General features: G+C 42.7%; 2 protein-coding genes across 2 annotated transcripts; both read left to right on the top strand.

Moving 5' to 3' along the window:
* Positions 1-112,400: 112,400 nt before the first annotated feature.
* Positions 112,401-245,002, top strand: LOC145343101 (aminopeptidase Q-like). Its single transcript, XM_080188983.1, has 21 exons — positions 112,401-112,969; positions 152,125-152,267; positions 157,709-157,845; positions 166,975-167,101; positions 168,826-168,980; positions 179,140-179,253; positions 181,703-181,846; positions 187,766-187,831; positions 188,871-188,936; positions 193,540-193,700; positions 204,857-204,933; positions 205,959-206,095; positions 207,096-207,151; positions 210,277-210,424; positions 216,957-217,045; positions 221,660-221,665; positions 222,728-222,838; positions 231,712-231,879; positions 234,085-234,225; positions 239,691-239,769; positions 240,504-245,002. Exons 1-21 carry the CDS (start codon positions 112,401-112,403, stop codon positions 240,654-240,656), a joined length of 2,847 nt encoding a protein of 948 aa, XP_080045109.1. The 3' UTR covers positions 240,657-245,002.
* Positions 245,003-248,763: 3,761 nt separating this feature from the next.
* On the top strand, positions 248,764-267,337 carry LOC145343456 (ARL14 effector protein-like). Its single transcript, XM_080189697.1, has 4 exons — positions 248,764-248,808; positions 259,180-259,330; positions 260,292-260,428; positions 267,109-267,337. The coding sequence occupies exons 2-4, from the start codon at positions 259,196-259,198 to the stop codon at positions 267,335-267,337; spliced, it is 501 nt and encodes a 166-aa protein (XP_080045823.1). The 5' UTR covers positions 248,764-248,808; positions 259,180-259,195.
* Positions 267,338-278,226: the final 10,889 nt, after the last annotated feature.

Below are 278,226 nucleotides of genomic sequence, written 5' to 3'. Positions count from 1 at the left end.
TGGCACCAGGTGTGAAGCAGATTTACTAACAGCGTGAAGATGTCCAAGGATTGCCCTTGTGGTGGCACTAGTGCCGCTGTACAACGGAAGCGTAACCTCCCTACTTTTGTATTCAATTCGCCTCAAAACAAATTATAACATTCTATTACTTTCCGAATTACTTGCTCTACCTGCATACTAGCTTTTGCATGCACCAAGACACCCAGATCCATCTGTACCTCAGTTCTGCCATATTCCAGCATTTAGAAAATATGTTTTCTTATCCATCCTGTCAAAATGGACATTTTCACATTTTTCACATTTATAATCTATGTGCCAGATCTTTGCTCACTCAACTATTCTATACCTTTCGTAGCTGCCTCGTGCCCTCTTCACAGCTTAATTTCCTACCTATCTTTGTGACTTCAGCAAATACTGCTGCTACTGTGTATCAGTGAAGGAAGAAATGAATGTTTGTGAATAAGGTGCCAATCAAATGGGCTGTTTTGTCCGGGATGTTATCAAGATTCTTGAGTGTTGTTGGAGCTACACTCATCCAGGTAAGATGAAAGTATTCCAGTTTTATCCTGACTTGTACTTTGAGAAGTCAGGAGTGACTTATCCATTGCTGGATTCCTAGCTTCTAATGTGCTCTTATAGCCATGCAGTATTTATATGTCAGGTCCAGTTAAAATTCTGGTCAAAGATAATTCCCCAGGAAGTTGATCATGGGGAATTCAGTGACGGTAATGCCATTAAATGTCAAGGCAAGGTGGCTAGATTCTCTCTTGTTGAAGATGGTCGTTGCCTGGCACTTACATGGTGTGAATGTTACTTGCCACTTTTCAACCCAAGCCAGGATATTGTCCCGATCTTGCTGTGTTTTGATGTGGACCGTTTCAGTATCCAAAGAGTTGCAAAAGGTGGTGAGCATTGCGCAGTCATCAGTGAACATCTTGCTTCTGAATTTATGATGAAAGGGGAGTAATTGTAGCAGCTGAAGGTGGTTAGGCCTAGGACACTAGTTTGAAGATCTCCTGCACTGATGGCCTGGAACTGAGAAAATTGACCTCCATCAACCTCAACCATCTCTCTTGTGCTCGGTATGACTCTAACCAGTAGAGAGTTTTCTCTCTGATTCCCATTGACTCCAGTTTTGCTAGGGCTCCTTGATGCCAAGCTTGGTCAAATGCTGCGCATGCAGTCACTTTCATCTCACCTCTGAAGTTCATCTTTGTCCATGTTAGAACCAAGACTGTAATGAGTTCAGAAACATCAACTGAACATCATTGAACTAGTTATTGCTACGCAGGTGCCAATTGATAACACTATTAATGACCCCTTCCACCACTTTACTGATGATTAAGAGTGGACTGCTGGGTGATAATTGGGTTGAATTTATTCTTTTTGTGTACAGGATATACCTGTGACATTTTCCACATTGCTGGGTAGATGCCCGTGTTGTAGCTGTAATGGGATGCTGGCCTTCATAGCGAGGGGGATTGAATATAAAAGTAGGGAGGTCTTGCTGCAGCTGTATAGGGCATTGGTGAGGCTGCAGCTGGAGTACTGTGTGCAGTTTTGGGCGCCGCACCTGCGCAAAGATATTTTGGCCTTGGAGGGAGTGCAGAGGAGGTTTACTAGGCTGATACCAGAGTTGAGGGGGTTGAGCTATGAGGAGAGGCTGAATAAACTAGGCTTGTACTCGTTAGAGTTTAGAAGAATGAGGGGAGATCTCATTGAGACGTATAAGATGATGAATGGGATGGATAGGATAGAGGTGGAAAGACTTCCCGCTCAAAAAAGACAGTAGGACTAGGGGGCACAGCCTCAAGATAAAAGGGGGGCGGTTTAGAACGGAGTTGAGGAGGAACTTCTTCACTCAAAGGGTGGTGAATCTCTGGAATTCTCTGCCCGTTGAAGTGGTGGAGGCTGCCTCGCTAAATATTTTTAAGACGCGGGTTGATGGGTTTTTGATAGGAGAGGGGATTAAGGGTTATAGGGAGAGGGCGGGAAAGTGGAACTGAGCAGCGACAGATCAGCCATGATCTTATTGAATGGCGGGGCAGGCTCGAAGGGCTGGATGGCCTACTCCTGCTCCTATTTCTTATGTTCTTATGAATAGCTTGACTAGGGGCACTGCAAGTTCTGGAGTGCAAATGTTCAGTCGTCTTTCCAAAATAGTAATGGGCCCATAGTCTTTGCAGAATTCAGTATCTTGAGCCACTTTTTGGTAATGTGTGGAGTGAATTGAATTGGCCAAAGACTGCTGTCTGCGATGCTGGGAATCTCTGGAGGAGGCCAATATTGATCATCCGCTCAGCATTTTTTGGCTGAAGATTGTAACAAACTCTTCAGACTTAACTTGTGCACTGATGTGCTGGGCACCCCCATCATTGAGGATAGGGATAGTTGCGGATCCTCTTCCTCCATTGAACTGTTTAATTGGCCACCGCCATTCACAGCTGGATGTGGCAGGACTGCAGAGCTCAGATCAGATCCATTGTTTATGGAATTAAATAGAGAAAAATCAGCCTGAATAAATGCCAGACAGAAACAAAGTGAACTGCACAATAATGAAATGGCTACATTGTAGCAATGAACTCTCCACTCCACCTCAGTATGAATTGGGAGGTTAAGGATGTATTTAAGATGTTTAAATGTAAATGCAGATTGACAGTCACCTGTTTTCTAAAAGGAACGAGTGAAGAAGAAAGGCTCAACTGTATGTTTTTTGTGGCAGATGAGAAATATAAGTTTGTTTAGTAGCTGGAAGATAATTGAGGATGATGTTAAAAGCCCAAAGTTATTGAAAAAATCAACACTCATCTCCAGTCAAAGTCAGACCATCAGCTCCACTGATATAAATCTCAAAGTCTGAGGCAAGAACCAGATGTGCCTGTTAACAATATCTTAATGAGATTGAAAAATGAAGAAAACAACTGTAAATTCAAAGAACAGATAAAAGGCTGATAAATCAGCTCATTTGGGCCTCTTTACATCCTGATGTGGAAAAAAGCTTTGATTAGAAAGGACAAGCTCACAACACTGCAGGCTGTTGACACTGCTAGGGCACATGAAGCCAGGAGTGGACAGATGAAGATGCTGACTGTCCAAACTATAACTTTTAGTTAAATCTGGGGAAAGGCAGCAGTGTAAATGCAGTGAACCAGCAGAAAAAAATGCACAACAGATCGAGAAAGATGTGCAAAAGCTATGGATGACTGTGCGAGTTCACTCTTACATGGGTCCCTCATACAAATCAAACTGCTGAACTTGTGGAAAGCCAAATCACTGAGAAAAGATGTACAGAACAAAAAAAGATGGTGGTAAAAGAATTACCAATGGCAAAGCAACAGGGCCAATGAAAAAGTAAAGAATCCAAAACATCCATATCTTGGAAGAAGATGTGTATGAGGATATAATAGACAGAAATTATAAAACAGCATGAAATTTCTGGATGTGACAGTTCCCAGAGAAAACAATTCACATAACCGTTCAGATCAGGAAGAAAGTGAGAAATAAATTCACAGCCATATATCTAAAGCTGAAGCCTGATACTGGAGCACAGAGTAACATCATCCTGCTCATACAATACCAGAAAATCTCTCATGAAAAGTCAAAAGAAAATGGTTACCCAAAGGAAGCTAGTCTGAATTTGAGCAGCATCATGCTTATGGGGAAACTGAAACTTGACAGCTAGGAAGACTCCAAATCAAAGGGGGAGGCAATGAAGATCTCGTCCAAATGTATCAAGATTGCTGTAATCAGACAGTTGAATGCTCTGAAGATTTCAAATATCGCATCGTTATTGACCCAGAAAAACTTACCAATAGAGTTAAAAAGACAGTTTGAAAGAGAGATCCAAGAAATTGAAAAAAAGGAAGTGTTTACCAGAGTCACACAACCTTCAGATTGGGTGAATTCCATCATTGTGAGAGGGAAGTCACATGGATGTCTACAAATTTGTCTGGATCTCAAAGGTCTTAATCAAGCAATAAAAAGTATTCACTATCTGATTCGAGCTCTGGCAGTGGCAACATTTCTCAGCAAATGTGATATCAGAAATAGATGCTGGAATATTGAGCTTGAAAAGCAATCTGTGTTATTGATAACATGCAACACACTCTTTTAACAGTATAAATTTCTACATCTACCTTTTTGCCTGACTGACCCAGGACGCAGAAAGGTGAGACATACAAGAGATGCGAAGGAGAAGTCAGCCCAGTGAGAGTATCTAGATCCGTGGTGTAGATGGAAGAGATCATGGGAGGAATTTTCCCATCATGCTCACCCCAAAACCAGAAAATCCAGCCCGAGGTCAACGGATCTTCGCATCGTCCAATTTCTGGCCTACCAATATTACACCCCATGACTCTCACTTACATGAATCCATAGAGAAGACCAGGAAAACTGGAATAAAGCTAAATGCAGACATATACTCAAGTTGGAAAAGTAGTAAAGGCCATCAACAACAGCAGCAACATCACCAACAAGTGAGACAATATCAATAGCATTACCAACTAGTGGTGTGACTTCAGCAACATCATCAGCAAGTGATACATCAGCAATCTTATCAAATGCCTTTGAATTCTGGAGAACTGTACCTGTGCTACCCTGTCTCTTATCCAGGCTCCAGCACACTCATGCCTGCTATCTCACCGCATATTGATCCCACCTCTGCTCTGTCCTCTAAGGTATCTGAACTGGTGGTTGAACATATGGAATTAAGAGTCATTGCTGTGTCTTCATCATTCTTCTTGGAGTTCCTCCACTGACTGGCCAGGTTGTACCTCTTTGATAACTGAAAGGAAGAAGACAAAAGGGTAAGATGAGCAGGCAGAAGGTGGAAAGTAACAGTTGCATGCTGACACATTCTGCAGCTTATAAATCAGAATGGAACGTGGGATGTGTGAGAATGAGAATTATATATGAGAATATGGTCAGCTTTGATGGTTTCAGCCTTATTTCTGGGCATGTGGGAGGTGTTTCTAAGCCCTGAATGTTGGGAAGAGAGGTGAAAGGGCTGGTGTTACGTCTTATTGTTTGCCTAGGAAGGTGCTGTAGAAAGGGTAGGGAGTGTTGGAGATGCTTGATAAATGAACCAGGTTTTCATAGCAGGAATGGTTGCTCCAGTTAGCTAAAAATAGAAGGAAATGGAAGATGTATTCAGTAGTGGCATCATGCTGAAAATGGTGGAAATGACAGAGTATGAACTATTAAATGTAGTGGCTGGCAGGGTCAAAGGTAAGGACAAGGGGAGCCCTGTCACACTTATGAGCGAGAGGGGAAGAGGTAAGATCAGAAATTATTTGGTAAATGTGGACAAGAATCATCTACTGCAAAGTAAATTGGTGTCAGAATAATGGGAGATATTCAAAAAGAAGGTAGAGGATTCAGAGGTCTTGTGGCTCAGTGGATAGTGTCCCTCTGTCTGAGCCAAAGCTCTGGGTTCAAGTCCCACCCCAGGTAAAGGAAGGTGAATTTGTAACTTGTCCAAACAGGTTGAGTAAATCCTTCCAGACATGCCAACAGCAGTTGGGAAAGGCAGGAGAGATTCCTAGTCAGCCGTGTGATGAAGAGAAATTGGGGTATCTACCATCATTATCCATAACTCCTATGCATGTAAGTATAAGTGTATGTTGCCACTGAAACTTAGACTCCTTGTCAGAGGCAGGCTGGGCAGCTGGCATGGTTCAGATTGGTGTCAACAGGATGGGTTTAAATCCCCATTCTGGCTGGGGTGGATTTGTATCCCGCCTCCTTGCCCTAACTGTGTTGGATGTCATGGCAGTGTGGGTTGGACCTGCCTTCGGGCAAAGAATCAAGAACAAAAGGATTCAGAAAAAAGTTCTCAGAAAGAAAAATTGTGAAACTCATGTTTAGACCCGCTTTGAATAACAAAGCAGAAAGAAAGCTTTATCAGATACTGAGAGAATGCCTAAAACAGTATAGAAAATGCAGAGGGAAATTGAAAAGAAAATTAGGAAAGCAAAAAAAATGATAATCTCAAAGATGTTTTACAGTTAGATCAAGAGGATAACTAGGGAAAGGGAAGAATCAATTTGATACCAAGAGATAACTTGTTTGTGGAAGTAGACAATATCAGCAAAGTCCTTAATAGGGGTGTTTTGTTTGTGTAAAAGAGAGGGATGATGTGAACACTGTAGTTAAAGAAGAGGAATGTGAAATGTTGGATGTGATAAACATAGAGTATTTAGCTCCTTTGAATGTAGATAAATAACCAGGCTGCTAAGAGGAGCAAGGGGGGAAATAACAAGACTCTGATCCTTATTTTCCAATGCTCTCAGATGTGGTGCTGGAAGACTGCTGCATCAAAAAGTGGGAAGAAATAGGCCAATCAGCCTGAACTCTAGTGAGAATATTACTGGAAAAAAATTTGGGGATCAGAATAAATCATTTAGAAAAGAAGGACTAATTAAGGATTTGTTAAAAGTTGTGTTTTTTTTATTCATTCATGGGACATAGCATTGCTGGCTGGCCAGCACTTATTACCCATCCTAGATGACCTTGAGAAGGTGGTGGTGAGCTGCCTTCTTGAATCGCTGCAGTCCATGTTCTGTGGGTTGACCCACAATTCCGTTAGGGAGGGAATTCCAGGAATGCAAAGGAACGGCAAAATATTTCCAAGTCAGAATGATGAGTGGCTTGGAGGCGATCTTACAGATGGGTAGTGTTCCCATATTTCTGCTGCCCTTGTCCTTCTAGATGGAAGTGGTCATGGGTTTGGAAGGTGTTGTCTAAGGATCTTTGGTGAATTGCTGCAGTGCATCTTGTAGATAGTACACACTGCTGCCACTGAGCGTTGGTGGTGGAGGGATTGAATGCTTGTAGATGTGATGCAAATCAAACAAGCTGCTTTGTCCTGGATGGTGTCAAGCTTCTTGAGTGTTGTTGGAGCTGCACCCATCCATGCATCTGGCTAACTTAATTGCATTTTTGTAGGAAGTAACAAGGAGGATCAATGAAGGCAGTACATTTCATCTAATTTGCAAGGATTTTAGCAAGTTTTTTGACAACTTTTTGAACTTGCAGTGGAAGGGGGAGGATCAGCTGTCATGGTCCATGAAGATATCAATGACATGGGTAGAACTAGGATGGGCAGCTAGAGGCTAAGTTAAAAAGCAGAAAGTCAAAGATAATCTCTGGATTGCTACCTAGGCCACAAGCAAATTGTGTAAGGTAAATAAAATGAGATTTAAATGCATGCCACAAGGATCGGTGCGGGAGAAGTGTGTTTCAGTTCATGGGGCTTTAGCTCTGGTACTGGGGAGAGTGGGTACTTTTTGGATGGTCTTCATCTGAGCCATGCTGGATCCAGTGTTCTGGCAAGTCATAACTATGGAAGTAGAGAGGGTTTTAAACAGGAGGCAAGGAATCAAGTTTGGGAAATTAAATGAAGATAAGGCAAAAAAAAAGGTAGGAATAAGAAGAATTAATAGCATAACAGAAATAAACATGTTCTAATCTGATAGTCATTAGTAAAGACATGGCTGCAGGATGACAAACACTGGGACCTGAATATTGAAGGGTACATGACGTTTAGGAAAAGACAAGAAGTTAGGATAGTGTGGAGGGGTAGCTCTGTTAATTAAGGATTACACTGGTAAGTTGAAGAGAGCTGACCTTAGTTCTGGAGATCAAAATACAGAATCAGTTTGGTAGAGTTAAAAAGTGCAAAAGTAAGAAGACATTTGTTAGCCCCCCCCGACAACAGTGACCACACCGTAGGATGTGGTATACAAGAAGAAATAATGGGGGCTTGTGTGGAAGTTATAGTTACAATCATGGATGATTTTATTCTACATATAGATTGGACAAATCAGATTGGCAAAGGTGGTTTGGATGATGAGTTCTTGATTGTTTTTGGGACAGTTTCTAAGAACAGAATGTTTTAGCACCAATCACAGAGCACGCAATACTAGATCTGATAATGTGCAATGAGACAGAATTAATTATTGATCTCATTGAGCAGGTGCCCCGAAGAAGCAATGATCATAATATGTTTGAATTTCATATCTAGTTTGAGGAAAAGAGGAATGAATCTAAAACTAGTAATTTGGGCAGCACAGTGGTACACTCGTTAGTACTGCTGCCTTACAGCACTAGGGACCTTCAATTCTGGTCTCGGGTCACTGCCTGTGTAGAGTTTGCATATTTTCCCTGTGTCTGCGTGGGTTTCCTCCAGGTGCTCTGGTTTCCTCCACAGTCCCAAAGGCGTGCTAGTTAGGTGCTTTGGCCATGCTAAATTCTCCCTCATTGTAACCGAACAGGCGTCAAAGTTTGGTAACTAGGGGATTTTCACAACAACTTCATTGCAGTGTTAATGTAAGCCTACTTGTGACACTAATAAATAAACTTTAAAACTTTCCTTTACTAGATTTTTACATACCGTAAATGTGGGAGAAAAGGCTGTTTGGCTGATAGTCAAGCAATATTCAATTGGGTAATTAATTGTTTGGCTTTTCATTTGGCATTGGAAAACAGTGTCACAAGGATGGATGTGTTGGCCGACAAATGTTTGGACGATGGGGCAAGTCACATGATGAAATCCCCAATAATACATTTAATCACATGTGGCAACCCTACTTGCCGAACATGCTATATCTTGTTAAAATAAAACCCCCCACAGTCTAAAGATGCGTGGATTAGGTTGATTGGCCACACTAAATTGACCCTAGTGTCAGGGGATTAGCAGGGTAAATATATGGGTTATGGGAATAGGGCCTGGGTGGGATTGTGGTTGGTGTAGACTCGATGGGCTGAATGGCCTCCCTCTGCACTGTAGGGAGTCTATGAATAGTGTTTTAAACTTAAATAGGGCAATTATAAAGCCATGAAGACAGAGCTGGCTAAAGTGAACTGGGAAACTAGGTTAAGGGATAGGTCAGTAGAGATGCAGCAGCAGATATTTAAAGAAGTATTTCAGAATACTCAGAAATGATATATTCCAGTGAGAAGTACAGGCTCTAAGGGAGAGGAATACTATCATTGGTTAACGAAAGAAGTTAAAGAAAGCATCAACTTGAAAGAAAGACATATAATTTCACAGAAGTGAGTGGCAGGTGGAAGATTGGACAGAATATGTAGAACAGCATAGATTGACTGAAAGATTAATTTGGAGGGGGATATTAGAGTATGAGAGAAAACTGGGTAGAAATATAAAGACAGATTAGCAAGACTTTCTCCAGGTATTTGGAAATGAAAAAAGTGAACATTTATCCTTTAGAGAGTCAGAATGGGGAAATATTAATGGAAAATAAGAAAATGTCAGATGAATTGAACAGATATTTTGACCAGAAATTTTCCAGCAGTCCTTGTAGGCAGGATCTTCTAGTCCTGCCAACAGCAAGCCCCCCACTAAGGGTTTCCTAGTGATGGGGAATGGATTCATTGGGAAATCCCATTGAAAGTGGCGGGACCAGAAGATCCTGCTGCTGGCCAATGGCGGACTGCCTCCCGCAACTGCAGAACATGGGGGCATGGAAAATCTCCTCCTTTGTGTCTATCTTCACTATAGAGGATGCAAATAACATTCCAGAACAGTGAATCAACAGGTGAAAGGGAGAAACTTAAAAAATATATAATCACCAGGGAAAGAGTACAAAGAAAATGATTAGAACTAAAAGTGACAAGTTCCCAAGTCCTGATGAACTTCATCCTAGGGTCTTAGAACATTAAAAGAAGTGGCTGCTGAGATAGTAAAATATTCCAAAATGCCCTAGATTCTGGAACTGTCCTACTGAATTGGAAAATAGTAAATGTGACTCCTGTATGCAAGAAAAGAGGGAGACAGAGCAGGAAATTACAAGCCAGTTACCTTAACATCTGTCATTGTGAAATTGCTAGAATCTATTATTAAGGAGGTTATAATGGGGCACTTAAAAAATCTCAATGCAATTAGACAGAGTCAACGTGGTTCTGTGAAAGGTAAATACCAATTTACTGGAGTTTTTTGAGGAAGTAGCAAGATATGTGGATAAAAAGGAACTTGTGTATGTGCTATTCTTAGATTTCCAGTAGGTGCTTGACAAGGTGTCATGTCAAAGGTTACTACACAATAAGAGCTCATGGTGCCCAAGCTGTACTGCCTGCTTCTGTCAAATGAATTAAACCAAAGAAAATTCTAACCAGGGCTCCAGCCCTGAATCACTTTCTCTGTGGCAATATGGCGTGGGCTGATGCCCAGAGAGGTCCAGGAAGCCAGTGATCGGGGAGTGGGGGTTTGGTGGGGCAGCAATGTGGAGTTGCGGGGCTGGCCAGCGATTGAGAGGCCGGCAGTGCGGGCTACTGCGTGTGCGGCGATCTTCGCAGTGGCCTGCTCAGCATGCTGATTTCAGCCTCTCCAGCAGGAATAGGCTCTATCCCCTGATTTTCAGAGGGAATCTTGCGAGGGCACTCTTGTGTGTGAGATTCATTTTGAAAATCTCACTAAAAAAAATCAGCAGGAGTTACTCCAATTTCCACGCAAATTTGGCACTTGGAGTTTTTTTGGAAGAATCCTGGCCTATATTTCTAAACAATTTAACTAATCTCTCTACGGTTTCATGGGCTCCATTACAAGCTTTGAATTGATTCATTCATTGTTCAAGTTGTTGTACTATCAACTCTAACCTTGCAAGACACAAGACAGATGCAGGCTACTTTTTCAGTGTAATTAACCTGAAGCTAATTTGAATTGCATTTATTACAGGGTTCCTTATCAGCTTCTCAGTCAGATGTTCCCATTCATTTGTAGTTAAAACTTTAATTGCTAAACTAAAAGTTATATTTTAAAACATATAAACCACAAATTAGATTTTTACAGCAGTACATATAAATATTTGCCTGAAACATAAAACAGTAATAAAAGATTATTGAGCAATAATAACATTTTTGATCTTAACCATATCTTCTTATGTTTCCACTCCCAAAGCACAGTCCTAAACACTTGTGATGAATCTATGAGCTGTTTGAATCTGCTCAAAATATTTGCAGACAACTGATTTTTTTCTGGTCAATAGATTCCCAGACTGAAGAGGTTACTGTGTGCACTGATGATTTAGACTTAAATGTAGGCAATGGGATTTTTAAAAATGCAGACAATGCCAAAATGGTCTTAATCTGGATAAATGTGATGAAATTTGAGAAGTGCAAACAAGGAAAGGAAATCACATAACCAATGACGGATAGAAAGAAGTGTAGAGGGGAATAGAAACTATGGAGTACACGTCTACTGCCCTCTGAGGTAGCTGGATAGGTGGAAAAGATAATTAAGAAGACAGATGGGACACTTTCCTTTATGGGGTGAGAATTGTATAAAAGAGCAGGGAGGTTAGCTATAACTGTGTAAAACAGTACATAGATCCCAGCTCCAGTGCTACGTACGATTCTGGTCACTGCATTACAGAAAGATGTGAATACACAAGATGATACTGAAGAGATTCACAAGGATGCTTTCTTGCAAACTTTCAACTTTGATGAAAGATTGGATTATCTAGAGTTGTTTCTTTGGCATAGAGAAGGTTGAATGGAGATTTAAATGAGATGTGCAATATTATGAGGGGCCTAGATAAGAGAGGTTGGAAAGACCTATTTCTCTTTGCAGTGAGGTCTAACAGATTATTGAAACATAGGAACATAGAAGACAGGAGCAGGAGGAGGCCATTTGACCCTTCGAGCCTGCTCCACCATTCATTAAAATCATGGCCGATCATCCAACTCCCTAGTCTAATCCTGCTTTTTCTCCATAACCTTTGATTCCATTTGCCCCAAGTGCTATGTCCAGCTGCTTCTTTAATAAATTCGATGTTTTGGCATCAACTACTTCCCATGGTAATGAATTCCACAGGCTCACCACTCTTTGAGTGTAGAAATGTGTCCTCACCTCCGTCTTAATGGTCTACCCTGAATCCTCAGACTGTGACCCCTGGTTCCGGACTCCCCCACCATTTGGAATATCCTCTCTGCATCTACCCTGTCTAGTCCTGTTAGAATTTTATAGGTCTCTATGAGATTCCCCCTTATTCATCTGAACTCCAGCGAAAACAATCCTAACCTAGTCAATATTTCCCCATGCATCACATTATAGATATAAAGTAATTGGCAAAAAGGGTTAGAGTGGAATGGAGGAGTTGAGGAGAAATGTTTCATCCAGAGCCTGGTGAGGTTCTAAAGTTGCCATAGTCCCAGATGACCATAGGCTGTTCTTTCCTTTGAGGGGGAGAGCTGACTGGTGGTGATTGAACCTGAGGATCACCACATCTCAGGCATGGGGCAAGGTTAAGAAGGCAGGCCTTCATGAATAACCTCAGCCAGCACTACTGGCATCGCTCCACATCACAAACCAGTCATCTGGCCAACTGAGCTAAACCAACCCCACTTAAGTACTTCTACGCATACTATCAGCGCTATAGCCTACAGGACTATGGACTAAGAGCTGGAAAGTGAATTAGGCTGGATCAGAATTTTTCAGTTTTCAGAGGCACAATGAACTGAGTGACCTCCCCTCTTATGGTTCTTCTATGTTTCTAAGCGCAGGAAATAGGACAGATATGGTTGACCAATCTTGCCGATCAGAGTGAATGGAAATCCTCTGTTAAGAGAAAAGGAAGACATATTAGAAGCACTAGTATGCTTCCAGGGGCATCAAGGTGGCACAGTGGTTAGCACTGCTGCCTCCCAGCGCCATGGGTCCCAGGTTCAATACCGCCCTCTGGTCACTGACTGTGTAGAATTTGCAGATTCTCCCTGTATCTGTATGGGTTTCCTCCAGGTGCCCCAGTTACCCGCTACAGTCCAAAGATGTGTGGGTTAGGTTGATTGACCACACAAAATTGCCCCTTGGTGTCAGGGGAATTAGCAGGATAAATACTGGGGTTATGGAGATAGGGCCTTGGTGGGATTGTTGTCAGTGCAGGCTTGATGGGCTGAATGGCCTCCTTTTGTACTGTAGGGATTCTTGATTCTGTATGGAAGGTGGCATCATCAGAACTGATACCATGAAGACGGAGAAACTGGAAGAATGCAGTACTTTTTTCAATATTGGTAGATACATGTCATTTACTGACATTTAAAAGGAAAGTATAAATTCCAAGCTTATAATGGAGATTGTGAATTAAAATGAGCAGCAAGTTAAACATTGCAAAGTTGGACACTTGTTGCCTCAGGCTAGCTAGTGAAAAACAATAGAAAGCCAAAAGCACTGGGATCACATCCTGACAGTTTTCCTCTGACAAATGAATATAGGCAAATATATGAATGTAAAATGTAAGTTCTTTGTATTTTTAAATAATTAACTCTTAATGCACTTGACTAATTCATTATCGCTTTTTATGAAATTGCCCTCTTTTCAGTTCTATACACATCAAATATGCCTCATAAATCATGATACAAAATCTTAAAATCAGATTTGATAGCAAAATCCTAAATTGTTTTTCAAATATAAACCAATATAGATTAATAGTTGGTGTATAAACTGCATTAGAGACTTGTTGAATCTCTACAGCATGAGGAAGGCGAATGGGATGCTGGCCTTCATAGCGAGGGGGATTGAATATAAAAGTAGGGAGGTCTTGCTGCAGCTGTATAGGGCATTGGTGAGGCCGCAGCTGGAGTACTGTGTGCAGTTTTGGGCGCCGCACCTGCGCAAAGATATTTTGGCCTTGGAGGGAGTGCAGAGGAGGTTTACTAGGCTGATACCGGAGTTGAGGGGGTTGAGCTATGAGGAGAGGCTGAATAAACTGGGCTTGTACTCGTTAGAGTTTAGAAGAATGAGGGGAGATCTCATTGAGACGTATAAGATGATGAATGGGATGGATAGGATAGAGGTGGAGAGACTCTTCCCGCTCAAAAAAGACAGTAGGACTAGGGGGCACAGCCTCAAGATAAAAGGGGGGCGGTTTAGAACGGAGTTGAGGAGGAACTTCTTCACTCAAAGGGTGGTGAATCTCTGGAATTCTCTGCCCGTTGAAGTGGTGGAGGCTGCCTCGCTAAATATTTTTAAGACGCGGGTTGATGGGTTTTTGATAAGAGAGGGGATTAAGGGTTATGGGGAGAGGGCGGGAAAGTGGAACTGAGCAGCGACAGATCAGCCATGATCTTATTGAATGGCGGGGCAGGCTCGAAGGGCTAGATGGCCTACTCCTGCTCCTATTTCTTATGTTCTTATGTTCTTAAACAATACTTTTCATTGTATGAATGTGACAATAATAAATCAAACCAAATCAAAAATGATCTTTACAAAAACCATATTACTGCGCCTGTAAAATGCTTTACAAAACTTGTAGAGGGGTCTACATGTCATCGCAAAGAATTCCACCTGCTCACCCCCCCACCACAGCACCACACAGCACAGAAGGAGGCCGTTTGACCTATCGTGCCAATGCCAGCTCTGAGAGAAAGCTATTCACTTATTCGCACTCTGCTTCTCTTTCCCCATAGCTCTGCACTGTTTCCCTTCAAATATTTATCCATTTTGTATTTTAAAAGTTACTGTTGATCCTGCTTTCAATCAAGCTCTCAGACAACACATTCCAGATCATAATTATAATTCACGATGGAGAAATGACTGGAAGGATACGCTGGTGGAACTAAATGAACTAAGGTGGGAGGAAGGTCATGCGGTGTAAGTAGAATTATAACTCAGAGCAATGGAATCCAATTTGTCCTTTCCAGATATAACTTCTCAATATCACTTGAGCAATTATTTTCCAAAAGATGGTTTCTATATTTAACTTGCCTTTTGAATGTCACATTCAAGGGCCAAATTTTTAAAAGGTCTGTAACAATGGGCAGGCCAAGGTACATGCTTCTGTAATCTTCTGACTCTACAAATAAAAGATTTCTTTGCAGGTGCAAAAATCTTTGTTCAATTCTTGCTGTCAATGCAAAAACACTAAAAGCAAGATATTAACAGTAAAATATCACAATAAAATATCTTAAACTTTACTTTTACAACAGGAACATAACAATCAGATGGACCAGAGTCATATTTTATGGTCCTGCATTTTACATTTCTAAATATCAGCTAGCCCAAATACAGACTAACAAAAGAAAATAGGCAAATGAAAATGATCTAAACTAGGTACTAGAGATAAATGTAAGGGATATGGTGGAATGATTGGAATGTCATTAGGCTAGTAATTTAAATGCTCGGGCTAATGCTTTGGAAGCATGGGTTCAAATCTCACCAATGGCAGTTGCAAAAAACCCATCTGGCTCACTAATGTCCTTTAGGGAAGTGAATCAGCTGTCCTTACCCAATCTAGCCTATATGTGATTCCAGTCCCACAGTAATGTGATTGACTCTTGACTGCCTGCTGTGATGGTATAGTGAATTGGTCGTTTGATATTTTGCGTTCTTGACCAAGATCAGGTACAATGCCTGCTCTTGTCAGCTGTGATCTAACATGCCTTGCTTTTGGAGAACTTGAATTTAATTAAATTTGTATTGGCTTTTGGAGCAAGCAAGCAAGCAAGCAAGGTGATAGATTAAGTATTTACCCTATCCACTCTCACTCTGCACAATGGTTTTGTAACTCTGAGAAAGGAATAAAATTTTATTTAAAAAGGATTACCCTAATTTATGGGTTCCTCAAAGCTCACAAAGGCAACAGTTGCATTGGTGCACAATAAGAACATAAAAACATAAGAACATAAGAACTAGGAGCAGGAGTAGGCCATCTGGCCCCTCGAGCCTGCTCCGCCATTCAATAAGATCATGGTTGATCTTTTTGTGGACTTAGCTTCACTTACCCGCCCGTTCACCATAACCCTTAATTCCTTTACTGTTCAAAAATTTATCTATCCTTGTCTTAAAAACATTCAATGAGGTAGCCTTAACTGTTTCACTGGGCAGGGAATTCCACAGATTCACGACCCTTTGGGTGAGGTTCCTCCTCAACTCAGTCCTAAATCTGCTCCCTCTTATTTTGAGACCATGCCCCTAGTTCTAGTTTCACCTGCCAGTGGAAACAACCTCCCTGCTTCTATCTTATCCATTCCTTTCATAATCTTACATGTTTCTATAAGGCATTCCAATGAGTATAGTCCCAGTCTACTCAGTATCTCCTCATAAGCCAACACTTTCAACTCCGGAATCAACCTAGTGAATCTCCCCTGCACCTCTTCCAGTGCCAGTATATCCTTTCTCAACCGAAGAGACCAAACCACCTCCCCTGATTGCCAGACACTGTTTGCCAGGCCTCAGTCTCCACTCACCACATTTATCCCTCTTTAAGGGTGCCAGCCATTGATATGCCCGCTCCCTGGTGTTGCAACCTTTATAATGGCTGCTGAAGCTGCAGAGCCACTGGCCTCTTAATTTGCCGTTGCCGGAAATATGCCACCCTGGGTCCCACTGCCAGCCTAAACAAGGCCGGTTCCAACTTTCAGCCCGAGTGGTGGCACCTCACCCTCTTCCACAAAATTCAGCCCACAATCTTCCATCCATGAAATGGCAAAACTGGTGAACGTAATGTTTTTGAACACCTATAAAGGATCCTGAGATTATAGGACCCCTCACAACATGAATGGGACACAATTTCATTATGAAATTGCATATCTTTTAATAAGATCATGGGAGTTCATATGTCTGCATTGTTATTAGACTTCACTTTGCATCATTTGCAAAAGAGTCTGATGCCTGAAACAAGTATTTCAGCAAACAGTGTAAGCCTTTGAAATGACAGAGGGCTGACCAGTTTCAGCAAGTTAAAATTGACCTCACTATAATGGTAAATGAAATTAAAATAAGCTGAGGTTCAATGAATACCAAATTTAGAGTCCATCTCTCCTCCACGAAGTGCAAATAAATTAATGCAATAGGCAGAACTTAATGCCCCCCCAGCCCCACGCCAGTAGATTCCGGAGCTGGAGGTGGGGGTCAGCGGGGGAGGATAAATGTGATCTTGCAGGAAGGCACAAGGTCTTGTCACCCTCCCACCTTTGTCCAAGTCCAAGGCAGAAAGATTTGCCAACAGCCTTCCCACCTTTGCCAGTTGAGGCCCTTAAGCTGATATTTAACCAGTGCTGGGTGGGGTGCCAAGCAGGGCACTCAGCATACCTTGTCAGGTTTGCCTATGACCTATCAGAGTGGGTTCCCATCCATGGGCAGTCTGTTCCCAATGAAGGGACCCAGCATCAGAAAGGGATTTTCACCTTGCTCAGTGTATAAGTGGGTTGGTGATTGAATGCTGCCCAGGTAAGTCAAGCTTTCCAGAGAAAAGCAACTCAGGGCTCCCACTGCTCCTCCATAGGGTGGATGAAACCTTCATCACCCACATGAAATTCTGGCCAAAGTTTGCCTCCAAGTTACTGACAACATTTTGTGATTATCTGTTTTGATGATTTTTTTTTATTTTTTCATAAGATTGGCTGTCATTTGCCCATCTCTAATTAGCCTTCAGAAGGTGTTGGTGAGCTACCTTCTTGAACCGCTGCAATACATGTGGTGTAGGCACATCCTCAGTGCTACTAGAGAAACAGTTCCTGGATTTTGACCCAACAATAGTGAAGGAACAGCAATATATTTCCAAGTCAAGATGCATATGACTTGGAGAGGAACTTGCAGGTGGTGGTGTTTCATTGCACCTTGTAACATTTAATTAAGAATCACAGATCACTCTGAGATATGAGGAATTACAGGAACTAATTAAGAAATGACAGAGTGATAATTCAAATACAGCTTATAACCGAAATAAGTAGACATACTTCCCATAGAAGGTGAGGGCAATTTACTAATCCAGATCGAAGATACAGACTGTAGAGGCAAGGTGGTTTGATTTCTGTCACTCATGGTACTGAAGGCTTCTTATTAGGCCCTTGACCCTGTCTGATGTGATTTTCCCTTTCTGGGCGCTCATTTATATTTCTGACTGTTCATGCCAGTTTCCCATCCCACTGCAGTGAATGGAGATTTGGCTTACTGCCAAATTCTCTGACTTTGCTGCAGCGGGATCACGGTGTAAATAGGTGGTAAGATCACACCTCTTATCTCTGAAGGTTAATGGATATCTCATGCCAATCACACATACAATTACATCTTCTCAATCAAATGTCCAATAACCAAAGTACAGTGTCACTATTAACCACCTCCCATTCCTGCCCCTTTTTTGGACCTCTTGCTATCTTCCAGACAGTTTGTTTTAGATACGTGGACATGAATTCCTAGCTTATCAGCTGCAGGAATGTGCACCCAATTTGTACGTAGTTATGTTTTTGGCAAAGAAAAGCACCCAAGCTGTTCTGTGTCTTTTCAACTCTGACAGCCTCCTATAGAACCTTTTTATTATAAGGGAGAAAGAGAGAGAGATTTATTTTCTATAATATTCAATTCATTTCCTAAAATTATATAAGGTCATTGGACAGTCATTTCTTATGCTCTTATTCTTCTGTGTGTTGATAATCGTTGGTTTGGAAGGTGTTGTCAAAAGAATCTTGTCAAATTAGTTCAGTGCATCTTAAAGATGGTAAATGATGTTGGCACTGTGTGGCAGTGATGGATGGGATATTGTTTAAGATGGATGATAGGGTGCCAATTGAGTGGACTGCTTTGACCTGAATGATATTGAGTTTCTTAAATGCTGTTGAAGCTGCAGACACCTGAGCAAATGGGGGAGTTCCATCACACACCTGACTTTTGCCTTGTGAAGTCAAGAGGTGAGTTACTCTTGCAGGGTTTCCAGCCTCTGAGTTGCTCGTGTAACCACATAAATCATTTTATTGATCCAATTAAATTTCTGGTCAATGATAATCCTCAGAACGTTCATGGTGGGGAATTCAGCGATGGTAACGCCACCAAATATCTAGGGGAGATGGTTGGATTCTCTCTTGTTCGAGATGGTCATTGCTCCACCCTTGTATAGTGCAATGTTACTTCCCACTTAACCAGGCCAAGGTTTTGCTGCATACAGGCATGGGTTACTTCGATAACTGAAGAGTGACAAATGGTGCTGAATATTGTGCATTCCCCAGCAAACTTCTGATCTTACGATGAAGACAAGGGATGAAGCAGCTGAAGATGATTGGGTCTAAGACACTGTCCTAAATAACTCTTACAGCAAAGTCCTGAAGCTGAGATGACTGACCTCCAAAAGCAATAACAACCGTCTTCCTTTGTGCTAGGTATGACTGCAACCAATGGAAAATATTCCACCTCATTCTTATTGACTTCAATTTTACTCCTTGATGGGGTCCTAGGGCCCCTTGGGCTCCTTAGTGCCATATTTGGTAAATGCTATTTACCTCATCTTAAATGATGGATTTATTGTACATAATACTCTGGTATTATAGTTCATGAGTATCAATTGTAGTGTATTTGGTTAAAGAATTAGGCATTCATGAAGACAGTAGATACTGAGTTATTGATAATTTTAACTTGATGCAACCTGGGAAGGCATTGTTGCACATCATTCTTTCATCTAAATCGGTCAAGGACACTGTGTATGCCAAAAACAATATACAACATAGTAAGATCCATCCTTTTATCATACATGGATACTGATGGCCTCTAATATTCTGTGGCATCTTTTTGTAAATATGCTGCCAATCTCTCTAAATCCACTGTTGCCATCAGCAAATAAGTCACTAATTTCAAAAACACTTCCACCTTGAAGCACACATTCGTCACATTGCTGTTTCAGGATCTCCTAATCATTACTGCACAAAACTGCTAGCTTTTATGATCCTGTTAGTCACTGTATGAAAGATCACCACAATACTCTGAAAACCCCCTCTCACAATCCCTCCAATATTCCCTCTCTCTGTGTCTCTCATCATTGTGATGTGGAGGTGCCAGCGTTGGACTGGTGTGGGTACAGTAAGAAGTCTCACAACACCAGGTTAAAGTCCAACAGGTTTATTTGACAGCACAAACTTTTGGAGTGCTGTTCCATCATCAGGTGAGCGACTCACTCACTGATGAAGGAACAGCACTCTGAAAGCTTGTGCTACCAAATAAACATGTTGGATTTTAACCTGGTGTTGTGGGACTTCTTACTGTCTCTCATAACTTCCCTTGCTAGATCTCACTTGCCGTCCATTTTCTCTTTCTGCCTCATTTGTCCCATCATTCCACTCTCTTTCACCATTTCTATTTCTTCCTTTGTCTCCTATTCCTTTCCTTCACTCAGTCCTCAATAGCAGCTCTGACCTTTGCCTTATAAACCTGATTGTTCTACTCCAAGTTGCATCATCAAGATGTTCTACTGAAGAAGAGAGGATTTTGATTTGATTTGATTTATTATTGTCACTTGTACTAGCCTACAATGAAAAGTATTGTTTCTTGCACACTATACAAAACATTTGTAGAGAAGGAAAGAGTGGAGAATGAAGTGCTAAAGACATAGCTAGGGTATAGAGAAAGATCAACTTAATGCGAGGTAGGTACATTCAGAAGTCTGATGGTAGCAGGGAAGAAGCTGTTTTTGAGTTGGTAGGTACATGATCTCAGGCCTTTGTATTTTTTTTGTGATAGAAGAAGGTGGAAGAGAGTATATCTGGGGTGCGTGAGCCTTGATTATGCTGGCTGCTTTTCCAAGGCAGCGGGAAATGTAGAGTGTCAGTGGATGGGAGCTTGGTTTGAGTGATGGATTGGGCTTCATTCATGACTGTTTGTAGTTTCTTGCGGTCTTGGACAGGAGGGATTGGACTTGGAGGGAGGTATTAGTGGAGATGTTTGTTGTTTGAATATACCAGCCTGTTGCCAAGAACAGCACATTCAGGGTAAGCCACTCATCCCCAGATGGTGGCATTATCAGACTGAAATTAAACAAATTAAAAAGTGATTCCAAAATAAATAATTTACTTACAGATGTAATCCAGAATAATTGTTCGTTATACTTCTATTTGATGTAATGTATATGCTTTAGTAATATACATTCATATAAATGAAAGACAAGATAAGATTTTAAAAAAGAACTTGAAGCAGAAGAAAATAGCACCTACTGCTATTTACTGCAATATACTGGAGTGTCTTGGATGTGTAGGGACTAAAAGTGTACTGTATTGCTTTTCTTTAATTCAGAAGAAATACTTTTTATTTCCACACAATTTTAATTGCACATTTCACTTAATGGGTTCTTTTTTCTAAAGATATTTCGGGCATGAACCATGGCTTTGTAAAGAAAGCAATAATGATTTATAAGCTCAGGAGAAATGTCAACATTAGAATTAAACATCTTCAGTTCATGCATGACTTCAGAGTCATTTTAACAAAAGTAAAATGGAAAATATATTCTGATTCTCTAAAATGCATAAATTTTTGGAAATCAGAGGCATATTTTAGAGTAACCACTCATGAAAGTTTACATTCTAGAAGTTGGCTTAGGCTAATGAGGCCTTCTAAATAACTTGATGAATCCAAGTTTTGGTGTCTTGTTTAACTTTCTCTTGAGATCAGGTCCAGATGTGCCAACCCCACCATTTTATAAATCAAGAGAAAAACTGATGTTCCAGGAGTTTGATCTAGCAACAGTGAAGTAATGACAATATAGTTTTAGGATGATGTGTAGCTTGGAGGGAAGCCTTGAAGAGAGGGTGATTCAATGTGTCTGCTGTCCTTGTCCTTCTAGGTGGTAGAGGTGCTTTCACAGGAGCCTTGCTGAGTTGCTGCAGTACATCTTGTAGATGGCACTACTGCTGCCACTATGTGTTAGTGTTGGAGGGAGTGAATGTGGGTGGGGTGACAATGAAACAGACTGCTTTGTCCTGAATGGCGTTGAGCTTCTTGAGTGCTGGAGCTGAAGTTATTGAGGCAAGTGAAAAGTATACAATGCCAATCCTGATCTGTGCCAAGGGATGGCAGACTGAATTTGGGGAGCCAGGAGGTGAGTCATTTGCTGCAGAATTCCAAGCCTCTGACCTGCTGTTGTAGCCACAGTATTTATATGGCTAGTCCAGTTCAATTGCCGGTCAGTGGGAACCCCTAGAATGTTGATTTTGGGGAATTCAGCAATGGTAATGTGTCGAATGTCAGAGAGGTGGTTAAATTTTGTTGCAGATGGTCAACGACTGGCACTTTTGTGGTACAAATGTCACTTACCACTTGTCAGCCCAAACCTGAATGTTGTCCAGGTCCTGTTGCATATCAACATGGTCTGCTTCAGTATTTAAGGAGTTCCAAATGGTGCTGAACATTGTGCAATCATCAGCAAACATCCATTTTTCTTTACTTTATGATGGAAGGAATGGCACCAATGAAGCAATTGAAGCTGGTTGGGCCTAGGACACTACCTTGTGGAACTCCTGCAACAATGTCCTGGGACTGAGACCATTGTAATGTTATATGTTGTCTCATAAACACATTTGGAAGATTATATGATTGAACAATGACTGTTTTAAAATAACACATGACTATACATTTCTAATATATATACAGGACACAACCCTGACTAAGTGCTATCTTTATGCTGACTTCTACCAGATTCACTTTATTACTCCCATACATCACAATGCTGGCAATATTGTTCCCCCATTCCCACATTAACACTGACAGTCCCAAGATCTAATATTACACCTCTCACTAAGTCTTTACACAAATATATTTACAACAATATTTACATGCCCTCCCCTCTCCCCACAAGTCTCTGAGTTTACAGATTCTGATGGTCTGGAGGCTTTACAACTCTTCCAGATCAAGTTTGGGGGAGTGATTATCTCAACTGCTTTGTCTGACTGTTGGTTTGTAGTTGACAGAGTGGCACAGTGGCACAATAGCTGGCACTACTGCCTCACAGCGCCAGGGATCCGGGTTCGATTCCAGACTTCGGTCACTGTCTGTGTGGAGTTTGCATGTTCTCTCCGTGTCTGCGTGGGTTTCCTCCTCTGTATCTTCTTTTTTCAGTATGCTGGTGGTCATCTAAAGATTTGACTGAAGTAGACTTTCAGCCATCTTCAAAAGAGCTGGAAAAGCTGCTTCTGTAAAGAGTGAGGACAATTCGAACTGAAATCCCAGTCAAGATCATCAGCATGGAGAGAGAGAAGGAAAAAGAAAGAGCCAAAGTGAGAGAATTTCAAAGGGAATTGGAAATACAAAACTTAGTAATGGAAGAAAAGCAGAAAGAGAGAGGACATCAAATTAAAATGTGACAAATGGCAGCAGATATAGAGCTGAATGAGGAATAATGTTGTTCCAGAGAGGAAACCTAAGGAGAAATGTTCAAATTCTCCCAACATTTGATGAAATGAAGGCCAAGACTTCCTTTTGTGCTTTTGAAAAAATTGCTGGACAGATGAGATGGCTACAGACCCTACTCATATAGACTAAATCTGTAGGGAGGCCTTGTGAAGTATATGAGTCTGTGACCGAGGAACATCTGGACATGGTGGACGGGGTTTTCCAGCAGTGCTCGCTCAAAGCCAACGGACCTTTCCATGATCTGCCCCTCACCCGCTATGATTCCCATGGTGGGCGGAGCGGGAAAGTTTGCTCTGATGAAGCAGTGAAGAAATCTATGGCGTGCTTATGAACTAGGACCAGAGGCTTCCAGACAACAGTTTATAACTGTTAGAAAACAGTCTGGACAGATGTACCTTGATTTCAAAAGGGTCAAACTAAGGCAGTTTGATAAATGGATGCGATCACTGAAAATAGCCCAAAGCTAATTAGCACTTGGGGAAATAATTCTGCTAGAGAAATTTAAAGACTTAGGATCTACCATGATTAGAATACATGCCGAGGAACAAAAGGTTAGAATGGCCAGACAAACTGCAGAGCCTGCAGCCAATTTGGTTCATAGACCAAAGTTTTTTTCAGACCCCACCTTTAAATCCAAGAGAAGGTGTAAGAGAGGACATAGCGGCAAGAGAGGGAGTGTGAGCTGCACGGTGGCACAGTGGGAGCATTGCTATTAGCGCCAGGGCCTGGGTTCTATTCTGGCCTTGGGTGACTTGAGTTTGCATGTTCTTCCAGGGTCTACGTGGATTTCCCACAGGTACTCCAGTTTCCCCCCCACAGTCCAGTGCAGCTTAGGTGGATTGTCCATGATAAATTGCTCCTTATTGTCCCAAGGTTTTTAGGTTAGTGAGTTTAGCGGGATTACAGGGATAGGTTGGGGGAAAGGGCTTGGTTAGATACTCTGTCAGAGAGTTGGTACAGACTTGATGTGCTGAATGGCCTCCTTCTGGCACTGTAAGGAATCTATGATTACTACTCACATCTTCCAGCTACTCTCTAAACTTACTTTTGTTAAAGGTATTTCTTTCATTTCTCCCTGAATTCTGTGAATGAACACCTTCTCCTTCAACACCCCTTCTGGGCAATAAATATCTTTATCCCACACCATTAGAGATTGACTTGCACCAGTATCTTGTAATATTTTAATATCATTTCTCATTCCATCTTGCCCACATGGAGATATTTTACCATTACACACAAAGGTTGGGATTCTCCCAAAAAAATCTAAATGCCAAATTTACGTAAAAACTGGAGTAAATCCCACTGGTTTTTTTAGTGTGATTTTCAAACTGAACCTCTCACACTCTGTGCATTGCAGAGAGCCTTAGTGTGAATCACAATAAAATTCTGTTGGCGGGGCCTATTCCCGCTGGAGAGGATGGCAGCACAGCGCTGAGTGTATGCGCCAATCTGTCAGCACTGAGATTGGCATATGAAGTTAGCCCCACACTGCTGGCCTCCCAATCGCTGGCCAGCTGGATCATTGGCCAGCCCTGTGGTCCCACACTGCTGGCAGTGAGAACACCATTCCCCCACCACCCCCCACCCCCACCCTCATCGCCAGCCTTCCGGATGTCTCTGGGCCAGTCCCGATCAAGCGCCCAACGGTAGCCCCAATCTCCTGATTTCCCCTCTGCCTCTCCCAATCTCCCGATTTCAGCCTGCAGTCCATCCCCCACTGCAGCCCCAACCCTCCCCCCATAGGCAGTGCCAATGCACCACTATGTATTGTCACATTGCCCCTAGGGCAGTGCCAGGGGGCCAAGCTGGCAATGCCCAGGTAATAACCCAACCTTACCATGGAGCTCCTGGAGGAACTCCATGGCCTCCCTTCATTGCAGCGGGGTTGGGCTGCCAGCTTCCCATTAATGAGGAGCTGTTGTAAACCCCGCAGACTTCAGTCCCAGGCCCACTAATGCAATTTAAATAGGGATTTACTTATTTAAAGCAGTTCCATGCCGATTTCTGGTGTAGCTGACAATGTTGGAAATCCGGCAGTAGGAGATGCGCAGAAGCTGTGGCATCCGCACATCTCCCACCCGAGATCTTGGGTTTATGTAACGCCCACGACTTGTCTGTACTTGCAAAATCTCACTAACTGTCCAATCTGGAGACAATGCACATCTCTTTAACCGGAGCTTAACCCTCTCTCCATTCACATTGTCCGTACCTTTAAGACTTGGTTACCTGTAAAGACTCGCACTCCAACTATTATCTTGTAAATTGAGTTTGTGTCTTTATATGCCCTGTTTGTGAACTGAACTTCTACTTACCTGATGAAGGAGCAGCGCTCCAAAAGCTAGTGGCTTTTGCTTACCAGAACCTGTTGGACTTTAACCTGGTGTTGTGAGACTACTTATTATTATGTTTACCCCAGTCCAACGCCAGCATCTCCACATCATTACAATTGATAATGCCAATGGGATGACCACTTAAACCGCAGCATACTTCTCTGGTGTGGCCCAGTTTATTACAATGAAAACATCTGACTCTTTTCATACTTCTTACCCCTCCAACAGACTCAGGTTTATTTTGAGGGGAAGCCTCCTTGGAACTTCACCCTACTGCCCATCCTACTGCCCCATCAGGTAACCCCATGCATTCACTCTCCAACTAACCTACGCACCTTCTAGTGTGGAAGGAAACTGGAGCACCTGGAGGAAACCCACATAGATATGGGGAGAATGTGCAAACTCATTTCATCAAATTTGGGCCAGTTGGAGAAGGAAGAAGGGAGGCTTCCCCTCTTTAAGGCGATGGTGAGACCTGGGCAAGACTTACATCTGAGTCGTCTTTTTGGAATAAGCAATGAGGCTGGATGGGGAGTTCTTCAGGGCATTCTTGGACATCCTGGGGATCGATGACATGCAGGTACTGGGGGAGGGTATTGCGACTAGCTGGATGCCCCTTTTGTGGAGCAAGGTAGTTATTGCCCTGTTGCCTAAAAGAGGATCTCCTCCCTCTTATGGACTGGCAACAGGTCTTCTTCCGCAGCATGGGGTAATCATTGCCAGAGCAATGGCTTTGTGCCTTGGTCCATAAGTCATAGAGAGTCATAAAGTCATACAGTACAGAAGAGGCCCTTCAGCCCATTGAGTCTGTACTGCCAAAATTACACTAGTTCTATACCAATTCCACTTTCCAGCACTTGGCCCACAGTCTTGAATCTTACAACATTTCAAGTGCTCATCCATGTACTTATTAAAGGTTGTGAGGTTTCCCGCCTCTACTACCCTCTCAGGCAATGCATTCCAGACTCCCACCACGTTCTGGGAGAATAAACCTTTCCTCAAATCCCCTCTAATTCTCCTGTGCTTCACTTTAAAATTATTCCCCCTTGTTATTGACATTTCATCTGAGGGAACAACTGTTCCTTTCAATTCCCCTCATAATCGTATGCACTTCAATCAGGTCCTCCCTCAGAGCTTCTCTGCATTAAAGAAAACAACCCAAGTCTATCCAGCCTCTCTTCATTGTTCAAACACTCCATTCCAGGCAACATCCTGGTGAATCCCTTCTGCACGTCCTTCCTACAGTGAGGTGACCAGAACTGCACACAGTACTCCAGCAATGACTTAACCAAAGTTTTTTACATCTCCAACATAACCTCCCTACTCTTGTAATCTATGTCACGACTGATAAAGGCACGTATCTCATATGCCTTCTTAACTACCCTATTAACCTGTTCTACTGCTTTCAGGGATCTGTGGACAAGCACTCCAAGATTCCTCTGTTCCTCTGAGTTTCCTGGTGTTTTGCTATTCATTGAATACTCCCTTGTCTTGTTACTCCAACCAAAATGCTTTCATAGAAACAAAGCAAATAGAGATAGAAGACCATTCAGTTCTTTGAGCCTGCTCCACCATTTATTATGATCATGGATAATTATCCAACTTGATAACACTTTGCTGCTTCCCTCCTATATTCTTTGATCTCTTTGGCCCCAAGAGTTTTATCTAACTCCCTCTTGAAGGCGTACAATGTTCTTTTTTTATTCGTTTATGGGACATGGGTGTCTCTGGCTGGCCAGAATTTATTGCCCATCACTAGTTGCCCTTGAGAAGGTGGCAGTGAGCTGCCTTCTTGAATCACTGCAGTCCACATGCTGTGGGTTGACCCAAAATGCTGTTGGGACGGTATTCCAGAATTTCGGCTCAGTGACTGCGAAGGAATGGCGATATATTTCCAAGTCAAGATGGTGAGTGCCTTGGAGAAAAACTTGGAGGTGGTCATGCTCCAGTGTATCTGCTGCCCTTATTCTCTTCTAGATGGAAATGGTTTTGGGTTTGGAAGGTGCCGTCTAAGGATCTATGGTGAATTGCTGCAGTGCAACTTGTAGCTAGTTCACACTGCTGCCACTGAGCGTCGGTAGTGGAGGTAGTGGATGTTTGTAGATGTGGTGCCAATCAAGGGGGCTGCTTTATCCTGGATGATATCAAGCTGCTTGAAGGTTGTTGGAGCTGCACCCATCCAGGCAAGTGGAGAATATTCCATTACAGTCCTGACATGTGCCTTGAAGATGGTGGACAGGCTTTGGGGAGTCAGCAATGAGTTACTTGCTGCAGTATTCCTAGGCACTAATCTACTCTGATAGCCATTGTGCTTATGTGGCAAATCCAATTGAGTTTCTGGTCAATGGTAACCCCTAGGATGTTGACAGTGGGGGATTCAGCACTGATCTCTGTAGTACTCTACTAGTCACTCCCTGCTATTCAGAAAAAGACCCATTTCTTCCTATTCTTTGTTTTCTGTCTGCCAACCAGTTTTCTATCCATCTCAATGCACTACCCCAATTCCATGTGCTTTAATTTTACACATTAATTTCTCATGTGGGACTTTGTTAAAAGCCTGCTGTAAGCAGTATAAGCTTGCACCTCATTAACATTAAACATGTAGTAAGTATGCTCATCCGCCTGCTCTGAGCTTTCCACATGGTGGGTAGGTAGCTGCTTGAGGCTTCCTTGAATTTAAATTGCCTTGCTTTTGCCTCACTGTTTGCACTTCTGCATTTCTTCATTAAATGCCCCTTCTTATTGCATCGTGATAAACAGCATCCGTAAACTTACAATGGTCGGCATAGTCTGGCTTCCACATCTAAAACACTCCACTGATTTCACCTTTCTGTTTGCAACTTCCTCTGTACTTTGTGCAGCACCCCCACCTGGGTATTACCATTTATCTGCTGAATATCTCAAGTAATATGGGGCTCACAGCATCAGGGACCTGGGTTCGATTCTGGCCTCAGGTGTCTGTCTGTGTGGAGTTTGCACATTCTCCCCATATCTGCATGAATGTTTGCTGAGTGCTCCAGTTTCCTCTCACAATCCAAAGATGTGCAGGTTAGGTGGATTGGCCACTCAGCTGCCACTCAGTTTATCTGTGTGTGTGCCTTGTGATGGACTGGCATCCCATTCTGAGTGTTTCTTGTCTAGCGCGCTGTACTGGAGTGAGTGGATAAATGAAAGTGAAGAGATAGCTCTAGTATTACTGGCAGCCCTAACCACATGCTAAGCAATTACTTGGGCCTTCTTAAAACTCAGTGTGGCTTCCCCCAACAACCAATGCTAAATGCTGTCCTCTTTAATGCCGCAAACCAGCCTATTTCTGAGCATATCCTCTAAAACTGCTCTAAAATCAGCATAAGGTGAGCATAATTCTGCTACAAAGTTAATTACCAATTGACCTGCTTTTCAAAAATAGTTATGAAATTTTAATCTTTGAACAATCACCAAGGGCTTTACATTATGGTGATTCCAGACCAGAGCAACTAAATCTACAAATGAAATCTCTCCTGATTTCTGTGGCACAGTAAGAAGTCTGACAACACCAGGTCAGATTTCTTACTGTGTTTACCCCAGTCCAATGCCAGCACCTCCACATCATGACTTCAGTGGCACAGCCAGATTCCTCACCAACTTATCAGTCTTTGTTCCTCCCACCTCCAGGAGAATTGAGCGCCGCTTCACCTAATTTTCTATTCCATTTGTTGAAAAGAAATACTGCAGCCTCTCCTCATATTTAGTTCAGTCCTCAATTCTCTTATCAAACTCTATGAGTGTGCCGAACATAGCCATGGTGACGCTAGCTTGAAATTCATTGAATAAATTCACAAAGTAAACTAATTAGTCACTGCATGCAATTTTGTGTTATAATGATAAACATCAAAAACTGTTGTTTTCTCTTCACCTGATGTTTTCTCCTTGTCGTCCAAAATGTGTAGTAACTAAAGACCACAATAAGTGTAGTCAAATCCCTGTTTAAAAGAAGGATCTTCTCTGTAAAACAAAATAACAAAGTTGAACAATAACAGTGATTTAGCAGGACATTAATAACAGTAATTCTCAACCTTTTGGCTAAGATTAAGTGTAGTATTGACATGCTGTGCTTGGTTGAAGTCATTAGGTTACATTTTAGCTTCATTTGAAGCAATTTTTAAAAGCAGCATCTTGGCCTTTTGGCTAAGACGCAAATGAGATCAAGTCTTGGAGGAGGAGCTATTCCTACTCCAATCAGCTTGGATCATGTAGATCAAGCCCAAGACAGGAGGTGAGAGCCCTGACTTGTCAGCTTGGTTTGGGAATGTCTCAACTTGTTGAGACTCTGAATTGGACTTGATTTGATTTGATTGAATTGGAATAAAAACAAAAAAAGAGTAATAACTATGAAAACAGGAGCAATTGTAAAACAGATCTTTGTTGCAGACTGAAAAGCCCTCCAAAACCCACACATACTCAGAACTCTCAACAGATGCTAGTAAAACAATTACATAGGAGAAAAGGCTTACAAGAACACTCTGTACTGAAAATGACACTCTGTGGCAGCAACCCTCTTAATTACTTCATAATAGAGTTCAATTAAGTTCGTCAAATATTATTTGTCTTCAACAAATTTGTGCTGGCTTTCATTTATTAACAAGCTTTTCCAATTCTAATTAGTTTTGAATTAATGCAAAGCAGTGCAGATGGCATCTGCCAGCTCAGTGATCCTGCTGTCTTTATACATGCTACTAGATATGTTTCTAAGTAGCAATGCCATCATTATTTTCCCTTTATCAGATGACAGAGTGTGCAAGAATGCAGAGAATGGTATGTCATACATTTGTGACTCTCAAGGCCTCAGGTCAATCTGATGACCTTCATGAATCAGTCATCTAATTCATTCATGTGCAGATGGTATGGGACCACAATACATTTAAGTTAATCTAAGTTAATGCTCAATCTGCTGGAAGAATATATTTTTCTTCAGTTTAACAATACAACTCATTTCCCATCATTTTTTCCTTCTCCAAAAAGCTGTTGAGATTAGATGATGGCCTTGTGGTATTACTACTAGACTATTAATCCAAAAACTCAGTTAATGTTCCGTGGACCCAAGTCATGGCAGATGGTAGAGTTTAAATTCAATTAAAAAAAACCTGGATTTAAGAATCTACTAATGACCATGAAACTATTGTCGATTGTCAGAAAAACCCATCTGGTTTTAGGGATTTTCTTCTTTTAGGGAAGAAAATCTGCCATCCTTACCTGGTCTGGCCTACATATGACTTCAGAGCCACAGCAATATAGTTGACTCTCAACTGTCCTCCGGCAACTAGGGATGGGCAATAAATGTGGACCAGTCAACGATGCTCACGTCCCATGAATGATTTTTTTTTAAATTGCAAAAAAGCAGATTGATTTATTTTTGATGGACGAAGTATTAAATGATATGGAACCAAAGAAGACAGGTGGAGTTAAGATATATATCATCCATGATCTAACTGAATAACAGGATGACTGTAACCATTCAAGAAAGCAGCTCACCATGACCCTCTTAAGGACAATTAGTGATGAGCAATAAATACCATTCTTGCCATGGCACCTGTAGCCCCTGAATGAATAAAAATGTTTAAAAATCTTAGAGACTGAATGGCCTATTCCTGTTCTCAGCTTTTTATTCTCAGTACAGCAACTACATTCACTGGCTCAGTCTAGACATTCAAACTTGTTAATTCACTTTCAGGATATAGGCATTGCTGTCAAGACAGACACTTATTGTCTATTCCTAGTTACTCTGGAGAAAGTCGTAATGACGCTTCCTTGTGAACTACGGGCAGCATACACCACATTGAATCCCTCAGTGACTTGTCCTCAACTGGAGTATTGCGTCCAGTTCCAAGTGCTGCACTTTTGGAAGGATATGAAAGCATTGGAGAGAGTGTAGAAAGGATTCACGAGAATGGTTCCAGGGATGAGGAACTTCAGTTGTGAAGATAAATTTTTCTATTTATGGAACGCGGGCGTTGCTGGCTGGCAGCATCTGTTGCCGATCCATAGTTGCCTTTGGAGGGCAGTTGAGAGTCATCCACATTGCTGTAGCTCTGGAGTCACATGTAGGTCAGACCCGGTAAGGACAGCAGATTTTCTACCCTAAAGGAAATTAGTGAACCAGATGTGTTTTTCTGACAATAGTTTCATGGTCATCAGTAGATTCTTAATTCCAGAATCTTTAAATTGTATTCAAAATACACTATCTGCTGTGGTGGAATTCGAAACTGGAAATCCAGAATATTAGCTGAATTTCTGAATTAATGGTCTCGCAATAATACCACTAGGCCATCGTCTCCCCTTGATTTGGAGAAAAGAAGTCAAAGAGAAGATTTAATAGAGATTTTCAAGAGCCTAAGGAGTAGATAGGGAGAAATTGTTCCTACTTACGAAAAGATCAAGAACAAAAGGGCACAAATTTAAAGTAATTGATGAAAGAAGCAAAAGCAATATGAGAAAAAACTTCGTCATGCAATGAGTTGTTAAGATCTGGGAGGCACTGCCTGACTGTGTGGTGGGGACAGGTTCAAGTGAAGCATTCAAAATGAAATTATATTGTTAACTGAAAAGAAAGAATTTGCAGGGTTATAGAGAGAAGGTGGGCCATTCAGAGAGCTGGTGAAGACATGATGGGCTGAATGTCCTCCTTGTGTGCACTGTAATAATTCTGTGAATGCCTTGTGCTAAACTAGCCTGAAGAATGGACACTGCTCAACTGCATTTTAGGGACTGCTGTCCTCAGTCATTTCATTGAAAGTTTTAAAAAACCCACAAGAATTTCAAAAAGCCAAAATTCCAGATGTTTTGGATATCCTGACAAGTTTTACTTTTCCTTGAATTAAAACATGATTTATTTTACTTTATCTTTTAATGCTGAACGTTTTTAAAGTATAAAGGAAAATTTAACTGGTGTATCAAAAAATTAGAAATCACAGTAACTCTTTTCAGATTCAAAATTAGTTTTTTCTTATTACATGTTAATTCCATATTGGAATCATTTCAGGAATGTTAACCAAAGAACATTAATGTGCAATACTAATATCTACATATTGGACTAAAGACTTTTTGGAACTGGAATAGTATGCGTGAACACTTGAATCAGTCAGTTCGTAACAATGTTTATGTTTCTAAGTATCTTATTCAGTGCTTGAGAATGACAACGTGACATTTTGTACTGTACAATTCACCTTAGTGATGAATAGAACAAATAGTGATTGTGAAGCTATGACTTAAAATCTGTGGACCACAGAAAGCAAACAAAAGACTGGCCACAAAAAATGCACCATATTCAAATTTAGTTTACAAGTTTTTAATGATCACAAGTTGGCCAATGTCATTTTAAATGTTTTGCTGTAGAGGTCAACTTCCACATGTTTAAAGCAGCTTTTAATCCTGATATTTGAGAACTATAAATAAACTGCTGCAGTCTTCTACTTTTTTGAGATCATTGTGTTAATCAGAAACAACCCTGATCTAGATCCTCGAGTTGGTATTTATATTTCCTTTGGATGTAAAACTCCTCAACAGTGATGAGTTACATTTCCTTTCATTTAAAATAATGGCTGGGATTCTCCAGTCTTCTTCACCCCACCACCACTGCAGCAAGAATGGCAATCAGGGCAGGGGGGAGTGCCAGCCAGGCACTGGCAGCCTGGGACCCTAGTAGTGCCAGCTGGGCACCCTAGCACTGCACTTTGGGCACTGGGTGAGGCAGGGCTTAAGGAAGGGAGCAAGTCCATGATGCAGCATGGCCTAAGGATAGGGAGGGAGGGAGCTGCACTCTCTGCAAATTGGCAATCGGCTGGGCCAAGGATGGAGGGTTTGATCAGCCAGGGAGGCCTGCAATCCAGGATGTTGTGCAGAACTGAGAGAGATCTGCACATGCACAATTGATTTGAATTGTAATTCTCCCATGTATTGGGATGCAGTGAAAACTACTGTTTCTTGGGCGCTATACTGACAAAGCATACCATTCTTTGAGTACATAGGGGAGAAGGAAAGGAGAGAGTGCAGAATATAGTGTTATAGTCATTGCTAGGGTATAGGGAAAGATAAATGTAATATAAGGTAACTCCATTCAAAATTCTGATGGCAGCAGGAAAGAAACTGTTCTTGAGTTGGTTGGTACGTGATCTCAGACTTTCATATCAATTTCCTGATCATAGAATCCCTACAGTGCAGAAGGCCATTCAGCCCATCGAGCCTGCACCCAAAACAATTCCACCCAGGCCCTATCCCCAGAACCCCACAAATCTACTGTAATAAAACCTTTGACACTAAGGGGCAATTTAGCCATGGCCAATCCACCTAATGATGGAAGAAGATGGAAGAGCGTATATCCAGAGTGCGCGAGATCCTTGATTATGCTGGCTGCTTTTTGCCCACTACCATGAGAAGCCGGCTTTCCAGCAAGATTAGGCTCTGCCCCTTCACCCTAACAAATTCTGCAAAAAATGATGCACAGTGGCGTAAGATTGCATTTTCAACCACACCCAAAAAATTCATCCGAAACTCTCCTGTTTTCATGCACATAGAATTAGTCTGGTAATAACACCCCCATTGTGTTTGCTTTGTTCAATTTTAAAAATACAGTAAAGTTCGTTTTGATTTAAAAATGTGAAATTTGAGGTGCAGTTCATTCAATTAATCATAGGGTGTTTATGACATGGACCCTACAACATTTGACTGTTCCCCTTTCCTGCTCAAAATGTTATGCACCTTCTCAGTGATGTCCTATAGCCTGGCACCATGTTATTAAAATTCACAAACACAAGACAATAAGCAAATATGATTTTGCTGAATAAATTTCTGTACAGTCCAAACTTAGAAACAGGAGCACATTAAACTGCTAACTCTCCCCACAGTGGCAGATACAACAAGGGCACCCATTGATGCACCAATTGTGGCACGGGTTGGCTGGAAGTAAATAAAGTGACCTCCGAATGACTTTGGCAGGGATTGTGTCAGACGGCACCAGAATACAATGTAGATTAAGATTGTATCCTGAGGAATTTGAGGGCAGTAATTTTCTGGATAAATATTTTTTCAAGTTCTTTTTTAAATCCTAAGAGTAATTTTAACATTATTACAATGTTCATGTAATTTTATTGCAAAACTAGATTTAGGAATTACTTTCAAATTTATTTTTCAGTGACACACATAGGCTTACATTAACGTTGCAATGAAGTTACTATGAAAATCCCCGAGACAACACACTCCGGGGTCTGTTTGGGTACACTGAGGGAGAATTTAGCATGGCCAATGCACCTAACCAGCATGTCTTTTCGGACTTGTGGGAGGAAACCAGAGCATCTGGAGGAAACTCACACAGACATGGGGAAAAGGTGCAGACTCTGCACTGGTAGTGACCCAAGCCAAGAATCGAACCTGGGTCCCTGGCACTGTAAGACAGCAGTGCTAACCACTGTGCCAAATTATATGTCTATGCATATATGTACACAAATATTCAGAGTGCTATGTCACTCACTACTTTAAAAATGAATTAAAGATGACTAAAGTAATAATAAAGAGAGAGAAGTTGAACTGTGAGAGTGAAATAGCATATAATATAGAAATGGACAGTAGGAGCTTCTTTAAACATACACAATAAAGCAGAAAAAGAGAACGAGACTGTGGAAATGATAATGGGGAACCAAGAAATGGCAGAGGAGTTAAACTATATTTTGCATCAGCCTTTACTGTGGAAGACACTAATATATTAAAATACTAAATATTCAATGGGCAAAAGGGAAGGAAATAAAAAAAAAGAACTATCACTACAGAAAAAGTACTCGGGACACTAATGGGGCTGAAGGCTAATAAGTTCCCTGGGCCTTAATGGGTTGCATCCAAGGATATTAAAGGAAGTAGCTACTAAGATAGTGGATTTATTGGTAGTAATCTTACAAGAATCTTTAAATTTTGGGTAAGTCCCAGAAGATTAGAAAACTGCCAATGTAACAGACTTATTAAAAAAAGGAGGGAGATAAAAACAGATAACCTCAAGCTAGTTAGTTTAACATCTGTCATTGGGAAAATGGTAGGGTCCATTATAGAGGTTGCAGAGCATTTAGAAATATATAATCAAGCAGAGTCAATGTGGCTTCATGAAGGGGAAATCATGCCTCACAAATTCATTGATTTCCAAAAGGTGTTCTATAAGGTACTACAGAAAAGGCTGCTTCATAATATAAGTGGCAATGATGTTGGGGGTAGTATATTAGCATGGATAGAGGATTGGCTAACTGATAGAGTCATAGAGGTTTACAGCATGGAAGGAGGTCCCTCAGCTCATTGTGTCCGATAACAGGAGAAGACAAAGAGTTGGGATAAGAGGGGCATTTTCACTGTGGCAACTTGCAACTAGTGGGGTGCCATAGGATTCAGTGCTGGGGCCACAATTATTTATAACATATGTTCATGACTTGGATGAAGAAATGTACTATTGCTGAGTTTGTGGATGACAAAAAGAAAGGTGGGAAGGCAATTGGTGAGGATGACACATACGGCAAAAAAAAAGTCAAAGCTCCTGAATTGGGGCTAAGTGGTCCAAGAGTAGCTCCCTTCATGATTCATGCTCCACGCCCTTCAAGCCCCACTCAGGCCCCATCCCTCTTGACACTGCCCCTGGCACCCTGTGAGGGGGAGAGAGCGAGAGTGTTAAGAGGGAGGGTGAAGTGGGAGAGTGCAAGAGTGTATGTGTGAGGAGGAGAGAGTGGGTGTGTGTGGGGAGAGAGGGAATGTTTGAGGAGAGAGAGAGATTGTGAGGGGGAAGAGTATGTGCAGGATGAGTGTGAGTGTGTCTCACTCCCAGAGCCCGATTTTACCATTTTGACTCTAAGCGCTGGGCGGACTTGAATCTGGGAGTGTTTCAGATCAGACTTTTAGACCCATTCTCAGGCACCCCCATACGCACTCTGCCTGAAACAAACTCAGTGATTCTGAATCATGCTGCAGAAGCCTGTGGGAGGGGCTTAACACACTCGAAATGCTGCAGCTCCGAATGAAGCCTTCAAATGCACATGTGCAATAAAAAAAATTGAAAGACACTCCCCTGCCACATTGCTCCCGGGCCAGATAATACCTACCAGGGCCCCAACAGACATCGTCCCAGACCCACAACGTAACTGACCCCCTTATCCCTCCCACCTGTCTGCTCCCCTTCCTGTCCCACTGATCACATATAGTGTGGCAGCAGATCCCCTTGCCCCTGCCCCTGCCCCCCCCAACTTCCCACCAGAGTGGCATCTGACATGCCTCCCTACCCCCCACCAGAAAGCTATCTGACCTGCCTTCTTTCTCCCCCCCACTGGAGAGTCATCTGGCCCAACTCCCTCTCTCCCCCCAGCCACCAGGGAGCCATCTGAACCTCCCCCCACCCCACACACTCCCCCACCCCCTCCCCACCACCCTCCTTCCCTATGCCCAACCCCACCCTCCACCCACACCCAACCCCCGCTCCCTCTCCCGATCTGAGTCAGAGATTCTCCAGAAGTTCTGAACTTACCTCCTCAGAAGCTGGAGCACCCGGAATAGATCTTTGCGGACCATGTCTGTTTTGCACCAAATCTGGATTGGAGAACATGGTGGTAAAAGGGGGAAATGCCGCTAAGTTTGAGCGTGCAGCCCATTAAGTCAATTTAAATGCATTTAAATTGACATTGTGCCCGTTCTGGGCGTAGTCCAGACAGTGGCCATTTTCAGCCATTGGTAAAGGGGGAACGGACGTGGAGGCAGGCACAGATCATGCTACTCACCTCACACCCAACTTTACCAAGTTTTCGTGCCCGAAAATGAGAGCAACCTGATAATAAAATTGGGCCCTGGTCTCAGGGTTCTCATTCACAGACATACCAACATGAACTCTCACAGTGGGCAAGGGTGAGTGAGTGATCACACAGAGACCAGGAGTGAGGCGAACAAGTACACTCTCATCCTAACATCCTGATATCTTTATTTATTACTCTTTTTGAATCATTCCATTGCTTTGTCATTTTTTTTTCTGCACAGCAAGATGTTTCTTTTCATACCCCAGTGTTATTTTAAATTCCTGTTTAATATCATGCCAAACATTATCTTTCCAAAATTTGATCATCAGTCTCAAATGAGGAAAAAAATTAAATGTGTCCCCCTGCTCTGGAAAAGGCTGCAACTTTAGGCATTTCTCTGGGAAATGTGTCATCCAAACATTTCATGTTCTATTCAAACAAGCAATCAGGAGTGAGGTGAGAAAGTATCTCACCACCATAAATTTGAAGCTGAAACTCAATACTGGAGTACAGAAGAAAATCATCCCTCTCAGACTGTACCCAAAGATCTTTCCCAAAAATTGGAAAGAAAATGATTGCCCATGGAAAGATACTGTACAATACCATGCTAATAATAAATGGGGGAACTGAGATACGCCAGCTTGGGACACACAAAGGAAAAAACGTTAACTAGATGTTCTATGTCACAGAAACAGATGTTCCTACCATCCTGGTGTTGAGTTGTTACTAATAGATGCAGCTCATCTCAGTAAAGGTTGAAGGTGGTACTTCTTTTGGAAAATGCCCTTCAATTTGAAGCAAGAAGGATCTGGTCCAAATTTATCCAGAGTGCTTTGATCAGTTTGTTGGATGTTTTGGAGATTTTGAACATCACTATTGATCCAGAGAAGAAACAAATGATTCATTCCCCACATTAAGCACCAACAGAACTGAAAGGAAAGCTTGAAAAACAGTTCCTAGAGACGAAAGTATAGAAAGTGTTTGCCAGAGTCACAGCACCTACAGATTGGGTAAATTCCATCATTGTGAGAGATAACAGGCAAAGCCAAATGAATGATTTCTATGCAGTCAGCTATTGGAAGTCTTAAGATCAATATTGAAAGACATAAAGGAAATAGAGCTACTTCAGAAAGTTTAAGAAGCTAAAGAAGAAGCTTTCTTGAAACCTACAGCACTCCAAGATGAGGAGTTAGAACTGGAGAATAAATTAGTGGACGTTGAAAACCTGAAGGCTGAACACAATGTGGCAAGCTGGCTGGGAGAATAAGGAAAAAAATCTGCAAACTACAGTCAGCAGAGGAGGCACCCAGAAGGGAGACTCTGAACCTCATATCAAAACTTCAACAGCACATGCTTCAAACAGAAGAATTTGAAAAAGAAAAGGATGATGGGCTGAGTTCAGACAACAAATTAGTGAACAACAGATGCAGCTTCACACCATATCACAGTTGGAGAATAATTTACTGAGAGCAATAAAAATACAGTAAGAAATGCTGGAGCATTTCAAAAAGGAAACATGAATTGCAAAAAGTCAAGTAGTGTGGGTGCAGCAGGAAGCTGTAAAACTAGTGGAAGCAGACACATGGTTGGAAGAGAAACATGTGCTCCAGAATTATAAAGCAAAGCTTGAGGAGACGTACTGACTGCAGAGTGCTGCCTTAGCTCAGAAGAGGCATTGCATTTTACCACCTAAGCAAAATGGTGAATAATGCTTTTGAGTAAAGCAAACAAGCTATAAAAGACTCTTAAGCTGCTGTGTTTATTTATAAAGTAGGCTGGTTATTTTCTTTTTTTAGGTTAATAATTGGAACAGTTATTTTGACATATAGAGCCATAATTTATGAAATGGCTGTTACATTGTTATATTATTCCAAGAGGATTCATGAATTATACTGCAGTACACTAGTGAGTGATATATACATCCATCACTCAGTAGTGTACTCCAGTCAGGGTACCTGTTAACAATGCATCAGTCCACAACACTTGGTGTGATCTGAAAGTACATTCAATGAATCTCCAGCATTTGAGCTTAAAAGTACGATTTCTTTCCTGCTTCTGGGAAACACGAGAAATAACAAGGTAGAAGCAAGAATTCAGCAATAACTGAATTATTTAATGATTGAATTCTGCACTTTTCACAGCATAGTTGTTGCATTTGGCTATACTGTATTTCAAAATAATTAATTCTATGCAAAGTATTTTGAGATGTGACAAAGAAATGGGTTCAAGCACAATATTATGCACAACTGTCTCAGGAATCTTCTGAATCAATTTAATGGTAAAGAGGCCCCAGCAAATGTGATATTCAGTACTGAGGTATTAAGCTTTTACTGTCTCAATAATAAGTCAGTCATGAACAATTTTCTTCTTCCATTCTCTGCCTGAAGGCAGGGCTTTAGTGATTTTTCACTCAACCATGTCTTTATAGGATGTGATTTTTATTGTGGTAGAGTGAGAAGGTAGGCCTGGAGTCTACCTCAGTCAGAACTGGAAAATCAAACCTTGTATTCTTGGTGTTAATTTGATCCACATGTCAACTGTCTAGCCAACTGAGTTAACCAGCAGCCATAATGAGCAATACTGCAACAAAATGCCATTAAAAAAACCTTAACACCCCTCCCTTACAATTAATAACACCTGCAACATTGAGCGTAAGTTTCTGTTGATGTAGTTCTTTTAACGGCCCAACGAGTAAAACGAACTCAAGTTAACTTAGGGACAAATTAAGATGGGCAGCCCCCTAAAAAGGAAAGGGGGGCAGCCCAAACAGAAACCAAAGTCCAAAGGAAACTTAAAACATTAAATCAAAATGCGGTTGTAAGGGTCTATAACACACACCAGCCCCTGCAGTGCCCAGTGGGCGTGGAAGGCGTCGACTGTACCCGTGGACACTGCATGCTCCCTCTCCAGGGACACCTGGCTGCGAATGTAGCCGTGGTAGAGGGGCAGGCAGTTGGAATGGACGGCCCCGTCGATCGCCCGCTGCCTGGACCTATTGATGGCACGTCTCACCAGGCCCAGGAGCAGGTTCACGAGGAGATCGGCGTCCCGATGCACCCCTCTCCGCACCAGGTGCCCGTAGATCAGGAGCGTGGGACTGAAGTGCAAACAAAACATCAATAAAACGTGCTTGAGAAAACCAAAAAGGGTTCTATAATCTATAACACAAAACATAGACATGGTCCACGGACTCCTCGAGGCCACAGAAAGGGCAGTCTCAGGAGCCTGTGAACCGGAAAAACCTACGGTTGTACGGCACCGCTACGTGCAGCAACCTCCACCCCAGGTCCCCGAGGTAATTGGGGGAGATCCCTCCGTAGAGGGACCTCCAACGGGGACCTCTGCTGCCCGGCGGCAACAAAGTTTCTGTTGATGTATCTCTATACCACATCGATGGGTCACCTTCCATTTTAAACATTTATTACTTCTTTATAACTTCTATTTTAAGTTTATTACTCTTCTGACTTCACAACAGTGATACCAACAATCAAATAATCATACTATTTGTTCACAGGATATGGGCATCAATGGTGAGACCAACATTTATTGCTCATTTCTAATTATCCTTGAGAAGGTGGATCTGAACCACTGCCTTGAATACCACTTCCGAGACCATTCTGAGGAAAGTAAAACATATTGCTTTGAAGTCATACATAGATCAGATTTTGTAGGAATAGCAGATTTCCTTTCCAAAAGGATATTAGTGAACCATATCAATTTATGTGGTTTGACACTTATCCTTACTGACACTAACTTTTTATTCTATATTTAATTAATAGAATATAAACCTGCCAGTTGCCATGATGGGATTTGAAATTATGCCTGTGCAGTAACATATCTACTTATATTACTATGTCCTTGAATATAAGGACATAAGATAATTCAAAAGGTGAGTCAGATTAAACAGCTATGCTTGTTTTTCATGTACTCATTCTGTGGACTTCTTTGTTTTCTAAGATGACAACTGCTATAGAAACATTATTTGTTGTATTGATCTTCACACTGACTATCAATGATTGGCTGTAAATTAATTCAGATCAACTATGATCATATTGAATGGCTGAGCAGACACAAGGGGCCAAATGGTCTACTTCAGCCCTTACTTTTACATTTGAATATCCACCCTTGTGATGCATTGCCTTCCAAAGCCAATGGAAAACAAGAAGACTCATTACCAAACTGCATGTTACTTGACCCTCAACCAAAGAAGTTCTCTCCATCTTCACCATTTCAATACTTATATATTTAGTAAAGAGAAATGACAAAAAAGTTATATTTTTTAATGTCCCAATGACTTTTCTTCAAGTTGCACAGTGCAATATCCTGGAACAATGTCGTACAATTTCAGGAGACTCTGGGCCAATCCTGAAGGCTTGGCAATCCTGTGTGTACCCTTTAAAATGAAATCTGGTAAACTATAAAGGAGAGGATTGAGCAAATATTTCACACAAACAGATAACTGTTCTACTTTTCACAAAAACAGGACCTCAATTGAAAGAACGTATTGGAATATGTTCTGCTGTTCAGATGATTGTGCAGAAGGAAAAATATGACCTAGTCATGTGCATTTTGTGAAGTGAGTGGGCAATGAATAAGTTGAATCAGATTAGATAAGTACTTGTTTCCTTTGGTATGTCAAAAATCAAAAGAATTAACAAAAGCACTGAATCAATGCCTTCTTTATGCTGATTGTTCTCTGCCCACCACCCAGTGTATCTTGTACAGGATTACTAATGTAGTGAATTTTGTAATCATTGGAGTTGCTAGTATTTTGACAGTGTAATACCTAATTCTGCGTTCAATTACAGGATTTACTGGTATTTGGTTATAACTTCAGTGTCTATAACAAAGCAAGCTTGTTAATCTAGAATTTTGGAAATTGAAAATCCTCTTGCCCCAAAATCCTGAACATCCATCAGCCTGATTCTTGCAAAGTTCTACAAAGTTGCTTGTTCTCCAGCTCATTAACTTCCAAATGGTCAGCTTCCAGCTCTTTGCTCTTGTTTTCAAATCACTCCACAGTTTCACCTCAGTTAAACTCCAATAGTGTTTGTCAGGTGACCCTGCACTCCTTTGGTTTTCTGTCCATTGCCACTCCCTTCACGATCCTTTCTGTTGCTACCTGTGACCTACCTCTTTGCTACAGTGGCCCAAAATTCATTCTGCAGCCATCATCTCAACACACATCCTTCTGTTCTTTGACCTGTCAGACTGCTACCCATTTTGTGCCTTTCATGGTCAGAACAGTCAGCAGCCAATGCCCTGATGGGTGCATTTCCCATGCAAAACCTGCCCATGGCCTTGCTCCACATTAACCCACTCCTCATGGCCTGAAGTCCAACCTGGAGTCCTAACTGCATCCGTCGTAAACACTGTCACTCACGAACCATGAGCTGAAATTTGCATTGGGGTCTATCATCCAAAACAAGCCTAAAGTTTTGGTGGGATTCCCCCCATTATCCAGGACCCTGTCCACAAATCTAGACCTTTCCCAGGACTAGCAATCTGCAACTGAGAAATGTTGTCCAAATCCTACAGCAGAGCTCTTCAATATCAGACCAAACTTCAGAGGGGGGAGAGAAACAGAAAGGATTGGAACGAGAACAAAAAAAATCAAAAGATCAGAAAATGAAAGGAAACTGAATCAGAAGGGAAGCAGAGAATCAGCAGCCTGTGGATGACAGTTAAGAGACACTGTAACTCTGATTTCTCATGAGTAATTCCACAGGGGAATCACTTGTCATATATATGAATATATAAAATGATTAACACGCACACTGCATGGAATTTCCTTGAAGTCTGTTAATAATTTTCATGTGGAACAGCAATCTTCTTAGGCAGTGCTTCTGGGTCAAAAGTGACTTGCTTCCTCTCTGGTTTGGTGGTTTCTGAGATGGTTGATAAATTCAGTGCAGTCATATTGTTGTAGATGATTGTAATACCGCACAGTGAGCCGTTCATTGTACCACACCCAGTCTCAACCCTAATCTTACAATGAGAACGGTGATGTTAGCTTAGTGTTACTATGCTAATATGAATAACAGCACCTCATCTTTCACTTAGGCACTTCAATCTTCTGCCCTTCTAACCCTTGGGCTGGATTTTACACGGCAACCAAACTGTTCCCACCTTCCCAAATGGAAAGTCAGTTCCAAACTGATCCAACTTCAAAAATGGCTGTTCCACAGTGATAGCATGCTAACAAGTTGAGGGTCAGTATTCCATCCCGCAGTGGGACAAAATCTTGCCCTTAAGAGCTGTTGGCCAATTGATTGGTTAGCAGGTCAAGCAGTCTCTACTGAGTCAGAACTCAGTAGTGGGCACTGCTGGGCCTGCAAGTAGGCTGTAGGATGAGGAGGCTACCATTTGGAGAGGCAACTCTGAGGTTTGGACCGGGAGGGATGGGAAGCTTAAGGAGGAAAGCAAGGTTTTTGGAAGCAAGGCAGGGAGCACAAAGGTGAAGGGGGCGCTGGGGGGAGGGGGGCGTGGTGTGGTGGTGGGGAGAGGGGGGGGGGTCGGTGTCTCATCTTCATGAAGTGCCCCTGATGTGTACAGGGCACCCCCTTGATGGATTTTGAAGGATGTGAAACCCTTTCCTCCCACCTTTTCAGCAAAATCATTTAAAAACAACCTTCTCATTCTCGCCCACCTGCCATGGTCCACTGATGAATGGATACATCACACTGCAGTAGCACCCTCAAGCTGACATCCAACTTAGAGATATTACTTGTGTGGTCAGTACATTGATGAACTGGAACTAACAAGCATTTCAATGATCGCTAAAATTATTGTTAGAAAACCTACTAGACATAAGAATGGGGGTATGGTGTGGGAGCGGGGAACAGAATATTGCTCCTCACAGAAGGGAAGGACAGTGCCTGACTTCCAAAGGCCAGCCCACATATCCCAGACACCCCTACCGAGGTTGCCTGATCCCTCACTGGCCAAAAGTGTGAGATTTACCTGATCCTGGTTCTCCAGGATCCATTGCTCTCTTTTCTGTGGGCCTGTTGGCAGTCCCAGCAATGTCCACTAATAGGGACTACAGCTACTGCTGCTGGCCAATCAGATTGGCTGATAATTTTTGAAGGTGGGATTTCCTCCTCCTGAGGGCTGGAAGTTGACTGTCAGCTTGTTCAGACTGCCAGCTGTGTGTGATTGCTTTGGGGCAACCTTTTATTTGGTCAGTCAGTTGGTTCAAGATTAACTTCTGTAATAAAATTGGGGGCAAGCAAAATCTGTCCCCCCATAAAATCCAGCCTTTTATGTCAAGTAAGTTTATGAAAGTAATTTAAAGTATTGTTTGTTAGTTCCAGTCTGATCAATATAAACTCAATGATATTTTCTCTTCTACCCCTTTCAATCTAATGTGTAGTCAGAGTAATGTGCAGACATTACAATTTAGGTTCGAGTGTGCATTGACTTGACAAAGCTTTGCTTGGTGAAAATGAAAAACATTGCATATCCCAAGTAGAATTACTTCAGCCAAGACAAACTTGTTTTATTACTTCCTCTGATAATGTTCGCATTCATCTATGAGTTATGACACATCTTTTCTTCACTGAAATAAGAAAATCTTGATGGGCTTTCTGATTTCTCAAGCTGCAAAAAGAAACAAATTTTGGATGCTATGTTTGATTGGATTTGCTCCATTAAGAGTTGCTTGTGGTTATTTACTATCAGCTGTAACATGTGAACAGCCTTATGCTAAAATAAAATTTAAAAATTGGAAAACTGCAGAAGTTGGGAATAGTAAATAAAAATGGAAACCTTTTGAAATGCACAGCAGGTAGAAAATAATGAGGCCTCATTATGAGCAGAAAACTGAGCAATCCTTGCTTTATGTCTATCTCCCAGGACATTAATTATGTTAAAAATATTTTTGATATGAGTTAGATAGTTTCTGTGATACAAGATGCCATGGTGTTGAGTTCAGCAAATAGAACTGGAGAATTTTGTAATGATATGTCAGTCAGTCACTTTATAAGCGGCAGATTGCATGACTGTGAGTGTTATGAGCTAGAAATTACTCAGCACCTCATTTGGACACGGTGTTGCCTCCTAATTTGAGAGATTTCAGTGTGCCCATGCATGCTGTGATGCTGGCTGTCTCCATGTACAACAGGGGGCCTAATAACATAAGAGGCTAGCGCATGTTCCAGCAATTAAAAGTAGTCTGTTCTTCTTAAAGGAAAATTGCACAAAGTTACAGCTACTGAATGCTATTGCTATAATTCTATAGAAAGCAAATGGATTACTAAGGTAAAGAGAAGACTCCCAGAGTTATCAATGTATCACTGGCAGCCATAGTGAAGATGTGGAGATACCAGCGTTGGACTGGGGTAAACGTAGTACAAAGTCTCACAACACCAGGTTAAAGACTTTAACCTGGTGTTGTGAGATTTCTTACTGGCCTTAGTGAAGGACAGGAGGGAAAAGGCAGGGAGCCAAATGGCTTTCAAGTCAAGTCTTCCAGTGTGAGTGAGAGCAGATGGTAAGGGTGGTCAATGCCAGAGTCTAACCCTGAAGGCCTCTGAGTGAGCTGGAAGAAATTTAATTACCTCACAGCAAGGTCAAGATCAGTAATCTCCTAATGCTTATAGAATCATGCCTTTTGCCGTTTTCCTCCTGCCATCTATCCTACCATATCACTTCCCTTTTATTTCTTTCCTGCTCTCTCACCTTTCCCTGACTCTCTGCTTGCTTTAAACCTGTTCCAGCTTTTCTACTTTAAAAAAAACTGTTCAACTGAAAGATCATCAACTTAATACATTAACTCTGTTTCTCACTCCATAGATGCTACCTGACTGACTAAGGTTTTGCAAATTTTTCTTTTCTTATTTCTGATTTCCAGAATTTGCAGTATTTTATCTTTGTACTCTTATATCTAGTCCTACTCTGATTTTCTTCCTCATTGCTTTTACCTGTACGTTGATAAAGTTTTTTATTAGTCACAAGTAAGGCTTACATTAACTCTGCAATGAAGTTACTATGAAATGCCCCTAGTTGCCACACTTTGGTGCCTGTTCGGGTCAATGCACCTAACCAGCATGTCTTTCAGACTGTGGGAGGAAACCGGAGCATCCGGAGAAAACCCACACAGGCACAGGGAGAAGGTGCAAACTCTACACAGACAGTGACCGAAGTCAGGAATCAAACCAGGTCCCTGGCGCTGTAAGGCAGCAGTGCTAACCGCTGTCAGTGCTGTTTCACGCTCTCACTCTGAAATGGATGGTTTCAACAAATTTGTTTCCAATTTCCAACCTTCCTTCTCATTCTCAATGTCCATTTCTGACTCTTCCCTTCCTCAATTTCTGTCTCCATTGACTATTAACTAATATTCACCACAAGATAATTGACTCCCACATTTACCTTGACTATAAAATCCACTCCTCAATCACCAACAACACTCTGCCTCTTTCCCTTGCACCTTTCCATTCAAATGTAGAAGATATGGCACCTGCCCTTCTAATCCTTCTCATAATGCAATGCCCCAAACATTCCTGCCAGTTGAAACAGTGGGCTGGATTTTCCTCCCCTCTGTGGAGTGCTTCACAGTGTTGGGAAATAGCAGGCCGCTGCCTGGCAGCAGGATTTTATGGACTCGCCATTGTCAATGGGGATTCTCATTGAACACAACTCTCACAGTCAGGGAATGTGTGGTGGGGGTGCACTGTCAACAGGACTGTGATAACCTGTTGGTTTAAAAATCTCTCATTTACTTGTACCTGCTTTAATTTAGTATACAGTATTCACTGCTTACGCAGCAGTCTCCTCTTCACTGGAGAGACCAAATTCAGCTTTGCAGAATACCACAAGCGTGACCCACATCTCGTGAATCCAATGTAGCTAGATGATATCCGGGGCCTGTGAGAACTCTTTCGATGCAGACCCCAGCAGCTCTGACCAATGAAAAATTCAGTGCGATTGTTGAGGACAGTTAAGTGTGCTAGGCCTTTTGGCTAAGATCAGGTGTAGTATTGACATGTTGTGCTTGGTTGAAGTCATGAGGTTACATTTTAGCTTAATTTGAAGCAATTTTCAAAAGTGGCATCTTGGCCTTTTGCCTAAGATGCAAATGAGATCAAGTCTTAGAGGAGGAGCTATTCCTACTCCAATCAGCTTGGATCATGTAGATCAAGCCCAAGACAGGAGGTGAGAGCCCTGACTTGTCAGCTTGGTTTGGGAATGTCTCAACTTGTTGAGACTCTGAATTGGACTTGATTTGATTTGATTGAATTGGAATAAAAACAAATAAAAAGTGTGCTAGTTGGAAGTTAACTCTGTTTATCTCTCCACAGATACTGCATGACCTATTTTGTTTTCAGCATTTTCTGCTTTGATTTCAGATTTCTAGCAACTGCAGTATTTTGCTTTGCATTCCCCACATTTTCTGCTTTTCTTATTCTGTTAATCACCCAGTGTGTGGTTGTACTTTGTAGCTATCTAGCAAATTACTTTGTTCAACTGCATGTACACTGATGTGGTTAAGGAATCTTTCAGTTAATTCACAGAGATTTATTTGGACCTTTTGTCTTTGGCATTTGGAAGTGAATTTCTTTGATACACTAATTGTTTTCCTCCCTTGATATTTTTAAATGCAGCAGCTGGTATATTTTTCCATTGTAACTTACAAATTTTTAGAAACTTGCCAAGTACATTGGACCTTCCAAAATTTAGCAGAGTTTGTCCATGTCCACCTTTTGTACCAGAATTCTGGCCAAACATCTGGATTTAGCAGTACTTTAACATGGAATTCACAGCACAGAAACAGACCGGTCTGCACAATTGGCCACTGTCAGTGTTCATGCTCAGCGTGAGGCTCCTCTCACACAACTTCAGTGAACTATATTTACATAGCCTTCTATTAATTTCTCTCTTCCCTTTAAAGGCAATTATGCTATTCATTTCAACATCGATGGCACGGTGGCACAATAGTTATCACTGCTGCCTGAGACCCAGGTTTGATTCCTGGCTTGGGTCATTATCTGTGTGGAGTTGGCATGTCCTCCTTGTCTCTGATTTCCTCCCACAGTCCAAAAGATGTGCTGGTTCGTTGCATTGGCCATGCTAAATTCTCCCTCAGTGTACCCAAACGGGCACCAGCATGTAACAACTAGAGGGTTTTCACTGTAACTTCATTGCAGTATTAATGTAAGCCTACTTGTGACATTACTAAGTAAGCTTTAATTAGTACTGGTGATAGCATGTTCCACATCCTTGCCCTGCTCTTGATTCTCCCCAATTCTCCTGACTTCCTTATTGGACTGATTTATGACTAACTTATCTTTATGGCCCCTACTTCATAACATTCTGATACATAGATGATGTGATGTTAACTGGACCTTGCAGCACTATATATATTCCTACTCTTGCTTGATCTGCTTATGTAGCTACTGTATTTAATGGCCAGTCCAGCTAAGTTTCTGGTTAAGGGTAATCCCTGGGATTTTGATAGTGGGGGATTGAGCAGTTCTGTGATTGGGAGGATTAAAGTAGATCAGCAGCAAGAGAACAGCAAGACCAACAGGAGGATGAAGAGCGATGATAGCAGTAATAGGCTGAGAGCATGGCGAGACAAATAGAGAGAATTAAAGAGTGGCAGCAGCAACATTAATAGCAAGAACAGACTGAGGCCACTGGGAGAATGAAACAGCTTGTGCATAGATCAGAGCCAACTAGCTATGTCTGGAAAAAAACATTGAAGTGTGTTGTCACAGATAAATGGTTGGTTAGTGGGTATTTTTCTCTGTTCTTGTTTCTGAACTAGGGCATTCATTCAAACTAGGAAATCAAAAACTTCCAATGTGCTAAGTATAACAATAAGTGAGCTAATTAGAATATTAACACAGAGTAGATCTAGGGGATTAATTAACATTGATAACTCTATCATACTAACTAAATTGTAAATGAGGAAACAGCAGGGTTTATTTTAAATCATGGATGGGAATCTGAAACCTGCTGTTTGCAATTCTTACACATCTGTGAACTTCAGGGCATGTCAAGTGTTTGGAGGGGGACCATGTATGTCTCCAACATTTTCAGCCTGAGCTCGGATTTTCCAAGCTTTAGTGGCATCTGAGGTCACTGTGGAGCATCAGGGAGCATTAATATTTCCTGGATCATAAATTCTAGGAGGTGGCCACCCCACCAACCAAGAAAGTAGATGGTGGCCATTAGGAAGAGTATGAAGAGGTAGCAGGTAAAGAAAGCACAAGCATTCAGCATCGGAAACTGGAGTGATAACACTTGAAGGTGTATATTCACTCCATGGCATTAATGGGCAAGGTACTGCAACAGGTCGGTTTATCTCAGTAGGCTGGACAACTGATTAGTGATGCAAAGTGATACCAGCAACATGAGTTCAATTCCCGTACTAGCTGAGATTATTTGTGAAAGCCTACCTTCTCAACCTTGCCACTCACCCGATTACCATCAGTCAGCTCTCCCCTCAAAGGGGAGGGCAGCCTATGGCACCTTTACCTTACAACAGGATGGAACAGAAAAATGTAGAAATCCTATCATAGGAGATTCCATAGTCAGAGGAACAAACAAGCAGTTCAGGAACTGTCATCATGGGTCCCAAATGGTGTATTGTCTCCCTGGTGTCAAGATTATCACTGGGGCGGTGGGGAGAATTGATCAGAAATTGTGCATCAACAACATTGAGTGGGCAGCTTCCTATGGTCAGATCTTCAGAAATTAAATGGAGGTTAAAAGGTTAAAAAGTAGGATCTTAAAGGTAATAATTTCAGTCTTGCTCCCAGTGCTACGTGTGCATGTCAGCAGAAGTAGGAAGATAGGGAGGACCAGAGCTTGGCTTGAGGTATGGTGCAAGAAGGATGTCTTAAGATCCTTGGAGCACTGGAAGCAGTTCTGGGAGGAGGTAAATACTCAAAAAGATGGGATACACCTCAACAGGACTGGAATAAATATCCCTGCATTAGTGTGGCAGGAGAGGGTTTAAATTAAATTGGCAGGGATATGGGCACCAGCTTATGGAAGTAGAAAAGAGGAATAAAGGAGACAAAGGGAAAGTGTTGGGGTCTACTGGAGAGGAATTGGCATCTTTTTAAGTAGGGACAGACTAAGAAGGATGCAAGGAATACAGTTACAGTGCAATTCATGGATCAGTGTTCAGAAATGATTGGAAAGGAGAAAAAAGAGGAATGACAGGACTGAATAGGGGAGATATTTTAATGTTGAAAGGAAGGATGTTCTTTGGGGTGGGGGCAGGGCCAGAATCCACTTGTAGCTAATAAATGGATGACACAGAACTGGGCATATTTCAAAGAAACATTAAAAAATAAAAGCAGGAGTAAGCCACTTGGCTCTTCAAGCCTGCTCCACCTTAGAGAACATTGAGGTGTTCAACAGAACATTCTTAACTATCACATTTTCAGTCTACCAAGTATTGAGATATTGCTAGATCTGTTGTGAAGGATTTAGGTGAAGTAAATAGATCAAACTTCTGCAAGGGAAATTTTGGGTCAGATAGTAATAAAGAAGATCAAGGAACAACTTAAAAGAGAACATCTAGCTGGGAAGAAAGCAAATTTTAACAGATGGGAAAAGATTTAGTCAGGAAAAAATGGAACTGAAATCTGTCAGGAAAGCTGTAACAGAACAATGGGTGGATCAGGTACAGGCTGATCATGGCTGATCATCCAATTCAATGGTTTGATCTCACCTTCCCCCATAATCCTTGGTTCACTTTCACCCCAAGAGTTATATGTAACTCCTTCTTGAAAACATTCAATATTTTGGTCTCAACTGATTTCAGTTGTAGTGAATTCTACAGACTTACCACTCTATATGAAGAAATTTCTCCTCATCTCAGTCTTAAAAGGTTTATCCCTTATCGTTAGGCTATGACTCCTGATTCTGGATTTCCCCCATCATCAGAAACATTGTTCCTGCATTTACCCTGTCCAGTCTTGTTAGAAGTTCAAAGGGAGCCTATGAGAATCCCCCATCATTCTTCTGAACTCCAGCAAATATAGTTCTAACTGACTCAATCTCTCCTCAGATATCAATCCTCAGATAGCTATCTGAAGAATAAGTCTGGTAAACCTTTGTTACACTCTCCTTAGAGCAAAAACATCCTTCCTCAGATAAGGAGGCCAAAACTATACACAATATTCCAGGTGTGGCCTCACCAAAGCGCAGTATAATTGGAGCAAGTCATCCTTGCTCCTTTAATCAAACCCTTTGCTACACAGGCCAACATTCCATTTGCTTTCTTTACAGCCTGCTGCATCTGTGTGCTTCGCTTCAACAACTGCTGTAAGAGGACACCCAGGTCTCAGTGCTCATCCCCCTCTCTCAATTGATAGCAATTCAGATAATAATCTGCCTTCCTGTTTTGCTACCAAAATGGATAATCTCATATTTATCCAAATTGGCTTTCAAATAGTGAAAGAGAGAGTTAGAGGTACAAATCAGAATGGAATTCACTGTAATGTGCAAGAATTATGGTGTGGTGATGCTGGGGGGACAAATATTGATTGGAACTGTTGAAATGAAGGGTGAGAAGGGGGAAAATTTCTAGAACAACCTTAACTATCACCTTCTCAGTCCACAAAGTAATGAGATATTGCTGGATTTGTTGTGAGGGATTTAAGTGAGCTAAATGGATCAAACGTATGCGAGGGGACTTTTGGGTCAGAGTGATCATTATGTTTGGATTAATAGTAAAGAAGATCAAGGAACAACTTAAAATAGAAGATCTAACTCAGAAGAGAGCTAATTGCAAAGGATTTAGCCAGGAAAAAATGGAACCAAAGACTGACATGAAAGCTGTAACAGAACAATGGGTGTATCAGGTACAGGCTGGGCGCATTCCAGAAAGGGTGAAAGGCAAGGGAAATAAATCCAGGGTAATGAGATTTGGAGTGACTCCCAAAAGGAAGAAGAGGGTGACATCTGCTTAGGGGAACAGGATATGGCTAGAAAACTTAATTAATACTTTGTTTACTACGTGTTTATTAAGGAAAAAGAAGCTGATAAAATATGTATAGAATTTGAGAAGGTACAGTAAGGATGGAGGTGGAAGTTTATAGGTAAATGGCATGGGAAAGGCTATCTATGTGTGGAGTAGATAAGTTACCTGATCTAGGTGGGTTGTATTCCAGGATGCCGAAGGAAATGCAGATGGAAATAGTAGAAGCGTTTGCCATAATTTTACAATCTGTCCTAGATGTGGAGGAGGTGCCAGAAGAATGCACTTTTGCAGAAAGGATAGGGAGAGGCAATAGACACAGTTCTAAACAGTTTGTAAGGTCAATGAGAACTGTGCTGCATGCACAAAGAACTTTGAATGTAGTAGGACAGGTTGAGAGTTGCTAGCAAAGCCTACGGGGTCTTGGGCTTCATTAAATGGAAGTATAGGGTACAAAAGCAGGGAAACTATGCAGACCAATTATCAAGCTTTAATTAGGCCACAATTAGTGTACTGCATCCAGTTCTGATCACCGCACTTTAGGGAAAACATAACATTCATTGAAAGGGTGTAAAGGACATTTATCAGAATGTTTCCAGGTATATATTACCATTTCTTTATTGTTGCCGGGCTAAAATCCTGGAATTCCCTTCCTAACAGCACTGTGGTTGTTCCTACCACACATGGGCTGCAGCGGTTCAAGAAGGCAGTTCACAGCCACCTTCTCAAGGATTATCTGGGATGGACAATCAAATCAAAATCAGAAAATGCTGGAAAATCTCAGCAGATCTGAAGGCATCTGTGGGGAAAGAATAGAGGCAATGTTTTGAGCCTAGGTGACCCTCCATCAGAGCTGAGGGGGGAGGGCAAGAAGATGGGTGGAACGGGAAGTGAGAAAATGGGAGTGAGAAAGAAGAATGATAAAATGGATGAATAGGATGAACCAAAATGAAATAAAATAAATTGACAGAAATGGGGTGAAAGTGGAGGGGAGAGTTCATGCTCTGAAGTTGTTGAACTCTATGTTTAGTCTGGAGGCTGTAAAGTGCCCAATCGGAAGATGAAGTGCTGTTCCACCAGTTTGTGTTGGGGTTTGCTAGAACATAGCAAAAGGCCAAGGTAGACATATGGCTAGGAGAGCAGGGTGGAGTGTTGAGTGGCAAGTGACAGGAAGTCTGGGTCCTGCTTGCAGGTGAACTGATGTTTGGACATTGGGAGCAGCAAATGCTATAGGCCAGATTGAAGGAGGTGCAAATGAAGAGCTGCTTCAGCTGAAAGGGGTGTTTAGGACTTGGGACAGTGAGCAGGGAGGAGGTAAAGGGGCAGGTGTTGCACCTTTTACAATTGCATGGGAAGGTGCCAAGGGCAGAGGGTGAGATGTTTGGTGTGATGGTGGAGTGGACCAGGGAGTCCTGGAAAGAGCAGTTCCTGCAGAATGCTGACCGGGGAGAGTTGGGGGGAGGAAGAGGAGGAGGAGGGTGAGAAGAAGATGTGTAGAGTAGTGGTGTCATGTTGGAGTTGATGGAAATAGTGGAGGATGATCCTTTGAATGTAGAGGCTGGTTGGGTGACAAGTGAGGAAAAGGGAAACCATATTCTGGTTCCGGGAAGGAGGGGAGGGGATCAGAGCAGTGGTCCGGGGGATGGGTTTGACACAGTTGAGAACCCTGTCAATCACAGTGGGTGGAAAACCATGATTGAGGAAGAAGGAAGACATGTTGGCAGCACTACTTTGGAAAATGGCATCATCAGAACAGATACGATGGAGGTGAAGAGGCTGAGAGAATGGGATGGAGTCCTTACAGGATGTGGGGCGTGAAGAGTTGTGGTCAAGGTAGTTGTGCGAGTTGGAGGGCTTGTAATGTATACTAGTGGACCGCATTATCCGCAGAAATAGAGACAAAGAGGTCAAAGAAGAGAAGTGTCAGAGATGGACCACGTGAAGGTGATTGAGGGGTAGAAATGGGAAGCAAAATTGATACATTTTTCCAGGTCCAGAGGAGAGCATGAAATGGCACCAAAATAGTCATTGGTGTACCGATGAAGGGGTTGTGGGAAGGCAATGCTCCACATAACCCAAAGAGACAGGCATAACTGGGACCCATATGGGTGCCCATAGCCACATCTTTTATTTGGGGGAAGTGAGATGAGTTAAAGGAGAGATTGTTAAGTGAGGGGACCAGTTCAGCCAGATGGAGGAGAGTGGTGGTGGATGGGAATTGTTCAGACCTTTATTCGAGGCAGAAACAAACAGCTTGAGGCCGTCCTGTGAGGAATGGAGGTGTAGAGAAAATGGACATCTATGGTGAGAAGGAGATTTGAGCTGGGGAACTGGTAGCCGTTGATATGGCGTAGGTCATCAGAGGAATTGTGGATGCAGGTGGGGAGAGACTGGACAACAGGAGAGAAAATGGAGTCAAGAAAGGAGGAAATGAGTTCATTGGGGCAGGAACAAACTGACATGATGGGCTTACCGGGGCAGTCCTGTTTATGGATTTTGGGAAGAAGGTAGAAGTGGGCTGAGCAGGATTAGGAAACTGAGATTGGAGGCTGTGGAGGGAAGATCTCTAGAGGAGACGTAGTCATTGACAGTCCTGGAAACAATGGCTTGATGTTTGGTGGTCAGGTCATGGTCCAGGGGAAAGTAAGAGGAAGTGTCTGAGAGTTAGTTCTCAGCCTCTGTGAGATAGAGGTCTGTACACCAGACAACAACAATCAAATGCTGGTCTAGCCAGCGATACCCACATCCCATGAGCAAATGTAAAAAGGGATTAGGACATTGGCTATCAGGCATGTGCCAATGAGATTGACTATGTCAGGCTGTAGCTTGATAGTCTGTGGGATAGTTTCCCAATTTTGGCACAGGTATTGAGTTGTTGGTGCGGAGGACTTTGCAACCTTGTAGAGTCAGCTGGACAGGATGTGGCTTTGTGGTTTCCAGCGCCCAAGTTACTGCTGGGTGGCCCCTCCAATTTTCTTTGTATTCAAATTTCCTGTGCAATGGAGTGACTTGTGAGGTCACCAGGGAGCATAGTTAAGAGCCAGCCACATTGCTGTGAGTTCGGAGTTCCATGTAGGCCAGATGGTGTAAGGATGGCTGATTGCCTGACCTTAGTGAATCAGATCAATTTTTATGACAATTGGTTCTTTCACGATCAATGCTGAGGCCTGCTTTTTATTTCCCAATTGATTAAATAATTGACTTTAAATCCCCCAACTGTCATGGTGGAATTTGAACTCATGTTTCTGAAGCATTAGCCCAAGTGTCTGGATGACGAGTTCAGTCTGCTACGGCCTTTGGCCATGATAAACATATAAGATGCTTCATCAGAGCAAATAAAGCAAAAAAAAAGAAAATGTCATTCATGATACAAACATTGCCAAAGAATGTGCTAACAGATTTGGTCTGGTCACCTCACTACAGGGAGGATGTGGAAGCTATTGAGAAGGTGCAGAGGAGATTTATAAGGATGTTGCCTGGATTGGGAGGCATGCCTTATGAAATTAGGTTGAGGGAGCTGGGACTCTTTTCCCTGGAGAGACGAAGGTTGAGAGGCGACCTGATAGAGGTTTATAAAATGTTGAGGGGAATAGATAGGGTGGATTCTCAGAGGCTATTTCCCAGGGCTGAAATGGTCGCTACGAGAGGACACAGATTTAAGGTGCAGGGAAGCAAGTACAGAGGAGATGTTAGGGGTAAGTTTTTCACTCAGAGGGTGGTGAGTGAGTGGAATCGGCTGCCGTCGGTGGTGGTAGAGGCGAACTCGCTGGGGTCTTTTAAAAGACTTCTGGATGAGTATATGGGATCTAATGGGATTGGGAGTTACAGATAGTTCTATGGCTTGGTAGGTATAGATGTGATCGGAGCAACTTGTGGGCCGAAGGGCCTGTTTGTGCTGTGGTGTTCTATGTTCTATTTACACCAGAAAACAGGAGTAATACCAAAAAGTTTTCTAAAGATGAAGTTATGTATTCAACCGGGGAGGTCAAATTACATCATAGACCAGAAAATGATGTTTGCCAACATTTGAACTACAATATTAACTTTGATTCATTTATTCCCTCCACACTAGCTCCCATTCTCTTTTCTACCTGTTTAGAAAAATAAACAGTACAAGGTGAAATATTGCTACAAGTGCTATCAGCTATTACAGCTGTACTGCTGAACTCAAGCCACACAGTATGAGATAAACCTTATGTTTGGCTGCATTTGAAAACAAGCTGTATTGGAAAAGCATAAGAGAGGACATGTTGATCATCCCCCAATAAAGTATCATGCACAGTCCTGGTGGGCCAATTATAAGGAGGATATTATTGCAAAAGCGACAGCTTTGTGCACAGTTAACATTTTTCAGAAGAGGCTTGAGAGCACTTTCCGTCCTCCCTTCTCTGTTTATCACTGAAATCGCCCATTCTAATTTACCTCTTTCTCAGTCCTTCCTATTTATTCCTCAATCCTTTAATCCCATTGGTTATAAGCTATTGGTTATAAACCATTCGTCTTATTGTTCAATGCAGTCTCAGATGCCCTCTTATCTTTCCTGCACCATTATTGGCTGGCACTTCCAGAAACATTGTGGCATAAATATTAAAATCTAAATCTGAATGAGCTAGTCTAACTATGGATGAACAGGAATATCCACTGCTTGCTGAAGTCCAGGTCTGAGATGTTCAAGTCAGGTGACACTTACCTATACAAGAAAACCCAATACCATCTAAGGAGATCCATCAAAGATGCCAAAAGACAGTACCGGATCAAGCTAGAGTCCCAGGCTAGTCACACCAGCTCTCGCCGACTATGGCAAGGTCTGTAAAACATAACAAGATGAAGGCATGTAAAATTGCCAGCTCCAACGCACCCCTCCCTAATGAGCTCAATGTATTCTATGCCCGTTTTGAGCAAGAGGCCAGTGACAGCATGCCCTCCACCCTGGAAGCCCTGGATGAACCTATATCTGGGGTCACCATTGCAGATGTCAGAGCATCCTTCTCAAAGATCAATCCATAGAAAGTGACTGGCCTGGATGGGATACCGGGACCAGCACTCAGATCCTATGTGGATCAGCAAGGGGGGACATTCACAGACATCTTCAACCTCTCCTTACAACAATCTGAGGTCCCTGTCTGTTTCAAGAAGGCAACCATCATCCCGATACCTAAGAAAAACCAAGCAGTGTGCCTTAATGACTATCAGCTAGTAGCTCTGACATCCATCATTATGAAGTGCTTCAAAAGGTTAGTAATGGCACAAATCAGTTCCAGCCTCCCAGACTACATGGATCCATTACAGTTTGCCTATTGCTGCGATGGACGGAGGGGAGCCGGTGGATGTGGTGTTTCTCGATTTTCAGAAGGCGTTTGATAAGGTGCCGCACAAAAGGTTGTTACAGAAGGTTAGGGGGCATGGAGTTGGGGTACGGTGTTAGCGTGGATAGAGGATTGGCTGTCAAATAGGAGGCAGAGAGTAGGTGTCAATGGGTGCTATTCGGATTGGCAGTTGGTGACTAGTGGAGTGCCCCAGGGATCGGTGCTGGGGCCTCAGCTATTTACCATTTATATAGATGATCTGGAGGAGGGAGCTGAGTGTAGGGTGTCGAAATTTGCTGTTGACACAAAGATAAGTGGAAAAGCAAGTTGTGCGGAGGGTGTAGAAAGTCTGCAGAGGGATCTAGATAGGCTAAGCGAGTGGGCGAGGACCTGGCAGATGGAATACAATGTTAGCAAGTGTGAGGTTATCCACTTTGGCAGGAATAATAGTAGGAGGGACTACTATTTAAAGGGCGAAAAGCTGCAGCATGCTACGGTGCAGAGGGACCTGGGGGCCCTTGTGCATGAGTCGCAAAAACCCAGTCTGCAGGTGCAGCAGGTGGTCAGGAAGGCGAATGGAATGCTGGCCTTTATAGCGAGGGGGATAGAATATAAAAGCAGGGAGGTCTTGCTGCAACTGTACAGGGCACTGGTGAGGCCGCAGCTGGAGTACTGTGTGCAGTTTTGGTCGCCGCACTTGCGCAAGGATATTTTGGCCTTGGAGGGAGTGCAGAGGAGGTTCACTAGGCTGATACCGGAGTTGAGGGGGTTGAACTATGAAGAGAGGCTGAATAGACTGGGCTTGTACTCGTTGGGGTTTAGAAGGATGAGGGGGGATCTTATTGAGACGTATAAGATGATGAATGGGATGGACAGGGTAGAGGTGGAGAGGTTCTTCCCGCTGAGAAAGGACAGCAGGACTAGAGGGCACATCCTCAAGATAAGGGGGGGTCAGTTTAGAACGGAATTGAGGAGAAACTTCTTCACTCAAAGGGTGGTGAATCTCTGGAATTCTCTGCCCGTTGAAGTGGTGGAGGCTACCTCGCTAAATATATTTAAGTCACGGGTAGATAGGTTTTTGGTAGGCAAGGGGATTAAGGGTTATGGGGAGAAAGCGGGAAAGTGGAACTGATCCACTTCAGATCAGCCATGATCTTATTGAATGGCGGGGCAGGCTCGAGGGGCTAGATGGCCTACTCCTGCTCCTATTTCTTATGTTCTTATGTTCTTATGCAACAGGTCTGCAGCAGATGCCATTTTTGTGGCCCTGCACTCAACCCTGGAACACCTAGATAATATGGACACCTGTGCCAAACTCTTATTTATTGACTATAGCTCAGCTTTCAACACTATTATTCACACAAAGCTCATCTCCAAATTCTGTGGCTTGGACCTCTGCACCTCCCTCTGGATCCTGAACTTCCTAACTCACAGATCAGAATCAGTAAGGATAGGCAACAACACCTTTTCCACGATCATCCTCAATACTGGTGGCCCACAAGGCTGTATTATCAGCCCCCTACTATACTTCTTATAAACCTATCACTCTGTGGCCAAATTCCCCTCCAATTAGATTTTCAAGTTTGCTGACGACACTACCATAGTGGGTCGGATCTCAAACAATGACGAGACAGAATACAGGAATAAGATAAAGAATCTGGTGAACTGGTGCAGCAACAATAATCTCTCCCTCAATGTCAACAAAATGAAGGAGATTGTCATGGACTTCAGGAAGCGTAAAGAGGAACACGCCCTTGTCAACATCAATGGCAATGAAGTAGAAAGGGTTGAGAGCTTCAAGTACTTAAGTGTCCAGATCACCAACAACCTATCCTGGTACCCCCATGCTGACACTATAGTTAAGAAAGCCCACCAACGCCTCTACTTTCTCAGAACACAAAGGAAATTTGGCATGTTAGCTACAATTCTAAAAAATTTTTACAGATGAACTATGGAAAGCATTCTTTTTGGTTGTATCATAGCTTGATATGGTCTGCCCAAGATTGCAAGAAACCACAAAAGGTTGTGAATGTAGCCCAATCCATCAACCAAACCAGCCTCCCACCCATTGACTCTGTCCACACTTCCTGCTGCCTCAACAAAGCAGAAGGCATAATTATGGACCCTGCACACCCCAGACATTCTCTCTTCCACCTTCTTCTGTCGAGGAAAAAGGTACAAAAGTCTGAGATCATATACCAACCGACTCAAGAACAGCTTCTTCCCTGCTGCTGTCAGACTTTTGAATGGGCCTACCTCTCATAAAGTTGATTTTTCTCTACACCCTAGTTATGACTGTAACGCTACATTTTGCACTGTCTCGTCTCCTTCTCTATGAAAGTTATGTTTGTCTGTATGGTGCCCAAGAAACAATATCTTTCACTGTAAACTAATACAAGTGACAATAATAAATCAAGGTACCTTTGACAAGGTTGTTGCACAAGGTTAACTCTCATGGAACCCAGGTTGAGGTATCTAAATGAATACAAAATTGGCTTCTTGACAGAAGCCAAAGAATGGTTGTAGAGGGTTATTTTCAAACTGGAGACTTGTGACCAGTGGTGTGCCTCAGGGATCAGTGCTGAGTCCACTGTTACTTGTCATTTATATTCATGATTTGGGTGAAAATATAGGGGGCATGGTTAGTAAGTTTGCAGATGACACTAAGATTGGTGACATAGTGGGCAGTAAAAAAAGTTATCTCCAATTGCAATCTTGATCAATTGGGCCAGTGGGCTGATGAATGGCAGATGGAGTTTAATTTAGACAAATGCGAGGTGATGCATTTTGGTAGATTGAACCAGAGCAGGATTTACTCAGTTAATGGTACGGTGTTGGGGAGAGTTACAGAAGAGATCTAGGGGAACATGTTCATAGCTCTTGAAAGTGGAGTCACAGGTGGACAGAGTGGTGAAGAAGGCATTTGGCATGTTTGGTTTCATCGGTCAGAACAGTAAATACAAGAGTTGGGACGTCTTGTTGAAGTTGTACAAGACATTGGTAAGGCAACACTTGGAATACTGTGTGCAATTCTGGTCACCCTATTATAGGAAGGATATTACTAAACTAGAAAGAGTGCATAAAAGATTTACTAGGATGCTACCAGGACTTGATGGATTGAGTTATAAAGAGAGGCTGAATAGACTGGGACTTTTTCCTCTGGAGCGTAGGAGGCTGAGGGGTGATCTTATAGAGGTCTATAAAATAATGAGGAGCACAGATCAGTGAGATAGTCAATACCTTTTCCCAAAGGTAGAGGAGTCTAAAACTAGAGGGCATGGGTTTAAGGTGAGAGGGGAGAGATACAAAAGGGTCCAGAGGGGCAATTTTTTCACACAGAGAGTGGTGAGTGGCTGGAACAAGCTGTCAGAGGTAGTAGTAGAGGTGGGTACAATTTTGTCTTTTAAAAAGCATTTAGATAGTTACATGAGTACGATGGGTATAGAGGGATATGGGCCAAATGCAGGCAATTGTGATTAGCTTAGGGAGTTTAAAAAAGAAAGGGCGGCATGGACAAGTTGGGCCGAAGGGCCTGTTTCCATGCTGTAAACCTCAATGACTCTAAATCTAACTAACGGGATATGCCGTTCTTTGCGTTCTGTTCATTGTAAAGTTTTCTACATGCTTCTAATGTTCTCCATATTGTTCATTAGCTGCATATATATAACCATCATAATTAGAAGCAGAATGGAGATGGCATGTTGCCTGCATTTCACTCAGCAGGGGGCCCAATACTTACACTACCTAATGTTAGCCTGGAGCCAGTGCAAGTGCAAGGGAGAGAAATAATGGGCCTTGGTGCTCCAGTGCTTCTCCTATCTCCGGACTCCTTAGTTCCAACCCCTCTGCCACACTCCCTCCCCCACCCCCACCCCCACCCCCACCCCCACCCCCAACCATCTTCCTGAATCATGCATGTTATTTTTCTCATTTTAAGACTCAGTAATCAATTCATCAATCACCATTTGGTCCTAGTGAAGTGAGAACACCCACTGTGTGTTCCAAATATTGTCCAATGTGCAGCATAGGTCATTAATATCAAGAGCAGCAATGGTGACATATTGCAGTGTTAGTTTGTGTGCATCTTGTGAGTAATCCCACTGTGAATATTAAACAAGAAAGATCAAACTTTATTTTAACAGCATTGTGCAATATTGTCCATTTGACAGGAAAATATCCTATTAGTTATTTATAACACTGTGTGGGTGATAATATTGATTCTGGTGACTGTCTCGTTAACATGTTCTGTGCATTGCACCACATATTAAATTCATGTTTGAGGGGGAAAAAAATCAATACTTGAAATCCAGATTACAAGTACACCTTTCAGCTTTTGTTTTCTATGTTTTGACTACCTGTTCCATATAGAATAGAAAGTGCATCTCCACACTGCAGCTCACTTTGTTTCATTGTTGCAGAAGGGGAGGAAGAGAGGGAATGGTCCCATTCACTTATCACGCCTAAGCTCTCTCCTTGGCTACACTAACACAACACTTACTTAGCTCGGTGTGACTGGAAGCAAAATTCCAGTTGCTTGGGAACTGCAGATGAGGACAACTGCTGGGATGCATCTGGTATAAGGCTGAGTAATAACACATCTGTGCCAGCACAGCTGGGTCAAAATCCTGGAATTCCCTCCCTAACTGCATTGTGAGCCAACCCACAGCATGTGCACCGCAACAATTGAAGAAGGCAGCTTGACACCACCTTCTCAAGGACAACTAGGGAGGGGCAACAACTTGTTCATTTCATTCTCATGCATAAAATTAGGTGCATTACTGGATGAAAATATATTTATATTTTTCTGTTACTCATCACCTGAAGGCTTCAGTCTCACCCAAAGCCCTGCCCTGATTTAGTGTTTTTTTTACTAGAGCTGTAGCTCTGCTTGCTGAAGACAGATTCTGTATTCTGAGTAGTAATGTTTATGATGGGTTAACAGCCTTGAGTGATTTCCACAGATGTTTCTCTTCAATTTCTTCATATCTTTTTGATTACCTTTCATATTATTTGAAGAAAATCTGGAATGCAACTTACAAAAATTTGGGTAATGTTTGTATTAAATTTACGTTAAAAAGAAACATGCTCTTTGTGTGTGAGTGGAATCCATTTCAGACATGACAGGCTTATACATATCAGTTATAGTTTTTGTTTGTGTTCAAATTATAAATAATCTATAAACTTCAAGTAATGAGGGATGGAGGACCTAATTTTATCATAACTTACCCAGCAGCAACAGGCTTGAGTTGGATATTAGTTTTATACTCCTGCTGAATTTAGTTTCCAATGAAATGATTTAACTCTGTAACAGACCCTCCCGACATCCAGGGCCAGCTCTGAACATTTATAAGGTATTGTTTCTGGTTGCTACTAACTTTTCAGTAGCCTCATGTTTTTCTAGCAGACTTTAAAAAAAACAAATTTGGAACTCAAATTCGGAACCCAAAGGTCAGAGGCAGCAGCAGTGTCAATGAAACTGACCTGACAGTTTTGATATATTTTTTAATGCCCCTCTTTCAGGTCTGAATATATGGTTGCTCAGTGGACAGTGATGAGAACTACACCTATGACAATGAACCTGGACCTCCATTGGCACCAGGCCCCATATTTCCTAACTTGCACACCGCCATCTCCCAGGCTCTTTCTCCAGGCATAGGTTCAAAAGGGAGTGACAATGGTTGCCATCGAGGTCAATGCTATGACTCAAACCCTGAGGATCTGAATGCAATGGAGCAATAAATTCAATGGCCTCACAGGAAGATTCTCCTTTCACCACCTTTTCAGAAAGAAACTTTCAAAGACTCACAATCCTCAGAGAAAATAATTTCACCTCATCCCTGTTTTAAATGGGTGACCCCTTATTTTTAAACAGTGACCCCCAGTTCTAGATTCTCCCACAAGAGGAAACATCCATCCTGTCAAGACCCCTCAGGATCGTTTACATTTGAACCAAGCCACTCCTTACACTTCTAAACCCCAGTGGGTACAAACCTAGCCTGTCCAATCTTTCTTCATGAGACAACCATCCATTCCATGTATTAGTTTGGTAAACCCTATCTGAATTGCTTCCAAAGCATCTACATCCTTCCTTAAATAAGTTGACCAATAACTTAGAACTCCATGCGGTCTCACAAGTGCCACTATATGACTAAAGTATAACCTCTCTACTTTTGTAATCAATTTGACTCACAATAAATGATAACATTCTATTAGCTTTCCTTGCTGTACTTTACACTAGCCTTTTGTGATTCATGCACTAAGACACAGATCCCTCTGCACCACAGAACTCTGCAACCTCTCACCATTTAGATAACTTTATTTTAATTCTTCCTGCCAAAATGGACAATTTCACATTGTACTCCATTTGCCAAATTTTTGCCCACTCACTTGTATTGCTTTCTCTGCTAGCCTTTCTGTTGGGGAAGTGTAAATAAAATTAATTCAAGAATGGCTGCTTGCAGTTGAGCTTGTGTTTGTCTTGCTTAGTACAATATAACATACATGGTGGGGTTTGTGAGAGGGGACTTATTACATAGGTTTTAGGAAGAGTGCCCAAATTCATAGCAATTTTTCAACTGCACTTCACATGTTATAACTGGCATTAAGCACATTAGAGTAGCAGAGGTACAGCCAAAGAGGAATGAAGCATAATCTTCTTTGTACTAGTAATAGTTTTGCTAGTCTGTGTGACCCAGGTGGGTCAAGTATTCTTTGAACAGATTTAGCAGAGAGGTGGATCTGAGAAATATCAATCCTTTCTTGGAGCATGAGATGGAGTGCAAAATTACAGGAGGGAAAGAATGGCAAAGGCATGAACTTAGAAGGCAATGGCTACAATGGGCCTCTGGCCTAAAGGGACTGTTCTCAAGCTGGGGTGATAGATGGGGCTGGAGGTAGGCATGGATGTTGCAGGCAATAGTTTTGACTGATATCCTACTGGTGAGATAATGTCAGCAATTGAAATTCTCTTTGCTTTCATCTCCTTTCCCCCATCATACTAGATGCTTACAAAATACTGACACTCAATAGAATTTAACAATTTAAGTTCATAGCCTAGAAAACTCCAAAGCTGATATTTTCATCACTGTGAAATTGGTCCTCAAATATCCTCAAACTGTACAAAATTCACCCTCAAACAGCTGCAGAGTAAAACACGTTTTTGCTGCCAGTTCTTTGAGTGGGGCTGAAGTTGTGCCAAGACTGGCATCCTCCTGAATTTTACAAATTACACAACCCCAGAAACTGAGATGAAGTCAAACTCTAAAGTAACCAGCAGGGTGTAATTACATAGTGGATTGGAATCACAGACCACAGCCCTCAATCAGTAAGGACAGGCAACAACACCTCCTCCACGATTATCCTCAACATTGGTGCCCCACAAGGCTTTGTCCTTACTATACTCCATACAGAATATGTGGCCAAATTCCCCTCCAACTTGATTTTCAAGTTTGCTGATGACACCACCATTGTGGGTCAGATCTCAGACAATGACAAGACGGAGTACAGGGATGAGATAGAGTACCTGGTGGACTGATGCGGCAACAATCATCTCTCCCTCAATGTCAACAAAATGAAGGAGATTGTCATTGACTTCAGGAAGCGTAAAGGAGAACATGCCCCTGTCTACATCAATGGAGATGAAGTAGAAAGGGTCGAGAGCTTCAAGCTTTAAGGTGTCCAGATCACCAATAACCTCTCCTGGTCCCCTCATGCCGATGCCATAGTTAAGAAAGCCCACCAATGCCTCTACTTTCTCAGAAGACTAAGGAAATATGGCATATCAGCTATGGCAATTTCACAGTAACTTCATTGCAGTATTAATGTAAGCCTTACTTGTGACTAATAAACAAAATTTAAATTTTTACAGATGCACCATTGAAAGCATTCTTTCTGGTTATACCAGAGCTTGGTATGGCTCCTGCTCTGCCCAAGACCCCCAAGAAACTGCAAAAGGTTGTGAATGTAGCCCAATCCATCAAGCAAACCAACCTCCCATCTACTGACTTTGTCTACACTTCCTGCTGCCTCGGAAAAGCAGCCAGTATAATTAAGGACCCCATGCACCCCGGACATACTCTTTTCCACCTTATTCCATCAGGAAAAAGATATAAAAGTGTGAGGTCACGTATCAACAGACTCAAGAACAGCTTCTTCCCTGCTGCTGTCAGATTTTTGAATGGATCTACCTTGCATTAAGTTGATCTTTCTCTACACCCTAGCTATGACTGTAGCACTACATTCTGCACTCTCTCCTTTCCTTATCTATGAATGGCATGCTTTGTCTGCATAGCATGCAAGAAACAATACTTTTCACTGTATACTTTTCACATGACAATAATAAATCAAATCAAATCATGTGTGGGATTCTCTAGAAATCAGCTGATACAAATCCTAGGCAGGTTGTTGTGCATTGAATATCCAGTTTGAGGGGAAGGCATTTACTACAAGTGACGACTGTGAAAGATTGTTCCCAGATTCCATGATAAAATAAATCTCGCTCCTGTGTTTCTATGGGCCTGTTAATGAGCAGACGAGATAGCACTGTCACGCAAGCAGTACTGATGGACTGCTACACTGTCCAAGGTGCTTTATTTTGGATGTGATGGCAACCAAAATCCCGTTTGCACTCTCAGCTGGATGTAAAAGATTCCATTGAGCTGTTTGGAGGAAGATCAGTGAAGTTTCTCCTGGTGTCTTGGCAATTTTCTCCCTCAGGCAACACTTAGAAAAAAGCAAACTATCTGATTATTATTCTAGTGCTGTGTGCAAATTAGCTGCCATGTTTCCTACATTGCTCGAGCGACTACACTTCAACAATATCTTATTAGCAGCTACATGCTTTGCAATGATCTGGGTTTGTGAAAGCCTTTGTATAAATGTAAATCTTTCTTCCTTCCATGAGCTTTTGGGTATCTTAGGGTTAGTAATGAGTAGATCTAGAAAGATTGGTTCTTCACGAAGTTTGTGACTCATTTGGTTTCTGCCAGGAGTTATAGATTTGGAGGAGCCTTGTTTCAAATCCCTCAATGGTTTCACCCTGCCCCTCTCCAATATCACAGTCTTCCGAGACACCTGGGCCAATTTTGGCCCTTTGAACACTTCCAATATTAATTGCTCCTTATTAGTAGCTATTCCTTCAGCTGCCCAGGCCCTAATCTATAAATTTTTTTTCCCAAAACCTCTTCACCTCCCTACCATTTTTTCCTTCTTTAAAGCAGTCCTTAAACCTACCTCTTTGACAAGCTTTTGGCCATCTGCTCTACTTTCTCTTCATGTGGTTCTTTGTCAAATATTGCTTTGCAATCCTGCGCTGTGCCTTGTAATGTTAAATTACACTAATAATGCTACTGAAATACAAGTTGGTGTTCTTGTTGTTGATGAATATTTGTTGGAAGTGAATTTCTTGCTGAAAAAGCAGTATCTCACTTTTGTGAAGCTGTTTCTTGGTCCTTCCCGATACAAAAGACTATTAGTTGGCAGTGGAGTTAAGTGGATTGGCGTAATTCCTCCCCACCATGTTTCTGGTGTCTCCAGGAATGCCCTTGTGCTTCTTCAGGGATCAGTGCTTGGACCCAGGGATCAGTGCTAGGAAATGGCAAATGGAATTTAATGTTGGCAAGTGCGAGGTGGTCCACTTTGGTAGGAAGAATAGGAAGAATGGTAGGAAGGACTATTACTTACGTGGCGAAAAACTGCAGCAGGCGACGGTGCAGAGGGACCTCGGGGTCCTTGTGCATGAGTCGCAAAAACCCAGCTTGCAGGTGCAGCAGGTGGTCAGGAAGGCGAATGGGATGCTGGCCTTCATAGCGAGGGGGATTGAATATAAAAGTAGGGAGGTCTTGCTGCAGCTGTATAGGGCATTGGTGAGGCCGCAGCTGGAGTACTGTGTGCAGTTTTGGGCGCCGCACCTGCGCAAGGATATTTTGGCCCTGGAGGGAATGCAGAGGAGGTTTACTAGGCTGATACCGGAGTTGAGGGGATTGAGCTATGAGGAGAGGCTGAATAAACTAGGCTTGTATTAGTTAGAGTTTAGAAGAATGAGGGGAGATCGCATTGAGACGTATAAGATAATGAATGGGATGGATAGGATAGAGGTGGAGAGACTCTTCCCGCTCAAAAAAGACAGTAGGACTAGGGGGCACAGCCTCAAGATAAAGGGGAGGCGGTTTAGAACGGAGTTGAGGAGGAACTTCTTCACTCAAAGGGTGGTGAATCTCTGGAATTCTCTGCCCGTTGAAGTGGTGGAGGCTGCCTCGCTAAATATTTTTAAGAAGCGGGTTGATGGGTTCTTGATAAGAGAGGGGATTAAGGGTTATGGGGAGAGGGCGGGAAAGTGGAACTGAGCCACGACAGATCAGCCATGATCTTATTGAATGGCGGGGCAGGCTCGAAGGGCTAGATGGCCTACTCCTGCTCCTATTTCTTATGTTCTTATGTTCTTATGACCCCAGCTGTTCATGATACAAATAAATAATCTGGATGAGGGAACCAAATGTAACATTTCCAAGTTTGCTGATGACACAAAACTGGCTTGAATTGAGAGTCGTGAGGAGGATGCAAGGAGGCTTCAACATGATTTAGACAAGTTGTGTGAATGGGCAAACACATGGCAGATGCAGTAGTACAACGTGTCTAAATACGAAATTATACACTTCAGTGTGAAAAACAGAAGAGTCTTTTTAAAATGGTAATATGGGGAAGTGTGGATGTACAAAAACACCTGGGTATCCTGGTACACCAGTCTGTGAAAGTGGAGAGGCAGGTACAGAAAGCAATTAGGAAGACAAATGATATGTTGGCTTTCATTGCAAGAAGATTTGAGTTCAGAAGTAGGGATGCCTTACTACAGTTATATAGGGGCTTGGTGACACTTACTTGAAGTATTGCATGCAGTTTTGGTCTCCCTACCTAAGAAAGGAGTGCAGCAGAAGTTAACTAGGCTGATACCAGTGTTGCTGGGACTGCCCAGTGAGGAGAGATTTGTTTGACTGGGCCTGTGTCCACTGGAATTTAGAACAATAAGAGGAGATCTGATTAAAATGTATAAAATTCTAACAGGGTTGGACAGACTAGGTGCAGGAAGGATGATTACCCGGGTTGGGGAACCTAGAACTGGTGAACAGATTCTCAGCATATGGGGTGGACCATTTAGGGCTGCAATGAAGAAAGATTTCTTCTCTCAAAGGACAGCGAACCTATGGAATTCTTTACTATAGAAGGTTGTGATGACCGAGTCATTCAAATGTATTCAAAAAAGAAATAGATATTTTAATAGATAGTAATGGCATCCTGGGGTATGGGGAGAAAGCAGGAATACGGCATTGAGATAGAAGATCAGTCTTGATTGTATTAATGCTCTCTCTCGTCTTACCTTGCTGCTTCCGCCTTTGTTTTCAGGAGTAGGCTTGAGTAGTAATGCTTCTTCTGCTCCTAACTTCTATGTTTATCTCTGACAAGGAAAATACTGAACTGATTAGATCTTATTATTTTCCCTTTTATGCGCATTAGTGTATTACAGTCCTTACAGAGATAGATAATTGTTGAAAAGTTATTTGAATTCCCTGTGACCAAACTATAGGAAATGTATGACAAGATTTCAAGTTTTAAGACTTTTGCTGTAACAAATAAATTAAAAGCAGCAACAACTAAACATTACATAGTAGGCAACTAATACTCTAAACTACAGAAAAGGTAGTCCTCATGAATGCTTTAGGGAGATCTTTTGGCACAGTGGGTAGCATCCTTGTCACTAAACTGATACATCCCATGACGATCTAACTGAAAGATTTACTTTGGCTCTGTGTTCAAGTCCCACTTTAGAGCTTGATGGCCAAGGAAGGTGTGTTCATAATGCAGCCAAACAGGCTGAGTATCAACCTGTAAATCTTTCCAATACACAACAAGGTAGTAAGAGTGGGAGAGATTCCTGGTCAGCCATGTGTTGGGAAAAAAATTGGAGCCTCTACCATAACTATCCATTGCTCCAGGACTACAACATGCATGTAAAAGGAAATATTGATGTAGCAACTTGGGCTTACTAGGGGCTGGATGGTTGCTGTGATTCAGATTGGTTTCTCTCTTTCTCTCTCTCTCCAGTGCTTTCACTCTTGCTCTCACTCATCTCATCTTGCTACTTCTGCCTTTGGTTTCTGGTGTTAACATTTTGCACTTTACTCCTAGTAAGCCTCAGCTAGACTCTTCTGTCCTTAGATAACCAAGCTACTCAGGCTTGTTTTTGGGCAGCATCAGAGCAGATCACACAACCCTCTTCTTTCCTCCATTTTACCTTGAATTGAAGAGACTGTCCCAAAGCATAATTGTCTTACAAAACCTCATATTCATATCAAGTGGAAACAATGTTTAAAGAAACACCATAAAATAAGATCCACAAAGGTGCAGAATATTGTTTGACGTATGTTGTATTTCTCAATCATAAATCTGCACAAGGCTATAAGAAAGGCAATACCCTGAAGTAAATAAATATATAGAACAATAAAATTATAATTTATGATGCTTACAATTTCATAAAGAGAAGTAATTCAGCACAATTAATTTCCTCTTTCTAATGTTTTATCACACTAGTTTAATCGATTAGCTCAAGGATGCACAATTAATTATTTAGTTACAAATCATGATATGTATTATCATAGGTTTCAATTAACTCAGCACCTCCAATATGAGCAAATTCAAATTTGTTGAATGTTTTGATAAGCAGTGTGTTTATTACTGTCTGAGGAACGGGGAACTCTAAATTGGGTTTGGTGACGGGAGTGGAAAATCTTGTGAGCAGCCCAAGTCACGTTTCATGTTGTTGGGAAATCTTGCCATGATTGTGCCCATCCCCCCATCAGTTGCAGACTATGTTTCCCTCCATGCAATGTCAGGAATGGAAAACTACAGCCAATATTTGCAATAACGAAGAAAATATAATGTGCTCGCCATCTGTATATGTACAAGTTAAGTTAGTCTGAATCATATTACTTTACTCATGTTCCCATTTCATTGCTTCATCTTGGAATCCTGACCAACATCTGTGTTCTCATTCTCTTTGAAGTAACTTTTTGCAGAGTTCCCAGTTACCCTTAATGCCATTAAAGTATTCTCTTTTACTTTGCTTGTTCCTCAAAGCAATGTCCAAACTTGTGCAAAGAGAGCAGCTTTCTTCATTTATTATGTTAGCAAGAAGAGAAACATTAAATTGCAGAATGGAGCCTTCTGCCATTGGCAAATGTTGTTGCTTAAGTATCATGGGACCAGTGTACACTTCCTAACACATCTGGACTAAGATCTTCTATGTTCATATGTCTTCCTCAATATATTCTTCAAATGTTTGATATAACACCAAATGGTTGAAATGATCAATAAATCAAGCAAAAGAGACTGCATGTTTGTGTATACACACACTGATCCAACGTCAGTTTGAGAGAAAATATCTTTTAACTGTGTTTTTGCTTCAGCCAAGTGTGTGAATTATGCAGCTGCATGCCTGCATGTGTAGCCTACTAATTTCCAAAAGTTATTACTACAGGGGTGCACAATGAATTTAAATTCTTAAATATCACTCTGTAGAAAAACAAATTGCATCAGGAGGGAGGGAAATGTCTCTGTTCTCAAGCTTGCCAAATGCACAAATTGGATACTAACATGGAGCATTTGTGGATTCTGTGCTATTAAAAAGTTTCTTATCTTCCAAAGTTTTCTCATGAGAGGTTAAGTAAGTGGGCAAAACATTGGCAAATGGACTATTTTTACCATTTATATAGATGATCTGGAGGAGGGAACCGAGTGTAGGGTGTCGAAATTTGCTGATGACACCAAGATTGGGGGAACGGCAAATTGTGCGGAGGGTGTGGAGAGTCTGCAGAAGGATCTAGATAGGCTGGGCGAATGGGCCAGGAAATGGCAAATGGAATTTAATGTTGGCAAGTGTGAGGTGGTCCACTTTGGTAGGAATAATGGTAGGAAGGACTATTACTTACGTGGAGAAAAACTGCAGCAGGCGACGGTGCAGAGGGACCTTGGGGTCCTTGTGCATGAGTCGCAAAAACCCAGCTTGCAGGTGCAGCAGGTGGTCAGGAAGGCGAATGGGATGCTGGCCTTCATAGCGAGGGGGATTGAATATAAAAGTAGGGAGGTCTTGCTGCAGCTGTATAGGGCATTGGTGAGGCCGCAGCTGGAGTACTGTGTGCAGTTTTGGGCGCCGCACCTGCGCAAAGATATTTTGGCCTTGTAGGGAGTGCAGAGGAGGTTTACTAGGCTGATACCGGAGTTGAGGGGGTTGAGCTATGAGGAGAGGCTGAATAAACTAGGCTTGTACTCGTTAGAGTTTAGAAGAATGAGGGGAGACCTCATTGAGACATATAAGATGATGAATGGGATGGATAGGATAGAGGTGGAGAGAGACTCTTCCTGCTCAGAAAGGACAGTAGGACTAGGGGGCACAGCCTCAAGATAAAGGGGGGGCGGCTTAGAACGGAGTTGAGGAAGAACTTCTTCACTCAAAGGGTGGTGAATCTCTGGAATTCTCTGCCCGTTGAAGTGGTGGAGGCTGCCTCGCTAAATATTTTTAAGACGCAGGTTGATGGGTTTTTGATAAGAGAGGGGATTAAGGGTTATGGGGAGAGGGCGGGAATGTGGAACTGAGCCACGACAGATCAGCCATGATCTTATTGAATGGCGGGGCAGGCTCGAAGGGCTAGATGGCCTACTCCTGCTCCTATTTCTTATGTTCTTATGTTCTTATAATGTGGGAAAATATGAAACTGTTAATTTTGGAAGAACAGAGCATTATTTAAATAGAGAAAAACTGCAGAAAGCTGCAACGCAAAGGGACTTGGGGGTGCTTGTGCACAAAATATATAGAAAGCTAACAACAGGTGTAGCAGGTAATCAGGAAGGCTAATGGAATGTTGGCCTTTGGTGAGACTACATCTAGAGTACTGGAGTGGTTTTAGTCCCTTATTTAAGGAAAGATATAATTTCATTGGTGGCAGTTCAAAGATGGTTCTCTAGAATAATCCCCTATATGGCAGGACTGTCTTATGAGGAAAAGTTAAGCAGGTTGGGACTCTACTTACTGGAATTTAAAAGAACGAAGAGTGGTCTCATTGAAACATATAAAATTCTTAAGGGGCTTGACAGGGTAAATAATGAGAGGATGTTTCCTTGGATGGGAGAATCTAGTTCAGAGAATGTAATCTCAGAATAAAGGGTGCAAATTTAGGACTGAGATGAGGAGGAGTTTCTTTTCTCAGAGAATTGAGAGTCTTTGGAACTCTTTGCACCAGAGAGCTGTGGGGCAGAGTCTTTGTGTATATTTAAGGTTGAGATAGATAGATTTTTGATCAGTAACGGAATCAAGGGTTACAGGGAAAGGGAAGGAAAGTGTCAAGAGGAAAGTTGGATCAGCCATGACCCTATTGCATTGCCGAGTTGGCTGGAGGGGCCGAATGGCCTACTCCTGTTCTTGTTTCTTATGGTCTTATAAAATTAATCTGTTACTGTCGATTGACCTAACGAATATATCTGGGGAAGATGTGATTTCCCTGTTTAGGCCATGTTAAAGACAAATTCAGAACAGTTTGTGAAAAGCTTCTGCATAGTCTTAGATTTCCTACATTCACTCTGTGTATGCTGAGCTGTTAAAGCTGGCATTAGATCAGTGAACTGATCTGGCAGAATTCCAGCAGAGAACAGACGAGTTACATGATGACTGACAGAGGAGTATTGATTTGTGACCAGCAACAGGCTGCAGCATGTATTCCCACATTTAATTGGCAAGGAAACAGGAGAAGCTTCACTAGAGGTAGCAGAGCACACAAAAGTAGGACAATATGTAGTTTGCAGTAGTTGTCATCACAACAAAGTATACTATCATAACGTCATGGATATTTGTGACAAGGTGTAAGTTTTATGGTTTTGAGATACAAAACCCTGTTAATTAAAATCTCTAAATTCTTTATTTCTGATAATGGGGATCCTCAGTTATTCCTGACCTAAAAAGATACAAATAAATATTTATGAATCAAGCGGAATTTATTAAGCACAATCTTACGTATATTTAACAAAAAACAGTGAAGGCAACATGGAAGTGTCTTATCCCTCAAGGTCCAAGGATTTCTCCTGTGCTGATAGCATTTATGTCAGCACGGGTGATACCTTTCTTCTTTTGTTTCTGAAATGATGCTGCTGTGCCAGGAGAATCATACCACAGAAGCCATGGTAAAAACTGCTGAATTACCATCTTTAATCCCTACTTCTCATTATTCTGGAATTCCTTATTTGGAAATGGTCTCAAATTTACCTTTTCCAAAGGCTTACATGTCATCCGGTGTCACCCCACCTCTGTAACTAGAGCCATGTAGACTGAAGACAAACGTCCATCTCTTATTTCCTAGTCCCCCATAAGTACATTACATTGTGAACAAATAGCACATCATTATAGATACAGAGCAGTTACATCCTCTTCGATATATTTTAACCCAAGTCCCACAGATACCAAAGTCACTAGAAACAAAGGTTAATAATACCATCTATCAAAAGGTCAAAGAAGAAAGGTTTTCTTCTAATACAGATGTTCTGCCTGACAGATATACTTAATCAATTAAACCAAATCATGGTTTTGTTTAAATATAAGTTATCATCTTAAGTTCAAGCAACCTTTTGGCCATTTCTTCAAAGCTGACAAAAAGAATTTTAATTTCCCATGGTTCAATGAAGATAACATACAACTGACTTTACAGTATCTTTAAAATTATAAAATCCAATATCTCTAGTTCCCAACATCAATTGCCACCCTGTTCCCAACCTTAACTGTGAAGTGTTCCATTACAGAAGTTCAAAGGGAACTGTTTAAAAAATTATTAAAATAATATCAACAGTTGTTATTTCAGAACAACATAGCGCCCAAAAATCTGTGTTATGAAAATCTTAGATAGAGAGGTCCCAACAGATACCACGTTACTGCAGTTGTAGGATGACAAAAAGTTACTCATTCTGAGTGTTTAAATTGTCACAAAAAGCATTGCAAGCTGTGAGCTGTCACTGAAACATTGTGCAGAGGAGGTGATGATTGGAATTAGGGAGCAATTTGAGGAAACAGCATACAAGCAGTGGTTTTGCAAAAGCAGACAGAATCTCAATGTAATTGGTACAGTCATGTTAGCCATCCTGTGATTATGCCACTGGTATAAATAAACAATGATCACATTGTGACTTTATTTTCATCCTTTTTTTCCGATTGAATTGTGAGATGTGTACAGCAGATGTAATGTTTGTGGACTAAAACAATTTACTGCAACAAATTGTTGACCTGAATTCACCAAAAGGTTCCAGCAAATTAGTCTCAGTATTCTTTTCTGCTCTAAGAATTAAGGGTTTTTTTGGTCTCACCATTATCTCCTTTTTTGGGAGAACTTGACAAAATATTTTTTAAAGCCTAACACTCACTGAGTTCTCAAAGTCTGCCTGTTGGCTGGATGGCTGGTTGTGATGCAGAGGAAGCACTGTGAACAGCACAGGTTCAATTCCTGTGTTGGCTGAGGTTAATTAGGAAGACCTTACCCCTTGCCTCAGGTTAAAGCATCATCAGCCAGCTCTCTCGCAAAGGGGAGAGCACCCTCTGGTGACATTTCATTTTTACACTTGGAACCCCATTAATTATGCATGGACGAGTATCTCTCTGAATTACCTGGCAGGTTGGAAGCTGATTCGCCTGCCCTGTCATTACATGGCAGCAGTGGTGGATTAACCATTAGGCTGAGTAGGCTTAAGCCTAGGGGCCCGGAAGGAGAGGGGCCTGAGGGCAAAAAAAAATTGGTTTAACCCTTTTGTGGCACTGAAGATTATCAAAATCTATTTGCGCTCAACAATGAGTGATGAGAAACTTAGTCATCTGGCACTCATGCACGTTGAATCAGACGCGCTTCGATCTGTTGATTTACATGTCGTTATCAACACTCTTGTAAACCAAAAAACATGGAAGCTTTTTAAAATACAAATCTAAAGGAAATGAAAAATAAATGAATAAAAGGGCTGTAATTGATTCATATAATTGTATGATATTATAAATGTAGTACATTATACATAGTACAACACACAAGAAATCTAATGTCACTTGATGTCATTTTATTCTATTCAACGAAGGGTGGGGCAGGGGGAGCAAGGTCAGGGAGCCTTACTAAAGCTCAGCCTAGGGGTCCAGGTGGTAGTTTATCCATCACTGCATGGCAGGGCAGGGATGCCATATTTAAATGCCACTCAAATGCACTCATCTCGCATCTCCAGAAGACCTACAGAGCTGTCAATGAACCAAAAGAAGAAGGCTTCTGCCCCAGCATTCCTCAGGCCTTGATAAGAGGAATGATGATGCATAGAGATGTGCCCTGTGTCAGGGATGGCTCCAAAAAGCCATACTCATCACTTTGGTCTGGGAGGCCATCACAGAGCAGGCCAAGGCAGCTGGCAACGTCCAAAACATCATAGTGCAGGAAAACAATGAATGATCTTATCCGCTCTGGAGACAAGGTTATCCTTTAACTCCCACCACTATCAAACTCTCAACATGATATTATTTACTCAAATAGCTACTCTAGGAATGTCATACAACCATTAGCAGGGTATGCATTGCAGCACTCTTTACCTCGTGGAAACTTTCTCATCGCCATCATCCCATCTATCATGCTGCTCACAGTCTATCCTCTGGCCTTTCCGGGGAGGGAACGCCACATACGAGGGACGTGGATTTTTCCTAAACTCTGCTCCATCCTGCCTCAAGACAGGAAACACAGAGGTTGAGGGAGGCCCGATAGAGGTCTACAAAATTTATTAGAGGCTTAGACAGGGTGGATAGTCACGAACCAGCTGTCCAGCCAACAGGCAGATAAGACCCCAGACCAGAGGAAGTACAACTAACATTGAACCCTCAAGGAATTTGAGGAAGATTTCTGGGGAGGATAGGGATTGCTCCTTGTGGAGCGGGGGAGGGGGGCAGTTGGTGGTGGTGATCGGATTGTCTCAGCAACACAGTACAGAGGTTTTTTCCAGGGTGGAAGTGTTAATTACAAGAGGCCACAGGTTCAAGGTGAGAGAGGGAAAGCTTAAGAATGATGTGCAGAAGTTTTTTACACAGAGAATAGTGGGTGCCACAGGAGATGGTGGAAGCAGGCACATTAGCAACATTCAAGAGGCATCTGGACAGACGAAGGAGTAGACGAATATGGACCAAATAAGGGCAGAGGTTTTATTTAGTTTAGTTAGGGCATCATGATCAGCAGGCGTTTGGAGAGCTGAAGGGCCTATTCCTGTGCTGTACTTTCCTTTGTTCTTTGCTCTTTGCATACCTTCCATTTATCTTCATCCAGGACAAGCTTGTCCACAGCAAGCAGGAAAGATCCGAGACCAAAGGAGGTACAATTAACAGTGAACCCTCACAGGATTTGAGGAAGATGGTGCTGAGATTTCTGGGGAGGACAGGAATTGTTTCTGTGTGTTTGTGTGTGGCGGGGGGGATGTGGGGTGGGAGGCAGTGATCGGATTGTCTCAGCAACACAGTACAGATCACAGCTCCATCATTTCATCACATCTTGACAATCACAGTGAGTGACACGTAATGGTGTACTCCGCATGCTCATCAACTAAAACTCTATTCTTTTCCTTACAGGTGCCAGCAGATTGAGTCCCACAAGACTGGGCAGCATAAGTCCCAGCCTCTAGGCCACACTGAATGAGGAAGCTGAGGAAGAAGGTGAACAGCGCTCACCCACCCAACCCTCCACCAGTGCAGAGACACACACACACCTAGATGGGGCACAGTACGAAATTAGACTTGGGTTCACCTACTGCAGGACACCTCACTAACATGTCCTGCAGTAGTCTGAGCCAGGGACAGTCTGTGGGCAGGATCTTCCGGTCACACAGATTCCAAAGCATTGTGTCAGTATTCACCAAAGAGGACTTGGCGGACGATGAGTCTGGGAAAGGGTGTGTTGATAGTTTGAGTCATGTTGAGATCAAAAAAGAGGAGGTATTGAGGTTCTTGAGAAACATTAAGGTAAGCAAGTCCCCAGCGCCTGATGGGATATACTCCAGAATACTGAGAGATGCAAGGGAGGAAATTGCTGTGGCCTTGAGAGAAACCTTTGTATCCTCACTGGCTACAGGGGAGGTACATAAAGTAAGAAGTCTCACACCAGGTTAAAGTCCAACAGGTTTATCTATAGCAAAGACTACTAGCTTTCGGAACTGGCTGCTCCTTTGTCACTGGGTGGGACTTCTGATCACAAACAGGGCATATAAAGACACAAACTCAATTTACATGAATAATGATTGGAATGTGAGTCTTTACAGCTAATCAAGTCTTAAAGGTACAGACAATGTGAGTGGAGAGAGCATTAAGCACAGGTTAAAAAGATGTGAGTTTCAAACACCCACTACTCTCTGTGTAGAAAATCTGCCTGGTACATCTCATACATCTTTTTAACCTGTGCTTAATGCTCTCTCCACTCACATTGTCTCCACTCACATGTCTCTGGTTAGACTGGAGACCAGCCAGCTGAGTCAATTCGAGAATGACTACCAAGTCTATACACTAACAGGCGGCGCGGAACATTAGGCAGAGATTCAAAAGTTATTCAGTAGACGAGTGCATTGTTTACCAGAGATCATGGCCTCTGGATGAAATGGACACATTCTTGCTGCAGGTGGTTGGATATCCCATGAGATGAAAGAGAATGGCATTGAGAGCTGAGCGAGATGTGGCGATATGCCTCCAATTAACATTACTCTTCCGGAAACCTGTCAGCAATTGAAGTATCACAGGCAAATCTCCCACGCCTTGCTTCCTCCATTGTGTCGTTATTGTGTTTTCAGTCTGCAGGCCACAAATGCCTCCAGTTACCATCAACGTTCCATCTGCAGCCCAGTGTAGAGACAGCCAAGCCAGGGACAGTGATTGGAGGCAACTCTGCATGCCAAGCTGTTTTTTCCTCTCTGTGGAGCACACAGCCCTTGCCTCTCTACACAGCTGGAGCACGTGGTGATCCAAATGATTGCTCCTGCTGCATGTCCCCTAGACTGTCTCAAATCTCTGACTTCTGATTATGAGGTCCATTAGCCCCTGGACTGTCTGTACTCTGTAACTTTTCCATGTCACCATAGGAGTATCTGTACTCTCTGACTCCTGACAGGAAGCCTCAGACCAAGGACTTGGACATTGACAGAGCTCCCCATTGTCCTGATGACTGAAGAGCACAGTGTTCCCTCCCAAACAACACCCCCTTTAGAATCTCCATGTGACCCATCCCTCTTGTGCCTTCATAACAACACCCCCCTTCCTATTCCAGAATCTGTGTGCATCCCCTTCCATTCAAACATATGTTATCCCTTTGACTTCCTTGTTTGTTAGCACTTCACACACTCTTGTTAGGCTTCAGCTTCCCATTTCTCAGATTTCCCTCTGCCTTCCATTGTTTCTCATCCTCCAGCACTACTTTGTCCCTCCTACCCTTCCCCTCGTTCCCTACCCCCACTCGAAACATTTGTTTCTAAAGATGGAGTTCTGCCTGAGTATCACTGCACAGTGATGTCCTTCCACACAGTCATGGCAGCCAGCAAGAGCAGACCCCTGCAATCCCCAACAAAGGGTACAATACTACTCAGTGTCTGAAATTGGAGGCCTGAATGAGTACCACAGCGATGTCTACATAGGTAAAGAGCAGGAGGAGACTAACCCTATACCCCAGCAGTGTGGCATTCTTCGCAACAAGAGCAGTGCAATGGCAGATAGGTTATGCATATTGCACTCACCTTGAGTGAACTGAGTCCTAACGAGTACACTCCACTCATTGTCAATTGGATTTCATACCAACGTAATTTCCCACTGGCATAAGATTGGAAGGCGTTAAAAGATTCTGGCGAGCAGCTTTAACAGACAGTGGGATGATCGACCTGCCAGTGGCAGAATCACAAACTCATTTTACTCTGGCAGGTGTCCAACTTTTTGCCTGTTGCTGGAATCTCCTCTCCTACTCACCGCCAAACGTGTGACAGGTAGGATGGGGAAATTCCACCCCATGTTTCTGACTGGTAATGCAGGGAAAGTTGCCAGTGAAAAGTTCAGACTTCGTGCAAAAACAGAAATGACATGTTCGTGAATGTAGCTGCTGAAAGTCTTTTCTGCAATGCACCTTGAAAAATTCATGTAGTGATGGATGAAATGCTACATCAAATTTTCAACAGATTGCACTTTGGCACTTGTTTTGGCCTGGGCAGTTCACACAAAGAATGAGTTCCAGATGGTTGGAGATTATAATCCCTCTCATTTAGTCTATGGGTGAAATCCCAATTGCCGTCTGTTCCGTGCAATTGGCCTCCTGCACCCGATAGTTCTGCAATTTCATTCTACATTTACATACAGGGTAACAGGCTTTCATCAAGCAGAGGTCTCAGAGGGAATTCAGAGAGAAGTGAAACATTGCATCAGACCATCTGGGACACATTGCATTGAGGAGATTTATTATACTTTGAAAGAGTGGATCATAGTGCAGCAAAGGCGGTAAGTGTGCTCTAGACTTTGGACAGGAGCTGAAAAGGGACATTCACTGCAGAGCATTGGGTCTCTACCAGGACTGATTGGCCTGGGAGGAACTGGGCCAGGATTCAGTCAGCTCTGGGAGCTCCCATTGGGACAAAAGCCAAAGTCCTCAGAGAGCCGCCAGCTAAGCCCAGAGCATTAGCTGAAGAAAGCTGGAGTGGGATCTGGGCCCAGAGCGTGGGCTAGAGGAGAAGGAGGAAGCAAAAGCCCCATAGAGACAGAGAGAAGAGATAGAGACAGGAGCTGGGGCAGAAATTTGAGATGCATAAGTCACTGTGTTAAGGAGCCGAGGCCATAATAGAGCAGACTAAAACCTCTGGCAGTGGTTAAAACCCGGGAAATGGCAGTGAAGCAGGCCAACAGCTGCTGGTGGCCTAGGCAGACCACCTGGACAGCAATGATGAGTTCAAGTGGCCACGAGGAGCAGAAGACTTGACAAAATAGTCAACTTCATGTTGTCATAGGAAGTTAGCAATAGGAGGTCTGCCAATTGAACTCTGCTATCTGGTTGATTAGAAATCAGGAGTTAAGTTCTCAACAGTTTCTGTGTGGATCTGAAGCATTGGCTTTGAATATTCATTGTAAATAGCTTGTTCCTTTAAGCTAAGCTTTCCTTTAAATGCTTAGACAGGTTTGATGCCAGTGGAATAAAAGATTCCTGGTTTATAGCATTCATGAAGTGTGTGTGCTTGAATCCCAGGTTATAATAGGGAATGATACGGTCCTGATAAGATAATAATTGTGATCGTAAGAATGAATTTATTCAGTTACAACATAAAGGTCAATCAGCTTTGTTACATAAGGGACTTGTACTGTAAACATCCTTGAAAACTGGATTTCTAAGGCTTAAGTGAAGCTAGTTGCTAGGAATTTTGTAGGTTGATAGGGTGATACAAATGTTGGAGTGTATCCCCCACAGCTCAAAAAGTAATCTTAAAAATCATTTTAGTTCTTTTGAACCCATTTTTGTGAGGGTGAAGACCAATTCATTTCAGAGGGAAGTGTTTCTGAAACCGTCCAAAGATACACCATATCCAGGTGGAAAACAATAAACTAAACAATTGTCTCTCTGACCTAAAAGATGCTTCTCAGGTCCAGTATTTTTCAGTGAGATTTGATTTGCTGAAACTAAGTTAGGTTTAACTCAAAGCAGATCCTGCAAAGTTTTACTGGAACCACAAAGGAAAACCTTCAGGCACTGTCATGATACAGTACATGTTGATGATTTCTGGTATTGCAGAATTTGAAAAAAATGTTTTTATTAAGGTTAGAACATAATTTAAAATTGGGAATCAGGCTTTTGGGGGCTTTTAAATATATTAGTTTAGACATTAAGCCAAATAGGTTTGGAAAAACTTCAATTCAACAATCCTATTTAGACAGTGCTTCTTCTATCCTGTTAATAAATATTACTTAATTACAGAAAGATGATATAATGTCTGTTGGAGTAATTATGAAGCTTGAATGCTCAGGTGAATTAGTTTGGCACTCAAACAAGACATGATTCCTGTCTTCATTTGTATAGTTAGGAGCCAAATAGAGAATGTTTTATGGGCAAATAAAATATTAGAAAATTAAATCTGGATAAACATGTGCTGAAGTTTCCATCCTTTTTTAGCAATGATTCAGATGCTAATCTTCCTGAATTACAGCTGTTTGTTCATAATACTTCTAATGAGTGAAAATGGAAAATGTCCTGTGGCTTGGAAAGCTAAGAAAATAAAAAGGTTTATTCATTTTTATACTTTTATTAGAAGTATTTTATCTGTTGTTATCTCTAGTGGAGGCAGTGGATATGAGATTTCATAAGTCAGCTATTTTAAGTGAGATTCTAACATAAGAACATAAGAACATAAGAAATAGGAGCAGGAGTAGGCCATCTAGCCCTTCGAGCCTGCCCCGCCATTCAATAAGATCATGGCTGATCTGTCGTGGCTCAGTTCCACATTCCCGCCCTCTCCCCATAACCCTTAATCCCCTCTCTTATCAAAAACCCATCAACCCGCGTCTTAAAAATATTTAGCGAGGCAGCCTCCACCACTTCAACGGGCAGAGAATTCCAGAGATTCACCGCCCTTTGATTGAAGAAGTTCCTCCTCAACTCCGTTCTAAACCGCCCCCCCTTTATCTTGAGGCTGTGCCCCCTAGTCCTACTATCCTTTCTGAGCGGGAAGAGTCTCTCCACCTCTATCCTATCCATCCCATTCATCATCTTATACATCTCAATGAGATCTCCCCTCATTCTTCTAAACTCTAATGAGTACAAGCCTAATTTATTCAGCCTCTCCTCATAGCTCAACCCCCTCAACTCCGGCATCATCCTAGTAAACCTCCTCTGCACTCCCTCCAAGGCCAAAATATCCTTGCGTAAGTACGGCGCCCAAGACTGCACACAGTACTCCAGCTGCGGCCTCACCAATGCCCTATACAGCCGCAGCAAGACCTCCCTACTTTTATATTCAATCCCCCTCGCGATGAAGGCCAGCATCTCATTTGCCTTCCTGACCACCTGCTGCACCTGCAAGCTGGGTTTTTGCGACTCATGCACAAGGACCCCGAGGTCCCTCTGCACCGTCGCCTGCTGCAGTTTTTCTCCACGCAAGTAATAATCCTTCCTACCATTATTCCTACCAAAGTGGACCACCTCGCACTTGCCAACATTAAATTCCATTTGCCATTTCCTGGCCCATTCGCCCAGCCTATCTAGATCCTTCTGCAGACTCTCCACACCCTCCGCACAATTTGCCTTTCCACCAATCTTGGTGTCATCAGCAAATTTCGACACCCTACACTCGGTTCCCTCCTCCAGATCATCTATATAAATGGTAAAAAGCTGAGGCCCCAGCACCGACCCCTGGGGCACTCCACTAGTCACCATCCGCCAATCCGAATAGCACCCATTGACCCCCACTCTCTGCCTCCTATTTGACAACCAGTCCTCTATCCACGCTAACACCCTACCCCCAACTCCATGTCCCCTGACCTTCTGCAATAACCTCTTAAGATTCTGTACTATAAGTTCTGAAGGTGGTATACCCACTGAATGTGATATATAGGAAAATGTTTGTTGTGTGATAATATACTCCTAATGACAACTGTGAGTGAAGAAAGACTACCCATTGACCTTGATGTCTTAAGACAGATGCTAGAGAGAACAGAAATCACGAAAATTAAATGGGTAAATCTTCAACTGTTGGATTGGTTAACAAAAAGAAATGCATGTACAAGTAAATTTGAAGTCCTGAAGGAGGGGCATCCCTCAATCTTTAATGAGGATTCCACTATCAGAATTATAGTTTATCAAACCTTTTAGCATCCAGTCATGTAGAGGGTGTAAGGTGAGAGAGAAGTATGAAGGGAAAATGTGAGTGCTGTGTGATTAAAAATCTTTGTCTCTCCTTCAGCATTGTCACTTACTATTGACACAACTCACTCTTTACTCCTGATGGCCAGCAGATCTTGCTTGACTGGGGGCAGGACACGTAGGCAAACTTATGCTTCTCTGATCGGTATGTGTTGCCTCAACATGTCAGCCACCTTGTCTTGTAAGAAAGAAGAGGGCATTTTAGCAACAATCTGAGGTGTTTTATGGATGTGTTCATCTTGGAAAATAGCAGATATTCTATGCACAATATGAGATACAGGAAACTGAGAGTTGCAGTAATGTTGAAAGTAGGAGGTGCAAAGTGTTATGTGAATAGGAGATGGGGGAGGGTGGTGCAGTGATTGTGGATGAGTGCAAGGAAGTGGAATTGGAGAGTGGCGAGAGTAGTGTGATTGGAGAATGATGCTAATCGAAATTATAATAGATAGCTCTGCTGAGGTCTTTGTACTTGCAACATTACAGCCACGGCTTGGCTGTTTCACTGCTTGTATTTAACTCTTCAGACATGTTTTAATTTGATTTGTTTATTGTCAGATGTATTAGTATATTGTGAAAAGTATTGTTTCTTGTGCGCTATACAGATAAAATATACAGTACATAGAGAAGGAAAGGAGACGGTGCAGAATGTAGTATTACAGTCATAGCTAGGGTGTAGAGAAAGATTAACTTAATATAAAAAGAGCTAGAATAGAGTTTTAAAATCATAGAACATGAGTGAAAGATAGAATTAGAGGATATGCTAGGTGCAGCTTGCAAGAGGTTACCTTATTCTGGCGACATCTTGGATGAATTATATCTTCCCCTTGTCTTCTAAAATGTCACCTGGAGGGTTTCCTATCACCTCTCCTGTCAACGATGATGAAGTACAAAAACTCTTCTTTCCTATAAAGCACTAGGACTGAAGTGGCATTTGAGCACTGATAATTCTGACTCGGGCGCAAGAGCAGACAAGGCTCAATTTTGTAACATTCAATCCCTTTACTAGAAAATCGATTCCATTCTAAAGGGGTTCATTTGCATACTGATACAGTACCACAATCCAGCTATCCAAAAACCAGCAATTCTTAAAGCCGGATATTTTTCTAAGGACATCTTGAACTTCATTTTGCCACTGAGAATATCTTTCTCTTAGTCTGCTGACAGAGACGTGCCATGGAAAGCTGTATGATATTAGCTATCAACCTTTTGATATATACAAGCCATCACAATCATTGCATACTCAATTGGCTGCCAAAGACTGTGATAAGAAAATGATAATGTAGTTTTGATCGATACATGACCTGAATTGCCTGAACCGAAAACCAGCAATATCCACAATCCAATCCAATGTCCTGGTCTTGAAGTTGCCAGTTTTGAGACACTGTACCTGTATAATTATGTTATTGGACACCAAGGGGCTTTTAATTCAATGCCCAATGAAATGTGGAAGTCTATCAATTTGCTTAGTAATTAATAGCCTTTGAATTAAATTGCATTGTTTTGGAATGTGTAGTTTCCCAAAATATAATCTTATTAGCAAGTCAATAAGAATGAAGAAAACACAAAGGCATGCTCTCATTTTTTTAATTAAAGGAACAATTACATCCAAAGTGACTATATTTCAAAATATTTTTCCCTCACTGACTCATTTAGCTGTACATTTGGTGTTAATTTCAAAACAAGAGTTACACTGGAAGTTTGTTATCGATTGGGAATTTCTTTGGGGAGTTCTTTCTTTGTCACGGTAATGTTAGTGAAAGATCGGTGGGCACCCTGTTTACTTTTGCAGCCAGGGTTTCTACCGAAGCAATGGTGAACAGCCAGGAGAAACACAGAAAGATTCCAGGCAAAGGTCCCCTTATTGCTAATTGGTCTGGCTCACTGTGATTAAAGTTCTTGTATTTTTGTCCCCGTTTCCTTTCCCACACTCCCCATGTCTTGGTGGTAGCTTCAAGCTTAGAAAGGGCATCAGTTTCCATTATTCAAACTAAAAGTATAACACCGAGCATATGGGCTAAATTGAGCAATATGAAAAAGTCCAGCTTGTAAGCGGCACAGCAGGACTTTCATTGCCTTTAAAAAATTAGAGGGCTGTGTTTCACGCTTGCTAACATCAGACAAGTTAATCCACAGCAACATAGGCTTGCTTTGGCAGAATAGATTATGGCAAGAAAATGATTAAATATATTCAGTGCAGTTAATCAGCATGGCAAACGGTTGCACATGAACCCTGAAGTATACAACCGTAAGTAATTGATTATCCTTGGCCAAACCAACTGGCTTTTTAGTCACTTTGATCTCTTACTATGACAGCAAACTGAATGTTGCAAGGAGAGTTGAAAACAAACACCACAGTCTCCAGTTACCTAAGTCAATTTCAAGCTCTCTGTCCCTGAATATATGTTTTACAATTACCATCCAACCTCTGCTATTACAAGTTTTAATTCACACCTTGTGCACATTTGTAGCACTTTTATTCATCGAAGCCCTGGCTTGACCTTTACAAGGTTTTATCATAAATTCAGAAGACACCTGGGAGCTTTATTTCTTGCACTCATTCCTTGGACATTTCTAAGTGAATTTGAATAACAGGAAACTTCTGTTGGATAATACAATCTTCATACAGTTTAAAATTAATATTTGTAAAATGTTGTTGATTTGCTTTGTTTCCCAACATTAAAATAGAATTTTTTCTGTTCCTATGCAAAAGTGGTATCTTTAAGTGTCATTTGTAAATGACACATAATGTACATACTTATTTGCAACCAAAAGAGAAAGTGCTGGAAAACCTCAGCAGGTCTGGCAGCATGTGTAAGGAGAGAATGTCATTTCGAGTCCAGATGACCCTTGTCAAAGCTAAAAGCATAGAAAATGGGACATATTTATACTGCAGGGTGAGGGAATGAAAGATGAGTCATCGCCACAGAAACCAGGGGAAGAGGCTGCTAATGGCAGTCCATCGAGAGAATAAAGGATGTGAATGACCAAATGGCAGAGAAGCTAGAATCAGCAGGTAAACTGTGACACATGAAGATGTAGGGGAGGGGGAGGAAATGGATGGGAGAGAGGTAAAATTAGAAAAAGAGGAAGCAAAGGGAAAGAAAAGATAAAGAAAGGAAGGATCAGTAGAGGGAAGAATGCGGGGGGGGGGAAGAAAAATAAAGATAATAATTAAAGGGTAGAGAACAGTAAAAAATTAAATAAAGCTGAGGGGAATGATTGCTTATTTTTAATTGATTTGTTTGAGACAAATCATGTTTAAATAACTTCCTTTTGTTTTATAATGGTGTATTAGAGACACTTAATGGGAGCTATGCAATTGATGTGGTGCACATGGACTTCCAAAAGTCATTTAGTAAAATGCCAGTTAACAAGCTCAGACTCAAACACGGAATAAAATGAACAAGGCAGTATGGATACAAAGTTGGCTGAATAGCAGTGAATAAAGAAGAGTGGTGTGTGGTTGTTATTCAGATTGGCGAAGATATTCTGTGGGGTTTCCTAGGGGTCAGTGGCAGCACCACTACTCTTCCTTGATCTATGTTAGTGACCTAGACATGGTGTATAGAGTACAAATTCAAAATTTGAAGATGACATAAAACTCAGAAGTATTATGAACTGTGAGGGGAATAGTGATAGACTTCAAGAGGGCTCAAACAGGCTGGTAGAATGGGTGGATAGATGGCAGATGAAATTTAATGCAGAGAAAAGTGAAGTGATTCTTGTCAAATGCAAGAACAAGGTGGGGGCAAAACAAGATAAAAGGTACAATTCTAAAGATGGTGCAAGAATAGGGTAGTTTGAGAAAGTGGTTAAAAAGGCATACAGCGTCTTGGGTTTTTTAAATAGTGGAATAGAGTACAAAAGCAAGGAACTAATGATGAACCCATGTAAAACTTGTGTCCAACTTCAACACAGAATATTGTGTGGAAGGCTGTGAAGATTCTGGGAGACTGCTTGTTTAAAGGTACATTGGGAAAAGTGAGCAGAAATGGAAAGCTGAGCTGGCTGTGAAGAGAACCAGAAATAGAGGCCAGCAAATTCCATACTTTCTCAGTCCACTGCTCTTCCTCTGCAGCAAATGCAGCAGAGACCCCCATGACAGAGAGGGGCTCCTGAGCCAAACAAGACAATGTTTAACAGAGTTGATCATCACGACACAAGTTATCATCTCACTGGATGGAAGGCTACCAACAGCTATAAGAAGCATTAAAGAAGATCCTGAGAAAATTCAAGAGACTGGTTCCAAGTTTGAAGGATTTCAACTATGTAGATAGAGTGGAGAAGCTGTCTGACCTCCCTGGAGAAGAGAAGATTAAAAGGTGATATGATAGAGGTGTTCATATGAGAGCTGACAGGAAAAACTGTTTCTGTAGGTGGAAAGGTTGAGAACCAGAGGACACTGATTTTAAGTGATTAGCAAAAGAAGCAATGGCAACAATAAGGACAAATATTTTTATGTAGCCCATGGTTAGCATCTGGAATGCACTGCTTGAGATTGTGGTAGAGTCAGATTCAACTGAGACCTTCAAAAGGGAATTGGATAATTATGTGAAAAGAAGGTTGAATAGGCTGAATGACCTCTTACTGTGCTGTAACCATTCCATTATTTAATGATTCTGTTGCTTATTTGGATGTGGTACATAATATATCTGTGTAGCTTGTGACCTTATGATTTTTTATGTTTAGTTTGTTTCCTTTGTATGAGTTTATATTTTCTTAATATTCAATGTGTAATGATGCCCCTTTTGTCACAAAATAATAATTGACCTAAAGCTATTATTTATATAATTATTCTACATTGCAAGCTTTACTTGAAGAGTTGTACAAACTTCCAAAAAAAGGACAGGAAAGGGCCAGGTGACCCATAAACCTATCCAGCCTAAGAAGATGCTGACACCATTTACCCATCTTCTTTTCCAACTTGCACTACAATCTCTTGAAAGAAGTGAAAAGGCAGAAAAAAAACCATAGGTCAATATAGGACATCCCCAGGGGTGGTGTTCTTCCACCCCTGCAGGTAACAAAGAAATCTGTAAGAGACTTCAGTAATGAAACCCATTAACCCACATTTCTTCTATAACAAGAGCTATTTTAAACTTTTGCTGGCAAATTATTCCGGAGCTCCATGACTTTCTGCAGAATGTTCATTTGTAACGTGCATTGATGCCCCTAAGTCTCTCCTTGCCCAGTGAGATTAACTGATCTATCAACATGCGTGGAATGTAATCCTTTCATAAGTTTAAAGATCTTAATCACATTCCCTCAAGTGGACAATTTTCCAAATTAAGAAGTACCAGCTTCCTAAGACTGAGCTAATATTTAATAGGGAGAGGAAGGAGGATGTGATTTTGACTATGTGCAATAATGCAAAATAAGTTGATAGTCATTTGGCAGCCCATTTTACATTTCTCTGACAGTCAATTCACATTAAAATTGATTGCCAACTTGCTGTCAGTCTTGTAATACTCTCATTGCCTTGCCATCCAGACTCATCCCTTCATAGAATTATAAAATGATAAAATGCAGAGGCACATGCCTGTGTGAGAGCTATATGCTCAGTCAACTACTCTGTTCTTTTCCTGTAGCCTTGCAAAATTTCCCCTTCAATTTCCATTAGAAAAGATGACACTGAATCAACTTCCACCAGGCAGTGCAACACAAACCTTAACCTTCACATTGCCTCTCATTCCCTTGCCAGACAGCTTATATCTGTGCCTCCTGGTTACTGATCCTTCTGCTACCAAAAATAATTTATTTGATCAAATTCCTTCATTATTTTGAACAACTGCATTGAATCTGCCCTCAAGCTTCTCACACGAGAAACAATCTGAGTTACCGATGAAAGGCCATTGACCTTACTATCTTTCTCTCTTCACAGTTGCTGTCTGACCTGCTGAGCATTTCCAGCATTTTGGTTTTATTTCAGTTTCTCTTGACTTTGCTTTCAAGTTTATTTATTAGTCACAAGTAGGCTTACATTCACATAGTAATGAAGAGACTGTGAAAATCCCCTAGTTGCCACACTCCGGCACCTGTTTGGGGACACTGAGAGTGAATTTAGCATGGCCAATGCACCTAACCTGCACATCTTTGGACTGTGGGAGGAAACTGGAACACCTGAAGGAAATCCACGCAGACACAGGAAGAATGTGCAAACTCTACGCAGGCAATGATCCAAGCCGGGAATCAAATCCAAGTCCCTGATGCTGTGAGGCAGCAGTGCTAACCACTGTGCCACCATGCCGCCACACATAACTGAAGTCTTTCATCTATAGTACTATTCCTGTAAATCTCCTTTGGTGCCTTACAAGGCCTTGTCATCCTTCCCACAGTATTATTCCAAGAATTGGACACAATACCCCAATGAGACTGTAATTAATTACTTACCAATGTTTAGGATAAGTCCTTTGCCTTTGTAATCCGTAGTTGGGATTTTCCTGCCCCAGCATAGTGGATTCCACTGCAGCAGATGTGGTGGGCCATTCAAACATCCATTCACTTTAGCAGAGCCAATAGATGCCTTTAGCAAGGTATCTCTATTAAATGCTTTTAAAGTGTCTTCTAAATTTGTCCTGTGACTTTCAAAACTACGTGAAAAAGTACTTTCAGATCACTTTATTTCTGCAACCTCTTTAAAACATTATTATTTACATTCTATTGCTTCTCCTCATTCAACTTACCAACTGTCGGCAGGATTTTCTTGTGCTGCCCATTGCAGGACCAAATTTTATCCCCGGCCCCGAAGTCAATTAACCTTTTGGTGGTCATCACATTTTCAATCTCACTTCCGACAACTCCTGCGGCGGCAGTACTGGAAAATTCCAACCCATATTACTTCCCACTTCTCTGTGTTAACTTCAATCTTCCATGTATCCGATCATTTCAACAGGATACATCAGTCCTCCAGAAGCCTGTTACTCTGCTCCTCGCAGAGCCCCAGTTATTAACATATATCAAACTACAGTGGTCCCAACACAAACCACAAAAAAAACAACAGTTCACCACGACTCTCTGCTCCCTCTCCCCTAGAAAATTCCATATTCACACAGCCACTGTTCCCAATTCCATGGGCTTCAATTTTGTTAATGAGTCCATTCTGTGCTATTTTATCAAACCCTTTTGAAAGCTTATGTGCACAACATCAATTCTACCACCCTCGTCAACCCTCTCCCTTGATCAAAGAACTCAGCCAAGTAAGTCGAACGCAACTTCACAGATCCAAGTTGCCTTCATTTATTAGCCCATAGTTACCAAATGCTAATTACTTTTGTCCCTGATCACGGGGCGGGATTTTACAGCCTCGCTTGAGCAAGACTGGAAATTCCCACCCGAGGTCAATGGACATTTCTGTTGTCTGTCCTTCGCTTGCTTCGATTCATGGTTGGTGGGGTGGTACTATTCTGGCAATTGTCTCTGAAAGTTTCTCCGCCACAAACTTTAGACTGACTGCGCTGTAGTTGCTGAGTTTAGCCTTCTTCCTTCTTTGAACAGGGAGATAATATTTGCAATCCCCCAGTCTTCTGGTATCACTTCCATATCTAAGTTGGCCCAATAAGATTGTGACCATAATTTTCACCACTAATTTCTTCAGCAAACTCAGGCACATCCCATCTAGACCAGGTGACTTCTGTTTTGGAAGTTGTCAAACTTCTAGTGCTAGATTTAATATGATCTCATTGAGGGTCCGAAGGCTGAGGAGGTGAGCATGGTAAATACAGTGATGGTTTGCTCACTGCCTACTTGCCTGCCCCTGCCTCCATCTCTACTCTTGGCAGGGGTGACATTTCGTGGACTGCCCACCAGTGAGTTAATTGAGGCCCTGAACTGGGTAATAAATATCGACTTAATAGCCTAATCTCCTTGTCACCAATATTAAACTGATGGCAGGAGAGGCACATGCCAAGGTTTCCCTAATGGGCTGGAGGTAAGCAAGGAGTAGGGGCTTTTAACTAGCCCCTTTGAAACCATCAGAGAAGATCCCACCCACCCCCATTCCCCCAGGTTCCTCTCATCTCATGGCCTCCCAAATCCCAGATCCCAAACTCCTTGCTGGCCTCCCTTCCTTAAACCACAAACACTTTAAAATTCTGTTCCATCGCTAAATATGTCCTCAAGCCTGAAGTACAGTACCAATGGTGGCCATGATGGCACTTGTCTCTATTTAAGATCTTGTCGGCCTCTGCTTGGTTAGAAGCTGGGTAAAGATTTCTGTCTGAGAGAAATCCTGCCTCCGGCCTTTTAATAGTCAATCAATTAAATAACTGTGGGGCTACCACATTTCCCCTGGGCAGGGTGGAATGTGAACCATGGGACGGCATATAATTCAGGCCTCATGTTGCATGCTTCTGAATTTTTTGAAGGACTTACTATCCCTCCCATGTGAAGAGAACAAAGCCAGAAATGGTATTCCAGATGCAGCTAATTGATGACAGAAGGGCTGTGGAAGTAGTTTATATGCACTTTAGTAAGGAGTTTGACATGGCCAAATATGGCAGACTGGTACAGAAACTAAAATCATCATGAGATTCAGAATGGACTGGCTAAATGGATGCAGAATTGGCTTGGTTATAGAAGACAGAGAGTAGCGGTGAAAGGGTACTTTTCAAAATAGAGATCTGCAACTAGTGGTGTTTCACAGGAATCAGTGCTGGGACCTCTGTTGTTTGTGGTCTATATAAATGATCTGGAGGAAAACGTAAGGGATCTGATGAATAAGGTTTTGGATGACACGAAGATTGGTGGAGTTGCTGATAGCACCGGGGATTGTCAGAAGATACAACAGGATATAGGTAGATCGGAGATTTGGGCACAGAAATGGCAGATGGAGTTTAATCTGGACAAATGCGAGGTGATGCAAATTGGAGGATCTAATTTAGGTGTGAATTATATTGTAAATGGCAGAACCCTTAGGAACATTAATGCTAGAAAATTAGCATGGCGGGGTGGGACAATTGTCCCCCTTGTCTAGGGTCCAGGATGGAGTAACTTGCAATTAACCATCATTTTTGATTAACCAGCACCATCCATTCATCAAGCATGCAGGATAACCAACATCTTCTTTACTGTCGTATCCGAGGCTGTAAGCAACTTTTGGTGCAATTGCCAGAATTCATGATAATGGATCATCATGTATCAGTAGAATAATCATGCCTAATGGATAAGAAATTCTGTTAACCACGCAAAAGGTGTTGTAAAAAATTTACTTAAGGCTGTTGGCAGAATTAAAGCTTGATATATGTCTGGAACAGAATTCTAATGAAAGAGCTGTATCTGAAATGTTGGCCCCGATTTTCTTGTCAAAATTATGCCAATTATGCTCATTGTTTTTTATATGCAAATAGTACAGAAACTTCAGCTGAGGGGCAGATGCGTAGTTAACAGTGGAAATCCAAACATTGCTGTCTGAGTTGTTATGCTCCACAATTAGATTTATAAAGTTGGCATTTTGCTGCTTATCTTGTCATTGAATTGCACTGAATAGCATAATGCTGCTGTGTTTGTGTGATAGGTGTGGACTAAACACACCACAGAAATTTAACTCTTGTTGTTTGAAGTCTAAATATCCTTTTCTCAATGTGGTGTGTTAATTACTACCTATCAACCTCTCTGACTCTGAAAATTAGTGACAAATAAAGGGGGGAAATGTGTTTGTGTGGTGGGCACTACACAGACCATAGCAATTCCCCAGAACCAATCAATGTCATAGATCGTGATCCACATAGCATCCTTCAATAATAGCAGTGAAAATATAGGGTGGCACGGTAGCACAGTGGTTAGCACTGCTGCTTCACAGCTCCAGGGTCCTGGGTTCGATTCTTGGCTCGGGTCACTGTCTGTGTGGAGTTTGCACATTCTCCTCGTGTCTGCGTGGGTTTCCTCCAGGTGCTCCCGTTTCCTCCCACAGTCCAAAGATGTGCGGGTTAGGTCAATTGGCCATGCTAAGAAATTGCCCCTTAGTGTCCAGGATAGCAGAGGTTAGAGGGATTAGTGGGTATAATATGTAGGGATATAGGGGTAGGGCCTGGGTGGGATTGTGTTTGGTGCAGACTTGATGGGCTGAAGGGCCTCTTTCTGCACTGTAGTGCTTATAAAATTAACATCAAAAGGGATCTGGGCACGCAGGTCCACAGTTCCCTATAAGTGGCAACACGGGTGGCCAAGTGATTAAGAAAGCATATGGCATGCTTGCCATCATCAGCTGGGGCACTGAGTACAAGAGTTGGAAAATCATGTTGCATCATGTTATTTAAAACCTTGTTTATGCTGCATTTGGAATATTGAGTGCAGTTCTGGTCACCACACTACCATCAGGATGTGGAAGCTTTGGAAAAACTGTAAATAAGGTTCACCAGGATGTTTCTTGTATCAAGGGTGTTGGCTATGAAGAGAGGTTGAATAAACCAGGATTGTTTTCACTGAGGCTGAGGGGAGACCGATCCTATCAATATTTTAGTGTCTATGTTCTAAAATTATGAGAGGCATAGACAGGCTGGATAGTCAGAGGCTTTTTCCTAGAGTAGAATTGGCAATTACAAGGCGGCACAGGGTTAAGGTGAGAGGAGAAAAGTTTCAGGGAGATATGTGGGAGAAAATATTCCCACAGAGAGTGGTGCCTGGAATGCACTGCCAGAGGAGATGGTGGTACAGGCATAGTAGCACTATTTCAGAGACATCTGGATGGGTAGATGAATACAGAGGGAATAGAGAGATACAGACCGAATAAGGGCAGAAGGTTGTTTTAGTTCAGTTGGGGCATCATGATTGGCAGAGGCTTGAAGGGCCGAAAGGTCAGTTCCCATGCTGTACGTCCCTTTGTTCTTTGCATATCAAAGCTGTGCACTAGTTAAGAATGATTACTATTTACTAGCCTGAGTTGTGCATTCTCGCACCCTATTCAACTTTCACAACAGCCTTATTTCACAAATGGGCCTTCAAATATTCATGAACTGTATCTCCCCCACCCCCAACCCAGATCCTTTCCCTGCTCGTTGTGGATATACTGCAGGACAAAGTTATTTGGCACTTGGGAAAATAGCAAATATTTAAAAATGCAAGCCAGCATCGATTTGTTAAAGGTAAGTCGTGTTTGAATAGCTTGTTTTGGTTCTTTGTTGAAGTAATAGAGAAGGTTGATGAGGGTGGTAGGATTGACGATTGACAGCTGCTTTGAATTTGTAATCTCTAAAGATATATGTATGCATAGCATTCTCCTTTCTCAATTTCATCTGCTGCATATGTTCAAATATTGGAAAAAAACAACTGCTGATCAGGGCATATTTCCCCATTGCCTCTAAATCTACCTACAGTAGTTTTCCCATCTTAGACCTTCATACCTGCAAACATATTCTCATCATCCACAAACTTATAGATTACATACATAAAAATTTGAAAAGCAATAATCATTTCTACAGGTGACTAAACCCCAGGCAGAGCTGCTCAATTACTAAAATGCATATCAAAATCCCTGCATGCAGTAGCCCATAACTTGTTGTCAATATAATGGTAACACTAGCAGTGTTTGCTGTTGTGTAGGTGCACACACTTCTGAAACTTTAACTGTGGAAATCTACCTGATTAAATGCATAGTTCTAATCAGTGCTGCTTACATTAGCTGCTCCTCCTTTAGTGTTAGTAAAACATGACACTGTGTTTCCTATCACCAGAGAGATGCATTGAGCCAAGTGAAGTTGCTGTTCTTGCATGTCAGACACAAATTAAACTTGCCACACAAAGTTAGAGTTGGTCCAAAGTGATGCAACAAACTTGCTTTGAAGCCATTTCAGGCCAAGCATATTTAATATTTCATGGATTAACCATCAGACATTCTGCTAATTGTTAAATGCTGACAATGATTCTCTCTGACACTGAAAATGAACTATTACAAGAGTAGAATGTCATTCCTTCAGGTTTTAATTATTGTTGGGCATTTTAAATATGCAACATTTAAAAAAAAATTTCCTTTTTAACTCTGTCCCTTCATCCAATCTTTCTTTCCCTCTGTCTATTTCTCTTACAGTACTCAATTTGACACTGAATTCACCCACTCTAATTCACACTTTCTGTTCAATTCTTGAGTTGTTCATTTCAAATCTTCTGATCTGACTGGTTGAGGAGAAATACGTTTGCTTGTTGTGTTTACTGTTGCCTCAGGTGTTTTCTTTCCCCCTCGCTGCAGCTTTTTCAATTCACACTTTGGCGTAAAATATTATTGAGATTAAACAGATAGGAGCAAGCTTAACAAATGGCAGGTGCTGTTTGATTCACTCCTTTAGCAAAATATGGACCAGTGATGCAAACAGCATCAAGGAATATTTCAGAGTAACTGGGATGAATTAAGAAGAAGCCTTTAATCTATTTTTAAATTAAACATTTCAATGATGCGCAATCAGGAATGAGCGTACCAAATGTCCTTGTTTTAATGTGATCTTCCATGATCTTAGAAGTGAACAGCTGTTTCATTAAAAGTATAAGATGTGTAGGGAGGGTAAATGAATATCATTTATAATAATATTGCTGAGGCCAGTTCTTCCATCATCAAAACCCTTTACTTACAATATGCATAAGATACTGCTTCTGTGGCTAGAGTGTACAGGTGAAGCTCTGGAGTCCTTCGACGACTAGCCTGAGTGGAACCAGCTGGTTTTAAACCACCTGCTGCTTTTTCTCTATTGAGCAATCTAATGACAATCTCCCATGGCCATCATAACATTCCTCCCCCCTCAAGTCCATTTCTTCCCCAGCACCCCCACCACAGGAGGGTTTTTACCGCTGCTTGTCAATTGGTCGGGAGTCGAAGGGAGGCAGGACTTGGACCAGGAGTGAGAAATGGATTGGACAGCTTCATTCCTGAAGGGAGTATCATTAAGCCACTGAGGCTCTTCCTGAGGTCTTGCTTTGATTGGAGCACTGGTCTCTTCTGCTTCCACTTCAGGAACTGTGTCCTCATCACCCAGAGCAGCAGGATAGGGTCAACTTCTAGTCATGGCACAATGCTGGCAGTGGTCATCCCATGGCTGGTAATGAGGCCGGCATTAGCACCGGCTCCCTACTGCTGAGATGGTCCAGGTGCTTCTTCATAATTTTGCCCTGCATTTGGACCTTATAAAACACAGGCCCCATTTTTTCTGTTATGATCTCAGGGATCCAAATGAGACCATCCCAAAGTTCCTCATGTGGGCGTGATTGCTGGTTTTGAAGCTCTTTCTGACTTTGCAGAATCAGTGTTCTTCTTCTGGCTCCCTTGTTGGTGGGAATCACCTTCCCCACCAGGTTTGGGAACAGTAAGCCTCCATCCCATCAACAGTTCCGCTGGGGCAATTCCTGTCATTGTGTGAGGGCTAGCCCTCTAATTGAATAAAAATCACGCCAGTTTGGTCCCTATGGACACTGCAGGTTGCTTCCTCCTGCTGAGCTTAAAGGTCTGCACCGCTCGTTCAGCCAAGCCATCCAAAGGCGGGCTATATGTGCCATCCTAATGTGTTTAATTCCATTAGAAAGCATGAAACTCAGTGCTAGTAAACGTAGCACCATTGTCAGAAACCAGGACTTCAAGCATCCCATGTGTACAGAAACTTTGTTGTAATTTTTCAGTGATAGCAAGGTAAGTGGTGGAACTCATGCAATTTATCTCCAAGCATTTAGAGTGTGCATCGACCACAATTAAGAATGTGGAACCCATAAAAGGCCCAGCAAAGTCCACATGCACTCATACCTGGAGCCTACCATGCCACTCCAATGGATGTAGGGAGGCTGAAGGGGGGAGTTTTTGATTTTCCTGGAGCTACTCACACTGTTGGTAATGTCTGCATCAAGACTGGGCCACCATAGGTAGCTCCTGGCTAGCATTTTCATTTTTGAAATCCCAGGGTGGCTATGGTGCAATTCCATAAAAATTGGACTTTGCCTTAGAAGAGGGGCAACTATACAGAAACTTCAGAGGATGATACCACCCTCAACACTGAGCTCATCTTTCTTCAGCAGATAGAGTTTTATTTCATCTGAAGGTTGTCCTCTGAACCTCCTGTGTAATATGATACATTTTAATTTAGATAGGACTGGAACTTTTTGCGTCCAAGCCTTGATTTGTCTTGCAGATGCCAACAAACATTGAGGGTCATCACAGTCTCCTCCATAGCTGGACTTATGGGCAACTGCAGATGACTCAGTGCATCAGTGTTAGCTATCTGGGTCCCAGGGCAGTGGAGGCAACGGAGGATATTACCTTGTCTTCTTTAAAAATCCCCAACAATGGTTTATGATCAGTTACCAAGATGAATGCATCTACAATAGATGTATTCCTGGATTTTTTTAATGCCGGAAACAACTGTCAAATCCCTTCTTAATTTTAGAATACATCTGTTCAGCTTCCGAGAGTGTCCTAGATACAAACGCAATAGGCTTCTCTGTTCCATCTCTCCAGCAATGTGCCAATGCTGCCCCAACCCTGTAAGGGGAGGCATTGCATGTCACAATAAGGTAATTTTTGGGGTCAAAATGGGTCAATGAATTAGAAGACAAAAGCTGCTGTTTAACACTGTTGGAAGCCTCCAGCTGTGGCACCACCCAAGACCACCTTTCATATTTCCATAAGGAAGGGGACTAGTAAGGAAGCCAAATTCGGAATAAATTTCCTGTAATAATTCACTTACTCTGGAACGGATTTCAATTCTGCAGGATTCCTTGGCTCTGTAATAGCCCTCGCCTTGCCCTCCACCAAATGAAGGTCTGTCACCATCTATTCAATGGCCCAAATAAGTCACAGCACTTGTTTGGAAGATACGTTTTTCCCTTTTCAGGCATACTCCAACCTCCAAGAATTGCCCTAAGACCTCCTCCAGCTTTGCTACATGTTCGTGTTCTAAACTTCCAGTGACCAAAACTTCATCCAGGTACACCGTGACCTGAAGTAACCCTTGAATTATGTTCTCCATGACCTGTTGAAAAATGGTGCATTTGGATGAGACCCCAAACTTGGTCTTCAATCTGGGGCATGAGATATCTATCAAGTTAAACATAGAAACATAGAAAATAGGAGCAGGAGGAGGCCATTTGGCCCTTCGAGCCTGTTCTGCCATTCATTATGATCATTGCTGATCATCTAACTTAATAGCCTAACCCTGCCTTTTCCCCATAACCTTTGATCCCATTCACCTCAAATGCTATTATCCAGCTGCCTCTTGAATAAATTCAATGTTTTGGCATCAACTACTTCCACAGGCTCACCACTCTTTGGGTGAAGAAATGTGTCCTCACTTCCGTTCTAAATAGTATACCCTGAATCCTCAGACTGTGAACCATGATTCTGGACTCCCCCAACATTGGGAATATCCTCCCTGCATCTACCTTGTCTCATTCTCTAAGAATTTTAGATGTCTCTATGAGATCCTCCTTCATTCATCTGAACTCCAGCAAAAACAATCCTAACCTAGTCAATCTCTTCTCATACATCAGTCTCGCCATGCCTGGAATCAGCCTGGTAAACCTTCACTGCAAGAAAAAGAACATCTTTCCTCAAAAAAGGAGACCAAAACTGCACACAATACTCTAAGTATGGTTTCACCAAGGCCCTGTATAATTGCAATAATATATCCCTGCTCCTGTACTCGAAACGTCTCACAATGAAAGCCAACATGGAGGAGGAAATTGAGGTCCCCCAGCAGAAATATTTGAATCATCGATAGTTACAGATGAGATGCCTGAAAATTGGAGGATGGCAAATGTTGTGCCTTTGTTTAAAAAGGGCTGCAGGGAAAAGCCTAGGAACCACAGGCCAGTGAACCTCACATCTGTGATGGGTAAGTTGTTGGAAGGTATTTTGAGACACACGATTTACAGGCACTCAAAGACGCAAGGTCTGATTAGGAACAGTCAGCATGGCTTTGTGAGTGGAAAATCATGTCTCACAAATTTGACTGAGTTTTTTTGAAGGGATAACCAAGAAGGTAGATGAGGGCAGTTGATGCTGTCTACATGGATTTTAGCAAGGCCTTTGATAAGGTACCACATGATAGGTTGTTGCATAAGGTTAAATCTCTTGGGATCCAGGGTGAGGTATCTAAATGGATACAAAATTGGCTTCTGCTGGTTATAGAGAGTTGTTTTTCAAACTGGAGACCTGTGACCAGTGGTGTACCTCAGGGATCAGTGCTGGGTCCACTGTTATTTGCTTTAATGATTTGGATGAGAATATATAAGTCATTGTTAGTAAGTTTGCAGATGACACCAAGATTGGTGGCAAGGTGGACAGTGAAGAAGTTATCTCTTCTAGCAATGGGATCTTGATCAATTGGGCCAGTGAGCTGACGAATGGCTGATGGAGTTTAATTTATGGAGTTTAAATGCGAGGCTTTGGTAGATTGAACCTGGGTAGGACTTAGTTAATGGCAGGGCGTTGAGGAGAGTTACAGAACAAAGAGATCTAGGGATACAGGTTCATAGCTCCTTGAAAGTGGAGTCACAGGTGGACAGAGTGATAAAGAAGGCATTCTGCATGCTTGGTTTCATTAATCAGAACATTGGATACAGGAACTGGAATGTCTTACTGAAGTTGTACAAGACATTGGTAAGGCCACACTTGCAGCACTGTGTACAGTTCTGATCACCCTATTATAGAAAGGATATTATTAAACTAGAAAGAGTGCAGAACAGGTTTATTAGGATGCTACTGGGACTTGATGGTTTGAGTTATAAGGAGAGGTTGGATAGACTTTTTTCTTTGGAGCATAGAAGGCTGAGGGGTGATCTTATAGAGGTCTATAAAACAATGAGGGGCACAGATCAGCTAGTCAGTCAATATCTTTTCCCAAAGGTAGGGGAATCTAAAACTAGAGGCATAGGTTAAAGGTGAGAAGGGAGAGATACAAAAGTGCCCAGAGGGGCAATTTTTTCACATAGAGGGTGGTGAGTGTCTGGAACAAGCTGCCAGAGGTAGTAGTAGAGGCGAGTGCAATTTTGTCTTTTAAAAAGCATTTAGGCAGTTACATGGGTAAGATGGGTATAGATAAATATGGGCCAAAAAATAAGGGTGGCATGGACAAGTTGGGCCGAAAGGCCTGTTTCCATGCAGTAAATCTCTATGACTCTCATTTGCCTTCTTTACCGCCTGCTGCACCTGCATGCTTACCTTCAGTGACTGGTGCACAAGGACAGCAAGGTCCCGCTGCACACTCCCCTCTCCCTATTTACAACCATTCAGATAGTAACCTGCGTTCTTGTTTTTGCTTCCAAAGTGAATGACCTCACACTTATCCAAATTATACTGCATTAGCCCACTCACCCAACCTGTCCAGATCATTCTGAAGGATCTCTGCATCTTCGTTGCAGTTCATCCTCCCATCCAACTTGGTATTATTTGCAAACTTTGAGATATTACATGTTGTTTCCTCATCCAGGTCATTAGTATATGTTGTGAATAGTTGGGGCCTCAGCACCAATCCCTGTGGCACTCCATTAGCTACCGCCTGCCAATTTGAAAAACACCTATTAATTCCTACTCTCTGTTTGCTCTCTGCCACCCAGTTTTCTATCCATCTCAATACACTTCCCCCAATCCAATGCGCTTAAATCTTGCATGATAATCTGTTGTCAAATGCTTTCTGAAAATCCAAATAAAATGCATCGACTGGTTCCCCCTTGTCAACTCTACTAATTACATATTCAAAGAATTCCAACACATTTGTCAAGCATGGTTTCCCCTTCATAAATCCATGCTGGCTCTGTCTGACCCTGCCACTGAAACCCTATTAAGAAACTCTATGGACAATAAGCTGATATCCTCCACAAATTGCCCAATTTATCTGGTTTAAGGACAGGAACAACACATACAGCCTACTCTGGAATTGTGGGGTCTTGTTATGCCCAGCTTTTCTAGGTGTTCCAGTTTCGACTTTGCTTTTTCCAATAGGGAGTATGAATGTGTCTCACTCTAACATTGGGGTCGACGTAGGTCTTAGCTTTGGCTAACTTTATTTTCCAAGCCCTTCCTGGAAAACTTTGGGGTGCTTATTGATGATTTTGTACAGTGCCCCTGGGCCCAGCCTGAAGATCTCTAGTCAATTCAGTCTGACGTGTTGGAGCCAATCTCTCCGCATAAGGCTAGGTCTTTGTCCCTGGAAAACGACGAATGGAAGTCAAGCTGACCTGCTGCCTGTAAATCACTAGAGTTATCGTGGTGTCCTTTAGAATATAGAACATAGAAAAACTACAGCACCAGCAGGCCCTTCAGCCCACAAGTTGAGCCAAACATATCTCTACCTACTAGGCTTACCTATAACCCTCTATCTTACTAAGTCCCATGTACTCATCCAGAAGTCTCTTAAAAGACCCTATTGAATCCGCCTCCACCACCACTGCCGGCAGCCGATTCCATGCACCCACCACCCTTGGAGTGAAAAACTTACCCCTGACATCTCCTCTGTACCTACTCCCCAGCTCCCTAAACCTGTGTCCTCTTGTGGCAGCCATTTCAGCCCTGGGAAAAAGCCTCTGAGAGTCCACCTGATCAATACCTCTCAACATCTTATATACCTCAATCAGGTCACCCCTCATCCTTCATCTCTCCAGGGAGAAAAGACCGAGCTCTCTCAACCTATCCTCATAAGGCATGCCACCCAATCCGGGCAACATCCTTGTAAATCTCCTCTGCATCCTTTCAATGGCTTCCACATCCTTCCTGTAATGATCTGTAATGATTTATCTGTAAATTTATCTGTAATGATTCCCCGTGTAGGTGACGAGCCTCACCTTTGTGTTTTCTAAGTTCAGGAGCTAAATACCAGTCCAGAGATGATTGTAAGTCTGGTCCCCAATAGAGGAGGTCACAGTCTCTGTATCCCCCACTTCCATTTATAATGGGTGGCCATTTATTAACAACCTTTACAAACGTTGCTCCCATACCATTATGGAGGCAACCTTTGATGTGGAGATGTGATTTAATTGCATTGTCCCTGTTCCTGGTAATGGGCATACCTGGATGGTACAGTATGCTACTGGTCTTGGCCTCTTTTCGAAAGTGCACACATTTTGACTGTCCCTTTATTTTGCCTGAGGTGGTCTTCTGCAGCACATGCTTTAATCCACTATCTGTCACCTACAACCTTCTGAAATATGCTCTCTAGAAGTCTGAAGGTGGTCTCTGCCTTCCCTTAACTGCCTGATGATGTAACTTGGGCTCCACTATTGTAAATGATATTTTACCAATACCATCGCTCTAAGTTGAGGGATGGGCTTTGCGTGAGGCCCCTCCCCCAATTGCAGAACACTACTGTCTGACATCCTCTGTACTTCGTGAGTTCCTTTCTCTGCATTCTCCAATGATAGAGCTATCTTGATGGCCCTCTTTAGATCCAAACTGAGTTCTGCCAATGATCTTTTTATGGACTGCCATGTTGTTAGTTTCACAGACCAGTCTATCTCGTAACATGTCATTAAGGAGTGGCCTGAATTCACAGTTCTCTGCCAGTTTTTGTAGCTTGGTCAAACATTTGGTGACAGATTCCCCAGGAGTTCACCCTGTTGTGTGAAAGTGGTATTGTTAAGAGTTTTATGAAAGGTTTGATCATATTTGCCTTTAACCAAGTCCACCAATTCATTAAAGGCTTTGAAGTCAGGGGTATTTAGGTAGGTCAGGCTTTTCATTACACTGCAAGTTGGGGCCCTGCATGCCTTCAACAGGACTACTTTCTCCTTCTTGTACCTCTTAATATTGTTAACCCAAAAAAAAAACGCACCCTGTATATGGGGCTATGCTTCTGGGATTGCATTGTAGACTTCAAGTTTACCAAAAACAGTCATTTTTCTTATGGGAGGATTAATTGTCTCAATGGTACAGATTGTCTGGAGGGAAGATAAAAACTCATTTTACTCTTTGTTGCCATTGTAATAATCTCACTGAGACCAGTTTTCTGTTACCAATACCCTTTATTTACAATGTACATAAGGTATCACTTCTGTGGCTACAGTGTGCAACTCAAGTCTTGGGGTCCTTCAACTGCCACCCTGAGTGGAGCCAGCAGATCTTAAATTCCCCCCTTGCTCCTTTCCTATTGGGCGAGTCTCCACTCGCTTAATAGGAGAGCTTGTACTTTACGAGGCCCATGGGGAGATCTATTGATGATCCTCCATGGCCATCATAACACCAACCATACCATCAATTTTCAATTCTTGAGAATTTGTAAAAAATACGTAGTATCATATGTATAATACCAACATTTAGAGTTACTGAGAGTTCCTGAAAATGCATATGAGATTATTCTATATTAAGCTCTCCCAATGGTTTGACCTCTTATTCATTGATAACACATTGCCAAAAATCTTCTGTAAATTCTGGTGAGGTGAATGGCATTCTCCATTATTTATGCACAAATTACACAGCGGCTTCAGGCATGCGGCAGATGTACGGGGTTAAATGCTAAAATTTACATCTTCTTCTTGATCCCTCCACTGTTATTTGCACAATAATTCAGTCTGATTATTTTCAGAGTTACATAGTTGCTTGCCTTGATCATCGAAGTTCCAAATATTGTGTTTTCCTCAATGTGACATTACCAGTTCACACTTTCAGTAATTAGCCACACCTAAAGTGAGCACCTAAATGTCCAAGGTTACATTTAACTGAAAGCAAACACTGTTAGATTTACATCCACTGCAAATCATGGGTCCAATGTGAAAATAGTATTATGTTCACAAATGGCAAAATACTATAGATGCCGGAAATCTGAAATTATAAAGAGAAAGTACTTTAGTATACAACAGGTCAGTCAGCATCTGTGAAGAGGGAACCAAAGTTAAATTTTTGCCAGACCTGGAAATTGTTACATGTGCAACAGATTGGTTAGCGAGTACAGAGGCAGAGAAAGGCAGTTAAGGAGAAAAGAACAAAAGGAAAAGTGTGTGACGGGGTGGAGACTGGAACAATTCCAGTGAAGGAAAGGATGGTAGTGCAGAGAAGAAGGAGCTATTAACGGAACAAGTAAAGAAACAAAAGATGGTTCTGGAGGAGCAGCAAATGCAAGTGCACAACATTGCCAGCAACATTACTAGAAGGTAGGAAAGTATCTAGTGGAAGGATTGACGAGCTATTCCTTGAGTTTTGTTTGACTTTCACTGGAACAGTGAAGGAAGTAGAGGACAGTGAGGGCAGAGATTGCCAGTGGGGTGGAGAATTTAAATGACAATCAGAAGCTTGGATTCACTTGTGTGGATTCAATGGAGATGTTCAACAAAGTAATCACCCAATTTGGTGCCCCAAATGTAGAGAACGCCAAGCAGAAAATAAATGGCATTGTTCACCCAAAGAAGTGTATGGAGCCCAGGAAGCTGACGAGGGAGGAGCTTATATCTTCTATATTTTCATGGGAAGGTACCACAAAAAGGAGAGGGGGTGTTTTTGGGTGTTGGAAGAGTGGATTAGAATGTCATGGAGGGAATGTCACCCTTAGAATACTGAAAAAGGGAGGAGAGAAGAATGTGATTGTTAGTGTCATTGTGCTGGAGGTGACAGAAATAATGGAAGATAATCCATTGAATATGGAGTCTGCTGGGCTGGAAGGTGAGGAGAAGGGGAACCGTATTGCAGTTCGGGGAGAGAAGTGGTAAAAGTAGAAATTCGAGGAAATCGAACAGACATGGTCGAAAGCCCTGTCAGTCATGATGCAAAGGTATGCTTGGTTGAAAACAAAGAAGGCATATTTCAAGGCCTTGCATGAAGATGGCTCTGTCATAACAAATGCACTGGAGACAGAGAAACTGGAAGAATGGAGTAGAGTCTTTAAAGGACACAAGTTAGAATGAAGTACAATGAAGAAAGCTGTTAATATCCTTACACTAGATATTGATTGACAACTTAGTCCCAGAAAGGAGAAGTCAAAAATACACCATGAGAAGGTGGGGAAGACTGGAAATTGGAAGAAAAGTCAATGAAATGTTTTAGTTTAGCACGTACACTGAAAGTGGCATAACAGTATTGACACTGGAGTAATATTTCAGGTTCAAATCACATCATGGCAGATGGTGAAATTTGAATTTAATAAAAATCTGGATTTAAAAGTCTAATGCAGACAACAAACCCATTGTTGTAAAATCCCACCTGGTTCACTAATCTCCTTTAGGAAAGGAAATCTTTCATCCTTACATGTCTGGCCTACATATGACTCCAGATCCACAGCAGTGTGGTTAATTTTTAAATGCCCTCAAGGGTAAATGGGGCCAACAAAGTCCACGTCCCATGAAAGAGTTTTTAAAAGTGACACCAATATGGTCATTAGTAAATCGGAAATAGAAGTATAGAACAGGACTTGAGTGAGAATGAAACAAGGAAGATTCATATGTCCCAGAAAAAGGCGATATAACCAGGACACATATGATTTTCCACAGTGGCACCTTTCAGTTGGAGGAATGAAAGGAGTCAACGGCAATGTTGTTCAATGTAAGGATATGTTCAGTGAGACAAAGGCGAAAGGAGGATTGGTTAGACCTCCATTTAAGGAAGATGTGGATGCTTGCAGGATATCATGATAATCTCTTAATGAGATACTTTGCAGCCTTCTGCAGTCATATCAAACTCAACATTATCAAATCAGAACCACTGCTCCAATGTTGTTCATACAGTGGGGGTTGGTAATGAATCTGATGTTGTCATTTATGGTCTTTTGGTTCTTTACTTGCCCACCACTATCCCCCTTTGCTTTGCAGTATCATCCCATTTGTCAGTAAATCACTCCTGTCTTCCATTCTATCAGAAACTTGTCTTTCCCTCCCTAGTCAGACTTCTTTCCTTTCTTCTCTGCTAATATATCCACACAAGGACTGCAGTCTTTTTCAGTATTATGCATCACATGTGCAGATGAAAACTTAAACTTAAGGTCTGTAAAGTGTCTAATTGTCCCATATCTTATTTTCCAACATGTTTCACTGCCATTGAGAATGAGGCTTTTCTTTAAGAGTGAAAACCTGGGTGAATAGTGCACTACACCGTAGAATGAAATGTAGATATTCAGAACAAAGTTAATGAATAGAAAATTATGGGCAGCGTGAGGGTGATTTATCAAAATGTGCCCTTTTATTTCCCATCTAGTGCACGGAAAATCATTTCAAATATGATTGCTCTTTGTCAAGAATTGCTACCTGACAGTAACCCTGAATTCACCTATAAATAGTGTTTAAATTTAAATTCTGCACTTAATACAATTATATCGGCTTCATTAGTAATCATGTTGCTTTACTTTTCATGTCCAGGAAGGATCTGTATTTGCCAACTGAACTAAATGTTGCAGGATGCCTGTTTCTCATAATCCAGGCTCCAATCTGCAGCAAGAAGTCTGTTACTCAAGAGAACAACAACCAGCAATAAGATTGCCTGAAGTCAAACAGCTGTGTTTGCTTTTAAATCTGCACCAATATTTTTAAGCAATGAAAAAACTTAACAAATGGAGAGGGTTAAACTTAATAGCTTCGAAAATGATGCTGGTGATCCAGATCAGAAGTTAACCTGCACTCCTTGCCGACAATGCAGGCAGTTCACCAACATCGTTCTGCCTGCTGCTTTAAATTACTTCAGCAACCAGCAGTACTAACTGTGCTATTGATGGGCTGGATGCCTGAGCAAGGGGCCAATATCAGAAGTGGTTAGCTCCAGTTAAAGCTAGACTGCACTGCCTAAAGCTGGATGGCACCTCTTGAGGGAAGTCCATTGTGACTGGACCGGGTGTGGATATTCCGGCTGAAAATGGATCTGACTAGTGAAACCAGTGAGGCATAGCACAACATGCGAGCGAGAGAGAGCCAAGGATCCAAGGCTTCTGGATGCCGCATGAAATGCCTTGTTGGAGGAAGTGCAAAGGAGGAGAGATGTCCTTTATCTACACGAGATCAAAAGGCTTTCCAGACACATGCTTAGTAGCCTGTGGGATCATGTAGCCATGGAAATAAATGCCAGGAGTCAAACCAAAGACCTGGATTTAATGACACAAGAATTTCTATGTCCTCATATAAGTAGTCAATGTTAATGAATCTATGCTCAAATGCCATATCCTTCTGATCGTACCACTAGCCCCACACTATTCACAATTCCATTTACCACCATCACTCACCTACCAACAATTTCTGGCAATCAGAACTCCTAACTGATATTCATACTCCACCACATACTTACACCACTGCTGCAAATCCCACACCCACAGTGCCAGCTAATCAACCAGGATGGTCATGTTAGCCAAATAAATTGCACACTAATGGCTTTCATATTTCCCTCACTCTTGCAGGAGAAAATCACACACAACCAGAGGTAACCTGAACAAACGAGAGAGAGAGATAGGCACACCTGAAGATAACGGATATTAGAGGGAGGTTTTTCACACAGAGGGTAGTGGGGGTATGGAATGCTCTGCCAAGTAAGGTGGTGGAGGCAGGCATGCTGGAGTTGTTTAAGAGTAACTTAGACAGGCACATGAGTGGTTTGGAGATGGGAGGATATAGGAGATTATTTTAAATAAGGTTCATTAGCATTGGGACGTCCCTGGTAATGTAAAAGGATGTGGTATGATAATAATGTTTTTCTCTTTTAATTCACAGGTTTTAAGTCAGTCCGCCTTGTTGTCCAACGAGGGGCATACACGCGATGGGTCATACTTGGGCTGCTCTTGAATATTTGAGGTAGCCTGCTGCTTCATGTTGTTAGTGTGTGTTTAAACTGGACCAGATGATGGGCAAGACGACAGCTCAGTGACTATCACTGTTTGCTGAGCAGACACATGGATTTGGGCCGGTGTCTGTGGGAGTTTGCGTATTCTCCCCGTGCTTGCGTGGGTTTTCCCCGGATGCTCAGGTTTCCTTCCACACCCCAAAGATGTGCCATTAGGCTGATTGGAGGTAATAAATTGTCCCTAAATTAGTTTCCCTCAATGTGGATGGCCATAAACAATAGGTAAGGGTCATGGGTGGAGGGGGGGGACTGGTAATGTTAAAATGGCGGTGCGGGCTTGTTGGGCCGAAGGGTCTGTTTCCCGGGCTGTTTTTGTTCTTTGTTCTTTGTACTATACTAGAAGAATGGAGGAGACAGCGATGGTCATTATTGGATTGGGCATTGCTGAGACTGTGGACAGTGAAGGCACTGAAACTATCAATAATGATGTTATCCTGATTCCTAGTTCACCTTTCACATCACACCACTCCTCATCAAACTCACTTCTGATTTATAAGCTGCAGATGATGTAAACATACACCCCTTATTCTCCCTGGCTCCCCACGCCATCACCTTATTACTGTGCCTTTCTCCTTTCAGGCACTGAATTTAACCCAGCCAATCATTGGAGGAACAGCAAGAAAACAGATTATTCAAGTTCACACTCTCAGCACTAGCTGAGATAATAACAGTTTACATAATTTAAAGGATAACACGGAGGTGGTATTGAAGGCCCAAATGGCCTGCAGCCAGGTCAGGGGGCAAGGATAAAGCAGGTATTGGCTTACTGGAGGGCTGTATTGCACATGGCTTCATCTCAGAGGTCTCAGATAAGCATGGCAATGGGACAACCTGTAGATAGGTATTCATGGCAACAAGTTTGGTGTATTTGTAAACCTGTCAGAAAACCTGTGAACAATTTCAATGAGCACCTGGGAGTGCAGCAACAATTTGGCTCAGGCCATTATACAAATGTTAGAGCACATCCTATTCAGCATGCTAGTGATGGTCAGCTCCATCAGCATACTTGTGTACCCAACTATCCACAGAGTTCTGATAGCCCAAACCTCAGCTTCCATGCAAATACAAGTTGGTTCCACCAGAAGTCAAGTTGTTGTCATGGTAAATCAGACTGAGGTCATGCAAGTTGAGTTTGCTGCTATGCAAGTGTATATTTTTTTCATCTTGAGTATGGATTACAGTGTGCAAAGGGGGTTGTAGGTTATCACAATAATCCAGCAATCTGTCCTCCAATGCAGGATCACTAAGGTGTCACCTCAAGGGAGCAGCAGTGCTCCATGGAGCGCAAACCATTTGGTCCTCTCTCAGAATGACATAATTTGTCCTTCCACCCAGGCTAATCTACCAGTACCTTGGCCTGTCTAGCCCAATATATCAAGATGGTTCACTACACAACAACCTTCGAGACCCAGAACAGCTTGAATTCATTCCCTGAGACTATCTATAGTCTCAGTTAGAACTTTACACCAGCTATGCTGCTTTCACTGGGATTGATTTACAAAGGAGCATTAGATCAGGCAAAGCACATGGCTGAGGTAACATGCTAGAATTAGTTCTTCATGTACAGCTTAGCTCGAAAGGGGATGTTTAGGTTGCAGCCCCCCTTCCTTTTCCTCATCATCCATCTCCTCCTCTTCAGCATCTTCCTTTTCTTCCTTGTTGTTCTCCAGTTCTTCCATGGAATATAGGCATTAAGGGAATGCACAAAGATAATTATTTTGCTTTTGCATGTGTAAGTAATGATTTGATTTATAAATTTTGTTTGGAATGTTTATTTTTACCTTGGGGCCAAATAGATGGTGTGATGTTCAATGACAGAGCTTGGGATTGCTGCTGAGTGGGGAATTTGGGCTGTGGTTATTGTGTTGCAGTCAGGTGAGTTTGTCTTGGACAGGCCAGCCAGCAAGAGGCTGATGATGTTGTCTTTTCTCTTCCTCTTCCTCCACTTCTTCCTCCTCTTCCTTTTTCTCGTGGTCATGTTTCTCCTCCCCATGCATTGCTCCTGAGTTGCTGGTGAAGGTGAGATTTTGTAGCATTCAGCAGACCATCATAAATCTTGACCCATTGTGTTGAGTACTATTGTGCTCTTCCACAGTGCTCCAGGCAATTGAGCATCTGTTTGCGCAAGCAGATTTCTTGTGATGGCATGGCTGTTACTATATAAATACTGTACCTGTATGCTTGGTTCTGCATCAGAATTATTGGCCATATCATCACTGGAAGCCCATGTCTTCTCCCAACCACCCTTGTGTTTGCTATGGTAGCAGATGTACAGCTGACAAAATGGACTGACATAGAATGAAAGTATTATGACTTTTGCCTGGATATAGGGTATTAACCTGTGTGATTCTCTCTCTGTAATCATGCACTAATTGGATATTGAAAGGGCGGAAGTCTTTCATTTCCACTATATGGCAGAGTTAGCATACAGTGGATGCATTGCATTGCACCCCGCATAGGAACAAGGAATTGAAAGATAAACATGTGTTTCCCAATCTAATCTACAATTTACCTAGGGACCAAAACTTTGCCTGGTCTTGAACTGAAAACATGGTGTTGATCCTCTAAACCATCACTAAGGTTGACAACGGCCATATGGAGCACAAGAAAGGTGTGTGCATTCATTGATGCTCTGCATCATGTATAGTTCTGTCATCTTCATGTCACCTGATTCTCACTAGCCAGGGAGATTGAAATGTAGTCAGTTCTCAATGAATAGAAAAGCTCAATGACCTCCCTTATGTAACAGTGGATGGCAAACTGTGAAATGTTGTAAATATCATAAGTACCACCTGGGAGAAACCTCACACACAAACATGCATTGCCATCGTCACCTTCACATCTATGTGCAACATGATCCCCACCCTGCTCAGAGGTTGCAATTGTGCCTCTAGCAGGTGGTGAGGATGTCCCAACATGGAATCCCAGAAGTCTCACATTTGTTCTGCACTAAAGTTCAGGTAGGAGAATTGTTCCCTGAACACCTTGGATAGATACATCCTCCAGCTGTGAGCCCTTATACCCCTCCTTTCTCTCCGAGCAGCTTGTCCTACTTTGGATGACCTCAGCCCATCCTCTTAACCTTGTTATATTCCAAGGGGAATGTATATTGATGTATCCATGTCCAGCAGAAACTGGTTTGTTCAGAAGTCTTGAGGTCAGCAAAAATCCTTCAGCAGTTACTGCAACATTATCTATAGATGTCTGCAACATAAAACAACTAAAGAAAGTACCGAACAGTAGTAGAATTGTAGCAACCAGTTATTATGCTGCATGATGTGGAGATGTTGACTTTGGACTGGGATGGGCACAGAAAGAAGTTGACAACGCAGGATCGCTGAGCAGAAACTGATAGCCAAGTCTGCACATATGAGGACAGCCTCAACCTGGATCACGTCATATTATTTGTAACCCCCACAACTTGCCTGAGTTTGCAAAATCTCACTAACTGTCCTGGCTTGAGACAATTCACATCTCTTTAACCTGTGATTCTCCCTCTCCACTTACACTGTCTGTACCTGTAGAGACGTGATTACCTGTTAAGATTCACATTCCAACCATTATCCTGCAATTAAGTATGTGTCTATAGATGCTGTGTTTGTGAACCCAACTCTCCATTCACTTGAGGAAGGAGCAGCGCTCCCAAAGATTGTGATACCAAATAAATCTGTTGGACGCTAACCTGCTGTTGTGAGACTTCTTACTGTGCTGTAAGTAGCTGAAGACCCCTTTAAGTAGTATTGGTTGAGTGGTGATTAAAATACGTTCAGTATGTGGGAAGTTAAGGGAGGGTGTTGGCTGGAGCATGGGCTCCAAAATGCCAGCGGCATCAATTCAGCGTTATATGTTGCTCTTCAAACGGTAGCCAAACAATTGGTGTTATTGATTTCAGTTTTCGACCAGTTTAAAGTAGAATAAGCAAGCTCTATTTCAAATGTAGTTCTGATATGAATTACTTAATCTAAGCGTAGCCCTTTCATCTGGCTGTTCGCATTCTACTTGATCTCTTACCAGTCTCCACCTTTATATTCAAAGTGATCTGAGGCACTCACAAAGTATTTGAAAACGCTCCGCTTCCTGCCATTGGTAAAATGAGATATCACTGAGCGTTTGACGTGCAGTGTAACCTCTTCAAAACTATTCAGATTGACACTGGGTCCGAATGGGATCAGGTTCAGTCTTTTTTCATCCCGGCAAGTTAAGCCCTTTAATAAATTGTGAATAAACTCCGCAGAGCTGGGAGCCAACAGCAGGACCCAGGATCAAAAAATGGGGCCAAAGTCCAATTCTGGATTCTATCTGAGTAAGAAGGCGATGGTGTTTTTCACCCTCCTCATCTTCGCTTTGCTGGTGATTTCCAGTGTTTTTGTCATTCTTTACGCCAGGCTGAGGGCTGGGAAAGCCGACAGCGTGCCGCCAACGGTGCCTGTGCGCTGGGGCCCGTGGGGCAATAGCCGCTTACCAGGCAGCCTGATCCCCAGGCATTACCAACTGGAGCTGTGGCCAAAGCAGATTCCCGGACAGGATCAGCTCTACTTCCTAACCGGCCAGGTCAATGTGACAGTGGTGTGCAAAGAGGAGACTGAGACCATTCTCATTCACAGTCTGGACCTCAATTACTCCAGGGTGAGCATCACTGCCCCAGGCAGCTCTCCTGATGCGAGTCCGAATATTGAGGACATCTGGATTGAACTCAAGAACGACTACCTGGTGATCGAACTGGACGGGAAGCTGGTGCCGGGACAGGAGTACATTATCCAAGCCGACTACAGCGGGCACCTGAACGAGGAACTAACGGGACTTTTCATCAGTCGCTACTCAGAGAAAAACACGGACAAGTGAGTGAGAGTTTGAATGGTACAACTTTGGAAAGTCTCAGCGCGCTTTTCCCAGCAAGTAAATATCACATTGCTGCCGAGTTAAGCAAAACTTCGGCTTTTCTTAACCTGCATGACATTTTTGATTTCGAGATTGCCTCTCCATTTTCTGTAAGAACGATAAAACAAAAATCTGTGCTGCCAATGAGCTCGTTATAATCTTGACAGTAATACATGCATTCGCTTTTGGACTGTATTTTTCTTCTTCCAGGTATTTGCTTATTTATTTGCTGAGATTTTTTGCCCGCTGTGTTTAAATTCTCCCCCTGTTCAGCAGTTAGCTGGTTGAGTTTCCAAGAGTTAACTTGATCTCCCGCAGATTTAATAAAACGCTTTTTGAAGTCCAGGCACTCAATTAACATTTTACTGCTGCTGGGTTATAGAATGAGAGCGGATGCAGTCCAAGTGGCTTGTTTCAGTGCCATGCACAGCACCGTGCTTCGGGATCTCTTCTTCCCGAGTGCCAATGTCTTATTGGGGCAAGAAATTCCTTGCTACCTACAAGGAAGGAAATGTATCTTTCCAGCTAAACTGCTCATAAAATATATTCGGGGCGATCATTATCCCAAGCTGCTATTTCGGTACTTTCATCTTGTATCTGTAGCTTCAAGTTTGTCTGTGTAACTCGAGTCGCTGAAACCTTACACTTATAGCACAAAAAATACCTCTGAACAAGGGAACTTCTGTTAAACTAGTTTCCGACCATGCACATAACAATATTTGACTTCCAGTTCGGTTTCTGACACTCACATCCACACAGCTTATACTTGATGTGGTTGATGTGCCGTCAGGGAGTATCTGAGACTAAACAACATTGCCATATGGACAACAAAATCAAGTGGATAGTCTCAGCGTGTCCCTTAATATTAAATAGATTCGGTGAACCTATTTCGCAAAACTACGCCTTTATTCATATAAAATCTGAAACACATTACAAAACATGGCAAATTCTTATAACAGTAAAGTGCCGCAATATTCACATTTTCTCCAGAGATTGAGATGCACTCTGAGGTATTTCAGTTCAGTAATGAGAATATTTCAATATTTTCATTGCTGAGAGTAAAATTCCTACAAACTATATACATCGGTCATGTTGCAGTCTTGAGGTGCTTCATTCATTTGTACACAGTTAGGATTCAGCACACAGTCCCGGGGGTTTTACACGGTTACCAGTCCCTCGGTGAACTTTGGTTGAAAGGCCTTACACGGCGGCCTTTCCCCGTTACGCATTGGCATTGGCTTGAATGCATCCCTCAGCACGTTGTCCTGGACTCTGGTATGTGCCAGTCTGCAACACTCGGTGGAGAGCAATTCTTTGCACTGAAGATCAACAGGTTTTGGGCAGAGGTAAGAGTGTTTTTCACCCAGTTGATGATTCTCCAATAGCTTGTTTTCAATGATGTTTTCACATTCTGTGAGTGTGTAGGGGTGGGGAAGCTGTTGTTCTGCAGGGTCTCCGATGTCCAACTTGTGACACAAACTTGGGTCTCAGCACTGACCTTGGGTCTTGCAGTGCTGCTGGGTCCTAGTGCACTCTGCTCACTTCCAGCTGAAGGATGTGCACAAAGTCCTTGCAAATTGCACTGCTGCAGCTTCAGGGCAAGGAGCTGTGATTGTGGGGAGCACGTGGCTAGGGGAACTGGGGGGGCTGTGATTGTGGAGAACATATAGCAGAGGAATTGGGATGTGGGTTGTGATTGTGGGGAGCTATGGCTGGGGGAAATTGGGGGGGGCTGGACAGTAACTGTTGATGCGCTAGGGGCAAGCAGCGATCGATAACCTCTACATGTTCCTCTCCATCTCCCCCCCCTCTCCTTTAGAGTGACAACATGGCTTTTTCTATGCAACCAATAGATCTACCTGCTCCCCTGTCCTCCCCACCACCTGCCTTCAGAGTGATGAGATGGCTTTTTCTATGCAACCATTAATTTAGCTGTTCTTTTGGTTGCTTCTGGAGCTGAGGAGGAGGAGCTGGAGGAAAAATTGCAAGCACAGGAAACCTGGGCCTTACTATTTCCAGGACCAGAAGGAGATGACCACCAGAAGCAGGAGAGTCTGCCATTCACCCAAAAGGGAGGGGCATAGGAGAAGGAGGGAGCACAGCCCCGGTAGGTCCGTGCACGAGTGTCCTTTGAGCAGATGTCAAACACAGTGTGCCGCCAATGTTTCCAACTCTGAAAGGAGACCATGCGACACTTGTGCAACCTGTTGCAGGACCTGGCACCCAGAGATGAGGGGTGGGGCAGTCGCACCCACTTTCAGTTGTTGTCAAATTAACAGTTCTAAACTTCTACGTGACTGGTTCTTTCCAACCCCGAACGGAGATGTCTGTGGCATCTCCCAATCTGCTGTGCACACCCGTGTGAGGTCACTAAAGCCTTGTAGGCCCGGGTTGGCCAACTCATCAACTTCAACCTGGGCCAGGTGCAGCAGGAAACCCGGGCTGTAGGATTCACAGCCATTGCGGGGATGCCGAATGTGCAGGGGGCGATCGACTGCATACACAATCATCCTCAAGGCCCCCTACAGAATCCACAAAGATTTGTAAATAGGGAGAGGTTCCACTCCCTGAATGTTCAGCTAGTGTGTGACTATCATATGACCATCATGTACGTCTGCACCAGACATCCAGACAGCGTGCATGACAGCTTCACTGTCAGGAGCTGGGACATCCCGGAGGCATTCGAGGAGGAGCCCAGACTGTGAGGGTGGCTCCTGCGTGATATGGGTTACCCACTTTGGACATGGCTGATGACACCGGTATCTGAGATGGAGGCTTGCTGTAATGAGGCCCATGTAGCCACCCATGCAACAGTGGAGAGGTGCATTGGGCTCCTCAAGATGCGATTCTGGTGCCTGGACCAATCTGGCGGGGCCTTCCGTAACAGCCCAGTGATTTCTTCCTGCATAGTGGTCGTGTGCTGTGCCTTGCACAATCTGCTTCTGTGTGGCGAGGTTACCTCTTGGAGAAGGAGGAGGATGTGGAGTCTGACCAGCTGGCCATCACTGGGGAGGATGACCAGCAGGAGGAGGAAGGAGAGGAAGAGCATGCCAAGGTACACCAATCAGGCGCTTGAGGGCTGGCAGCCCGAATGAGGCATGCAAGGGCAGCAAGGGAGTTCATGAGGTGGTTCATGCATTGGGGGTTTGTGTTTGTGGGTTCCATCCCCCCGCACCACCTCCCCCCCACCTCCCCAAATTCCTTCTATCCTGCACAATGTCACACCAAAGTGCTCGGCCTGGGTACTCTGTGTTAATGAGTTTTTTGTTTTGTAGGAGGATGATGATGACTCGCTAATCACCATTATGATGGTGCCCTGCTGCAAACTAGTCTGACTCCTAGCTGAGCTCCACATGCACGCTGGCACCTGGACCCACGTCTGTGTAGTGGGTAAGGGATCTGAAACCCCCATGCAGGTCCCTGGAGCGGGGGAACGGGAGGGAATTGTCTGGGGAACCAATGCTGTCCTTTTCTCAGTGACACAGCATTGGGGGGCCTCCCCAACTGACATCAACGTAAAGCACCCCTCAGGCGACCATCAATGGAAGAGGATTCATAATCGAAACAAATTAGTCACAGGTAGGTGGTGAAAAAATATTTATTCCCAATAGAAGTGTTTAAATTAGACATTCTTATATGAAACTTGTGAACAGAAAATATCTGTCTAACTAGTGCAGCCCTTCACCTGGGCCATCTCACTGCAACTACAACTTCCTAAGCTTACGTGGCCTACCACTACATCTCAGTGACTCCCCAGAATGTACATCAGAGGGCCAGCTGCCTACCTCACCCCACAGCCTATGATGCACGTGGTGGGCCTGGATCTTGAGGACCCTGGCCTGCTTCCATGTGTCTGGGATATTTCCATGACACCCTCTTCATCCTGTTGCTCCTGAGATGCCAGGGTGTCAGGAAAGGGGGGAGTCAGAAGGTATAGTCACAACCACAGTCTCCTGGTTGGAAGGCTCCAGCATGGGCTCAAGCCCTTCCTCCTTTCTTGGTTTCTTGTGGGCCCCTGGATGACTCCATGGGATGGCAGTGCTTCTGCAGTGAGTTCCAGAAGCTCTGGCATCACCTGGCACTGCCACTTCTACCCATGGTAGTCGAGCCCTCTGTGATGGCCACTTGAGTCGGGGGCCACCTCTGAATGGCTGCAGCAAGTGTCCTCTGAGACTGGATCATGCTCTGCAAGTTCTCAGCCATGAGCCTCTGAGTTTGAGCCACATTCTCAATAGCTGCTGCCATAGTCCACTGTGTCTCAGCACTGTCCCGCTTGTGCCTTTCAGCCATGGACCGCAGAATCTTGAGAAGCTCCTCAAAGTGGGTGAGGACCCAGAGGTCTGGCTCACCGCTCCCTGTCTTTGCCCTCTCAAAGGTATTGTGCTCAGTCTTCTCCTGCCATGAAAGAAATGGTGGCGTGACTCCTGCAGAGTATTGGGTTGTGGCCCTTTAGAAGGCAAGTACAGTGGGGTTCATTGGAGGAATAGGGAGGAGCTGCTTGGGGGTCAGGAGGTAGAAGCATGCAGGGTGCTGGGGATGGGAGGATCTGGGGAAATTTGGAGGAAAATGCAAGATGGGGTTCAGCATTCACCTTGCTGCATGGATGAGGCCATTATTTCTGGCACTGCTTCCCGATTCGGGAGGGACAGTGCCCGGACATTGACCAAGGCAGCAACGTTGTCCCAGTCGCATTTCCATCAGCCCTCCTGGGTCTGTGTCCCACTGGGAGGAAGAGGGTGTCCCACCTCGCCTCAGCTGCAGCCAGTAGCCTCCTGAGGTCGCCCTCAGAGAATCAGGGGGGTGGTCATGTGCACATTTTGTGCAGGAATGCCTGCCTGCCTGTCCATTCTTGAGTTTTTAATGGAGTTGCCCCTTGTGAGGGCAGATCAGCTGCAGGCAGTTTGCATTCCAGCAAGTTCCATACAGTTTGCTTGTTAGCATTGAGGGGAAGGCAAGTGAGCACTTGCAGCTGTGTTGATGGTGGTGGGGGGGGGTGGTGTGTGTGGATGGTGGATGAGTGGCTCAATGATTGGATACAGGGGAGAGAGAGGGAGGTGTCACACAGCCATCAGATTCAAGAGGAAATGGGGGCTTTGTGTGGAGGGTCTGAGGTGGGGGTGAGGGGGGGGGGGTCACCCTGTCTAATATCTTTGAGGGGGAGGGTGAATTTCTCTGCCTGAGATGACTGAGGGGGAAGGGGGTGTCCGCTGCCACTCTGCCTAAGATCGTTGGGAAGGGGGAGGGAAGGGGGCGACAATCGGTCTGGGTGGCGGTGGGGGGTGGGGATAAGGGAGTCAGTAATATTAGGAGGGGGTGGGACAATGTATTTGGGGCCGGGGGGGGGGGCATTATCTGGACTGGGCGTGATGTGGGAGGGGAGCAGCATTCTATCATTTTTTTTGTGTGAGCACGCATAGTTAATGTGCCAATCAGAGCTGCAGTGTTTTGGGCACGTTAAGCCCTACCCACAGGCTTGCACAGGGCAATTTAGAATTGCTGATATTGTTTCAGATAAAGTGCATATGCAGGTGGGATCTAAAAGTCAGATCTGAAACACTCCCAGATTCAAGTCCGCCCAGCACTTAAAATCAAAATGGTAAAATCGAGTTCATGGTTCGCTGTATGGTTTTACACATCTACATTTTCTAATCATTTCTGATGCTTTTGGTAACATCAACCATTTCAAGAAATAAATTGTTTTATTGTCAATCTGTTATTCTGTTGAGCCCTAAAGATTCCAAGTCCACAATCTTACTGTGTTGTATTGAAATTTTGTCCATATAGATGGCTTTAGTACTTGTGTAGGTTTGTTTGCATTCTTATGATGCCTTTTATAAATATTTTGGCTGACTTTTTTGCACAATTAAGCATGGGTCAGCTGGTAATATCCTTTGATTCACAGTGTTCTTGGCTCAAGTACAGAAACCACGCCTGATGCTCTAGTCTAAAACTGAGGGAGGGCTACACTGTCAGAGATTTTGGGCGATATGTTCAACTGCTCAGGTGGATGGGAAAGATCCCATGGCAATATTTCAATGAAGAGCAAAGGAGTTATCTCTGGTGTCCTGGCCAACATTTATCCTTCAATCAACATCGCAGAAACTGATTATCTGGCCACTATTGCAGAAGGTAAGGGGACATGGAGTTGGGGGTAGGGTGTTAGCGTGGATAGAGGATTGGTTGTCAAATAGGAGGCAGAGAGTGGGGGTTAATGGGTGTTATTCGGATTGGCGGTTGGTGACTAGTGGAGTGCCCCAGGAATCGGTGCTGGGGCCTCAGCTATTTACCATTTATATAGATGATCTGGAGGAGGGAACCGAGGGTATGGTGTCGAAATTTGCTGATGACACCAAGATTGGTGGAAAGGCAAATTGCGTGGAGGGTGTGGAGAGTCTGCAGAAGGATCTAGATAGGCTGGGCGAATGGGCCAGGAAATGGCAAATGGAATTTAATGTTGGCAAGTGCAAGGTGGTCCACTTTGGCAGGAATAATGGTAGGAAGGACTATTACTTACGTGGTGAAAAACTGCAGCATGCGACGGTGCAGAGGGACCTCGGGGTCCTTGTGCATGAGTCGTAAAAACCTAGCCTGCAGGTGTAGCAGGTGGTCAGGAAGGCGAATGGGATGCTGGCCTTCATAGTGAGGGGGATTGAATATAAAAGTAGGGAGGTCTTGCTGCGGCTGTATAGGGCATTGGTGAGACCGCAGCTGGAGTACTGTGTGCAGTTTTGGGCGCCGCACTTACGCAAGGATATTTTGGCCTTGGAGGGAGTACAGAGGAGGTTTACTAGGCTGGTCCACTTTGGTAGGAATAATGGTAGGAAGGATTATTACTTACGTGGAGAAAAACTGCAGCAGGCGACGGTGCAGAGGGACCTCGGGGTCCTTGTGCATGAGTCGCAAAAACCCAGCTTGCAGGTGCAGCAGGTGGTCAGGAAGGCAAATGAGATGCTGGCCTTCATCGCGAGGGGGATTGAATATAAAAGTAGGGAGGTCTTGCTGCGGCTGTATAGGGCATTGGTGAGACCGCAGCTGGAGTACTGTGTGCAGTTTTGGGCGCCGTACTTACGCAAGGATACTTTGGCCTTGGAGGGAGTGCAGAGGAGGTTTACTAGGCTGATGCTGGAGTTGAGGGGGTTGAGCTATGAGGAGAGGCTGAATAAATTAGGCTTGTACTCGTTAGAGTTTAGAAGAATGAGGGGAGATCTCATTGAGACGTATAAGATGATGAATGGGATGGATAGGATAGAGGTGGAGAGACTCTTCCTGCTCAAAAAGGATAGTAGGACTAGGGGGCACAGCCTCAAGATAAAGGGGGGGCGGTTTAGAACGGAGTTGAGGAGGAACTTCTTCACTCAAAGGGTGGTGAATCTCTGGAATTCTCTGCCCGTTGAAGTGGTGGAGGCTACCTCGCTAAATATTTTTAAGACGCGGGTTGATGGGTTTTTGATAAGAGAGGGGATTAAGGGTTATGGGGAGAGGGCGGGAATGTGGAACTGAGCCACGACAGATCAGCCATGATCTTATTGAATGGCGGGGCAGGCTTGAAGGGCTAGATGGCCTACTCCTGCTTCTGTTTCTTATGTTCTTATGTACTATCATTGCCGTTTGTAGGAGGTTACTATGTGGAAATTGGTAGCCAAATTTCTAATTATAACAGTAACTACACTTCATTGCTGCAAACTTTGAGATATCCAATGGGCATGAAAGTTGATATATAAATACGGGTCTTTTTTTTTACTTGGGTGATGACAGTCTCTGCTGTATTTGCATGGATCCATCATTTTCTGAATGAAGGACAAAAACACGTTAGCGATGTCAGGGCAGCATTTTGGCACACTGGTTAGCAATGCCGCCTCACAGTGCCAGGGACCCGGGTTTGATTCCAGCCACGGTGATTTCTGTATGGCGTTTGCAAGTTTCCTCTGGGTGCTCCAGTTTTCTCCTGCACTCCAAAGATATGCTGGTTAGGTGGATTAGCCATGTTAAATTGCCCCTTAATGTCCTAAGATGTATCAGTTAGGGTGATTAGCGGGGCAAATACATGGGGTTATGGAGATAAGGCCTGGGTGGGATACCTTGTTGGAGAGTTGGTGCAGACCTGATGGACTGAATGGCCTCCTTCTGCACTGTAGGGATTCTATGTCATTGACCATGTCATTTATTAAATCTGGAATCTGAAACCTAGCTTCAAAATTGGCTGTTTCTCTGTGCCAATCGTTTTTGGTAGTATTTTCAAAAGAGCTACAGTCCATTGATGATCTACAGCTTGATGAAGTTATTGTTGTGAGGCAGTCTTGTTGCTAGTGTTCATGATGTTGGCCGGGGAACTAGTCATGCACCAACAACTCTTTCTTTCTTCAGGTCCCATGCCCTAAAAGGACATTGTCAGCATGGACTTCCACATGTTAGCCCATGCTCCTGCTTGGCAAGGTGCTACAGTTGTTTGCCATTTCCTTTTGCAGGATCTTCCTAACCAGAAGGTTATATCTGCCATAGGCCTTTGGAAGGATTTTCAGGTTGATAGCCAAACCTATTTGGCCACATCATAAATGCATCTCCCATGGCTATCAAAGGTCCCACCGTGAGACTTAAACCGAGAGATTTTGGCTCAGAGGTAGGGGTGCTACCACTGGACCAAATAGCTACAAGGTCATGATTATCACCATTGAAGCATTGCTTTTCTCAACTTATACATACAATATTCACAAACAGTTGTAGACAAGATCACTTTGCAATTTGAATAATAAGTAATGAATAGACAGAGTTACTTAAGAAAATGAATAATAGGTCATTGAGACAGCCCTGTGTACCACCATCATTCAGAATTAACTAGGTTATTGAATAGTCAGTGTCTGAAACTATTGTAAATTAGCAAAACTGGTCTAGAAGTTTAGCAACTCCTTAGTTGCTGACAAATTAACACCATTGATAGCTGGTCTCATGAATAGATTACAATCCACACATGGGTGAAATGTTCTGAGAGTTTATGCAACATTGACCTTATAAATCACATAGTTCAATTGATCTTCTTCCTCCCATGGGATGAAACATCATGTTGATAAGATCTTCAGTGGGGGATATTCTGTTCTAGATGAATTCACATCATGGGAGTTCACACTCTGAGATAGCTGACTTAACTCTCATTTTTTTTTGAGAATTTGTGTTGCACTTGTTGCTCGATAGCTGTTTTTAATGTCTTTGACTGATGGCTTAGGAAAATATTAAATATTTCACTGTTTATAGTTTAATTATGACACTCATTTGCACTGATATTTATGTTAATTCAAATTGTGATCAAGTGCAGCATAAATTGAAAATCAAATTCAAAGAGGTTGTCATAGAATCAAAGAACCCCTACAGTGCAGAAAGAAGCCATTGAACCTGCACCGACAACAATTCCACCCAGGCCCTATCCCTGTAACCTCAAGTATTTATCCTGCTAAACTCCCTGACACTAAAGAGCAGTTTAGCATGGACGATCGACCTAATCTTCACATCTTTGGGCTGTATGAGGAAACCAGAGCACTTCAGGAGGATGTGCAAACTCCACACAGACAATCACCCAAGACCAGAATTGAACCCAGGTCCCTGGCGCTGAGACACCAGTGCTAACCACTGTGCCACCATGCCACACTGACATCTCTAAAGTGTTTTCACCCTTCTTTCAGAAAATGATGGACCCATGTTAATACAGCAGAGATGATCATCATCGAAGTAAAAGAAAAAAAGATCCATATTTATATATCATCTTTCATATTTTTTGGATCTCTCAAAGTGCTTTGCAGCAAGGAAGTGCAGTTATTGTTGTAATTAGAAATGTAGCTATCAATTTCCACACAGTAACCTCCTACAAGCAGCAATGATAATGGCCAGATAATTAAATTCTGGGCCTGATTTTTACCATTGCGTCGCGCCCAAAAATGGGCGCAAAAACTTGGTAAAGTCAGGTGTGAGGCCATTAACGCAATTTGCACCCATGTCTGCACAGATGCCTACTTTACCAAGGCCTGAAAATGGCCGCAATCTGATTCATGCATTTAAATTGAATTAATGGGCTGCCCGCCCAGCTTTACCAGCATTGCCCCCCCTTTACCATGGTGTTCGCCCATCCAAATTTGGCGCAAAACAAATGTGTGCGGCAGAGGTCTGTTTTGGGCTCTCCATCTGCTGAAGAAGTAAGTTTAGAACTTCCAGCAGCTCTCTGACTCAGATTGGTGGTGGTGGGGTGTGGGCAGGAGTTGGGGTGGGGCGGGGGGGGGGGGGGGGGGGGGGGTGACAGGGGGTGTGGGGCGGGGGGCGTGGTGGGAGGGAGGTGGGTCAGATCATTCTTTGGTGAGGGGGGATGGGAGAAGGGAGGCCCGATCATTCTCGGGTGGGGAGCGGTGGGGGGGTGGGGCGCTGCCACTCTGCAGGGGGGAAAGGGAGCAGAGGGCTATGATCAGTCTGGTTAGTGAGGGGGGAGATGAGTGGATAAGGGGGAAAGTTATTTTGTATGGGTGGGGACGGTGTTTGTGCAGGCCGTCGCTCCCGGGCCGCTTTATCCACTTTCTGCGGCCCAGGAGTGATGTGATGGGTGCAATTTTCAACTTTTTTTCTAACTGCACATGTGCAGTTCAGGGTTCCACTTGTTTCAGGCATGCTAAGCCCTGCCCGTAGCACAATTCGGACATGCGATGTTTTTTCAGGCTAAGTGTATATGGGGGCACCTGAAAGCAGATTTCCAAGTCGGACCTGAATTGCGCCCAGATTCAGTGTTTAGAATGAAAATGGTAAAATCGGGTCCTCTGTGATGTTGATTGAAGGATAAATATTGGCCAGGACATTATCCTCCATTTTTAAAAGGACAACAGTTTTCACAAACAAATGTTTATTTGGACCCACTTCTGGAAAAATGAAGAGAGAGAAAGAAAGCTGTAACCAGCCTTAAATAGAACTTTTCGTATCCTCAGTATTCAAAAGCATTCACAGCCAATTAGATACATTTGATGTGCAGTAATTATTGTAAAGTAAACAAACATGCTGCCAAGTTACGCACAGATTGATCCACAAACTGTAACCCTCATTTCCCCAACTTCACATCTTGCACACAACAGTTGGATTATTTCATCTTGGCAGTCATATTCTCAAAGCAGTTCACAAGATTGTCGCAGCATATTTCCCTCTTCATTGCAGAAGCAGATTGCATATGATATGAGGCAACGACGGTGACTGGAGAAGCCATAGGTTGCTTGCAAAACTTCTTCCCACTTAAGGAGCTGACAGTTATAGGCAAAGAGATGTGTGTGGAATCCCTTCATATCTTATCATCTTTCTCTCCTTCCATCTATCTATTTCACCCTACACACTATGACAGATTGCCGCTTCTTCAACAGTCACTCATGCCTCTTCTATCTTTCATGATGTGGAGATGCTGGCGTTGGACTGGGGTAAACATAGTAAGAAGTCTCACAACACCAGGCCACACACCTGACGAAGGAACAGTGTTTCCGAAAGCTTGTGAGTTTACTATCAAATAAACTAGTTGAACTTTAACCAACTAGTTGTGGGATTTCTTTCTCTGATCTTTCTACAGACTTAAAGCAATTTCTTGTCCCTCTCCTTCATTTCAGACAATGAAAAAGTCCAGGTTCCAGTGCCAATGCAGAGGTGGAGGGCAGACTTTCTCTAAGTTCAGTGTGATTTGAGCAAGCACCAGCTCAGTGATCAGCACTATATCCACCTTAGTGCAGTATTGTCCAATCGGGTTTTCAAACTTGGGCCAATCAGAACACTGTCTTCACTGCTTGATACAAAATGTATGCAATATTAATTAAATAAATCTCCAAACCTTTGAAAATATATTTGATGTTTTAAACTGTCAGCAATCAAGACCAATACTTTCACTGTCAGAGAGTAGCTTCAAAAAGGTTCTACATTTTCACTATTCTATAAAGCTGTATACACTTTAAAGGGTGGTGACAGTCTGTTAACAGAAGTGTTTTTTTTGTGACTACTCCAGTTTACTTCAAACAAGCACATTTCTTTGGGAATAGACTATTTTATTAGCATTGATATATTAGGAGACTTGAGAGGGAAAAGATCAACAAAGCTCTAAGTTCAGTTCTGAAGAATGCTTATTTAAATATGCTAATCTGGTTCTCACCCAGCAAGGGCAGGAGTCAGATTATGTCTGGGAACAATGGGTGGGAAAATCGCAATGGGGTTTGACGCCGGCTCTGAATGCGCTAAACCCGTCACTGGTGATTTTTTGGCCCCGCATCACTCTAATACGATCTGCACCGGGTTCAATGTGGCTGGAATATCACAGCCAATGTTTTGGGTCCAATATGATTCTTCTTCAGGACAGAGCTAAACTTTGCTGCAATCCCCAGTTTACCAAAATTGCATATTTCAACCTCACTGCAGTCATGCAGTGCTGGCCATTGTTTTGTGAAAACTGCCAACTACTAGCTAAACAAAACTAAGTTTTTAATTTAGCAGCCCCCGTGTCACTTGATTTTATAAATAAATTGAAAGCAAAGACACCTCTGTCTATCTGAAGGTGGACTCTGTTTTCACAGACAGCGCTTCACGGCATGACCCTGCAGATGTAATTGCCTTATCAATTAAAGGTGCCCAAAGTGACCGGGCACACACAAGCTAAGAAACGATGGCTATTTCACTTCTTTTGCCAAGTGAGCAGCACTTCAGCTTCCAGGTAGAAGCTAGAAACATATGTTTCTTATAAACAATGCCAGCCTGATCAATACGTGATCCCTGTCTAACAGCAACATGGTTAATTCTTGTTTGCTTAAATAGTGGTCTAGTGAGTGACATGCATACTCATATCCACCACTGCAACTTTAACACAACTTGGTATTGTATGTCTCCAAAAATGCAAAGCATCAATTCACAACATTCTGTGGTTGATTCAGCACATCTGGCAAACACATTGGTGAATGCTGCTTTACAGAGTAGGTTTGAGGAGCTGGCTATATGTGGTAGATTACCAAGTAAGCAGGAACTATTGCAAAGTCATGAGTGACATCCTATGTGACTATACTAAACGATCCACCCCCATTTTTATTGAACTACTGGTAACCTTTAACATGGTTGACCTCACCATGTTACTCTAAAACTTCTCTACTGTCATTTAGCTGTGTAGGATTGTTTTCCTATAGTTCTAACCAGTTGTTGCCGGAGAATCACCAACAGTGGCTTTTGTTTCCCACCTGCTATCTCTGGTGTACTCCAAGAATCTATCCTTGGCCCTTGTCTATTTCTCAACCAAGTGCTCCATGGCAACATCATCTGATCATCCTGTAAACATATTATAAATCAGAAGCAAACTCTTTTCTATTGTTGCACTTTCTAATCAGCTTCTGTATGATTTGTTGTTTCAGTGTTCATTATTGTAGATTTATTCACTTTAAAATCAATTTTCCATTTCTGTGCTCATCACTTCATTGGTCCAAATCCCTTTTACATTTGTAAGCATACTGGCCAGTCAACTGGTCATGGCAAATTTTACATTAATTCACAAAGTAACAATTTTCATATCATTCATAATTGGGAAAAAAACAAAGTTGGGAGATCCTTGGAAAATTCCACAAATTTTCTACCACCACCAAATAAAGTATTTACGTTGCTGTAATCAAACCACTAAAACAATGGCCCTTAATTATTTTTTCCCTAAATGAAAAATTTGCACATGGGATTTTGACTATGTCTTTTGAAAATCCAATTAAATTATGGCCCAAATCTTCTGATCAGGTTCAGAACCCTTATTTCGTGTACTCAAGAATTGAGGAAAAAGAGAAAACCATCCCTTCCTAAATATCACCATTCTCCTCCACTTTAGTAAATTCAAGGATTACAATAGTTCAGATAAGTGGGCAAAAAAATGACAGATGGGGTATAATCTGGGAATATGTGAGGTTCTCTACTTTGGCAGGAAGAATAGAAAAGTTAAATATTTAAATGGAGAGAGAGTGTAGAATGCTGCATTGCATAGCGATCTGAGTATTCTTGGACATGAATCCCAAAAAGTTAGCATGCAAGTATAACAAGTAATTAGGAAGGCAAACAGAATCTTTATTGCAAGAGGACTGGAGTATAAAACTAGAGACACCTTCTTGCCACAACTCTGGAGTACTATGTAGAGCTTTGGTCTCCTTACTTAATAAGGGGCATACTTGGATTGGAAGCAGTTCAAAGAAAACTCACCAGGCTGATTCCTGGAATGAAAGGATTGTCTCCTGAAGAAGGTTGATCAGGTTGGGCTTACACTCACTGGGGTTTAGAAGAATGAATGGCGATCCTATTGAAACATTTAAGATTCTGCGGGGGCTTGACAGAGTAGACATTAAAAGAATGTTTCTCCTTGTAGGGGAATCTAGAACTAGGGGCACAATTTAAAGATAAAGGAATCTCTCATTTAAGACTGAGATGAGGAGGAATTTCTTTACTTGGAGGGTAATTGCTCATTGTTCCGTGGGAGCACTGAAGAGAGGCTGCGATTTGCGAGTGGAGAGCTTGTGGGTGAGTACAGCGACTTTTTCTTTCTTTTAAAAACTACCTTTGTTTTAGTGAGTTTAGTGGGGTTTTTTTTTGCTTGCTTTAAGTTTGACCCCGGAAGTAGTTGCTCTACATAGGTAGAGTATCCCAGCCCTCCCCCCTCTAAGCTAAAAAAGAGAGAGAGAGAGAGGGGCTCTGTCTGAGAGCAGGTAAAACTGCTTTTGTTTTTTGTGTGTGCTGTAAGGGCTTTGGCTCACAGGGCCAAAGAGATAAGGTAAGTTATAAGTTTTTTTTTACTTTTTCCTCTGGGTTGCTATAAGGGGCAAGTATGGGTGTGAGACCTGTATGTTGTTGCCAATGCAACATGTGGGAGGTCTTGGAAGCTCCTGGTCTACCAGACATCCACACCTGTGCTCGGTGTGTGGAGCTGCAGACCCTACGGAACCAGGTTAAGGAGCTGCAAATGCAGCTTGAGGACCTTCGGCTCATTCGGGAGAGTGAGGAGGTTATAGATAGGAGCTACCAGCAAGTAGTCACGCCAGGGCAACGGGAAGAGGGCACTTGGGTAACTATTAGGAAGGGGAAACCTCGGGTGATGGAGAGCACACCGGTGGATGTCCCCCTTCAAAATAAGTACTCCGGCCTGAGTACTACTGGGGGGGACAGCTCATCTGAGGGAGGAAGCGGTGGCCAGGTCTCTGGAGCTGAGCCAGTAAGTCAAAAAATCAAAAAAGAGAGCAGAAAGGTAGTGTTAATAGGGGACTCCATAGTGAGGGGGGCGGACAGGCGTTTTTGTGGACGTAGACGGGAGTCACGGATGGTGGTTTGTCTCCCTGGGGCTGGGATCCGGGATGTCTCTGGGCGTGTCCCAGACATCCTGAAAGGGGAGGGTGAGGAACCAGAGGTTGTAGTGCATATAGGTACTACTGACGTAGGCAAGAAGAGGGAGGCACTCGTGAAAAGGGACTATAGGGAACTGGGTAGGCAGCTGAGGAAGAGGAAAGCGAAGGTTGTAATCTCAGGATTGCTGCCTGTGCCACGGGAGAATGAGGGAAGAAATGGAATGAGGTGGAGGCTGAATGCGTGGCTGAGGGACTGGTGTAGAGGGCAGGGATTTCGGTTCCTAGACCACTGGGACCTCTTTAGGGGTAGGTGGGACCTGTACAGTAAGGACGGGTGGCACTTAAATCCCAGGGGGACTAATATCTTGGCGGGAAGACTGGCTAAGGCTACCGGGGGGACTTTAAACTAGAAAGGATGGGGGGAGGGAATTGTGATGGGGAAACTGGGACGGAGGAGGTTAGCTCCCAGGTAGGGGAGGACTGCAGGCAGTATGAGAGGAAGGTTAGACAGGGGGTGGAGAAGGGAAATGCCCAGACTGAGGGGCTGAAGTGTATATATTTTAATGCAAGGAGTGTAGTGAATAAGGTAGATGAGCTTAGGGCGTGGATTGCTGCTTGGGAATGTGATGTGGTGGCCATTACGGAGACTTGGATGTCTCAGGGACAGGACTGGGTACTTCAGGTGCCAGGTTTCAGATGCTTCAGGAAGGACAGGGAGGGTGGCAGAAGAACATAGAACATAGAACATTACAGCGCAGAACAGGCCCTTCGGCCCACGATGTTGCGCCGACCAGTTACAAAAACAATGACCCACTAGCCTATACCAATCCCTTTTCGTCCATAAACCTATCCAGAGATCTCTTAAACGCCCCCAAACTAGACGCATTTACAACTGCAGCAGGCAGGGCATTCCAATCCCTCACCACCCTCTGGGTAAAGAACCTACCCCTGTCATCCGTCCTATAACTACCCCCCCTTAATTTAAAGCCATGCCCCCTCGTGCTAGCTTTCTCCATCTGAGGAAAAAGGCTATCACTATCCACCCTATCTAAACCTCTAATCATCTTATATGTTTCAATAAGATCCCCTCTTGGCCGCCTTCTTTCCAACGAAAACAACCCTAAATCCCTCAGTCTCTCCTCATAGGACCTCCCCACCATACCAGGCAACATCCTAGTAAACCTCCTCTGCACCCTCTCCAACGCCTCCACATCCTTCTTGTAATGCGGGGACCAGAACTGCACACAGTACTCCAAGTGCGGCCGCACCAGAGTTGTGTACAGTTGCAACATGACGCTGCGACTCCTAAATTCAATCCCCCTACCAATAAACGCCAAGACACCGTACGCCTTCTTAACAACCTTATCTACTTGATTCCCAACTTTCAGGGATCTATGTACACATACACCTAGATCCCTCTGTTCATCCACACTATTCAAAGTCCTCCCGTTAGCCCTATACTCGACACATCTGTTGCTCCTACCAAAGTGAATTACCTCACACTTCTCCGCATTAAATTCCATCCGCCACCTCTCGGCCCAGCTCTGCAACCTATCTAAGTCTCCCTGCAGACTATGACACCCTTCCTCACAATCTACCACACCTCCAACTTTGGTGTCATCAGCAAATTTACTAATCCACCCAACTATACCCTCATCCAGATCATTAATAAAAATTACAAACAACAGTGGCCCCAAAACAGATCCCTGAGGCACACCACTCGTAACCGAAGAGGTGGTGGAGTGGCACTGTTGATCAGGGACAGTGTCATGGCTGCAGAGAAAGAGGATGCCGTGGAGGGACTATCTACAGAGTCTCTGTGGGTGGAAGTTACGAACAGCAAAGGGTCGAAAACTTTGCTGGGTGTATTCTATAGGCCATCCAATAGTGACAGGGAAGTTGAAGTGCAGATAGGGAAACAGATTCTGGAGAGATGTTTTAATAACAGAGTTGTCGTGATGGGAGACTTCAATTTCCCAAACATCGACTGGAATATCCCTAGGGTAAGGGGTTTGGATGGGGAGGAGTTTGTTAGGTGTGTTCAGGAAGGTTTCCTGACACAGTATGTGGATAAGCCTACGAGGGGAGAGGCTGTACTTGACCTGGTACTGGCGAATGAACCAGGGCAGGTGATGGATCTCTCGGTAGGAGAGCATCTTGGGAATGGTGACCATAATTCTATCTCCTTCACAATTGCATTGGAACGAGATAGGATCAGGCAGGCTAGGAAGGTGTTTGTCTGGAGTAAGGGGAGATACGAAGAAGGCAGGAAGTTACTTGGACAAATAAACTGGAAGGAGGCGTTCTTAGGGAAAAGTACCGAAGGAAGGTGGCGGATATTCAAGGACTGTTTGTCTGGAGCTATGCATGACAACGTTCCGATGAGACAAAGGGGTTTTGGTAGGTCGCAGGAACCGTGGTGCACGAAGGCTGTGTTGAACCTAGTCAGGAGGAAAGGGAAGGTGTACAAAAGGTTCAGGGAACGAGGAGAGGTTAAGGATCTTGAGGAGTATGAGGACTGTAGAAAGGAGCTTAAAAGGGAAATTAGGAGAGCTAGAAGGGGTCATGAGAAGACCTTGGCGGGTAAGATTAAGGAGAATCCCAAGGCCTTCTATAAATATGTGAAAGGTAAAAGGATGAGAAGAGAAGGGATAGGACCTATAAAAGGTGAAGGGGGAAAGGTCTGTGTGGAACCAGAAGAAATGGCAGAGGTGCTTAATGAGTACTTTGCCTCAGTATTCACGGTGGAAACTGATCTGGGAGATTTTGCTACGGATTTGCAGCAGATGGAAAAGATTGAGTATGTGGATATTAAGGAGGAGGATGTGTTAGAACTTCTGAATTCTATCAAGATAGATAAGTCGCCGGGACCAGATGGGATGTACCCCAGGATACTGTGGGAGGCGAGGGAAGTGATTGCAGAGCCTCTGGCGATGATCTTTGTGTCGTCAATGGAGACGGGAGAGGTTCCGGAAGATTGGAGGATTGCGGATGTAGTCCCTATTTTCAAGAAAGGGAACAGAGATAGCCCGGGAAATTACCGACCAGTGAGTCTGACCTCAGTGGTTGGTAAGCTGATGGAGAGGCTTCTGAGGGACAAGATTTATGAGCATTTGGAGAGGTTTGACATGATCAGGAATAGTCAGCATGGATTTGTCAAGGGCAGGTCGTGCCTTACGAGCCTAGTTGAGTTCTTCGATAATGTGACTGAACACATTGACGAAGGAAGTGCCGTGGACGTGGTGTACATGGACTTCAGCAAGGCGTTTGATAAGGTCCCCCATGCAAGACTTCTTGAGAAGGTGAGAGGGCATGGGATCCAAGGGCCTTTGGCCTTGTGGATCCAGAACTGGCTTGCCTGCAGAAGGCAGAGAGTGGTTGTGGATGGGTCTTTTTCTGAATGGAGGTCAGTCACCAGTGGAGTGCCCCAGGGATCTGTTCTGGGACCCTTGCTGTTTGTCATTTTCATAAATGACCTGGATGAGGAAGTGGAGGGATGGGTAAGTAAGTTCGCTGATGACATGGAAGTCGGTGGTGTTGTGGATGGTCTGGAAGGATGTCAAAAGTTGCAGCAGGACATAAATAGGATGCAGGACTGGGCGGAGAAGTGGCAGATGGACTTCAACGCGGATAAATGCGTAGTCGTCCATTTTGGCAGAACCAACGGGATGAACGAATACACTATCAAGGGCAGGAGTCTTAGTAGTGTTGAAGAGCAGAAGGATCTTGGGGTCCGGGTCCACAGGACTCTTAAATCGGCCTCGCAGGTGGAAGAGGTGGTCAAGAAGGCGTATGGTGTACTGGCCTTCATTAATCGAGGGATTGAGTTTAGGAGTCGGGAGGTAATGCTGCAACTTTATAAGACCCTTGTCAGGCCTCATTTGGAGTACTGTGCGCAGTTCTGGTCGTCTCACTATAGGAAAGACGTAGAAGCTATTGAAAGGGTACAGAGGAGATTTACAAGGATGTTGCCTGGACTGGGAGGCATGCCTTATGAAGTTAGATTGAGGGAGCTGGGTCTCTTTTCCCTGGAGAGACGAAGGTTGAGAGGCGACCTGATAGAGGTTTATAAAATGTTGAGAGGAATAGATAGGGTGGATTCTCAGAGGCTATTTCCCCGGGTTGAAATGGTCGCTACGAGAGGACACAGATTTAAGGTGCGGGGAGGGAAGTACAGAAGTGATGTTCGGGGTAAGTTTTTCACTCAGAGGGTGGTGAGTGAATGGAATCGGCTGCCGTCAGTGGTGGTGGAGGAGAACTCGCTGGGGTCTTTTAAAAGACTTCTGGATGAGTATATGGGGTTTTATGGGATTGGGGGTTATAGATAGGTCTATAGATTGGTAGGTGTTGATGTGATCAGCGCAACTCGTGGGCCGAAGGGCCTGTTTGTGCTGTAGTGTTCTATGTTCTATGTAATTAGTCTATGGAATTCTTTTTCCCAAACAACTGTGCGGCCGGATCATTCACTATATTCAAGGCTGAGTGAGATAGATTTTTGATCTACAAGAGAATCAAGAGTTATGGGACATCAGGCTAAATAATGGAGTTAAGGCCAAAGTTAGATCAATCCCATCTTACTGGATGGTGGAGTCAGCTTGCTGGACCAACCAGCAGTGCTCCTGCTCCAATTTCCCATGATCTTATGTCTTTCATGTGATTAAATTTGCACAAGTAGGTCTAATAGGTCTTCAGATCAGTGCTGGCTCACACAAATCAAGAAGATGATTGCTTCCTTAAGGTACTAAATTATACTGATTATCACACAGCGGGTGTATTAAATTCACTATTGATCTTTGCTACTACTGATTACCAAACGCTCTTTCTCTCTCAGTTCGAGGCACATACTAAAAAATTCTTACCCAAAGAGTACTAACACCGACTAGAAAGGGAAAGTCTCCTCTTAATACTTTGTGGTTTTCATAGAATAATTTTGTAATAACCTATATGAAGAATTAATGCAACACTTATACTATTTTCTGATACTGCATAATACATTTCCACCTAATTTATCCTAAATAAACATTTATAACACTGCCCAAGGTTTATAATAAAAATAAATTTGCCCCATCTTGCTATTATTTACAGTTTGTCTTTCCAGTGTACTCAGTTTTTCCTCAACTGATTTTTGAATCATCCCAATCTTCATTACTCATAGATTCCTTGTATCTCATTCTATTCTATTCAACAAGGTTTTGCTTAAGGAACATTTATCTCATGAGGAGTCAGTAAAGATAGTTTCCAACTATATGATTGAATGATACATAAATGTGACTCCACCATCTGCAAAACATTGCAAAAAAGATTCAAACACCCTAGAGAGATCACCAATTCGAGGCCAGTTTCTAAGGACATTAATGACTTTTGGAGTGGCTGCTACCAATGGCGCAATTATTGCACTGCTGGTTCACTTCACAGTTCAATCTCACAGAACTTCCAAGACTTTATAAGGTCCATTATATCTGGGATGACACTAACCAGTGGTGTTACCTCTGAGACCTTGTCCAGGATAAATGGGCTGCAAAGACTTATCACGATTCTGCTTTCCAAATAATAACATTGTGCCTATTTCCTAAAGAGGCATCCAACGCCTGGACATGAAAATGTTTCTGATGCGGATTTATTCTTTTCCTTTGCAAGAAAAAGGCTGCTGGAATTATCCAGGAATTACAAGGACATGCTAAGCCATTCCATCCAAACAGTTTGTTTTTAACATGTGCTAATATAAGTAGTAGTCCTAATCTGATGTGTCTAACCTGTTCCCAAATCCTTTTACTCCTCCTTACACTATCACCTCTCTAACCTATTTTCAAATGTAGATCAGGTACATTCCTGCAATGCTTTTCAGAATAATCATTTTTGAAGAGTATGCAATTGTTCAGATGTTTGTCTGAAATGAATATCGACGTGCAATGAAGTTCCTATAATCATTTCACATCAAAACCCCAAATTAGCTGGCCAAAGTCTGAATTTGTGATGTGCGGGTTTTGACCGACAATTCTGGCCTTCCACAGCCGAAGGGGTGGCAAGAACAGCTTCTGACTTCATAAAACAACTGTAGGTTGCCACCAGCCAGCTCTCACCCCATTCTCAATCACTTACCTGTTCCTGGATGTATCTCTCGGCCTTAGCGTGGTGAAGATAAAACAGTTTGCGGTGTCGATGGTAGTCATGATGTAGAGATGCCGAGGGGGATTGAATATAAAAGTAGGGAGGTCTTGCTGCAGCTGTATAGGGCATTGGTGAGGCCGCAGCTGGAGTACTGTGTGCAGTTTTGGTCGCCGTACTTACGCAAGGATATTTTGGCCTTGGAGGGAGTGCAGAGGAGGTTTACTAGGCTGATACTGGAGTTGAGAGGGTTGAGCTATGAGGAGAGGCTGAATAAACTAGGCTTGTACTCGTTAGAGTTTAGAAGAATGAGGGGAGATCTCATTGAGACGTATAAGATGATGAATGGGATGGATAGGAGAGAGGTGGAGAGGCTCTTCCCGCTCAGAAAGGACAGTAGGACTAGGGGGCACAGCCTCAAGATAAAGGGGAGGCAGTTTAGAACGGAGTTGAGGAGGAACTTCTTCACTCAAAGGTGGTGAATCTCTGGAATTCTCTGCCCGTTGAAGTGGTGGAGGCTGCCTCGCTAAATATTTTTAAGACGCGGGTTGATGGGTTTTTGATAAGCGAGGGGATTAAGGGTTATGGGGAGAGGGCGGGAATGTGGAACTGATCCACTTCAGATCAGCCATAATCTTATTGAATGGCGGGGCAGGCTCGAAGGGCTGGATGGCCTACTCCTGCTCCTATTTCTTATGTTCTTATGTTCTTATGCCGGCGTTGGACTGGGGTAAACACAGTAAACACAACACCAGGTTAAAGTCCAACAGGTCAAAAAAGACCATTTGTACTTCCTCATCAGTCGTAATTTGATGAGGGCAAATTCACTCAGTTCTATACAGGCATCCCGTTGCAGCACCCCATCAAAATCGCACCATGTCTGGGATGTAAAAGTAGTCAGGCCCCTTGGGTCTGATTTTGGCCCCTTTGGAACAACAACCTCCTGAAATGAATATCAACTCTGATGCCCCAGGGAATTCTCACAGCCCCTCAGTTACCAAATGATCTCTCTCAGGGAGCATCTTCCAGCAAGGTTGAGTGAATTAATTGGCATAAAGGTTTAGAGGTTGAATACCCAGAAGGAAAAAACAGTAGAACAGGGAAATAAGAATACTGGTCTGAACTGGTCTTGTCTATTTTAAAATGGAACACCAGTAAACGAGGGAAATAAGAATACTAGTCTGATGTGTTTTTTTTCCCTTCTGTGTAGATTTTCTTTAAGTGAATATTGTTACGGGGAAAACCAATTTGAATACAGAGAGTTCTGTACATTTGCAATATTTGGGAAAGGGGGATAATTAAAGAAGAAATTATGTGGGAATTCAGGAGATTTTTTAAATATATTTTGTGAAGATGTAGGAGTGGGAAGAACAGTCAGGTAGAAAGTGAAATTATTTATTAATTGGAAATTTGGAACCTTAAGTTTCCTCCTGTGGATGCTCGCTGTCATGATCCTCCGCCTCCCCAACTCATCAACACCTTAAATCTGGCAAAAAGTGTGACTCAAAGTTTGTGGGCAACAGTGAAATTATTGGGGGGAAGAATGATTGACAGGTCAGATGGAACAGTTTTTTTTCTCACAGGAGTTTTTCTTTTCAGATTCAGCTGCTGGCTAGTTAGAAGGTATTTGGACTCCAGGCTGGATGCATTGTGTTTGTCTCTCTCCTTGGTGTCAGAAATTCTGCTGGCTAGTTGGAAGCAGTCTTTCTTGCCTTTCTGGAGTGAAAATTTTGCTGTTGGTGGTTTGCTAGCTAGAGGCAAGCAGTGGCTCTATCTCCACCTCAAGGGGTGCTGGAAGCTCAAGGCTGGGAAGATAGAATTTCAATTCTCCATCTAAAGGACTAATTCGCAGCAAGTGTTACAGAGCTCCAAAAATCACGTGAGCATACGTATGTTTTGTGCTAAACTGAACAAAATATCATGGTTGTACTTTTTCTTGTTTGTAATTGGTAAAAGTTCTTGTTAAGTTTCTTTCTATGTGATAACTGTATTCTTAAATGAACTTTGTTTGATAAAAGCTCCCTAATGGGTCACTTGAATCATACCTAGAGTGAAACATCTTTTGCTTACCTGTGCCAAATTCAAAGTGCAAAACTTATGACCTACCCTGACTCCATAAAACACTTTGGAGTTTCTGATCTGAATTATAACAATACACTTAAAATATATTAATTGAAAATGAGTTGAACTTTTTATTATAAGGGAACAAATAATCCATAAATATAAAACTGAATTTATTGGATTCAAACCTAAGAAGTTGTCCACTAGTAATGATGACTTAGGACGTTGTTAAAAAACACTTATTCCTCATTCAACACAGCAAAACTTTTATTAATGTTTTTTAGCAGGATGAACAATGTGAAAGTGTAAATTCACTTCAAATCAAATGATTTTGGAGATTCCACTGGCAAAGATTTCAACAGTGTACCCTGTGGAGAAGCTGGGAATCAAGTTCTGCATTTCCATGTTTAACTGTTCACGTATGGGTGCCAAAGGTTTCTAACAGTTTCACAGTTATAATGATGGATAACACATGTTTGCTGACATTACAATCACAAAAAATAGGCTTGTGTTCTTCGGAGTTCCTACATTACGCAGGGCAACCATGTGAGCAAAGTAGATTGTGCACTGTGCACATAAAAAAAACTTGTATTTTATAAAGATCTTTGGCATAGTAAAATGTTCAAAAGTGCTTCACAGCAACATTATCAAACATAAATTTGACTTCAGACCACATAAGGAGATATTAGGGCAGATGACCTGGGTCAAAGACATGAACTTTAAGGAGCATTTTACAGGAGGAAAGAGAGCCAGAGAGGCTTATGAAGGGAATTCCAGAGCTTAGATTCTTAGTAGTTAAATGCATGTCAATAGTGGAGTTAGGGGTGTGCGCTAGAGAAGAGTTAAAGTAGTGCAGCTATCATGGAGAATTGCAGGGCTGGAGAAGATGCAGAGACAGGGAGGGGTAAGGCCCAGGGGATTGGTATCAGTGTTGGAAACAAGAATGACCGTTGTAAAATCTGGTCATTACTCAATCACGGTCAGTGAGAATAGGCTGGAGGGTGAACTCAAGTTGAATTCTTTCCAACACTCAGAATATCTTGTTCTGAGCCATTTGGTGATCCATGCCAATGGAATGTACCATTTCAAGCTCATCTTTGGGAGTCCAGCTAACTGAGTAATGCTATTTTAACCTAAACCACAATGATGCAATCTTGCTGTGATTCTCTCCAGACAGTGAAGTCAATGTCTGTCAGGTCACTTATTGTACTATTACAATAGCTATCAAATAGGGATGCATCTGTGTTGTAATTCGAATTTGAAGCAGTTTACCCTGCATTAAAATGTATGATTTCTAATGTTATCAGATGTTAGCAGTTCTAAAAATTACGTTCAGAGTTATTTACCATTTTGATTGTAAGTGCTGGGATGACTTGGAACTGGAAGTGTTTCAGAACTGACTTTTTGACTTGTTCTCAGGTGTCCCCATACACAATTGCCTGCAAAAATATCAGCGATTCTCAATCGCGCTGTAGAAACCTGTGGGCAGGGCTTAATGCGCCCAAAACCCTGCAGCTCCGATCAGCGCCTCCAACTACGCATGCGCAGACAAAAAGTGATAGAATGCTGCTCCCCTGCCACATCCCTCCCAGGCCGGATAATGCCTCCCCCTGGCCCCCACAGACATTGCCCCACGTGCATGACGTTATTGATCCCCTTATTCCCCACCATCTAGACAGATCACAGCCCCTCCTCCTTCTCTCCGTCCCCCTCACTGATCTCAGGCAGAGTGATCCATCTTACCCCCTCCAACCTACAGATATCAGGAAGGTTGATCCCCCTCAGCCCCACCCCGGAACCTCTGCACAAGGCCCCCATCTCCTCTGGACTCCGATGGCTGTGTGACACCTCTCTCTCTCTCCCCTGTCACCAATCATTTGAGGCACTGGTCCACTGCCAGCTCCCTCCCCATCAGCACACCTGCAAGTGCTCACTTGCCTTCCCCTCAACGCTAACAAGCAAACTGTATGGAACTTGCTGGAATGCTCTGCCAAACTGCCTACCGCTGATCTGCCCTAACAAGGGGCAGCTTCATGGAAAACTCAAGAATGGACAGGCAGGCAGGCATTCCCGCGCAAAATGAGCGCACAACCAGCAACCCCCACCCCCACCCCCCGCCAATTTACTGAGGGTGACTTCAGGAGGCTGCTGGACTGGATGCAGCAGAGATGAGGTGTCCCAGGAGGACACAGACCCAAGGGGGCTAATGGAAATGTGGCCTGGGAGGCAGTTGCTGCCTCATTTTGTGCCAAGGCACTGGCCCACTGAACCGTGAAGCAGTGTCAGAAAAAGGTTAATGACCTCATTCGTGCGGCAAATGTGAGTGCTGAACCCTATCTTGCACCTCCCCCCAAAATCTCCCCCAGGTCCTCCCATCCCCAGCACCCTGCATGTTTCCAGCCCCTGACCCCCAAGCACCTCCTTCCTTATCCCCAAATGAGCCCCACTGTTCTTGCCCTCTTAGGGCCACCACCTGATACTCTGCAGGAGTCAAGCCATCATTTCTTTCATGGCTCCTTCTGTCTCTACAGGAAAAGACTGAGCACATTATCCATGAGAGGGCGGAGACAGGGGGTAGTGAGCCAGACGTCTGGGGCCTCACCCCCTTTGAGGAGTGGACGCTGGAGCTGTCGAGTGAAGGGGAGATGGGGACTGTCAGCGACAGTCTCAAGGGCGCAACTTCTCAAGGGCACGTGTTTTGGGTGCGAGGGGCAAGGTTTAAAGGAGATGTACGAGGCATGTTGATTTGCACAGAGAGAGTAGTAGAACTCACAGACACAAATACAATAGTGACCTTTAAGGGATGTCTTTACAGCCCCTTAATGTGAAAGGGATGGAATAAATGCATATGGTTCCCAGGGTTATGAATCAGATGGGCAGCCTGGTCGCTACAGGTTTAGAGGGCTGAAGGGCATGTTCTTGTCATGTAAGTTTTTTCGTTCTTTGTTCTGTATTCAATGGAGAAATGTGAATCATACGTTCGGCATCTGGATTCCTCTCCCTCCCTTGCACTTAACCTTGTATCCTGTGTTGCAGGGACACATCCGGACATCTGGGAGTCTTCTGGACTCCGGGCCCATCCTGCGACTCCCGCCCCTCCCTGGTCCAGACAGCTTGGATGAGTCCTCGAAGGATATGAGTGAAGGGACCTCTGAGGGTGGCATCGTTTTGGTGTCAGCTGCCACCTCACAACTCACCATCGCAGATACTGACACGTCGGTGGGTCCAGTTAGTGATGAGACTCCTGAGTCACTCTCTGGTCAGCATGACACACCTGATAATGTACATCAGGTGGAGGAAGGAACATTCGAGGCCTCTGGCATGCGGGCACCTACGGGAGGCGGAGACTCAGTTGGCCCCAGGCTACATGCTGGGCCTCTGCGATCACTTTTCCCACAGCTGCTGGAGATGCAGCAACAGAGCCAAGAAATGCAGAAGGGACTGACGGCCACACTGGACCAACTGCGAGCTGTTGGGCGGAGTCCCAAAGCTTTCAGCTGGACCAGCTAATACCTGTCTTGTGTGCTTCCATAAGAACATAAGAAATAGGAGCAGGAGAAGGCCATCTAGCCTTTTGAGCCTGCCCCGCCATTCAATAAGATCATGGCTGATCTGTCGTGGCTCAGTTCCACTTTCCCGCCCTCTCCCCATAACCCTTAATCCCCTCTCTTATCAAAAACCCATCAACCCGTGTCTTAAAAATATTTAGCGAGGCAGCCTCCACCACTTCAACGGGCAGAGAATTCCAGAGATTCACCACCCTTTGAGTGAAGAAGTTCCTCCTCAACTCTGTTCTAAACCGCCTCCCCTTTATCTTGAGGCTGTGCCCCCTAGTCCTGCTATCCTTTCTGAGTGGGAAGAGTCTCTCCACCTCTATCCTATCCATCCCATTCAGAATCTTATACATCTCAATGAGATCTCCCCTCATTCTTCTAAACTCTAACGAGTACAAGCCTAATTTATTCAGCCTCTCCTCATAGCTCAACCCCCTCAACTCCGGCATCAGCCTAGTAAACCTCCTCTGCACTCCCTCCAAGGCCAAAATATCCTTGCGTAAGTACGGCACCCAAAACTGCACACAGTACTCCAGCTGCGGCCTCACCAATGCCCTATACAGCCGCAGCAAGACCTCCCTACTTTTATATTCAATCCCCCTCGCTATGAAGGCCAGCATCCCATTAGCCTTCCTGACCACCTGCAGGCTGGGTTTTTGCAACTCATGCACAAGGACCCCGAGGTCCCTCTGCACCGTCGCCTGCTGCAGTTTTTCGCCCCGTAAGTAATAGTCCTTCCTATCATTATTCCTACCAAAGTGGACCACCTCGCACTTGCCAACATTAAATTCCATTTGCCATTTCCCGGCCCATTCGCCCAGCCTATCTAAATCCCAGGCCAACATTGCAAGGGTGGCGTCTCAATGGAAAGCCTGGAGCAGGGCATCCTCACCAGGAGTGGCAGGTTCCAAGTGACAGCCGAGTCACAGCGGGCCGCAGCTGAAGGACTGAACAGGATTCTCAAGGTTCAGTGGTCCATGGCTGAGAGGCTCGAGAGCTTGCAGGAGACCCAGCGGGACAGTGCTGAGACACAGTGGGCTACGCTGCAGCTCTTGAGAATGTGGCGTAGTCGTAGAGGGTCCATGGCCCATTCTCAAAGGGCCACAGCTGATGACTTGCAGAGCATGACCCTGCCTCAGAGGGCATTTGCTGCAGCTATTGGGAGGTGACCCCCCAATTCAAGTTTCCATCGCAGAGGGCTCAACCACCATGAGTATGACACGGGTGGTGTTCCAGGACTGGCAGTGCCAGGTGATGCCAGAACTTCTGGAGCTCACTGCAGAAGCACCGTTGTCCCATGGAGTGACCCAAGGGGCCCAGAGGAACCCTAAGGGAGGAGGAAGGGCTCGAGCCCATGCTGGGTTCTTCCAGCCAGGAGACTGTGGCTGTGGCTATCCTTTCTGACTCCTTCCTTCCTGACACTGGGTCATCTCAGGGGCAGCAGGATGAAGAGGGTGTAATGGAAACATTCCAGACACCCAGAAGCAGGCCAGGGCTCTCAGGATCCAAGGCCTCCAGAGAACGGCTGTCACGTGTATCACAGGCCACGGTGTGAGGTAGGCAGCTGGCTCCCTCCACCTCTGATGTACATTCTGGGGAGTCACTGAGACGTAGTGGTAGGCCACGTAGGATTAGGAAGTTATAGCTGCACTGAGATGGCACGGATGAAGGGCTGTACTGGTTAGAAAGATATCTAAGCACTTTAGTTTTTTCACAGGTTTTTATGTTAGAACGTCTAACACCTTTTATTGCAATTAAATGTTGTTTGCAATTAAATGTTTTTGCACCACCCTCCTGTGACTAATTTGTCTCGAATAGGAATCCTCTTCTATTGATGATCGCCTGAGGGATGATTCATGTTGATGTCAGTTGGGGAGGCCCCTCAATGCTGTGCCACTGAGGAAGGCATTTTTTCGCCAGACCCCACGAGTGGTCCCCACTTGCCCTGGAGCCCTGCATGGGGGTTTCAGATCCCCTACCCACTACACAGCCGTGGGCCCAGATGCCAGCGTGCATGCAGAGCTCAGGTAGGAGTCAGACTAGTTTGCACCAGGGCATCATCATAATGGTGCTTAGCGTGTCATCATCACCCGCCTGCCTGCCAAAAAACTCACTAACACAGAGTACCCAGGCCCACCACTCTGGTGTGACAATGTTACAGAAGATAGAAGGAATTTTGGGGGTGAGAATGGAACCCACAGACACAAAACCCTAGTGACGGAACCGCCTGGTGATAAGGGCCTCCCTCGCCGCTCTCACATGCCTCATTTGAGCTGCCAGCCCTCCAAGCGCCTGGTTGGTGTACCTCAGCCTGTTCATCCTCTTCTTTTTCCTCCTCGTCCTGCTGGTCATCCTTTCCAGCGACGCCTGACTCGTCAGCCTCCACATCCTCCTCCTCCTCCAATAGGTCGCCTCTCCACAGAGGCAGTTTGGTTGTTGCTGTGCCTTGCACAATATGCGGGAACAGATCACTGGGCTGTATTGGAGGCCCCGTCAGATCAGTCCGGGCACCGGAATCGCATTTTAAGGAGCGCAGTACACCTCTCCACTATTGTGCAGGTGGCTACATGGGCCTCATTATAGCAGCTCTCTGCCTCAGGGACAGGCCTCCTCACAAGTATCATCAGCCATGATTAAAGCATGTAATCCCTATCACCCATAAGCCACGCCCGCAGCCTCTGCTCCTCCTCAAATGCCTCTGGAATGTCCGAGCTCCTGGCAATGAAGCTGTTGTGCATGTTACCGGGGTGTCTTGTACAGACGTGGATAATGTTCATGTTATGGTCGCACACGAGCTGAACATTCAGTGAGTGGAACCCTTTTCTATTGATGAATCCCTGCGGATTCTGTAGGGGGGGCCATGAGGGCAACATGTGTGCAGTCAATGGCCCCTTGTACGTTAGGCATCACCCACAATGGCTGCGAACCCTGAAACCCGGGCTTCCTGATGGGCCTGTTTAAGGTTAAATTTGATGTACTGCCCAGCCTGGGCATACAGGGCTTCAGTGACCTGTTTGACACAGGCATGCACTGCTGATGGGGAGATGTCATAGACATCTCCACTCGGGGTGTGGAAGGAGCCAGTCGCATAAAATTTCAGTGCGGCCGTCAATTTGTCAGTCACCAAGAGTGCCCCCCCCCCACACCCCCCCTCCCCCCCACACCCCCACCCCTCCCCCAACCGCTTCTAGGTGTCAGGTCCTGTAACAGGTTGCACAGGTGCTGCACTGTCTCCTTTCAGAGGCAGAGACATCAGCAGCACACGGTGCCCGACATCTGTTCAAATGACACTTGAAGTGCTGGAATCTCTGCTCCCTCCTTCTCTGTTGGGTGAAAGGCAGCCACCTCCTGACTCTACCCCTGCAAGTGGTTTGGCCCGGGCCTCCTGTGCCTGCAATTCTTCCTCCAGCTCCTCCTCCTCCTCAGCTCACGCTACTCAACTCATGCCCGACTTTACCAAGTTTTCGCGCCCAAAAACAGGCGCAACTTGATGGTAAAATTGAGCCCTGAATCTTCTAGTTAATAATAAAAACATGTTTCCCTATAGCAGAAAAATTGTGTAATCAGCTGTGCAAGGTGTTAATGAAATTTCGTACTGGAGGACATGAACAAAATGTTAATTTATGTCTTATTTGACCTCATCAAAACATGTATTGATTGTATAGTTGCATCATGGCAAGATGGTCTTGTGGTAATGTATACCTGCATATTTGAAGGATCCAGGCTTAGTTTATATTGAGAATAAGAATACAGTTTTAAAGAGGAATATTATAAAACATAATCACTGGAACAAATGATTTCAAAAGAGGAAAACAACACAGAGGTGCTGCTGTAAGAAGAGGCCCACCCTTTGTTTGCAAGGAATCAAATTGTGAAGAAGATTTATGACTTCTCCCAAACTACTTTTCTTCTGCTTATTTTAGATAAATTTTAAAATATGCATGTTTAAATGGTGAATGCTGAAAGTTCTAGGAACTGGGAGATATGTCACTGAGCATAGCATAGTTATGACCTGAGCTAACACAGAGGTTTTTAAATCCTCTAACTGTTCTCCTGGTTTTTATTTGATTCTGTTACAGCAGAAGATTGAGGAAAGCCATATGGAACTTCTTGACCAGTGAGATTACTGAAGCACCCTAAATCAACAATCTTACTTCCTGTAGTTAACTCAACTCCACCCCACTAGACTCATTTACTCCTTCAAACTGCAGACACAATGATATCAATGGCTAATGATAATACAGGATGTGAAAATTACTGCAAGGAAAGACATGTTGTTGAAGTTTTTCATCTTGTATTTATCATGGCAAATGTAAGAATACCGAATTACAAACAATCACAACAGAAATTATATGTTACCACAGCAGAAAAGGGATTGATATTGTCATTAAAAAAAAAGGGGGAACTATAGGCCCTCCATGCTTCCAGGTAATTAAAGAAAAAGGCTCAATAATTGAAACTACTCCTTTTGTTTGTAGAAAACAGGTCCCCGCTTATAAATGTAACTCATGCCAAGCAAGAATAAGTGAGCCATATTATGAGCTTGACTGATTATCTTACATTGGTTGTTCGTGTAGCTATCAGCTCACTCGGGATTGTTCAGTAGGCGCTGTCCAATTGTGAAATCACATCTCACAGTAGAAGTGTTGTTTTAGGTTTTGCAAGCGCAGGCTGGTTGAGTACAGTTTGTGATCTGCCTATCACAAACAGTTGGAGGAAAATGCTGCTTCATTCAATCAGCCATTCATTGTCATGTACGGCCTATGAAATGGGTAATGCACTGGTGCAGAAATTCATTTACAATACTGCTCGATTGTGTGGTAAGGAGAACATATTTTTTGGATTGATGATAGCATCCTGTTAGTGGACTTGGGTTGTGGAGGTTAGTATGTTTTTTTAATGTATTGTATTTGGTAGTCTGCAAGGCAGGCATGCTGGGTATAGTCTGTGTCTGGAACAGTTTTGAAGAAGGCAGCAAAGGGATCTGCCAGCAACCAGAACAAGGAGCAAAGGGCAATCAGGAAGCAATTGTTTCTGATTTGGAGTCACTGTGCATGAATGGGGGTTGAGGACAAATTTTCAAACTGGAAAAAGCTAAATTAGTGTTGAAATAGGGCCAAATGACTTTCCTGGCCAGATGCTAGTGAAAAAATCCCCAAGAAACTTCTCATGTTAGAAGGTAACTGGGAAAAGAAGAAAAACCATGGTAAATTTGTGGGAGCTGAGACACATTTTGGCCTGTTTCATCAATTGACTGTAATGTGAAAAGAGATTCCTGGTTAAAATTTAAAGTGTCCTGTTTGAAAACATGAGTGCTTAGGTTAACAGTATCCCTTTTTGTTTGACAGTTTTTTTTCCTTTAAAACTTGAAATTTTATTGTGTGATCTTTTCAGTTAATAACTGAAATTCTTTTTTAAAATTATTGGTCTCTTCCAAGATTGTAACAATTGGAAAAGCAGAGTCTGCGGATCGAGGTGGCCATTCCTCAGCATGGGAAAATAGCTCATTTACAAAGTCAGAACATGGCAGTCTTTCATGGCCTTGTGAAATTTTTGGTAGCTTAATAACAAGGCTTCTCACAGCAAATCAGGTGCCTGCCCCTTCATCTCGCCTGCTTTGCCAGGGTCAGCAATGGAGTATTTGGGGCAGGGAGTAAGTCACTGATTGTTATGCCAGCATGGGTTACCTGCACTACTCTGATGAGGTCAGGAAATATTTTGCTAGCACACTACAAACATTGAAATCAGCATCACCAACAGGAAGATATTTTAACACTCTCTTGGATGTTCTTCTCCAGCCAAGCATTGGAAAAACCTTTTGTCCTAGGCTGGGGCCCATTATAATTTCCTGGTGACAAATTGCACTTCTAAACTTCTAATTGTAGGCAAAGCTAGTGCTGTGGACATTTTGGACAAATATGTTTGTGAACAGCCTATTTCATATGGGACTGAGCCTGACCCAATTTCCAGAGAACAACTGAGGTACCCATTTTTCCGCACAGAGTAAACAGTTTAAAATACTTTGAATTCTAGACGTAGACCTACTCCCAGATTTACCATTCAAAATAAACAGTTCCATTTCCGATGACCTATAATTGTAAATGTATCTAGAAAAAGAAACAATTTTATCATTCTTCTAATAGAACCATACTGGACTGTTTAAAGAAATCAGGGCATGACACTTCAGAGTTGGTCTTGTGGTAGCATCCCTATCTCTAGGTTCAAATCCCACTTCAGGACTTGATGGCCACAGAAGTTGCATTCAGAATATGGCTAAACAGGCTGACTATCAATCTGTAAATCCTTCCCGTACACTTTCTGACAGGCAGTAAGAGTGGGAGAATTTCCTGGTCAGCCACATTGCAGAAGGGAACAGCAAACCAATACTTTGCCAAGCATAATCACAGACCAACCCAATTGAAGTCCATGGTAGTCATCAATCTCTTAGGGCATGGTAGCTGGAGGAGGAAATGTCCCAGAACCAGATTCTCAATGGCTCTGGCGAAGAGACAGCTGAAACGTTAACTCATAGCTCTTTTCGCAGATGCTGACAGACCTGTCACGTTTTCCCAGTATTTTTGCTGTTCATTTCATATTTCTAGTGTCCAAAGTACTTTGCTTATGTGGAATCATAGAATCCCTACAGTGTAGAAGGAGGCCATTCAGCCCATCAAGCCTGCACCGACCACTTCAGCTTCAATGTGGAGAATGCAGACTGTAAGACTCTACAGTAAATACAAAATATATTTAAAAAGGAAAATCTAGTGTAGAACAAAGCACAGGAACAGGCCCTTTGGCCCTCCAAGCCTGCACCGATCATGTGCTCCTAACTAGACATCGTTAATGTACGCTTAAACTGGACCAGATGCTGGGCAACACAACAGCTCCATGACTATCACTGTTTGCTGTGCAGATACATGGATTTGGGCCAGTGTCTGCGGGAGTTTGCACATTCTCCCCATGCTTGTGTGGGTTTTCTCCGGGTGCTCCCGTTTCCTCCCACACTCCAAAGATGTGCTGTTAGGCTGATTGGTGTAACAAATTGTCCCTAAATTAGTCTTCCCTCAATGTGGAATGCCATAAGCATAGACAACGGTCATGGGTGGAGAGGGGACTCGTAACGTTAAAATGGCGGCGCGGGCTCATTGGGCCGAAGGACCTGTTTCCCGTGCTGTGTTGTTCTTTGTTCTTTGTAGACCATCCGTTTGTATCCCTCTATTCCCAGTCTGTTCATGTGGCTATCTAGGTAAGTCTTAAATGATTCTAGCATGTCTGCCTCAACCACCTTGCTTGGTAGTGCATTCCAGGCCCCCACCACCCTCTGTGTAAAATAGTCCCCCCTGCATGTCTGTGTTGAACCTTGCCCCCCTTAATTTGAACTTGTGACCCCTTGTGTTTGTCATTTCCAACCTGGGAAAAAGCTTCCAACTGTCCACCCTATCTATGCCCTTCATAATTTTATAAACTTCTAGTAGGTCGCCCCTCAACCTCCATTTTTCCAGGGAGAACAACCCTAGTTTACTTAATCTCACCTCATAGCTAAGACCGCCCATACCAGGCAACATCCTGGTAAACCTTTTCTGCACTCTCTCCACCACCTCCACGTCCTTCTGGTAGTGTGGCGACCAGAACTGGACGCAATATTGCAAATGTGGCTTAACCAATGTTCTATATAACTGCAACATTATATGCTAACTTTTATACTCTATGCCCCTTCCAATAAAGGCAAGCACGCTATATGCCTTCTTCACTATCTTTTCCACCTGTGTTGCCACCTTTAAGGATCTGTGGACCTGCACACCCAGGTCCCTCTGTGTGTCTGTATTCCTGATGGTTCTGCCATTTACTGTACAGCCCCCCTTGCATTAGATCTACCAAAATGCATCACTTCGTATTTATCTGGATTAAACTTCATTTTGCCATTTCTTCACCCAATTTTCCAGCCTATCTATATCCTGCTGTATTCTCTGAAAATGTTCATCACTGTCCGCAACTCAGCAATCTTTGTGTTGTCCACAAACTTATTAATCAGACCAGCTACATCTTCTTCCAAATCACTTATATATATCATAAACAGCAGAGGTCCCAGTACAGAGCCCTGCAGAACACTGCTGGTCACAGACCTTCAATCAGAAAAAGACCCCTCCACTGCTACCCACTGTCTTCAATGGCCAAGCCAGTTCTCAATCCATCTAGCTAGTTCACCCTTGATCCCACCCTTTTGCACCAGCCTGCCATGAGGGACCTTATCAAATGCTTTACTGAAATCCATGTAGATGACATCCACAACCCTTCCCTCATCAATCATTTTTGTCACCTCCTCAAAAAGCTCAACCAAATTTGTGAGGCATGGCCTCCCTCATATAAAACCATGTTGTCTATCACTAATGAGACTATTCTGTTCTAAATGCGTATCGATCCTATCTCTAAGAATCTTCTCCAACAATTTCCCTACCATGGACGTCAAGCTCACTGGCCTATAATTACCCAGGTTATCCTTGCTACCCTTCTTAAATAACGGGACCACATTTGCTATCCTCCAATTTTCTGGGGCCTCACTTGTGTCCAATGAAGAGACAAAAATTTCTGTTAGAGGCCCAGCAATTTCATCTCTTGTCTCCCTCAGTAATCTAGGGCAGATGTATCTGGCCCTGGGTATTTATCTATCTGAACGCTCCCTAAAACACCTGACACTTCCTCTCTTGTAATTGTGATTTGCTCTAACGGGTCTACACATCTCTCTGAGACACTACCAATCAACATGTCCCTCTCTTTTGTGAATACTGATGCAAAGTATTCATTTAGGATCTTACCTACTTCCTTAGGTTCTAAGCATAATTTGTCTCCTTTGTTCTTGAGAGATACGACTCTTTCTCTGATAACCCTCTTGTTCCTAATGTATGTATAAAATGCCTTGGGATTCTCCTTAATCCTGTCTGCCAAGGACATTTCGTAACACCTTTTTGCTCTTCTAACTCCCTGTTTGAGTTCTTTTCTGCTTTCTCTGTATCCCTTCAGTGCTTCCTCTGTTTTTAGCTGCCTAAACCTTATTAATGCCTCTTTTTTCTTTTTGATTAGACCCACAATTTCTCTAGTTATCTATGGCTCTCGAATCCTACCTTTCCTGTCCTTTTTTATAGGCACATGCCTGTCCTGCACTCGTATCAACTGCTCCTTAAAAGACTCCCACGTGCCAGATATGGATTTACCCTCGAACAGCCTCTCCCAATCAACAGCCACCAAATCCTGCCTAATCCAGCTGTAGTTAGCCTTTCCCCAATTCAGCACCTTACCTGTAGGACAACACTCTTCCTTTTCCATGACTATCCAGAAGTTTACAGAATTGTGGTCGCTGTTCGCCACATGTTCCCCCACTGAAACTTTGATGACCTGACTGGGCTCATTCCCCAGTACCAGGTCCAGTATAGCTCCTTCTCTAGTAGGACTATCAATATATTATTCCAAAGAACCTTCCTTGACACATTTTACAAATTCCTCCCTGTTTGGACCCCCAGGCCTAAAGGATTTCCAGTCTTTTTGAGGGAAATTAAAGTCTCTCACTGCAACAACCCTATTTTTTCTACACCTGTCCAGAATCTCCTTACATATCCGTTTTTCAACTTCCCGTGGTCTGTTGGGAGGCCTATAGTAAACATCCAGCAAAGTGACTGCACCCTTCCTGTTTCTGAGCTCTACCCACAGTGTCTCGTTACATGATCCTTCCAAATTGTCCATCCTCTGGACCACTGCAATATGCTCCCTAACCAGTATTGCTACACCCCCACCTCTTATAGCCTCTCTTCTGTCTCGCCTAAAATACTTATACCCTGGAATATTCAGCTGCCAGCCCTGTCCTTGTTTTAACAAGTCTCTGTCACTGCAACCACATCCAAGTTCCGCACATGTATTAAGGCTCTAAGTTCATCTGTCTTGCCTGTTATACTCCTTGCATTTAAGCAGATGCACTCCAGGCCCACTGAGATCATCCTCCCCAAGATTGCTTTTCCTCTTAAGTAGCCTTGTCTTGGCCCCATGCTCATCCCCAGTCTCCATGCTTGCTGACCTGTTCTGAATTCTACCCCTCCCCACCCCCCACGCCGCCCCCCCCCACCCCGCCCCCCCACCCCCCCAACCCTGCCCCCTCAACCCCCCCACCCCCCCGCCCCCCCACTCCCCCCGCCCTCCCCACTCCCCCACCCCCCCATTCCCGCCCCCCCACCCCCCCACCCCGCCGCCCCCCCCACCCCCCATTCCCGCCCCCCCACCCCCCACATTAGTTTAAACCCACCCGGACCATATTAGCAAACCTCCCAGCCAGGACATTGGTACTCCTCCAGTTCAGGTGTAACCCGTCCTTCTTGTACAGGTCCCATCCTCTCTGGAAGACCTTCCAGTTATCCACGAATCTGAAACCCCCCCTCCTGCACCAGTTCTTTAGCCACGTGCTCAACTGCATTATTTCCCTGTTCCTAGCCTCGCGAGCGTATGGCACAGGGAGCAAATCAGAAATTGTTACCCTAGAGGTCCTGTTTTTTAGCCTTCTACCTAACTCCCCAAATTGTTTTTGCGGGACCTCCCTGCTCTTTCTGCCTGTGTCATTTGTACCAATGTGGACAATGACATCTGTCTGATTACCCTCTCCTTTTAGGGTGCTCTCTACCTGCTAGAAAGAAGCATTTTGAAGGTCATTGTACATATCACGGCAGTAACTAACTTCTTGAAAAATAATTAGTATTTGAAAGTTCCCTGGTTGGATGTTAGAAGTCAAGTGGATGTAAAGCAGACATGCCCAGAGAGGTTTGCAGACTGTGCTCAATAGTTAGCTCGAGTCTTATATTGTTCTGCAAATAATTGTGAACTGAGCTTTTCTTTTGGTCTGGAGCTTGTCCCTGCCAAGTTAACTGATTATTTCTCAGGGAAAGACCTTGTTTCAAACTCAAAAAGTTCAGCACAAATAAGGAAAATATTCATCTGATTCAGCAAGCAACTGGAGGTGGGCATGGGGCAGGATATTTGAATGGCAAGATGAAGAAAGACACAAAAACACACTGGTCAAGATACTATGATTAACATGGTATGGGGCAACCTTGATGGTCAGCAGGTCTTTTCCTGCCCATCAATTTGATATGGTGGGTTACAAGGTTGTGGCATCAGAAAGTCAACTGTTGGAATAATTGTAATGGGTTGATGTTGCTGGGAATGTGAAGATAGTGGGACCTCAGTTAATAAATCAATGTAGCAGGTGAGGTCTCCTGCTGGCATCATGGATTTGTAATCTTCACTCTCTATGGAGTGCAAAAGACCAGAATTGAACATAGAACCAGCAGCTCCAACCTCAGTGAAGATTTGTGAAGGGTTGGTCTCATCCCACATATACAGACTTTCTGCAGCTATCTGAGCCAGGGCTCGAGCTGTGGATGGGACTCACTTGTGCTATTCAACAGGTTGCTATTCTTTGTTCATCCTTGTGTTACTGACTGCCTGGTGAAACATAGGCCAAGACTCAGGAAATTCCATTCCTAGTGTACAACCACCCACATAAAAAGCCATGATTCGGACAGGTGGTCATTCCACATTCCACTCCAAACATCCTTCCCAGAAAATTGCTCATGAGACCTGGACTTGACATATTCCCAGATCTTCTGCTGGTTTCCTCGTGGACTTAAATAAGGAGTGCATGGAAAAGAATAGGGGGTTTATGTGATGGAGATATTATATTGAGTTATCTTTGTTTTCTTCTTGGGGTACTTCAAGACCTGGGCAGCCACCATTCAATGGCAGATATCTAAGATGAACCTATTGAGGCAATGGGCACCCACTGGTCTCATGAAGTTGTGTAATTTCAATTATCTGACCAGGTTAATGCTGAGGACATAAGAAGGCTCCATTCTAAGAAAGCTTCCAAGATCCCAGACCACTGATTTTCAGGATTGGCAAATGCTCTGCTGCAGGACTATCTGCTATAGCCTGAATGGTCCTTTAATTCTACCCTTTTGCTCTTTTACTCTTCAATGAAAAGAGCAATAATAAGTTGTATGTTTTTCCTCCAAACAGAATTGTTATTGCATCATTGTTGGAACCAACACATGCCCGATCAGTTTACCCATGTTTTGATGAACCTGCTATGAAGGCAACTTTCGACATCAGGCTTGTGCACCGCCCCCAGTTTGTGGCACTTTCTAACATGCCAGCAATTGGTGAGTAAGAAGACAAAAGTGGTCATTCTAAAAGCAATCTGCTTTCTCTAAATAAATCATGCCATTGGCAACTAGTCAGAGCAACATTGTTCTAATTGTATTAGTCAATTTGTAATGCACTGCAAGATTATTTGGCAATTACCATGTGGAGGGAAATTCATTAATGTCTGATGTTAGTTAAAAAAGGGAAAGTGCTCATGCAATCATGGAAATATGGAATAAATGTTGTGATGGTCGGGAGTGAATGGAAAATTGTGGCTGTCAGACTGATTTATTGATTTGGACGACCGCCTGTGATGATTCATGTGCAAAATCTACCCATATTGTCTTATATTTCAAATGAAGTATTTGTTATTAAGGGCAATGCTCCAATAAGCTACAGCATTGGACAGGTACAGGACGGGCACTGATGAGATTGGGTGGGGAGGCCTTAAGTATCCTCTCCACCTGATTCTTCTGCTTAATCCCTGGTTTTTGCCTCAGGTTTGCACTTTTAATCTTCAGTTTGAACAAATGAACGGAAAGCATCTAATAGAATCATCTAATAGAACCTTTATCCCACTCCCTCTCTCCCTTCCTTAATTCCCCCCGTCATCCCAATCTCACAAACAGCAGCAACTCAAAGTCGGTTCCTAAGTGTAGTGCGTTGACCTATAGTGATATGTATATGCTTTCAAAAAGAAATTGCTGGAATGTACTTTGGTGCTAGGAAATAGATGGGGGCCAAGGATAGATGGCCAATCATTGCCAATGGTTTTGTGTGGGGAGGGGGAGGGATGTTAATGAACATGATCAATAGATGGACAGATCAAATGAAACTGAGTAGACATTCTCACTATATAAGAGTGTTGGCGTTTTCAAAACTGGGATGTGTCCCTAATGCAGCAAGAGCAATGAACAAGTTAATGGAGGTGTACGTGTTGCCAGCAACAGCAGAAACTGGCACTTGTGCTTTATTTTGGAGCATGCAACCTGACTAACATCCCTGAGGAGTGATTGCTGGACCTAGAAGAGAGCTTTTGTATTTTTGGTTTTCAGCAGAGAACTGATCTTGTCTCTGACAGCCTGAGGATCGGTGAAAATGCTACAAGATTTTTTCATTCCTATCAGGTAGATTCAGAGTGTTATGACAAGATGAGAAGGGGTGAACTGGCCCCTCTTTATTCAACTGCCTCAATTGGTCTCGCTGAAGGTTTAAGTTTCTTCTTCACATGGATAAGCGTTTTCCAAATCAAAATGTACATAGCTGTTCAAATTGTGAGAAATAAGACGCCAATCAAACAAGGTTTTCTTGAACAAAACCATTAGAGAAAGATTCAGAATTAAGCCACTTGGCCCACTGAGTCTGCTTCACCATTCAATCATGGCTGATATGATTCTTATTCCCATTCTCCTGCCTTGTCCCTGTAACCTTTGATCCCCTTATTGATCAAAAACATATCTATTTCTGTCTTAAAGTCACTCAATGACTTGGCCTCCATAGCTCTCTGTGGCAATGAGTTCCACAGATTCACTACCATCCGGCTGAAGAAATTCTTCCTCATCTCAGTTTTAAAGGAGCATATACCAAGAAAGAGAATGCTGGAAAATCTCAGCAGGTTGGGCAGCATCTGTAGGAAGAGAAAGCAGAGTTTGCATTTGAGCAGGCCAAGGACAGACATGAGGGTACAAGAGCAAAGTGCTGAGTTAAAATGGTAAGCAACAGGAAGGTTGGGGTGAGCCAATATTTCTGGGCTGAGTTATGGTATTCTATAAAGTGCTTACCCAGTCTCCCCAGTGTAAAGGAACATTGGGAGCAGCAAATACAGTAAACCAGATTTTCTTGAGTCTAAAAGAGCAGCATTAATCATTGAAACGAGAAAAATAATAAAAATGCCATTTCAAGCATTGGGCCCTCATGCAGTCCTTTGGGCAAATTCACGCAGACATCCATGTTCAAGCAGGCACGCAGACACCAGAAATAAGGAGAGTTAGAGTCCAATAAAAATGGGTACGGGAATATATGATTAAGTGTGCTTTGATTGTCCTTGAGGCATAGATGTGAAAATGTGGCTCATTTCTGTTAGCTCGTTTCTTGGATGTGGTCAGATATAAGTTATTGCAATTGTTACAAGATCTTGGTTTGCAAATAGGTTTCTAGTGGAGTTGGCTTCTCGAATCGATGACACTCTTATTCCAAAAGAGAGAGAGAGAGTTTCCTCTGTTGAAGACTTTTTTTGATACCCTCAGCTGTGGTGATAGTGGGAGTGGAGAGAGGGTGTTGGTAAAGGGGGTCCTTTGTGTCCATCGGGGGGTGGCGGGGGGTGTTTACTTTCTGATTAGTGCACTCTTTAAAGATGGCAACCTGATCTCAGGCCTTGCCAGCTCTATCAGGCCTTGCCCTTCCAGAACGATGGCATGAACCCCGACCACTCACTTTTTTTTAAGGAGTGTCAGAAAAATGTGGCCTAAAATCTGAGCTGTGTAGCTACGGGAGGGCTACATGCCAGTCGATGCCTGACACTCTGAAAAATGAGAGGAAAATTCCACACATAATATTTCAGTTAGAGCTAAGCTGGTTAAAGGCGAATTCAGCAAAAATATTCCAATGAAGAATTGAGGGTTGTGAGAATGTACGATGCATCATTCAGGAATACATAAATGTAGCCATTACTCGAGGTTTTAAAAGGAAAATAGATACTTACTTGGGAAATAAGGATGAAAGAAATGTGGAAAAATTGCAGGGAAGTGTAATTGAAATGATGAAGAGCTATCATAGCTAACAAAATGGCTATGTTGAATGACTAAATTTTTTCTTCAGGCACACTCTGAATGAACACAAGTCCATTGATCACATTGAGGCTTTGGGGGCCCATAAATCCAAGATACAATAAAGACCAGTCATGGTGCAAGGGATTCTGAAATCTTAACAGACACCAGTGCTTTCCATCAAGACTCAGATTCCCACAATGCATGTCTCAGATGAAGCATTATCAATCTAAACGTTGGGTGCAATCTCTCCAAAATTTGGCTAAGTATCATTTTTGGTCTGAAAGCTGGAGCAAATCTCATCAGCCCCATTGGTGAAAATTAGACCAGAATTCTTAGACACTTCTGGGAAAAAAAAAATCATGGATAAATGCCATCCCTTTGATGCAATGCATCTGAGTCGCCTACATCGGCTGGTCCAACCTTCCAGCCGCCGGTCAGGCCCCAAGATCCTCAGGATGGTACTCCAGCAACTGTATGTTGATGCTGGAGTCTTTCCTCCACCATTGCAGTTATAAGAATCACAGGTTCCTTTGAAATATATGAAATAAAACTGTGAGGGAATAGCCAGGGAGAGATTAACTTAATCACTAACAACTCATGACCATGTCCATTGGCCATCATTACCCAGGAGCTGCCAGTTGAGGGATATTGCTTGCAGCACTTGCACATTCACTGACATCAATTCCTGCCCCATCCACAACACTGGGTGGTTCTTGGAATGAGCTCTCACCCACTCAGCCTTGCAGATGGACATATACCTTGGGGATGCCTTCCCCTGTGCATGGGGCCATTGAAAGCTCTTTCAGGAGGGACTTTAATTTTCTAGTCATACCTGGACATTGATATTTGGATGCTGAGGTGGGTGTTGGGAAGATGGTGTGGGGCGGGAGGGGTAATCCAAAGGACCAGTAATGCAGGAACTGTGGGTCATGAGGAGAGGTGAACCCCTTGGTCCTTGCTTCCAAGGCATTAGATCTATAGGCCCCCGCACCGAAAGCTGAGGCTCAGCCTCGGATCTATTGCTATGGAGAGCTGATGGTGCAGCAGGTTAAGTCATATCGCAAGCCTGAATCTCAGCTGACTAAACGGGCATTATTGGTTCCTCCTTCAGTGCTGAGCTGTGCTGATAGCCAACTGGTAACTGAAAACAGCAGCCCATCAGGGAGCTCATTACTATCATCCCTGCATAACAAAACTCACAGGATAGTAAATACTCAGCTGCAGCCAGATCTCTTCCTCCACACCACCCAGGGGTTCAACAAGAATTGTATTGTGGGCATTAATCCATTCCCCCACCCACCCAGCTCAGCTGGCCAGGCTGTATAGCACAGAGGCAGAGGCTCCCCGCTCCCCCCTCCCGCCCCCACACCCCCCCTCCCCCCTGCCCGCCACCCAACCCCCACGCAGCATCTCCCCTCACCACCCTCACAGGCCCCAATGAACTTAGTGACCCTCATGAGGGCAGTCACAAACCACCGACAGTTACCCTCTCTGTGGTCATTCCCTCCTCCGCTTGGTCTTCAGGCTACATGAGCTTGGGGACAGTGAGTTACGATTAGATATACAATGATGTTCCTGCAGGCCAATTATGTCAGTCAGTAGGCAACTGTACCTTCTGCTCCTGCTATCGGCCAAATATGGCCTCATACTCCACTACAGGGGGCTGGTGAATTCCCCATGAAACTGCATAAACTTTAGGAATCCATTTAATTATAACTCAATAAAACACATATGTTCCTCATTAATGTTGAAACCCACAAAGTGTTTGAAAAATGCACTCCACTATTCCAGGCGATTGTGTAAGAGTAGCGTGTTGCTGTCTGCACATGAGAATTTTTTTACCATCCCATATTTAGCGTTGCAATGGCCTGACTCCCACAAATAAAAGAACCACCATTCCAAAACACAGAAGATAACAGTGTGCCCAGAACATAAAATTAACATGCCTGCTAATATGAAAAAATCTTGTATTATGCACTTAAATAGTAACAAAGACAGTTGGTGGTTTGGATTATATTAATATTACTTCAGTATCGGAAAGTAATTTACAAGCAGAGTATTAATAGCAGACAGAACATGTAGACATGTATTGTGCTCGTTGTGTGAATGAAAAGAAGAAACTGCCTCTTCTTATATACTTGTTTTCCTCCTCGATTGGTTTTCTTACTGCACATTGCCTGATCTGATGTCTAGACTAATTCCCAGTACCTTATTATTGAAGTATATATAGTGCACATCAGCAATTTTACTGCAACAGTTGGATTGTTCTTGTTAAAAAAGTCACACTATGCAAGTTTCTATTGGCAAGAGTTTGAGCTTCAGCACTTAGGGTTTGGGTCAGTCTCGAACACACTAACTATTGCTAGGATAATCTTTAACTCTTCATCCCCCTCCCACCCCCAACTCTCATTTCAACATCTGGTGTGCCAGTTCACATGCAATCATGGTAATAAAAGTTCATTTATTACCGGTGGACTTCTGCTTTGGGTTAGGCAATCATGAATTCTTTCAGAACATAAGAAAACCCCAGGTTTCCATCACACCTGCTGCAAAGTCAGGCATTTCCTTGAAAAAGTAACTGTCAGAGACCAAAACCATGAGTATTAACAGATGAGTTTGTTTGATGCCAGCTTTTTCACCATTGTAGAAACAACAGGAAACAACTCAACTTGAATGTTTTGAATTTTTAGATGTTTCTGAAAGACTGGCCGAGGATGGTAAATGGAACGTTACAACATTTAACACCAGTGTGAAGATGTCTACCTATTTAACTGCTTTCTCTATTTGCGATTTTGATTACGTTAAGACAACTTACAATGATATAGAGGTAACTTCAAAGACCTTGATATTTATTATTTCTAAAAATGTTATTTGTATTTTCTTTTGCGTTAGAAATTTTACCTCTGTTGGATTAACTATATCATATTTAAATCAATTAGATTGACGGAGCTATATGTTCCTGAACTAGTTTAGCAGCATTTTGATGGAAGTCATTTTGGGCAAAACTTAAAATATAATAAAAAGGCTGGATTTATGGAGATGAGCTAATGTGGAGCCAGGGAATAAATAGCTGAATGGATAACAAATTGGGGCTAAAATATAAAAAGCAGAGAGTATCGGTAAAGGATAGTTATCCAGATTGGAAGAAACTAGAAAATACTCTTCCTCAAGGATCAGTACTGGGCCACAAATAATTCATAATGTTCAATAATGACCGAAACTTAGAAACAAATAATTCAATATCAATTTTTGGCAATGTAATAAATTGAGGGCAACTTGATGAGGCTTCAGAACAAAATGTTTTATTGCCAACACAACAATAAACAAATAGGGTCCAACTGAAAAACTATGTGACAGTATCCCTGGCTCCAACAGCTGATCCTCCCTGACCCGGCATACGCACCTTACACTCAGTTAGCTGTTTCCCGCCGTGACCACATGGCCCTCAGGGAACACCCCTTAAGGGGTCCACACTACCACATTCCTTCCCTTCCCACCCCAACTGCTGAAGTCACCAAAAGAGAAAACAAAAAGGAAATCTTTAAAATAAGCAACAGTAAAACATCTGGGGAACGTCCATGACAATTTGTTATAAGTTTAGTTGGTCTGCCAACTTCTGAGTTCTTGTAGAATGTCTCAACTCTGGTTCATCTGGAATTGAAAAATCAGGTCAGGCTGAGGTGAATGGCAAACTTATCAACCCATGGTCTAGGCCGTCCTCGGTAGCTGCTGTATTCTCTGTTACTGAAACAACTGGCTGCTTGGATCAACATTTATGACGAGGATTCCTGTAACCAATCCAGGTGGATCCAAATTTAATGCTGGGGTCACCTGCTGTTTCCTTGTGTCAGGCACTAATCTCCCCCTCAGGTGGTCTACATGTTTCTTGATGCGACATCCTTGTATCTCTACCATATAGATTAATTGTGACCTTTCCACAATCTTACCAGCCAACCATGCCAGTCCTGCTGCAAGATTTCTGATGTGGAGATGCAAGCGTTGGACTGGGGTAAACACAGTAAGAAGTCTCGCAACACCAGGTTAAAGTCCTGGTGTTGTGAAAGAACTCTCCACTCACCGACAAAGAAACAGCGTTCCGAAAGCTTGTGGTGTTTACTATCAAATAAAGCTTTGGGCTTTAACCTGGTGTTGTGAGACTTCTTACTGCAAGATTTCTGACCATAGCTAAATACTCAACTTGGAAAACTTTGTCATTCTTTCTTGAGTTGTGATTTACTTTCTGAAATGCTTGTCAAGCCTCCACCCTTCCCAACAAATCTGGGAATACCAAATAAAACGTGTCCTTAAATGGCATACCATTAGTACCTCCGTGATCACATTTGGTGTAAGGCAACAAAAAACTGGCTATACTTAGGGATAGTGGCCTATTGACTTGCTTCATCAATGAAGCCTTGAAAGTTTGCACAACACATTCTGCTGACCCATCTGAAGCTCTGTGGTAAGATGCTGACCTAACATAGAACCACACAGTGCAAAAAAGGCCCTTTGGCCCAGTGAATCTGCACCAACACATTAGAAACACTTGAACTCCCACCTGATCCTATCTGCCAGTACTTGGCCCATAGCCTTAAATGTTATGAAGCCAAATGCTCATCTAGATACCTTTTAAAGAATATGAGGCAACCCCCTCTACCACCCTCCTAGACAACACATTCCAGAACATCAATATCCTCTGGGTAAAATAGTTTTTTCTTCACATCGCCCTAAACCTCCTGCCTCTGACCTTTCAAGTAAGGGGAATAGCTGCTTCATATCCATTCTGTCCATGTCCCTCATAATCTTGTACACCTCATCTTTTTAATTCATGGAATAGGCTCATAAAATCCCTATGAGTGCAAAAAGAGGCCATTCGGCCCATCAAGTCTGCACTGACCACAATTCCACCCAGACCCTATCCCCATAACCACATGCATTTACCATTGCTAGTCCCCCTGACACTAAGGGACAATTTATCATGGCCAATCCACCTAACCTGCACATTTTTAGACTGTGGGAGGAAACTAGAGCACCCGGAGGAAATCCACACAGACACAGGGAGAACGTGCAAACTCTACACAGACAGTGACCGAAGCCAAGAATCAAACTCGGGTTCCTTGCGCTGTGAGACAGCAGTGCTAACCACTGTGTCACCGTGCTGTCCTTCAATAATACTGGGTCTCTTCAATAATACTAATTCTCTTTCTGTCCATATCCTTATGTATTTTGCCAAGACTGACAAGGGCCCTATCATGCGCAGCGCCAGCACAATCTCTTGCAGATAGTACAGTGATGCCACTGTTTGTGCCAGAGATAACTGCTGAGTATATCCGCATTAGATATGTATGTCCCTAGGTGATGCTGAAAAGTATAATTGTATGCAGTCAATAAGAGAGCCCACCTCTACATTCTTGCCAAAGCTATTGGCCACTGGCTTATCTTCTCTGAATAAGCCCAGCAATTGCTTGTGGTCCGAAACTATTGTAAAATACCGACCATAAATATACTGATGATACTTTTTGACTGCATGTGTGAAGCCAAACATTCCTTATCGATTTGGGAATATTTTATTTCTGCATCTGACAAAGTCTTTGTGGCAAGGGCAACTGGCTTCTCTACTCCATCAGGCATTATGTGGAACAAAACTGTTCCCACTCCATACGATGATGCATCGCAAGTCACGACCTAGGGCTTGGTTGGATCACACTGCACCAGTAATGCTGACGATTGCAGGGTCTGTTTGATTTTTGTGAAATTCTCTTTCTGGTTTTCTCCCCACCTCCATCATTCTTGGGCTCCTCAGCCAGTTCCTTCAAAAGGGTTAAACTAACCATTGTGGGGTTTTTTTTGCACATTCTGTTCTGATAGCTTTACTCTGCACCGTGCTTTTAAGTGACCCCGTTTGTTGCATCTGAAACACTAGCAGACTTCTTAGGAGTGTTCTCCCCAACACCAAAAACAAGCTCCTGCCCTGGATGCTGTATCCTTTTTATTATATTCTTCAGTACCCCTACTCGGGTTGGCCTTCACAACAACCATTTCCTACTACAAGTATTCTACTTTGTTTGGCACGCCTTGCAATTTGCTCACATGCTGTTCTGCACATTGAATTGCCTCAGCCAGCTCCACAGCTTTGAGAAATTTTTGTCTCAGCAATAACTTATTTTATATAATCAGACTGCTATCCCTCAGACCAATCAATCCCTCAATATTTCTCCTAAAACTAGACCAAATTCACAATGCTCTGCTAATTCTTTCAATCTGACTGTGAAGCCTGAGACTATTTCCCTGGCTCTCCTAGTGAAATTTGTACCTCAACATAATGATTGAGGATTGGGGTATGAAATGATTCTTAAACACCTCAACTATCTGATCAAAAGATTGGGTGTCTGGAGCATCAGGTGATGTTAAACTTATGATTAAACTGTAAGTCTGTGGGCCACAAGCTGAGTGGAATACATCCCATAGGGTCTGACCCAGCCACGTGACTCTCAGGGAAAGACCCCTTAAAGGGGCCACACTACCACAGCTAATGGTATTAAACTGTAATGTATAGCTAAATGAAGGAAAAATGGAATCTAATATCAGGAATCATGCATACTGGGCAGTCAAGTGCAAGTCAACTTTCACATAGATAAATCAAAGATCATGCACTTTGGTAGAAAAAATAGAAATATTGTCCATACCTTAGAAAGTAAACAACTATATGAGTTAGAGGGGTAACTGTACCAACTTATATACAGGTAAGCAAGTTAAAGGCAGCATCAGAGGTCAGAAAAGCCAATAAAAGGGATAGCAGTACTGGTATTTTTTCTAGAGACGTAGACTTCAAAATTAATGAAGCTACATTGCATAGGAATATGGTCAAGCCACACTGAGAATTGTGCACAGTTTGCTGTCCGTAATAAAGATGATACTCCACGGACTTAAGCACAAGAATCTAAAAGGAAACTGCAGTGCAGTATTAAGGGAATGTTACGTTTCTGGAGGTAACTGTCTTTCTGATGCAAAATTAAACCAAGCCTTCTCAGGTGGACATAAAAGATCCCATTACACTATTTTGAAGAAGAGAGCCTGGGCTTCCCTCAGTCCCTCAATCAACAGTAAAAATACAGATCATTTCTTTCTCATCATACTGTTTGCGGGACCTTGCTGTGCACAAATTATCTGCCATGTTCCCTACATTGCAACAGTGGCTACACTTCAGAAATATTTCTTTGGCTGGTAAGCAATTTGAGGCATCCTGAGGTCATAAAAGGTGCACTGCAAATGCAAGTCTTCCGTTCATTAAAAAGGAATAGGAAAAGTGCAAAAAGGATTCATGAGGATGGGACCAGAGCTGAGAGATTACAGCTTTTTGGGAAAGAGGATGATTTCTTTAGAAAAGAGAAGCCTTACAGATGACTTGATAGAGGTCTTTAAAGTTAAGGCCTGAATTTTCTTAAAGATAGAGAGACTCTCCATTGTTATGAAGGTGATAGCGGAGACCCAAATCTGGAAATCCAGTCCCCGAACATAGCTCCCACCATATTCACAGGGGAATGGGGGAGTCTTCTTGGGAGTGTTCTCTCCACACCAAAAATAAACTCCTGCCCTGGATGCTGTATCCTTTTCATTGTATTCTTCAGTACCCATACTTGGGTTGGCCTTCACAACAGCCATTTCCTACTACAAGTATTCTACTTTGTTTGGCACGCCTTGCAATTCACTGACACGCTGTTCTGCACATTTGAGTTGCTTGAGTCAGCTCCACAGCTTTAAGAAATTTTTGTCTCAGCTAGTAACTTATTTTATATAATCAGACTGGTATCCCACAGACCAATCTATCCTTTAATATTTCTCCTAAAACTGGACCGAACTCATAATGCTCTGCTAATCCTCTCAGTCTGACCATGGAGCCTGAGACTATTTCCCTGGCTCTTGGATTACTTAGTGAAATTTGTGTGGAATTGGGCAGGCTGTAATGAATGCGGTTTGTGGAGGGAACCATGCATATTAAAGGAGAGCTCCCTCAGGCTGATCTGATTTTTGCCGATGGTGTGGGCACTTTTGACTAGCTAGGGGAAAATTTAAAGCTGTTAGAACTCATTAGAGAAGCAGGGTACTCTTTTGGATATAGTCCTGGGAAACCTTTGGGGGAAGTCAGGTGATCTTTGGGAGAGGTAAGGTAGTCTTTTGGATATTGTCCTTGGACACCTTTGGGGGATGTTAAGTGCCCTTTGGGATTGTTAATAGTAGACATGAATGTGTATAAAAAATCTTAAACCTATTGGAACTGTCCAGCTCACTGGAATTGTACAAATAAGCTGCCAAAAGGAGTTTTATGGTTCAAGGCATTTAAAACTCCTCTCCTTTAAAGACTTAGGAACATAGGACCATGGAGTAGGAATGGGTCATTCAGTCTTTTGATCCTGCTCTGTCATTGAATAAGATCATGGCTGCTCTGACTGTGGTCTCAGCTTCAATTTCACATCTCCCTCCAGAACCCTTGACTCCCTTAGAGATCAAAAATCTGTCTAACTCAGTCTTGAATAAAATTAATGACCCAGCCTCTACCATTCACTGGTGAAGAGAATTCCACTTAGTAATGACCTCTTGGGAGAAATACATTTTCCTAATCTCAGTTTTAAAGGGAGGTCTCATATTCTTAAACTGTGAACTCAGTTCTGGGGCTGGATCTTATGGCTCCGTCACGGAGAGGATGGGACTGGAAAACACAGTGAGCCATTCAGAAGTCCAGTGAGAGTGGAAAATCCTGCCAGTGAAAAATTCCACATCACAAGTGGAAGCATCCTCCAGGTATCCATCCTAACAAGTCCTTGCAGAATCTTAGATGCTTCAATAAGATCACCTCACATTCTTCTAAACTTCAATGGATATTGACCTAACCTGTTCAACCTTTGTTCATAGGATAAGCCCTTAATCCCAGGAAAGAATCAATTGAATTTTCTCGGAACTACGTCCTACACAATTATTTCCCTTTTCAGAAAAGCAAACTGACCATAGCAAACCAGATGTGGTCTTACCAATGCCCAGCACAGTGTTATAATTCAGGTCAGAAACTCCGAAGTGTTTCGTGAAGCCTGCCTGGATCATAAGTTTTGCATTTGAACTTGGCTAGGATAACATAGAAACATAGAAACTAAGAGCAGGAGTAGGCCTTTCAGCCCATGGAGCCTGCTCCGCCATTCATTTTGATTATAGCTGATCATCAAATTCAATATCCAGATCCCTCCTTTCCTCTTCTCTTAATGCCTTTAACCCCAAGAGCTGTATCTAATTTCTTCTTGAAATCAGACATTTTGGCCTCAACTACATTCTGTGATAGTGAATTCCACACATTCACCACCCTTTGGGTGAAGAAAATTCTCCTTACCTCAGTTCTAAAAGACTTACCCCTTATCCTTAAACTATGACCTCTAGTTCTGGACTCCTGGGAATGTTCTTTCTGAATCTACCCTGTCTGACCCTATTAGAATTTTACAAGTTTCTATGAGATCCCTTCTCATTCTTCTAAATTCCAATGAATATAATCCTAACTGACTTAGTCTCTCCTCATATGACAGACCTACCATCCCAGGAATCAGCCTGCTAAACCTTCGCTGTACTCCCTCTATAGCAAGAACATCCCTCCTCAGATAAGGACACCAAAACAGCACACAATACCTCAGGTGTGGCCTCACCAATACCCTACACAATTGCAGCAAAACATCCCTATCTCAATGCACAAATCCTTGCTGTGAAGGCTATATTGCTATGAAGGCCAACATACCATTTGCCTTCTTTACTCTTGTTGCAGCTGCACACTTACTTTCAGCGACTAGTGCACAAGGACCCCAAGGTCTCATCGAATATCCAGTAATAATCCGTCTTCCTATTATTGCTATCAAAGTGGACAACCTCACATTTATCCACATTATACTGCATCTGCCATGCAGATGCCCACATACTTAGTCTGTCCAAATCACACTGAAGCATCTCTGCATCTACAGCTCACCCTTCCACCCAACTTTGTGTCATCTGCAAATTTGGAGATAATACATTCAGTTCCCTCTTCCAAATCATTAATATATAAATGTAAACAGTTGGGGTCCCAGCACAGATCCCTGCAGAACCCTACTAGTCAATGACTGCCAATCAGAAAAAGACCCATTTATAAAAACATAGAAGATACAAGCAGAAGGAGGCCATTTGGCCCTTTGAGCCTGCTCTACCATTCATTACGATCATGGCTGATCATCCAACTCAGTAGCCTAATCCTAATCCTGTTTTTTCCCCATCCCATTTGCCCCAAGTGCTATATCCAGCTGCCTCTTGAATGCATTCAATGTTTGCCATCAACTACTTCCTGTGGTAATGAATTTCACAGGCTCACCACTCTTTGGGTGAAGAAATGTCTCCTCATCTCCGTCCTAAATGGTCTACTTTGAAACCTCAGACTGTGACCCCAGTTCTGAAAACCCCCATCATTACGAATGTCCTCCTTGTCTAGTCCTGTTAGAATTTTATACATCTCCATGAGATACCCCTCATTCCTCTGAACTCCAGTGAAAACAATCCTAACCTAGTCAGTCTCTCCTCATACATCAGTCCTGTCATCCCCAGAATCAGCCTGGTAAACTTTAGCTGTGCTCCCTTGAGAGCAAGAGCTCCTTCTTCAGAAAAAGAGACCAAAACTGCACACAATACTCTAGGTGTGACCTCACTAAGGCCCTGTAAATTGCAACAACACATCCCTGCTCCTATACACAAAATCTCTTGCAATGAAGGCCAACATGCCTTCTTTATCGCCTGTTGCGCCTGCATGCTTACCTTTAGTGACTGGTGCACAAGGACTCCCCTCTCCCAATTCACAGCCATTCAGGTAGTAATTTGCCATCATGTTTTTGCTTCCAAAGTTAATAACCTTTGTGTTTCTTTATGACAACTCTTTGCTTCCTATCTGCTAACCAGCTTTCTATCCATCTCAAGACAATGCCTGCAATCCCATGTGCTTTAAGTTTAAGCATGATATGTTTTATCTCATGTATGATTCAACTGACCTACTAGGAAGCTTTTATCAAACTTTATTTAATAATATGGTTAACATGTAGGGAAAGAAAATTAGTAATAAGTGTTACCAATTACAAACAAAAACAAAACAACCATGATAATATATAACCCTTAACAAATATATCTAAAATGTTCCAACCAAACAAAACTTCCCACAGACACAAAAAACCTTTCCCACTGGTTTAACACAGCAAGCGCTAATGCTCACGTGATATTGGAACTGACTCCTTTGGATGAATGCTGCAGTTCTCTTGAGGCGCATACAGACAAGCTTGAAATCAGAAGAGCTTCCCAGAATACCAGGGAGAGATTCAGCTTGAGTCACCAACAGCAGATTCTCTACTCCAGGAAGGCAAGAAGCCTTGCCTTCAGCTAACCAGCAGAACTTCCAAAACCAGGGACAGAGAGCTCGATGTTCCTTTTATACTAACACTGCTTACAGCTGCATAGAACATTACTTTTTAAAAAATTCCTAAAAAAGTCAATGGAAGGTTATCATTTATTGCAAGGGGAATGGAATATAAAATTATGGATATTTTATGCAGTTGTTGTGATACTAGTGTACAACAGCTGCAGTAAAACATTTGTAATTTTATATTCCATTCCCCTTGCAATAAATGCCAACCTTCCATTGACTTGTTTCTGTGCTATATATACTGGGCAATTCTGTGCAATATTGTGCCTGTCACAACTTCAGTTCATCCAAACAATTTCCAACCAATGAAATAATTTTGAAGTGTACTCCCTTCACATGTTGAAGGAAATGTGAAAATTAACAGAGATAAATCAACCAGCAAGGACAAAGAATTACATAAATTGCAGAAAGGAGATGGTCCTAAGTTTTATTATGAAACCAACATTTTAATTATTTATAAATGCTTTACTTCAAATGTAATGGCTTTTTCAGATTCGTATTTGGGCAGATAAAGCAAGCATATCAAAAGGTGAAGCTGACTATGCATTAAGTATAACAGGTCCAATACTCGCATACTTTGAAGAGTATTTTAATCTGAGTTATCCCATCCCCAAATTAGGTAAGTCACTTGTAATATTTTTTACGTTACTCAAACTCTTCTTCAATGATTATGACTAAGGCCAAGTGCAGCATAAAGTAAAGTGCCTTGATTAATTCTGTTTATATTTGTCTGTCTGTTTCCATTATTGGGAATGCTTCCATCGCTTCTTCACTATTCCCAAAAGGGAAAAATACTGTGTGCAAAAATATGCTAAATAAAAGAAAGTGCATTTTGCAATCACAATTATTTCAGTATTCCAGGATCTTGTGTAAAGAGTAATGTCTGAACCATTTTATCACTGCATCTTATCCAAATTAGTCAAACCTGACTCCTACTCGAAGCTGTAGCCTTTAGTCTGAAGGTTATGAGTGAGAGCAGAATTTCTGGAGGCACTTTTATAAGATGGCTATGGGATGTGCACGATTTGCTGTGAAATCCGAAGTCCCAGGTTATTTCAGCAGGCCTCATTTTTCAGCAATGAAGTTAAAGTTTATTTATTAGTCACAAGTAAGGCTTACATCAACACTGCAATGAAGTTCCCCTGTGAAATTCCCCTAGTCACTACAGTCTGGCACCTATTCAGGTCAATGTACCTAACCAGAATGTGGGAGGAAACTGGAGCACCTGCGGGAAACCCATGCAGACATGGGGAGAATATGCAAACTCCACAAAGACAGTGACCCAAGTTGGAAATCAAACCTGGGTTCCTGGCACTGTGAGGCAGCAGTGCTAACCACTGCTACCATGCCGGCCATACCGCTAACCATTATTGATGAGGTCAAAATGGCTGCAGGTAGAGCCTGACCATCGTTTTCATCTATTCACTTCAGTGGTTTAAATTTGTGCCCTTGAATTCAAATCATATGGCAATAAATTGGGAAACTGAATTCAATAAATCTAGCCATTTGTGGGCTAATACTGGAGAATGACAATGAAAACTACCAGATAGTCCTAAAAGCCTAACTGGGTCACTAATGTCCTTCAGGGAAGACGCCTGGGCAATCTGCAAAATGGTTGTTAGCTACCTATTTTACATGTCTCCCAATTTTTATTGCCAATTGAGGGAAATAGTTCTCTCTGCTCTAATTTTAACCATCTCAATTAGAACATCCCTTAACCTTCAATACTCATTGATTCTGCTACTACTTTGAAGGGATTGACCTAGGAATTAGTTTTCTGTTGTGAAGTAGGCACAGGAAATGGTCCACATACTGGATTGGTTAGACCTGAGGCACACCCAAAATTGGAGATGAGTGATTAAGAGCGGGGCCAAGTGGGAGCTAGAATGTCTTCAGCATTATAGTTGGGTTGAGAAGAGCACTCTTGCTCCTTCTGGTTCTACTTTAAATCAGTTTTTTGTTAGAAAATTCACTTCCTCGTAATGGCCTGCACTAGATCGGCTGGATATAGACCAGGCTTCCCTGAATGCAGTGCATTTGCACTTGCCATGTTCACGATAGACCAAGCTTGCAAAATGGACCCCGAACATATTTTTGGCTCCTTATTTGCATTTGCAAAGGGCCTAATATCTGTTTCTTTCAGACCGGGGCGCTGAAATTTACTTTATGCGCCTTTACCAAATCGGAGAAATTTGGACTACATGCTTCCTGTTACAATAGATCCTTTGATATCAATTTTCTACCTGTAACATGGACATGACATCAACCATGCTGGGTTATTATACAATAACTTATTACATGACTTTGCAATACCACTGACTCATTGTGTTCTTATCCTTTTAGATATAATAGCATTGCCTTACTATGAAGCAGAGGCAATGGAAAACTGGGGTCTGCTGATGTTCAAAAAGGATGCACTGTTAATTCATCCGAAGATGAAATTCAATTATGATAGATTAAGCATTTCTACAATAATTGCACATGAGCTGGCACATCAGGCATGTTTGCACAATGTTTTTACAAATTAGTATTAATTTCTGTCGGGAATTAGGAATAGTGCAGTGAAATGTGCGGGGCACACAGTTACATTCTAAATTTTGTGATGGTGACCGTTTTAAAATTGTTGTTTGAGTTATGTGATTACATTGACTGAATATGGGATTGAACATACTGTCTCACAGGTAGAAGTTGGCATGACATTCTTCTACAGAGCCCTGGAATAATGAAGTAACTGTGATGCTAAAAGCTTGTGTTGAGGAATGTTATTATTTGCGTGTGCTGCATCGCGTTGACACTAAACTGGTTTCTGACTTTTCTAGTGTTCCTGTGGGACATTCACCAGTCTCTAATAATGGGTTGCCATGAAGCTTTATTTGGTTGGTAGAGGTGAAGTGGGAGGAAAGTAGTGGCCTGTTGATTGACACCAGGTATCCATAATAAATGGACAATGTTCATTTGGCAACTGCTGAGGTTATAGGCATCAAGATGGGTTTCTTGACCATGATTGCATGTTTTGGTAAGGAACCATATTGAGTGTCCCACATATGAAGAGTGCTGAGTTCAAATACTTGAGTAAATAACTTATTTTATGAATGGTTTGGATTTAAGAGCAAGTAGAAAATAATAGCTTAGCCTTAGGTAGCAACAATTACATAATGATGAGGAGATGCTGGTGTTGGAATGTGGTGGGCACAGCAAGTAGTCTCACAACACTAGGTTAAAGTCCAACAGGTTTATTTGATAGCACAGCGAGTCAAACAGGAGTCAGCCTCCTTGACTCGCCATGCTACCAAATACACATGTTGAACTTTAACCTGGTGTTGTGAGACCACTTACTGTCCAATTATATAATTAATCACACTACTACTTAAAAAGTTGGGGGGAAACAAGACAATAGCCTGGAATTCCTGTGTCACACAGGACTGTAAGAAGTCTCACAATACTTGGTTAAAGTCCGACAGGTTTATTTGGTAGCACAAGCCACTAGCTTTCGGAGTGTTGCTCCTACATCAGGTGAGTGGGAGTTCTGTTCACAAACAGGGCATATAAAGACACAAACTCAATTTACAAAATAATGGTTGGAATACGAGTCTTTACAGGTAATCTTGCTTAAAGGTACAGACAATGTGGGTGGAGAGAAGATTAAGCACAAGTTAAAGAGATGTGTATTGTCTCCAGCCAGGACAGGTAGTGAGATTTTGCAAGCCCCAGGCAAGTCGTGGGGGTTACAGATAGTGTGACATGAACCCAAGATCCCGGTTGAGGCCGTCCTCATGTGTGCAGAACTTGGCTATCAGTTTCTGCTCAGCATTTCTGGGTTGTCGAATGTTGTGAAGGCCACCTTGGAGAACACTTACCTGAAGATCAGAGGCTGAATGCCCGTGACTGCTGAAGTGTTCCCCAACAGGGAGAGAACAGTCCTGCCCGGTGATTGTCGAGTGGAGTGTCAGGCAAAAGTGTTCTCTTCCTGTTGGGGAACACTTCAGCAGTCACGGGCATTCAGCCTCTGATCTTCGGGTAAGCGTTCTCCAAGACGGCCTTCATGACACACGACAACCCAGAATGGCTAAGCAGAAACTGATAGCCAAGCTCCACATGCATGAGGACGGCCTCAACCAGGATCTTGGGTTCATGTCACACTGTCCATAACCCCCACGACTTGCCTGGGCTTGCAAAATCTCACTAACTGTCCTGACTGGAGACAATACACATCTCTTTAACCTGTGCTAAACGCTCCACTCACATTGTCTGTACCTTTAAGACTTGATTACCTATAAAGACTCACATTCCAACCATTAGTTTGTAAATTGAGTTTGTGTCTTTATATGCCCTGTTTGTGAACAGAACTCCCACTCAGCTGATGAAAGAGCAGCACTCCGAAAGCTTGTGGCTTGTGCAACCAAATAAACCTGTTGGACTTTAATCTGGTGTTATGAGACTTCTTATTGTGCTTACCCCAGTCCAACGCCAGCATCTCCACACCACACAGGACTATCAGGACACTTCATATGCCCAGGTTCACAGGATGTGCAGTCAAGGCAAATTCACACTGAGGATTTCAGAGCCTGAAGGATGGCTTGATTCAATGCAGAGTGTATGGGTGGCTAAATATTTCTTTTGTCATAGATTTCAGGAATTGATAACTCAACAGCCCAGTAAAATAGCAAATGAGTGGTCACTAGGAATGGTAGGTTATGTTAGAATCATCCAGGAATGTGGGATTCTCAAACCATTGATCAACACTGAATACCGGTGACAGCACTGAGGAGTGCAATGCTATGAATGACACAGTGAGGCAAAGGACTGTACAGGGTGGTAAACAGAATTAGGAATTCAGTGGTAATTGTGGATTCTGTAATCAGGGGAGTCCAGTGGGTATGTTGTCACCCAAGTAAGGGAGAGGGAACAGAACATTCTGTGGAGGAAATGGGAAGAGAATGCATGGATCGATGATTGGCTAGCTAACAGGAAGCAGAGAGAAGGCATAAAAGGCCCTCTTTCCGGTTGGCATAATATAATGAATGATGTGCCACAGGGATCAATGCTGGAATCTCAACTATTTACAATTTATATAAATTATTAATTGAGTAGATGTGGAGTTGTTGTCATATTTGCTAATGACACAAAGATAGGTAAGAAAGTAAATTGTGAAGAGAATATAAGGAGGCTACAAAATGATATAAGTAAGTTAAGAGAGTGGGCAAAGATCATGTAAATGGAGTATAATGTGATATTTTTTATTCATTTACAGGATATGGGTGTCTCTGGCTAGGCCAGCATTTATTCCATATCTTTAGTTTCCCTTGAGAAGGTCATGGTGAACTGCCTTCTTCAATGGCTGAAGTGTAGGTATACCCACAGTGCTGTTAGGGAGGAAATTCCAGGATTTTGACCAGTAACAGTGAAGGAAAGGTGATATATTTCCAAGTAGGATAGTAAGTATCTTGAAGGAGATTCTCAGATGATGGCATTCCCAAGAATCTGCTTTGGATCCAAGATATCATTGCAGGAGTTCCTTAGGGTGGTATCCTAGGTCCAACTATCTTCAGGTGCTTTATCAATGATCTTTCTTCCATCATAAGGTCAGAAGTGGGAATGGTTGCTGATGACTGTACAATGTTAGCACTATTCATGATCAGAGATACTGAAGCAGTCCATATCCAAATGCAGCCTGGACAATATTCAAGCTTGGACTGACAAGTCACAAGTGGCAAGTAACATTCAAGTGCCAGGCAATGACCATTTACAACAAGAGAGGATCTAACTATTACCCTTTTGCATTCAATGGCATTACCATCACTGGATCCCCAATCAACATCCTGGGGGTTACCATTGACCAGAAACTGCTTTGGCCTCAACTGCTTTCTGCGGTAGCAAATTCCACAGGCATATTACGCTTCATGAAGAAATTTCTCCTCATTTCAGTCCTAAAAGGTTTACCCCAAATCCTTAGACTATGACCCCTGGTTCTGGATACTTCATTCTTCTAAACTCCATGAATATAGTCCTTACAGACTCAATCACTTTTCGTATTTCAGTCCCGTCATCCAAGGAATCAGTCTGGTACACCTTCTCTGTACTCCCTCAAATAAGGAGACTAAAACTGCGCACTATATTCCAGGGCCTTGCTAAGGCCCTGCATAAATGCAGCCAGAAATCTTTGCTCCTGTACTCAAATCCTCCTGTTATGAAGACCAATATACCATTTGTTTTCTTTACCACTTGCTGCATCTGCATGTTACCTTCAGCATCTGGTGTACCAGATCTTGATGCACATTTCATCTCTCTTAGTTTATAGTCATTTGGATAGTAATTCTATCTCCTTGTTTTTTGTACTTAAGTGGATAACTTCACATTTATCTGCATTGTACCGCATCTGTCATTCATTTGCCCACTCACTCAACTTGTCTAAATCAAACTGAAGCATCTCTGTATGTTCCTCACAACTCATCCTCTCACCCAACTTTGGACCATCTGTAAAAATGGAGATATTACACTTAGTTTCCTCATCTAAATCATAATTACATATAGTGAATATCTGGGGTCCCGGCACTGATCCCTGCAGTACCCCACTAGAAACTGTATGTCATTTGGGAAAAGACCAATTTATTCCTACTCTTTCTTTGCTGTCTGCTAACCAGTTTTCTATCCATCTCATCTCAATACACTCCCCTCAGTCCCAAGCACTCTACTTTTACATGCTAATCCCTTTTGTGAGACTTTGTCGAAAGCCTTCTGAAAGGCCAATAAAACCCCATTCTCTGGCTCCCCCTCATCATGCCTACTAGTTACAACCTTGAAGAATTCCAGTAAATTTGTCAAGCATGATTTCCCTTTCATAAATCCATGCTGACTATCTGATTCTACCACTTTTTACCAAGTGCACTGCTATAAAATCTCTAATAATGGATTCATGAAAAGCCCATACTTTTCACTGGCATTGGGTCTTCAGGGTATCACTGCCCTGCCATATCCCTGAGCACTGAAGGGCTACACTGTCTTCTGAGGCCCTGGCATGGTCATCATGATTGGTTACTGTTTTCCAAATCAGCATTAACTACCCCTATATTGAAAGGGTAGAAAAGGGAGGACATTTATAAGAATCCTTTTGATCAATATGTTTCCTGTTCAACAAGGAAAAAGGCATTGCTAGCTTTAGCCCTGGGGAATGAGGTGGTCTAGCAGACAATGCTTGACCACTATGTTGGGGACATCTCAGGAATTGTGGTCATAATTCTGTAAAGGTCTAGATTAGTTATGGAGAAGGACAAAGAGCAATCTAGAATAAAAAAAATACTAAGCTGGATAATTAGTGAATTATAGGAGGGTCTGTCCTGGTAAATTAGAATCATAGCCTGTCAGGCAGAAGTGTATTGGCGCAGTGAGTGGTTTTTAATGAGGAGATGGTTCGGGACCATCAGAAGAGTGATAGAGCATTTCAAATGAAATGACTCAGACAACTCTTACTTGTTTCATGGACAGCTGAGTGGATAAGAAAGTGGGTGCTGGAGAAAGCTGGTGTTAAGAGGAACTTGTTTGAGGCAGTGGCATTAAGGAAGCTCACATGCTTTGGATATATTTGAAGCGGGGAGGGGTATGATCTTACCAAAGGAATTCTAAGTCCAGAATGGGTATGAAAACGGGGGAGTTTCAGATCTGTTTTTAGGTGATTTCGTATCTGTTATGCACTCACTGCATGAAAAAGACACCAGAAATAGTTTCTCGCCTGTAGGGGGAGGGACCAAGGTTTCCAAACGCTGGCTGAGTAGCAGAGGGTGTCATTGCACATGTGCACGGCTCTAGCAACAGAGACCTGTCACTCAGCCTCTGCTGCTGTCAGCCATTCTCCACAGCTTAAACATTGCTACCGTGCAGGCCACCCACCCGGACGGATGGTCCCCTTCCGTGATCGGCCTCCCGGCCGGTCTCAATTGGCCTTCCAATCACCCCCCTCATCATCAGCCATCTGCACCCTTCCCAACCCCTCCCCCTCCACTCCAGCCACCATGGCCAGCCCTGATTGTCACTCTTCCTCCCCCACAATCCCATGTGCAGAGTAGCAGTGGGTCTCCCCCACCAACGATCAGCCCGACCCCCAGGGATGCCCTTGCCAGGGTGTCAGGTTGGCAATGCCAGGAGCACCTCTCCCTTGCCCCAACATCCCGGGGGAGGCCTCAATGGTCTCTGGTCCATGTTGCTGGTGGCTAGCTGGGATTCTCGCTACAGAGAACCTCCCTCAGTGAGGCCATAGAGACAAGTGAGCCAGATTTGGGTAGCAAGGTGGCACAGTGGTTAGCACTGCTGCCTCACAGCTCCAGCAGCCCGGGTTCAATTCCCAGCTTGGGTTATTGTCTTTGTGGAGTTTGCATGTTCTCCTCGTGTCTGCATGGGTTTCCTCCGGAGGCTCCAGATTCCACCCACAGTCCAAAGATGTGCGGGGTAAGGTGGATTGGCCAGGCTAAATTGCCCCTTAGTGTCAGGGGGTTTAGCTAGGGTAAATATATGGCATGATGGGTATAGGGCCTGGGTAGGATTGTGGTCGGTGCAGACTCAAATGGGCCAAATGGCCTCCTTCTGCATTTGGAATTCTATGATTTTATGATACCGTTCAGGCTCATTAATTCAATTCCAAACACGTGCAAATTTAATTTAAATGAATTATTCAGCCTTGTGCCAGAAATAGGCACGAGGCTGATTGCGCCTGATATCTAGTACCAGTAAGATCGCGAGAGGTGAGAAATCAGGCATGAACCTAATTTCTCCACTCTCATGCGATCTTACTGGCTCATCTTGCCCATTGGTTGATAGGGCACAACAGTAAGATTGCCCCTTTAGCTTTCAGTCAGAATCTGACACTTGGGAAAATTCTGGCCCACTATCGTTATACTGTTGCACTGAAGGTAGTTCAGAAGATATTCACTTGACAGATTCCTGCAGTGAGCTGGTTGTTTGATGAGGGAAGATATAGGTTGAGCCTATGCTCATTGGAGCTTATGAGAATGAGACGTGATCTTATTAAAACATATAACATTCTGAAGTTTCTGAACAGGGTAAATGCTGAGAGCATGATGCCCTCCTGGGTGATAATAGACTGAAGAAGATAGATCACCACTCTACCTGTCCAAGAATGTATGGATAGGAGTGACCATCACACAGTCCCTGTGCAGACAAGATCCCATCTTCACAATACCCTTCATCATGTGTGGAAGTACCACCATGCTAAATGGGATAGATTTCAACAGATCTGGTAACTCAAGACTTGGCACTCACAAGATACTGTGGACCATCAGCAGCAGCAGAATTGTACTCAACCTCAATCTGTAAACCTCATGGCCAATCATATCACCCATTATCACCAAACCACAGGATCAACCCTAATTCAGTGAAAAGTGCAGGAGGGCATGCTCGGAACAACACCAAGCATATCTATAAATGAGGTGTCAATGTGGTGAAGCTACAACAAATGCCAAACAGCAAGTGATAGGCACAGCTAAGCGATTCCAAAGGATCAGATCTGCAGTGATGCTATATTCAGACATGAATGGTGGTGAACAATTGAGCAACCCATTGGAAGAGGAGGCTCCACAAATATCCTCATCCTCAGTGTTAGAGGAGCACAGCACTTCAGAGAAAAGATGAGGCTGAAGCATTTGCAACAATCTTTAGCCAGAAGTGCAGAGTGGATGATCTGTCTCGGCCTCCTCCAGAGGTTCCCAGCATGACTGGTACCAGTCTTTAGCCAATTTGGTTTACTACACATGATATCAAGACAAAGTTGAAGACATTGGATGCTGCAAAGGCTATGGGTCCTGACAATATTTTGGCAACACTATTGAGGGCCTGTGCTCCAGAACTTGCCACATTTCTAGCCAAGCTGCTCCAGTACAGCAACAACACAGGTATCTGCTCGACCATGTAGAAAATTTCCCAGACGTGTCCTGTACACAAAAAACAAATAAATCAAACCAGAACAATTACCACCCCATCAGGCTTCTCTCGATCCATCAGTAAAGTGATGGACGGGGTCATCAACAGTGCTGTCAAATGGCACTTACTTAGCGGTAACCTATCAGTTTGTGTTCTGGCAAGGCAACCCAGCTCCTGACCTCGTTACAGCCTTTGTTCAAATATGGCCAAAAGAACTGAACTCCAGAGGTGAGGTGAGAGTGGCTGCCTTTGACATCAAGGCAACACGTGAATGAGTGTAACATCAAGAAGCCTAAATAAAGCTGGAGGCAATGAGTATCATGGGGACGTTCCCAGCTCTTTGCAGTAATACTTGGCACAAAGGAAGATGGTTTGTCTCTGTTGGAGGTCAGCCATCTCTGCTCTAGGATGTCATTACAAGAGTTCTTCAGGGTGGTGTTCTAGGCCCAACCATCCTCAGCTGCTTCATCAATTACTTTTACTCCAACATAAAGTCAGAAATTTGGACCTTCGTTGACAATGGCACAATGTTCAGCACCATTTGTGACTCCTTGGATACTGAAACAGTCCATGTCCAAATGCAATAAAACCTGGACAATATTCAGACTTGGATTGACAAGTGGCAAGTAACATTCGTGCCACAGAAATGTCAAACAACGACCATCTCCAAAATGATGAAACCTAACTATTTTCCCTTGTTCAATGGCATTATTATCAGTGACATGTTCCATCATCAATATCTTGGGGTTACCATTAATGAGAAACTGAACTGGATTAGATATATAAATATTATGGTTACAAAAGCAGGTCAAAACTAGGGAATCTCATGATGAGTAATTCAACTCCTGATTTCCCAAAGCCTTCCCACAATTTACAAGGCACAAGTCAGATGTGTGATAGAATACTGTCTGCTTGCCTGGATGAGTGAAACTCCAATAACACTGACAGCTTGGCAGCATCCAGGGCAAAGCCTCTTGCTTGGTTAGCATCCGTTCCACAACTTGTCAGCCCAAGCCTGGATATTGTCCAGATCTTGTTGCATTTGAACATGGACTGCTTCAGTATCTGAGGAGTTGTGAATGGTGCTGAACATTGTGCAATCGTCAGCGAGCATCCCCATTTCTGACCTTATGATGGAGGAAAGGTCATTGATGAAGCAGCTGAAGATTGTTGGGCCTAGGACACTGCCTTGACGGACTCCTGCAGAAATGTTGTGGAGCTGAGATGACTGACCCCTCACAACCATAAACATCTTCTTATGTGCCAGGTATGACTCCAAGCTGTGGAGAGTTTATCCCCTGATATCCATTGATTCCAGTTTCGCTCAGGCTACTTGATGCAACAGTCCATCGAATGCATCCTTGATGTCAAGGGCTATCACTTCCACCTTACCGCTGGAATTCAGCTCTTTTTTCCATGTTTTAACCATGTTATTGCTGAGCAGGTGCTGCTTGATAGCACTGTTGATGACCCCTTCCATCACTTCACTGATGATCAAGAGTAGACTGATTGGATGGTAATTGGCTGGGTTGGATTTGTCCTGCTTTTTGTATACATAATATTCCTGAGCAATTTTCCACATTGTTGGGTAGATGCCAGTGTTGTAACATCCTCTCGGCATTTCTGGCTGAAGATTGCTCTGAATACTTCAGCCTTATCTTTTGCACTGATGTGCTGGGCTCCTCCATCATTGAGGATGAAGATATTTGTGGAGCCTCCTCCTCCAGTGAGTTGTTTAATTGTCCACCACCATTCTCTGTTGGTTGTGGAATCACTTAGCTCTGTCTATCACTTGCTGTTTTTGCTGTTTGGTAGCTTCACCAGGCTGACACCTCATATTAGGCATGCTTGGTGCTGCTCCTAGCATGCCCACCTGCACTCGCTGCTGAACCAGGGTTGATCCCCTGGTTTGATGGTAGTGGTTGAGTGGGGGATATGCTGGGTCATGAGGTTGCAGATTGTGTTGGAGTACAATTCCTCTGCTATTGATGGCCCACAATGCCTCATGGATGCCCAGTCCTGAGTTGCCAGATTGGTTCGAAGTCTGTCCCATTTAGCATGGTGATAGTGCCACACAACACAATGGAGGTTATTCTCAATGTGATGGCGGGACTTCGTCTCCACAAGGACAGTGCGGTGGTCACTTTTACCAATACTGTCATGGACAGATACATCTGCAGCCAGCATGTTGGTAAGGATGAGGTCAAGTATGTTATTTTCTCTTGTTGGTTCCTTCACCACCTACTGCAGATCCAATCTAGCAGTTATATCCTTTAGGACCCAACCAGCTCAATTAGATGGGCAATGAATGCTGGCACCTCCACTGACACCACATGCCAAAAGTGAATAAATAACAATTGTTACATCACCAAACATGTACACTTTTAGCATGCATCAATGCATGCAAGCTCTAGTGCTAGTTAATGCTTCAGTCAATTCTTTACTTCCTGGAGGGAAATAATTTGATATCATCTGATTTTTGTTTAGATAAAGGAACACTATCCTTCTGGTAGTGAAAGATCAGTGTCGGCATGGCATCATGACCTTTGAGCTTACACTATAAAAATAGGTTTCAGGTGATATTAATTGCCCCAGTAATGGAAAACTTCTCTAAAGCCTGAATTCCCACAGCTCATCAAAAAGATGAAGCAAAGTCGGGATCTTTGTGGATTAGAAACTTCTGGAATATTGAATTTACAATGAGTTTTGTTTTTCTGTTTCTTTTTGTAGTGGTTTGGAAACTTGGCTACAATGAAATGGTGGAATGATCTCTGGCTTAATGAAGGGTTTGCATCATATTTTGAACACCTTAATGTTGCCTCTTTAGGCACTTCACAAGAATTGGTAAGAAAATCTATCAATTCCAAAACAATAATATTGGTAAATGTTTTGCGACTAGACCATGAGAAAAGTTGCTTGAAGCAGTTGCTTGTGCTATTGATAATTTGGGGGAATTAACACAATATTACAATGGCATTGAATAACTAAATTCCAAGTCATTTTTTCCAACAGAAAGAGCAAACTTGCAATTATAAGCACCTTTCAAGGCCTCAGGATATCCTAAGATGTCTAACAGTCAATAACTTACTTTTAAAAAGAGCTTACTGAATTGTTGGCAAATGTAGCAGCCAAATTGTATTCCACAAGATTCCACAAAGAGCAAAAGGAAATTTAGTATTTTTGGTAGTTGAGACATGTGTTGGAGAAAAATAAATAAATGATCTCATTGTTTCAGTGATGTTGATTATGGAATCAATATTGGCCAGGATATGAGTGAAAGTGCTCTTGTTCTTCCTTGATAGAGTGCTATGGAATCGTCTAGGTTTCCTATGAAGCCAAACGAGACCTCAGTTTAACCTTTGACAGCACAGCTCTTACTTGGGACTGCACTGAAGAATTGGCTAGCACCACAAAGGTCGGAGTGGGGTTTTAGAATCCATTACCTTATGACTCAGAGCCAGAGTCACTGAGCTACATCTGGCATTGAATAGGAGATCCAAAAATGCAGGAATTGTGGCTGAGAATTTAAGGATAATGAATATTATTCCAGTATTCAAAAAAGACTGGAGGTCATTTAGTGGAGAAAATGTTTGCAATGGAGGGTTAATTGGTAGGTCGGATAGAGATGATGAGATACTGTATGGGAAATGATGATTCTTAATTAACCAGTAACACCCAGGTTCACAGTTTGACTACCTCTGGGGAAAACACATAGTTATTTACACAGCTTTTTAGGTTTTTGACCATTTTTAGCCAAATTATTCTCAAAACACTAGGGAGAGAGAGTGACAAAGCTTGTTTGCAGCTTGCAAAACAAGGACAGTCTCTGAAACGGAACCAGACTGAAAGTAAAAGAACTCCTGTCACCTGACCTGTCAATCATTCTTCCCCCTAACAACTCAAAAGGGATGTAAACTTGTAAACTACAGGACATCGTTTTAGGCGCAGATTAAAAATAAACAAAACCCCATTTAAACAGCAAATAAAGGATATCTAATCAGGCAGTTCCATGCCAATAACAAAAACAAAAGGCATGCTTACAAATTACGGAGAACATGATTAAAACATGCATTTCTTAAAGGCACAGAACCGTCACACTTGTTAATGAAATTGTAATTTTGGAACACGTACTTCCTAGAAACTCAAATTTTAATTGAGGAGAAATGAAAAGAAAACCTCACCAATTATAATGGACTCATAATGAAGTAGCATTTAATTTTTTTTACAACAATCTCAGTAACCACGAAAGGTTGCAACTTCTTTACAATGTATGTAGATTTGTGTTTTGAGAAGCCGTTGGACTCCAGAATGAAAAGCAATATTTCTGCGTCTCTTTTGCTCCCTGGTATTGGAAATTCTGCTGGCTGTTGTTTAATTTGAAGGTGTTTGATGCAATGTTCTGTCTTTCTTTCTCCCTGATGTTTTGGGAAGCTGTTCTTACTTCAAGCTTGTCTGTGTGTGTCAAGAAAGCTGCAGAATTCAAGAGCCTCACGTGAACATCCTTGTTTTCTGTGTTAAACCTGTGGCAGGTGAATGTTTTATAAGGAAGTTTGTTTGGTTAGAACATTGCATTTAATTGTTAAGGTTTAAACAATACCATGATTGATATTTTCCTTGTTTGAAATTGGTAAAAATTATTGCTAATTTTAATTCTATGTGTTAACAGTGTTCTTATATAAACTTTGTTTAATGAAAGCTCCCTTATTGAGTCATTTGAATCATACCTGAAGTGAAACATCTCCTGCTTACCCTAGCCAAATTTGAAGTGACAAACTTATGATCCACGCGGACTTCAGAACATACTTTGGAGTTTCTGACCTGGATTATGATACTGGCTCAAAATAGTTATGAAAAAAATGACATTTTTTCTTTATAACAGAAAGGTACAGCAATATAAGATTGATTTTCAACAGGATGGTATGGAAGTAAAACAAATTCACAGCAAAAGTTGATTAACTAAGCAAAAACTAGATCTAGAATATATCTGTTCAGGACTGGAATTTGTGGTTAGATTCGCAATGCTCTGGCCCAAATCAGGGGAAAATACCCATGGTTCATCAAGAAAAAACAAAATAATAGACTAGCTATCAACAACAAGGATATGGGAGATGTAATCTATAATCTGGGATATGGGCTAACTTTGTTTGTGGTCAACAACTAACTATGCAGAGCTTTAGATAAGGAAATTAAATGATAACATTCAGAATGGGGTAAGTTGTACTTGTTTGTGAAAGAAATACGTTATTATCTCACTGAAATGTAATGAACTAATATCTGTGTTGATTTATTTCAGAAGCTTAAGTACCCACTTGATTTGCAGTACAGTGTGCTCCACAATGAAATGTACTTTTCTTCACGTGCATTGTCTATGAAGAAAGAGGATGTTAAAACCTTTGATAAAATCTTGGATATGTTTAATGACATCACATACTACAAGGTAAATTTTAGAATTTTGTGAAAGGTGAAATTGGATTCCAGTTCAGCTTGTCATTGAAGATTTTGAAGAAGGAATCCAAGTACACACATTTATCATCAGGACATCCTGTTTAAGTAATCATTTGTTCGTCATTTGCGAAGAAAATGAACATGTCTGTCTCTTGAGTATTTAGTAGGATTCAGGTGAATACATATTTGACTGCTAAGGCTAATCTGCACCTGGAAGATTAGACTGAAAATAAGATGGGATATGGCAAATAATTGATTTTGTAGTTGACTTAGGATTTCCTTTCCTTGCATTTTCTCTCTCTCTGATATCGCTTGCTTTCGATGAAGGCCCTATTCTTCTTTTATTTGGTTATACCAGATGTAGTGACCCTGGCTGAACTTTTTACAAGAATTGAAGGTGATATTTCGTGAAGCCTTCAGCATGTCCTTATTGTGCTTCCTTTGACTACCGTGAGATTGCATCCCAGACTCAAGGTCTTAATTGAAGATTCAATTTGCTATGTGATGGTCAAACATTCTGGTTGAATGACCAGATCAACTCAGTGGTAACTGTCTCAATATGGCGTAGATGCTTGGCATGCCAGCTCAAGTGAGCACTTCAGTGTCAGGTATTTTTTCTTGCCACCTGATCTCCAGAAGCTTCCAAAGGCAACTCAAGTGAAGTGGTTGAACTTCTAATATGATGCTGGTGCACGGTCCATATCTTACATATATAGAGCAGAATGGGCATGACAATTGTTCTGTGAAGTTTCCATTTGGTCAGCAGGATTACTCCTCTTCATTCTCAGACTGATGTTTGAAGTCTACCAGAGCCTACACTTGCTTTGGCAATTCTTGCATGCATCTCTTCGTCAATATAGACAGCTCGAGCAGTTGTACTACTGGGTTAACGTATCTACTGTTGAGAGTTTCTGCCATGGATTGAAAGCTTGGGCTGGAGATAGAAATTTTCTTGATGAGGCTGGTATATTACTTCATTTCAAATATTAATAAACCAATAAGATATAGCTTACTGATGGGATTCACTGCCTTTAATTTTATTCTGAATAAAACTAATGAACGTTTAAAAGGAGAAAAACAGGGTCTGGAATCACATGCAAACCGCACTGGGTGAGAACAACAGATTTCATTCCCTAAAGGATTTTTACAACAATTGATGATGGTTTTGTGGTTCCCAAAACTGAGACAATCTTTCAATTCCAGATTTGTTAATTTCATTCAAATTTCATCAGATGCTATAATGTATCTTGTTTGAATGTTTTTGCTCTCAAACAATGCTGAACTTTATTCTGCTCTTGACATCTACTGAGGACCGATATTTTGTGTCTTTATTGCTATCATTGCCATTCTCTTTACCTTGCATTCCATGACAGCTTGGTCATTTAATCTCCCCGTCCTTTTATCTATCCTTGACATTCTCTTTGGCTCCACCTGCCTCTCCCTTTTTTAACTGGACCATAGAATCTACACAGTGCAGAAGGAGGCACAAACTCTCTGACAGAGCACCTTATTCAAGCTGTTCTCTGCCCACCTGTGCCAGAGACTATAAACCATGCATTGGACTCCTCAGTCACAGAGAGTTCATTTTTATTGTGGAAGCGAGTCATCCTCAACTACAAAGGACTGCCTAAGAACAAGAATATGCAAAGTCACATTACCTAAGCTTCTGGTCTTTAGAAAGCTTCAAGTTCCTAGGTGTGCAGATCACCAACAAGCTATCCTGGTCCCTTCACTCTGATGCTATAGTTAAGAAAGCCCACCAATGCATCTATTTTGGTAGGAGGTGAATGGAATTTGACATGTCAGCTACGACTCTCACTAACTTTTACAAAGGGTTGTGAATGAAGCCCAGGCCATCGCGCAAACCAGCCTCCCATCCATTGACTCTATCTACACTTCCCGCTGTCTCAGAAAATCAGCCAGCATAATCAAGGACCCCACACACCTTGGACATACTCTCTTCCACCTTCTTCCATCAGGAAAAAGATACAGAAGTCTCAGTCAACCGACTTAAGAACAATTTGTTTCCTGCTGCTATCAGACTTTTGAACGGACCTACCTTATATTAAGTTGATCCTGCAAACACCACAGCAGGACTCCAGGCTAACTGACAGCCTACATCAATTCTAAGCTTCCTCAAAGCCTCTTTCTCTGGGAGGCCTGATATCACCTTCTGAACAGACCAAATCTCTGTATATCAATCTCATGTTGCTGTGTTGCATTCAACTTTAAAGGAATTCTGTGATTCATGCTTCAGCTAACTGAATCTGCCTGAACTATACATTCTCCATGATGAAACCTTCTCTGAACTCCAGTGTTCTCAATGGCAACAATTGCATTAATTGATATCCATATCTGTGGGTTTTTTAAAGTTATTCAGTGATCTAAAAGCTCCTATTTCTGTCTTCTTACTGTGTGTTTGTGCATGTGTATGCAGTTGCAACCATTGTCTGGGTTTGAATGTGTGAATAAATTATACCTCTGTTTAATTCAAAGGAGAATTTTCTGCAAGTCACTTTAAAAATTAACCTCACAAGCTGAAGGTTTGGGGAAACAGCCACAGCTTGTTTCAAAAATGAAAACACCTCAGTTTACGGACAGACACTGAGAAAATAAAGTACTTCAGGTTTCCCATCTATCTGTAACAGGGACCATAGGTTTCTCTTTCTGTTGGAATGAAAAAAGTGATTATGTAGTTTGAGGGGCACCACTCTGCATCAAGCATGGGGCAAAGTGAGCAGGAAGGCCTCCATAAATTTCTACAGCTGGTACAGGGAATGAACCTGGTCGTGCGTGGGCTGCTCTTGGAAGTCCAGGAGTGGCCTAGTACTTCATGTCGGTGTGTGTGCTTGATCCTGGACCGGTAGATGGGCGCCGCAACAGCTCGGTGACTAGCACTGCTAGCTGTGCAGATACATGGATTTGGGCCTGTGTCTGTGGGAGTTTGTGCATTCTCCCTGTGGTTGCGTGGGTTTCCTCCGGGCACTCCGGTTTCCTCCCACACCCCAAAGATGTGCTCTTAGGCTAATCGGTTTTTACCAAATTGACACTATTTCTGCCCTGAATCTGACTGAGTAGGGTCCCATTCGTAGACATGCAGGGTAGAATAGGTGTAGGGTGATGCGGCGGCACGGGCTCGTTGGGCCGAAGGGCCTGTTTCCCGTGCTGGGTTGTTCTTTGTTCTTTTTTATCTTTGAACCTCCACTGTTGATATCTTTCTGCACCACACTCTAGCCAGCTAGCCAACTGAGCTAAGCAACCCCTACACACACTGAGGAAACAAACACATTCTGGTCAGTTTGGGGTGGCACAGTGGTTAGCACTGCTGCCTCACAGTGCAAGGGACCTGGGTGCAATTCCTGTTTGTGTGGAATCTGCATGTTCTCCCTGTGTCTGTGTGGGTTCTTAGAGGTTTCCTCCCACAGTCAAAATGAGTGCTGGTTTGCTGCATTGGCCATGCTAAATTTTCCCTCAGTGTAGCCAAATAGACGCCATAGTGTAGCAACAAGAGGATTTTCACAGTAACTTCATTGCAGTGTTAATGTAAACCTACTTGTGACACTAATAAATAAACTTATTTGTACCCTAAGTTCTGAAAAGAGTCATACTGGCCTTTGTTTCACTCTTCACAAATTCTGCCAAACTTCCTGACATTTTTTAGCAGTCTGTTCTTATACCCTGATAAACTTAGCAAACGATGCTGAAGTTTCAGGAAACATTTATTTTCCAGCTGAATAAAGCTAAAGGCTATCTTGCATCACAAACTGGTTTAATAATCTTGAATTATATTATGAAAATTAAACTGAAATCAGAGATCAAAGTTGTATTTACTTTAAAACTCAGTTCTTGGATGAAGTTAGCTTGTACTTTGAATTTCCCTTTTTTATGCTTGATCCACTTGGTCTCTTGTCGAGAACCTTGACCACTCTAAGATGCATTGTCTGCTTAATCTCCAGCTTTTTGCTGCATCAAGCAAAATGCTGGGAACATTTACCAAGTAAGCCTCCCATCATCATCCATGTGGACCCGTGTGCTATCAAGAACATACCAGTCAATTGTGCCTATTATGAAACTGATGTAAGACAAATTACACAAGGGCAACTCTTCTGGGGCTTTTCAGTAAAACGTGCTGGAGGTGAGGAAACGGTCAAAGCCACGATTCAAAGAGTTATTTCTTCATCTACCCTCTTGAAAGCTGTTGAGCTGGCATATTTCAGGATCCATTTTCTTCACTTTCCAATGTGCCTGTCCTTTTCTTCTTCACTGATTTTGTGCCTCACTCTTCTTCCAAAGACTCCCTGTCCCATTGGAGCGGAATGTATGATATATAGCTGGGACAACCTGAATTCCTCAAGCTTTGGCCTGGGCATTTTTGGATTTCTCCTCCAGGCCACAGGATGGGCAGCCTGCACAAATTCCTGGTCCCCTGTATATTCCCATGTTTTGCAGAATGTGTAGGCAGGCACTTCATGCTTTCTTATTGTGTAATTTTCATCCTGTGCAAATTGAATTTTCTTTCCCTGTTGTATTGGCTATTACATCTTTGTTCTTCATTTGCAATGGTACACATTTATCTATTTCTGTCTCTCCATTTTGGCTACATCTGCTGAAAGTATAATTTTTATTAGAATGATAAAATCCTGAATAAAATTATCAAAGGTATAACTCAAATTAAATAAGATAAAAATTCTACAGGAGTATGATAGAACAGGTGCAAGCTAAATTAGTGATGAATGTCAGCCTTTACGTTAAGAGGGCTAAGATTGTAAGTTATGCTGCAATTATATAAAGCTCTGATTAGATCACATTTGGAGCACTGCATTCAGTTCTGTGCATCTCTCAGGACAAACATATTGATCTTCAGTAAGACAGTGCAGATTCACCAGAATAATACTGGAATAAAAAGGTTAAAGTGGAGGTACTGAGTGCTTTGACAAGGTGCGTATTCCTTTGCATAATATAAAGGATTCAATGCTATCTTACTAAGGCATTAAAGAAGATTAAAACAGGCAATAGGTTAGATAGAGAAAAAGTATACCCTCCGGTGGGGATGTGTAGTAAAAGGGGGCAAATGCTTATAATTAACTCATCAGAAATGATGTCAGAACATAAGAACATAAGAAATAGGAGCAGGAGTAGGCCATCCAGCCCTTCGAGCCTGCCCCGCCATTCAATAAGATCATGGCTGATCTGTCGCTGCTCAGTTCCACTTTCCCGCCCTCTCCCCCTAACCCTTAATCCCCTCTCCTATCAAAAACCCATCAACCCGCGTCTTAAAAATATTTAGCGAGGCAGCCTCCACCACTTCAACGGGTAGAGAATTCCAGAGATTCACCACCCTTTGAGTGAAGAAGTTCCTCCTCAACTCCGTTCTAAACCGCCCCCCTTTTATCTTGAGGCTGTGCCCCCTAGTCCTATTGTCTTTTTTGAGCGGGAAGAGTCTTTCCACCTCTATCCTATCCATCCCATTCATCATCTTATACGTCTCAATGAGATCTCCTCTCATTCTTCTAAACTCTAACGAGTACAAGCCCAGTTTATTCAGCCTCTCCTCATAGCTCAACCCCCTCAACTTCTTCACACAAAAGGTAATGGAAATCTGGAATTCTCTTCCCAAAAAGCAAGAGTATTAACGGTTAAAGGAACCAAGATGAGTAAATGTAGTTAAGATACAGATGAGCCATGTTCTAATAAAATTACAACTCAAGAGGCTGAATGACCTAAGACAGTTATATATTCATGTGCCCCTAATACTATAATTCGGTTCATGTATTTTTTGACTTTTAGAAGTTTGCTGACTTTAATTTCCTGCGATTATAAATTTTCACATTGCAAGTATTAGTAGTCAGGTGTATAATGTGTTGCATTGCTATTATATTAAGACATAAACCATATTCTCTTTCAACTATAGGGTGCCTCCATTGTCCACATGCTCTCCAATTTTATGACAGAGGAGCTGTTTGCAAAAGGGATAAGAGTGAGTTTCAAGAGACCTTTCCTGGTTTGAGTCAGTAAGCTCTCTATTCATAGAAATACTGGACAAAATTTTCTGATTGCTTTTTCAAAAGATCAACTCAGGGGAAACAGCAGTTGGCTATGCTGTTGGCTTCTCCTGCCAAATTTTTAAGTGCTTCTTGTTAAAAAAACATCAGGAGATGAGTCCCACAACATCATGAGAAGTGTGTCCCGGAGCAAAGTAAAAACTTTAAAACAAAAAAACAAGTCCCCCACAGACAAGGAGCACCCTCCAAATCTCTGCCAAAGAAGTCCAAACCCTCTGGGGCTGTGCTAGGGTACTGCCTGGACAAGGCTTTCTTCTCACTAGGGACTATACTTACCTGTACAGTCCTGTAGGCTCTGTTTGCCAGGTCCCCAATTTTCAAAGTCTGTCTTGAACTGCGCTGATATGACATCACGTCATTGGGAGGAGCTTTCCAGTCTGGGGGATGTTACAGTGAGGAGGCTCGCTAATTATACTTAAATGTATTATAATGGGGTATTCATCTTTGCATGGCAGGAATCTCCTTACTTCACTGGTGGGCATGGTAAGAAGTCTCACACCCCCAGGTTAAAGTCCAACAGGTTTATTTGGATTAATGAGTTTTTAGAGTACTGCTCCTTCATCAGGTGAGAGATCAGATCATCAGGACTTAGCTGATGAAGGAGCAGTGCTCCGAAAGCTCATGATTCCAAATAAACTGTTGGACTTTAACCTGGTATTGTGAGACTTCTTATAGTGCCCACCCCTATCCAACGCTGGCATCACCACATCTTCATTGGTGGGAGCAGGGACAATTGAGCGGGCAAATTCCACAAGCTTAAATGCTGTTTTGTGACTTCTGCTCAATTGTCCGCCCTCTCTGCTAATTCCGCCCATTAAAAATGGGGTTAGAGAATCTTTCCCAATGATTCACACCACAATGTGAAATTGTTTCAAGAGTTTTGTTTCTTTTCACAGCATGAATTTGTCTTTATCTCTTCAAGCAAGCACTTCAATCTTCCTTTTTGTTTTGCAGTTATACCTCAAGACCTTTTCCTATTCAAATGCTGTGACAGACGACATGTGGAATCATTTACAGATAGTGAGTTCAGCAAGTTTGAATGGGCTTCATTTACTATTGTAAAGTTTTTCACACTGTTTACATTCCTTTTGTTTCTTCCCGTTTCATAACAGTGCTGCTACAGACAGTTGACTGTTGTTTATGTGATTTGAAATGGAGTTGTTTTATTGGAAGCTATTTTTATGTCTGACATTCTGAAAACACTATGCATACGAATGGAATATTTGAGTAGGGTTGCAAATAGCATCATATTTTAAGATCATTATGCTCATTTCTGACCTTCCATGATGGTGACAACCTTATGTTCACTATACATTTTCCTGACTACTTGCTTGGGCTTGATCTTTGTGGCTGAGCTGCCACCAATAGAGTCATGTAGGCCAAGGGTTCCCAAACTAGGTTTTCCATGACAGCATCTGAGAGATTCTGCAGGACGCCAGGCAGATCTGTACAGTTTGAGTTTTGTGCTGTTTCTAACTCGTTCAATCAAATCTGGATATAGGTTGGAATAAGCGGGGAAGAATGGTCTGTAGGATAGAGCCAAGCCCTGGGACAGGGGAGAGCAGTCAAGTCCAAAGCCTGGAGCAGAACGGTTGTTTCCTGTTGGGCCTTGGAGAGAGACAGTGGCCAGAATTTTACTGTCTCACCTGCTCCAGAATTGGGCTGGGCGAGGCTCACAAAACAAAATTCTCTGTTGATCTCAGATGGGACTTTACGAACCTCAACCGAGTGAGGTCATAAAATCCCACAAAGTATGCTGTGTGAGGAAGAGAGATGAGGGAGTGTGCACGAGGGAGAGCGTGAGATACGAGTGTGTGTGTGTGTGTGTGTTTGTGATTTTCCCATTCCACCTGCCATGGGAATCACAGGAGGTGAGAGGCCGACCATGGAAATGTCTGTTGATCTCAAGCGGGATTTTCCAGTTTCAGGGCAAGCGTGGCTGGAAAATCCTGCCCTATGTGTGAGATGTGAGAGAGAGATAAGGAGAGAGTGAGTGTGTGAGTAAGATGAGAGAGGGAGACAAGAAGAGAAAGTGTGGATGTGATGAGCCTGTGATGTGTGTGAGAGATGAAAGATGCCTGCCACAGGAATTGGTGCAGCTGAGTGGTGGAGCATGGAAAGGCCCATTGATCTCGCGGGATTTTATGGCTTTGGGACGAGCGAGGCTGTAAAATGTGTGTGTGTGTGTGTGTGTGTATGCGTGGGTGTGTGTCACTCTTCCCAAATGAACCAAAGGAGCAGTAATACTCCCCTGTTAAAAATGACAAAGGTAAGACCTAAATACATTATAAATATGAAAGTTTTTTTTATTCATTTGAGGGACATGAGCATCATTGACTGACCAGCATTTATTGCTCATCCATAGTTGCCCTTGTTCAGAGGGCCGTTGACAGTCAATAACAATGCTATGGCTCTGAAGTCACATGTAGGCCAGGCCAGTAAGGATGGCAGATTTCTCTCCCTAAAGGACATTAGGGATGGGTTTTCCGGACAAATCAGCAATGGTTTCATAGTCATCAGTAGATTGTTAAGTCCAGATTAAGTGGGTGTGTGGGTTCTCATTTAGAAACGACTTCTGTAAATTTATTTTTTGTATGATTACACACATTGCACAAAAACAATAAATTTTTGTAGCTTGGCTTATCAATCTAATATGAATGTTTCTCAGGTGTTCTGTCAGTTCTCGTGAGAGGTGAAAAGGGTTCCATGACTAGGAAAGTTTGCAAAATCTTGATGTTGGCAATTGTTAGAAATATAGATACATCCTGTTCTTCCCTCATTGTGAGGAAGCATTCATCCTATCTTGTCCTATTCACCCCACCTATTCCAAATGACATTTCCATTAACCTGGATCTGTGTTTAGATCTGCCAAGGTATCATGAAGAATGTTCACACATGGTCCAGACTACCCAAGGAAACATTTCACTTACTGAATTCTGATGAAGTTATGTTATACTCAAATCATCAACTCGGTTTCTCTCTTCTCAGATGCTGCCAGACCTGCTGAGCGCTTCTACAATTTTTAATTTGATTTGATTCATTATTGTCACATGTATTGGATACAGTGAAAAGTATTGTTTTGCTATACTGACAAAATACCATTCATAGAGTATACATCGGGATGAAGGAAAGGAGAGAGAGCGCAGAGCACAGTGTTACAGCCACAGCTAGGGTGTAGGGAAAGACCAGCTTAATATATGGTAGGTCCATTCAAAAGTCTACTGGCAGCAGGGAAGAAGCTGTTCTTGAGTTAGTTGGTACACGATCTCAGACTTTTGTATCTTTCTCCCGGCAGAAGAAGATGGAAGAGAGTATGTCCGGGATGTGTGGGGTCCTTGATTATGTTGGCTGCTTTTCCGAGGCAGTGGGAAGTATAGAATGGATGGGAGACTGGTTTGCGGGATGGACTGGGCTACGTTTTCAACCCCTTGTAGTTTCTTGCAGTCTTGGGCAGAGCAGGCGCCATACCAAACTGTGATACATCTGGAAAGAATGCTTTCTGTGGTGCATCTGTAAAGATTGGTGAGAATAGTGGCAGACATGTCATATTTCCTTGGTCACCTGAGAAAGTAGAGTTACTGGTGGGCTTTCTTAACTATAGCATCAGCATGGAGGGACCAGGACAGATTGTTGGTGGTTTGGACAGCTAGAAACATGAAGTTCTTGACCATCTCCACTTCACCATCCTTGATGTTTTCTGTTTTTATTTCAAATTTTCAGCATCCACAGTACTGATTAATCACAACAAAAGAAATCGAAGTAGTAACCTAAGTGACACACAACCTGTTCATAATTTCCTATTTCTGATTGGGAAGCTCATTAGTTCAGGCCAGTGATTACTTTTCTCTGGTGGATTGTATGAGTGATTAATTAATATCACTCTTATGTCATGACCTAAGTGATGCCATATGCTCATACACTGTACACTACTAAAAATACATTGGAATAACAAAGGTGACGATTTGTCCCACTAAAAGCAGTTTACCTCTGCCCATAGTGGTGCACCATTAAACAGTGTTAATGTCACATTTGAAGTTTTAATAATTTCACTATCAATAGCACCATGAGGAGCATAAAGAGAATAAAGTTCAGCCCATGAACAATGCTCACTCTAAGTTGCAAGATGCCTGACTGCATTGCAGTCTGGAGAGTTCCATGTAGGGAGGGGACAGATAAACAATGATGCCTTTAAGATGCACACATGCATGGCCTCTTGGCAGTTTAAAGAGACCATAATGACAAACCAACACACACAATATTGTCCATGAATATTAAATTGAGTTTGACAAATCATAATTTAACACATTTTTCAGAATATTTTGTCCAAAAGCTATGAAGGAAAAATAACTTTAATGAGCTCTATCCTCCCTTGAAATGGATAAGAAAATGTACCTTGCTTCACCTTCAAGGCACTCAGGATTTGATGAAGCATTTGTGATATAATTGCATCACTTATTTTAATTTGTCTGAAATGCAACCAATTTGTTTTTGTATAGTATCTAAACTTCTAAAATATTTTAGCTTAGCCCAGTAAATCTCCTAATATAGTGTAGTAATTTGCCTGATACTTTTTTATTAAGAATTATTTAGGTCTTTTTCAAAATTTTTCCGGCAATCTACTTTTACCGAAAGGCCAGCTTCGGGACCCAAGCTACATTCATTTATGACTTGTCTCTGACCCTCTCTTTTGCATAACAAAATGATCCATGTCTACAATCGGCTTACTAGGAAGAGAAAGAAAATTGGCACCAAGTGAATTGGTGCCAAGAGAATTGGCACCAAGTGCATGTATTTACAGGACATTTGACACAAGTGCATGTACAGGGCACACTGATCTATTTATTCATGCCTTATGTGGTCATACACTAAACTGCAATGAGAATTTACTCAGAGAAAACAAAAAGGAGGGGCCCGGCTATCTTTGGGGATCTTTGGCAGCCCATCATCCTGTGACTCACCTATGGGTTGCGAAAAACACTGATTCAGATTACTAACAATGAAGCCATTATCTACATTTTAGAACCTCAGATGGGAAACTATTATACAAACATGTCAAACCTGAAACCCTAAATTCCAGAACAAATAGAATCATTTTTCAAGTTACTTACAAGAACAGAATTAAAGATGTGGTCATACAAAAATCTTGTCGCTTTAATCAAAACCTTTTGGAACATTTGGATATATTTGAGATTCAAAATTTTCAAGTCAGCAAATACGTAAACTTTAAAACAAACTTCTTTCATTTTTTTCCATTTCCTGCAACCTCATTGAAGAATCTGAGCAGGCTTCAGCTTTTTAAAATTAGTTTAGCCTCATGGTTTTCATAATAGTTACATTTCGTTCTTGTAAATTGATACAATGCACATTTAATACTTAAGGATTGATTATTCATAATTTAGATAAGTAATTTAAAGTTCGCCAGAGTTTATTTTGTTCTATAGTCAGTATTGTTTGAGAGGAGCAGTTGTTTTTACAGATACCTTTTACACTGAGTGGTGTTTGAAGATATTGATTATAAGTTTATTGAGTGCCACTCAACAATTGATTACTAGAAAATATAACTCAGTATGTACAGTAGAAGCATAATTAATGAATTACTAATTGATGACTTCTCCTTCACTAGGCTCTAGATAGTCAGGATGCTGTTAAACTGCCAGCATCAATAAAATCCATCATGGACCCATGGACAATGCAGGAAGGAGTGCCTGTTATAAGAGTTAATACATTGAAAGGCATCATAACACAGCAATACTTTGGAGAATCAGTGGAAAACAGAGTTTCAAAGTATGTATAATATTCCATTATTGAATATGTTGTCAGTCATTCTTCTTTCTCACCAGTGATGTGTAAGTAACTTGAACTACCAACTTAAAAGCAAAATTATTTCTATTCCAAAATATGTGCTGTATACTATTGTATTTATTTCATTACTTTTGCAATCTTTTTACAAGACTACAGCCTGATTATTATTCTAAAATGTAATTGGATAAGGTACTTTTCTTGTTGTTAAGCTAAGAATCCACCTTTAAAATGTGCTTTAATTTCTGACATCTTCCGAAGCTTCTATTCTTGACAAAATCCAAGGTCTAAAAAAGATTAATTTAAAAATTTAATATGAAGTCTTGGTCTCCTGGAAGGGCCAAATGGCCTACTCCTGTTGCTAAGTTCAATGTTCCCATGTTCAGTCATTCGCAGAACAGCTAGCAGGTGAGCTGACTTTGGGTGAATCCTCCATTTAATTTTATCTTCTTCTCATAATACCACAACCAAAGCTGGAAGTTCAGTGTGTGAAGGGAAATCACATTACGAACCCATCTGTGCACTTCCACACATTTTGTCACTGTGATATCACAGTTCAAGTTTCATTCCAGGAACATATTTAGGTCCTGTTGACCTGACTAAAGAATTGAGAACAAGGCAAACTGACCTGGGAAAGATCCCATTTCAAACCACTTAAGATCATTAGACGGTAGTTCAACCAAGCTATGGCACTTATATGACTCTAGAGAACTGGAGATAAAGTAAAATTATTTATGCCCAAATAATATTTCACAAAACACATGTATCTTTTAGATCTAACTCCAATGCAACAAATAATATTGGTGCAGTATGAGAATAGTCTACAGAAGAAAAAGAAAATCGAGAAAAAATAAAAATATCACCAGGATCCTCCCTCCCGTTACTACCCAAAAATGATCAACCATTATCCCTGTCGATAAATGTATCTTCTCTGCCTATCAAAATTTCAATATTATACCTATGTATGTCTTGCTGAAAATAATACGTCTGCACACACTTCCAACTTGTGAATGATTGTTTTATTTTGGTCTCCTTTTTTTGCCAACTTCTTGTCATCATAAAATCCTCTGTCCACATTTAGAATGAGTATTTAATATGCAAAGCTACAATTAAACTATTGAACCTTTAGGTAGTTGTGGAGCAGAATCTTAAACGTTCTTTCATCTTTCTCATTTGTTTCTCACTGCTCCACTCATCAACCTTGACAATTTGGATCATTTATTTCAATGAAGTTTGCCTACAAATAATTGGGTTTTTTTAAAGCCAACTTGACCGATAGCTTGTTCAAGTCTTTGTTATTCATTGGCATTTGTTCAACACCTTTTCAAGACCGCCAATTTACTACTGTAAGCCAGTCACTCTCATTCATGATTCCAGACAATACAGTATTTGTGGCCAGGATTTAATTCTTTTGGTTCAAGTATTTTTCTTAGAAGACTGACAAAGATGTTATTAATTTATGGAACAACTATAATCTGCAGGGAACTGACAGCAGCACAACTACGTAACATATGGGGACCAGAAAGATGAATCAGGAATATTAAAGCCACATACGACATAGAAGATGATACCAGGTTTGGGAAACAAGTGAAATAAAAGCAAGAAGTAACTTACATTGATACAGCTCTCTTCATGAGACTATTCTCACTGCAGCAGAGAAGACTAGGTTAGATTTCATAAAAGTGTTAAAAATAATAAGGGATTTATGTGGGCTGAATAGGGATATAATTTCTACTATTTAGGAAGTACTGATAGGGGTTTTCAATTCAAAATTGTCTGAATGAGGGAAGTGTTTAGGAGAAAGTTGAATGGAGAAAGAAATCCAAAGAGAAAGGTTGAGGCAATGAGGGTAAAGACAAACAGAATAGGACAAGAAGGGACAAAGAGTTTAACCAAAATGTTTGCCAGCAAATAAGATAATATAGGGACTGGAGGTACAAAATAAAATGAAGGTTGTTTATCTGAATGCATGAAGCATCTACAGTAAGATAGTTTAATTTGTGGCACCAACAGAACTAAATGAACTAGATCCAATCATGATGACAGAAACATGGTTGTAAAGTGATCAAGGTTGAGAAATAAATATTCCAGGGTACACTGTACTTTGGAAAGATAGACACGATGGCAAAAGATGACATAAGAACATTAGTGAGAAAGAATCTGGCCTCTGAAGGTCATGAAATAGAATCAGTATGGGTGGAAATTAAGAACAGCAAAAGAGGGAGGAGCAGTTATTCTGTTGGGCAGAGAATTAAACAAGTAATTATTGGAGTCTATAGTAAATTAAATATAGTAATTGTAGGGGATTTTACCTTTATATAGACTCTAGCAATCAAATTAGAACATAGAACATAACAGCGCAGAACAGGCCCTTCAGCCCACGATGTTGCGCCGACCAGTTAAAAAGCAATGACCCTCTAACCTAAACCAAATCCTTTCCATCCATAAACCTATTCACGGATCTCTTAAACGCCCCCAAACTAGGCGCATTTACAACTGCAGCAGGCAGGGCATTCCAATCCCTCACCACCCTCTGGGTAAAGAACCTACCCCTGACATCCATCTTATAACTACCACCCCTTAATTTAAAGCTATGCCCCCTCGTGCTAGCTTTCTCCATCCGAAAAAAAAGGCTATCACTATCCACCCTATCCAAACCTCTAATCATCTTATATGTTTCAATAAGGTCCCCTCGTAGCCGCCTTCTTTCTAACGAAAACAACCTCAAATCCCTCAGTCTCTCCTCATAGGACCTCCCCTCCATACCAGGCAACATCCTGGTAAACCTCCTCTGCACCCTCTCCAAAGCCTCCACATCCTTCCTATAATGTGGGGACCAGAACTGCACACAATACTCCAAGTGCGGCCGCACCAGAGTTTTGTACAGTTGCAACATGACGCTGCGGCTCCTAAATTCAATCCCCCTACCAGTAAACGCCAAGACACCGTATGCCTTCCTAACAACCCTATCTACTTGATTCCCAACTTTCAGGGATCTATGTACACATACACCTCGATCCCTCTGTTCATCCACACTATTCAGAGTCCTACTGTTAGCCCTATACTCTACACATCTGTTATTCCTGCCGAAGTGAATTACCTCACACTTCTCCGCATTAAACTCCATCCGCCACCTCTCGGCCCAGCTCTGCAACCTGTCCAAGTCTCCCTGTAAACTAAGACACCCTTCCTCACTATCTACCACACCTCCGACTTTGGTGTCATCAGCAAATTTACTAATCCACCCAACTACACCCTCATCCAGATCATTTATAAAAATTACAAACAGCAGTGGCCCCAAAACAGATCCCTGAGGCACACCACTCGTAACTGAACTCCATGACAAATACTTACCATCAACCACCACCCTCTGTCTCCTATCCGCCAGCCAATTCCTGATCCAATTTCCTAAATCACCCTCAATCCCATACATCTGCATTTTCTGCAGAAGCCTTCCATGGTGAACCTTATCAAACACCTTACTAAAGTCCATATATACCACGTCAACTGCCTTACCCCCATCCACCTCTTTGGTCACTTCCTCAAAAAACTCAATAAGGTTAGTAAGGCACGACCTACCCTCCACAAAACTATGCTGACTATCTCCAATCAATTCATTACTCTCCAAATAACTATAAATCCTATCCCTAATAATTTTTTCTAAAACCTTGCCCACAACAGAAGTAAGACTCACTGGTCTATAATTCCCGGGGAAGTCTCTGTTCCCCTTCTTAAACCATGGGACAACATTCGCTATCCTCCAATCTTCTGGCACTATACCAGAGACCAACGACGACCTGAAGATCAGAGCCAGAGGCTCTGCAATCGCCTCTCTTGCCTCCCAGAGAATCCTAGGGTAAATCCCGTCCGGCCCAGGTGCAATGCTGTCCAGTTTACAACCCTGTAACCCAGTGTTCTCCACAGCTACATTTATGTCCCCCTGCGTGAACACCGAAGAGAAAAATTGGTTCAATGCCTCTCCAATCTCTTCCGGTTCCACACATAAATTCCCACTGCTGTCTCTAACTGGCCCTAACCAACCTTCTGTTCTTAACATATCTATAGAACGCCTTAGGATTCTCCTTAATCCTATCAGCCAAAGTCTTCTCATGTCCTCTTTCAGCCCTTCTTAACTCACTCTTTAACTCCCTCCTAGCCAATCTAAAGCTTTCTAGTGCACTACCTGAGCCCTCAAGTCTCATCCGGACATAAGCCTCCTTTTTCTTTTTAATCAGCGAATCAACTTTCTTACTGCATGACGGTTCCTTAGCTCGACCAATTCCTCCTTGCCTGACAGGGACATACATATCAAGGACTCGCAGTAGCTGCTCCTTGAAAAAACTCCACATTTCGGACGTTCCAAGACCCTGTAGTCTCCTAGTCCAACCTATGCTTCCTAATTCTCTCCTAATAGCCTCATAATTACCCTTCCCCCAGCTAAAACTACAGACCCGAGGTTCATGCCTATCCCTTTCCATCACTAAGGTGAACGTAACCGAATTGTGGTCACTATCACCAAAATGCACACCAACTTCCAAGTCTAGCACCTGGTCTGGCTCATTTCCCAGCACCAAATCCAATATAGCCTCACCTCTAGTTGGCCTATCAACATACTGAGTCAAAAAACCTTCCTGCACGCTTTGTACAAATTGGTAGGGTTTCATGAACGTCTACAGCCACAGAACTTTTTTAGCCTCCCAAGAGCTAAACAGAACACCTGGGAAGCATTCTTACTATGTTGAAGAGTCAAACCACAAGACATTATTATTATTGTTTAACATATACAAACATACAAAAACAAATTTATAGAAGTTTGTCTATATTTTATATATATTATAAATAATGAGTTTTCTTATTCAACAAACACTAATTCCCCCTCTGTCCCCAACTGTTCTCATCCCTGCTGCCCCAGCTCATCTAAGCCCCATTTGACCAAGCCACCCTTACCTCTGTGGCCCCACATCCTCTTTGTCCCTTGGCCCAGCACCTCTCAACACCCTGGCCCTGACGTCTCTTGTCCCAGCCCCTCTTGGCCCCTTTTCAGCCCCTCCCAGTTGTGGTCCCATTCAGTACCTCGTCCTGGCCTCCTCAACCTCCTTGCCCTTCCTAGACCCCTAGTCCCTTTTGGAACCCGCAGCCCTAACCGTTTTTACCACTTTGACTCTGGTCGCATGCTTCTTGCTCTGCTGTGCAGTCACCTTTGTTCTTGGCCTTGCCTATGAATTTAAAATGACGCTGTTATAGGCTACATGGAATCAGGGCTGGGATCTAAGTATCCAAGGATATGTGTCCTATCAGAAGGACAGGCAGATGGGCAAAGGATGTGCGGTTGCATTGTTAGTAAGGAATAAAGTTAAATTGATAGCAAGGAGTGATATAGGATCCGAAGGCATGGAATCTCTACGAGTAGAGTTGAAGAATCACAAAGGTAAAAAGACCTTGATGGGAGTTATTTACAGCCCCCTAGCAGTAGTCAGGATGTGAGGCAGAAAATAAATTAGGAGATAGAAAAGACATATAAAAAAGGCAATATTACAATAATCATGGGAGACTTCAATATGCAGGTGGACTGGGAAAATCACTTAGGTAGTGGATCCCAAGAAAAGGAATTTGTGGAATGTCTCAGAATGTGGAATTTGTGGAATGTCTCAAGGGCTGAAAATGTCTCAAGGACAGAGCCTACTAAAGAACAGGCAAATTCTGGATTGGGTGATGTGCAATGAGGCAGATTTGATTAGGAAATTTTAAAAGGAACCCTCAGGGAGCAGTGACCATAATATCATAGAATTTACCCAGCAGTTTGAGAAGCTGGAGTCAGATATAATGGTATTACAATTAAATAAAGGTAACTACAAAGACATGAGGGAGGAGCTGGCTAGAGTTGGTTGGAAAGGGAGCCTAGCAGGGAAGACAGTGGAAGAGCAATGGCAGGAGTTTTTGGGGGTTATTCGGGAAGGACAACAGAAATTCATTCCAAGGAGGAGGAAACATGCTCAGGGGAGGACAAGGCATCCATGGCTGATGAGGGAAGTGAAGGATAGTATAAAAACAAAAAAAACATACAAAGTGACGACGATAAGTGGGAAGTCAAAGGATTGGGAAGCCTTTAAAAGCAAGCAGAGGACAACCAAAAAAGCAATAAGGAAGGGGAAGAAGAAATATGAATATAAGCTGGCTAGTAATATAAAGGAAGATGGGAAGAGTTTTTTTTCAATATATAAAAAGGGAAGAGAGAAGCAAAAATAGTCATTGGACCACTGGAAAATGAGTCTTAAGAAGTAATAATAGGAAACAAAGCAATGGCAGAGGAACTGAATAGTTACTTTGTATCAGTCTTCACGGTGGAAAACACCAGTGGGATGCCAGAGCCCCAGGAGAGTCAGAGGGTACAGGTGAGTGTAGTGGCCACCACTAAGGAGAAGGTTCTGGGGAAATTGAAAGGTCTGAAGGTGGATAAATCACCTGGACCGGATGGACTACACTCTAATGTTCTAAAAGTGATAGCTGAGGAAATTGTGGAGGCATTGGTGGTGATCTTTCAGGAATCATTGGAGGCAGGGAGGGTACCAGAGGACTGGAAAGTAGCGAATGTAACACTTCTGTTTAAGAGAGGGAAGCAGCAGATGGGAAATTATAGGCTGGTTAGCCTGACTTTGGTCATTGGTAAGATTTTAGAGTCCATTATTAACTATGAGATCACAGAATACTTGGAAATGCATGACAAAATAGGACTGAGTCAACATGGCTTTGACAAGGTGATGTCATGTCTGACAGATCTGTTAGAGTTCTATAATTAGGTAGCAAGGAAGTTAGATAAAGGAGAGCCAATGAACATGATTTATTTAGCTTTCCAGATGGCCTTTGACAAGGTGCCATATAGGAGACTATTAAGTAAGTTAAGTGCCCATGGTGTTAAGGGTAAGATCCTGGCACGGATAGAGGATTGGTTGATTGGCAGAAGGCAGAGAGTGTGGTTAAAGGGGTCTTTCTCAGGATGGCAACTGGTGATTAGTGGTGTGCCTCAGGGGTCAGTGTTGGGACTACAAATTTTCACAATATACATTAACAATTTGGAGGAAGGAACTGAAGGCTAAGTTTGCAGATGATACGAAGATATGTAGAGGGACGGGTGTATTGAGGAAGCAAGGGGGCTGCAGAAGGACTTGGACAGGTTAGGAGAGTGGGCAAAGAAGTGGCAGATGGAATACAATGTGGAAAAGTCTGAGGCTATGCACTTTGGAAGGCGGAATGGAGGCAAAAACTATCTTCTAAATGGTGAAATCAGAAACACAAAGGGACTTAGGAGTCATTGTTCAAGATTCTCTTAAGGTTAACATGCAGGTTTAATCAGCAGTTAGGAAGGCAAATACAATGTTCGCATTTGTGTCAAGAGGGCTAGAATACGAGAGCAGAGGTGTACTTCTGAGGCTGTATAAGGCTCTGGTCAAACCTCATTTTGTGACCAGTTTTGGACCACATATTTAAGGAAGAATGTGCTGGCCTTGGAAAGGGTCCAGAGGAGGTTCATAAGAATGATCCCTGGAATGAAGAGCTTGTCGTATGAGGAACGGTTGAGGACTCTGTGTCTGTACTCGTTGGTGTTTAGAAGGATGAGGGGGTACCTTATTGAAACTTACAGGATACTGCATTGCCTAGATAGAGTGGACGTGGAGAGGATGTTTCCACTAGTAGGAAAAACTAGAACTAGAGGGCACAACCTCAGGCTAAAGGGATGTTCCTTTAAAACAGAGATGAGGAGGAATTTCTTCAACCAGAGAATGGTGAATCTGTGGAACTCTTTGCCACAGAAGACTGTGGACGCCAAGTCTTTGAGTGTCCTTAAGAAAGAGATAGATAGATTTTTGATTGTTAAGGGATCAAGGTTTTACGGGGAAAAGGCAGGAGGATGGGGATGAGAAAAATATCAACCATGATTGAATGGCAGAGCAGCCTAATTCTGCTCCTATGTCTTATGGTGCCAAGGTCCTGGGTTGAATTCTGGCCTTGGGTGACTGTGTGGAATTTGCACATTCTCCCTGTGTCTACGGTGGGTTTCTTCAGGGTGCTCCAGTTTCCTCCCACAGTTCAAAGGTGCACATGTTAGGTGTATTGGCTGTGGTAAATGCACAGCGTTATGGGGATAAGACAGAGTGGAGAACCTGGGTAGCATACTCTTTTGGAGAGTCGGTGCAGACTTGATGGGCTGAGTGGCTGCTTGCTGTAATGTAGGGTCCATTGTTCTATGGTTTGAACACCACAGAAAGGTCCCAGAATGTCTGTCCATACTTCATTTTTGTAAAAGGTTTTTAAACTCAATGTAAAGATTTGAAAACAGGAATGTGCCTTTAGATCAGTTGTCCTTAAAATCTAATATCTTAATTATGCAATCATGACAATGATAAAACTACTTTGACTAATCTACACTTCTTAAAGAATTTGGATAACAAATGACAGTGGCATTACTATACATATTTAATAATTTGTTAAAAATAATACAACCCCAGAGTATTGGCAGATGGCGAATGTCATTCCTGTGTTTCAAAAGTGGGATGAAACACGCCCAGGGAATTACAGATCAGTCATCTTAACATTGGTGGTAGGGAAATGAATGGAATCTTTATTAAAGGAGAGAATAAAAGAACATCTAGACGCAAAATATATAATGAATAGTCAGCATGGATTTCAGAAGAGAAAATCTTGTTTGACAACATTATAGGAGATGACAGAGAGTGTAAGGAATAGAAATGCAGTGGATGTGATTATTTTTATTTTTAAAAGGCCTTCAATAACTTGTCCCACAGAGAATCTCATTATTATTCCATGACATTTAATGGCATTACCATTACTAAATGTCCCAAAATAAATATCCTGAGGGTTATCATTGACCAGAAGTTGAACTGGGCGAGCCCTATAAATACTATAACTGTAGAGGCTGGGAATTCTGCAGTGACTAACTCGCATCCTGACTCATAAGAACATAAGAAATAGGAGCAGGAGTAGGTCATCTAGCCCTTCGAGCCTACCCCACCATTCAGTAAGATCATGGCTGATCTGAAGCGGCTCAGTTCCACTTTCCCGCTTTCTCCCCATAACCCTTAATTCCCTTGTCTGTCAGAAGCCTATCTACCCGTGTCTTAAATATATTCATCGAGGTAGCCTCCACCACTTCAACGGGCAGAGAATTCCAGAGATTCACCACCTTTTGAGTGAAGAAGTTCCTCCTCAACTCCGTTCTAAACTGCGCCCCCCCCCCTCTTTATCTTGAGGCTGTGTCCTCTAGTCCTGCAGTCCTTTCTGAGCGAGAAGAATCTCTCTACCTCTACCCTATCCATCCACTTCATTATCTTATACGTCTCTATAAGATCCCCCCTCATCCTTCTAAACTCCAACGAGTACAAGCCCAGTCTATTCAGCCTCCCTTCATAGTCCAACCCCCTCATCTCCGGTATCAGCCTAGTGACTCCCCAAAGATTGCTCATCATCCACAAAGCATATATCAGGAATGTACTGGAATATTCCCCATCTAGCTCCAATAACACTCAAGAGACTCGACACTATCCAAAGCAGTTCACTTGATTGACACTGCATCCACCCACTTTAAACATTCAGTCCATCACCGATGCACAGTGACAGCTGTGTGTACCATCCACAAGATGTATTGCAACAACTCGCCAGGTTTCCTCCGGCAGTATCTTCTATCCCAACGACCTCTATCCCTGAGAGGGACAAAGACAGCAAATTCAAGGGAGCACCACCACTTGCAAATTTCCCCCTAGCCACACATTGTGCTGTCATTTAACAATATCACTGTTCCTTTAAGGACACTGAGTCAAAATCCTGGAACTTTCATCCTAACAGCACTACAACAGTTTGACTGTAGGAGTTCAAGAATGTGACTCATCATCACTTTCTCAAGTGTAATGAGGATGGCTGGCCAGCTATGTCCCCATTCCACAAAAGAATTTAAAAAAGACTCAAATATCCAAAGGATTTACTCAGTAATATTTGCCCTCTCCCTCTCCTCCTCACATGTCATTGTTTTGGACTCTGCCACTCCTATTTTGGCCTACCACTGCAAACCCACATCAAGCCAGGAGTAAATGTAACTTTCTGGCATAATGTTGCTCTGATAATAAGCTCCACTCCCAAATTCCCCCTCACCCACCTTCCCACATCCCCACATACCTGGCTATGTTTAAACTGCTGAGTGGGAATTCTGGCCTCCTTTAGACTTTTTCCAAAGGCCACCACTTTTCCATGTCACCATGAAGTAGGCTTCCAACTTGGTGTATGTTACGGCAAGTCTTTACGAACAACTCATAACTATGTGCATATTTGCAGTAGAAACACAGATATTAAGCTGACTCCTTTCTAGATTTTAACCTGACTGTCCATCTCCAGACTGACCCTGACCCTAGGTCAGGTGTCTTCTTACATGGCTCTGTAGTTATTACTGTACTCATCCCACTTTAACCCTTCACGTCCCAGACCCTTCTGTTACACTATCTGCTGTTGTGTAAGTAAGAGGTTATGTGATTGAAATATATAACAGCCTGAGTGGTCTGGATAGGGTTGATATAGACAGAATGTTTCCTCTTGTGGGAGAATCTAGAATGAGAGATCACTATTTAAAAATAAAGGGTCATCCATTTAAGACAGAGATAAGGAGAATTTTTTTGCCTGAGGGTCATAAGGTTTTGGAACCATTTTCCTCAAAAGGCGGTGGAAGCAGAGTCTTTGATTGCTTTAAAGCAGAAATAGATAGATTCTTGATTAGCAAGGAGGTCAAAGGTTATTGGGATTCACTAAGAATGTGAGGTTGAGGTTGTAATCAGATGAACCGTGATCCTATGAAATGGCAAAGTAGGCTTGAGGGGCCGAGTGACCTACGCCTGCTCCTAATTCATTTGTCCATAAATATAAGGCCTTAAAATTAATACTCTGGTTGAAAGATTTCCCATGACCTCTAAACCACACTTCACTGAGGACTATGGATGATCTTGTCGTAATGCATTCAAGGCTAGAAGAGGTGGCCTGATTAAGTTTTGAAGGTATATTTTATACTATTGCAAATATTCATTGGAAACCAACAATAAACATACAGGAATTTAATCTCTATCATTCCACTATTTCCTTTCTAGTCTCATATGGTTTATTCCTATCTCTTGGATGAAGAATGGAACGATGCAGCCCCTTTTATGGCTTGAGAAGAAACAAAGTAAGTAATATATAATATGCTATGGTCTCTTTACATTACCTTAAAGTAAGAAAATATTACCCATCAAAAAAAAATAACAATTTGGAAAATGCAACATAATTACATTTAATGAAACAAACTGTGGATTATTTTCTGTATTGTAGTCCCATCAGTGAACTTACTTGCAAAAGTCAGGCATACATTACTCTTACTTTTCCTACCATTAAATTGCCAATATGTAACAGTCCAATGATTTCCACCACCTTCTGGGAAAATGAAGTGAGAAAGTTAACTTTTTAGTTGAAGACTGCAGTAATATGTGTTAATTTTTTTTATTACCTAATGCAAGTTAATGGAAATACCTTCAAGAAAGCTCATCAGTTTGTGACAGAATTGCATGGTGTTAGAACACCTTTTACTGCAACTCTCAGAATGTATCATTGGGGCTGTCGTCTTTATGCACCACATTGGAGACTGATGTTGCAGTGTACAGTCATTGAATTTTTATAGCACAAAAGGATGCCTTTTGGGTTATCATGTACGCACCAGCCATCAAACACCAATCTATTCTACAGTGTGGACAAGTATTGCATGGTATGAATGCTACTGCTTGTTGTGAATGCCATTTCCTGTTGTTGTAAAACTATCAAGTGACATTCATTCCTTTAAAGCTATGGCAAGGAGTCAGAACAGAAAGCGACACAGATTGGAAATGATTCTCACATACACTGGGTGGAAGGTTGGGTCCTCCCCTGTGGTTAGTTAGATAGTGGGGAGCATTTCATCAGGAAAGAGGAGACCCCACTACCGTATCACCATACCCCAATTAAATTAATGATGGAAAGGTCATTGACAGCCTTCCTGACTACTCCTGCTGCCAACTGATGTCCTTTATTGGGCAACTAATGCCTATCAATTCCAACTGCAAAATGCTGACTGTACTGGAATGGTGGTAATTAACATATACACAAGTACACACTACTTGTTCTTTGTAATAAGCAGAAACTACTATCCTATTGATTTTTATTCTTGGCGCTTGTACACAGAAACATACTCTGAGCTAACACGTACCACAGATGAAGAATGGATCCTCCTAAATATCAATGTTTCCTGCCTCTATAGAATTATCTATGATGAATCAAATTGGCACCAGTTAATTCTACAACTAAACAAAGACCCTTCAGTAAGTTATAATCTTCCTACACTTAATAACTTCTATTCATCTTCAATACACTAGGCACAAAGAAGTATTGTCAGTCAGTTTATATTGTCTTACAATGGAATGTTCAGTTACTCATCACTGAAAATTAATAATATGACTTTCTAAACACTTTATTTCGCAGTTCATCAAAATTAGCACCAAAAGTCTTTGCTAGAGAGAGCAGATCATTGTCCATAACTTCACCCATAATGCTGGCCATCATCTCGACACCAACAGCATCAATGAGGCATGGGCCCGCTCACCACAAAACTGCCACTAAATATATTATTAAAAATATAGAGGGAGGTCTTAGCTTCAGCACTGCTCAGACCTTTCAAATTGGCAGGTGGGAGAGACCCTGATGCAGAAGTACCGCCCTCATTCCTGACAGACCCACTTTTAGCTGGCAAGGGGAAGGGAGTGGGCACAACACACACTCACAAGAGGGAAACCAGATTTCACAGGGCCATTTGACCCTAGTGCTGAATTCAAAAAGATCCCATTTTGGTGCTCCGAGGGTTTCGATCCACAACAAAAGGGTCACAAATTAATGGAGATGACGTAAACTCTTGAAGGGCAGATAGGATCTGTTTAAGTGACACGATCTGAAGAGTTTTTTTAAAAATTGCCCACTTTTCAAACTTGAGAAAAAGAGGCTGAAACTGTGAGTGAGAGTTAAAGAAAAAGTCTCAGCTGGATTGCTTTGATTGACAGGCCAAAAGATAGGGGTGTGAAAAAAAAACTCTACTCTCTGTTCCAACAATTTCAATAGAGGCCCTTATTGACATTTTCCAAGGCCTGTTATTATTTGTGTTGGAGGTTGTGTTCAGTCAACTTTGCAGAGCAGAATTGTTCATTCTGCTCTGCAAAATTAGCATGAACACAGTGTTGGAGAAAAGCCCAAATTATAAAAATTCTTTGTAATAAACTCTTACACTGCTTTAATGACTGTTCTTTAATTCTGAGAGCTCATCTTCCATAGGTTATTCCCCCTGCTAACAGAGCACAGATAATCAGCGACGCATTTGACCTAGAATGGTGAGTAATGTGTCAAAACAGAAGCATAAAAAAATTCTTCTGAGCTTTCTCTGTAGGTGTGAATGGAGCCTCAAAGCTTTGTTTATCATTAGAGATTTTGTCTCAATTATAAATGAAGCATAATCAACTTAATTTCAGAAAAAAAATCTATCCTATCTATTGGGATTAGCATATGAAAGGCTTAGCGTGATTATGAGCACCGGGAAAAAAGGTATGTAAAGCCGTCACCCCCAAGGATGACATATGGCAGATGTCATAAAATATGACATCTGACATATTTTAGTGTCATTGAAAAGTAAAGTTAAGGGATGGGTCCCACGACATCATGGCCCGTCCCACAACAACTTAATTTGTGAAGTAATAAAAATAGAAACCCTCCCTACAGAACCACCCACCCACCCCCACCATGGAGTACACATCCACTCAAGACCATCCCCCCACACAGAATGCTCCCTGGCACTGTCCAGGCAGTCCAGAAACTTCCAGTGGGACAGGGCCCTGCCTGGGCATGGCCCTCTCCCACCTGAGGGATGTAGTCACTCACATACCACCAGTGAGTCCTGCTTGCCCAGTGCACACTATAGAAGACCTTTCATGGTTCACACTGGCATGCCGATATGATTAGACAATGTAACTTGGGGAGGGGGGAGGCAGTATTGGGGGGGGGGGTGGTGTGTGGAGGGCAGGACACTATTAGGCATAAAGGTCTGATAATGATATTTAAATGGGAATCCCAACGTTCAATATCACGATTCCAGTTCCATCATTAATTGGGGTAATAACAATCAAAATGGGAAATTCTGCCGGCATACCAAGTTTTGAGACTCCTGCAGGATCCCCCATCCCTGCGGCTGAACGCATACCCAGAAATGGAAGGGGAAAATTTCCTCCCACCCCCTACTGTGTTCAGGGCTAAAACATGGGCTCTTGACAAATACTTGCCAGGTTTTCTTTTATTTTCAACATTTTATTTCAGTAAGGCGTTTGACAAGGTCCCTCATGGTAGGCTGATAGAAAAGGTGAAGGCTCATGGGATACAAGGCCAGGTATGTAGATGGGTGGAGAACTGGCTTGGGAGGAGGAGACAGCGAGTAGTAGTGGAAGGCTCCTTTTCCAATTGGAGGCCTGTCACCAGTGGTGTGCCGCAGGGCTCGGTACTTGGACCTCTTCTATTTGTGGTATATATTAATGACTTGGAAGAGGGGGTAGGTGGTGTGATCAGCAAATTTGCTGATGACACCAAGATGGTTGGATTGGCGGGTACTGAGGAGCAGTGCCTGGCAATGCAACAGGACATAGACAGGCTGGTAGATTGGGCAGATAGATGGCAAATGGAATTTAATCCGGAGAAATGCGAGGTGATGCACTTTGGCCGGAATAATGTGGAGGGGAGTTATACGATAAAAGGTAGAACTATCCGGAGTATAGATACGCAGAGAGACCTGGGGGTGCAAGTGCACAAGTCCCTGAAGGTGTCGGTACAGGTGCAGAATGTGATGAGGAAAGCGTATGGTATGTTAGCCTTCATAGGAAGAGGTATAGAATATAAGAGTAGGAGTCTGATGTTGCAGTTGTATAGAACGTTGGTTAGGCCTCACTTGGAGTACTGCGTCCAGTTCTGGTCGCCGTACTACCGGAAGGATGTAGAGATCCTGGAGAGAGTGCAGAGGAGATTTACCAGGATGTTGCCTGGTATGGAAGGGCTGTCTTACGAGGAAAGATTGAATGAACTTGGGCTGTTTTCCCTTGAGAGACGTCGGCTGAGGGGGGATCTAATAGAGGTTTATAAGATTATGAAGGGGATAGATAGAGTAAATGGTGGTAAGCTTTTTCCGCTACTAGAAATGGATAGAACGAGGGGTCACGGGCTTAGGGTGAGGGGGGCTAGGTATAAGACAAATATTAGAGGGCAGTTTTTCACGCAAAGGGTAGTGGGGGTGTGGAATGCACTGCCGAGTAAGGTGGTGGAAGCAGGCACGCTAGGGTTGTTTAAGAGTCACTTAGACAGCCATATGAGCGGGCTACATATAGGGGGATATAGTAGGCCTTACTGAACATTGTAGGCTTGGGAATACGTTTTGCCTCAGGAATGTTAGTCTTTGCCTGTTTAATAATGAATTTTTTTGTCTCCACAGGCATTTAAGTCCAGCAAGGGGCATGCATGCGGCAGGTTGTAGTGGGCTGCTCTTGGATGTTGCTTCGGGAGTTGCCTATTGCTTCATGTCGTTAGTGTGCTTAAACTGGACCATCTCGAGGGCAACATGACAGCTCAGAGACTATCTCTGTTGCTGTGCGGACACATGGATTTGGGCCTGTGTCTGTGGGAGTTTGCACGTTCTCCCCGTGGTTGCGTGGGTTTCCTCCGGGTGCTCCGGTTTCCTCCCACATCCCCCAAAGATGTGCTTTTAGGCTGATTGATTGGGTACTAAATTGTCCCTAAATTGGACCTCCCTGATCCTCACACGTTAGGCGTAGACTAAAATCATGAATAGGTCACTGAGATAGTAGGACGGCGGCGCGGGCTCGTTGGGCCGAAGGGCCTGTTTCCCGTGCTGTGTTGTTCTTTGTTCTTTGTATCTCCTGAATCTTATGGATTGTTGTTTATGGCCATGAATGGAACAAACATCAATATATTGATAAATGTATTGCTCCTACTTGTTTGGAGCACTTTCCTCATAAGTTTGAATTTTCAACCTTCATCAAAATAATTTTGCAGTTCCTGTGACTGAGGGAATCACTTTTCATTTTGTACAGTCATAAACAGACTGGGATTGTCCATCAATGGAATCTGAACACTTTGGTCCCAATATTAAGTTAGAACACAGTCAGTCATGCAAGGGGTCTGTGTGAGCAACAAGTTTGCATTTTGAAGCCCTAAGTTCCCAGGCCGCATTTTAGTATACAAGCCCCAGCTCACACCTGATTCCGGCAGAAACCAATGTCTAGCAAACAGGTGATTGCAGAGTTTTTGTGCCAGGAGGCTACTGTTGGTTATCATGGAATAGACCCCAAGTAAATGATGATGAGGAGGCTCAACAAACTTAAAGTTGATCTTCTTCACCCAGAACTTTTGGGTTCATTACACATTTTCAATCAAAATTACTATTTTTTTTGTTATCTAACAGGACTGGATATATTGACATCAAAGTTGCTCTGAGTGCAACCACTTACCTTGCCAAGGAACAGCACAGCCACGTATGGCTCATGGCCCTGATTTACTTAGAGAAACTTCGATCAGTATTAAGGGCCACCTATACATATGGACTTTATAAGGTATTAATATATTCTTATGTTGCATGTTAGCAATCATAAAATTTAATGTTGTTTTGAAACAATGTGACTGCAGCAGTAATTTAAAAACCTTTTCCTTTATTCCTTTAATTTTATTGGGGGTGAATTTAACTTTTGCATTTAATGGAAATGAAAACTGGGAATGAGTTTAAAGGATAACTGAGCCATCACTTGTATTTTATACTGTACCAAAGTTTCACACCACTGCATTGGGTCTAAAGAATTATTCAGTGTAGGAGTGTGTAGTGATCCTAAGAAAAGAATGATCAAGACCATGATTTGGAATGCCTTGCTGTACGAGACTGAAACATGCACCTTCAGAAAAGCAGACATCCAAAGAGAAGAGAGTTATAAAATGGGGTTCTGGAGAAGGATGGAACAAATCTGTTGGAAAGAACACAGGAACAATGAAGAAATTCTCAGGATGGTGGAGGAGAAAATGTTGGTAATGAATATTATCAAGATGGACTGACTGTATTTTAAGATGTTGGAACTTTTTGAAGGAGCTGATTAAAGGAAAATTAGAACAATGTGGACCGAGAGAAGAAGAGAATGGTGACACAAGGCAATGTGCAGTTGAAAATGGGAGGCTTCCATGAGCAAATGAAGGGGGCAGTGTAAGATTCAAGGAACAGAGAAATAAGAAGAGAATCTGTCCTTACAAAGTCTGCCACAACTACTGGGTCTAAATTCACTGTCAAATTAGGCAAAGAACAAAAAGCTAGTGTATAAAATTAAAGCGCATGGGATTGGGGGTAATGCACTGACATGGATAAATAACTGGTTGGCAGACAGGAAACAAAGAGTAGGAAAAAATGGGTAACTTTCCAGATGGCAGACAATAACTACTGTGGTACCGCAAGGATCAGTACTAGGACCCAAGCTATTCTGAATATATATTAATGATTCAAATGAGGGAACTAAATATAGTGGCTGGTATTTTTCTGCCTCACTCATCCCAAAGCCATAAAATCCCACCCGAGGTCAATGAACTTTCTCACTGTCCACCTATCGCCTGCTCCAATTCCCTGTTATTGATCTGAAAATTGGGCACAAATTTTATATGCCACATTTCCCCCCAACACCCCCTCCCCCCACTGGGAGCAGGCTGGCTGGTAGAGGTTAGGGGGGGGCATGAAATCAGGTGGCATGGCAGGGGTACAATGCTCATCATTTACCTACTTCTGCTGGGATTTTACCAGGGGTGGGTTAGATATTAGAACAAAGAACAAAGAACAACCCAGCACGGGAAACAGGCCCTTCGGCCCAACAAGCCCGCGCCGCCGCATCACCCTACACCTATTCTACCCTGCATGTCTACAAATAGAACCCCTGACTTAGCCAGATTCAGGGGAGAATAGTGTCAATTTGGTAAAACCAATCAGCCTAAGAGCACATCTTTGGGGTGTGGGAGGAAACCGGAGCACCCGGAGGAAACCCACGCAACCACAGGGAGAATGTACAAACTCCCACAGACACAGGCCCAAATCCATTTATCTGCACAGCTAGCAGTGCTAGTCACTGAGCTGTTGCGGCGCCCGTCTACCGGTCCAGGATCAAGCACACACACCGACACGAAGTACTAGGCCACTCCCGGAACTTCCAAGAGCAGCCCACGCACGACCCACCGTGTGCATGCCCCTCGTTTGACAACGAGGTGGACCTCCACCTGCGGAGTGAAAAGACAAAAACGTTAATCACAAGCCTGCCTTTCCGGTGTCTCCCGAGGTTCTAACCCTTATTCAATAACCCCTACCATAACCCTCCATCCTCGTTTCACTCATGTGTCTATCTAACTGAACCTTAAACGAGTCCAATGTTCCCGCCTCCACCACCCTACTCGGTAGCGCGTTCCATACCCCCACAACTCTCTGCGGAAAGAACCTTCCTCTCACTTCCAAATTATACCTCTCCCCCCTCACCCTTAAATCATGTCCTCTTGTATTTGTAACCAATCTAGGGAGCAGTCTCTCACTATTGACTCTGTCTATTCCCTTCAGTATCTTATATACCTCTATCATGTCCTCCCTCAATCTCCGTCTTTCCAAGGAGAACAGTCCCAGTTTCTCCAACCTTTCCTCGTAACCCAGCCCCTCCATGCCAGGCAACATCCTGGTAAACCTCCTCTGCACCCTTTCCAGAGTCTCCACGTCCTTCCGGTAGTAAGGTGACCAGAACTGGACGCAGTACTCCAAATGCGGTCTAACCAACGTTCTATACAACTGAAGCATTAGACGGCAGCTTTTAAACTCTATACCCCTTCCTATAAAGGCTAGCATTCCATAAGCCTTCCTGACAACATTCTCCACTTGTGTCACAACCTTCATGGATTTGTGAACCTGCACTCCCAGGTCCCTCTGTGTTTCTATACTCCTAATTTGTCTACCTTTAATCACATAACTCCTCTCTACATTATTCCTTCCAAAATGCATCACCTCGCATTTGTCAGGATTAAATTCCATCTGCCACCTATCTGCCCAATGCACCAACCTATCTATATCCTGTTGTATCACCTCACAATCCACTTCGGTACCCGCCAACCCTGCCATCTTGGTGTCATCAGCAAACTTGCTGATCACACCACCTACGCTCTCTTCCAAGTCATTTATGTATACTACAAAGAGGAGAGGTCCCAGTACTGAGCCCTGCGGTACACCACTGGTCACTGGCCTCCAGCCGGACAAAGTCCCCTCCACAACTACCCTCTGTCTCCTATTACCCAGCCAGTTCTCAATCCACCTAGCTACCTGACCTCGTATCCCATGCGCCTTAACCTTTTCTACCAGCCTACCATGAGGGACTTTGTCAAACGCCTTACTGAAATCCATATAGATGACATCAACGGCTCTCCCATCGTCAACCGTTTTTGTCACCTCCTCAAAGAATTCTACCAGATTCGTAAGGCAAGACCTCCCTCTAACAAAGCCATGTTGCGTATCCCCAATCAGACCGCAACACTCCAAATGCTCATACATCCTACCCCTAAGTACTTTTTCCATTAATTTCCCTACCACTGATGTCAAACTCACCGGTCTATAATTTCCAGGGTTATCCCTGCTACCTTTTTTGAACAGTGGTACCACATTTGCTACCCTCCAGTCTTCTGGGACCTCACCTGTGTCCAAAGAAGAGACAAAGATTTGCGCCAGAGGCCCAGCAATTTCATCTTTCACCTCCCTAAGCAGCCTGGGATAAATACCATCAGGCCCCGGAGCTTTATCCGTCCTTACGCTACTTAAAAGCCCTAGCACTTCCTCCCTCGTAATAGATATTTCCTGCAGCTGATCCTCAGCTCCCTCTAACAGACCGCACGATTCCGAACCCCTCTCCTTCGTGAATACCGACGCAAAGTATTCATTCAGGAGCTCCCCCATTCCCTCCGACTCAATACACATCTCCCCACTTTTGTCCCTAAGAGGACCAATTTTCCCTCTAACTACTCTCTTGCTCCTAATATAGGAATAAAATGCCTTCGGATTTTCCTTAATCCTACCAGCCAAAGCCATTTCATGCCCTCTCTTCGCCCTTCTAATTCCCCTTTTTAGCTCCCTCCTACTCTCTCTATATTCCTCCAGCGCACTCTCCGTACCCAGTCGTTTCGACCTAACATACGCCTCCCTCTTCTTCCTGACCAAGTCTTCAATACCCCCTGTAATCCACGGCTCTCTAATCCTACCTTTCCCATCCTTCCGCTTAACCGGAACATACCTCCCCTGCAACCATTTCATTTTGCCCTTAAAAGCTTCCCACTTGCCAACCGTGCACTTGCCAGCTAACAGTCCCTCCCAATCAGTGTCCTGCAGCTCCCTCCTAATCCTGCTATAGCTCGCTTTTCCCCAGTTCAGCACACTCCCATTCGGCCGGCACTCGTCCCTTTCCATTTTTATCCTAAAGTAGACGGACTTGTGGTCACTATTAGCCACATGTTCGCCTACCTCTACCTCTCCCACCTGCCCCGGCTCATTACCCAACACTAAATCCAGTATAGCCCCTCCCCTAGTCGGACTAGTTACATACTGCTCTAGAGACCCTTCCAAAACACATTTCACAAACTCCTCTCCCTCCGTACCCCCAGCTCTAGGCCCCCTCCAATTCACTCCAGGAAGATTAAAGTCACCCACTACAACCACCCTATTCTTCCTGCACCTATCCAAAATGCCCCTGCAAATGCCTTCCTCCACTGACCTCGGGCTGTTGGGTGGCCTATAATACACCCCTAGCAATGTGATCTCTCCCTTTTTATTCCTCAACTCCACCCAGTGACTCAATCCCTGTCTCTTCCATATTGTCCTCCCTCTGCACTACTGTGATATTCTCCTTTACTAACAGTGCCACCCCTCCACCTCTCTTCAACCCTCCTCTGTCACACCTAAAACACTTGTACCCAGGAACATTCAGCTTCCAGTCCTGCCCTTCCCGTAACCACGTCTCCGTTACAGCCACCACATCTAACTGCCTCACAAACATCAAGGCCCTAAGCTCATCCGTTTTCCCTGCCACACTCCTAGCATTGAAACAGACACAGTTCAACCCACAAGTGTCCCTCGGAACCTCCTTCTCCCTGATAATTTTCCTTTCACCCGACTCTCTCCCAGCCACCTCCCCACCCCCCCTCCATATTAGTTTAAACCCTTCATAAACACCCCAGCTAACCTCCCCGCTAAGACACTAGTTCCCCTTCCGTTCAAATTCTCCCCACCCCTCCTGTGCAGTTGCCCTTCTCTCCTAAACACCTCCCAGTGATCCACAAAAGTAAAGCCCTCTACCCTACACCAATCCCTCAACCACGCATTCAGCTGCATGATCTCGTCATTCTTTGCCCTGCTAGTACTGGGCAGCAACCCAGAGAGTGCCACCCTGGAGGTCCTGCTCTTTAGTTTGGCCCCCAACTCCCTAAATTGCCTACGGACCTCTACCCTACTCCTCCTTCCTATGTCCCCCTCCCCTACATGTACTATGACCTCAGCCTGTGCCCCCTCCCCTTTCAAAATTCCCTCTACCCTGTCCGTTACATCCTTGACCCCTGCTCCAGGGAGGCAGACCACCATCCTGGAGTCACGCCTCTGTCCACAGAACCTCCTATCAATACCTCTGACCCTCCCGTCCCCTACCACTATCACCTTGCCAGCCCCCTTCTGTCCCTCTAAGTCAGTCTCCCCTTCCTGCCTATCTTTCTGTGCCCCTGTCGACGAACCATGGGGGGCCTCTGGGGAGGCCGGGGTACCCTGACTACTCTTCTTCTTCCTCTTTCCCCTCCTAACAGTCGTCCATCCTCGCTTCTCTTCAGCCCTTGAGACCTCCTCCTGCTCATGGTTCCCAGCCATTATCCCCTCGTTCTCCCTGACTAGAAACATATCTTCCAGCCGCCCCTCGAGTTGCCTGACCCGGGCCCTCAATCGCTGCAGTTCTAAACATTTACTGCAGATGTGGACCTTGGGGACACGTGACACCACCAGCAACTCCCACATGTGGCACCTGACACAACTTACATTCCTCCCTATATTCCCTACCATGTCCCAACCTCCTGTAAGTGCCCAAAGGTAGAAATCTGTCACTCACCTTCTCTAAGCCTACTCTCTCCTAAGCCCAGCGAGCCAAAGCCCTTCTCACTCAGTTCCCACTCACTCCGCTGCCCGCTCCCGATGCTGCCCGCTGTATGCTGCTACCCCGTTTTTATACCCCCCGCTCCCCCTTAACGACATATTGAGTGACCTGCCTGCCATTGGGTGAGTGTGGACCTTATGGTGCTAATGTCATGGCCTTAAAAGTCACCTCCTACCACTGTATTTTGTATTTTGTTAGTGGCAGGAGTTGTCCATGCAATATGGCAGGGATGCAAGGTAAACACTGGCAGCCTAGATGTGGACCTGGGGTAAGATTCTCTTGATTGTGCGTAGCCTCCCCCTCTACCACCACCCCACTGTGGCAAGGCAGCACCCATCTATCCACCCAGCTTTGCCTCCCACTTGCTGTACTCCTCCCTCGCCAGAGAATACCCAACTTGCCCTTCCCATTTATCTAGTTATTCATTGTCCATTGCTGTTCTTTATTGTGACTAACTGCTGACACAGCAGTCGCTAACACTCCTAGCTGGCCTTCTAAGATTGTGGCATTGCCGGCTATTTGATTAGGGGGGAAATGTCTTGCCTCTAATGAGGGTAAAAGTCATGACTCTGAAGGAGTGAACAGCAATGGTAGATTCGCCCTTGAATTCTCAATTGCTGGAAGGGACCACTACCCCTGCATATAATTCCAACAACTTTTAAATGTTTCCCTCTCTTGATCTGCTGCCTGAATATTTCCAGCATTTTCTGTTTTGTAATTTTGCAGCTGTTGTGTTTTGCTTTTTTGCGTGCCATGTTTCATCTGTTCACATGAAACTGATGTTTTGTTAACTAGATTGCATGACCTTCAGTGTCTTAAAAGCATCAGATTCTACTGAAGAAAATTCTGAATAATTTGTACTACTGACACTCTCCTTTTTTAATCTAATTAACTTATTTGTTATTTCCAGAAATACATTTTCAGGCAGTTTGTTCCATTTTATCGTTATCAGATGACACTGATTAATGAAGATTTCAATAATATTCATAATAGCACCATGTATGTATTACAATTTTCTTCTCATTGATTTTGAGCTAACTAATTTAGTATTTTCGTATTTTGTGCTAGATGTACAATTTATTTTCCACCCAATCTACTATTTGTACTCTTTCCCAATTCTGTTAAAATGGAACTAAGCAGGTATCTATCCTGGTGCCTTAGCTGGTAGCCGTCCTGCTATCTAATTGCACCTTCCAGTGTTGTGCTTAGCAGTCTCGACCAGGAAGATCGGCCACTGCCTTCCTGGCCTGTGCTGAGTTATTGGATCAGGACCGAGCTTGACTGGGGTAATGAAGTGAAATTTAAGTCAGGACTCTGGCTTCGACTTGCTATTCAATGATGCCCAGTGGAAAACAGATATAAATGGGAAATATACTGAACTGTCTACGGAATCAGACTTTAATCTCTTCAATTTAGATTGTTGGGAGGGTGTTAGTTACAGAACTGTATGGCAGGGATTTTCCTCCCCTGCTGTGACAGGTCCCACAGTAGGAAATAAGAACGTAAGAACTTAAGAAATAGGAGCAGGAGTAGGCCATCTAGCCCTTCGAGCCTGCCCCGCCATTCAATAAGATTATGGCTGATCTGAAGTGGCTCAGTTCCGCTTTCCTGCTTTCTCCCCATAACCCTTAATTCCCTTGCGTACCAAAAACCTATCTACCCGTGTCTTAAATATATTTAGCGAGGTAGCCTCCACCACTTCAACGGGCAGAGAATTCCAGAGATTCACGACCCTTTGAGTGAAGAAGTTCCTCCTCAACTCCGTTCTAAACCGCCCCCCCCCCTTATCTTGAGACTGTGCCCTCTGGTCCTGCTGTCCTTTCTGAGTGGGAAGAATCTCTCTACCTCTACCCTATCCATCCCTTTCATTATCTTATACGTCTCTATAAGATCCCCCCTCATCCTTCCAAACTCCAACGAGTACAGACCCAGTCTAATTAGTCTCTCTTCATAGTCCAACCCCCTCATCTCCGGTATCAGCCTAGTGAACCTCCTCTGCACTCCCTCCAAGGCCAAAATATCCTTGCGCAAGTGCGGCGACCAAAACTGCAGACAGTACTCCAGCTGCGGCCTCACCAGTTGCAGCAAGACCTCCCTGCTTTTATATTCTATCCCCCTCGCTATAAAGGCCAGCATCCCATTCGCCTTCCTGATCACCTGCTGCACCTGCAGTCTGGGTTTTTGCGACTCATGCACAAGGACCCCCAGGTCCCTCTGCACCATAGCATGCTGCAGCTTTTCACCCTTTAAATAGTAATCCCTCCTACTATTATTCCTGCCAAAGTGGATAACCTCACACTTGCTAACATTGTACTCCATCTGCCAGGTCCTCGCCCACTCGCTCAGCCTATCTAGATCCCTCTGCAGACTTTCCACAACCTCCGCACAATTTGCTTTTCCACTTATCTTCGTGTCATCAGCAAATTTCGACACCCTACACTCAGCCCCCTCCTCCAGATCATCTATATAAATGGTAAATAGCTGAGGCAGTCCCACCAAAATTTCATTGAATTTCGGCGGTGAGGCTGGAAAATCCTGAGCTGTGTCTTAAATAAGTCTCTATAGACTTCTATAGTTTAATTGGAAGTCTTTATTAGCTACTAGAATTATTTACACACGTGCAGAAAAGGGTATAAGCTAGATTTCCCATTTGTATCTATATAGCTGTCTCCATGTTTAGGTTGTTAAACGTCTCTGCTCAAAACCACACTGATCCTGGATCAGGTGCCTTCTTATGTCACTGTGTAGGCAGTACTCAGTCATACATTAACTTGGATTTGGACAGTCTACTCGGACTTCAGCAAGGCTTTTGATAAGGTGCCAAGTGGAAGACTGATAGCAAAAGGTAAAAGTGCGTGGGTTCCAAGGAAATTTGTCAAATTGGATCCAGAATTGGCTGAGTGGCAGGAAGCAGGGAGTGATGGTTGAGGGGTGTTTTTCACACTGGAAGACAGTGTTCACTGGGATCCCACAGTGATCAGTGTTGAGGACCTTGCAGTTTGTGGTTGCTATAAATGGTTTAAACTTGAACATAGGAGGGTTGAACAGTATGTTCACAGATGATATGGAAATTGGTAAGGTGGTAAATAACGAGGAGGCTAGCATTAGATTACAGGAAGATATAGATGGCCTGAACAAATGGGCTGATCAGTGGCAAATGAACTCAATCTGGATAAGTGTGAGTATGACTTGGGCAGGATGAACAAGGCCAGAGAATACATGATTAATGGCAGGACCTTGGGAAGCACTGAGGGTCAGAGAGACCTTGGTGTGCATGAACATTGGTCCCGTAAGGTAGCAGGACAGGTGGATAAATGGTGAAGAAGGTATATGATATATTTGCCCTTATTAGCTGAGGCATGGAGTACAAGAACAGGGAGGTTATGCTGGAACTCAGCCCACAGCTAGAGTATTGTGTGCAGTTCTGGAATTCACATTATAGGAGGGATATGGTAGCACCAGAAAGGATGTAAAGATTAACCAGAATGTTGCAGGGCTGGAGAATTTTATTTTTGAAGAGAGATTGGATACACTGGGGTTCTTTTCCTTGGGGTAGAGGAGACAGAGGAGGAACATGATTGAGATGTATAAAATTATGAGGGGCATAGATAGAGCAGACAGGAAGAAACTTTTCCCCTTGGTTGAGGGATCAATGACTTGGGGGGTTAAATTTAAGGTAAGGGGCAGGAGGTTTAGAGGGTATGTGAGGAAAAGCTTTTTCACCCAAAGAGTAGTGGGAGTATGGAACTCACTATCTGAAAGGATGGCATAACATTTAAGATGCATTTAGTTGTGCACTTGCAATGGCAGGGCGTACAAGGTTATAGACCAAGTGCTGGAAAATGGATTAGAATAGTTAAGTGGTTTGTCTTTGAATGGCACAGATGTGATGGGCCAAAGAGCCTTTTTTCTGTGCTGTATACCTCTGTAAGTGCCAGAGCCTTATTCTACACCTCCTCCTAAATCTTTATCCAATGTGTTTGGAGTGATACTAGTTTACTGCATACCTCACATGTCCCATACAGATACATTGTTATTACTATATTATTATTACTACTACCTTAGCACTATTACTGCATTATTACTAATACTACATTATCACCTTCTGTTAATATATCTTCATGCACACATTTTTTTCCTCTTTGGGGAAGTTATGAAAGGATTCCCAGGCTGATTATCAGTCTGTTGAACTGATCTATGAACACTCCTTCTATGACCAACAAGTTCTGAATGTTGCGCTTGAACCACAAACTTCTGGTCCACAGATAAGGATGTTCCAACTGTGCCACTAGACTTCACACTATCACCATTACCACATTAGTACTATCCATCCCCTCCCTTTAAGTCCCTGAATTTAAAAATTCGGGTGATCTGGAGGCCTTATAACCTTTCCGTATCTTGTTTGTAGTTCTGTTGGAGGAATGGTGGGCTCTATCATTGCTGGTTCTTCCAACTGGAGATTGAACTGATATCTGAGTTTGATTTTAGTTATTTCTTCCATTTCTTCCTGTTGAACCGAACTTGGTCAGTTTGGCTGTTGCATTGATTGGTAGTTGTTGCTACTCAAACCCGTTTCTTTCGGGAAAGATAAACATTGTGTTCATCTCCTTGTCACTTTTTTGCTTTTTCTGTTGTTGTGCGGATCATTTCAATGTCCTGTCGCTGAGAAGGTGTGGCTGTTGTGAGGAGGAGAAGATTTCATGGACACCCATTTCTGCTTTTTGGTGTCAGCCATGAATGACTGCTATCAGGTTCTAGCATCTCTTGTGCCTTTGGTATGCAGGCTGGAAGTTGCAGTGTATACACAATGGTTGCTGTGTTGACCTGTTGTACAATTGTTGGAGTCAGAAGTAGAGATTTCCCAGACAGCTCATCACTCTATTTCACCTCAGCCACTGGAGATGTCATTGTTACCTCTTGGGTGATTGGCTGGTCTGACCATTGAGGGTTTTTTGGGATCTGTAACGAGAATGGACAAACCTTCTCTACAAAGACTGAAGACATCTCAGAGGTAAAATCCCAGTCAGTTTTTCTTTGCAGGCATTCTGGAGGCTTTGGAGAGAGTGTAGAGGGGGTTTACCAGGATGTTGCCTGGTATGGAGGGTCTTAGCTGTGAGGAGAGATTGGGTAAATTGGGGTTGTTCTCCCTGGAAAGACAGAGAATGAGGGGAGACCTAATAAGAGGTGTATAAAATTATGAAGAGTATAGATAGGATGAACAGTGGGAAGCTTTTTCCCAGGTCGGAGGTGACGATCATGAGGGGTCACAGGTTCAAGGTGAGAGGGGTGAGGTTCAACACAGATAGCAGAGGTTCAACACAGATATCAGAGCAATGTTAGATATAGACATGCTCATAAAATAACAAGTCCTCTGCCGCAAGAGTGTTTAGATTAAGCATAGATAACTCAATAAAATATACATGGTATAAATTATAGCAGAAATTACCTCTCTGAAAAGTCAACAAAACAGAAATTCTTCACTGAAGAATTCTAGAAAATGTAGGATTTTGAGGCTTTACAAAGCGTGAATACAGCTTTTTATAATGGTCACTTGATAACATTTTACTGCATGTTTAAATCTTGGATCACATAACAATGGTTACAATATTACAGTGTAAAGTAAATCATATCAACTAATCTTCCTACAAGTAAATATATGGGAATTTCAAATCCACTTAAAAATAAATGAAGGGTATTCAAACAAAGAATAAATTAGTTTATACTATGACCAAGAGTATATAGCGTAGTTTTCAGTTGTCTTGTCTCAATTAAGAGAAGATTTATCTAAGATCTGGACTCATTTATGATTGCACCAATCTGACCCTGATGTTTACATAAGCATATTTGAAAGAAAATCTGTTGTTTTTAGAGTAACATAATGTGTGTGTGTGTTTCTTACTCTACAAAATGTTGGTAAGTCACCATGATTGAATCAAATCCATCCAAGGGTGCTGAAGAAAGTAAAGAGGAAATTATGAAGGTACTGGCCATATTCTAATAATTTTCCTTAGGCATGAGGGTGATGCAAAAAGAACAGAGAATTTCAAATGTTACTCTGCCTCAATAAAGTTTTTAAGGATTGACCTAGCAACCCAGACTGTTTATCATGCATGATGGGGCAGCTTTTTACATCAAACTCTCATGGCATTACATATGAGAAGATAAAACCAAGTACTGTATTCAGGTCATACAAGGTTTGGGATGGATAATTGGTCCAAGGGAGGGTATGGGGGAGAGTGTGCTGTAAGGTGGCAGAGGAGGAGAGCGATGTGGAGACCTGTTATATGCCTTGTCTGATTTTCTCTTCAATTGGTTTCAATGGAAATGAAAGTGTGGTGGGATATATAATGGGATGTTGACCCACTACCACATTCTTTGTAGCCATACTGAAGTTGACCATAGAGTCTGATCACAAAGGCATAAATAAATGTTTCACCAAAAGTTTAGCTGAGAAAGGAGCAGAGGCAGGTGAAGTTACAAAAATGGAAAGTAGTAAGTCCTGGTGATGGAAACCTGAAATGGGAGTTTGCTATACATTTTGAAATGTAAAGCTGCAATTGGTCCATTCGCTTGAATATATAATAGGAAGTAGCTTAAGATTAATAAATCATTCTTTATCTCAAATGTGGGGTCACAGTACATGAATGCCACTGACTTGCTTCTCCTTAACTTGCCATTCAGACCAATTAGCAGAGCAACTTTTGAAACAGTGTCTTTACTTGACCTGAAAGACTTTATGGATCAAGCATCACATCTTTATTCTGAACTGATGAGTAATCCAGCTAATAATACGTAAGTGTTACAAAATTACAAAAATTAACAAAGGTATTACTTTCCAGATAGCAACAAAAAAGGGACAAATTCAGAAGGGGTGCATACAGCTTCATTCCTACCTGCACTTAATTTCCCTCCCCTTCGAGGCCACTGCTGGTCACACTATCCCATCAGGCCTAATAAAATGTCATCGAGAAAAAAAGGTGTGAAAAGAACCTTTGGAGAGGGATTTTCCCCTTATCACTGCTGCTTTTGTCTTTCCTACAAAAGAATAGTAATATGTTCTAAAAGTACTTCAAAGGTAAGACAGGGTCAAATGGTGATATCATTTTCACAATGACCTAAGAGTATATCTTTTAAATCTCATTTGTGGCCATGGCAAAATATATCTTAACTTTCCTTCTGGGTTCTTTTGGCTCCATCACTTTATTGGTTACCACCTTCTGTGCAATATGGCAATCCTACTGAATTCATTGTCAATCTAGCATTGATAATTGATGACGAAACTATTTTGAAGACAGAGACATGTTGTCGAAGCTTTTCATCTTACACTCATCAGGGCAATCACAAGAATGCCAAATTTCAAACTATCATGACAATTTATATTACAGGAGCAAAGGGTGCTGATTTTTTAACACATTAATATGGAGAAATCAGTGAGGAAATATAGGTTCCCCACGCTTCTGGGTAATTTAAGTAGTGTTCAAAGTCAAACACGTTATTTTAATTTGCAGAGAATGGATCCCTGTGTATGAATATATGTTGAAAGAAAAAAACAAATCACTTGTTCAGCAAGTGCTGCCCAATTGTGGAATAACATCAAACAGTAGATACTTTGGGCCTGATTTTACCATCACGTTGTGCCTGTTTTCGGGTGCAAAAACTTGGTAAAGTTGGGCGTAAGGCGATTAGCGTGATCTGCGCAAGTCTCCGTGCAGGTTCCCCCTTTGCAAAGGCTCAAAAATGGCCATGATCAGGACTGCACCTGAAACAGGTGTGACGGCCATTTAAATGCATTTGCACACGTTTAAATTGACTTAATGGGCTGCACACCCAACTTTACCGGCATTTCCCCCTTTACCACCACATCCACCCATCCAGAATCGGCATGAAACAGACATGCTCCATAGAAGTCTGATTTGGGCACTCCAATTAGTGAGGAAGTAGGTGTCTAATGTTCAATGATTCTGTGCTTGAGATCGGTGTGTGGAGGGTGGGGGGGGGGCGCATGGTGGATGCACTTTCACTCTGCCTGAGATGGAGAGGTGCCTGCGATTGGTCTAGGTGGCAGGGGAGTGGGGGGGGTGGTTAAGGGGGTTAGTAACGTTGGGGGGGGTGGGGCAATGTCTGTGGGAGCCAGGGGGAGTCATTTTGCAGCCCAGGAGGGATGTGGCAGGGGAGCAGCATTCTATCATTTTTTTTCTGTGCATGTGCAGTTGGAAGCTCCGATTAGAGCTGCAGTGTTTCAGGCTCAGTAAGCCCCACTCACAGGCCTCTGCAGCACCATTTGGAATCACTGATATTTTGCAGGCAGAGTGCATATGGGGGTGCCTCAGAATGGGTCTAAAAGTCAGATCTGAAACAAAGTTTCAAGTCCGCCCAGGACTTAGAATCAAAATGGTAAAATATGGCCTGTTATTTTTGATTCTGCAAGATAATATGCTGTTTATTTCAATCAGCACTGAAATTCATACTCCCTATCTGACAGAGTATTGCTCAATTGTATTGTAGGCAGAACTTTATGTTGGGTTGATGACAGCATCCAGTTCATTGCAGAGTAGCAATGTGAAATGGCTTGCTTAATCTGTTGTTCCAATTTTCGAGTTGCTTTGCTTTTCCAGTGTAATACAAGGTAGATAGGTACTTTTCTGATCTTAGGTCCATTTGTGTGTTTTCAAGATACACAGCGAACAGTGATCTCATCAGCCCATAGCCCCACAAGATAATTTTCATGTATTCTATTTCTGCAACAATCTTGCAAAAGGAGCAGACGACCCTATTTACAGGGCTGCTGATAATGTCAATCTTATAGTGCATGGAACTATATGAATTCTAATGTATATACGACAGTACATGCCAATTCACTTTTGAGCTGGAGCACTCTAATTTCCGTGACATGCTAGTTGAGAAATCTGCCAATGAATTCTCTGTTATCGTCGACAAAAAATTTGAACAACAGGGTAAGCATGCCATTTGATGCTGCTACTAGACAGTTACTTGTAAGTGGTATTTTCCACTGGCAGAATGCTGCCTTCAATCCAAAAAGATGTCCTGCCTATCACATTACTGAACAACATCATGTATGAATTTCATTGAACATAAGAACATAAGAAATAGGAGCAGGAGTAGGCCATCTGGCCCTTCGAGCCTGCCCCGCCATTCAATAAGATCATGGCTGATCTATCGCTGCTCAGTTCCACTTTCCCGCTTTCTCCCCATAACCCTTAATCCCCTCTCTTATCAAAAACCCATCAACCCGTGTCTTAAAAATATTTAACGAGGCAGCCTCCACCACTTCAACGGGCAGAGAATTCCAGAGATTCACCACCCTTTGAGTGAAGAAGTTCCTCCTCAACTCCGTTTTAAACCGCCCCCCTTTTATCTTGAGGCTGTGCCCCTTAGTCCTACTGTCTTTTTTGAGCGGGAAGAGTCTCTCCACCTCTATCCTATCCATCCCATTCATCATCTTATACGTCTCAATGAGATCTCCCCTCATTCTTCTAAACTCTAACGAGTACAAGCCCAGTTTATTCAGCCTCTCCTCATAGCTCAACCCCCTCAACTCCGGTATCAGCCTAGTAAACCTCCTCTGCACTCCCTCCAAGGCCAAAATATCTTTGCGCAGGTGCGGCGCCCAAAACTGCACACAGTACTCCAGCTGCGGCCTCACCAATGCCCTATACAGCTGCAGCAAGACCTCCCTACTTTTATATTCAATCCCCCTCGCTATGAAGGCCAGCATCCCATTTGCCTTCCTGACCACCTGCTGCACCTGCAAGCTGGGTTTTTGCGACTCATGCACAAGGACCCCGAGGTCCCTCTGCACCGTCGCCTGCTGCAGTTTTTCGCCACGTAAGTAATAGTCCTTCCTACCATTCTTCCTACCAAAGTGGACCACCTCACACTTGCCAACATTAAATTCCATTTGCCATTTCCTGGCCCATTCACCCAGCCTATCTAGATCCTTCTGCAGACTCTCCACACCCTCCGCACAATTTGCCGTTCCCCCAATCTTGGTGTCATCAGCAAATTTCGACACCCTACACTCGGTTCCCTCCTCCAGATCATCTATATAAATGGTAAAAAGCTGAGGCCCCAGCACCGACCCCTGGGGCACTCCACTAGTCACCATCCGCCAATCCGAATAACACCCGTTGACCCCCACTCTCTGCCTCCTATTTGACAACCAATCCTCTATCCACGCTAACACCCTACCCCCAACTCCATGTCCCTCGACCTTCTGCAATAACCTCTTGTGAGGTACTTTGTCAAACGCCTTCTGAAAATCTAGAAAGACCACATCCACCGGCTCTCCTCTATCCACCGCCCTAGACACATCCTCATGCAGTACCAGATATGTAGGTCATATGCCCCAATGATTGGTTAACCGAATCATGCAGCATGTTCCTTTGGTTGTTTGTAAAAGGCAGAGAACGGACTGTATTCAAACAACCTGTGCAAAACCCCAAACAAAACATCTATTGTTCGATGTGATTCTGCGATTAGGCAATGTTTGCTAATAGCTACACTAACAACCAATTCAAGACAATCAGTTAAGCTTATAATGTGGCTCATTTGCACATGCAAGGAGCGACTTACATCCATAAGCAGAGACCTGTTCTCAGAAGCCAAAAGGAATAATTTCAAAGCTCACAGCTTTTTCTAAATTATCTCAGAGCTTATGGATCCCATAATTTCCCATTTCTTTCTCCATGGCAACACCTTGACCTATCAGAGTCAACTTGCCGACCAATTAGCACCCTCTTTCTCCCAAAGTTTAAATTGTGTTCATTTGAAATTTGCTGTTCTTGTGTTTATCCTAACAATTGCAATGTGAAATGCTTCAGCAACATGTCTCTCTTTTCAGCAGTATTCAGCAAGCTTTTTATAACCAAGTGACTGATGATTGAAATGAAAAATGACACTGCCATGAGAAAGTTGTCACAGTAAGAAATTTCACAGCATCAGGTTAAAGTCGAACAGGTTTATTTGGCAGTACGAGCTTTCAGAGCACTGCCCTTCATCAGGTGAGTGGAGAGTTGGGTTCACAAACAGGACATATACAGACACAGAATCAATTACAAGATAATGGTTGGAATGCAAGTCTTCCAACCATTAGACTCACATTCCAACCATTCTCTTGTAATTGAGTCTGTGTTTATATATGCCCTATTTGTGAACCCAAATCTCCACTCACTGATGAAGTGCTCTGAAAGCTCATGCTACTACATAAACCTCTTGGACTTTAACCTGGCGTTGTAAGACTTCTTACTGTGCCTACCCTAGTCCAATGCCAGCATCTCCACGTCATAGAGAAAGTTGTGACTAAGTCACATTTATCGCATAGTAGAGTCAGCATTAATCTACATTTCACTTAACACAGAAATGCTTGAAACTTATTGTGAATGAGAATATTTTCAACAAAAACATCTATGATTGGCTGTCATTGACTCTTCATTTAAGCCTAGGGATAATTCATGACCCAAAAATTGAAAAAGCCACTGTAAAAAAATAAGAATAGTGTTTCCAAGAAACATTGCCAGAATTACTTTCTTCATTAGCCTTGTATTGAATCCATTATTATCTACAATACCTAAATTTACTGAAGTACTGCTGAAAATGATATTAATTGAAGATTAGGGGACATTTTAAAATGAGAAGTTAGAGATAACTTCCACCATTGCATTTTTAGCAGGCAGCCTCACCTGCTCGGTACACAGGTTAGAGATTAGAAATTTGGTTACAATCCTGACATAAGAACATAAGAACATAAGAAATAGGAGCAGGAGTAGGCCATCTAGCCCCTCGAGCCTGCCCCGCCATTCAATAAGATCATGGCTGATCTGAAGTGAATCAGTTCCACTTTCCCGCTTTCTCCCCATAACCCTTAATCCCTTTGCCTACCAAAAACCTATCTACCCGCGTCTTAAATAAACTCAGCAAGGTAGCCTCCACCACTTCAACGGGCAGAGAATTCCAGAGATTCACCACCCTTTGAATGAAGAAGTTCCTCCTCAACTCTGTCCTAAACTGCGCCCCCCCCCCCCCCTTTATCTTGAGGCTGTGCCCTCTAGTCCTACTGTCCTTTCTGAGCGGGAAGAGCCTCTCAACCTCTACCCTATCCATCCCCTTCATCATCTTATATGTCTCAATAAGATCCCCCCTCATCCTTCTAAACTCCAAGTACAAGCCCAGTCTATTCAGCCTCTCTTCATAGTTCAACCCCCTCAACTCCGGTATCAGCCTAGTGAACCTCCTCTGCACTCCCTCCAAGGCCAAAATATCCTTGCGCAAGTGCGGTGACCAAAACTGCACACAGTACTCAGCTGTGACCTCACCAGTGCCCTGTGCAGTTGCAGCAAGACCTCCCTACTTTTTTATTCAATCCCCCTCGCTATGAAGGCCAGCATCCCATTTGCCCTCCTGATCACTTGCTGCATCTGTAGGCTGGGTTTTTGCAACTCATGCACAAGGACCCCCAGGTCCCTCTGCACCGTAGCATGCTGCAGCTTTTTGCCCTTTAAATAGTAGTCCCTCCTACTATTATTCCTGCCAAAGTGGATAACGTCACACTTGCCAACGCTGTATTCCATCTGCCAGGTCCTCGCCCACTTGCTCAGCCTATCTAGATCCCTCTGCAGACTTTCTACACCCTCCGCACGATTTGCTGTTCCACTTATCTTTGTGTCATCAGCAAACTTCGACACCCTACACTCAGCTCCCGCCTCCAGATCATCTATATAAATGGTAAATAGCTGAGGCCCCAGCACCGATCCCTGGGGCACTCCACTAGTCACCAACTGCCAATCTGAATAGTACCCATTGACACCTACTCTCTGCCTCCTATTTGACAGCCAATCCTCTATCCACGCTAACACCTTACCCCAACTCCATGCCCCCTAACCTTCTGTAACAACCTTTTGTGCGGCACCTTATCAAACGCCTTCTGAAAATCGAGAAACACCACATCCACCAGTTCCCCTCCGTCCACCGCACTAGACACATCCTCATAGAATTCCAATAAATTTGTCAGACACGACTTCCCCTTAACGAATCTGTGCTGCGTCTGCTCTATCAAACAATTCTTCTCAAGATGTCTCGCTATTTCTTCTTTGATGACGGATTCAAGCATTTTTCCTACAACAGACGTTAAACTAACCGGCCTATAATTCCCTGCCTTTTGCTTGCTACCCTTTTTAAACAGCGGTGTAACATTAGCCGTTTTCCAATCTTCCAGCACTTCCCCGGAATCCAGCGAGGTTTGGAAAATAATCACTAAGGCATCCACTATCACCTCTGCCATTTCCTTCAGAACCCTGGGATGCATTCCATCCGGTCCTGGGGACTTGTCCACCATCAGCCCCGCTAGTCTGTCGAGCACTACCTCTCTAGTGACAGTGATCGCATTCAGGCCCTCAACTCCTACCATCCTTCTATCTTTAGTACCCGGCAAACTATTCGCGTCCTCCTCCGTGAAGACCGAAGCAAAAAACTTATTTAAGGCCTCAGCCATTTCCTCATCCCCCACCACTAAATCCCCCCTCTCATCCTCTAAGGGTCCAACATTCACCCTAGCCAGCCTTCTCCTTTTTATATATTTATAAAAACTTTTACTATCCTTTTTTATATTTAGCGCTAGTTTAGCTTCATAGTCTGTCCTTCCTTTCTTTATCAACTTCTTCGTCATTCTTTGTTGATTTTTAAACCTCTCCCAATCCTCTACTCGCCCACTACTTTTAGCCACTCTAAACGCATCAGCTTTTAATTTTATACTCTCCTTTATTTCCTTCGTTAAGAACATAAGAACATAAGAAATAGGAGCAGGAGTAGGCCATCTAGCCCTTCGAGCCTGCCCCGCCATTCAATAAGATCATGGCTGATCTGTCGTGGCTCAGTTCCACTTTCCCGCCCTCTCCCCATAACCCTTAATCCCCTCTCTTATCAAGAACCCATCAACCCGCTTCTTAAAAATATTTAGCGAGGCAGCCTCCACCACTTCAACGGGCAGAGAATTCCAGAGATTCACCACCCTTTGAGTGAAGAAGTTCCTCCTCAACTCCGTTCTAAACCGCCTCCCCTTTATCTTGAGGCTGTGCCCCCTAGTCCTACTGTCTTTTTTGAGCGGGAAGAGTCTCTCCACCTCTATCCTATCCATCCCATTCATCATCTTATACGTCTCAATGAGATCTCCCCTCATTCTTCTAAACTCTAACGAGTACAAGCCTAGTTTATTCAGCCTCTCCTCATAGCTCAATCCCCTCAACTCCGGTATCAGCCTAGTAAACCTCCTCTGCACTCCCTCCAGGGCCAAAATATCCTTGCGCAGGTGCGGCGCCCAAAACTGCACACAGTACTCCAGCTGCGGCCTCACCAATGCCCTATACAGCTGCAGCAAGACCTCCCTACTTTTATATTCAATCCCCCTCGCTATGAAGGCCAGCATCCCATTCGCCTTCCTGACCACCTGCTGCACCTGCAAGCTGGGTTTTTGCGACTCATGCACAAGGACCCCGAGGTCCCTCTGCACCGTCGCCTGCTGCAGTTTTTCTCCACGTAAGTAATAGTCCTTCCTACCATTCTTCCTACCAAAGTGGACTACCTCACACTTGCCAACATTAAATTCCATTTGCCACGTTAACCACGGCTGATTATCCCTTCTCCTATGATCCTTCTTTACCATCGGAATAAATTTCTGCTGAGCACCAAGAAAGATCTCCTTAAAGATCCTCCACTGTTCCTCAGCAGTCCTACTGACCAATCTGCGCCCCCAATCTACATTTGCCAATTCCTCTCTCATCCTATCGTACTCCCCTCTGTTCAAACAGAGGACACAGGTTCGGGATCCTACTTTCTCATCCTCCATCTGCATCAAAAACTCAACCATACAATGATCACTCTTCCCAAGAGGATCCCTCACAACAAGGTCCCTAATTCTACCCGCCTCATTACATAACACCAGATCTAAGATAGCTCGCTCCCTCGTCGACTCCAACACACACTGTTCAAGGAAACTATCCCGGCAGCATTCCAAGAACTCTTCCTCAAGCCCACCGCGTCCAACATGGGTCGACCAATCAATATGTAGATTGAAATCCCCCATAATTATCGCCGTTCCATTTCTGCACGCATCATTTATTCGTGTGTTTATAGCCCGCCCCACTTCCAGGTCATTATTTAGGGGCCTATAGACGACATCCACCAGCGTCTTCCTCCCCTTGCTGTTCCTTATCTCCATCCACAACGATGCCACGTTCTGCTCTTTGGCGCCTACATCTTCCCTTAGTACCACCCTGATATTATCCTTAATCAACAGAGCTACCCCTCCCCCCTTTTCCTCCTGTCTATCCTTCCTAAACACTTGATACCCCTGGACATTCAGCTCCCAGTCCCTGTCACCCTGCAGCCACGTTTCCGTAATGGCCACCAGACCTCTTCCGGTACCTGTACCCTCTCTTTTACTTTAGACACTGTAATTTCACCTACCCTTGCACCCTCCCCTGCCCCCCCCCCCGCCCCCAGTTAGTTTAAAGCCCTATCTACAGTCCTAGTTATACGATTCGCCAGGACTCTGACCCCAAACATGGCCCCAAAATATCAATTTTACTGTGAAGAATTTGAAAAATTACAGTTGAAAGAAAATATGGAAATGTTGCTACATTCTTCTCTTTCAGAATTCCAAGTTACATCAGACGCCAAATCTACTGTGAGGCTATTAAAACTGGCACTGATAAAGAATGGAACTTTGCATGGGCACGTTATCTGAATCAAACTACAGTATCAGAGGATACAGATCTACTTTTTGCTATGGGTTGTAGTAGAGAACCATGGATTCTAACGAGGTATTAGCTTTCAGTATGCAGCAATTTAACAAATCAGCCAATTCCTCTCTTTTTTTTTGAAAAACTTGGTGCAATTCTTCTGTGTGGAATTCTATTGAACAATTTTAACCATTTGTCCTTTTCAACCTCCAATTTTCAAAATCTTTGGGCTGGATTTTCTGCTCACGTGCTGGCAAGTTTGGAGGCAGTGGGGAACATATAAAATCTAATGAGCTTCATGTCTGTTGCCTACTCACCCAACCCTAGTCCCTCAACATGTATAGGCAGGTTAGAGGAGGGAGGGGGTTTAATAGGCCACCCAATGGCCTTCAGGCCAGTTCAGATCCTGAAGTGATCAATGAATTACTACTAAAGGACTTTATCCTACCATTGTGAGTATTTTACCCATTGCGGGGGGTGTCATGTCATGTGGAAAACATGGCAACTTTAGCTGCATGGGTGGTGTCAGATAAGTCATCTACTCCACCACCACCCTTTCCAGTCTCTCAAACTTAGCCCCATAACTTCACCACTCTCCTCACCAAGACCTGCCAGCCTGACGCTGGACTGTTCTTTGATATAGAGCACCTCTTCATCAGGAGTCACTGTATTCCCAGGACTGGCAACAATTAAATAAAACATGTTTTATTTAGTAGTTGGAACAAGCCACTCAGCCCCTTGAGCCTGCTCTACCATTTAATAAGGTCATGGCTGATCCAATTTTACATTTTACCACCAACTTCACGTTGTTGGACAGCCATTGGAGTGGTGGCCTACTCACCCTTAAACTTTTAGCCAGGAGAATGTCACAGGTCCCCAGAAATCCAGCACCCTTGTACCAGTAGTGATCTTATTTCAAAGGTTACTTCAGAGTTTTAAGAAATCTCATTGTTCTTTGGTAGCCAATGTAATCATTTCATTAGCTTCATATATCCAGCAGCTTTGTAGGATGTTGGTAAGCACAGATCAAGTTAATTACTCAATATTTAACTGGGGAGAGTTGAGAAATCCCGAAATAGAAAGAGGAGACAGGGATGTGTGTTCATCTGCCATTGATTGGTGATAGTTGCTGCTTCCTTTTGAATACAAAGCACATGTTTCATGCTAATCTTTGTTCATTGTTTTTAAGCACAATGATAGGTCTATGAAAATAAAGTGGCTTATAAAATTTCACCTATCATTAGTCTGTGGTAACCACTATTTATTTGGGCTTGTTAACAATTACAACATGACTTAATATTTCAGATTTGATTTTTTTCTTGGGTAACAAATTGTCTTCAGAAATATATTGGTATTGAAAAAGCAATGAATGTATAAACGTACATAAGAGATAGCTTCACTTCTGTTATAGAACTTCAATGTATAAAAGGTCACAAATCTATCTTCAATTCATGTTCCAATTTAATTAGATTTCTTACAGGAACTAAAGGTTTACAAAATTGCCCCTACATAATAGAATACATATCTATGCATATATCCATCTACTTTATATTTAAACTGATGGGTGGTCTCAGTTTCCAAAATTTCTGCTGATAAGTGATTCTGTCAGTGTAATGCAATATGACAGGTTGATGATAATATGACATCACCTCATGTTTTGTGACTGTCTAAACCCAATAATCAGACTTCAGGTTTCACCAGACTAGTCAGCAATCATGGCATCACAAAAATCATTAGAAGTTCTTTAATTGAGCTGCATCAGTCTTGCTGAAAGCAATAAACATGTTAGCTGCAGAAAGCTGCAAAAAGATGATCAAACATGGGGAAAAAAAGAGGGAAATGTCAAAGGGTAGTTGAAAGGGAAGCCTGGAATGCAGAGGGTGTAGTGTAACTAACATTGGTAACACAGAAACCACCAGAGGGATCATTGCAGCAGAAAAGGGAGGGAGCAGAGCTGTCCTAAAAAGAACACAGTCACAGTGACATTCAAACCGCTCGTATTTACTGTAATTATTGAATACTTGGAAACTACTAACCTTCAATCTCAAAGAGTAAAGCCATAGAAGATCTGTATCTGAAAAGGATCCCATATAAAACTCCAACTTTGAATCTTGGCAAATTCCATAATGGTCCTAATTTGAACTTTGATGGCTCTTCTACCCATGTATGTGCCAGATTGGAACTTTTACGCAGCTGAAGTCACAAATCACATGATGAAACTTGAGAACAGATATACTGTGCCTCATAACTGACCAATAACAACATTGTGGATCTTTATTTTTGCAGATATTTATACTATACTTTGGATGATTTAATGACCTCACCAGAACACCAATATGTGGTTTATCATTCTGTGGCAAAAAATTCAGTTGGTTGGCCTTTGGTATGGAATTTCATAAGAGCAAACTGGAATATGATTGAAACCAAGTAAGCCAATAGTCTAACAATTTTCAGCTGAAACTTCTGGGTACTTTTAAGCAGGATGTAAATAAGGGCAACCATCAAACATTATACCTTGTTTACTGTTATGAAGCCAACTTTGGATCCAATTTGTCACATTACCTGTATCCCATGGGCTTTTTTTTTTGACCAATTTGCCAGAAGGATCTAGATAGGCTGGGTGAATGGGCCAGGAAATGGCAAATGGAATTTAATGTTGGCAAGTGCGAGGTGGTCCACTTTGGTAGGAATAATGGTAGGAAGGATTATTACTTACGTGGTGAAAAACTGCAGCAGGCGACGGTGCAGAGGGACCTCGGGGTCCTTGTGCATGAGTCGCAAAAACCCAGCCTACAGGTGCAGCAGGTGGTCAGGAAGGCGAATGGGATGCTGGCCTTCATAGCGAGGGGGATTGAATATAAAAGTAGGGAGGTCTTGCTGCGGCTGTATAGGGCATTGGTGAGGCTGCAGCTGGAGTACTGTGTGCAGTTTTGGGCGCCGCACCTGCGCAAGGATATTTTGGCCTTGGAGGGAGTGCAGAGGAGGTTTACTAGGCTGATGCCGGAGTTGAGGGGGTTGAGCTATGAGGAGAGGCTGAATAAACTAGGCTTGTACTCGTTAGAGTTTAGAAGAATGAGGGGAGATCTCATTGAGACATATAAGATGATGAATGGGATGGATAGGATAGAGGTGGAGAGAGACTCTTCCTGCTCAGAAAGGACAGTAGGACTAGGGGGCACAGCCTCAAGATAAAGGGGGGGGCGGCTTAGAACGGAGTTGAGGAAGAACTTCTTCACTCAAAGGGTGGTGAATCTCTGGAATTCTCTGCCAGTTGAAGTGGTGGAGGCTGCCTCGCTAAATATTTTTAAGACGCAGGTTGATGGGTTTTTGATAAGAGAGGGGATTAAGGGTTATGGGGAGAGGGCGGGAATGTGGAACTGAGCCACGACAGATCAGCCATGATCTTATTGAATGGCGGGGCAGGCTCGAAGGGCTAGATGGCCTACTCCTGCTCCTATTTCTTATGTTCTTATGTTCTTATATGGGACCTTGTCAAGTGCTTTATTTACATAGACAACATTCACTGCACTACCTTCATCGATCTCCTTGTTACTTCCTCAAAGAATTCAGTCAAATTTGTAAGGTATGGCCTTTCCTCAACAAAGCCATGCTAACTATCTCTTTCTGGTCTGTGCCTTTTAAATGACAGTTTATTTGATCTCTCAGGATTGACTTTTACAAATTGCCCGTCACCAAAGTAAGACTAACTGTCCCATGATTGTTTGGCATTTCCTTTGTACAATTTTTAAACAACCGAACCACATTTGCATTCCACCAGTCCTCTGGCACCTCACCTAGTAAAATTTAGAAAAAACCCTAAGTGCATCTGATATTTCCTCCCTGACCTCCTTCAACATCCTCGGGAACAATCCATCTGGTTTTGATAACTTCTCCACTTTCAAGGAGTCCAACTCCTCTAACACTTCCTCTATTGTCCAATTTTATTCAATATTTCACACTACTCCTCTTGGACGACTATATCCGCATCCCTTTGTGCATGCGGAGACAAAAAAAAATCATTTAAAACTCTTCCTATATCTTCTGCATTTTCACACAATCTTCCCTTTACATCTCTGGTATATACCATTTTTTCCTGAACTGTCCTTTTATTCTTTATATACTGGTAAAACTTCTTTGGGTTTTCCTTTATCTTGCTCTCTCTTTGATCTCCTTATTTAACTGATTCCTCTACTTTCTATATACTCTAGGCGATATGCAGTGTTGAGATTTTTCTATCATAAGCTTTTTTTATCTGTTTTTTCTTCCCCTGTATTTTTCTAAACAGCCATTCTGTCTAGATTTGGCAGTACCATTCTTATTTTTGGAGGGGTATGTCTGCTTTGCACCCTAAGGATCTCACTTATTAGTGCTTTACTCTACCACTGATTTATCCTTTAGCAGTCTTGTCCAGTCCACCTCAGCTAAATCACTTCTAGTTTTGTAAAAAATTCCTTTCCAGTTTAAGTTTGACTTTTTCCATCCTTCCAGGCAAGGATATCCAGATCTTCAGTATCTCCTGGATGAAAAGATTTCTCAATTACTCTCTAAGCCTCTTCATCAATGACCTCTCTGCTAACGGATCCTTCCTATCCACTCTATCTAGGCTCAGTTAAATATTCCTTCAGCTCTCTCTGTTCCAAAGGAAAAAAACCAAGCTATCCAGTGTTGCCTCATGGCTAAAACTCTTGTCTGGAAGATCGTGTCAAAGGCCTGATGCTGAGGGCTGAATTATGCAGACAGTGGGGAGGCAGGAATGCAAAGATACCTCATGCAAGTGATGGAAACGTAATTGAATTTGTTGAAAAGGTCATTAAGTCAAATTAATAGGCATTTGACAGGAATTAAATATTGCTCTCTGAATTCAAGGAGCAGTGAATGGCACCCCTATCATTAAAAGTGGTGGTTTCCAGACTTTTAGAGGAAGGTCAGCCAGCACAGTGATTAGCACTGCTGCTGCATAGTGCCAGGGACCAGGGTTCAATTCCTGACTTGGGTCACTTACTGTGTGGAGTTTGCACATTCTCCCCATGTCTGCATAGGTTTCCTCTGAGTGCACCAGTTTCCTCCCACAGTCTGAAAGATGTGCTGGTTAGACATATTGGCTATGCTAAATTCTCCCTCAGTGTTCGCGAACAGCTGCTGGAGTGTGGCGATTAGGTGATTTCCACAGTAAGCTTACTTGTGACACTAATAAATAAACTTAAATGGAGCTGCTTTCCATTGGAGTTCACAATTTTGCCAAATGGGAAGAGGAAGCCACTGATAGCTTTAAGGCAAGGGCCAGTTTTGAGGAACTGAGGGAAGAACCGGGATAGAGAGAAGAAGGTCTGAGGAAGCTGGTAGGGAGAGGGTAGCTTTGAGGGACTGATAGGGCAGATCTGGGAAGGAGAGGGGAAGATCTGAGGAGCTACACACTGCCTCCAGTGGTGGCAACCGGTGAAAAGAATGATATCAAAAGATGGGACTGATTCCCCCCACGCCAAGTCCTCCTGCCACAAGCAAGAAACAGCAGAAATATAGCCAGCAGCTAGACAGACCACAGCAGGATGCCATGTGGAACAACAGCAGGAGAGAGGATGGAGATGGCCCTTGAAGTTCTTTACCTGCCAGAGATGCCTGCATCTCTCAGAGAAGTCTGTTACCTACTGCTACATGATGCTGTAGGACAACATAGAACTGATGGCACTTGTTGGATACCTAGTGCGAGGGGCACTGAAATTCTACACCTACGGCTCCTTCCAAGGATCCAATAGGTCATGTGCGGGACATCCCAGGAAGCTGCACATTGCTGCATTAGGGACGTGACCAATGAGCCTGCAGCAGCACGGTGGCACACTAATGAGTAAAATCTATGAAATCTAATTAAAGGAGATAAATGATCAGTTGTTTTTAGTATAATTGGTTAACAAAAGAGCGTTGGTCAGAATATCAGGAGGTCACTCTGTTCCCCTTCAAATAACATATCAGATCTTTTATGTTTACTTAAACAACAGATGATTGTTTAATGCCTGCCAATAGACAGCACTTCCAGCAGTACAACAATCCCTCATTGCTGCATCGGAGCATGAGTCTACATTATGCATTCAAGTCCTGGATGGGGCTTGAAGATACACTGTTCTGACTCAAAAGCAAAAATATTACCAAGTGAAGCAAAATAGCATTCATAATCATCTTTACGTAAGATCTGGAGGAAAACGTTGGTGGTCTGATTAGTATGTTTGCAGATGATTGGTGGAGTTGCTGATAGTGCCGGAGATTGTCAGAGGATACAACAGGATACACTTAGATTGGAAACTTGGGCACAAAAATGATAGTAGGATGTTTAATTCAGACAAATGCGAGGCGTGCTGGTCCACAGTTCCCTAAAAGCGGCAACACAGGTAACAAGGTGATTAAGAAGGCATATGGCATGCTTGCCTTCTTTGGCAACTTTGGTAGGAAGAATGGTAGGAAGGACTATTACTTACGTGGCGAAAAACTGCAGCAGGCGACGGTGCAGAGGGACCTCGGGGTCCTTGTGCATGAGTCGCAAAAACCCAGCTTGCAGGTGCAGCAGGTGGTCAGGAAGGCGAATGGGATGCTGGCCTTCATAGCGAGGGGGATTGAATATAAAAGTAGGGAGGTCTTGCTGCAGCTGTATAGGGCATTGGTGAGGCCGCAGCTGGAGTACTGTGTGCAGTTTTGGGCGCCGCACCTGCGCAAGGATATTTTGGCCCTGGAGGGAGTGCAGAGGAGGTTTACTAGGCTGATACCGGAGTTGAGGGGATTGAGCTATGAGGAGAGGCTGAATAAACTAGGCTTGTACTCGTTAGAGTTTAGAAGAATGAGGGGAGATCTCATTGAGACGTATAAGATGATGAATGGGATGGATAGGATAGAGGTGGAGAGACTCTTCCCGCTCAAAAAAGACAGTAGGACTAGGGGGCACAGCCTCAAGATAAAGGGGAGGCGGTTTAGAACGGAGTTGAGGAGGAACTTCTTCACTCAAAGGGTGGTGAATCTCTGGAATTCTCTGCCCGTTGAAGTGGTGGAGGCTGCCTCGCTAAATATTTTTAAGAAGCGGGTTGATGGGTTCTTGATAAGAGAGGGGATTAAGGGTTATGGGGAGAGGGCGGGAAAGTGGAACTGAGCCACAACAGATCAGCCATGATCTTATTGAATGGCGGGGCAGGCTTGAAGGGCTAGATGGCCTACTCCTGCTCCTATTTCTTATGTTCTTATGTTCTTATGTATTGAGTGCAAGGGTTGGCAAATCATGTTGCAGCTATATAAAAGCTTGATTAAGTCGCATTTGGAGTATTGTGTGCAGTTCTGGTCACCACACTATCAGAAGGACATGGAAGCTTTGGAGAGATTGCAAAGAAGGTTCACTAGGATGTTGCCTGGTCTCAAGGGTGTTGGCTCCGAGGAAAGGTTGAATAAACTAAGATTGTTTTCACTGGAAAGATGGAGGCTGAGGAGAGACGCGGTAGAGATCTACAAAATTATGAGACGCATGGACAGGGTGGATGGTCAGAGGCTTTTTCCCAGCGTGGAAGTGTTAATGACAAGAAGGCACAGGTTCAAGGTGAGAGGGGGAAAGTATAAGGGAGATGTGTGGGGGAAGCTTTTTACACAGACAGTGGTGGATGCCTGGAATACGCTGCCAGAAGGGGTGATGGAAGCAGGCACATTAACAACATTTAAAAGGCACCTGAATGGGTACATGAGTAGGGAGGAAATAGAGGGATACTGACAAAGTAAGGGCAGAAAGTTTTTTTAAGTTTAGTTAGGGCATGATGATTAGCATGGGCATGGAGGGCTGAAGGGCCTGTTTCCATGCTATACTTTTCTTTGCTTTTTGTCCTTATTATCTTTGTACTTATCTTTCAAATTATTTGTCGTTGCTGCAGCAATACATATTACTTTGAACTGACAGCTTTATTCTACACGTTGGCTGAAGGACTTCTGACTGATTTTGAATTCCAAGAGGTATGAGCCTTGTGAATATGTCTGATATATTACTATTATTGAATACAATATGTCAAAATAGCCTTAATGAAATGCAATAATCAACACTAAAGCCAAGACATTAAAATCTAAACCCAAACTGGAAAAGGTTGACCATAATCTTCGGATACAACAATGATAGGACTTAATATAGCACAGTTAATGTAAAAATGTTCCAATTTACCTTACAAAAGTGTAAAGAAAGGAAATGGATGCCAAGCCAAAGGAAATATTAGGAAAGATGGTCAAGCATGGCTATTGACGTGAGTTTTAAGGAGGACTTTTAAGTTAGTGGAGAAGGAGATTTCAGAGAGTTTTAACTCTGTGGCATTGGAGAACAACAGCCAATGTAGATTAGCAAAAACATAGTTAATGGGCAATTGGAACAATCCAGGATAGGATTATGGAATGCAGTTTTACAGGATCCGAAATATACAGAGAGTAGCGGATGGAAGATGGCCAGGAGTGTAGTAAAACAGACATGTTTGGAGGCAATATGGGTAAGAGTTTCAGCAGAGACAGACAGTCCCTGTGTGAGAAAGAGTTTTGTCTGTTCCAGGCACTTGTCTCCAGTTAGATGGTTACATGTACAATAGAGTAGAAGAACCTCATTCACACTCATTACTGTAGGTTTCTTGGTCACTCTTTAACAAAGCTGTACTGATTAATATTTCTATGACTCAGCTTTATCCTACATTTATTTGTTTCTTTTGTAGTTTGAATTATTTCTGAACAGTACCACTGGTGAAGAAGAATGGGCAAATGAAGTTGAACATATCATCAAAGACAGACGGCAACTTTTTAATTGGAAGAAGAAAATTCATACTGATGTTCACAATTGGTTAACTGAAAACGTACCAGCAGATTAAAATGACACTGAAGAAATTCAAGAACAGAAAAAGGACCATTGGCTCAAACAAACCCATCCTTCTTTCCAAAGTCATCCCATTCATCTACTTTGCATCACATCCTCCAATCCCTTCCTTCTCCTGAGGTCTCTGATTCATTTACACTGAGAGCTTCAATTGCCTTTCCTGTTACTCTATGTTGCATAATTCAATTATTATTTGAGTGTAAAAGATATGCTTGACTTTCCTTCCAGTTACATCTCAATTTTAACATGTTTCCTGGCAGCTGATCCTTCACCCTGGTAAACAAAACCCTGGGAAAAATGTTACTGGGCAGGATTTTACCAGCCCTTAGAGGCAGGACTGTCTGTGAAGTTCCATGCACAAATGGATACCATGACTGGCTCCTTATCTCCGGCATGTGAACACATGGCAGCAAGAGGTTGCCCTGCCATGACTTTTCCAATCTCCATGGCCTCCTCCTCCATTGATGTCTTCTGTTTTCTTTTACTTTTTATTCTTTCATGGAGCATGGACATCACTGGCTTGGCCCGCATTTTCTGCCCATCCCCTAACTGACCTTCAAAAGATGATGGTAAGCCTCCTTCTACAACCACTATAATCCATGTTGTGTAGGTACACCCAAACTGCTGTCTGGAGTTCCAGGATGTTGACCCACTGACAGTGAAAGAATGGCAAGATAATTCCAAGTCAGTGCTTGGAGAGGTACTTGCAGGTGGTGATGTTTGCATGCATCTGCTGTCCCTGTCCTTCTAGATGGTAGAGGTCACAGGTTTGGAAAATGCTATTGGAGGAGTCTTGGTGAATTGTTATATTGGATCCTGTAGTGGTATACACTGCTGCCACTGTGTATAAGTCATAGAGGGTCTGAATGTTTGTGGATGGGGTGCCAATCAAACATTTTGTCCTGGACGGTTCTAAGTTTTTTGAGTGTTGTTGGAGCTGCACTCATCCAGGCAAATGGAGAATATTCCACCACACTTCTGACTTGTGCCTTGTAGATGACGAACAGGCTTTGGGGAGTCAGGGGGTGAGTTACTTGCCACAGGATTCCCAGCTTCAGACCTGCTCTTGAACCACAGAATTTATATGGCTGATCCAGTTCAGTTTCTGGTCAAGGTGACTGCCAGATTCAGCAATGATAATGCCATTGAATATCAAGAGGAAATAGGTAGGTTATCTTTCATTGGAGATGGTCATTGCCTGGCAATTGCGTGGTGTGAATTCTACTTGCAACTAATCAGCCCAAGCCTGTATATTGTCCTGGTCTTACCGCATATGGACATGGACTGATTCAGTGTCTGAGAAGTCACTGGTACAGTGATTAATGGTACAGCACCTCCAGTTCATTGACACTCCCTAGCATACTGAGCATGTTTTCCCTTAAAGAATAGACATACTCCATGTCATTCCTATCTTATGGCACATTGGTGCAAGTCACTCTGAAGTGCTGTAAATATGCAGCACAGTCCTGTTGGGATGCCATAGTGAGGCGGCCATTCAATTTGTGAAAATAGTGTTTGAGCGTTTGTGAACTGGATGCCTCATTGTGTTCTATGGTGCCTGGTGTTGCCTCATGCATGGGTCTGTTATCTGGCCTCACATTTCATGGGTGCCTTTTAATTCATGCTTAGCTTCCATTTTACAAATCTAAACACCACTCCGTTTTCTAGACCACAGCAGATAAAATCTCTTTCTGCACTAGATCGACATTCCTGTAACAACCCCACGGATGCTTACAATGGCTGCTACCTCCAGGCAGGCCTTTGTGGTGAAATCTCATGGTCTCCTTCTCTCAGCTGCTGATATCAGGACCTGCCTTCTTTCTCTGGTTGCTTTCAGAAACATCTCCAAGGAGGTGTCACTCAATGCTGGAGTAACCCTAAAGGAAGCAAACCCAACTCCTTCACCATTATACAGAATTATCATTGTTACTCACTTCTGTTAATAATTTTCTATGGTTAAATGCACACAATACTTCAGGTGGTAATGCCTTGAATGACAACAATATGACCTCTTTAAATTGTAAGTTGTTACTCAGCTAATGCAATCCAGGCTCTTGTCATTTTATCTGCAGTTGTACATTGTACTTACTGTTTTTTAGATTTATCCATTATAACTTCAAGGATCTTTCCTTGATCAGCATTTTCTATTTGACCCACGTGCCAGAATTCTACCACCCCGCTCGCCCCGGGAATTTGAGCAGGCGAGGGACGGACAATGGGAAGGTCCACTGACCTCAGGCAGGATTTTCAAGTCTCGGGTCAAGCAAGGCCATAAAATCCTGCCCACACACATTCTTTAGGTTAGGTGTGCTTATAAATACCATTTAATGCTTAGCCGCATCCAGTTGCACATGTCGTGCCGATGTAAACCATTCTGAGTCTGACTAAAACTTTCTTAAAATTTGAATACTTTCTGAGTTGGATACCCTCTCAAATGTTAGAAACTTAGCTTGCTACACCCCAATTTAAGTCATTAAAATAGCAAAATTATTATGACACATAACTCGGGTACCTCATGGACACCCTGAAGTAAATGTTACTCAAAGAATAGTGCAGCACAAGAACAGGCCTTCGGCCCACCAAGTCTGTGCTGACATAGATGCCTCACCAATCTAATATTTTCTTGCATCTACATGGTCCATATCCCTCTGTTACCTGCCTATTCATGTATCTATCCAGATGCCTCATGAACTTTGTTATAGAATCTGCTTCTACCACTTCTTCTGGCAGCACATACCAGACATTCACCACTCTATGAAAAACTTGCCCCTTGCATCGCTTTTAAATGCCCCCCCTCCCTTTCAATCTATGCCCCCAAGTAATTGACCCTTTGACATTTCCCGTTGACCCTGGGAAAAAGACTGATCATCCTTACTATCCAAGCTTGTCATAAGCTTATGAACCTTTATCAGGCCCCTCCTTATCCTCCAACATTCCAATGAAAACAATTCAAGTTTGTTCAACCTTTCTTCATAGTCCATAGCCTCCAAACTTCCTTCAGCTCTTGCTGCACAATGTGGAGACAATGGCACAATAGCATTGTCACTGGACTAATAATCTAGATACCCAGGGTAATGCTCTGGGAGCCCAGGTTCAAATTCCACCATGGCAGGTCTGGAATTAAATGTCTGTCAATGGCCATTGTCAATTATTGTAAAAACCCATTTGATTCATTAATATTTTTTAGGGAAGGAAATTTGACACCCTTATCCTCCATGTGACTCTGAACCTGGAGTAATGCGGTTGATTCTTAAATACTGCCTAAAACAGCCTAGAAATCACTCAGTTCAGGTGGGATGAGGCCAGAATTGGGTATGAATTACCAATATAAGGGCTTCAATTAGTGGCAGGTTAGGAGGCTATCTATATGCCTTCCCACCATAGAACTAATTGGGCAGAGATGGGAAAGTCCCAGGTCCCCATTCCCAATAAATACCTCACCATTAAATTTTGCCATGCATTTCCTGCCACACCTTTATAATGCCAAGCTCCTCCACACTATCACTGGAAATTAGGATGACATTTTCCTTTAGTCTATATCACTGGCTACATTTCAAGTGAGGCAAGAAACTTGGGGGCAATTTTAACATTTGCCAATCATAAAAGATGGAGAGGTATTGGACTGGCCACATTTATACACCTTTCTCAATTTTTTCGTCCTTTTAAGTTGAGAAGAGAGAATTGAAGAGATGTATAACAAGCAGATAATCTGATGTCATCCTGTTTACACTTTCACCAAAAGAAAATCACTACTCTTATCAAATAAATCTCAGATTCATTGCTTCTGATTTCCTGATAAGCTGCCTACTGATTGCGGGACCTACCAGTGGTGTAGAATCTCAGGAAATATATTTAACTCAGGCTTTTTTCTCTTATTTCTGAAAAAGGGCAAATATGAATTTAGTGTTCAATAACTCCTCTGTTGCTTTCTCAATTTGTTCTTTGCTTCACACATGTATTTTTGAATCATCTTCACTTGAGATGTTCCCACAATATTAAGTTTGATGTTTTGTCTGCTTAATTTCTTTCTCTTGTTCTTGCATGTCTTTGTAATATGCTGAACCAGCCTCAAGAAACGTTGAATTAAAGTGCATTTCAAATTGTATCTTTATTATATTTTCATAATCAAATACACTGTAAAGTATACATATCTTCTCTGACATACTGTATATGGAGTGATTTAAAAATTATATTTATCAATTACCCACAATTTATTCTGTTGACGAAAGATTTCTCAACCTTAGGGACCAAAGTTGAATTGGATACAGCATGTTCTGTAATAGACTATTGTAATTAAATATTTAATAAAAGTAAAAACCATATTGATGAACTATTCAATTTATAAAGATTCATTTTGCCTTATTAAATATCCAGTGCCCTGTTTCAATGTAAAACTGAAAGATTGCAATGACTGTTGTGGGTTAAAGGAATAAATGCTGGTGTTTCTATAAAATTTAATATACAAGTGACCTTGAATTTTTCTAAAAGCATTTCCATTAATATTTTCGTAAAGAAAACAAATCTTGTACTCAGGACATTGGTCTTAAAATTCAAATTATGCTCATACCGCACCCCCCTTGTGTCCCCCACTGATACAGCGCACCATTGGCCCAGCATTTCTGTTGGCAGTTTATTTACACTGGTGCCCTGCAAGGCTGTGTCCTCAGCCCCTTACTATACTTCTCATGCACTTATGACTGTGTGACCAAATTCCACTCCAGCTCCCTTTTCAAGTTTGCTGATGACATCACCATAGTGGGTCAGATCTCAAATAGTGATGAGATGGAGTATCGGAAAGAGAAAAAGAATCTGATCAAATGGCGTGGTGAAAGTAATCTCTCCCTCAATGTCAGCAAAATGAAGGAGATAGTAATCGACTTCAGGAAGCATAGTAGAGGGTATGCCCCTGTTTACATCAACGGTGAAGTGGGAATGGTCATGAGCTTGAAGTTTCTAGGAGTCCAGATCACCAACAACCTGTCCTTGTCACTCCACGCTGACCCTTAAGAAAGCCCACCAATGCCTCTACTTTCTCAGAATGCTAAGGAAATTCAGCATGTCCACTACAACTCTCACAATTTTTTACAGATGCACCATAGAAAGCATCCTTTCTGAATGTTTCACAGCTTGGTATGGCTCCCGTTCTGACCAAGACGGCAAGAAACTACAAACGATTGCAAACATAGGCCGGTCCATCACACAAATCAGCCTCCCATCAATTGACTCCATCTACACTTCCCACTGCCTCGGAAAAGCAGTCAGCATAATCAAGGATCCCACGCACCACAGATATATTCTATTCTACCTTCTTTCTTTGGGAAAAAGATACAAAGGTCTGAGATCACGTACCAACCAACTCAAGAACAGTTTCTTCTCTGTTGCCATCAGTCTTTTGAATAGACATACTTTATAATAAGCTGATCTTTCTCTACTCCAGCTCTGATTGTAGCACTATATTCTGCATCCTATGTACTCTATGAATGGTGCGTTTTGTCTGTATAATATACAAGAAACAATCCTTTTCACTGTATCCCAAACATGCGACAATAATAAAATCAATCAAATTCAGGAAAATCCTTAATGAAATGAAATCATTCTGCTGGAAATTCACAGTGCTGCCTGTTAAGAAGCAAAGAATAGCTGAAAGAGCAGCGTGGATCTAGCAAGTTCTCTGCCAGAGGAAGGTAATTGTGAGGTATATGTCATTAGAACTCAAGAGAAAAATTCAAAGCTAAATGTAAAGTTTATTATTTGGTCACAAATAGGCTTACATTAACACTGCAATGAAGTTACTATGAAAATCCCCTCATCGCCATGCTCCGGTGCCTCACCAAGGGAGAATTTAGCATAGCCAATACACTTAACCAGCACATCTTTTGGACTAAGCTTCATATACAAAGTGGATGAAGATAGCAGTGACACTGTGTACTGCCTCTTATCTTTAGGGATAAAGACCAGTGCCAGAAGACTTTCAATTATTGATGAAGGCAAAACACTGACCGCTCTTCCCTTTCTTCCTTGGACATCCTGAGCATCAACAGACAGTTCATAAAGGGATGGGTTTAAGAATAGCCTGAAAGCTCCCACCAACAGAAGTGGATGCACACAGTCCACACGTTGCTTCCCAATGCTCTACTCCCAGCCCCGACAGACATTATATGGCCAATTAAAGCTGACACAGCAGGACTATCAGTCAATAAATACTGCAAAGAATGAAGCCTCAAGGGCAAGAGTCCCAATACCATTTGGAGGAACACTAGTCAATGCTGATTCTCAGGTTGGTGAGCCTTTGGAGTCATTAGTAAGGCAACTGGATGTACAACAGGAGGTGTGTGAAGATCAGGTAGAATACTAGAGGGAATGAATGCCCTGGCAAGGTCAGTGGTGGAATCCATCAAGACCATGAGTGCTGTGATCTTCCTCATGTGTGTATGCATGACCTTCCCCATTGAGAGACTGGCAACTCTCATGAGAGCCACATCCAATAGACCTGCATACCATTGCCATGTTACTGAGCTCAAGCTTTCAGCATCACAATGAGAAAGAAATGCATGGTCTGAACTCTCCACAGGACCTAATTCCTCACTGGTGAGGAGTTATAAGAGAATCACTCTTTTTAAGACTTATAAGAGATTGAAAATTAAAAGCAGAATTCATCTGTTAGACAAAGGTTTGAAATTTATAAATATGCCTGGACATAAGTGTGTGTTTAAGGACAGCAACATTCTATGGCATAGAATATGGTATATCCTCTAACAGAAGGCAGTTCCCGAAAACTCAGGAACCTGATGAAGGAGCAGCGATTTGAAAGTTCATGATTCCAAATAAACCTGTTTGACTTTAATCTGGTCTTGTAAGACTTTTATGTGCTCATCCCAGTTCAACACCTGCATCTCCACATCATAACATTACTTAGGCTTAAGACCTGGATTCTGCAATAGAAACAAGATAATACTCTATTTTCACAGAACTATCAGTGTTGCGATTACTATTAATGGTGAAGAATGTTCACTACTTCAATAAGTTTTCATATAATTTAAAAAATACATTGCCTCATGTAGTCTACTATCTCCTAAGTGAGAACCCATCTCTGTACGGTCTTAAATGGAGAGATACATTATTGAGGAGAGATACCCAAGTTATATAATCTGGTTTCAACTTGCTATAAACACTATCTGTGTAATGACAATATTCTCTGGTGGTTCCTTTGTTTCAGGAAGAGCTCGATCTGCACTCCGGGTCTATTTAAATGCAAGTGAAAGTGAACATCCTAGGATTACACAATCTACTTGACTTTCAGCACTCCCCACAGCATGTTTCTTGGTGGTGGGGGATGACCCACAATTGGCTGGCAGCGGGATCTTCTGGTCCCACCACTGTCAACAGGATTTCCTATAGAATCCAGCCCCTGCCACCGGGAAACCCATTGCAGAGGTCACATCAGTGAGACTGGAAGATCCCATCACTGGCCAATGGCCAGAAAATCCTCCCCATTTAGAATAATTCCTATAAAGGACCTAGGATTATAATCCACTTCATTATATTCTATCAGTGTTACACTGCCTGACTTGAATCACTGGTTTTATCCTTACTTTTTTTATTACGAACATGGGTGTAACATTTGAAATTCTCCAGTTAATGGCACCATCCACTAAAGGGAGATTGGAAGATTAGGGACAGTACCTCTGCAATTTCCAGCCTTACTTCCTTTGATATGCTCAGATGCATCAGATCTGGTCCTGGTGACTTAACAACTTTAAATAGATAACTAACCTTTCCAATACTTCCTCTTTGACAACTGAAACACACCCCATATCTTAACTACTTCCTCTACTTGTTATCCAAGATTAATAGCTGCAAAAAGGGCACATCACATTACACTCCTTTTTTTAATTTATGGAATGTGGGTAATGTTGCTTTTCCGAGTCTGTTTAATACAAACATACCAATCTCACCTAGGACTAGTAAACATGTAGGTTTGGTCAATCTGAAGATGTAGAACAAGATTGCTCAGCAGGCAGATTTAATATAAGAGGCTTAAGGGTGAGTGTTAACAAGAAACTACAGCTGCAATCCATTCACACCATATGCTGCTAGCGAACCTGAAAGCTCCCCTGAACAAAATCTATTGGATCTGGGATAATGTGGTGAGTCTGTCACTTAGCTTATGCCCCATTTAGCATACGTGTTGAGGAAAGATTTGCCAGTACGTGTACAACACACTTGTACATTGGCTGAAAGTGATTTCTTCAGGTATACCAAATAAATGGAAAATTAAATTCAATGTGGCTGTGGTGGATACATGAAGTATCCATCAATTGTCTGATGATTGGAAATTTGGGAAAGTAGTCAATGTACTTTCCCTAAACTTCCAATCCTCCTAGAAGAAAGGAAATCACCACCATGGATAGCAAATAAATGTGTTGCCATTTTCAACCAAGTGCACAATGGAAAATCTGTATTGACATGGCTGCTATTTCCTGCATACTTCATGCATCCTAACTGTCTTCTTGCTATCATTGTTGATCTCTGACCAACATACAATATACTTTGTCAGGTGCCTTGTTCAACCCATATTCATATGTCCCTGGTGCAACTGTGACAATTTGTCCTGATGAAGAGTTTTGGGTACAAGCACCTGTTTTCCTTTGAAAATCACATATCTTGAAATACCTAGTTCACCTCTCTACAGCCAAAAACATCAGTAGGCATCACACATCTGTTGTATTGCTTCAGGTCAACTTATTTTCTATTATGCCTTCAATCATTGATCACTTGCTGTTTCCTACTGAAATACATTATATTCATGTTGACCGAAACTCATCAGATCATCTATGTTCTATGTTGATGTCTGTACCGTCTAGGTCTAGTGACACATCTGCAGTTTTATTTGGATTGAGTAACCTATTTAGTGTGTCTGAAGTAACTATTTTGCTACCCAATATTTATTGGATTTTGAAGTCATAGCCCTGTATTTTAATCAGAGGTCTTGTAGTCTGGGTGAGGCACTTGTCAATGGCTAATGCCAAATCATTTCCAGCGGCTTGTGGTCAGTTTCCAACATCAATCAACCATTTACCAAATAGGTATATATGGAAATCTGTGATACTAAATATCAGAGCAAGTGTCTCAAGCTCCAGGTTTGACTAATTGGATTGTACTTGTGATAGACTTTTGTAACCAAATGTAATTTGTTTGCCATCTTTCATGATGCATGTTCCTAAACCTTTTGAAATATGTCAACCTCTTAGATAATCTCTATTCTTGGGCTGTATTATTGTTGAATACATATCTCTCATGACAATGCCTATTTAAATGATTTAAACTTTAAATAGTCCTCCTGTTATACATAATATTAGGGTACCAGATCAGAAACCCCAAGATGTACCATGAAGCCAGATCAGACCCCTATTATTTTTCTATTTTGGCACACGTGAGAAAGGATGTTTCACCTCAGGAGTGATTCCACTGATGTTTTGATAAAAAGATTCCTAATCCAAGTTTTATTCATAACACAGTTTAATTGTAACTCTAATAAAATGAAACAGTTTAACTCTTGTATACTGAACAATCGCTAAACGTGAAAAAAATGACTCTTAACTTCTAACTTATTATGATTCAGCCCCAATTAAGCAATAATTCTTTTATAAATCTCAATCCCATTTTAAAATATAGTTAGCAAATTCTAATACGCGTACTCTGGCTTGGGTTAATAGTTTTGGTACTTCCAAACAGATTTTTTAGGGAGAGAGAGAGACAGACAGACAGAGCTGTTTGTAGGTTGCTATCTTTAAACAGTCCTCTCCAGCAACTGCACTCTTCAAATGAAAATTAAACTGTTTTGTTCTGCTACAAGCCTAGCTCTCCCATTAATCTAATAGCACAAGACTCAGTCAACCTAGTCTGAAACCCCAGGAGAACTTAATAAAACAAAAGTGTATTGTCTACAAAGTAACACATTCCTAGTTAAAATGATTTATTATCCTGCTTTCTCAGAATCTACTGCATTCCTACTAGATAAGAAACACTGAATCATAAAGCTCTTAACATAAAATATATTAATAGCACATTATCGTCACAATGTGGAACATCCTTCTTTAGCAGCTAAGTGAGGTTTTATTGGCAAAGTTGAATACATCTTGTGTCAGGAAGTTGAAAAATCCAAGTATCTCTGCAAGTCCTTTGTCCTAGGAAGCAGACATGTCTCATACATCTCTGAGATTTCCTTGGTCAGGACAGATTCTGGAATTTGAATAGATCTTTGGTATTGCCCATCACTCCAATATCATTGGCAATATATACACAATAAAGGCTATGTTCTCTAATGTTGCCCATGTAGTGGCCATTGGTATGAGCAACTAGGCCTGATGCAGAATTGGAGAATCTAAATTAAATTTCAAGCAACAGCCTCCAAAGCCAGGCCTAATATGAATTCTAACAGGTCAATTTAAATTCAAACATAGGTCAAAGGCAAACAGGGACAAGTCTGGACGTCCTGGACGCTAGAACCAGAGGTGCTCAGCCCTGACCAAATAAGGATGATATTTATGTGTTCCCCAGTTTTGGTTAAGCTCTCTGGCACTTTGGATTCCCATCATTACCATACATGGAAAGGGGGTATGTGCACCCCGTGCACTTGAGGATGGACACCTAGGGACCCTGGCATCTTCCATACATGGAAGTAGAAATCCCATTGGGTGCTGTGAACCCCACCCAATAACATCATTGGCTGGAAGCCAGAGAACCTTCCAGAAGGGCATGAATAGGAAGATAAGAAGAAACACCTGGACGCCAGCCTAGCAAAGATTCAACTCAACCTCAGCGAAGTCTCAACCTACAGAAAATACTAGGTGGAGACCCAATAACAATGGAAGAGGACGTGCCAGCCCAACCTTTGTGAAGAAGACCATGAGTTTGAGAGATGGCAGAGCTCAGTGAATTAGACCCAGCAGCTGGGTCAAGTTCATCGATAGGGTCATATTAGAGACTCAGATCAAATAGCATAAAGCATTAAATTATTGTGGGAACTGAGACTTGTTTGCGTATAGGGTTTGTATAATAAGGATTTATTAATAAAATTGGGTTAAACCACAAATTGCCTTTTGTTCACCTCATCAGTAAGAACACTTAGGTAAACAGGTTTCAGTAAAAACTGGTCAAAGTGTCTAATTTCCAAACAACATTTGGCAATCCTGGAGGGCTTCAATAAACCAAAAGTTGTTCTGAAGTCAAACGTACCAGCCTCATATTCTAGGACCTTCAGCCCCAGGCTGAACTAAGAGGGTAGTTGCCCCATGTGACGGCCAGAATTCAAGTGGCTGAATGAGCAGAGAGGTAACCAACCAGTAATTGGGCCATAAACCATGTGTCTGTAAAGTGAGATGAACAGCAGGATTTGAAGATAGGCTAGTCAAGGAGTAAGTGTAAACTCTGCAAGTCAGCCCTGAGGGGTGCTAGGCATACCTCTTGTGCACTGGCTCGAAAGGACTGGGCAGAAATTTAGCGAAAGCTGGACCCCTACCTTGGTCGCCTCTTGTAACTGTCAGGCAAACCCTAAAGAGTAAGAGCAGAAAAATGGCAGAGTGTCTGAATGGGAGGAGACACTAAGAAATTGCCCAAGTGGTTTTGAGTACCGCAGTAAACCAATTTCAGGTCTGGGACCCGCATGACCAAGATGTTGGGAGAGCCCAGTAAAGGCCAAGAGAATTGCACTTCCAAGGCCACAGCAATAGCCAGCCACATGGAGCAGTTACGAGAAAAAGAATCCAAGAACACAAAGTTGAGACAAGAGTTAGAGAATATGAAGCAGGAGATGGAGAAAGATAGAACAAAAGCGATCAGGCAGGATTAGAGAAGTCCCACTGACTTGGAAAAGCAGCCAGCATAATTAAGGACCCCGTGGACTCCGGACATTTTCTCTTCCACCTTCTTCTGTCTAGACAAAGATACAAAAGTCTGAAGTCATGAATCAACTGACTCAAGAACAGCTTCTTCCCTGCTGCCATCAGACCTTTGAATGGACTTACCTTGCATTAAGTTGATCTTTCGCTACACTCTAGCTATGACTGCACACTTCATTTTGCACTCTCTCATTTCCTTTCCTCTGAACAGTATGCTTTGTCTGAATGGCGCACAAACAATACTTTTCACTGTATGCTAATACATGTGACAATAATAAAATCATATCAAAGTCAGTAAATTCTGTTGCACATGGACCAGTTTCAGTCCCAGTATGAAAAGGCTTCAGGAAGTGCAGCATGCAGTGATTGGGAGGCAACACAAAAAAAATGTAATTAGGAAAGCTAATAGAATGTTATAGCTTATTTCCAGGGGGGTTGAATTTGAAACTGGAAAGGTTATTCTTCAGTTATATAGGGCATTGGTGAGACCACATTTGGAGTTTTTTTTTACAGTGTTGGTCTCCTTATTTATGGAAGGATGTAAACATTTTAGAAGTAGTTTAGGGAAGTTCTAGACCCATATCTACAATAGGCAGGTTGACTTATGAGGCAAGGTTGGACAGGCTAGACTTGCATCCACTGAAGACAAGAGATAACTTGATTGAAACATAAGACCCTGGTTTTGACAGGATCATAGAATCCTCCAGTGCAGAAGGAGGCCATTTGACCCATTGAGTCTGCACCGAACACACTCCCATCCAGACCCTATCCCCATAACCCCATGCATTTACCCTAGCTCGTCCCCCTGACACTCTGGGGCAATTTAGCATGGCCAATCCACCTAACCTGCACATATTTGGACTGTGAAGGAAACTGGAAGACCCAGAGGAATCCAACGTAGACATGAAGAGAATGTGCAAACTCCACATGGACAGTGACCTGAGCTGGGCATCTAACTTGGGTCCCTGGAACTGTATGACAGCAGTGCTAATCACTTTGCCACTGTGCCACCCTTGGATGGATCTGGAAAGGATGTTTCCTCTTGTGGGAGAATCTAGAACCACGGGGTCATTATTGAAAAGTAAAGGGCTAAAGGGAACAAGCTTTTCTCTGTTAGTGAATCTTTGGAACCCTGTTTCTTGAAAAGCAGTGGAAGTAGAGTCATTGGACAACATCCACCAACACCAACCCCCCCCCCCCCCAATCTTCCCCCCCACAATCTTCCCCCGTCACAGAATGTTTCTCAGTGGCAGTGGCAGACTACCATTGCCATTGGGATCTTCTGGTCCTGCCGCTGTCAGTGAGGGCTTGCCATTGTACACACCTTCCCACAAACAGGAAATCCGCAGCAGGGTTTTGCCATCACCGAGACTGGAAAACCCCATCAGCAGGAACAGCCAGGAAATAAGCCATTAATTATTTTTAAGGCAGAACCAGATAGTCTTTCACCCTTTGCTTATCAGGAATCTATCAAGGGTAGGTGGGAATGTGGAATTGAAGTTACAATCAGAGCAGCCGTGGTCTTCTGAATGATGGAGCAGGCTTGAGGGGCAGAATGGCCTGTTTCTAATTCATTCATATGTTAATGTATAGAAGTTTACTTTGTAATACGTTCCTCTGTACCTGCAGTCTTCCTCAGTCGTGTATTGCAACTGTCATTATAAATTATGCTTCGTGAAAAAACATCAAAAACTCTTAATTTGAAAATCGATCACCTTCGATTTAATTGTGTCTTTCAGTGTGCAGGTATTGGTTATTAAGGCCTTTGATTCATTTTCACTAGCATCAGAGGAAGCATTTGAGCTTGTAGCAGGATACAGGTCATGCTCTGTTCTATTCTGTCTTTGTCATAATTGAGGCTGGCAAGGTTTGGCAATCTTGTCTGTCTATGGGTATAAATATTGCAAAATTGTAGATAAATAAAATTACAGTCTTGGCTCAGCAGTAGTGTTCTTGCCAGAGTCAGAAGATCCTGGGTTTAATCCCCACATACAGCCTACAGTACAGTCTAGTCTGCCAATTTAATAATACCAGGGGAGTGATGCACTGTTGAAAGTTTTGTCTTTCGCTTGAGATATTAAGCCAAAGCCCAGCCTGATATCTCAGGTGATGTTAAAGATTCCATGGCATTAATTGAAAAAAAAAGCAACTCAGGTTCCCTCGACCAACATTTGCCCCTCAATCATTACCACCAAGAAACAGATATTTTATCTCATTGGTGTTTGGGGGATCTTGCTCTTTGCAAATACTCAGCAAAAGTTGTTAACGCCACAACACAGACTTTTGGCAATGAAGGTAAGTGTAAGCCTTTTCCTGACACTGATTCCAGCACGTATTGGCAGTCTTGCTAAGTTATTTTAACTTTCAGCCATTATTCTATGCGATCCTCTATCAATTTATGTTCTTTTATTCAGCTTCTAATGCCTCCTCAATGGTTCTATTCTCTTAGATTGAGTTGTTTGGTTGCATTATGTTACCACCTAGTGGTACAATGTTAGTAGTTATTTTCTGTGAGTTAACAGTTCCCTCAGGGAATAATCATCAGGAGCAATCTCTGCATTGTTCCAATCATTCCCAAGATTAGACAAGAAGAACATGTTTGTGTTTAACATTAATCTAAGCATTTATCCAAAAAGTTAAAAGGAAAACAAAAAAATATTGGATCAAGGTCCTGGAATGAGTTGAGAGAGTTCTTTTAAGTTGGGTTTGAAGCCAAACTCTGAGCACAACAGGAATGAGTGACTACAATAAGCAGTATGTTAAATACAGCAATTTTATTGAATTATTATAATATGGCAATTATTGAACATATAAAATAAGATAGATAACTTCTTTGAAAGGAGAAAGAATTTCATATATATCTGGCAACAGGAAGACAGTTTGTTTAAGCACAAACAATCACCCCCAATTTGTTCTGTTTCATGATACCACCACCCCCCCCAAATTAGTACACAGGTTACTGTCCCCTCGACACATACTTTATCAAGTCATTGAATAAACCCTATGGCTGGGTACTTTGGTCAGACACTCTGTTCCTGGCCTTTCTTTCTGTTATCGGTGGATGACTTTTCCACCTGGCTGCAGTCCTTATTCTCCAAAGCAACGTTTCTTTAAACTGGATTTTTGGCTGCATTCCAGCTTCTGGAAGCCTGCAATATAGTCTTTCCCTGAATAAATTTCAACAGTTATCACAGATACCTTAAAGATTAAACAGACTTGGCTATGTTCAGGCAATATGCCACTTCATCATCTCATCTGGATCTGGAAAAATTTAATCAAATTTGCTTCCAATTTCCACCCCATCACTTTCACATGGCCATCTCTGACTCTTATCACTATCTCCATTTCTGGTGATAAACTTTCCACTAGTATTGATTACAAGTCCACTGACTCCTACAACTGCCTTGACTACAGCTCTTCACACCTACATCCTGTAAGGACTCCATCCCATTGCCTCCGCTGCATTTGTTCTGATGATGCCACTTTCCAAATTAGTGCTGCTGATACATCTTCCTTCTTCCTGAATCATGATTTTCCACCAACTATGGTCGGCAGGACTCTCAACCGCAGCCAATCCATCCCCCGGGCCATCATACTTACCCCCTCTTTCCCAGAACCATGATAGGGTCCCCCTTGTCCTCACTTTTCACCCAACCAGTCCCTGCATTCAAAGGATCATCCTCCGCCATTTCCACCAAATCAGCATGATGCCACTACTCAACATCTTCCACTCAGCCCCCCTTGTCAGTATTCCACAGTGGGCATTCTCTCTGGGACACCCTGGTCCACTCCATCACACCCAACACCTCACCCCCTACCTACTGCACATTCCCATGCAATCATAGAAGGTACAACACTACCTCCTCCTTGCTCACCAGGTTCTAAACATCCCTTTCAAGTGAAGCAATGCTTCACGTGCACTTCCTTCAATCTGGTCTATTGAATTTGCTGCTCCCAATGCCATCTACTCTACATCGGAGAGACCAAACGCAGACTGGGTGATTGCTTTGCTGAACTGTCCACAAGCAGGACCCTGACCTTCCTATCACTTGCCACTTCAAAACACCACTCTGCTCATAGCTGATTCTCTTTGGTCTCAGTTCTGACAAAGGGTCATCTGGACTCAAAATACTGAGTTTATTCTGTCCCCACAGAACTTACTAGACCTGCTGTGATTTTCCAGCATTTTCTGTTTCAGGTAGCTCCTGATTAGTATCCTCTCATCGGCCATCAATTCAGGTCCAATTAAAATTTCAACTTCTGATGTTTCAAATAACCCCACCAGGTAAGTTTACCCAGCGATTTGGCTTGTAGTTCCAAGTTCACAGAATGCAGTAGGACAATACTCATAACTTTTTTTAAAAAATCCTTATTTTAGTGTTATAGCTCGAGAAAGTGAAAAACAAAAGATTTAGACTAAACTACCAGCTTTGCAGCCAGATCCGAGAGAAAGCAAAACTATAAGAACAGATCACTACTGATTATTATTGACTAATTAATCAAAACACAATCATAGCCGAGTTAAGAACAGTGCCAAATGAAAAATTACAAAGTGACTTCAAATATTAAAAATCAAAGCAGAGCAGAAATAAAATACAAAATTGCAAACGTTAGTCTTCGCCAACTCATCACCATTTAACAAAATATACAGCATTTTTGCAATTGCAGTGTGAAATAAAACAACAGCATTTTACTGGAAGTCAGACCGGGCTTTGAATTATCAGGCAGAGACAATAGCTTTCTTCTTCCAATCCATTACCCAATTCTAGCTTTGTGGTAGCTAATCTTTTTTTCACCCAAGAGACAGGTCTTTTAATTGATTCCCATCTATTACCGGTCCTAAGGGTCTTGGTAGGAAGCTTTCCCCTGCACACTGGTGCCGCGAGTCAGGGGACGCTAACTGTGAATTAACAAACCTAACAGGTGTTGCCTTGTATCAAAAGATTATGCAATTTTCTTCTTGTATTTATTTATGCAAATTATTTAAATAAACTGGTTTTAATAGGCATTAAGAGTGAAAGATGACTTACAAATGAACAAACTGGAGATTTGGAGGCCGAAGGGAAGGAGGACAGCTTTGTTTTGCAATGGGCCGAATGGACTCACTGCTTGAGTTCCATAGCCATTGGTTGTTAGTTATAGCTAGCAGGTGACTCCAGCTGTCATTGGTTATTTGGATGTGATTGACGGGAGAGTTGGCGATCGAAGGGGATTATTGGAGGGGGACAAGTTGAAAGATAATCCAGAGGCTAATTATTTTATTCAGATAAATAGTGTATAAAAACTAACTGCGCGTTGATATCTCGGTCCTTACGTGGCCAAAAAGATTGGAACTGTTTACATTTTAGCGCGTTGGGGGAGGGGGTTGGTGATAATTGTCACTACGATTACAACAGGTTTGGATTGACCAGAGTTTGGAGCCGTGTGTGGAGGTTTATTGTTTAATTGTGAAACAATCTCTATTGAATTAAGCGGCGCCTTAAATGCCTGGCCGTTGTCTTATGAATTGGTAAAGGACTGTGCCCTGGTTGTAGAGATTTTGTATGAATGGTTAGCAAAATCTGTAAAAGATGATCCTAATTGCAAATTTAATTATTCGTGTTCAAGTGACAAACTTTTTTTTCGAAATGTAGTTCTAATTTTTTTTATTGAGAAAATGAAAGACAATAATTCTAAAGTTTTTAATTTTCAAGTCTAGTGTTAACAGATTATTCAGAAGAATAGTTGATGATCAGTGGGCAGGTCTGTAGAACTAACGGGCCTGAGTTTATGCTTCGTTTAACTGACCATATTGTAGAATTGTTACAGAACGGAGGAAGGCCATTTAACCCATTGCGATCACACCAGTGATCAAATCACTTATTGACATAACAATGGTCCACTTTAAGAACGATTTAATTCCCGTTGAACTCGATCCGATTTTTTTTGTATTCAAAAGGCATCGCTACCTCCCAACCCTAATCACTTAATCGTTTGTATCATAGCACGTTTAAAGGGTAAATATGGCTATTTCTTGCGCTGCCCACGTGACTAATACCAGCTTGGAATCTATCCCAGATTTTGGTTATTATCTTTGGGACAATTGAACATTTTTTTTCTTTTGTATGTCCTGCAGGAGTTGGGTTGATGGGGCAAATATTAGGAAAAAATGAACCAGCTGGATGCCACTTATTAAGCTGCTGAGAGAAAGTATGTAATTTGGAATATAGTGTAACAGTTAAAATGGTTTATCATACATAGTCAGACATCAATTTGTTTTTAGATCAGCACGTCAAAAAAACTTCACCTTTCCAATCTATCACTTGTTTTTACTCTGTCTCTACTTTTCTACTTTGCTGCTGTCCCCTACTATATTGGAAATGACAAGTTAAACTTGAAAGTGAAGTTGTTTTAAAACTTCCAAATAGTCAGCTCCTTAGTGCTTTTTGTCCTGTTACATTCACTGCTGTCTGAATATATACAGCCTTCCCAATTCTCGAATGTATGTTTGCCGGACATTGATTTATGAATTGTGTAAGCAAAATATAAAATGACTCTTGTATTGATTGGAAGATTGTTTTCTTTCTGGAGAGGTTCTCAGATTTGATTTTATAGATGCCTATTTTGTTTTAATTCTAGGAATACCTGGTGAGCCATGGAGCAGATTCTTGAAGAGAGTGCTTGTAACCAAGAAAAGATGACATTAAATATTCAGAATCCTACCGTGAACTGCAGAAAGAAATTGTTGCAAGAGGGATGTGGATCAGAAACACAGGCCCAGAAGAAAATGGTAGTAGAGGAACCTTTGCATGTGTTGTGCTTTTGTGTGAAGTTTTCAATATCAGTATTCAGGTGGAAGTGCAGTGAAATGGGAGCATAACTAGTTTTTTTTTAAGGTTTTTGATGCTGGAATCTTATTTTACTTCTCATGCTATTTGAACCATTATCAGGATTTTTATAGAATAGTTTGGAGAACTGTGAAATGAACTGATGATCCCATTAATCATAAGTATGTGATGAACACCTTGGGAAGTCACTGAACAAGGTCATTTCTCTATTGTTTTGCATGTTTTTTTCCTGTTCTTGCATGTGTTTGTTTTTTTATCCCTTATAAGCTGAATCTATTCAGATGGAGAATGAGGTTTTTGCAGGATGCCAGGCAGATCAAAGCCCACCCACTAATGTCCTTGCATTTGTGTGTGCAACTCACTTTCATTGCCCAAATCACAATTTTCTGCTCACTTACTAGGTTACCCTCTGCAAACTTTCTTGGAACTACAAATAATTTTGTTCTGTTGACCATGAAAAATTGCATGAATGCAAACAACATTACATACTTCCTTCTAGCCATTTGATTCATCTGTAGGTGTAACCTTTATGCTGGAAATATTTTTTCCCAAACTGTATCACAGATGATAGCTGGAGACACCAAAGTTTAATAGAAAGCAACTTTGCCAAAATGGACATCTGGAGACAGTTTGGTGAGTTGTATCCACTGTTCAAGCTCCTGCAGATACCTTGGGCACTTTTGCCTTCCCCCGAGTATAGCTGTTAACAAGCACTCGTGACATTTATAAATTGTTACTTGACACAATTTCCTCGGGTAGGTTTGTAACAATTGTTTTCAGATGGCTTAACACGTGGGAGAATGTTTCAGTAGCAGTAAACCTGTGTTAATGTTATATCTGAAACATCAATGATTACAATGAAAGATAATTTAACATGTTTTCCACAATCCCTTTTGATTGCAGAAGCAAACTGAACGCCAGTTAAAATGCTTAGCATTTAGGAACCCTGGCCCACAGCTAGCTGAATTCAATCCTGAAACCAGATTGCAGATAAAAGAGATTCGCAGGACAAAGCTAAGGCAGCTGGTCTTCGAGAGCAAGTAAAATTTCTCAACGTGATTTTCATAGCCTCTTATCTTTTTAACTCTATCTCAAATTTCATTTTGGGCTTAATTTTAATTAGAATTTGAAATTTGAGCTTTTCCTTCTTTGTATTCTAATAGAGCATGACCCAAATCAAATTTAACTTTATTTCAGCAGTTTTGTCCTAGTGTAACAGCATTCGTCTTGGTGCTCAAGTCTAATGAGAGAAATATAGGTGTGAGCATATGTAGGCCATTCTGCTCCTCTGTTTGATTGTGACCTCTGCTTTCCTGTGTACAGCCTGCACAATTAGATTTTTGATTGACAAAGAAGGGAGCCAATTTAACTTGGCCTTAAAAGTAATCAAAAAGATGGTTGCAACCAAATAACTGGTTTGCAAATAATTGGAGGGAGGGGGGGGGGTGCAGCAGGTAGCCCTTTAGTTTCCAGAACATCTAACTATTCATTACCTACTCAGCCCCCTAAAAGCCACAGCGATGTGGGGGTTGCACTGAAAAGTAAGTGATGAGCTGCCACAGTGTATTTATTTGCATGTTCAATCCCACAACTAAGCTGTTGACCACTGTCAGTACAGTGAGAGTGAGACAATGAGCAAAAGTTCCTACTGTTTTCTACTATTAACAAGTCCTTAATCCATGCCAGTACATTTCTTTCTATCCATTTTGTGTGTGTGTGTCTGTCTCAACATTTGGTCCTATCCAATCTACAGGAACCATTTTGGAAGCTAATCATCAGTGCATTGGCTACACTCAGATGTAGAATATCAGGTCCTGTGGACTTACTAACCATGATGTCGGCCTTGGACTGGGGTAAGCACAGTAAGAACCCTCAACACCAGGTTTATTTGGTAGCACATGCCACAAGCTTTTGGAGTGCTGCTCCTTCATCAGGTGAGTGGGAGTTCTGCTCACAAAAGGTTAAAGAGACATGTATTGTCTCCAGACAGTTACTGAGATTTTGTAAGTCGTAGGGGTTACAGATAGTGTGACATGAACCCAAGATCCTGGTTGAGGCCGTCTCCGTGCATGGAACTTGGCTATCAGTCTCTGCTCACTGACTCTGCGTTGGTGTGTGTCATGAAGGCGCTTATCTGAAGATCAAAGCTGGAGTGTTCCCCTACAGGAAGAGAACTGTCTTGCCTGGTGACTGTTGAGTGGTGTTCATTCATCTGTTGTCATAGCATCTGCATGGTCTCCCCGATGGACCATGCCTCAGGACAACCTTTCCTGCAGCAGATCAGATGGACAACGTTGGCCAAGTTGCAAGTGTTTGTACCATGTACCTGGTGGATGGTGTTCTCACGTGAGATGATGGCATCCATGTCGGTGGTCCAGCACATCTAGCAGAGGTGCTGTGGTAGTGTTGTGTGATGTTGTGGTCACTGTTCTCCTGAAGGCTGGGCAGTTTGCTGTGGACAATGGTCTGTTTGAAGGCAAGAAGTGGGGGTGTGGGGATGGTCTTGGCTAGATAGTTGTCTTTGTTGATGACATGTTGAAGGCTCCAAAGATAATGTTGTAGCTTCTCTGCTCCAGGGAAGTACTGGACAATGAAGGATACTATGTCCTGTTTGTCTTTCAGCATCTGGAGGTATCTGTTGCAATTGTGCTCTTCTGAGACGTTCCTGTGTATATGGAGGGCTTGCCCATAGGGGATGGCTTCTTTGACATGTTTAGGATGGAAGCTGGAGAAGTGGAGTATCGTGAAGTTATCCATAGGCTTGAGGTACGATGAAATACTGAGGTGACTGTCTTGATGGAGATGCATGCGGCTAAGAATGCAACCGATACTGAAGATGAACATCATGCCGAGGCCATGCCCACTTGTCTTTAAACAACCACACAACCTCAAACAGACCACTGTCCACAGCAGACTATGCAGCCTTCAGGAGAACAGTGACCATGACACCACACAACCCTGCCACAGCAACGTCTGCAAGACATGCCGGATCATCAACATGGATACCATCATCTCATGTAAGAACACAATCCATCAGGTACATGGTACATACACTTGTAGACAATGTTGGCCAATTTGCCTGATACGCTGCAGGAAAGGTTGTCCTGAGGCATGGCCCACTGGGGAGACCATGCAGACACTACAACACTGGATGAATGAACACTGCTTGACAATCACCAAGCAAGAGTGTTCTCTTCGTGTTGGGGAACACTTCAGCAGTCATGAACATTCAGCCTCTGATCTTCGGGTAAGCAGCCTTCATGACACGTGACAACACTGAATCACTTGAGCAGAAACTGATAGCCACGTTCCATGCACGTGAAGACAGCCTGAACCAGGATCTTGGGTTCATGTCACACTATCTGTAACCCCCACAATTTGCTTGCAAAATCTCACTGTCCTGGCTGGAGACAAGACATACCTCTTAACCTGTGCTTAACGCTCTTTCCGCTAACATTGTCTATATCTTTTTAAGACTTGATTACCTGTTTTTAAAAAAACCTTGCATTCCAACCATTACTTTAAGTTGAGTTTGTGTCTTTATATGCCCTGTTTGTGAACAGAACTCCCATTCAGCAGATGAAGGGGCAGCACTCGAAGCTAGTGGCTTATGCTACCAAATAAAACCTGTTGGACTTTAACCTGGTGTTGTGAGACTTCTTACTGGACTTATTGACCCTCAGACCTGCTAATTCTCCAATACAACTTTCTTACTAATACTTGTTTCCTTCAATTCCTCATTCACCCTCATCACTTGGATCTCTAATTCTGGGAGATTTTTGGTATCTTTCTCAGTGAAGATGGATGTAGAGTAATTTGGCTTGGCCAAATATTTAAATCCTTTAAAAACTTGGCACTGGTGGTGAAGGTGATTCACTACAAAGCTTGTCAGATGATTTATGTTGCTCCTCCCCTTGTCTTGTCAAATCCTAGAAAATTACCATTTTAACCTCATGACTGTGCTATGAAATTGCTGGGTCTTTAAACCATCGACTGACTAAGTTGACAAATGGTTTTTGCTGCAGCCATTTAGGGCTGTTAATTGTTGTAGAGCGCCCTGTTAATGTGATTTGATTCTGAAATGCTAGTGAAATTGAAATCGTGTTTCTTTCCATATAGAATTTGATTAATTGAACAGTCTGTTGGGAACCTAGGAGCAGGTCATTCAGACCATCAAGCCTGCTCTGTCATTCAGTTAGATCATGGCTAATCATAACCTCCAGTGTCACTTGTATCATTTGTATCCAGATGTCTATTAATTTCTGTCTTGAACATGCTCCATGATTGAATTTGCAAGCTTTCTGGTGTAGAGAATTCTGCAGATTCAGCAACATCTGAGTGAAGAAATCCCTCCTCACCATAGTCTTAAATGATCTTCCCTGTATCCTGAGACTTGGCCCCTGATTTTAGACTCACCAGCCAAGGAAAACATCCTATCTACATCTGCCCTGTCATGTCCTGTAGGAATTTTGAAAATTTCAGTGGGATCACCTCATGTTCTTTTTGAAACTTAGATAATATGGGCCCAATTTGCTCAATTTCTCCTTGTAAGACCATAGAAATAGGAACAGAATTAGGCTGCTCTGCTGTTCAATCATGGCTGATATTTTTCTCATTTCCATTTTTCTGCCTTTTTCCCATAACCCCTGACCGCCTTATTAATCAAGAACCTATCTCTCTCTATCTAATGACACTCAGTGACCTGGCCTCCACAGCCTTCTGTGGCAGAGTTCCACAGTTTCACCACTCTCTGGCTGAAGAAATTCCTCCCTCACCTCTTAAAAGATCATCACTTTAGCCTGAGGTTGTGCTCTCTGGTTCTAGCTCTTCCTGCTCGTGGGAACATCCTCTCCATGTCCACTCTATCTGGCCCTCGAGTATCCTGTAAGTTTTTCAAATAGGATCCTCCCTCAGCCTTCTGGTACAGACCCAGAATCCTGAACCAATCCTCATATGACAAGCTCGTCATTCCAGGGATCATTCTTGTGAACCTCCTCTGGACCCTTTCAAGGCCAGCATATCCTTCCTTAGACATGGGGCCCAAAACTGCTCATAATGCTCCAAGTGGAATCTGATCAGAGCCTTATATAGCCTTGTAGGACAAGCCTCCCAACCTCTTTCCATCCTTGTGATTTTATCCGGTGAACCTCCATTGCATTCCCTCTGTGGAAAGTTTGTCTTTCCTTAAATGAGGAAAGCAAAACTGTATGCAAGGCTCTTCACAATTGCAAGATGTATTTTTTCCTGTACTTAAATCCCATTGCTTTGAAGGCCAACAAACCATTTGCCTTCATAAAGTTTAGCATTCGGGTACAGCAAACAATTTTAACTTTTGAACAAGGACACCCTTTAGACATCAATGTTTCACCATTTAAGAAACACTCTGCCTTTGTTTTCTCTATTGAAGTGAATAACTTCACGCTTGTCCACTTTCCTTGCAGTTTTACAAGGCCTTGATGAAGCCACATCGTGAGTATTGTGTGCAGTTTTGATCTCCTAATCTGAGGAAGGACATTCTTGCTGTTCAGGGGGGCCACTGAAGGTTCACCAGACTGATTCCTGGAATGGCAGGACTGACATATGAAGAGACTGGATTGACTGGGCTTGAAGTCACTGTAATTTAGAATAAGGGGATCTCAAGTATAAAATCCTGATGGGACTGGACAGACTAGATGCAGCAAAAATGTTGGAATCCAGAACTAGGGATCACAGTCTAAGAATAAGGGTTAAGCCATTCAAGGCTATAATGAGGAAGAATATCTTCACTCAGTTGTGAACCTGAGGCATTCTCTAACAGAGCTATTGGAGCCAATTCATTACATATGTTCAAGAGGGAGCTGGAAGTGGCCCTTGCAGCAAGGGGCATGGAGAGAAAACGAGAGTGGGATACTGAAAGTGCATGATCATATTGAATAGTGGTGCAGACTTGAAGGGCCAAGTAACCTACTCCTGCATCTATTTTCTATGTTTGTGCCTGTTTGCGAAGCCTCCTTGCAATTTACATTCCCAGTTAGTTTTTGCCACCAGCTTGGAAATATTTTATTTAGTCATTTAAATTGTGAACATGTGACCCAGCACTGATCATTGTGTAGTCTGCTTGCCATCCTGTGAACAATCCATTTACTACATAGTTACTATTTCCTAACCTTGCTTTACAGCACGGTTAATTAATTAGCCTTTGGCATTTCATAATAAATCTAAAATCGCCTGTCCCTAGTTGTTTCTCCATGTACTGTTCCAGGACCTGCCTTGTACATGTTCCAGGAATTCTTCATCCACAGCATTAATGCTAATTAGGTTTACCCAATCTAAATGCAGGTAGAAGTCGCCCATTAATATTGTACGTTCCATGTTCAACATTATCACTACAATTTGGTGGCTGAGAACAGTTCCCACTAATGTTTGCTGCCCTTTGCTGTTTCTTAGATCCACCCAAACTGATTCAACAGGTGGAATTTTCCCATAATTTTTCAGTCAGGTCTGACTGGAAACTGGCATGTCTCCTGAAGAATTGCTGAGATTTCAGACCTGATTTTCTGCATGCTGACAAAAAAAAAATCAGGCGGGGGTGGGGGGTGGTTTAGTGCATCAGTCTGGCCTCAGAAACTTAATTGCTTCCCTCTTGCACCAATTCTCTAGCTACATATTCAAAAGCTTAGTCTTCCTATTCCTATTCAAGCATGCGTGACTTGAGGTAATCCTGAGATTACTGTATTTAAGCTCTTGCTTCCTAACTCACTTGCTTTCAGGATCTCATCTGTCTTCCTACCTAAGCTGTTAGTACCAGTGTGGACCACTATCTCTGCTGTTCAGCCAATGATCTGCAGTTTTTTATGCAATCCTTGGCTTGGCACCAGGTGTATGAAATACTATTCTGCATGAGTGGCTGCAGAAATGCCTGTCTGTTCCTCCAATGAATGAACCCCCTATCACTATTTACTTTCTCCCCTCCTCCAGTGCAGCTAAGCTGCTTGTGGTGCTATAGACTTGGCTCTTGCTGCACTTTTATTGCTGTCCAAAATAGAAAATCAGTTATTGAGTGAGATTGTCTCACTACCTTAATGGTTCTCTTCGACTGCCTGGTGGTCACCTGTTCTCTCTGGCTGCATGTGCCTAACTTGCAGTGTTACCATCTTCCTAACATTGCTATGCATGTAGTTCTGTTTCATGGATGCACCAAGTGACTCCAGTTACTGTTCGAGTTCCCAGATCCAGAGCTTAAACTTTTTTGGCCAGTGATGCTTCCTAGAGATGTTTGTCTACATCAAATGTTACTTCCCACATGCTCCTGGTGGCACATTCCACTCGGTCATGCTGCCCTTGCATACCTTAACTTGTAAGAATAATTGCTAAGTAGTTCTTATGCAGCACAGAAATAACACATACTGGAGGCTGAAAAGGATAGAAAAAGAAAGGAAAACCACCTTCTGAGAACTTACCCAACTGCTCCCTGAAGTTGCCTTCATTCTTTATCTGTTGTTTTTTCCATCTTAAATCTAATTGGTTAAAGAGAGAACCTGTTGGATCAGACACTAATGGGATGTTGGCATTATTGCACCAAAAGCAATTCACATCTCCAGCAATTTTTGGCTCTAGTATATGATTTTAAAAGCTCTTCATCAGTTGTGCCACACCAGCAATCTGGTGGTAATACTAATGATTTGTAGAATCTGAAAAGGGAGTTGTGTAATTTTAAAATGTATTCTGTTTTTTTTTTCAGTACTGTTTGGCAGAGAAAATATGACAACACTGGCCGACTGCTATTCAGTGGAGTAGACCTGTGTGACTGTCTGGATGAAAGCTGTCCTGGCTGTTTCTATCCCTGCTCCAAGTGCAGTTCGTGGAAATGTGGCTCTATTTGTCGTTGCAACCGGAAGTGGATCTATGACGGAATTGAAACAGAGGGAAGTGATATTGTGCAAAAGTTCCCAAATTTGAATTCTAGCTGAATTTATTCAGGTCTGAATGGAGCGTAAAGAGTCATGAAATTTTTGAAGTAAATTTTTTTAATGCATAGAAATTTGCAAAAATTTTTTAGTACCATTAGTTTGTATATTTGTCAGATATTGCACAATAAACTAATATGTTAATAGTGCCTGATACAATTCTAGTAAAGGTAGAAATGATTGTGTGAACTAATCATGTAGGCTTGAGTTGTACATATCAATTAACCAGTGAAAATAAAGAATGCATCTCAATCTCTCCTAATGTGACATTTTGTTTAAATGTGAAACTTGCATAAAGGCAGTTTCACAACACATTTGCCTCATGTGAGTTTGCTTGTTTTTAAAGGGAGACAATAGGGAGGTGGGGATTGGGAATATTCTGGGACTGCTCTTCCAATCTATTTTGTTCCCAACCATTACATCAAAACAGTATTCTGCTACACAGATCACAAAGTGCCTGCTCATTCCTTTTGATTTTTGGGGGTGGGGAGAAATGAAAGTTTTATCAATTATCTGGGTGGCACAGTGGTTAGCATTGCTGCCCCACAGTCCAAGGACCCAGGTTTGGGTCACTGTCAATGTTGAGTTTGCACATTCTGCATGGGTTTGCTGTGGTTTTCTCCGAGTCCAAAGTTGTGTGGGTTAAGTGGATTGGCCATGCTAAATCTCCGTTAGTGTTGGGGGACTAACTAGGATAAATCTATGGGGATAGGGCCTGGGTGGGATTATGGTCAGTGCAAACTCAATGGGTTGAATAGCCTCCTTCTGCATGTAGGATTCTATGAAATTTTTAGGCAAGCCACCTAATCAAGACCATTTTACATACTTCACTATCCTCCTGTAAAGATCACAAAATCAGAAAATTGACAATTTGATCTCTGCTCCATAAGGTCACTGTAACCAGGCAACAACTTGTATTTATATAGTGTCTTATTTATGGTTTTTTAATATAAAATTTCAAGTCACTTTACTGGAGTGTTGTCAACAGAATTTGATACTAAACCATTAGGATGTATGAGAAGGTCCAAGGAATGTTTTTACAAAAGGGAAGAAAGGCAGAGATTTGGCAGAAAGGATTTTGAAAGCTTTGGTTTTTGAACGCATAAACCCTAGGAGCATAATTAAAATTTGTAAAAGGCTAAAATCGGTTAACTCAAGATTGTAAAGGCTGAGGTGATCAGTGGCTTGAAGGGGCAACATCATGGAAGGTTTGTAAAAGAGTTACAATTAAATTGTATGCAAGTCAACAAGAACTGGACTGATGGATGAATGGAATATATGGTGTAAATTAGGAAGAGGTAGCAATTTTTTGAATGAATTTAGGGTATGTTACTGCATTGACGGTCAATAGTCAAGTCTAAAGATTAGAAAATGGCATGTGAAGGTTTTGGCAGGAGCTGAACTGCAGAGGAATGGAGTCGGGCAGTAGGTCCATGAAAACAACGTTAAGTGACATGGTGATGCAGTCAGAGGGGACCAGTTAATCCAGTTGACAGACGGCAAGTATGTAGTTCAGAGCAGCATGGGTTTGATTCCTGTTCTGGCTAGGGTAGCTTTGTGACCTGCCTCTTCTGTCTGTTCTCCGAGTGGAATGCAATGGCAAATCTCCATTGACAAAAACTAAAGAAAATATGGCCCAGCATGAAACATTAAGCACATGAGCCAATAACCTGCCTTCAGTGTATAGCATGACATGCAGTCAGACTCATTTCTTGGCCAAATAGCATAGATGTCAAATATTTGGGTAACTAGGAAACAGAGTTCATGCAGAAACTAAAGATAATGGTTTAGTTATATAGTTGGACAAAATTTTTGCACATCCTGTAGAGGATATCAGATAAACACTGACTATTTGGAAGGTTTGTGGAGTACTGAGTCATAGTTGGCTGTCATTTATATGGACAAACTGATGCTTGCTTTTTTGGATGAAGTTGCCAAGAGTCAGCACGTACAAGAGAAATGGAAGGGAGTCAAGGATAGATTCTTTTGGGGATTCCAGAGGCTTTGCAACTAATTCTTTGGCTAGCTCTGGGCTAATAAGGATGAAATGGGCAAGTGTAGTCCCACCCAGCTGGAAGATCATGGTGAGATCATAGAAAGACAAAGTCACTGTGTCAAAGGCTTCTCACAGGATGACATGGAAAAGTTGACCTTGATCATAGTCACTTAGGATGTCATTTGTGACTTTAAAATCTCTTTTGGTACTGTGGCAGGGGCAGAAATATGTTTGGAGATAAACACAGAGTTCTGGGGAAAATGTACTTTGCTTTTTGAAGTGACAGCATATTTAAAGACTGGAGAGGAAACAGAGATTGGCGATGGATTGGTAATTTTCAATGACGGAGGAGCTGAGGATTGTTTTCTGACGAGAGAGGTGATGCCAATAAGTTTGAAAGAGGGGAGTATAGTATCCAAGCAGAGAGATCTGTTAACATTATCGATTAAAATGGGAACCAGGAAAGGAAGCTGAGTGCTCAGCAGTTTAGTAGGAATATTGTTGAGGAATCAGGAGGTGGGTCTTGTCGACAGGAACAAAAATAATCTGGAAATACTCAGCAGGTCTGGCAGCTTTTGTGGAGAGAGAAAGAAAGTTGACATTTCAGATGGAGATGACCTTTCAGTCAGAACTATGGACAAGATGAGCTCAGAAGAGGCTAAGAGAGGAAATCAAAGATGGAATTAAAGAAATGGATGAATTTGTTTGATTTTAATACTTTTTGTTTTATTATTTGATGTCCTCAAAGTTGTATTGTTAGTGTTTTAAAATTTTGGGCATATCTGCAAACATTGGAACAGAATTATCATTCAGCCCTTCACATGTACCCCAACTTTCAGTCACTTCATGGTTGATGTGGCTCAACTCCATTTCTCTGCTTCTGATCCATAAATCTTGAAATTCTTAACTAATGAAAATATATTGAGCTCAGTTCTGGCAATTTCAATTAATCCATAATCCACAGCTTTTGTGTGAGAAAAGTACTTCTTGATTTCAATTCATCACGACCAGTCTATCACACAAACCAGCCTCTCATTTATTGACACTGTTACATTTCCCATTGCCTCGGAAAAGCAGCCAGCGTAATTAAGGACCCCACGCACCCCATATGTACTCTTCTACCTTCTGAGGTCACGTACCAACCGACTCAAGAGTAGCTTCTTCCTGGCTACAATCAGATTTTTGAATATACCTATCTCATATTAAGTTGATCTTTCTCTAGATCCTAGCTATGATTGTAACACTGCACTAGGCACTCTTTCCTTTTCCTTGTCTATGAATGGTATGCTTTGTCTGTATTGCATGCAAGGAACAATACTTTTCACTGTATACTAATATATGTGATAATAAATCAAATCAATTCTGAAAGGCCTAACTCTGAAAGATGTGTCTTTCCCCCTTTGCTCTGGATTCCACAACCAGAGAAAACTGTTTCTTTACATTTACCCTATTAAATCATTTTATCAATTCAAACACTTAGATCACCCATTAACCTTCTAAAGCCAAGGCCATGCAAGTTCATTGGCCAAAAAGAATGGCCACACAAGTTACTTTCTCTTGTTGCCCTGCATCTGGATTTAGTTCATTTGCTGTGATAGTGGAAAAATGCTAACCACATTCTAAAGTGAACTGACACTCAGTTTGACTGGGCTTTCTGTCACTAATTCTTGAAAACTTGCTCATAACCCTAAAAGTTTTGTATCTGAATGGGTAAAAATTGATGAGGCCAGTTTCAAGTGTGCAATATGTGTGTTTTATGACCTGCCCAGGCACTGAGGCACAGTAGCAAACTTGGTACTGCCCCCTTATTACTGTAGTTTTAGCCCTCTGCAGTGGAGCCTATGCATCCAGCTGACTGAACACTCAGTAGGGGGTGAATAGCATGCGTTGATAGCACATGGTACAGCTGGCCTGTCCTCTTAAATATATTGTGCCCCTCTTACTGGGGAAGAAAGAGTGCTGCTAGGTTCATGGATGAGGCACTGGAAGTCACAGTAATGGAGGATGCCAGGAAAAGAGATGTCAGATTTCCTTCAGGGGCCAGGAGGCCTCAAGGACCACTCTCCAAAGCGAATGGGAGCAGATAGCAATGCAAGGAATCTGGCAATGAAGACCTGGTAGCAGTGCTATGAGAAATTCAATGTCTTCAGTTGAATTGTCAAAATCAGTGACTGCATCTTCACATGATTTCTACATCACATTGAATTATCAATCATTAATACCACTCAATGCACCATCCCCCATCACTCACCCAACAGCATTCCTTAGCACTGAAGACTCATACCCAATAACCAGATATTTAGGTTCATCCTCACGTACACTGATGATGCCAGCCTCACATCCAGTTCCTGCTGGTTCCATCCACTTCAAGCTATTCAGGTATGGCAGTTACATCATCCAGATAAAATGCTTTATAATCATCAACATTCTGCATTCCCTTTTACAGGGCAGAGTTAAAACATTGGAGGCAATAGAGCACAACAGATGGAGCAAAGGACTCCTGCATCTCCTGTGCCCAAGGAAGAAGGTTCTCCACACCATGGGGCCAGCTGTGAAAGAGCCTGTGGCATCTGACATTAATGAGAACATTGAGGATGACTGTATGTTCCTTCCTTATGCCACTTCTGAACTCACAGCTCACCTTTATTCTGCCCACTCACATGATGTGCCAGCTGCTGATGGTGTGACCGAGATTGTCTTGCTCCACCCACCTCCCCTCACATCAATCTTCCCCTTCAGATTTTCTGCTTTCAAACAGTCAAGAGTTACTGCCTTCTGAGCCACAATGAACCCAGGAGGAAAGGAGAGGGCTACAAGTCCACACTAATGAGGAGCCCTGTTACTGGATCTGATCATTGCAGCCACTAGCGCTGTGCACATGCAGATGAGTTCCACTCCAGGAAACTTAATGAGGAGTTTGACAGGGTGGCATACAGGAGAATGTTAATAGGCATGCACAACAAGCTGCTGAGCATATGCTATGACTGTAACGCTACATTCATCACTTTCCTCTCGTTTTCTATGAATGGTATGCTCTGTACAGCATGCAAGAAACAATACTTTGCACTGTATACTAATACATATGACAATAATAAATCAAATCAAATATTGCCTGGCTCAGCAGATAGTCTTCCACCAGGATAATGGAGGAGTCTGACTCCAGCTTGGTAAAGGGATCAGGCAAAACTGCACCCCCCTCCCGAACCACAGCCTCTGCTCCATCATCCTGCAGACCCACAGCCACGATTGTTGCTGCCCCCAAACATGCTGCAGTCTTTATGTGGACAGGTCACCTAATTTTCTGCGCTATGAGGGTGCGGTAAGATTCGCTGCCATATCCACCAACTTATCATAACAGCTCCACAAGTACTTTGCAGTACTTCCCTTTAAATAATGACAGTGCTAGGTCATTCTTGCAGCTGGATGATGTTCTTTGCTAAGTGATGAATGAATATGCTGAGCATATATATGTGGGCCAAGTTTGTAAATTGTACGTCAGATCAGCTTGAGAGCTGTTTGACATCATGATCTGGCAATTTGGGAAGTTCCCAGTTAATGCACAACACTCTTGTGCGGATGCCCTTCCCAACAGGATCACAACACAGGCCACACCAGAAGCAGACAGAGATAATGCAATCGCCTCTCAGAGGACCTCTGGTGTCGGTGGAGAATTTAGGTCATAAATACTTTAACTTCTTTTTTACTGTACTCATATTTAACTTGTTTCATTTAAAAAATGTTCTGAGGTACTCCACATTTTTACTTGGTAAGAGAATGTGGCAGGCACAGCATGGGAAGATTAAGAACACTGATGCCTCACAACGCCAGAGACTCAGTTTGATTCTGTCCTTGGGTAACAGCATGGAGTTTGCACATTCTTTCTGAGTCTATGTGGGTTTCCTTCAGGTGCTCTGGTTTCCTCCCACAATCGAAAGATGGTCATTGACTTCAGAAAATGTAGTGAAAGATATGCCCATCTACATCAACAGTGATGAAGTGGAAATAGTCAAGAGCTTCAGGTTCCTAGGTGTTCAGATCACCAACAACCTACCCTAATCCCTCCACACCAATACTATAATTAAGAAAGCCCACCAACATCTCTTTTTACTCAGGAGGCTAAGAAAATTGGGCATGTCCAGTACGACTCTTATCAATTTTTACAGATGTACCATAGGAAGCATCCTTTCTGGATGTATCACAGCTTGGTGTGGTTCCTGCTGTGCCCAAGACTGCAACAAACTATGAAGAGTTGTGAATGTAGCCCAGTCTGTCACACAAACCAGCCTCCCATCCATTGACTCCATCTACACTTCCTGCTGCCTCAGAAAAGCAGCCAACATAATCAAGGAACACACATACCTCAGGCATACTCTCTTCCACCTTCTTCCATTGGGAAAAAGATACCGAAGTCTGAGAACATGTACTAACCAGCTCAAGAACAGCCACTTCCCTGCTGCCATCAGACTTTTGAATGGACTCACCATATATTAAGCTGATATTTCTCTTCATCCTATCTGTAACTACAACACTATACTCTGTACCCTCTCCTTTCCTTCTCCCCTACGTACACTATGAACGGTATGTTTGTCGGTATGGCACACAAGAAATAATGCTTTTCACTGCATTCCAATACTTGTGACAATAATAAATTAAATAAAAAATAGATTAAGTAGATTGGCATGCTAAAATTGTCCCTTAATGTCCCAAGGTGTGTAGGTTTGGGGGATTAGCAGGGTAAATGGGTGGGGTTACAGGAATAGTGTGGGGGATGGGACTGGTAAAATGCTCTGTCAGAGAGTTGGTGCAGACTCAATGGGCCAAATGGCCTCCTTCTGCACTTGTAGGGATTCTATGATTCTTAGAGGTGAAAACAAGAAGGCAACAAGTTGACAGAGAACAAGAGAATGCAAGATCAAAACTCTTCAAGGAAGCTTTAGTCTATGATCCTCATCATAATTATGAATATGATATTGGCATTAGATTAGGAGTTATCTCAATATTATGTTGTAAAAAAGTACAGGAATAGAGCCACTTCCAATGTTGTGCAAATGATAAAGTACAATTGCCACCTTTAAGTGGGCCAACTGACTCACTGAATATTCTTCTAGTGGGAACAACACCACATCCAAAACGCTCCTTGAAACCATCAGAAAGTATAACAGCTGAGGATGGTCACCAGGATATCTCTTTATTTTGGCCCTAGGAAGAAGTTCTAACATAGTCTATCATGAAATATTTAATGTTTTAACAAACTTTGAAAATGCAGACAGTGACACCGAAAAAGTAGAGAGTGATACTGCAGATATTGCCTTTGACACACAATGAAATATTCAGAGTATTAACAAACATTGAGGAAATAGATGATGTAGATTTTGATCCTGAGAAATTTGAGACTTATTCTGAGAATGCAGAGAGTCATCAAAATTATATATTAAAACTTGTAAATCTAATTAAACTAATAAGAAGTCTCACAACACCAGGTTAAAGTCCAACAGATTTATTTGGAATTGCAAGCTTTTGGAGTGCTGTTCCTTCATCAGGTGACGAAGAAGTAGCGCTCTGATAGCTTGTGATTCCAAATAAATCTGTTGGAATTTAACCTGGTGTTCTGAGACTTCTTTCTGTGCCCACCCCAGTCCAACCCCGGCATCTCCACATCATAATTAAACTAGAGTCAAGCCAAGTAAATGAAAGAAGTTTTGTTGTGCAAAGCAATATCCTTTTGTCAAATAGTCTTTGAGTATAACAATTTTGTGTGATTTCAGAGATTTTTCTTTCATATCTGTGGGATTAAAAGGTTAATTCAAATAATAATGTGAAAGAATGTAATCAGCTCAACTGTTGAAATAAATCTGTTGGATATAAGGAATGCTTCAAATAAATTACTTTGTAGAAACTTTTTTGTGTTCTGAGCTTTAATATCTATCTCATTCAGTCCAAATGCCTGCAGGACAAATAGCTCAGCTTATTACTTCATAGGAAAATTTTCTTGATCTTTTAAAATTTCTACTTTTAACTTTCATCCCTTTCTTTCTCGAATGTCAGACAGATAGCCCAGCATGTCTGAAACTAAAACAAAAAAAGTCAGCAGGTCAAGTAACATCTGGAGAGATAGAAATTGTGAATTTACTCTTCTAATTCTAAGGTTCAGGTAGAGAAAATGCTCAAGGCTTACAACTCTTATTTTTAATAGTTTATTTTAATATGGATATCTTACAAGCATTAGTACCCTTCCCCCTAATGTTACATAAGCACTTTGTTTATATGTGTTCCTGTAACTTCAAAGCTGCACTGTTAAGACCATAGCAGATGTTATTTGCTGAGCCAAACCCAAGGGAAACTTGTCTTACTGATCGTAATCTCTTTATTTTTGTAGTCTGAAAGATGGAGAAAAGACTACTGATCCCAGAATCATAGAACTCCAAGAATACTTGTAGGATTTTTGAAAAGTAAAAGAAGATTTACGAACAAGCAACAAACTCAGGCACGCAAAATTAAAGTTACAGAATTAACCAGTCTTACAAAACATCCCCCAAAAAAACCCACTCATTCAGAACACACAAGTAAACTACTGGGCAAAACCTTCTTCTAGATTTTTAAGTATCAAATACTATAATATTACCCCAAGCAAAACTGCTGTTATTTTAGCAATAGTATACCACACAGTGGTTAGCATTGCTACCCTCACAGCGCCAGGAACCTTGGTTCAATTCCAGCCTTGGGTGATTGATTGGAGTTTGCATGTTCTCCCCATGTCTGCGTGGGTTTCTTCTGGGTCCTTTGGTTTCCTCCCAAAGATGTGTAGGTTAGGTGGATTGGCCATGGTAAATGCATAGGGTTATGGGGATAGGGCAAAGGGTGGGCCTGGGTAAGATGCTCTTCGGGAGAGTAAGTGCAGACTCGATGGGTTTGAATGGTCTCCTTCTGCACAGTAAGGATTCTATGGATCCTTCAATCCTTTGGACTTCGCAAACCCTTCCACTCTGCTGTGGAAATCAAAGTTCAGAAACACACTGGTTTAAAAAAAAGACTTTACTGATCTCACTCGATGGCTATTTCAGATTTCACAATTTTTCTTGGTACAGAACTGGCTTCAGACATCTTTTGTCGAGGGAGGTGGAGGGAAGGGGGAGTACTGTTGTGCACTGGCCCCTCACAGCACTGACCACTCACTGCACTGGCCCTTCGCCGCACTGACCACTCACTGCACTGGCCCTTCGCCACAGTGACCACTCACTGCACTGGCCCTTCGCCGCAGTGACCACTCACTGCGCTGGCCCTTCGCCGCAGTGACCACTCACTGCACTGGCCCTTCGCCGCAGTGACCACTCACTGCACTGGCCCTTCGCCGCAGTGACCACTCACTGCACTGGCCCTTCGCCGCAGTGACCACTCACTGCACTGGCCCTTCGCCGCACTGACCACTCACTGCACTGGCCCTTCGCCGCAGTGACCACTCACTGCGCTGGCCCTTCGCCGCAGTGACCACTCACTGCGCTGGCCCTTCGCCGCACTGACCACTCACTGCGCTGGCCCTTCGCCGCACTGACCACTCACTGCGCTGGCCCTTCGCCGCACTGACCACTCACTGCACTGGCCCTTCGCCGCACTGACCACTCACTGCACTGGCCCTTCGCCGCACTGACCACTCACTGCGCTGGCCCTTCGCCGCACTGACCACTCACTGCACTGGCCCTTCGCCGCAGTGACCACTCACTGCACTGGCCCTTCGCCGCAGTGACCACTCACTGCGCTGGCCCTTCGCCGCACTGACCACTCACTGCACTGGCCCTTCGCCGCAGTGACCACTCACTGCGCTGGCCCTTCGCCGCAGTGACCACTCACTGCGCTGGCCCTTCGCCGCACTGACCACTCACTGCACTGGCCCTTCGCCGCAGTGACCACTCACTGCACTGGCCCTTCGCCGCACTGACCACTCACTGCGCTGGCCCTTCGCCGCAGTGACCACTCACTGCACTGGCCCTTCGCCGCACTGACCACTCACTGCGCTGGCCCTTCGCCGCACTGACCACTCACTGCACTGGCCCTTCGCCGCACTGACCACTCACTACGCTGGCCCTTCGCCGCAGTGACCACTCACTGCACTGGCCCTTCGCCGCAGTGACCACTCACTGCACTGGCCCTTCGCCGCAGTGACCACTCACTGCACTGGCCCTTCGCCGCAGTGACCACTCACTGCACTGGCCCTTCGCCGCACTGACCACTCACTGCGCTGGCCCTTCGCCGCACTGACCACTCACTGCACTGGCCCTTCGCCGCACTGACCACTCACTGCACTGGCCCTTCACTGCACTGACCACTCGCTGCACTGGCCCTTCGCCGCACTGACCACTCACTGCACTGGTGAATGGGATGGATAGGATAGAGGTGGAAAGACTCTTCCCGCTCAAAAAAGACAGTAGGACTAGGGGGCACAGCCTCAAGATAAAGGGGGGGCGGTTCAGAACGGAGTTGAGGAGGAACTTCTTCACTCAAAGGGTGGTGAATCTCTGGAATTCTCTGCCCGTTGAAGTGGTGGAGGCTGCCTCGCTAAATATTTTTAAGAAGCGGGTTGATGGGTTTTTGATAAGAGAGGGGATTAAGGGTTATGGGGAGAGGGCGGGAAAGTGGAACTGAGCCACGACAGATCAGCCATGATCTTATTGAATGGCGGGGCAGGCTCGAAGGGCCAGATGGCCTACTCCTGCTCCTATTTCTTATGTTCTTATGTTTCTTATGTTCACCGCACTGACCACTCACTGCACTGGCCCTTCACCGCACTCACCACTCGCTGCGCTGGCCCTTCACCGCACTGACCACTCACTGCGCTGGCCCTTCACCGCACTGACCACTCACTGCACTGGCCCTTCGCTGCACTGACCACTCACTGCACTGG

Source organism: Carcharhinus amblyrhynchos, chromosome 5 (genome assembly GCF_965287045.1).
Source record: "Carcharhinus amblyrhynchos chromosome 5, sCarAmb.v2.hapA, whole genome shotgun sequence".
Lineage (NCBI taxonomy): Eukaryota > Metazoa > Chordata > Chondrichthyes > Carcharhiniformes > Carcharhinidae > Carcharhinus > Carcharhinus amblyrhynchos.
This window is presented reverse-complemented; position numbering and strand designations above follow the sequence as displayed.

Excerpts from the sequence above, each read along its gene's own strand:
- LOC145343101 (XM_080188983.1), top strand. The coding sequence starts at position 112,401 with ATGGGGCCAAAGTCCAATTCTGGATTCTATCTGAGTAAGAAGGCGATG. Across the intron at positions 188,937-193,539 it reads TGTGGAATCATTTACAGATA|GCTCTAGATAGTCAGGATGC; the intron begins GTGAGTTCAGCA and ends CTCCTTCACTAG. Across the intron at positions 239,770-240,503 it reads CTGATTTTGAATTCCAAGAG|TTTGAATTATTTCTGAACAG; the intron begins GTATGAGCCTTG and ends TTTCTTTTGTAG.
- LOC145343456 (XM_080189697.1), top strand. The coding sequence starts at position 259,196 with ATGGAGCAGATTCTTGAAGAGAGTGCTTGTAACCAAGAAAAGATGACA. Across the intron at positions 259,331-260,291 it reads CACAGGCCCAGAAGAAAATG|AAGCAAACTGAACGCCAGTT; the intron begins GTAGTAGAGGAA and ends TTTTGATTGCAG. Across the intron at positions 260,429-267,108 it reads CAGCTGGTCTTCGAGAGCAA|TACTGTTTGGCAGAGAAAAT; the intron begins GTAAAATTTCTC and ends TTTTTTTTTCAG.